The sequence below is a fragment of the Schistocerca americana genome, chromosome X (assembly GCF_021461395.2).
Source record: "Schistocerca americana isolate TAMUIC-IGC-003095 chromosome X, iqSchAmer2.1, whole genome shotgun sequence".
Taxonomy (NCBI): Eukaryota; Metazoa; Arthropoda; class Insecta; order Orthoptera; family Acrididae; genus Schistocerca; species Schistocerca americana.
The window spans coordinates 344668185-344956542 of NC_060130.1; positions in this window are offsets into that span (position 1 = coordinate 344668185).

Here is a 288358-nt window from a genome sequence, read left to right on the forward strand (position 1 = left end):
AAATGATGATGATGATGTTTGGTTTGTGCGGCGCTCAACTACACAGTTATCAGTGCCCGTACAAATTCCCAACCTTTGCTCAGCCCAATCTCGCCACTTTCAAGAATTATGATGAAATGATGAGGACAACACAAACACCCAGTCATCTCGAGACAGGTGAAAATCCCTGACCCTGCCAGAAATCGAACCCGGGACCTCGTGCTCGGGAAGCGAGAACGCGACCGTGAGACCACGAGCTGTGGATGATTGGGATGAAATGCTTCCATCCAACCTCACTGGTGAATGGAATGCTGTTTGTGTGCAACTGCCTTCCCTAAATAGTATTTTGATTAACAGGAAGATCATTCCTTGCCCCCAGTATGTTAAATTAGAAATTCATGGTTTCTGTGATGCTTTACAGTTGGCACATGGCGTGTGTGTATACGTCAAATGCGTTCTTCCCAATAACAGTGTGTTGGTTTCATTGGCTGCAGCCAAATCTTGGGTTGCCCCAGTAAAGCAACAGTCTCTTCCATGACTGGAATTGTGTGGTGCTCTGCTTCTTGCTCGACACATTCACAGGGTGGCCAATGACTTAGACATCATAGATAGTGGCGACATTCATTTGTGGATGGACTCCACAATAGTTCTCTGCTGGCTGCAGCGTAGTCCTGGCTATTGGAAAACTTTTGTTGCCAACAGCGTCGCTGAAATCCAGACACTGAGTTCTGTTACCAAATGGAGACGAGTCAAAGCAGAGGATGATCCTGCTGACTTCTTATCATGTGGTATTAATCTAGCTGTTTTAGTTCACTTGTTCAGAGGTGGTCTGGCCCCTCACAGCTATCCACTTGTGACCTCGACTGCAACACCTGCATTCCACTTAGTGTAGAAGATGCGCCCAACAGAAGGTGTACAAAAGTACCCTTGGTGTCGGTCATTAAACTTGTTGATGAACTGCTGCGTAAATATTCATCATTCAAGAAAATTTACACAGCTTTGGCCTGTGCACTGAAGTTTGCTAATAATACTAGGCTTCAGCAAGCAGACAGGATAACTGGGCCACTCACTCCACAGGAATGCCAAAATGCTATCAAAAGGGCCTTTGGCACAGCTCAGTGTAGTGAATATGGTAATGAGTTCACTTTGTTGAAGGCCAGTTCCTCTATTCCACACAATAGCAAATTAAGGGATTTGCACCTGTTTCTTGATGCCGAAGATATTTTACGAGTGGGATGGACATTAATGAATGCTGATGTACCATATGATGAGCGCCATCCTTTTATCGTTCTGCCTAAGCATAATTTCACAAAAATTCTCATAATAGATGGACATCAACATCTGTTGCATGCCGGGTCACAACTTTTGTTGGCTATGTTGCGTAGGAGGTTTTGGGTCCCCAACGGGCGTAACACAGTCAAAGGAGTTGTCAGGAAATGCTTAAAATGCTTTAAGCTTAAGTCCAAGACAACAGTTCAACTCATGGGTCAGCTACCTATAGCTAGAGTAAACCAGTCTCGTCCATTCCATCACTGTGGAGTAGATTATGCAGGTCCTGTTGTTGTAAAGCATGATGGAAGAAGGAGTAAGGTTACCACCAAGGCTTATATTACTTAATTCATTTGCATGGCAACCAAAACCACCCACTTAGAATTAGTTAGTGACTTGGAAACAAGTTCATTTTTGGCCACCCTTAGGAGATTCATTGCAAGAAGAGGGAAACCTTCACACATGTACAGTAACAACGGTACCACATTTGTAGGTGCAAACAATGAGCTTAAACGTTTTTCCTCTGATGATGTTACTGTTGAAGGTGTGGTGAATCTTTCGACCTCAGAGGTAACCAGCTGGAGGTTCACTCCACCTCGTGCCCCTAACTATGGTGGACTCTGGGAGGCAGGAATCAAATGCATGAAGTCGCTTCTCAAGAATGTCATCGAACATGCAGTACCGACATTTGAAGAACTGACCACTTTGTTAATTCAGATAGAAGCATGCTTGAATTCAAGGCCATTGTGTCTTCTCTCTGATGACCTAGATTCTCCTGCCACTCTCACTCCTGGTCATTTCCTAATTGGACAGCCTCTTTGTGCTGATCCTGAACCCTTTGTCCTTGACGTTCCTGTCAACAGGTTGCACAGATGGCAACATGTACAGCAGTTGCATCAGTCCATTTGGAAGAGGTGATCCACAGAATGCATACATGATCTGCAGCAACAGAGAAAATGGATATTGGAAGCAGCATAGCAATCCCAGATCAGCGATCATGTGCTGGTCACAGGATAACGAGCCTCCCTTGGTATGGAGGCTGGGTGTCATTGACCAGCTGTTTCTCGGTCTTGATAAGTGCGTGTGTGTGTGTGTGTGTGTGTGTGTGTGTGGTGACGGCGAGAACTGCTAATGAGCAGATTAAGAGTTCTATAACAAAATTGTGTCCCTTGCCTAAACAGTGAATCATTTAAGTGTTCCCTCAGATCTGTCTAGTGGTGTATGGTACTGGGCCACTGCCAAATTGTCGATTAGTGGAACAACCTCTTAATTCATAATATCAGCTTGAGAAGCTGTGGATGTTTCTTGTGGACTAACTGCTGTTAGTACTGGTTTCCATGTTTTTGTGCTATATGATATTAAAACTTTATTGGTTTGTGTCCTACATTAATTCATTTGCATGGCAACCAAAACCACCCACTTAGAATTAGTTAGTGACTTGGAAACAAGTTCATTTTTGGCCACCCTTAGGAGATTCATTGCAAGAAGAGGGAAACCTTCACACATGTACAGTAACAACGGTACCACATTTGTAGGTGCAAACAATGAGCTTAAACGTTTTTCCTCTGATGATGTTACTGTTGAAGGTGTGGTGAATCTTTCGACCTCAGAGGTAACCAGCTGGAGGTTCACTCCACCTCGTGCCCCTAACTATGGTGGACTCTGGGAGGCAGGAATCAAATGCATGAAGTCGCTTCTCAAGAATGTCATCGAACATGCAGTACCGACATTTGAAGAACTGACCACTTTGTTAATTCAGATAGAAGCATGCTTGAATTCAAGGCCATTGTGTCTTCTCTCTGATGACCTAGATTCTCCTGCCACTCTCACTCCTGGTCATTTCCTAATTGGACAGCCTCTTTGTGCTGATCCTGAACCCTTTGTCCTTGACGTTCCTGTCAACAGGTTGCACAGATGGCAACATGTACAGCAGTTGCATCAGTCCATTTGGAAGAGGTGATCCACAGAATGCATACATGATCTGCAGCAACAGAGAAAATGGATATTGGAAGCAGCATAGCAATCCCAGATCAGCGATCATGTGCTGGTCACAGGATAACGAGCCTCCCTTGGTATGGAGGCTGGGTGTCATTGACCAGCTGTTTCTCGGTCTTGATAAGTGCGTGTGTGTGTGTGTGTGTGTGTGTGTGTGTGGTGACGGCGAGAACTGCTAATGAGCAGATTAAGAGTTCTATAACAAAATTGTGTCCCTTGCCTAAACAGTGAATCATTTAAGTGTTCCCTCAGATCTGTCTAGTGGTGTATGGTACTGGGCCACTGCCAAATTGTCGATTAGTGGAACAACCTCTTAATTCATAATATCAGCTTGAGAAGCTGTGGATGTTTCTTGTGGACTAACTGCTGTTAGTACCGGTTTCCATGTTTTTGTGCTATATGATATTAAAACTTTATTGGTTTGTGTCCTACATGTTAGTACCCATCGTGTTTCACATGCTCTACGACAGTGGTGTTTTGGTGGTTTGGGCATCCCAGATGTTAGTGTGTTTTATGTGCATTGATATCGTGTCTAGATATATTTTTATTGTTTTCCTTGTTTTGGTTTTGTCGTCTGTTAAAATATAAGCACTCCATCTTCAGGCCACAAGTGGCCCATCGGGACCATCCGACCGCCGTATCAGCCTCAGCTGAGGATGCGGATAGGAGGGGCATGTGGTCAGCACACTGCTCTCCCGGTCGTTATGATGGTTTTCTTTGACCGAAGCCGCTACTATTCGGTCAAGTAGCTCCTCAATTGGCATCAAGAGGCTAAGTGCACCCCGAAAAATGGCAACAGTGCATGGCGGCCTGGATGGTCAACCATCCAAGTGGCGGCCACGCCCGACAGCGCTTAACTTCGGTGATCTGACGGGAACCGGTGTGCCCACTGAGGCAAGACCGTTGCCCCTCTGTTAAAATATGGTTATTTGTAAAATTATAAATATCATTTTAGAGTGGGAGTGTGTGTGGACTCTGAAACTCCCTCCAACTGCCATCTAGCGACAGCTTCCAATCTGGGCAGGTCAGACTGTCCGGTATGGTCTGCTCCATGTTGGGAGACCTTGAACCTACATGCAGAAGTTGATCTCCCAGGTCCTTTGTACGTGCAGGTAAGATTAGCCACCATTGTAATGCCCGAGGAGGTAGCTTCGAGACCCCATAGCAGACTTGCGTGTATGTCTCCCAGATAAGCCAGGAGCCACAGTTGGTGCACTGCCTGTTAACGTTGTAAAGTTTATTCTTATAAACACTTATACTAGACAGTTTGTTCTGTCCAGTTATTGTGAGTGGAAATAAGGGGAGAAAAGGAAGTTCTCTCGCACTATAAACTCACCCTCCAATGTACCACCATGGGAGGAAGAGCCCGTGTGCACACATATGTTTTTAAAAATCTTATTTTTATTCTTCATAGTTCTTTCTCCTCTGGGAGTACACGTATATAGATATGAAAATAGATCTCTAAAACTGTTATCACGCCCTCACTTTTATTCTTTGTTCAATGTTTTATTTTTGTTCGTTTCCCGCCTTATGTTCATCAATATGTCAAACCATGAAAATACACTCCTGGAAATTGAAATAAGAACACCGTGAATTCATTGTCCCAGGAAGGGGAAACTTTATTGACACATTCCTGGGGTCAGATACATCACATGATCACACTGACAGAACCACAGGCACATAGACACAGGCAACAGAGCATGCACACTGTCGGCACTAGTACAGTGTATATCCACCTTTCGCAGCAATGCAGGCTGCTATTCTCCCATGGAGACGATCGTAGAGATGCTGGATGTAATCCTGTGGAACGGCTTGCCATGCCATTTCCACCTGGCGTCTCAGTTGGACCAGCGTTCGTGCTGGACGTGCAGACCGCGTGAGACGACGCTTCATCCAGTCCCAAACATGCTCAATGGGGGACAGATCCGGAGATCTTGCTGGCCAGGGTAGTTGACTTACACCTTCTAGAGCACGTTGGGTGGCACGGGATACATACGGACGTGCATTGTCCTGTTGGAACAGCAAGTTCCCTTGCTGGTCTAGGAATGGTATAACGATGGGTTCGATGACGGTTTGGATGTACCGTGCACTATTCAGTGTCCCCTCGACGATCACCAGTGGTGTACGGCCAGTGTAGGAGATCGCTCCCCGCACCATGATGCCGGGTGTTGGCCTTGTGTGCCTCGGTCGTATGCAGTCCTGATTGTGGCGCTCACCTGCACGGCGCCAAACACGCATACGACCATCATTGGCACCAAGGCAGAAGCGACTCTCATCGCTGAAGACGACACGTCTCCATTCGTCCCTCCATTCACGCCTGTCGCGACACCACTGGAGGCGGGCTGCACGATGTTGGGGCGTGAGCGGAAGACGGCCTAACGGTGTGCGGGACCGTAGCCCAGCTTCATGGAGACGGTTGCGAATGGTCCTCGCCGATACCCCAGGAGCAACAGTGTCCCTAATTTGCTGGGAAGTGGCGGTGCGGTCCCCTACGGCACTGCGTAGGATCCTACGGTCTTGGCGTGCATCCGTGCGTCGCTGCGGTCCGGTCCAAGGTCGACGGGCACGTGCACCTTCCGCCGACCACTGGCGACAACATCGATGTACTGTGGAGACCTCACGCCCCACGTGTTGAGGAATTCGGCGGTACGTCCACCCGGCCTCCCGCATGCCCACTATACGCCCTCGCTCAAAGTCCGTCAACTGCACATACGGTTCACGTCCACGCTGTCGCGGCATGCTACCAGTGTTAAAGACTGCGATGGAGCTCCGTATGCCACGGCAAACTGGCTGACACTGACGGCGGCGGTGCACAAATGCTGCGCAGCTAGCGCCATTCGACGGCCAACACCGCGGTTCCTGGTGTGTCCGCTGTGCCGTGCGTGTGATCATTGCTTGTACAGCCCTCTCGCAGTGTCCGGAGCAAGTATGGTGGGTCTGACGCACCGGTGTCAATGTGTTCTTTTTTCCATTTCCAGGAGTGTAGTAAAAATTGTAAACCAAACTGGACGGATGGACAAAGTGGGAATACACTTGCATTTTTCTAAACATTATCTTTGTGTTAATTTAGATTCATTGTGATCCCATTCCGTGGCAGTAATTTATGTGCTTTTTACACATCTAAATACACGATAATGACTCAAAAAACTGAAACCATTTGTGGACTGTCGACGAAGTCTAAATAAATACAGCCTTAATATGAAAACGCTTCATTCATTTAATACATTTATGGCTGTGTGGCCACTACGAGGAAAAAATAATATTGTCCAATTTGAATAACAATTTTCAATTGACTGATAAACGCTTGTTGTCTCCTGACACTGCATATTCATATCCATTGGATGACCCTAATTTTAAGACAGAATAATTAACTGAGGAACAGAAATTACTCTATTATTAACGTATGATTAGTAGACAAATAAGTCGACTATTTCTTTTAAAAAATCTTATTTTTTTCAAGAAATTTCGTTCACATATGACTTCTATGGGAATCATCCAGTATAGGAGACAAAATTTTCCACAGTTCTTCGATACATCTATGTAATCTGCGACTGTGTCACGTGGCACCTATTTCCATGGAGCATGGCATGACAGCCAATGCCTTTGCTATAGTTTTCTGAACTTTTTCAGAATTTTCAGCAGACAACATTTTCATATTATATGACGCAAAGACGTAGTCGCTGTTTAAGGCCTCTTATATACACAAAGATGCTAGCACTTTCTGTGGCCGACGATACCAGTGTTCGACACCATCCCTGCTTCAAATTACCGTGAAACAACGTTTGAATGATACCACCAGCTCAGTTAAGAACTGCTGCCACCACGGCACATACACCTCAGCAATTAGGCAGTCCCTTAAACACCAAACCAAGTTGCCATCACGTTACAGTGAGGTTAGTTTCAGCACTGAATATGTCACACACGCTGTCAGGAGGTTGAAACAAGTTATTGCGTTTCATAAAAAATCATAAGTGGTAATGCTAAGACGACTCTCGCCTAGTAAGAATCAGCATGGACCCACAATCTGCGCATTCTGACACACTGGCCTCGAATGCAGTCATTGCCCTTCAAGGCATCACGTGTTCGTCACTTGATCATGAATACAAGCATGGTGTCATCAACAACTTTTAACTCGTGACATCATCTACCTTAGTTCGATCATCATGTGTATCAGTGGGAAGCCATACCCCATTTTTCCTGCCTCCGTGTCTTCAGCCAATCGTAACACAGAAATAAAAATGGTAACTCAAAGATGGCAGTAACACCCCAATTGTTTGAATGGGAATTTAAAATGCCCTCTCCCCTTCCTCTTCCCCATACCCCTAAGCAATCATAATACACTAATAAAAGCCCAAGTTGATGGATACAGAGTAATTTGTTTGATACTGTACCCCCTCCTCTTTCCAACCAGCCAGAGTCTATTATTTAAATGATGTGTAAAATGGTATGCAGGAATGCAGTAAGAAATTTTGTAACCTCCACCTGAAAGTCAAAAACATTCCTTGATTCCTTGAAAGTCAAAGGTATTCATTATTTCATCATAAAAATTTTGAAATGTTACATTATATGCACATGCACATAGCTCTGACGTTGTATCAAAGTGATGTCAATGTCAAACTTATACATTAATTACTTACACATACATACCTTTGGTGTGATATTAAAAATGATTACAGGATGAAACGTACATACGTACTATAGATGCAAACACATATTTCTCCGTATTTGATATGTCAAATACTGTGATCTCTAGTTATTATTTCTCTCTCTCTCTCTCTCTCTCTCTCTCTTTCTCTGCCTCTCTCTCTCTCTGTTTCTTTCTCTGTGCCTCTCACACACATATCCCCGGATTTGATACATAAATTTCTGTAGTCCTTACAGACTTGTGATCTCTTCGTGTTCCATACATTAAATATTATATTCCTTAATTATCTCTCTAGTTCAAAGTAATCTTTCTCTTTCTCTCTCTCTCTCTCTTTCTCTCTCTCTCTCTCTCTCTCTCTCTCTCTCTTTCTCTCACGCACACAGTGGTACGCAGTGAACGGTAAAAGCTAAACAATAAATGGCAAATACTAAATGGTAAACGATAAATGGTAAACACAATACCCTTAACAATAAACACTAAACAGTAATGGCCAAGTGGTAAACACTAAGTGGAAATGCTAAACAGTAACTGTAAATGGTAAACGGTGAACACTAGATGCTTGATGCTTGATGCTAAATGCTAAACGTTAAGCGGTAACGCTAAACGGTAAATGAGAAATGGTAAATAGTAAACATTGAACAGTAAATGCTAAATGGTAAACGCTAAATGGTAAATAGTAAATTCTAAATACTAGTTAGAAAATGGTAAACACTAAATTTTGGGTGCTAAACGGTAAACAGATCCTCTAGACCCTGTCGTAATGTTGTTGTTGTTGTGGTCTTCAGTCCTGAGACTGGTTTGATGCAGCTCTCCATGCATACAGTAAAGCTGCATGCCCTCGGGAAAAATTACGGCTGTAGTTTCCCCTTGCTTTCAGCCGTTCGCAGTACCAGCACGGCAAGGCCGTTTTGGTTAGTGCTACAAGGCGAGATCATTCAATCATCCAGACTGTTGCCCCTGCAACTACTGAAAAGCCTGCTGCCTCTCTTCAGGAACCACACGTTTGTCTGGACTCTCAACAGATACCCCTCCTTTGTCGTTGCACCTACGGTACGGCTATCTGTATCGCTGAAGCACGCGAGCCTCCACTCCAACGGCAAGGTCCATGGTTCTTGGGGGGCGTGGGGGGGGGGGGGGGGCGCTGTCGTAATAGGCAAGTATAATTACAGATTATACGAAAATTTATTATGCATAAAAACTGTGTCAAGTTAAATTTTTTCTGTGAAAGTAAAAGGTGATTTTGTACATAAACAAGCCTTTGGCATAGTATTACAATGATTCCACGCTCAAAGATATGCATTATTTACGTACACACATAGCTCTGTATTTTGTTTGTCAAGTATTTTAGTCCTTACAAAGACGTGATCTCTTCGTATTTATTACGTCAGAAATACTGAACATACCTATGATGTCTCCCTTGGAAAGCAGTATTTCTTTCTCTCTCCACATTTGACTTATCATTACACTCTATCACTGAGGAAATGAAAATGAAAATAGTTTTCACAGAGAATTTTCACTGTACCACGCCGTAGAAATATTTGAATTTAATACACATTGTACATTGTTTTACACATTTCTACGGCATCATCTATTGTATACAGTAGTTGCAAGACGAGTAGATATATGGCACAACTCCATAGACAACCAAGATTTCACTGCTGCATCTGCCTTAATAAAATCGAAACGGCACTGAATATCATTCAGTGGGCGAACAGTGTACTTTATGAATAATAAATCTCTATGGCGGCATTCGACCAGCTTCTCATACTGGGATAGAAACAGCTGTGTGTTATAAATACATTCATACCTATAGTACATTTTAGAAAAAAACACAGTATCCGAAATCTGTAAAGCACTCTCTCTGAAGTGATAGTAATATTCGCTCATTCACTTCGGTAAAAGCTATCAGATCATCAACGAGTTTATATATTAGAACTAAACACTTTTGAGAATAAAAGAAGCAGTCATGACATTCTTTCTTTAGAGATCTAATATCTCTTACTCCTCCACTGCATGATAGTTTGTGTACCAAGTTTTTCAAAATTGAGTTTGTCCTTATACTCTGTTCCGCAACATACTATGCGCATATTGCTATTGTTGAGGAAGTCGATTTTCCTGGAACTGATGGTCGAGAATCTTGAAGGTAGATACATCTGGCAAACCTTCGGATGAACTAGCATCTTTGCTCCAGATTTGGTGGTGACTCATTTCACGCTCAGTATCGGATGGCACCGACCTTTCTTCATAATCAGCAGTCTTCCAATGCATACTGTGCTCCCAAGGTCTTCAATTTCTGCTGGTCGTAGGGTGCGTCCCAAAAATGAACACCATAGAGACAGACGTGATGACACTTTTGCAGGACCTGACCATCATTTTGCAGGACAATGCTCAAGCACGTATAGTGCAAGCTGCTACTGATTTGTTTGACGGATGGGGCTGATAAGTGCTATACCACCTACTGCACTCCCATGACCTTTTTTTGTTACTTTTATATGTACTTTTTATGTTTTTGAAGCCAAATCCTCATTTTTCTTACTTTTTTGCGAGAGCTCGGACACTTTTTTTTGTCTTCTTCCTGTAAGCCTTGAAGTTAAAACGTGTTTTTAGAACTTAAAACTTCTCTGCTTATGGCATAAGATAATTAAAAAAATAAAATACATAAAATTTGATGTCTAATGTGAGGATGTAGTCCGGTGCGTCTTGCCACAGACTTGATTTCTTTTCTGTGGGTCTCGTGAAAGGATCGAAGACATTCTGGTACCAGTTATCTGTAATCGTGCAAGGCTGACATCTCTGAATTCCGTACCAATCTCCATCTATTATTGTTCTCTGTATAATTTTATTCCATGATTCTGTTTAGGAAGCATGCGTAATTTTTTTTTGTAGTCTTTTGTCCGCATGAAACTATGGTGCTGAGTCGTTAGAATCACCCAGCAATCTTCTTTGCCTTTATTTTCTGCCTTCAAGATATAGTGCAGCGTGTGCCTTTTTAGCCAGTTAACAGCATTTCTTTTCGTAGTGGGATATGGCGCTGCGTCTGGAGTCAGAAAGTCTGCGGCGGTGAAAACGGTTGGAGATGTTCTGTTAACGGTCGCTAATTTCTGCTTAACTATATGCCAAATGCCTCTTACTCTTTAACACACGAATCGGTGTTCTTCAGTGTCAAGGAGGTTTCATGACGCGAACAAGGGCGAATTTGTGAGATGTATAGCATGCAATTTGGAATTAGTTGATATTTTCCTGTTGACTGCATTATAACAAGTTACTTTCACCTTAGAGGGTAAGTTCCGATCGTGGATATTTTTCCAAATTGCAGACCAGTCGTTGTTCTGATATTTTCTTTCAATAATATTTCCTTCCGTAGCTTCCATCAAATATGTATAGATGTCCTTTACTTTCGTCTACTGCTGCTCTGAGACCCTCGATGAGATATAACTGTACTCAACGAGAAAAGATTTTAGGCGACAAAGAGCAGCTGGTATATGCTGCACATCTATTGGCGGCTGCATGCTTGCGGGAGCAATTTGATTCAGCAAGTGGGCCGTTAAGCTGTCCGGCAACTGTTTCCATTGCTTGTACATTCGACACACATATAACGCTCCTGACCTGTAACTGACACCAACGAGGTTTAAACTTCCTTTCCTTGTTGTGAGTGTTAGTGTATCGAACTACACTTTGAAAATGTTGCCTTGGCTTACAAAACTCCTTATCGCGGACAAAATTCTTCTGGCTGTTTGTAATGGCATCGGGAAAGCTTGTACAACATAGTTAAGTTTGGATGTTATATAGACATTTACTAGAGTGGTTTTCTGTATCTCGTCCAGTTGCCTCATACTGTTTCCTTGTACAGATGCTCGTATGCTTGCAAGTAGCTTTTTATAGTTGACGGCAATGGTGTGTTGGATATTGCTGCTAAATTCAGTACCCAAACATTTCAATGTGGATACTTCCGTCAACTGTCCCAGATTTTGCATGCGTATTCCTCTGCCTACGTTCAAGATCCCTGACTTCCTTTTATTTGGTTTGGATCCAGAAGCAATTTCATTTGTGTGTACAATCTGAAGAGCTTTCGCCACTTCATCTTCATTTAGAACCAGGGCCGGCCGGGGTGGCCGAGCGGTTCTAGGCGCTACAGTCTGGAACCGCGTGACCGCTACGATCGCAGGTTCGAATCCTGCCTCGGGCATGGTTGTGTGTGATGTTCTTAGGTTAGTTAGGTTTAAGTAGTTCTAAGTTCTAGGGGACTGATGACCTCAGAAGTTGGGTCCCATAGTGCTCAGAGCGATTTGAACCATTTTTTAGAACCAGGACGCCTACATCATCTGCGTAGCGTTGCACACTATTTTCTTGCCGTTTATACGCAATCCTTGCAGGTGATGCGTGAGTGTCGCGAGGAGAGGTTCTATTGATATTGAGAAAAGAGCCATTGACGTTGGGCAACCCTGTCGTACGGATCCAGTCAGCTCAATCTCTTTACTTAGTTGTCCGTTTTTTCAAAATTTGTTGAATAATCCTCATGAATCGTGGTGGGAATCCCATTATTTCCATGATTCCAAGGAGATACTTATGATCTACTCTGTCAAACCCCTTCTCGAAGTCTAATGACACTAACGCACATTTTATTCGGCATACATTTGAGGTTGATATTATATCCCTACATTCGCATATATTCTGATATATGTTTCTGTCTTTGCCTACACATGTTTGGTACGGGCCAGTTACAGAGTTAATAACCATTTTTATTCTTCTTGCTAATACACGGGCCATAATTTTGTAGTCACTGTTAAGTAATGTTACTGGGCGAAGGTTTTCAATTGGTTTGCTAAGTGAGTTTTTAGGAATTAGAACTATGATCCCTTCAGGAAATTCTTTGGGAACGTCAGAATTTCCATTCATGAGTTCGTTGTACATGCATAGCAAACTTGCTTTTCATTTGTGGCCAGAACACTTGGTAGAATTCACGGGAATACCATCAGGTCCTCGAGACTTATTTTTAGGACTCTGTGCTTTTGCGTCTTTCAATTCATCCTCTTCTATTTCAGCCGTGAGATTTTCTACTTGCTCTGTACTAATTCGTCATGATACGTTTCTAACAAGATCTCGTCGACGGTAGGTTTGTTGGACATCATTTCTGAGATATATTTATGAACAGCGTTTTGAATTTGATTCTGTTTTGTGTGACTGGTCCCATCAGGTAACTTAACTTCTGTATGTATTTTTCTGTTTCCTCTCTTATTCTCACGCATTACATGGTACATAGCTGTTTCTTCCGCTTCTACAATGTTTTGTATTCTCGCTATGACTTTAAAACCTTCTGACTGTCACCGCTTCAGTGCTAAGAGCTTTGCTTTAATTTTCTGAATCCGGGTAAAGTTCTCCATTAATCGTGTGTCCAGGGTGTACAGATCTATAAAGCAGCTAAAATAAAACTCAGTGGACTTTTTAAACCAGAAGCTTTTTTGTCGTGAGTAATCGATCAGCATTCTTCTTATTTTAGGCGTAGCACATTGTGACCACCAAGCTATGGCAGAATTGTACAGCGGGAATCGTTTCTCGCCTTCTTTCCAGACATTAGTAAATGCCACGTGACATTCCTCATCTTGTAGATGTGTAATGTTGAGTTTCCATATGACCCTCGCACGGTAAGTCTCTTGTTTTTCCAAATTTATTGTGGTGAAGTACGCTGCGTGGTCAGAAAACACAGTGGGCCAGACCTCAGGCTGGATTAAATGGTTCCTAAGGTTGGACGAGAGGTAAATCCTGTCTAGCCTGCTTGCTGAGTGACTGGTAAAATATGTGAAACCGGGCTGTGCGCCATGGATATGTTCCCAGGTATCGGTTAACTGCAATTGGTGGACTATTCTTTCCAGTTCTAAGGACTTGTTGAAATTCGGTGTCTGATCTTTCGGGCTAAGTACAGAATTAAAATCACCACGTTGAACTAGGATTGTATAATCTTGCGTGTACTGAAGAGATGAACGATTTCACTTTTAAAAAATCCCCTCTAGCACGCCTGTTATTGTTGCCTGACGGTGCGTAAACGTTGATGATGCGGGCATTATTAACAGTCACTGCAGGTCCTCAACTGATTTCAAGTTTTACTATACGTGTGACACCGATGCCTTCCTTCGTGAGAATGGCGGTCCCCAGTTCCGCACCGATACCGGCGTTTATTATAGCGTTGTACCCACGTATCTTTTCTAATTTAATATCTGTTACTTCCTGTAACAGTAGTACATCAACGTCAGCTGCGTATGTAAGGTGTCAGGCAAATCCAACACCTTCCATGAAAACCCTGACATGATAAGCAAATCCAGTGGTATGTCACATAGCTCCGAATAAATCGTGACACTAAATTAACCAAAGTAATACGAGTAACGAGTGAGCAAATGGAATACCACAGACTAACACAAGAATGCCTAAATGCATGTCATACCTTCCCACCGTGAGACAGACGCAGTTCCGAGGGGAGAAACGAGAACAGAAGCTGAGAGCAGAACCGTGTTAAGATGGAAGGCCCTACGATAAGGGACGGACGGACACCCACGTCGCCAGATAACCGCCAGGACCACCCCCCCCAGCCCATGTTAAAAGCTAGAGTCCTCCAGAAGAACAGTATAGATCTTACGATAACACAAAAGGGCCACCCCAATCGCAAGTTTTAGTGTGAGTCTTTTTCGCGTCTCTGTTACGTCAGGACCACCCCCCAGCCCATGTTAAAAGATAGAGCCCTCCAGAAGAACAGTATAGATCTTACGATAACACTAAAAGGACCACACCAGCTGCAAGTTCTAGCGTGAGACTTTTTCGCGTCTCTGTTACGTTGCAAACTTTAAAAACATTGCCCCACCACGAAAAGTATAACGTTTCTCATTGGATAGACATAATTTTTGTAGGCGGAGATTAAGGTTAACATTGAGACCCTGATTGGTCAGATGAAAACACAGCCAGATAGTTTTCTTAAACCAACTTCGGTAAATTGTAGTAAGGAGAAGTTAGGAGAGAGTTGCTTCCGAGACGGCGAGATGTGAGGAGCTGCGCCGCCCTGACGCTGCCTAAACACCGACAAGGTAATGAACGCACGTGATGCCCCATTTTTGAGCGCATTAGGCTTCACTCAGAACTGCAGAAGTCTCATCTGTTACACCACCTTTTTGCGTAATACTAGTGTCGATCGTCAATTAAAGCTCATGGTGTTCACATTTGCCACTTGAAGTAAAAATCTGAAACGCGATGATTTTTCTGTTATATAGTTATTGAGAAGCCACATCAGCCACTGTAATTTACGACAAGTTAGATAAGTAATTAAAGATAATTGAGGATCACTGTAGACCATTTTGATAGTTTTCTCTTTTGTGAAACTTAATTTAAACCTAGATTATAGATGTGATATGGCATAGGTCATCCTTCGATCCATTGTAGAACTTGGAAACCCATTCAGGGAATATTCGTTCACATTTTTGTTGAACGCAGTTGGTTTTTACCATCCTGTATTAAAACATTTCCTTTTATCAATAGTGCAATTTATAAACAATGTTTTGTGAGTAGAATAAAATTTCCAATGGTAAACTTAACTGCTTTTCCGACGTTATTTTACCAGCTAACTAAAAATAGGAAAGCCTTGAACCCTTTCCACTAAATTTAGTTAGTATTAAGATTCTTTTACAGGGAGTGCAGTGGAGCTGACGCTGAAATCATTAAGTATTTGGTTATATCATCGCTAGTCTCACTGAACTCTTCTGAACTCTACATGTCATGTGTGGTCTGACGTCTCCTTACCAGCAACAGGTCCCAGGTTCAAACTAGTCAATTCCCTAAAAAACACGCTCAGAGCGTCGTTGCGCGAAAGTGGTAGGGAGACACGATATAGAACAAACAGACACCACGCAGAATGTTAGACGTATAGAAAGTCTTGCAGATGTTGTAAATGCAGCGAGGAGCGTATCTTATTAATGTTCAACATGACGATTTTGTAGTCTTGTGCTGCGTTCATATTGTCCTATTCATTACCGAAGTCAATATTTGTCTTACAATGTGCTGTCAGACGAAAATTCTTTTTCACATGTATGTTCCGGCAATGATGTATCCATCGTCTTCAGTTGATGTCGTGGGGCAACAGTCTGTCCCGCTCCTCCAGTTTCATTCAATTCTTCACCTTAGTTCATCTCGTCCGATTCATCAGCCCAGTTTTTTTGTTGATTAGCTCTCGATGTCTCTTTTTCTGCATTTATAGTCTCAGGGAAAACCTTGGCTCTGAGCACTATAGCACTATGGGACTTAACATCTGTGGTCATCAGTCCCCTAGAAGTTAGAACTACTTAAACCTAACTGACCTAAGGATATCACACACAGCCATGCCCGAGGCAGGATTCGAACCTTGCGACCGTAGCAGTTGCGCGGTTCCGGACTGCGCGCCTAGAACCCCTAGACCACCGCGGCCAGCGGGAAAACCTTGTCCGTATGGAAATTTGCTAGTAGCTTCAATTTCTCGTGTGACGAATGGTCCGTTGACATGGGGCATCGTGTATTTGATTTGCCCTGCAAGGGGTCAGATGCCTGCATACTCAGAACCGGATTTCTATGTTGTTCTTCATGCAGTTTGCTGCTAATGTTTTTCTTTTTCTCGCAAAGGCGGTGCCAGTTGTTTCAACGTTTTCCATTGCCTCTTGGGTTTTTTCCCCTCGGTCCTGTTCGTTGGCAAGTGATGGGTCGGTTTCCTTGTTATTTTCTGGAGACTGCTCATTCTGAAGGACTATTATCGGTTCAGGGGTTTCTTCTATTAGAACAGAGATATTTGGTTCTTTTTCTTGACTCTTTGATTGTGTTGTCACCGTCGAGTCGCTAACTTTCATTATCACTTCATTGTCGCGAGCAGCAGCATCCTGAGTAGCGTCAGGAGCATGACGTGTATGGAGTTGTGCAGCGGCTGCCGCTACGTAGTTAAAGGGCCGGCCGCGGTGGCCGTGCGGTTCTGGCACTGCAGTCCGGAACCGTGGGACTGCTACGGTCGCAGGTTCGAATCCTGCCTCGGGCATGGGTGGGTGTGATGTCCTTAGGTTAGTTAGGTTTAAGTAGTTCTAAGATCTAGGGAACTTACGACCTAAGATGTTGAGTCCTATAGTGCTCAAAGCCATTTGAACCATTTGAACGTAGTTAAAGGCAACGTTGACATGGCTGGGGGTCTCACTGCTTCGCCCGCAGGTAGCTGGGCCACTCATCGTTGTATACACTGCGAGCGGACATGGCCTGTACCGCCGCAAGACGCGCAGGTTCTTGGCTAACCACAAACATTTATATACGAGGGTATGTGCTTGTGTAAATCAACTCGCAATTGCCTGAAACCATTCAGGATGGGGAACTTGTGAGCAGGAGACTACGTTTCTGCAAAAGTGCTAATTATTCTCCCATAAGGAGCTATCACCGAATTGATCTGCTCAGCGGTGATTTCAAATGGTAGCTCAAAGATACGTGCTTGTGTAAATCAACTCGCAATTGCCTGATACCATTCAAGACGGGGAACTTGTGAGCAGGAGACCACTTTTCTCCAAAATTGTTAATTATTCTCCCATAAGGAGCTCTCACCGAATTGATCTGCTCAGCGGTGATTTCAAATGGTAGCTCAAAGATACGGCAGCCAGCATGCGTTACACAAACTTCACTAATATTGCCATCGTGATATTTGACCTTAAATGTTCCGCCACTAGATTCAACAATTTTGTCACACAATTCCGTGTTTTTAAGCTTAACATAGGCGATAATACTCACAATTGAATGGTGAATACCTATAATATCCTCAAACGAAATTTTCTCAACTTCCTCTAGTCATGTCTCAATCTCGAACGAATTCGGTCTCTGCCCTTTCTGGTCAAAAACAATTTTTAACTTGTCTCTGCTATTAGGCTGATTCATCTCTCCTTCTAATATGCATCCATCAAGAGTCTGAAATAACGCAGCTAACTACTGCAACAGGCGCTTGACTTACCGTGCGGAGCGCAGCAGACCGCAGCGCACAGCACACGCCTGAGGTCCGCAGACCACGGCCGCCAAAAGCCGATTGACTTAAGCACCCTTTAGTTCAACTCGATTTCTAAACTGAAGGAAACGCTTCACGGCACTCGCTTCAGAACTGCTACATATTGGTCGGGCAATAGACCGCGCCGCTCGAATTGCCAATACAACTGGCACTGCTGAGAGTATCCTACCACTTCCACATCGCTGGCAACGGGTTATATACAATGCTGGTGACTACTTTGAAATCCGTATCAATTTTGTACGAGCTGTAAATAAATAGTTGCCACCATTAAAGTTCTAACCCTCGTATGTCGAAATGTGCTGCCTATTTCTTGGAGACCATCTCTCCATCGTGTATGTCATCATCCTCTTCATTTTCTCCATTGTAATCATTATCTTCCTTACCGTAATCATCCTCTTCTTCTAGGCCTTCAACTTTCATAGCTAAATCGTTTTTAATGTCTTTCTCTTGGTCTGTCTTCTTTCAGAATAGCTGACCCAGCATCTGAAATACAGGTGTGATGGGAATTTGAAGTGTGTAGTTGTTGCATTGCATCTTCTTCTTCTCTGATAAAACCTGTTGAGATTTCTTGTATCCAGCAACAGTCACAGTTGGATTAGCGTCTTAATCTGCGTTCTCTCCCATTCTGATATGTATGCCATAAACTCTCAATAACGATCAGCCACTTTTATCTAATTCAGCCTTAACGATATACATATATTTATAGCCTCTGCGGGAATTTACATGTCTGTAGGGTAGATATCTGCTTACGAGCATTGGTAGCCTTGAGAATTTTACCATAATTCTGAAGATCTTGTGAAGTGCAACTCATTTCAGGAGATTTAATTTTAAACATAAACTTGTAGTTGTATAGTTCCTGAGTATCTTCCATTGTGAATTAATAAATTATCTCTATTGAGATGTACACGGAAGTCACCAATCTTCCACATTTTTGCTGTTGATTTAAAACTAATGTCTTTAATCATCGTTAAGATGGCGCAAAGTAATGGTAGTGAAAAAGATCGTTCTCCGGATTCGTTGCTATGTGATCGTTTCGTATGTAATATGTGCTCCAAGAAGATAGTAGGAGGTATTCTTTGATGGGCTGCAAGTGTTGGTATCACGATAAGTGCGTGAAAATAAATCTCAAATCTATAAACGATGGGGCTTAGTAGCAATTCTGTTCAGGTGTGGGGCGTTTAGTAAAAAACAATTTACAGGACTCCCTAACACTGCAGCGAAAAAGAAAATAATACAGTAAAAAAAGATCTAACTACAGTATTTTCTGACCATGAAGAACTCTTAAACGACCACAAAACCGTGACGGAAAAACTAAATTAACGCAGTAAAATAAGATTTAAGTGTAATGCGTTATAAACATGAAGAACTCTAGAAAAAAAAAAAAACAGTGACGGGGAAAACTATCTGCTGAGTGTTTAGTTGTAAGAAAACTCGAGGTTCCTTTGGCGTCACAGGAAGAGGCAATCGGCTTATTAAAATAAAATTTTGCAGCGACACGTTAGGAATATGAAGACCACATTAATAAATAAGGGAAAGTAAATAAAAACTGACTAAAGCAGTAAGTGGTCAGCAAATAGACTGTGTATTGTGATCGTGTGACTAACGTGTGGCTAGGAATACCAAAAACAAAAAGCAGTTGTTATAAATAATCCTTGTGATTCTAGTGCTTCAAACAAGAACTCGAAAAATAATGTGCGTAGCACCAGCACCTCAAAAAGTAAACTACAAACATGTCTATCGTGAGTTACAACGAATCGTCACCGAAAACGGTGCTAGCACAGTTTACAATCTCGAAGTTATCTATCAGTAACTCCCAAAACAAACTAGAAGTAAGTACAGAATTTCGTGGGAAACAACCTTGGCAGAAGCGAAATCACTAATTTCATATTAGAAACTGTGAAGAAAGGAAAAGTACTTAGTGACCTCATAATACCACTTAGTTATAAGGAACAAAACACTGCTTTGGAGAAACTTTTACTCAAAAACAAGAGAAATGTAAAACACACAGGTAATACAAGTTCAGTGTAGCACATTTACATAAACTTTATGGACGAGCCTCCTCTCCAAGAAGAGGCTATAGTACAGACATATTGGTGTCCACATGTGTACTGACACATCTCAGAAGAATGAGACACTATGGAGCGCCACAGGCAACCAGTACCCAAGTTTCCATAGTATACGAGGTCACCTTCATCAAATAAACAAGAAAACAATTTTTCAGTATACTACCAAAATGTGCAGTCAGTCACAAACAAGCTTGCAGGCATCGAACTCTTATTCACAACAGAGCTGATATGTATAAATGTCATATGCATTACAGGACATTGACTGAAATCAGGTCGAATCTGCTCATTTAGCATAGCCTGTTAAACATTAGCATCCCACTATTGCAAAAAATATGAGAAAAGTGATGGGCTGCAAGCTCTAACTACAATATTAACTATAATAATTTTTATAAAAAAATCCGTAAAGTATAGAAGTTTTGAACAGTTCAGTTATTTAAATAAAGCTAAGGATTTTGAGCTAGCACCAACCGAAATTTTAGAAGCAAATCTAATTATTGCTAGCTCTTACCATTCCCCAACTGGCAATGTATGTCTTCCGCAAAGGTCTTGAAGTACTCCTAAACAAACATCACCAAAATAAAAAGGTACTACTTTTCTGCGGTGACTTTAGTGTTTATTTTGTCTCCAGGATACGTGTGACAATCTCTACTGAATCCCACTAGTTCATCTAGCCTGAGTGCTACTGTAACATTCTCTACAAGATGTAAAAATCATACCAGGACCACTCTCGACGTAAACTATTTCTACCTGTCCGTAAGACCCTTGGATACAAGCTATAAGTGATCACTATGCCCAAGTCCCCTACCTTACAAATGTCCTCCCTTCAGGCTGTAACAAAAAATGCACACCTAAAGTAAGAAGTTATAGTGGTGAAAATGAGAAAATTTTCAATGATTCCTAAGCAGCAGAAAAATGGAATGCAATATATGAAGCAGACAATACAGACAAAATAACGAAATTCTTCTTAAATACATTCCTATACCACCCCAGTATTGCTTTTCATCTCTAACGGAAACACACTAAATGAAAAGAATCGTAAAGGAAACCATAGATGACAATCAACATAAAGATTTCCAGGAGAAGAAGAGAGATTTGTTGAAGCACGTTCACTGCCATGGGAACATGAAAACAATATTCTCATCCACAACATCTATAGAGTCATTAATCCATAAAAAAATTGCAAATACATTCAAAAATTACTATGAAAGTATTGTAAAGAAACTATTACAGTGCATCAACAAACCCATACCCAATAGACAAAACAAAACAAAAACTTCTTTGGACTCTGCATTCTTCTGGGAGACTACTGCTGAATCTGGAATTGACGACATTATTTTATGATTAACAAGTGCGTAATTAAAGCAGCTGTCCCTCTTGCTAATGTGTGCAATTCATTGTCGACGACAGGTACGTTTCCTAATGGTATACATGTGGCAGAAATTAGCCCAGTCTTTAAGAAAGGTGAAGACAATTATTTGGGAAATAACAGATCCATATGACTGTTAATTGTGTTTAATAATTTCCAGAGAGATTAATTTATCTACGTCTAATTAATTTTCTGAAAAGGAAACAAATCCTCTCTGATCCTCAGCGTGCCTTCAAGAAAAATAAGTCCAAGACAACTGCTGTATCTGAGTGTACACACTCAACCATAGATGGTCTAGACAAAGAACAAAAAGCTATTGTGATTTTCCTAGATTGGTCAAAGGCATTTGGTGTCATAGACAACAAAATTCTACAAGACAAACAGCAGTCATATGGCATCAGATTCAACGCTCTAAATCGGTTCAGCTCATATTTCACAAACAGGAAACATAAAGTAACAGTAAAACACAATGATTAATAACATATCTAAATGTACTACTCCGACTATGGCAATACTGCACAAGGCATGCGTCAAGGTTCAGCATTTAGACAAATTCTGTTCTTTCTTCACATAAACAACTTACCGCTGAACATCACTGCGACGACCAGTGCACTCTTTGCAAATGATACTAGAATCCTCATTTCCAGTAGAAATGGCCATGAACTCAATGAGGCCACAACTGAAGGTACATGTGAACTGGGTGATTGGTTTAGCAGAAACAAGCTTATAATCAATAAAAAGAAAGCCACCTTCCTGAACTTCCACCTGAGAACCAAGAACTCTATGCCCAGTATGAAATTACATGGCTCTGAAATATCCTGCACATCAGAAACAATATTTTTTGGCCTATGGATTCAGGACAATTTAAAATAGCAAAGGAATATCAGCAAAACTAAGAGTAAGTCGAAGAAAATGTGCTATGACTTAGGCATCCTTGCATACTGTACAAGCCAAAAGACTGTTCGCTCTGCTTACTATGCACAGTTTCAGAGTATAATGCAGTATTGTGCCATATTGTGGGGGGACGCCGCACATGGCTCAGACAGTCTTTTCACCCAAAAGAGAGCTGTGAGAACAATGAAAAGGGCAAAAGCAACTGACAGCTGCAGACCTCTCTTCCTTAAGTCACTCATTCTACCTTCCAGCAGTCCCTACACAATAGTAATGTGTAAGTTTGTAAAAAGCGATTTTGCAAAATTTAGCAAAATGATAATGCTGATGATCATGGTGCAAGACAGAAAATGGAACTCCATACTCCAAAAATGCACACCTCTGCTTTAAAATTTCACCATTTAACCGATGCAGTCAATTGTATAACAGACTGCCATCAGAAATAAAAGAAACAGTAAATCTCTGACTTTGTTTAATAATAATCTAAAAACCTTGCTCACTGCCGGCCGTTGTGGCCGAGCGGTTCTAGGCGCTTCAGTCTGAAACCGCGCTGCTGCTACGGTTGCAGGTTAGAATCCTGCCTCGGGCATGGATGTGTGTGATGTCCTTAGGTTAGTTAGGTTTACGTAGTTCCAAGTCCAGGGGACTGATGACCTAGGATGTTACGTCCCATAGTGCTCAGAGCCATTTGAACCTTGATCATTGCTTTTACACTGTGTCTGAAGTTTTGCTCCATATGTGTGGAAAGAAATATGAATTCTATTGCAGGAATGATGTGTGCAAAATAAATAAACGCTTATGTAAAGTATGTGCAAAGGAATCTTGTGTTTACACCATCTGCAGCTATGCAAATCGTGTACTCTACTGTAAGTGTAAGTGTGTGTGTGTGTGTGTGTGTGTGTGTGTGTGTGTGTGTCTGTGTGTGTGTGTGTGTGTATAATATCCTTGCAATAAGTTGTAATTTATAAGTATGCCAAGAAGGTACTTATGTATACATGTGGAATAGATAGGCAGCTAAATCAAAAATGTAATTAAAATAAGTATGTAAAATAAAATTCTCTAAATTTTCAAAAAATAATTGTGTAAAATCATATTTTATAGATTTTCATTGCATTACTTTACATTGTCAAACGATCACACCATGTTATGAATTCTCCAGTATCAAGCGTCCGGTTTGTGCAGCCACATATGCATATCTTGTACAATATTGATTCAGAGGACACACAAATAAATAAATATACTCAATCATGTATTTTGTCTGCTGGTTCGGAAAAAAAAGAAAAAGATGCTGCCGTTTGACCCTCTGTCTCTTCTTCACCTACATCACCATTCATTGTATTCATCTTCTTCTTTCTTCTTCCTCTCCTCCTCCACCTCCTCCACCTCCTCCTCCTCCCTCCCTCCCTCGGTCCCTCCCTCTTCCTCCTCCAATATATCCGTCTTCTGATATCATAAATACGTTGTTTACCTTGGATTCACATTGCTCTATCATCTATTGACATAAACATTAGAATCTCCATAACAGTTGAGAAATGGGTTTAAATATATTTTATAGTGCAGAGTCATGACATTCAGCTTGTCCTTTTGGCAGAGATTCCCGTTTCCTACGAATATTTCTCTTCGATTATTGATCCGATGAAATCACATTTTCCTTCAAATGTGAATCTCAACTTTATCTTTGATAAGGATAGAAGCTGAGGGTGTTGGACATGGGTAGTTCATGCAGTTCTAGTAACCACAATTCTATGGAGGCGTAGTGGTTTGCACATCTGCCTAGTAAGTAGGAGATTTGGGTTCAAATCCCGGCTGTGGCACAAACTTTAAATCATTGCTTTGGCTTCTATCCTTATCGAAGATAAATTTGTGACTGATATGTCACCAGGAAAAAGTAATTCCATAAAATCAACAGATCACCTACACGTGAGACAGGGCTAGGATTTACCCCCGCTACCTACAAAGCTGACATGCTATTCCAATGTCGGAGAGCCTGGCAATACTGACGATTTAAGAAGGGGACAATGGAATGAATGTGTGAACTGAAGTTTGTATTAGAGAGGGCACTGGATTAGGGGAGTCTGTGCTGTGCTGGTGTAGTGGTTAGCACAGCTGCCTAGCGAGCAATGGACGCAGGTTTAAAACCTGGATGTGACACAAATTTTAATTCACTGCTTGAGCTTCTATTCTTACTGAAGATTTCTTCAAGATTTCAAGACTCTTAAGACTACTCTTGCTCCTGATGGAAGTGAGAGACATGATGACAGCGCTGGCCGTTGTGGCCGAGCGGTTCTAGGCGCTACAGTATGGAACCGCGCGACCGCTACGGTCGCAGGTTCGAATCCTGCCTCGGGCATGAATGTGTGTGATGTCCTTAGGTTAGTTAGGTTTAAATAGTTCTAAGTTCCAGGGGACTGATGACCTTAGAAGTTAAGTCCCGTAGTGTTCAGAGCCATGATGACAGCTTCAACAGCCGGCAGTGTGGCCGAGCGGTTCTAGGCGCTTCAGTCTGGAACCACGGGTCCGCTACGGTCGCAGGTTCGAATCCTGCCTCGGGCATGGATGTGTGATGTCCTTAGGTTAATTAGGTTTAAGTAGTTCTAAGTTCTATGGGACTGATGACCTCAGATGTTAAGTCCCATAGTGCTCAGAGCCATTTGAACAGCTTCAATACCCACCCATAACTGAACCGATTACAAGCAAACGTCTCAATTTATACCACTACGCGTTATACATTAGGCGTTATGTATTAGGCGCTAGGCGCTACTACATGCTAAATACCATCTGAACACCAGATCTTGAGTCAGGAGAAACTGAAGTGCGATAAGATGTAGCTAATCTGGGGAAGCAAATCTCAACCCGCTTTTTTCATGTCGTGACTTAACTTGCTTTCTGTCATAAGACATGCTTGGTGTGGGAAACAGTGTTTCTGGGAATATGATAATGTAGTCTCTGATTTAGCACACCAGATAAGAGACACCTGCTTACTCAACAGGGAGGCAAGGGTACAATTGAGATCTTCCAAGAGGCTGAAGTTATTTATGTTTTTACGGCCAAACTGTCAACACTGATCAACTAGGAGCATAGAGAGCAGAGTCGAGAATTCGCCAAAAAAGACAAGTATTCTTTTTTTGTTGTACAGTGTGTAATTCAATCCGTTTGTGTCACATCTATGATTACGTGCTTTTTTCCAAAGAAAGATACAGAATCGGCAGTTCTTCTGATTGAGTTCGCTTGATAAGAACGATGATACAGCAACAGCAGAGAATCTGCGGAATTAGACCGCTTCAGGGATAGGTAAATAAACACCAGGAACATGCTTCTGTCGCTCCCTGATGACATCAGTGAATGATACTAAACCAATATGACAGCAACGTTTGAAAAAACTGGAAACTTTACAAGTCCACGATTCTGTATGGGCATAGAACGAAATATTTCTACTGCACGTTAACGACAATAAAAACAAGGGTGTTCATACAGGTGTACACACGAAAGTGCATGATGCAACAGGAATTAAAACTGCACTAATACATGTTCAGGCTTATGACAGTGTCTGTTTTAAGTGTTCTATTGTACTAGAATTAAATCCTGCAAATAAGAATGCACACTGTGTATCTAAATATTTCCCATATGCGAACAAAGTAAACATCGCCTACATGCTGTTCACTTCAGAGCTGAAACATATTCATGTTTTCGAAAAACAGATTGAAGATTCACCTTAAATTTCTACAGCATCCAGTATTCAGATTTTGAATTGATGACTGTGGGAGATTAAGAGGTAAGAGAGAAGATACGGAATTCCGAGTTGTACTGCTGTTTCTCACAAATTGCTTTCAAGAGAAACATGTTAGTCAGTAGATGTTGCAGGGTGACAATGCTACAGTATTGTGTAGTTTCTATTACGTAAAAACCTGCCGAAGCATATACAAAGTATCATTACTCAATCTCATCAGTATATTGCAACATGTGAGCGCTGCCTGTGTTGCTTTTTCCCAACGAAAAGGTAGATGCATATTTAGCTGTTAAAAGAACTGTGTGAAAAATGTAAATCTTAGAGTCCAACTTCATGTCACTACCTTCATAATGAAAAACCATTGAACGCAAATACACTGTATGTAAAATTGGTTGTTTTTCCACTACATCGAACAGTCTTCTCACAAACACATTTACTACATGGTGTTTTCTGTACAGTCTGTGCATAAGCTAATTGTTTTAACTGTTTTGCATCTGTATGTCCATACTTTAACTCCTGGCCTACTGCCCAGGGGAAAATGAACATTAATGGCTTGCTCTTGACACATGTACTCAGATGTACTATCCAGTCTAAAAACATATCACGCCTAATAACTATATATATTAGTCTGCAAATTAAGTAAATACTGATGTAATGTTGCTCAGCACACTGTACTCAGTGTTTCTATATTATGAAATCTACGTGACAAAATATTAAAGACTGTGGGATTCATAATGGAGTGAAAATGTATTTTCATGTTACGTACTGAATGTGTAATTTTTAATTTAGATACACTATTTTTGCACACTAATAAAAATAAAAGGTTGAAACAAGTTTTATGCTTTTAATTACTAACACATTAAAAGAATAAAGGAAGAATATTTATCAATTTCTTGCTTTGTGTATTAAAAAATAATTCTGAAGTCAGTTTTTCTTATAATTAAAAAATATATGAAACGCTCCAGCTCAAAAGATTTAATACATTTTGAATAATCTGATTGACATGGATGTGAACAAGCATCGGCTATATAACGGTATGAAGAAAATGAAAATCTGTGCTGGACCGGGACTTGTACCCTGATTTTCTACTTCTCACGAGCGGTCGTCTTAGAATTTTTTTGCTGATCTCATTTTCTTCGTAATCGTTCGTTGCATATGTTCAGGGCGGAAGTCCCATGACACCTGTTAAATTTCATCGTTGATCCGTTCGCTCAGTTTTTTATTGCAGAGGGCAGCTAACCCTCTGACCGAGCACGCTGCCATTACACTATCCGAGTACGAGTCACATCTAGATCCAAACTTCCAAATGTAGTCAAACCACGTGTCTATAACCAGCACTCGTACATCCATTATATATATTTCTATACAGGGGAAACATTTTATGTGAAAGACGATTGTCTGGTTTCGGTGGATAAATACGATATTGCTATATTTGTGTTGTTCAGAAGCACGATGGCAAATTCCTTCAGACATGGATGCAGGTGCGAAGGACTTTCGCGTCGTACTTCTGAAGAACACAAAGCACTGGAATATCATATAATCTGATACACTGTGTAGGTATGCGCTGCATTACTATTCATGCAGAATTAAGTTTTTGTAGCTTTGATATTGGATGAGATAATGATACCTAAGTATGCAAAGACGTTGATTAGAGGAAATTGAAACTAAATATTTGCATGTCACTTTCTTCTCAATGATAACATGTCAAAACATTCCAGCCCATAAGATTATTAATCCTGACTGTCCCTTTCATGTTATTTAGGTTTTTTTCTTTCTTTTGTTGATCTAGCATTCTTCGTCGTGTCTCCAGAAGCGCTTCAACTTCAGCGACTCACTGCCGGTACACTCGCAGAGTTTCATTTTTTATGTTATCCCCAGTTTTGATGTCTAGTCTACTCATGGTTTGCAGTCTATTTTTTACTCCATCATTAAAACATTATAGCAACTATCACACCAATCTGAAAAGCTGACATGTCAACAAAATCAGTTATTGTCAATCTCTACCAAATGCAATGATTGTTTTTTTTTGGGGGGGGGGGGGCATTATTCGTTTTGCCACGTAAACATTTTTCTAGGAGTTTAGAATCTGAAAGGTCTCTTTATACTGACTTATGTGTTACGATAACAGTTTCTGCCATGGGTTGGGCATGAGTATAGTTTAGTCCGTTTGCTTCAGAGCTACTGCATTTTCAGGATCAAGTACACAAAGTTTTCAACACCAAAAACTAAATAATGTAGAATAATTAAAAAGGGAGAATACATTGCCTAGGTAACAAGCGTAAGACAAGTCATTGCAAATGTGAAATTCTGGTACATAAATAACCGGTGTAACCAACAGAATGTTGAATGAATGCAGGCAAACGTGCATGATTGAGTTTTACAGGTGCCCTATGTCAGTTTTTGGGATGGAGTTCCATTATAGTTGCACTTCGTCGATCAATATACAGGGTCTATTAATGCTGTTTGTGAATGATGCTGGAATCGTCGTCTGATGATGTTCGATATGTGCTAGATGGGACGAGCAGACCAAGGCAACACGTCGAACTCTATAGAGCACGTTGGGTTATAACATTGTTATGTGGGCGAGCGTTATCCTGTTGGAAAAGAAAAATACTCCTTGAAATGCTGTTCATGAATGGCAGCATAACAGGTCGAATCACCAGATAGACATACAGATTTGCAGTCAGGGTGCGTGGGATAACCGCTAGAATGCTCCTGCTGTCATAGGAAATCGCACCCCAGACGATTACTACAAGTGTAGGTCAAGTCAAGATTGCCTATCACGCAGGCAGGTTGGTTGTAGGCCATCAACGTGCCTCCTAACGAACACACGCCATCACTAGCACCGAAGAAGAACCAGCTTTCATCAGAAAACTAAACATCCTTCCACCCTGCCCTCCAATGACCTCTCGCTTGACACCGCTGAAGTCGCAAATGGCGGTAGTTTGGGGTCTGTGATATGCACGGTCCGCAGCTCGTGTTCGTGCGGTAGCGTTCTCGCTTCCCACGCCCGGGTTCCCGGGTTCGATTCCCAGCGGGGTCAGGGATTCTCTCTGCCTCGTGATGACTGGGTGTTGTGTGCTGTCCTTAGGTTAGTTAGGTTTAAGTAGTTATAAGTTCTAGGGGACTAATGACCATAGATGTTAAGCCCCATAGTGCTCAGAGCCATTTGAACCATTTGATATGCACGCTACACAGCGTCTGGCTCTGAGATGTCCTTGAAGTAACCGCTTTGTAACAGTTCATTGTCTCACTGTGGTGCGAGCTAAAACTGAAATTGCTGCTGCAGATGCAGTAAGATGGTTTCTGATGAACTCGATGTTGAGCACCGTATACATACCACCACCACCAGATGCAGTACAATGCGACAGAGCCATACGCCGAACACGATGGCCTTCCCTCTCGGTAGTGCCATGTGGCCGTCCAGATCCCGGTCTTCTTGCGACCATGCATTCTCGTGACCACCGCTGCCAGCAATCATATATAATGGCTAAATTCCTGTCAAGCCTTTCTGTAATATCGCAGAAGGAACATCCACCTTCTCCCAGCTCTGTTACACGACCTCGTTCAAAATCATTGACGTGTTGATAACGGTGCCTTTGTCGCCTTAAAGGCATTCTTGACTAGCATCAACTCACCTCTTCGAAACTCGAAGGTAAATAACTCTCACGATCGTTGCATCGTGTATTTAAAGGAAAGCTAATTTGCATTTATCTTAGTGGCGCTACTAGCCACATTCTAATGCTACTGCCTCGGAATTTTAATAGACATAATCTTTTAGATGGACAAACACGTCTAAAATTTTTTGTTTATGTCGCAAAATTTCTTCATTGTGTGGCAATTTTTTTGCATCAGTGTCTTTCCTTATGGGCAGAGGCCATGGTGTGAATGTCCAGTAGTGGATATTCTGTGAAACAGAGGTGCCCAAACAGTTTTCTTATCTCAACCGCGCCGGGTAGCCGCGCGGTCTAGGGCGTATTGTGACGATCCGCGCGGCTTCCCCCGTCGGAGGTTCGAGTCCTCCCTCGGGCATGGTTGTGTCTGTCGTCATTAGCGTAAGTTCGTTTAAGTTAGATTATGTACTGTGTAATCTTAGAAACCCATGACCTCAGCAGTTTGGTCCCATAAGACTATACCACACAAAAATTTCTTATCTCACTGACATTTTCACTGTTTCTCCTGATTGCTAGATCACAGTATTCTGTGAGGATTTCTATTTATGATTTGTCCACCACTGCCTTGTCCACCAATTGCTTTTCCATCAGAAAGTTTTCCTTTTCATGTAATGTCGTGCAGAGTTCCCTAAGAATTGCCTCCATTCTCTTCTGAACACATTCTACCCATTCCAATTTTTGAAATCTCAGTCGCACCTTATGGTTTAGTTACAACACTTGTGATCTTTGGAGTCACCATCAGCAGGGTACTGAGTGTATCGCACACCACATGTAGCAATTGACCGATTAAAATAGAGAAGAGCGCAGCCGATTTCCTTCCCCATCCTTCCCATTCCTACAGTGCTTCGCCTATAATGACCTCGTCGTAGGTGGAATGTTTAACACTAATTATAATCGCTTGTCCTTTGCCATTGATTGCTGTCTAAATACAAGTCTCTGACGAAGATTCAGTGGCCACAATTCATCATATTTGCCACCAGTCAGGTGGACCATCGTGCGAAACATAAAACGTCATTCATCAAAACCAATTTCTCTTCCAGTATGTGAAAATAATTCACGTCCAAACGATCTTACTCGAAATGAGGAGAACGTCTGCGTTTACACTGCGGCACATGTGCCGCCGACCACTTATACGTATAGCACTACAGCAGCTGAAACGGAAAGCGAGTAGTTCAGATAAAAATTTCCGCATCTTAAGGTTTTGCTAGTCCGCGCTGATGGCCGTTATGTCATTTTTATCATTGGATACAAAATCAAATCAACATATACATTTGTTAGCGAAGACAGCTGGTGGATATCAAAGAAGACGAACAAATGAACGTTTTTACCCCGTTGTAACCCACCACCACAGAGACAAATTTCACTCCAGTATGGAGTACTTTTCGTTACGACAAAATCATGTGCAGCCCTGTATGTAGATGGGCGGTCTTTTGGAATAATTCTGGCTTCGTATGCTTATGGGCTGTGTGCGTTCCGCAAGTCAGGCAACCATTTTTCACTAACAAGAACAGATTCCTTTCACTTCTGGTGACGCTAATTCATCAATGTAGGTCTGCACCGTGGTCCCCAATCCAGATCAAACATGATGCCCCTTCGTGACCGACTGGTAGAGACTCGGTTTAGGTTTGACCATGGCAGAGACAGAAGTCGTGGAATGTAGCTCACTTACAACAGAAATTTAATTTTATAATGAAACAGTCGTTATGTAAAGTCACAGGGCACTGATTTCTTATCGTATTTGCATTTGAATTGTTGGAAATGTTGGTGATGGACTGGGATGTGACCTCAGATCTCTCCTCTCGCGGAACTGGGCCGCTTCTGCACGATACAGTTCAATCGTTTAGTTGTTCCGCCACATTCATAACTCTTCAAGATCTCCAAGAAAGGCACGTGTCTGGGCTCTAGTCCTGATCCAGCACAAATATTTCCATCATACCTTCACGAGCTGTAGCTTGTACACACCAAACTACAAGTTAAAAATAATTATGATTTTTGACAGCAGCTGGTGCCAGTTGCGACTCCCAGTCAGACAGAGAACTTTTTATATCAGTTCAGGTTCAAACCTGCCACTCCTAGATACTGACGAAAAAGATTTTGATAGTTAATATCTCTTGTCATATCATCAACAACAATGATATATGCGCGTTTGACTCTCCGTTAGCACAGAACTATTCGTTACGTTATTTTCAGTTCAGACATGTGCGCATCGCTACTGATGAAAGACATCGATATTTAAAGTTCGTTTGTGGTTAGAAAACGGCGGCAGTAGGTGCCAAAATCGAATCCCGAGAAGGCAGGACTGTTTCATCTCGTCATCCAATCTTCCCGCAACTGGTGAAAAATTGCGATATCGAACATCTGATTTTGCTTCGGTAACATTCGATAAGGCGATGGGTTCTAATTCCATTCCAACACAAAACGTTTCGCCACGTCATTTCAAATTAAACGTGTGCCACACTTTGTTATCTGGTATTGAAACCTTAGTTAAGATCTCATGTGGTTATTTAACAGGGAGCCCAGTCGCCGGATACGAGTCCTGGGTCCTGATGCTGTACAAAGTTTTCGTCATATAATTTCAAGGTGAAACTAGTTTTTTGAATGATATTTACTGTAATACAACTGAGTTTACGTGTGCAAAAGACTGTCTCAGCTCAAATAACGTACTATCTGATGTTTTCGTTATCGTGTTATTAATTTGCATGTAGACTGTTTATCTAGTGGTCTCTTGTAGATACCATTCTGTGTAGGCAAATGACTGTAGCGAAGAGAGATTAGAGGACTTGCAAGATAGTTACGTTATATAGGTTGCATAAAGATCAGGCAGAACGCTATTCTGGTTGTTCGGATTCTTTCCTGCAAGATAGTATATCTCTGTCGTCCTGGTACATATTGAAATCCTGCGCCAGAGTACCGTAGTACGCCGCTGGAGGAGCCGTGGCAAAATAATGCAGGATTGTTGGTTGCATCACTAATACCTCGAAATAAAGGAACAAAACAAGCGTGTGGAATCACCATCGCCGATAAACGGGAGAGACTTAGCGTTTTTTTCTGGCTGCCATAGAATCTCCTAACAGGCTAAACTCGTAAGGGGCGGACCGTCAAAGAAGCCCTCAAGACGAAGCGTTGCTGAAAGCTGTCCGAATTGTCCGACAGGAAGTTTCTGCTCCAGGACAACGCCCCTGCTCATACTGCACAGTAATGCACAATCTGAAATCCGCCTCCATGGGCTGTCACATTTTGCGTACTCCCCGTTTCCTATCGACCTGGTACCCGGTGACTTGTTTATGTTCTGTCAGATGAATAAATTAGAGCGTGAAAACTGTTTTTGGCATGACGACGACAAAATTTCCGAGGTGGAACGCTTCCTGAGCAGTCAAACTGCGCCGCCCGTTGTGGCCGTGCGGTTCTAGGCGCTTCAGTCCGGAACCGCGCTGCTGCGACGGTCGCAGTTTCGAATCCTGCCTCGGGCATGGATGTGTGTGACGTACTTAGGTTAGTTAGGTTTAAGTAGTTCTCAGTCTAGGGGACTGATGACCTCAGATGTTAAGTCCCATAGTGCTTAGAGCCATTTGAAACAAGTCAAACTGCAGACTTTATAAAACCATCGTCCAGACAGGTCATCCAACATCGGGAACAATGTGTCACATAGAAGGCTGAATATGTAGAGAAAGACTAATAACTTCACGTTTCACGATCGCAACTTGTGCTTTTCGACTGATAATTAAATATTTACAACTGTCTCTCGTATGTTTGAACGGCCAGTGAGTCACCATAACAGTACTCGACAGAACAGCAACGAGACTGATTGATATCTGACTGTTTGTAGCGCCTACAAACTAGTGGGCGGTGGGCGCGCGGTCACGCTGTGCTGACGGCGATTGGGAGGCAGACGCCTCGCCGTATTAGCGATCGGCTGCCCAGCGGGACGTGCGGCCGACGCGTTAATTTCACCGGAAATGACGCCGCGCCGCTCGCACACCGATTGCGCGACCGGAGGTCTGACAGCTGTCCATCCCGCGGCGTGGCGGTGACGCCATGCCTGTGCGAAAACTGCCAGCTTACAGCGTCCGGGTACTCTCTGTGGCTTCCCTTTGCATATGATGTCTGCAAAAAAATTATCGAACAGATTTTTTTAACAAACTGTAGGGTCCTCCATGTCACACACTGCATTGACACGATACGGGACATCAGCGATCTCCATTCCTGCTATCAATCCACCTGCCGTACCATCAACAGGCCGTAGCCCTCGTTTGTATCGCACAGTGTTTCTGCTGCCCGTCGTATAAGTGCTTAGTATTTTGAAAGAGCAACGGATTATTGCGAAATTTTTAGTGAAACATTGAAGGTCCGGCAGAGAGGCTCATTCGTTTTAAATCAAGTGTATGGTGATGAATGTCTTTCTCGCACTCCAGATGTTGTGTGGCTTAAGAGCGTCAATGTCAACGACGGACGAAAACACTGAAAAAATTTTATACATGTAATCCGAGAAGACCTTCGGTTGAGCATTCGTCTTGTTGCTGTTAATTGTATAAATCGACAAAGAAACAGTATGGCGGAGTTCATATAAACATTTTCACACAAGAAAGTTTGTTGTGATTTGGTACCCTAGAACTTGACGCCTGAACAAAATGACCCTCGAAGAACATTTGTGCTTACACTCTGAAAAGCATCAAAAAGGACTAAAAATTTGCAGAGAAAGTAGCAACACGTGATGAATGGTGGTTTTTCCCCTATGATGGAGAAACTAAGCGCCCATCAGTGCACTGAAAGAGCGCCAATTCGTCGAAACTGGAGAACGTTTGAAAGTAAAAATAAAAAGTCAAAGCAATAATGATAGTGCTTTCCGATGTCCTCCGAATTAGGTAGGTTAATAGGGTGCCTGAAAGTCGAACAGTAAATATGGAATATTCGACTAACAAAAAAGTGATCTGAGTTGCGAAGAAACAAGTCACGGATTCTGTATCAGGACAACCCTCCAGTCGATGTTGCATGATTGTGTAGTCAGTTTTGTAAGCATAGGACACTGTGTTGCAATAACCCCCCGACTCCCCGATATTGCTCCTCGCGACTTTTTTCTACTCCCAAAAGGGAAATCTGCATTAGAAGGAAAGATATCTGAGACAGGTAAAAGCATGAAAGCTGCCTTCAGATGACAATTTCAACTGTTTTCAACAGTGGAAAATCCGCATGAAATTCTATAACCATCATGGAGGGGAGTATTTTGAAGGGAATAACGTAAAAGTTGTGAAGTAGTAAGCATTACGAGTTTTATATCCATAATGAAATGATTTTTTAGTCAAACCTCGTCGCGCACGAAATTTTTGGCTTTCATTACGTGGCGAAACAAGTGCTGTATCATGTGAGAGATACAGAGGCGAGCGAGTGTGCCTGGACATAACCCAGTTCACTGCTACTAGCGCAACGTCAACATAACGCGTCTGTTAGTAGCATACAAGCATTGCACCATAATCTAAGGATGAAACTAAAAATTAAAGTAACTTTTTCAAATTTTGTCAACATATGCTTCAGTATATTAAAGTTCAAATCGTTAAATCTCAGAGTGATCAGATTAATATGTTTCCCCAAATACATGGTTTTAAATAAAAAACAAGGGGTGCTAAATAATAAAGCTATAAAGCCAAAAATCGGTCATAATGTGCAAATGTATTTCAAAATTAACTGTTACAAGTTTCAACTTGATCAGAACAAGTTTCTGGACGAAATGGGTGGTTTTACGAAAAATTGAAGGCATTAAATATTAGACTTAGAAAGATGAAAATTGATATGAAGCTTCACTTCGATATAAAAACGTTAACTATGTGATCCCATTAAGCAACCTGTAATGGTTTTTGAGTAATTTATTGAAAACTAAACTAGGAACAAAAACGTCCCTATTTGTATTAGATTAAGTATCAGTTATGGTAATGGTAAGAAGTTCCGATTACAGCACGCGATTAAAGCTGTAACAAGTTTTAAGACTTTGATGTAACTAACCATCAATACAAGGTCTCTTAGAACTGTAGTTCAGAGGTCATGTTTAACTGTCAGTACCGTTCTAAAAATTCTAGCCGCCAAAGTTAAAATTTAGTCGAGCTGAAACTTTTTCTGTGGTTGAAGCCAACTTAACTCTACTCACACAAGAATTACGAAGATTCTAAATCATGTGTGTTCGAGAAAGCGTCCATTTACATGCTGCTACCTGGCTGTAGAGCGGATGACGGCAGATTTTCCCTCCGGACGTCCGCTGTGCCCATATATAAATACGGCCTGAGAGGCAGTGACACTTCACTCGGAACCGAGCTATCACTCTATCCGCGGCAGTCAAACGCCTGCTTACGCGCTGCCTCGGATGACGTCACAGCTGTGCTGCTGCTAAACGCATATTTTTGGCACAAACAGAAGGTGAACTCACGAGGACTGTACACCGCCCTCGATCGCTTAGATTTCGCGGAAGTAACTGTTTTGTGTGCCACCCGTAACGTTAGCAAAACTGCGTGGCAACTGGTGAGATTATTTTCCACTTTTGTGGCGGGCAATTAACTTTAAGCCGGCCGGAGTGGACGAGCGGCTCTAGTCGCTTCAGTCTGGAGCCGCGCGACCGCTACGGTCGCAGGTTCGAATCCTGCCACGGGCATGGATGTGTGTGATGTCCTTAGGTTAGTTAGGTTTAAGTAGTTCTAAGTTGTAGGGGACTGATGACCTCAGCTGTTAAGTCCCATAGTGCTCAGAGCCATTTGAACCAATTAACTTGGATTTTTAGAAGTCAGGGAGAAAGACCGTTTGATTGGAACTTGCCGCAAAGGCCGCCTCTGAACTGCCCATAGTGCTGTTTATGTTAGGGACATTATTATTATTATCAGGAATATTACAATGTTCGTGGGTGTGAATTTTTACTAAATACATTAATCAGTTAGAACTCAAAACTTTCACTTGTAATCATAGTTCCTGATCCCGCTGAGTAAACAGAGAGTAGAAACATTTCTTTCAGCGAGCAAAAGAAGAATGTGGACCTGCAGTCTTTGGGTTAGATGCCTTCAAACAGTTTGGGTTTTCCAATTCGATAAACGCCTGTTTAGTTTTCACTGTGATTCCTAATCGTAGTTTTGTCCACTTAGCTGTCTCATACTCGGATCTGTTTACCGCTGCGTTAGGAGGAGCTGCGGATGTAGCTGTAAACATTCCTGCGGGACGCGCGGTTAAGGCGGAATTGAGCAGACTGGAGGCCCTCTATGTGATTTCCTCAGTGTCATCTAGCCAATGTGCTTCACCTCATGTAATTGTCAAAAAAAATCGTACGGCTCTCTCAATCTGTGTGGTGATTTTAAGGCCGTTAATACCCATGTCATCGTCGATATTCTTCCCATTCCCAGCCCAGAAGACCTGTTTTCTAAGTTACAAAACGATGTCTGTTATATTAAGTTCGATTTATTGGAGTGGTAACTACAATTGCCTCTGCAGCCGAAATCTCGGGATCTGTCGGTACTCAACAGGTGTAACAGACTACCGTTTGGTATTTCTAGCTTGCTAGCGATCTTCAGGCGTTACTTGGAGCAACTGATACAGGAAATTCCTTCGAGCAGCAGTTATCTAGATGACATCATAGTGACAGGAGCCTCAACTGTTGGACACGTTCAGAACTTGCAACCTTTGTTTTCTCGAGTAACTGAACCTGGCTTCAAATGTAGCCTCAAATGGTTCAAATGGCTCTGAGCACTGTGGGACTTAACATCTATGGTCATTAGTCCCCTAGAACTTAGAACTACTTAAACCTAACTAACCTAAGGACAGCACACAACACCCAGTCATCACGAGGCAGAGAAAATCCCTGACCCCGCCGGGACAAATGTAGCCTCAACAAATTTTCATTTTTTCAGCAGTCTGTTGAGTACCCCAGGTTTATCATTAGCAAACAGACCATCTGCCCTACCAAGCAGCATGTCCGTGCCATAGAAAACGCGCCCAGGCCCTACATACTCAAGAAACTGCAATCATTAATGAGGAAAATTAGCTGTAACGGCCATTTCATTCCCCATGTCGGAAAACTGTCTTAACCACTCAACGCATTGGGGAAAAAGGGGTTTCATTTCGGTGATCTTCGGAGTGAGCTTTTTGCGCTCTTAGACGAGCCGACCAATTACCACTGTGCCCAGTCCCGTTTTCACTGGGGAAACCTTTTCTTTTCACCAGAAATACCTCGCATCCAGGGGACCGAGGCAGACCTGTTCCAAAAGGAGGCAGATGGCTCTGAACATCCTATTCCGTTCGTGTCCTGGTCACTCAGTGCTGCGCAATACAATTACACCCAGATTGAAAAAGAAGAATTGGCTATCTTTTATACAATTAAGAAATTTTACACCCATTTACGAGTATATGGCGAGAAATTCCGGCTGCTGATTGATCACAAGCCATAATTCGTATTGTTTGTTCAGCATTCTAGCCACCCAGTCAGGACAGTGCAAAGGCTGCAACGTTGGAATTGTTCTTACTTCTTGTAACTATGACATCCTCTAATTGCCGAACAATCGCGACGCGAACGCCGATGCTTTGTCATGGCTTTCAGTGAGCTCCAACAATGAATTTGACACCCAGTAAGTCGTTACTTGCAGCTAGATTCGGTTTCTACGTTGGCCCTGCACCACTTTACCCTTTATGCTAAACTGATCGTTGTCCAGAAAAGTGCGAACACTGCTCTTAGGACCGTGACCTAGTGGGTTAAGTGCGTGTGGCCGCAACATCTCTCAGGAAAGGAACTAGATCGACTCAACACGTTGATTTCCTTGCAAACTCAACTCACCTTCGTGATGGTGTTCCCCTGCTGCAAACAGAACACGAATGTCTTCGGGTCATTATTTGCACAACCCTGTGCACCAGGCTTCTTGCACTCCTACATGCAGGTCACTGGGGCATATCCCTCATGAAACAGCTGGCACACCACAACGCCTACTAGCCAGTAATCGACAAGGACATCGAAACCATTGTCTGGTCTTGCATTGTGTGTGCTCATCAGCAGTCTGGCCCTCGTTGGGCCCTAGGAAGTGCCTCCACATAGAGATTGCTGGTCCTTTCTTGTGTCAGATGTGGTTGGTTTGGTAGACTCATTCTCCAAATTTCCACATATCCGCATGGGCACCATGATGACGGAGACGTCATCAAGTCCCTTGACAAATCTTAGCCACGAGGGCCTTCTGCAGGCTATAATATCAGACAATGGCGCCAGTTCGCCTCCTGTGTGAAATGCATGTGATGCAATATGTCCTTGCACCACCGTTCCAATCTCAGTCCAGTGGGGAAGCGGAAAGAATGGTGCAGACTTTCAAAGAGAAGGCTCTGGCAAATTCCACACCATCAGATGGTGCCCTCACCTTGCTCTCGTCCACATATAGAGTCACCCCATTTGGCAGGGAAGAGCCTGGACAAATCACTCCATAGATGGCAGCCTCTCTCTCCTCTCTCTCTGCCATTATCGTCAGCCTTCAACTGTCCCCAATCCGTTCCCAATATCAGACGTCACCCAGGTGGGGGCCTGATCATTTGGATGTTGTCCGACCTTGGTACTGGCCGTCACCCAGGCTACACACAGCCGCCGGATGTAAGAGGTTTCCATGGAATCTCGGCCTTTGCAGATCCCATCGGAACCAGTTGTGCTCCAGGACGCCACCAGTACACCTCACTGGTCTGTACAACCTGCGTCCCCCACTTGATCTGCCGAAGACGCCTACTCTCTTCTGCCACAGACACTTGGCCTCTGATGACCTGTTCCCCATGGATTGGGCTTTGGAGCACCTGCTTTCCTCTGTTGAAGCAACTGCAGCCATGGACCTGATTTCCACAAGTGGTGTGGATTCTGCAGCGATGACCCTGCAGAGCTGGAAGGAATCGAGCTGGAGATACAAGACCTTCCGAATTCAGCTATTGTGGTGGCGCCCCCGGACCCAGCTCCAACAGTGATGACCGCAGATACTGCTCCTGCGCCCGCGGTGGAGCCGGCATAAGTTGGGCCACTTCCTCCCCTAAGTGCCATCTCCGGGGGAGGGGAAGGGGAGGGGTGTAGTAACAGAGATCGATCCCTACCTCCAGCCTGCAGCACCAGTGGCGCTGCAATCTACGACCTGCCTCTCTGAGAAGTGTTCCAGGAAGATTCATTCGATTAAAAAATATGATTCTATATTTTGGTTGATGTCAGAGTCAAGAATGTTACCGACACAACAAAATTATAAGCCACTCTTCCAGCTATATATGTACATAAACTAATGCGACAAACTACAGTACAGAACATGTTGCGTGGTATGAAGGTAACATTATACGAGGTGCAGTCAAGTTCTAAGGCCTCCGATTTTTTTTCTCCGGACTGGAAAGAGATAGAAACATTTGCATTGTTTTAAAATGATGCCACGTTCATTGTCAATACATCCCAGAGATGGCAGGACCGTACGGCAGATGGAATGTTACCGCCAGCGGCGAGAATGAGAACTGTTTTAAATACTTAAAATGGCGACGTTTTCCTTACTTGAACAGCATACAATCATTCGTTTTCTGAATTTGGTGTGAAACCAATTGAAATTCATCGACAGTTGAAGGACACATGTGGTGATGGAGTTATGGATGTGTCGAAAGTGCGTTCGAGGGTGCGACAGTTTAATGAAGGCAGAACATCATGTGACAACAAACCGAAACAACCTCGGGCTCGCACAAGCCGGTCTGACGACATGATCGAGAAAGTGGAGAGAATTGTTTTGGGGGATCGCCGAATGACTGTTGAACAGATCGCCTACAGAGTTGGCATTTCTGTGGGTTCTGTGCACACAATCCTGCATGACGACCTGAAAATGCGAAAAGTGTCATCCAGATGGGTGTCACGAATGCTGACGGACGACCACATGGCTGCCCGTGTGGCATGTTGCCAAGCAATGTTGACGCGCAACGACAGCATGAATGGGACTTTCTTTTCGTCGGTTGTGACAAAGGATGAGACGTGGATGCCATTTTTCAATCCAGAAACAAGGCGCCAGTCAGCTCAATGGAAGCACACAGATTCACCGCCACCAAAAAAATTTCGGGTAACCGCCAGTGCTGAAAAAATGATGGTGTCCATGTTCTGGGACAGCGATGGCGTAATCCTTACCCATTGCGTTCCAAAGGGCACTACGGTAACAGGTGAATTCTACGAAAATGTTTTGAAGAACAAATTCCTTCCTGCACTGCAACAAAAACGTCCGGGAAGGGCTGCGCGTGTGCTGTTTCACCAAGACAACGCACCCGCACATCGAGCTAACGTTACGCAACAGTTTCTTCGTGATAACAACTTTGAAGAGATTCCTCATGCTCCCTACTCACCTGACCTGGCTCCTAGTGACTTTTGGCTTTTTCCAACAATGAAAGACACTCTCCGTGGCCGCACATTCACCAGCCGTGCTGATATTGCCTCAGCGATTTTCCAGTGGTCAAAACAGACTCCTAAAGAAGCGTTCGCCGCTGCCATGGAATCATGGCGTCAGCGTTGTGAAAAATGAGTACATCGGAGGCCTTAGAACTTGAATGCACCTCGTAGAACTATATAGATTTGTCTTCTTTTATCTATACTTTCTTTTTCTTTTTTGCCTCATTTCTGTTATACATTGAAACAATTATTTCTGGATACGTTTTCTAGAGTTATCTCTTTGTACAAATATTTTCTGTTTACGTCATGCAGAGGTCGTGAATTTTATTGTTATTTTCATTTGTTTTGATGCTGCATCTCTTCACACGTATTAAAAAGTTGTTTAAATTCCTATTCATGAGCAGAATAATATGAAATTTAAATTTTGTATGAAACTGTAAATCGATGTACTCAGAAACTTCGAAAATGTTATGTGAAGCGAGTCGTATGAGAGGTGTGCAACCATATCGATAGGTTGACAGATAAAAGCACCAACAAAGAGTCTGGAGCGAGAAGAACGGAGTAGAGATGTTTGTCGTGCCATGCGTGTCCGTGGTCGGTGAAAAATATCAGTGTCTGAACACTGATAGACAAGGGTAATCCCAAAAGTAAGGTCTCCTATTTTTTGTAAGTACGTAGACCTGTTTATTTCTACAGTGGTTTACACCAGTTTACAGATTGAACATTTAGCTATTTTTCGACATAATCACCATTTCTGTCGATGTATTTTTGTAGTTGTTGTGGCAGTTTTTGTATGCCTATGTCATACCAGCTCGACGCCATGCTGTTCAGAAAGTTATGAACCTCTTCTTTCACCTCGTCGTCGGAGCTGAATCGCTTTCCTGCCAAATGTTCTTTTAACTAGGGAATGGGTAATAGTCACTGGGCGCCAAGACAGGACTATAGGGTGGGTGGGTCATTACGTTCCACTGAAACTGTTGCAGGAGAGCAACGGTTAGCCGAGTTATGTGTGGGCGAGCGTTGTCATGGAGAATGTGTACGCCCTTGCTCAGCATTCCTCTTCTCCGGTTCTGAATTGCCCGTTAGAGTTTTTTCAGAGTCTTACAGTACCTGTCAGAGTTAGTTGTGGTCCCAGCGATTCAGCTCCGACTACGAGGTGAAAGAAGAGGTTCATAACTTTCTAAACAGCATGGCGGCGAGCTGGTATGACATGGGCATACAAAAACTGCCATAGCGTCTACAAAAATGCATCGACAGAAATGGTGATTATGTCAAAAAATAGCTAAATGTTCAAGCTGTAAACTGATATAAACCATTGTAGAAATAAACAGATCTATGTACTTATAAAAAATAGGAGACCTTACTTTTGGGATACCCTCGTATTTGTGATTTCGGTGGTACTGTGGATAAAAAATCACTAACTTCAAATGTCGCGTTGCTCATGAACCGGAACTGCAGTTTGACTCATTAAGCTTAAAACTTTAATGTGCAGACCGGTAAGCTGCGTGAACGCTGTAAATACATCGTTTCCGATTGTAGACAGCACAGACTGTTAAGTGCGTATCGCCTACTGTGAAATAAAACAGAAGATATGGTTAACACATTTTCTTATCATACATTGATACAAAGAAATTTAAATGGACGGTGTGCTGATAGCCGCGTGCTTGAAGTGATTGTGGAGACAGTTGTGCAAGGCACGGATTTTTTGGTGCATACCGCGGACTGTTGATTCATGATAAAACCAACTGAATATACACTGAGGAGACAAACGTCATGGGATACCTCCTAATATCGTGTCGAACCTCCTTTTTTCCAACGCAGAACAGCAACTCGACGTGACATGGACTCAAAAAGTCGTTAGAAGTCCCCTGTGGAAATAGTGAGCCACGCTGCCTCTGTAGCCGTCCGTAATTGCGAAACTGTTGCTCGGTAACCCTAGTAGCCTACAACTGTAATTTATTTTCCTTTCGGTACATGGAGCAATTTGCTTTTACCGACATTATTACCTTTGTAATATCCTACTGCACTTGTAACAGAAGGTTTTGCCTCTTGTCGTATGCTGAGATTGCGGTGCTAAGATTCTGTTTAATTATTCTCAACTTTAAATTTCTTTTGATGATCACTGGAATTAACAGATTAAGAAATGTAATGGATAACACTAACCGAAATATAGGTAGGTAACCGTTCGCTTGTAACATGCCGCTAACGAAGCTGACACTAAACTGAACTATCAGAATTTTATTAATTATCTAATTTCATTTAACTCCATTGTTACTCTTTCTCTTATGGAGGTTATATTTGATTTGTATCATCCAATTAATGAAGTGGAGGTTAGGAACTATCATGAACGATAAGTAATTACCACGAATGAACTTATTTTATTGTATCAAACAACATTCGTCCTGAATTTGAACTAATGGACTTTCATCACTATTATTTCTGAACTGAATTACGCAAACTTCAGTTATATGGAATTACCATTAAAAGAGCTTATTTGAATTGGTGTCTTACCAAAGAATTACTCCTTGGTCACACTATCAGGGAGGTAGAAGGGGGAAACGCTCTCAGAACAAGAGAACATTTTCACGCTATGAGACTGACATATATGCACATCGAAAGCAGCGCCGCGATATTGGTAAAACTAATCGTATTAGCGTACGTCATGCGAAAGCTCTGTATCAAAGGTGCCTCGGAGTGCATTAATTACGTAAGCTCATGAAGCTAAGGGTTGAATTAATGAGCAAAGACATGTTCAAACAGTAGGCTCTGATTACGATTAATAATACAAAAAACGTTTTACCACTTGATCTAATATAGTGAACTACGCACATATCCACTTTGATGGGAACAATCAGAATTTCTATCACACAGGTAAACTCCGCATGAATGTTACCCTGTAAGTGGCTGAAGGCCGTTATAATTCTCATACTGAAATCGAAAGAGGGGAACAGTAAATGGAAAGTTAGGGTCTCAGGCACCACTTGGAAGTTTGTTAAGCACATTGTTATCTATCCCTCACAGAGAAACAAATTCAAAAATACACAAAATTCACACAAAATCAATATCAAAATATTCCAAACAGTTTAAATACGCGCTAGGATACTGTGTTATTAGCTGGCTACCTTAAGACACTGCCTACCACTTGCATACACGGGTGCAGCACAGTGCTGCTACCACGAACCAAAAAGACAGTCCACCGAACACTCAAATTAATCGACTAAAATATCTATCCCGCAATTCATGCTACCTCTAGTAATTCCTGGTAACAGTTGAACACTCGCCAACCATGGTATTCTTACCGCACTTACTGTGCCGTACCAGGAATAGTGCGAACCGGTGATCAAGACCCCACTACAAAGAAAATTACTTCAAAACTTACCTTCATTGCACAAAATTATGTTGGCAAAGAAATATCTTCACCTCTTTCGTATATACCATCATTCAAAATTCCAAAGCTCGTCCTATAGTGTTCAAGACAGATGGTCAGCGACAGTATAAAGACGGTTGCAACTGCCACTCACTCGTCGTCTTATTCCGCCTAAATAATAATATAATAATAATTACATCGACATTTGACACTTCACTAATCAAATCAACCTTAAATAATGCATCACGTGTCCTATCTACAATGATGTAACCTATTTTTTAACTTCTTACCACTTACCATCAGGAGCTCAGCTACAGCACGTCTCTTCAGCTCGACCACGCTAGCAGTAATGCAGGAACGTGGCTACATTCCGGAGACAAAATGGCTCTGAGCACTATGCGACTTAACTTCTGAGGTCATCAGTCGCCTAGAACTTAGAATTTATTACACCTAACTAACCTAAGGACGTCACACACATCCACGCCCCAGGCAGGATTCGAATCTGTGACCGTAGCGGTCGCTCGGCTGCAGACTGTAGCGCCTAGAATCACACGGCCACTCCGGCCGGCTTTCCGGAGACATCAGTCTCTTATTCACACAGCTGGTCTACCATCCCATTGGCTGAAGGCCACTCTGCACACTCTACTCTCGTCCGAATCGATCTTTCTACAGCCCGCAGTTTCAAACTCTGTGCTTGGCTTACTCATGCTATGCTTTGACAACCCTACTGCTTTCTAAATATCTTTCGGTTAGTACTTCACGTACCTATATCCCATTATATTACGAGGGCTATTCAGAAAGTAAGGTACGATCGGTTGCAAAATGGAATCCACCGCGAAAATCAAAATTTGTTTTCAGCGATTGGGCACACCTTCCAGACACTTTCCTACATAGTCACTCCTCCGAGTGAGAGACATATGTCGTAGCGTTGTACCAACGATCGAACACCCTAACCATACAAGGCAGCAGCCTGTGCTTACTGCCAATTTTCGACGCATATATGTAGCTTGTTGTCTGTGCCAAAATGTTGTCTTCATAGTTTGCGGTCCATGTGAGCAGAGATGAAAATCACAGGGAGCCCAATTCCGGGCTTTAAGGCGGGTGATGAAACACTTTGCATCGAAAACGCTGCAGGAGAGTCCTCGTTACCCCTGCAGTGTTCGGTCGAGAACTGTCACGAAGAAGAAAATACATCACACGTTCGTTATGTGGGATTACATGAAATCAGGCGAAATCTCTCTCAGGCACTCATACTCGGCGAGACACACTATTTTCTGGGCATCTTTCTGTGCTCACAGTGCGCTCAGAACTGAAAAGAGCTACGTGACGCGATGAATGGCCATGTTAGAGACACTGTCCATACATCTATCCAAAGTTTCAACGGATTTTCACTGTGGTTTCCATTCCGCAATCGATCGGACCTTACTTTCCGAGTGGCCCTCATATCATCATACATACTAGGAGAGATGAAGATAGGATGAGGAAGTGTGACACATTGGAGTACCCATCGAAATAAAACACAGTGGTGCAAATTTCCATGTCCATTGGCCGAGGTTTATGAATAGAAGAGAAGAAACACTCTTGTCATGCTACAGATTATTGTAAACATTACCTAATTTGCATTTTGGTATCATTTGCATATGGGCAGTAGTAGTGAAGCGTAGTAGTAGTACCGCTTCAGTGTTGCCAGTGCAGGATTTTGTGCACAAACTGACTTCTCAGTTATGTTCTGTGAATGTTCAGATAGATTCATGTCTACTGATCCGTGTGCCCAAATCATTCGATCGAATTGTCCAGAACGTTCTTCTAACCAATCACGAACAAGTGTGGCCCGGTGACATGATGCATTGTCAGCCGTAAAAATTCCATCGTTGTTTGAGAACATGAAGTCCATGAATGGCTGAAAACGGTCTCCAGGTAGCCTTACACAACCATTTCCAGTCAGAAGATCCAGTCCGTCCCACGTAAGTACAGCCCACACCTTTATGGAGCCACCACCAGCTTGCATGGTGAGTTATAGGCAACTAGAGTCCATGGTTTCGTGGGATCTGCGCCACAATCTAACCCTACCTTCAGTTCCTACCAACTGAGATCGGGAGTCATGTGACGCGGGCATGGTTCTCCAGTTATCTAAGGTCCAATAGAAACATCCACAAGCACAAAAGAGACACTGCAGACGATGTCGTGCTGTTAGCAAAGGCACTCGCGTCGGTCGTCTGCTGCCGCAGCCCATTACCTCCAAATTTCGCCGCACTGTCCTTACGGATACGTTCGTCATACATTCCACATTGGTTTCTGCGGTTATTTGATGCAGTGTTGCTTGTCTGTTAGTACTGACAACTCTACACAAACGCCACTGCTCTCGGTCTTTAAGTGAAGCCCATCGGCCACTGCTTCGTCCGTGGTGAGAGGTAATGCCTGAAAATTGGTATTTTCGGCACAGTTTTGACACTTTGGAGCTCGGAATATTGAATTCCCTAACGATGTGTCTGTTAATACCTGTCGTGCCACCATAATCAAGTCGGAAACCTTTTCACACGAATCACCTGAGCACAAATGACAGACCTGTCAATGCACTGCCCTTTTATAACTTGTGTAAGCGATACACCTGCCCTCTTTATATGTGCATATCGCTATCCGACTACTTTTGTCGCCTCATTGTACTTCTGTAGGGTGGGCCGATATGCAACGAAATGTGTCGAGCCGCGATCGTATTGTAAAGCGTAACTCTGAAAACTGTGGCTTTAAAGACCAACAAACATTATGAAGTAGGGTTACGTCAGGCATTAATGTAAAGAAGCGTGTCTTATTATCGTCGTTGCACGCAGATATGCATATTGGAATTAATTTACAAGCTTAGAGCATTCCAGTTACATCCGCAACAGGCAGCAACGATCAAGGAGATCAGCAAAATGACACCAATTATTTGATTGCAGGGTCTAGAATCATGAACAATCGACGCTGACTTTGATGACTCAGTGGTAGAACCAGCTAAGTAGAGAGTGTCTTTGAAGGAACATTGGCTAAGAAATACCATGAAATATATTTTTTGAAGTGATGATGTAAAAATTGATTTTGCAGAAAAAACTGTAACTTTTAGTTGTCATTGATTTTACGTAATTGTAAATTACCATACTGGACTGCTGTTCTAACTTTTTTTCACTAAAATTGAGTAATAGTTAAAACTTGGTTTCATTCATTGAATTATTTCTTTCCACAAGTAAAAGTTAAACAGTTTTATTTGGTTTCATTTGCTTGTTAACTGCTTATGCCTCGTCATTTATGTGGTTTCTGTTTATCTCCATTTGAATGTTTGATTGTTTTGCGTTCAATCTCGTGTGAATTACTGTGCTGTGTCAATGAACTACGTGTACTGTGCATTATCCGCCATTAAATCAGCAAGCAGTAGCACACCACGAGTAGTTCAGTTTGCTTAAGGGTATATCTTATCAATGGTATTCCACTGGATTTGGATCAATGGGTGATCAGTCATGCTGTTATAGTTTTTGGCAAATTACTTGTGTGCATGAGTGTAGTATTCAGTTAAACTAGGGAAAAAGTTGAGTATTCCTGGTTTCAGTTACCTTAAAATTTCCATATGCGAGAAATTAGAGTTTTATCAACCGAACATGGTCGGTTCTAGTTCAATCATTATTCTAGGTAATGCTGTTTGGAATGATGTAGCTAAATTTTGTGACATTATTCAATCATTATCTTCACAGTGTGCCACTGGAATATCTTTCACCTTAAAAATATCGCTGTCTTATTAGTCTCATTTTTCACTACTCCGGAGGGCTTCTGAAAATAGAACCTGCAGAAAAGTGTACTTCTTCCTATACAATTGTTGACTGTGCTCTTAATACTACTCTCTATTTTCTCACTGTGTGGATCGTAAAAGTCTGTTAACTTTAGTGCGCCATGACGAACATACCTGTTCGGGCCATGCTGGATACTGATGTCACTGATTAGTGCGTCTGTATATCTTACTTGGAAATTCTGACAAACTGTGTAACATCTGCAGCTAAGATCACGAAGATCAGATCCCTGTTTTCACTATCGGCGTCATCAGCTATTTGATCAAGAGCTACCTCTAAATTGTTCCGTGTTTTACAACCTTTAGCTGCATGCGTCCGTATTGTTATGGCATGTTTGATAAATTCACGCACCCACCTTACATTAGGTCGTCATACCGATCTTCTCTTATCTATTAAAATCCAGCGGAGAACTTCTTTCATTCATCTACAAATCACTTTGCCTGGCTAAGTACCCCTCTAGCCTTCATTTAATTTTTATTCAAGTCATAAGTAGGTCCTCCGCTCCAGTAATTGCTTCTTGATCCATTTGTTCGTTTTCCTGTTTCTTACACTAATTCTCATTATGTATATTGTGATTACTCCTACAGAAAGCTTCAGATTTTGAAGGAATTTCAGATTTAAAGTCAGAATCTCGCTGCCATAAGCCAAAGCTGGTAATCCACAAAGACTGTGAACTTTTCTTTTCAAACACATCTCAAGCTTAGTTAGCCAAAAGCAATCGAGACCTATTTTAGTCTTCCGTTTATTTGTTTTGCTGAACATCCAGTAGTTGTCTACATCCAACCTAAGTATATGGGGCGGTCAAATAAAAACGAGGTAGATGGAAAATAAAAAGAATAAGCTCTCTATGTTTTCAAAAGTAATCGTCATAGCAGTTAAGACATTTATCCCACTTAAAGACAAGACGACCGGTGTCTTCACAGAAAAATGTTTTCGAGCCCACACACTGCCAAGGTTGTTTCGAGCTTGCTGCTGAAGTCTCGTTAAGAAGCCCTTACATGTCCTCCATTCAGCCCAGATCTTTCCCCATGAGAGTCCCTTATTTCTGGAGCCCTGTAGAAGGACATTCGTGAGCGTCGATTTGCTTCGGACAAAGAGGTGCACCCCTGCGTACAGTCATGACTCCATAAGAAACCGCGAACATCTTTCCATCAAGGCACTAACAGTCTTGTCAGGCAGTGCGATAAAAGTATTGATAGTTATGGCGATTATTTTTGAAATAATAAACAGTTTACTTACATTTTTCCAGTCTGTCTCGTTTTCGTTTGTGTGGCACTAATACGAGGTATGTTAAAAAATTAAAAGAAATTTTGTAATTTGATGTACTAGCCCGATACAGGCTGTCTTTCCGTTGTCGTGTTGGTAAACGTATTTCAAAGGTATCTGAACAGTTTTAGTAATATCGCATAGGTCATCTGTTATCAGCTGGTGATAAGGTTACATGTCTTTTGGTAGTATACACGTTTATTTATTTTGCATAAAAAATGATTATATGTACAGTCTACGCGTGGTGTCTGTTCTTTTGGCCACATAATTCATTTGTATCTTAAAAATGAACCAGGCAATTTATATTAGGTTTTGCTATGATAATGGGATAAATATTTCATTTGTCTGATATTTATACGAGGTATGATCCAAAAGTAACAGAAATTTTGTAGTTTGACATGCTGTACTAGCCAGATCTTTGGTAAACATGTTTCAAACGTATCTGTACAGTTTCAGTCATAGCGCATATTTCTTTTGCTTTCTGCTGTTAATAAGATTACTTGTATTCTGGTAATACCGACGTTTATTTATTTTGTGTAAAAATGGTTAGACAATTTGTATTAAATTTGGTGATATAACGGAATAAAGTGCAGTGAAGTTTTAGGTACGTTAAATATTGCATCTGGACAGTCTGCAGTGAGTAAAACAAGGATGTATGAGTCGCATAAGCGCTTCTAAGAAGGCCACGAGGATGTTGACTATCACGAGGGCCCTGGATGCCGCAACACATAAGCAACCGATGAAATTGTAAAAAAGTGAAATAAATGATTATGTACGGTCACCAAATCATAATCAGAGAAGACGTCCATGATTTTGGCATAATTTTTCGGATCTTTCTGGTATGAAACGCGAGACAGCAAAATTTGTCCCAAATTGTTACATCTGGAATAAATACACCGGTAATACATGTTGCTCCGGAGACTGTGGATGACGTTAACAACAATGCAGAACTACTTAAGAGAGTCATCAAAGTTGATGAGTGACGGGTTTACAGGCACAACGTCACCAATAAGCCTCAATCGTCCTAGTGGAAGCACTCTGTCTTGCCAATGTCTCAAAAGCTCGACAAATACGGTCAGATGTGAATGTCATACTCTTCGATTTTAACGTCACAGTGCACCATGAGTTCTTAACACAAAGACGAACAATCAACAAGGAATACTACTCGCAGGTTCTAAGCCATTTGCGTTAAACAACCCGAAAAAAGGCCGGGATTTGTGGTGGAGGAATTTATGGTTTTTGCGTCAGTATAAGGCACCTGCTCACGCTTCTTTGCTTGTTTGTGAAGTTTTGGCCAAAACAGTTCTGTAATGATGCCGCAGCCTTCATATTCGCTGAACACGGTCCCACGCTATGCGCCGTTTCTCTGTTTCCAAAAATAAATAAAACCTTCAAAGGGCCGTCGTTTTAGAAACATAGATGAGAAAGTTAAAAGCTACCCCAACGACCGAGTTCAAGAAGTGTTTCGGGGATTGGAAAAAGCGCTAGAATAAATGTACAATATCCAAAGAGGACTATTTCGAAGAGGATAACACTGATGCAGGAGAATAAATGAAGATCTTTCCATAAAGTAACAATTCCCGTTAGTTTTTGAAAACAGCTCATACGAAACGTATTTACTGGTTCCATGACGTCATAGTTAATTTGTATCTTTTTGTGTGTCGGTTACGTATTATTTTAATGTTATTGCAACTGAATGTCAAGCCTCTTTCTCTTCATTTGTTGTTAAAGTTAATCCGCGCTAGAGGCAAACAGTACAGTATCTTCAGCTAAACAAAGATGGCTCCCCTAACTCTCATTAGTACGTATTCCTCCTCCGTTTTTACCATTTCAAGGAGCTGAAAACTTCCTTGAGACAGACTGAGAATAATTCTGATGGTATGCGATCTCTTTGTCCAACTGCTCTTTGAACTCCAAATTCTTCACTATCGTGTGGCAGTGACTCATATATTTTGTTCTTGTGGTCTTCACTCTGACCACTGTTCTCTTGCTGCTCCCCAGGCTGCTATATACTGTGCAAGCCTCTTCATCTCTTGAGTAACTACTGCAATCTACATCCTTCTGAATCTGTTTCCTGTATTCATCTCTTGGTCTCCCTCTACGATTTTTACACCTCTTCCCCCCCCCCCCCCCCCCCCATTCCCACACACGTATTTCCCTCCAATACTAAATTGGTGATCTCTTGATGTCTCAGAATGAGTCCTACCAACCGACAACCGATCCGTTCTTTTAGTCAAGTTGTGCCACTAATTTCTTTTCTTCGCATTTATATTCATCATCTCCTAATTAGCAACGCGATCTACCCATCTAATCTTCAGCGTTTTTTGTAGCGGCACATTTCGAAAGCTTCTACACTTTTCTTCTATAAACTGTTTGTCGTCCATGTTTCACTTTCCTACATGGCTACACTCCATCAAATACCTTGAGAAAAGTCTTCCTTACACTTAACTCTATATTAGATATCAACGAATTTCTCTTCTTCAGAAACGATTGTCTTGCCATTGACAATCTACATTTTACATCCTCTCTATTTCAGACATCATCAGCTATTTTGCTGCCCACATAGCAAAACTCATTTACTGCTTTAAGTGTCTCAGTTCCTAATGCAATTCACTCAGCATCAATTTATTTAATTCGACTACACTGCAATATTATTATTTTACCTTTGTTGATGTTCATCATATATCGTCCTTTCAAGGAGCTATTAATTTCGCTCAGCTCCTCCGAGGTCCTTTCCTGTCTCTGACAGAATCACAGTGTCATCGACAAACCTCAAAGCTTTTACAAATAAATTGAATTCGCAATTGCGAACAACGACTGTCATCAGCTGTAGAGCAGAATGACGACAGTGAAAATTTGTGTTGAATCGGGACTCAAACCCGGATTTCCCGCTTATCGCAAGCGGTAGCTTTACCTTTTTTCTTATTATCACAGTGGCTTGGCACTATCATGAAACTTCAGTAGACTATAGTCAAATCGTCATGTAATATAAGATGCAAATTAATTACGGTAACAAAACAATAATAAAAGGGTAAAGGAAAAATATCGAGAACAGCCGAAAAGCCACGACCAAGCTCTCATGATACATATAAACAATTCTTTATATATTTATTAAGGTTTTATATATACCGGGTGATCAAAAAGTCAGTACAAATTTGAAATCTTAATAAACCACGGAATAATGTAGATAGAGAGGTAAAAATTGACACACTTTCTTGGAATGACATGGGGTTTTATTAGAACCACCCCATATTGCTAGACGCGTGAAAGATCTCTTGCGCGCGTCGTTTGGTGATGATCGTGTGCTCAGCCGCCACTTTCGTCATGCTTGGCCTCCCAGGTCCCCAGACCTCAGTCCGTGCGATTATTGGCTTTTGGGTTACCTGAAGTCGCAAGTGTATCGTGATAGACCGACATCTCTAGGGATGTTGAAAGACAACATCCGACGCCAATGCCTCACCATAACTCCGGACGTGCTTTACGGTGCCGTTCACAACATTATTCCTCGACTACTGCTATTGTTGAGGAATGATGGTGGACATATTGAGCATTTCCTGTAAAGAACATCATGTTTTCTTATCTTACTTTGCTACGCTAATTATTGATATTCTGATCAGATGAAGCGCCATCTGACGGACATTTTTTGAAATTTTGTATTTTTTTTTTTTTTGGTTCTAATAAAACCCCATGTCATTCCAAGCACGTGTATCAATTTGTACCTCTCAGTCTACATTATTTCCTGATTTATTCAGTTTTCAAATTTATTCTGACTATCTGATTACCCGGTATATACAGGGTGTTACAAAAAGGTACGGCCAAACTTTCAGGAAACATTCCTCACTCACAAAGAAAGAAAACATGTTATGTGGACATGTGTCCGGAAACGCTTACTTTCCATGTTAGAGCTCATTTTATTACTTCTCTTCAAATCACATTAATCATGGAATGGAAACACACAGCAACAGAACGTACTAGCGTGACTTCAAACACTTTTTTACAGGAAATGTTCAAAATGTCCTCCGTTAGCGAGGATACATGCATCCACCCTCCGTCGCATGGAATCCCTGATGCGCAGATGCAGCCCTGGAGAATGGCGTATTGTATCACAGCCGTCCACAATACGAGCACGAAGAGTCTCTACATTTGGTACCGGGGTTGCGTACACAACAGCTTTCAAATGCCCCCATAAATGAAAGTAAAGAGGGTTGAGGTCAGGAGAGCGTGGAGACCATGGAATTGGTCCTCCTCTACCAATCCATCGGTCACCGAACCTGTTGTTGAGAAGCGTACGAACACTTCGACTGAAATGTGCAGGAGCTCCATCGTGCATGAACCACATGTTGTGTCGTACTTGTAAAGGCACATGATCTGGCAGCACAGGTGGAGTATCCCGTATGAAATCATGATAACGTGCTCCATTGAGCGTAGGTGGACGATGAAACTAGAATGAGCTCTAAAATGGAAATTAAGCGTTTCCGGACACATGTCCACGTAACATCTCTTCTTTATTTGTGTGTGAGGAATGTTTCCTGAACGTTTGGCGGTACCTTTTTGTAACGCCCTGTATATCTAAAAGCAGAAAGACAAAGAGATCAGATTATATTCGAAATAGGAAACTAAGAAAAATCACAAGCTGATTACAAGTATTGTATACGCTCATGTGTACATACACACATTTTACAATAGAACTGGAGCGATACTGAGTCAAAACACAAAGCAAAACGAGCAGGTAAACTAAGAGAGAACAAGTCAAAGTAAATCAGATGTGAAACATACAAAACAAAGAAAACACCTATCAACAGAAAAATGAAATTGTCGGCGGAAAACAAGATTCAACATGTTGACGAAGAGGTCTCGATATCGAGGCATTCGCAAGCATGTCCAATAACCTGTGATCAGGTACTGCATGAAGTTTATGTACTTCTGCAACATAATTAACGAAATGTGATAATTAATTGAAACCCTCAGCTCCCAACAGGTGCTGTTGATATACCTTTTTTTTTATTTTTTTAATAAAAGTCGTCGTGCGACTTGTAGTTAAAGTCCAGTTCTGACAGGAGCTCCTGAAGTGTATCCGCCTACAGCATGCCAGCTCGTCCAAACGTGTCTTCTCATGGCGTAGGCGTGGGTTCTGGGTAGCAGATCTATTCAGTTCGGTTCGGTTTATACAGGTTTCAGCTTCTCAGGGCTTGGACGTTCCAGCTACTAGGTGGGTCATCGAAAGTGCTCCGTAGGAAATTGGAAAAATATTGTTTATAGCGTGGGTTGCGTATCAGGACGCAGTGTCGTTCGTTGAGATAAGTCCAATATCCTAGCGTAGACTTGTCGCCAGAAGTAAAAAGATAGCGGATCGTGTGGCCACAGATCCAATTCACAGAGTGAGTTTTGGCGGAGGGGTAGAAAGTCTTATCGGGGTACAAAAGCATGTGGACGTCGATCTGAGCCGGTGACTGGCGAGTAAGAAACGCCAAAATTCGCCGCGCAAGTGTCCATACGTCGAAAGCTGTGCCACAGTGGAACCAGTGGACATCCGTGTCATCCACTCCACAGTGGGTGCAAAGGGATGAATCGGCGAGATGGATGCGGTGCAGACGATCTCGGTTAACTTGTTTGCCATTCACGGTGATGTACCACGCTGATTGAACGTCTGATTCAAGAAAACACGCATGGATCGCCTTCCATATGTGTCGCCACACGTACTGTGGATACGTACGTTCGATGGGGTTGGACGGGCGGCACTGTTGTAACAATTCGGAGACTGTTTTCGTGAGGTACAAACGTGTAAGTGGTAAGGACTGGTAGATATAACTGAACTCCAGGAAAAATCGGTGGATGTAACAAAAGGGGGTTGGAATGGGCGATATCAGTACTGGGGCGGACAAGGAGGCCGGTGCAAAGTTGTGAAGCAGGAGGCTGGTAAGGCTCTGCGGGCAACGATGCCAAAGTTTTAGTTGGGAGCTGACGTATAGTGCCTTGACACGAGTCGGCACGTGGATGAGTCCCACCCCGCCGCGATCTCGTGGCAGTGCAAGGGATTCATACTGCACCTTGAATAACATCCCCGAGCTGACGAAGGAGCCGGATGCCATCAACAGTCGTCGCGCCAGGAGATTTGGGACTGGTAGTACTTGAGCCACATGTGGTATACGGGAAGCATGATACATGTTCACGTATTGCGCGCGTTGGATAATGTCGAGAGCTCGTAGCCGGTGATCTGCGAGATTTGCTCTGATTGTCTGTAGCAAGCGTCTACCATTGATAGTCGCTGAGCGGCGCAGGTCTGCTGTGAAATCAAGTCCAAGACACCGTATGGTGGCGGCGACACTAAGGGGAGCAGCGCATCCTTCCGGCAAGCCCTCACCAATGAGCAGGACCTTGGATTTTGACACGTTGAGGCAGCCCCCCGAAGCTTCGCCGTAAGTCGCCACCCATGTCAGTGCTGCTCGTACTTCGTCTTCACTGCGCAGCTATAGTACTATGTCGTCTGCGTAGGCTGTACAACAAAAACGGTGGCCTTGCACAGCCATGCCTTCCAAACGTTGGCGCATGCCCTGGAGCAGGGGTTCCAAGGCGAAAGCATACAAAATCGTGGAAAGAGGGCAGCCTTGTCGTACAGATCGTGCGATGACCAGGGACGGTGTAAGGCGACCATTGTACATGATTTTAGAGGTTGCACTACACAACAGGCGCATAATCACTGTGACAATACCGCCAGGAAAACCCATATGCTGAAGAACTGTCCGTAAACAGAAGTGGTCAACACGGTCGAAAGCCTGGCTTAAGTACAGTGAAGCCAAGGCGCCAGGGAGACGCTGATAATGCGCTAATGCTATCATGTCTCTGTAACGGCAAAGGGCCGTACGGATGTTGTTGTCGCCTCCTAAGGAAGTCTGGTCGCAGGATGTGACGTAACGTTGCGACCTTCTTGAGTCGCGATGCCAGTAGCCGTGTGAATATTTTCATGTCGCTGTTGAGCAAAGTAATTGGTCGATAGTCCTGGATCCTCGATAACCCGCGCGGTTTATGTACGGGGATAATAATGCCTTCTAGAAAGGCGCTCGGGACCACTGTCATCGGTGACATCAGCTCTTGTGCCATTGCCGTCCACGTGGAAGCCAACAAATAGTGAAAACTTTTATAAAATTCGATGGGTATACCGTCAGGTCCAGGAGATCTGTTATCGGAACCCGCCTTGATAGCATCTACCACTTCATCTGTGGTTACGTCGTCTTGAAGGTCATGCACTGCATCCTCCGGAAGAGTGTTCGTAGTAAGGTGAGCGACTTCTGTGATCAGTGCTGCAGAATGCGGTACGGCTGCGTATAGCCCGGCAAAATGAGCATGGAGAGTACGACCGATGCTTTGTTGGGTGTCGTGCCGGCGCCCCTCCACATCAGTGAGGACTTGGATCAGAGCTCGTCGTCGTCGTTGTCTTTCCTGAAGGAGGTGGAACATCTACGGACGTTCTTGAGGGATGCGATTAGAAGCTCGAGAACGGACTACAGTGCCTTCCAAGTTACGCCGCATGATCAAGGAGATCTGCGCCTTCGTGCGATGGACCATCGACTGCCGGGCTGGCGAGAAAGGCATCGTCGTACAGTCACGTAGAATGGTGTAGTAGAAGTGCAGGGTATGAGTTTGCCACGCCTTTAATTCCTTCCCATAACTCATCAGAGTCTTCCTGAGGGTCGGCTTTGCACAGGAGAGCCACCATGATAAGGTGGAGTCATAGGCTTCGCGACGATGGTGGCAGCGTGCCCACGCTTCTTCGACCATACGGCGACAGTCTGAGGAGGTCAGGTGAGCGACATTGAGTTTCCACAGACCACGACAATGCCACACTTGCTGTCGGGTGAGAGTGACGTCACAGAGGTACGCATCATGGTCTGAAAAGGACAAGGGCCAGACTTCCGCATGATGTGTGCCATCAACAAGGGAGCGGGTAACGTAGATGCGATCTATGCGGCTTGACGAGTGAGAGGTGTAGAATGTATAGCCCGGTTGAATTCCGTGGAGCTTCTTCCATGTGTCAACAAGTCATAGACGGTCGATGACCACTGAGAGAGATGCACAAGGGGAATATCGCGGGAGTTGGTCGGCGGGTTCTTGTGTCGAGTTAAAATCCCCACCGAGTACCAAATCGTCCTGCGGAGCGGTGAAGAGGAGTGTGACGCTTTCGGCAAAAAAAGTTTGTCGGTCATGACGGCGGCCAGTGCCGGACGGAGCGTAGATATTAATAATACGCACGCCGAACAGTGTGAGGGCCATACCTCGCGCAGTGGGGAGGTAGATGACGTCCTCTGCAGGGAGTCCGTCGCGTAGCAGGACGGCGACGCCGCTACCGGTATCGGATGCGGGGGAAACATGTGCGTTGTATCCGGTGGGAACTAGGAAGTCAGCCACAAACACCTCTTGTAAGAGTGCTATATCCACATCCGCAGAATAAATAATGTCTCTGAACATGGCCAGTTTATGGGGGGGGGGGGGGCACGAATGGTGGCAAGATTCATCGTGGCGATACGATATTGTTGTGTACGGCCACCCTCAGTAGTTGCAGAACGTGCGGTAGAAGTAGCCGGCAGGTGGAGACCCGCCGGTGGTCCCGCAGTGGTGATTATTACTGGCGGGGGGCCAGCCCCAGTGTCGCCGAGGTGGACTCCTGTGCAGACACGTTGGCAGCCTGTTCCACTTCTTCTTCAACGTCATCGGCCCAGGAAACTGACGACGTGGACATGTGACGGTCATGTACTTCCGGAACGGGTGTTGTGGATTCCGCAACATGAGTGGCAGGGGGACCGCCGTCATCATTCGTTGACAACGGCGAGGACACGTCCCTGGCTGGGATAGTAGGCGTCACAGGAGGGGCGCCTGTTGCTGTCACATCGCGTGACTGGACGCAATGTGGGAGATCACCGTCAGACATCAGGTCGACATCTCGCGGGGCCGTCTGAGAAAGGGCGTCATCGGAAGGCGTTCGTCGTCGTTTCCTGTGTTTGCGAGGCGACCGTTGTTTTCTGATGTGACCTTCTGAATCAGAATGGGGTCGCCCGTCGTCGGACGCCAAACCCGTCTGGACAAAGGTAGACGTCGGCACGAAACCGAGGTCGACGTCCTTGGTTCCAACAGGAACATCGGTTTCGGTCTGCAACCCGGACGGTCCTGAAGCGAGCGCTGGAGGTGACGCCGTGCGTGTGTCCTCGGCGCGTTGTGCTGCGGCGCGTGGCGTTGACGATGCTGCTGGCGCAATCGAGATTGGTACGACGGGGTCCTGTGCAACCCTGGCGTAGGTGATGGGTAAGGACGTGACCGTCGAAGCCTGGGTCTCTTCACGTAACGGCGTCTGTATTAAACGGCGGTGTAAGCATTCGGAACGTACATTTCCTTCCTGGCCACGTCCTGCGCACGTTCGTGGCTGACCATCGTACATGACGATGGCCCTCACACAGCCAAACAGCAGGTACCATGGGACATGTTTCGTCAGCTCAATTTCTATTTTCCGGACGCCATTTAATACGGGGTAGGTCGTAAATGTTTGCCACTTCTCCGCGACGTGACCCAAGACGGTGCCATATGGTTGGAAAGCGGCAATGACCACATCCTGAGGCACCTCGAACAGGAGCTCAAACACCCGCAATGTCCAGAGACCGAATCCAGCATGGGCGACTGTAACAGCACCCATATGTCCATCAGAGTGTTTAAATTTCAGTCCGGTGGCATGACGGTGAATGATGTCATTGCAAATTTCCTCCGTCGACATCTTGATGTAGACAACACTTCCAGTGATGGAAAAATGTATGCCGATTACGTCCTGGGGGTTCAAAGGTAGATCCTCACGTACGAACTGTTCGACTTCGAAAGCTCTGGATCGTGGATGTTCGGCCTGAAACGTTACTTTGATCGTTGCACGGCGGTACGAGTGCGCCATGGTGTACGTTAGTACTGGACTCGATAGACACAATCACCGCGACGCGGAAGTAAACACCGCCGAGAGCGGAGCGTCACACGGCGCGCGGAGCAGCTCCGCACGCTAGCACGGCTGCGAGCCGACTGGCTATACCTCGATGGGGACAGCTGAAAATGTGTGCCACGACCGGGACTCGAACCCAGGATCTCCTGCTTACATGGCAGACGCTCTATCCATCTCAGCCACCGAGGACACTGCAGGGACTTATCCCTTGCACGCTCCACGCTCTTACGGGAATCGTCGCCTTAGTGTGCACGAGTAATGAGTGGATGGGCAAATATCTATTAGGAACATTACGTATGTAGGCTGTGGACAGTTGGGAGTGTGGGTATCACGGCGGGAGTGGAACAAGATCAGCAACCGTCAATTTGTGACGCTTCTCTAATGACGGCTTTAATACAAAAACCCTTCGCGGGCAATTATAACGAACATGTCCACTCTCATTACATAGGAAGCAGGTTCCCTCTTGACCAGTATACATGACGAATGCGGTAACCACACACTTGTAAATGTGATGGAATATTGCGTTGACATGCATTTCCACGGAACGAATTGCACTATAACATTGTAATCTATGTTGAGTAGAGCAGCGTTCACGACGAACGTTTTTCACGCTACCGTAAGCACTCAATATGTCCTTTAGAAAGTTATCATCAATTTCCGGAGGTAGGCTGAACACTCGAACATTGATATAGTCAATTGTAGTATCTGCGAGTGACACCATATTAACGGAATTAACGCGATGATTGAACGAGACTTGAGAACCATGTCCGACAGTAATATTTCAACGTAAAACACGTACTCATCTGTATCAAAATAAGCGGTTTGGACCTGATCAGAGTTCACATGAAATGTATCGACAAGCCAATCGTAGATTTCTAGAGACTCGGGCTGCACGTGTCGCGTTGTTTTATCGAAAATAAAGCTCACAGTACCTTTTCGCGGACTGCACGTGGAAACCATGGTAACCATAGCGGAGCGGCCGACGCCGCTGCAAATAAACGAACACAAACACACAATACGGCGGAGCGGAGGCGCTACGACTCACTTGGGAGACAGAACAACACTAACGAGGAAACTTTACACAAGCGATGCTGCTGGAAGCGTAACAGGCGACGCAGTGTTATCGCAACTAACCATTTGGCTATCCATGCACGACATCCGGCCCGACTCTAACTTCCATATGTCGTCAGCCATGCGTCTACGACCTGAACTCGTATATCCATTATGTATATTCCGATACAGGTCAGACGTTGTACTTGAAAGTCGCTTGCCCGGTATCGGCAAATAAATACAATATTTTACTGCCTATGTTATTCTGATTACAATGCAAAGTTCCTTTGAACATGCATACATGTCCAAAGGAACTTTGCATCGTAATCAGAGTAACACAGGCACTGCAATATTGTATCAAAGCTTTTATGTCTTCTCCCTGAACTTTAATTTCTACTCCAATTTTTTCTTTGGTTTCCTCTACTGTTTGCTCACTAGACATCTTGAATAACATCGGGAATACTCCACAACGTGTATCACTCCCTTCTCAACTACTGCTTGCCTTTCATGTCCCTCGACTCTTATAAGTGCCGTTTGATTTCTGTACAAGTTGTAAATAGCCTTTCGCTCCCTGTGTTGTATCCCTGCTACCTTCCGAATTTCAAAGAGAAATCTTTAATATTCACACCCGTCAGCACATTCTTTCTTTGGAATTGCAATTATTCCATTCTTCTTGAAGTCTAAAGCTATTAAACCTGCTTCATACACCTTGCACATCAGATGGGAAATTTTTCCCCCGACTGGCTCTCGCAAGGCTATCAGTAGTTCTGCCGGAATGTCGTCTACTAAAGGTACTTTACTTCGACTTAAGTGTTTCAGTGCTCTGTCAAATTCTTTTTGTAGTATAATATCTCCCATCTCACCTTCCTCTACGTTCTCAACCATTTCTGTAACATTGACTTCAACTTCATCTCCGTTTTATAGGCCCTCTATATGGGGTAAATCACTTAAAATTGGTATCGCAGATATTGCGGAAATGAAAAGTGATACTGATGTGCAATTTTCACGGAATGGGTTGGCAGTCAGAGTCTCGTATTGTTAACCAATCAACAGATTGTTATAATACTTAAAAAGTGTATTTTTGTGGAACTATACACTTTTTTAATTGGAACAACCTACAAGTAGCGTAAATTAGAATGTCAGTGCTGTTTGTTTTGTGCAAGTCGTTTACGAGATATGATATTTTGAAAAGTTTCGACACTGACACTTGTCGCCGGCCGAAGTGGCCGTGCGGTTAAAGGCGCTGCAGTCTGGAACCGCAAGACCGCTACGGTCGCAGGTTCGAATCCTGCCTCGGGCATGGATGTTTGTGATGTCCTTAGGTTAGTTAGGTTTAACTAGTTCTAAGTTCTAGGGGACTAATGACCTCAGCAGTTGAGTCCCATAGTGCTCAGAGCCAAAATTGTACTGACACTTGTCTGTGCCATTCAACCTACGTAGCTGCTAGTTACGATGTTGTTACGTTTGCTTACAGTGTGCTTGTGTGTTCCTTGAGTGCATTTCGACTTGCTAGTCAGTTAGTTGTGACAGTCCAAGTAGTAGGTCGTGAGTGGACGATGGGATTTACCAATCAGAAAAAGCCAACATGTTCATAGCGCATGGAGAGTGTAGAAAGAATGTAGTTCGTTCTTGCACGGTATATGTGGCAAGATATCCTAATAGACGTCAACGAACTCAGCAATTATTAATCAGTTTCTTCAACCAGTTACGTGAAAGTGGTAGTGTAACATCTAGACAACGAAACAGAAGGAAATAATGGACAACAGAAGAGGGGGAAATTAATGTTCTTGGTGTTGTTACTGTTGATTGGCACGTTACCTGCCGCGCCATCGTACGAGGAAGTGGCTCATATGTCTCCGTCAAGAGCTGCGTGGATACGATTACGAAAAAAAAAAAAAATGGCTCTGAGCACTATGGGATTTAACATCTGTGGTCATCAGTCCCCTAGAACTTAGAACTACTTAAACCTAACTAACCTAAGGACATCGCACACATCCATGCCCGAGGCAGGATTCGAACCTGCGACCGTAGCAGTCGCGCGGCTCCGGACTGAGCGCCTAGAACCGCGAGACCACCGCGGCCGGCTGATTACGAAAAACGTGTTGTCTTACGTACATGGGTATTAAGACAGGATACTCCGGATGCGTCTTGTACCTCGTTTAGTGATGAAGCCATGTTTACTAATCATGGCCAGGTAAACAACCGAAACAAGGGCTGCTGGTTTGTTCGTCGTCGTGTCGTGTGACTAGGGCCTCCCGTCGGGTGGACCGTTCGCCGGATGCAAGTCTTTCGAGTTGACACCACTTCGGCGACTTGCGCGTCGATGGGGATAAAATGATGGGTGATTAGGACAACACAACACCCAGTCCCTGAGCGGAGAAAAATCTTCGACCCAGCCGGGAATCGAACCCGGGCCCTTACGATTAGCATTCTGTCGCGCTGACCACTTTTTTTTAAAATCTCATTTTGTTCGTTTTCGTTCCTTGTATCTGCTCGGGGCGGACGTCGTAAGTCATCCGTTTAAGTTCTTTGTTGATCGTTTAACTCAGTTCTTTTTATTACAGAGGGCAGCTAACCATCTGACCGAACACGCTGAGCTACCGGCGGTAAGACTGTGTGCCGGACCGAGACTCGAACTCGGGACCTTTGCCTTTCGCGGGCTAGTGCTCTACCAACTTTTTTTTTTAAATTCTACTCATTACGCTTTTTTAAATCTTATTTTGTTCGCTTTTGTTCGTTGCATATGCTCGGGGCGGACGTCGTAAGACAACCGTTTAAGTTCGTTATTGATCGATTAACTCAGTTTTTTTTATTGCAGAGGGCACATAACCCTCTGACCGAATACACTGAGCTACGGTGCCGGCATCCATTCAGCTACCGGGGACGGACGTTGGTTTGTTAACAATTCCCGTTGGCTTCGTTAGATGGAACGTCAGCGCCCATGGAGTGTAAACGTGTGGTGTGAGATAGTGAACAATTAACCATAGGCGGAACACTGGGAGAGGTTACTACCGTTATCTTTTCTGGTCGCAACTCTCCCACCTGTAGCATCTAACAGTTAGGCCTACTAGATATGTGGCCTGTCAAGCGAGGGCTTTTAATATTTGAGCATAGGAAATGTTGATATGACTTATTGTAGCCACTGCTACTGTACATTGATAGCAAAGCCCTATCACCCAACTATTTTGCTGTATTTTTTTTTTTTCGTTTTATTTATGTCACCACATCGGCATTAAACGCATGTGACTAATAAATTTTAAATATGGCACTGTCTATATATATTTCCGATGGACTCACTCCACCTTGACAACATCACATTCCATTATATTGCGTTCATTTTAATCAGAGCTTGGCTAGTCTAGTAATAGGGAGCTTATGGCAAAAATGTCTGAACAAAATGGCTACCCTCTACTGAATGATCACGACCACTATTTTGTTTCATATCTCCTCTTTTATTTTCTGAGATTCTATCACCGCAATGATACAAAATTTCCTGCAGTACATTTAAACATAACAGAAAACAAGGGATTCTCTGCCCAATGGACATGATGTTACGTACACATTTCAATATCGTATGGCCTCTTAATGTTTTTCCTTATTACTATAGCGCACATTCTGTATTGGTACGGATATCCATTACTTCTCTGTCTCTCTCACTCTGATAAGCTCATTCATTAATAGCCTAGAGAATGTACTAGCGGTCAGGCTATTCAAAGAAAATTCTTGCTTTGTGGTACAGTACTTGTAACTAAGCCGCAACATTCAAATTACACAGATTAAACATGTAAAATAAAACAGAACAACCGACCTTAGCCAGTGTGTATCAAATCTTCCCACAACAAAATTCCAACCCTGATTAACAAGTCACAGATCTTCGGATTAAATTTCACACGTAAGCTTTCCTACGGATCTATCACATACTCTGGAGGACTTATGCTCATCTCCAACTGCAATGCTGCAATGTAGCTCTCACGGTGTTGCTGGGGAGATGCCTAACTCACCTTTTTCTCTCTCAGAGTATCAAAATTTCTAACTTGCGTAAAACATATGTAATTAATAACGGTAATTTTGGTATCATGATTACTTAATTATCTCACACACGGATCCTCAACTGAAAGTTTGCACAAAGCGCTTCTGTTTTCCATTCTCTCTTGGTCAGATTGAGACAAAGTCAGTACTCACCAAGTGGAAGTGCTTGTTCCTAATTAAAATTCTGCCCACGCAATTCTGAAATATTCTCAGCTTAAATTTAGACATGCAAGTATCTCAGCTTAAAATTACCACACGCAAGTATCTCAGCTTAAAATTACCACACGTGGGTCATTGTGACCGTTGGTCAAAGCCAAAGAATCCTAAGTTCCCCAGTGGCCGCTGTGGACGTGCGGTTCTAGGCGCTACAGTCTGGAACCGCGCGACCGCTACGGTCGCAGGTTCGAATCCTGCCTCGGGCATGGATGTGTGTGATGTCCTAAGGTTAGCTAGCTTTAAGTAGTTCTAAGTCTAGGGGACTAATGACCTCAGATGTTAAGTCCCATAGTGTTTCGAGCGATTTGAACCATTTTGAACCTAAGTTCCCCACGAGTTTTACCTGCCTACCTTTATATGAATCTCTCACCAAAATGGTTTGTTCTCGTCGATATTCTGGAAAGGGAAATTATTATTTCTAGCTACTTTTAAATATTCCACATACATACCATTCCCATATTCTTTAGTTTTACGGGGCACACTGAAAATAGGAGTTCCAACTTCACGAACCAGCGACAGTGTGTCGGAACATGGCCGTTCACCAGGTCATCCTACGCTTCCTCAGAAGTGGGGGAGGATCCTGTTACCGTATTGGGCAGCCACACGTCTGGCCCTCTAGTGTGCTGGAATACTTCCTTTCTTTGGTTCTGCTAAAGGTGACCAGACAACTGTATCAAAGATAATTACAGATTCTACATCCACTATCTGTGGTCAGCAGACAACAAACCATTCACTCATTTCTCAAACAACACAAAACTGGATATAGGGATCTATTTTGGAAGCTCGTACACATATGAATAATTAAATATACAAATTGTCTTTCTTTTCTACATCAGTATCCGGTTTCAGTGTATTGAATAAAATTGTGTTACCATGAAACCGCTGTTCTGACAAGAACAACGAAGTATGTTGTTGTACAACGGGTATTGCTGTACCCAATGAGGCAAATCTTTCCTATGTCAGGTAGTACTGTACCCTTTCAACTGAACGCGCACAGTTATAGCAGCCTCGTAACAGACCATCCTTCATGATTTCCGGAATACATTCCTCTGTAGACTAGGCGGAATCTGTGGTACCAACTTAATGGCTTCAGCCAATAATGTACTAAGTACTACTGCACGTCTTCACGAATTGTTTCCAATATGATATCTCGTAAACGAATTGCACTAGAATCTTGCAGCAAACACCGTTGACATTCTAATTTGGCCTATTGTTAGTCTGTTAATGTCAATAGGCATTGTTGCATTTAAAAAAGTGTAAATTTGCACAAAACTGTAATTTCTAAGTATTATTACCTCCTGCAGATTAGCTAACTATACGAACCTTTGATTAAGCATCGCCGGCCGGTGTGGCCAAGCGGTTAAAGGCGCTACAGTCTGGAACCGCGTGACCGCTACGGTCGCAGGTTCGAATCCTGCCTCGGGCATGGATGTGTGTGATGTCCTTAGGTTAGTTAGGTTTAAGTAGTTCTAAGTTCTAGGGGACTGATGACCTTAGAAGTTAAGTCCCATAGTGCTCAGAGCCATTTGAACCATTTGATTAAGCATCACTTCTGTGTAAACCGCAGATCAATAGCACTTTCATTTCCGTTATATTTGCTGTGAAAGCTTTACGTGATTCACCCAGTGTACTACTTCCAATTTTCAGCTATCTCTTCTTTGCTTAGGACTAGCTTATCGTCTGAGCTGTTGTTATTCATACAGCTGCTTCTCTTTTCTCCAAGAGCCTCTTTAATTTTCCTGTACGCGGTATCTGCCTTACACCTAGTGTAATATGCTTTAGAACCTTACATTTGTCTTCTATCCATTCTTGATTAGCCATTTCAATCTAATTTTTCAGGCGTTTGTATTCCCTTTCGCCTGCTTCATTTGCTGCATTTTTTCGTCTTCACTTTCTATCAATTAAATTCAGTATCCCCCGTGATATCCAAGGATTTCTACTAGGCCTTATCGTTTTACTCATTTGATCTTCTGCTGCTTTCACTATTTTGTCTCTCGAAGCTACCCATTCGTCTCCTACTCTATTCCTTTTCCATGTTATAGTCAGTCGTAGACTAATGCTTCGCCTGAAACTCTCTACAATTTCTGGATCTTTCAACTTATCCATGTCCCACATCCTTAATTTCTTGCATTTTCGCAATTTCTTCTATTTTAACCCACAGTTCGTAACCAAAAAGTTATGTTCAGAGTCCACACCTGCTCCTGGGAAGTTTCTTGCAATTTGAAACCTGGTTCCGAAATTTCTGTCTTATAATTAAATAATCCATCTGAAACTCTCCGGTGTCTCCAAGTCTCTTCCAAGTATGCAACCTTCTTTCATGAGTCTTAAACCAAGTATCAGCGATGATTAAATTATGCTCTGTGTAAAATTCTGCTAGGAGGCTTCGTTTTTCACTCCTATCCCCTGACCCATTTTCAACAACTATTTTTCATTCTCATCCTTTTCCTGCTATCGATTTCCAGTCCCACATCAGAAACAAATTTTCTTCTTCCTTAACTATCTGAATAATTTGTTCCAACTCATTATACATTCCTTGCCGCGTGGAGTAGCCGCGCGGTGTAAGGCGCCATGCGCCCTGTTAGGGTTCAAATGGCTCTAAGCACTATGGGACTTAACATCTGAGGTCATCAGTCCCACAGAACTTAGAACTACTTAAACCTAACTAACTTAAGGTATTCACACACATCCATGGCCGAGGCAGGATTCGAACCTGCGACCGTAGCGGTCGCGCGGTTCCAGACTGAAGCGCCTAGAACCACTCGGCCACACCGGCCGGCCCCTGTCAGGGTTCACGCGCTTAATCTACCTTCCCGATGAAATTATCAAATATTCCACGTTCCGACCCGTAGAACGCCAGCTTTGCTTCCCCTCATGACGATTCTACTATTCACATAGGGTGAATAATCGTCTTTTTTCTCTAGTAAATATAATACAAACTTCTTTGACATTGAGTCTAAAGATTTCACAAAATAATTAATTACATACAATTCGGTAATCCATACCCATTCTTCTGTTCTGTAATTTCGTTCCCGACTTGCGTATTGGCTATGTAGGTATATCCATTTTAAAAACGTGGTCGTTCCTTTGCATGATTAAAGTGTAACTTTTTTCCTATGCGGCTGGAAATAATTTTTGTGAATATCTTGTACACTTGGACTTGTATACAGTGCGCATTATCAGTTTTTTAATCTGCAGGTACACTGGACCTAACAAAAGGTCCGAATTTTATAAATTTTTCGTATGTTGTATGTAGTGTTCAATCTAACTTTTCGACCTCAGGATCCCTGTGCTAATTTGGGGGAGCCGAAAGACAAAGAAATTTTGACAGTTTTTTCAGGTTTTCTCTGTAAACTGCTTTTTTTTCGTCCTTTAGGCCGTGAAGTTCTTAGACCATTTTTGCAAGGCGTAAAGGTTCCTACAATTTGATTGGTCAAATGTACTTTCGAAGCAAATGGTTACGACGACTCAGAGCTTCGAAGGAATGGCAGCGTTAACGAATTATCAAAAAATTACAAGAATTACATATTCTAGCATTATAATTTTAACCATACAATTTATTTAAAGAGATGATGGTAGATGCCTTCAGTGGTCAACACTTAACATTAAGTATCACACCCTATACTCAATGGGAAGCTCATTTGTGCTAAGATTGTGTATCAATGGCAAAAACGCAAAGCTGTCAAAGTTTAACAATCACAAGAACACCTCCTCTTTGTAATGAAATGTCATTTGTTTACAGATAAATGTATATTTAAAAAATAAAAATTACTAGGAATGAAAAAACATGTAACACAACACAGAACCACACAAACAAATTTAACGCCTTGATCTCTTTTTTTTAGTATGGCAAGTCAAATTGAGCACCAGCTTCTTCATGCTCAGCGATGATGTCGTCGCTTAGGGTTCCCAACTTGTGTCAGAAAACGGTGGATAGCATACTGAACATGTCTCACGAAATTAGAAACCGATGTAAATTTTTTGTGGTTTTTGTCCCCCTTTCTTAACTTTTCTTAACTAAGGATGGGGCCCCTCCACGCCCGCAACAACGTGGTGACCAACACAAAAGTTCTACTGTCACCTCCGTAAGCATATTAGTTTTGAATCAGGCGTCACAGGATGCAGGCTGTGATGTTATCCATGCGTCTGGGTAAGACTACTCATTAACATGGTCCATCAGGAGATAGAAGTGGTCGAAAACGATCGAAGGGTAGCGGTTGTAAGAGCAGAGGAAAAAAAGTGCCAAGGCCAGCGCCAAGGGAAAAAAAAACCTCTGCGACAGTAGGACGGGTAGTAAGGGAAGTAGCGGCTTGCTAGCTGCGACAGAGCATGCAAGGTGAGGGGGGTTAGCGTGAGGTATCGTGCAACGTTACCTATGTACTGCGTGGTCGTTAGCTGGGTCAGTCCGGTGCTGCGGCTGGGCTCGCTCGTAGTCTCCTGGGCCGGCCGCAGTGGCTTGCTCCCTGTAACATAAAAGTTCGGCGCGGCAGCGCGGCGGCGCTTGCGCGATGAAGACTGCCCTGTTGGCTTCTCGGTCCCTTGCGGGGCCCGGTCCCGCAGCAGTCGGCGTTGCCACCGGTTCCGCTGGGGCGGCGGTTTTCTTCTTTGCACCTTTCACCTGCGGTGCTGCTGGGGCAACCGCTGGGATAGGCGCGCGAACGTCCTTCTGCGAGGTCGCAGGAGTGTTCGCAGGTACGAGTGCACTGAGGCCTTGGGCGAAGACTGCTCGCAGTTGCCTCAAGGTCTCTTCCTTCTCTGCAGCCACGGCGGCTGCGAAGGCAGCCCTCTCCGCCGCCATGACGGCTTTGAGGGCTGCTGTGGCCTCCTTCACGGCGTTGCCGAGTTCGAGGTCACATCTCTTCGCGGGAGGGCGAGCTGCGTCCTGGCTGCCCGTTTCCGAGCGGCCGTCCCCGCCCCTGGCAGGTGGATCTGCTGCTGCGCCGTCCCTCAGCTGCACCGGGCTGTTCTTCGCCCTACGCCGTTTCCGACGTCGTCTTCTCTTCTGCTGCGTCGGTGCGGCCGCGGCCGCTTCGCCGCCCCTGGCACGGTTGCGGCTTGAGAAAGCCGCACAACCGCGCCAACTGGCGACGTGCGGGCCGCCACACCGGACACTAGTCGGCAGAGCGTTGCTGCCGCGGCCGCAGGCGCGGCTGTCGTGCTCACCTGAGCACTTGACGCACCGCGTCGCGATGCGGCAATACTTCGCAACACGGCCCTCGCGCTGGAACCTGAAGCACTGGGGCTGAGGGTCCATGGCGGTCGGGAGAGCCTCCGTCGTAACCGGGAAGCCCAGCAACTTCCGCAAGTCGAAGATGTCGCTCCCGCCGTCGACCGTTTGCACGGTCACGGCATAGAGCGGCGCCCTCTTCCTGTTGGTCCGGTTGTGCAACCTTGCGGCTGCATTACCAAACCCGGCTCGCAGCAGCCCTTCCCGGACCGCTGCCTCATCACAGCACCAAGGCAACCCCCTGAGGAGTGCTTTAGTCGTCTTCATCCTTCCTACGGAAGGTGCCTTCTCACGCGCCGGCGGCGCGTCGACGATGTGGTCGGCCACTGCGACCTTGATCGCCCTGTGGTCGGCCACGTTTGCGGCTCGAACGCAGATCGGCGAGTCTGTATCGACAGACTCGTAGACCACCTCGTTCCGAGCACAATTCGTCATGGTGTCGAACAGCGCTGTCCACCCGCCTTTGCACTTGACGTACAAATGGGGGACAGGCCGCGACTCGTCTTCTCTGGAGTTCCTTGCACGGTCGGCAGACTCAGTTAGTTGCACAACCGAAGGACCCTTCGTAGCGGCAGGTTTCCTCTGCGCACCCTTCTTTCCCACGCTGCGAGGCGCGGAACACGACAATTTGCACGCGTTGTCAAAACAACGCACGACAATTTGCTCTCCGCGGCGCCCACAGCACAGAAAACCTCTTCACGAGCTCTCAACGGCCGAGTAAGCGAAGCGCGCAACAGCAGCGATGCGCTCGCCTCGCCAGCTCAGGCCGCTGCCGCGGTTTTTGTCCCCGATGTCTTTTTGCTTCTTATGGCGTTTTTGGGCCCAGGACAATTAAAAACCGTTTTTTCCCTTCGGATGCACTACGACCTTGCGTGCTGGATGGACTTACCTGACTAACGGTGCCACAACTGTTGACAGCCGAACTTGTACAGTTATGCACAGTACGGATTGTGAAGCGCGCAACTTAAACCAGAGCCGTTGTACTGCGATTCGTGTGTCATTAGTAGACGACCCCATTTATATTAAGGCGCTTGCAGCGTCATCTGTTGGTAAGATCTTTGTTAATTGGTTTTTTGATCCATTACGTTTCCCCTGTGTCAATAATATGCTGTTCAAATTTGATGTAATTCGGAACAGTGGTTACCTTTCTACAGCCTTTTGAAACTGGAACATTAATTATGGACACCCTGTAAATTGCAGACTAGCAATAGCGCAACAAGCGCTTCTGCAAAAGAGAAAATTATTAACATGCAATATAAATTTAGCTGTTAGGAAAGCTTCCCTGAGTTCATTTATCGACAATTTAGACTTGTAAGGAAGTGAAATGGGATCGATAATTGAAACTTTCGAAATGTGGTGCTACAGGAGAGTACTGATGGTTGCATGGGCAGATAAAATAAGTAATGAAGACGTATTGACTGGAACTGGGGAAAAAGAAAAGTTATACGACAACTTGGATGAGGGAGGCGTCAGTTGATAGGACAGATCCTGAGACATCACGAAATAGCTGATTTGGTAATGAAGAGAAATGTTTCGGATTCTGAGGTGAAGAAACTTACACAGTATAGAACAGCGTGGAGAGCTGCATCAAAACACTCTTTGGACGAAAGACTTCAACACCAGCGACATCTTATATATTGCTATAGTCGAGAGAGACCGCTTTCAGTGGTGCAACCCGAATCCTTCCTTACTGTAATTCACATAGAGCCAGGTCCATAGAAGAAAAAATATATGGAAATTTGTGGTGAGCTCTTATGGAACCAAACTGCTGAGGTCATCGGTCCCTAAACTTACGCACTATTTAATTTAACTTAAACTAAGGACAACACACAAATACCCATGCCCGAGGGAGGACTCGCACTTCCGACGAGTGGACATAGAGAAGATATTCGGCAGTAAATATACTCTCCTGCCAGCGGCCCGCGGCGATCGTCAAGTACGATGGCCAGCCAGGGACTTCTTCAGGTTGTGGCGAGGAGCGCCATGTCCGTTCCGAGTATCTCCGTCGTAGATTGGTTCAGACGCTGATTGGAGACGTCGCTCTCCCTTCGGCGCCCACTGTTTTACCTCTATCTTACGCGTCGGTGGCGGGGATACCTACTGCTCCCACTCTGAATCGGTTGGCTCCGCCATCGGCTTCTCTCGACGGTGCGGTGGACGTTTTGTCTGTCTATCTTACACTGCCGTCGGAGGCAGTAACAATGGACGATGACCGTCACCAGAGTCAAGCCAGCTGTCCCGACCCCATGGTTGTTGGTCATGGAGCTGTTCGGCGAAGCTTCTGGTAGTTGCCTTAAGGTCCTCAAATCGAGAGCTATGGCTATACGTGCGGGGCTTCCTGAGGTCTGCCCTGCCCCATTGCGTGTAGCTACTACAATCTGATTCTTAGGACTCGATATGCGAGTGATCTGCGGTGCACGACTGCCCTCAACTGCCCACGCCTACTGTCCTAATTAGGACCTGGGATCCTTGATCATCGTTCATGAACCCTCGATTTTCTTCTACGGTTACAACATTTAAATTTCCATTTGGTGCCTCGTATTCGCCACGTGGCACAGACACATCCCATTCCGCCATCCGTGGCCCGACGCGTGCTGTCGGCATTGGATTCTTACGTTTGCCTCTGTTTGCTGTTTAAGATTCGGTACAAGACCCTCACCCTCCCACGGTGCAGGGGCAGCTTAGGCATGTATTATGTCCCTGACTGAGTGATAACCCTTTCCGTCAGCTCTCAGGTGACACTGTGGCGCCGATGTCCCATGAGCCTCACAGGTGTATTGCTGGAGGCCCTTGCTTCACGCTCTCTATCAGCCCCTAAACAGCTTTCGGACGTTCAGTCGCCATTCCTTTACTACCGCCATTTTTTCCTTGAACTGAGCTGTCCGTACTGCAATAACGCCGACACGCTTGATGTCCACGAAGGCAATGTATGGTTTTCTTCAGCGGAACTGGTCATCAAATATTGCTGAAGGGAAGCATCCCCACGTTGACTGACGTGCCATCTGGCAATCGGTGTGTGCTTCTTATTCTGCCACTGTTTCCCAGTCAATGGGAAGCAAGTATGCCGTTCACGTCTTCATGGGTTTCACCAAGCAGGCACGCCACTGTGTGTCGTCTGTGGCATTCTGAATACAGACGAGCATCGCCTGGTGTGCGGATCGGCGATAGGTGTCAGGTTCTTGGTGGGACAAATGCTGGCATTAATTACCCGTACTACTACTCATCAGATACCTTTTCGCCTGCTCCTCTTTCCTGACTCGCTGTAATTCCCACAAACGAAGACAAATTCCGTGAATTTTATTTGTGGACACGCAGTTCACTATGCTGACGGCGAGAGAAATGTCCTTGATTTTTGGCACTTTCTTAATTAACTACATTGTGCAGTGGTCCGCAATTCCAAATACAGAAAATGTTCCTCTAATTTTCTTTGTAATGTCTTTCTTAACCCACCCCGGAATTCGGGGCGTTACTGTAATGAGGATTTGATCTACGCATTTTCCACTCTTCGTACAGGTTACTCTGTGGTCATTGAAATGTTTTTCTCCTTGACGTCGGTTTCCTGCTAAACTCGGTGTTAATAAAATAAAATAAAAATAAAAAACGAAACTTAGAGAAAAGTAAATAAACTTTGCAGTTATTGATGTACTTTGTAGCTCTACTCCAAGTTCCCAAAGGTTTCCTTGGCTTCTGAGATAGGGAACGGAACATTGTGGCCAGGCATGTGGTTGCGACCCCTGCGCACTTTGCCCCCGCTTTCCCTTTGAGCCCCAGGAAGGTTAAAAAATTGTGGCATAAAATAAATTGTTGCTTACTATGATACTGATAATCTGTTTGTCAATATTAAATAAATAATATAAATTTTCCCCTTTTCTTTTGCCGGCCGGTGTGGCCAAGCGGTTAAAGGCGCTACAGTCTGGAACCGCGTGGCCGCTACGGTCGCAGGTTCGAATCCTGCCTCGGGCATGGATGTGTGTGATGTCCTTAGGTTAGTTAGGTTTAAGTAGTTCTAAGTTCTAGGGGACTGATGACCTTAGAAGTTAAGTCCCATAGTGCTCAGAGCCATTTGAACCATTTTTTGAACCCCTTTTCTTTTGTCCTTCCTGAAGTAGTGAAGCCTTGGGAAGTTCTCGTAGCTATGTTTTCTCCATCCATCTTTATTCCCTTTATTGTGCATCTGGAAAGCTAGTTATCCTGCAAATTTCTCAAGCTTACTGTTAATGAGATTTTGGCTTCCAAATTTGCCGCTTCTGACAAATTTAATGGTATTGTATATAATCACACGTGTCTGATTACGAAAATATTTCGCTACACCTAGGATTCACGAAGACTGTGATGCCATGCTATGTAGTAAAGAGATAGCAACGACAACCCTCGAAGTGCGGAGATCGGCAGGTGACAGTCAACTGATAAGGAATGGTCCAATCTGACATGTCGAAACCTAACCTGAAATTTTTCCCACAGGAAGAATACACCGAAAGAAATATACTATCAAAATGTTACCTACTAAGATGCAGTGCAAGTATTTTTAAGAAAGTGTTGACGCTACTAATTTTTGCCACTCGAAGAGCCGCTTATTACAGATGTTTTTACAGCCCTTCCTGCAGTGGCACGCATACAATAGTTGATAGGGGGAGGGGGGGGGGAGGCAAGAACTGGGGTATGGAGTATTTTCAATATTTTTGAAGATACATGGCGACTTTTAAGTAGTCATATAGAGTTCCAGTTCCGACCCTGTTAAAAACCTGCTTAATACCGATTTTTAAATTACTTCCTTGAAAGAAAAATACCTGGCTACACTATATTTCTTTCCTTTGGCTAAAAGCTAGAGGGGGCGGTGTGGAGGCCGCGGCCAACGTTTGCCCCACAAGGATGGGTGCCCTTGTCTTCCTGCTTGCCTAGCGCACGAGTCACCGAATAAGCAGACGAAGCTGTGGACAAGCGAACGTAGCGCCGCGCAGTGCGAAGTCCAACGAGATCACATCATTAATTTTTTGAACAACTTGCAGTTCACATCGACAGGTATACTGTTGCAAATGTAGTTTATCTACTAGCGAGTAGAAAATCAAGGAAGTGTATGATGCTGCATTACAGAAGGCTTCCACAAACAGAGACTATAATTTGTGGACTTGAAATATTTTATAAAAACCCGTATAGCACAGCTCTTACGAAAGGTGGCTACACTGAGCCACAGCGCCAGTGATTGCGCCAAAGAGTTTTATTCCGCCGCCTCCACTGGCAGTGCTTGTCGAGATGTGGCAGTAGTCAGCGCTTGTTGAGAAGTAGTAGCAGTCAAGTCGTTGTTGAGATGTCGTCGTAGTGAGTGCTTGTGCAAATCTTGCTGAGAGGATATTGATAGCTGTACTATTTGAGGCCATGTTTTATGCAGTTGTTTGATGGGCTAGACAGCAGATGTTGTTCGAATGGAGATATTGTAATGATCAGAGTGCTTTTCGTCTATATATATATGAAGGTAAAAAAATTCCCTTTTTTTCATTATTTCAATGTCTTAAATAATGCGTCATTACAGGTTCAGTAAACAAAGCATCTGGCTTGTGTTCTTGTATTAGAGTGTAATTCCGGTTTCCTTACGCAATTATAGTATTTCTATTTTTTAATTACTTCAGTATAAATGGTATTTAAAATTTCTTGTCTTACTGAAGAAGAACCGTGCCAGATGTGTACGTTGAATCACACCTCCACACACAGAACAGTTACACTTGTGCTTTGGTTTCGTACGTTTTATAGTTGCTGGGGACTTAATTAATTAATTGTGTTAACGGAAGTTTTCTTTCATTCTTTGTTGTTATTCTATGCAGTCAGATTGCGTACTAAAACTAGTCAGGGCCAACCGTTTACGAGACTTCGTAATCGGACAGACAACTACTAAAAAACATAAAAGTATTTGCATTAAATATAATTAAGCCCCCATGCACGTGGCGACCGCTGCTTCGGATCGTCCCTTGGAAGTCTTCTGATTGTAAAAATAGCAGACAGTAGTATTGTTGTAGTAATTTGTAGTTTAGTAATTGTAGTCTATATTGCATGTGTAGATTTGGTAATTGTCATTCTTCTAATGGTTTTTTTGCAGAATTTAATTTTTGTTGTCTTGTATACGGGTTTGACAATTGTGTGCAATTATGAAGATTTCAATTGTTCGTTAATCGTGTTTGAGGAAAGCATTTCGTGTAAATGATATTGTTGATGATAAAGTGTCATTGTGTGTAATTTTCATATAGTGACGAGTTTTGTATATTTTGTAAATGATTACGCGATCGATGAAAAAGGCAAAAATGATGGATAGTCAGAATGGCGAAATTGTTGACATGGCGAACTCGCCAACACAGGACAACAGTATGATGAATAATGAAGTTGAAAACAATTTAATAAGTCTGGAAAATAGGCCAGAACCACTTCAAAGTTTTTCACAATCAAAACATTTTCAGAATACGAGATTAACGACAGAAGAAATGGAGCAGTTGATGGGTGCAATATTAAATTTGGGATCACAAATAGGAACAATTAAAACAGATATACGAACAATTAAAACAGATATAGGAACAATTAAAACCGAGATGGAAGCAATGGCAACACGGTTAAGCTCACGAATAGGGACATGTTTCAAAAATATGAAAGATGAATTAAAGAAAGAAATCAGAGAAGAAGTACAACCGATTTTGAATGCTCACAATAATAGATTAATTGCAGTAGAGATTAGACAAAAGGAACAGGATAGAGAACAGGAAGAAAGAGATCGCGTGATAGTACAAAAATTTTCAGAGTTAAATTTACAACGTGCACACGATAAGGAAGAAATATTTGAAAGAATCGAGGAATCCGTACCAAATGATAGAATAAATAACCTAACACAACAGTATGAACACTTAACTAATGAATGTGTCAATACTGAAACCTGAGTAGCGACACTTACAGAAGACGTAAATAAACAGAAAGAACAAATAGGTGATTTATCGGAAAGAGTGGAGGAGATTTCAGATACATTAACAAATCTCAGTTTACATGGGGACAGAGATTCAGATGATAAAGCTCCATTACCATTTGCAGAAACCGAAGAGTACCAGAACATAAATAAGCATGTTGAAAATCAGGGAAAATTTAATGAACGCGTTAAAAGGGAATTTGAGGCATTACAAAAGCAAGTCAAACAAATTGAAGGCGAAATCGTAGGAAAAGACAGCAAAGGAAATTTAGAATCACAGATAGCAGAAGGGTTTGAAGAAAGTAATTTGTTTCATTTAAGGGATGCAACAAGAGAGCGCCAGGCGCGCGAACGTGACAATAATCGTCATTGGGACTGGGGCAGACGCGGTAGGTCTTTGTCGCCACGAGGCGAAAACTTTGATTATAAACACTTTTTGACTGTTCGGAAATTTAAGATCTTTCGCAATTCTAAGAATGACATACATCCATGTTCATGGTTAGATCAATTTATGTACGCACTTCCACTAAATTGGCCACTAAGTCACAAACTGGAAATTATGTGCGGCTATTAAAGTCCCCAGGGGATTCACTACACTAAGTGAATATGTGCCGTAGCGTGCATAGGGCCCCGAGCTGTAGTGGTGCTATTTCCCTTTTAGTTTTCTGCACCTCTGCCTACTCTTTAACTATTCTTTGCATCTGTCAAAACAACTCTTCAACTATCAATCTATCTAGACAGTCGATTTTACCCAAAAGAGATTTCGGAAATTACCGTTTGGACTTACTGTACCTTCAGCAGCATTCATTCGTAGTTTAAACGAAATTTTACCTGTTTATCTTCGTGACAATATTACTTCTTATGTTGACGATATTCTTATTGCTAAACGTTCTTGGAGTGAGCACAACAAAATTTTGGATTCATTATTACGTATTTTTGCAGGAGTTGGCAGTACAGTGAACTTAGAAAAATCTGAATTTGGTCGTTCTCAGGTGAAGTTTCTTGGTCATATTATTTCTACAGAAGGTATTCTTCCTGATCCAGAAAAACTAGACGCTATTCGTAATTATGCTATTCCTACTGCAAAACGTGATGTTCGTAGTTTCCTCGGTGTCTGTACTTTTCTTAGACGCTTTGTTAGATTAGACGATTTGGCCACACCTCGTTTATGTGAACTATCTGGAAAGAAATCTAATTTATTTCAAGAGAGAGAAGATAACGGCATTGTAGTGCAGAAAACTATTGCCGATCTGTTCTTGCCAAATGCAAATTATGTCAAAAGGCTAAGCTGCCAACTATTTCTCACAGAGCACCGTTGTTTCCTATCATTCCAGCGAAATTAAAGGACATGGCTGCAGTCGATTTGTTCGGTCCAGTGGTTCGTTCTACTAATGGTTTTGCGTACATTTTCGTAGCAGTGGAATTGACATCAAAATATGTGTGTTTACATCTTTACACAAAGCAACAGCTCGTTGAGTTCTAATGCTTTCATCAAACATTTTCTTAAAGAAGTGGGTCATGTTGATAAGGTTATATCAGATAATGGATCACAGTTTCGCTCTAAAATTTGGCTTCGTACTCTACGGCGTCGTAAGATTAAACCAATTTTCATTTCACTTTTTCACCCTCAATCTAACGCTGCAGAGAGATGGATGAAGGAAATCAATAAATTGTATCGTCTTTACTGTCATCAGAATCACAGAACGTGGGATCAGTATCTTCATATTTTTCAAAACATTCTGAATGAACTTCCTAATGACTCAACTTCTTTACCGCCTATACTGATATTAAAAAACAAAGCACCGACAAATCGCATTTCTGAAATCGTTCCTTTTCCGCCTACACGGAAACTGCGGCATTCTGAAGTTGTCAACCTGGCCCTACAAAATATTACATCTGCGGCTGCTAGAAGAGAGAAATCAGCAAAACGTCCTGGTCATTTAAAAACCTTGTCAGTTGGGCAAAAGGTGTTAATTAAGTCTCATCGTTTGTCGCAAAAAGGAAAGGGCTTGTGTCGCAAATTTTTTCTGCTTTATAACGGTCCATATAGAATTCGCAAAATTATTCATGATAACACTGTCAAAGTAGAAACTCTTAAATCTCGGCGCTCTAAGGGAATACATCATATATCGAACGTTAAAATTTTTGTGGAATGACATACTTTTGAGAGACTAACAGTTACATGTAAACATGCAGAGAATATAAGGATACCGAGCAGCGTTCCGGCGGCGGCACATACTCAAAGCAACAGTCAAGTCTGCGCGCCGCACAAGGCAGTCGTTGACCGCAAACAATTACTTCCTACGTCACGCGTACCTACAGCTGATCGAGCGCTCAGTGCGAATGCACTGACAGCCGTAAACAAATACATAGTCTAATTTCTCCGAATAAATTCAGTATAAAGCCATAGTGACTTGGTAAATTATGTTATTAACGTTCAGTATTTTTCAGGATACGGTTCTATAAAATATTTAAGAACTTCAGGTAAATTCTGTGCGTGTCCGACGTTAAGACGACTTGCTATCGAAAATATTTCAGGAAGAATGTAATTTCGAAGAAGAAACTAATAAACTAAAAAGGTAACTATTAATTGAGTTTATTTTTCAGGTAATATATTTCCACTTAGGTACGTACTTTAGACGTAATTTGCTGCTCGCGATTACGTGATTCATACTATGTGCTAAATTTCATGTTCTATGAATTTACTTGTGAAGCGACGTGCTTGCGTACGTTAACTGATTTTGACAATGATTGATTAATGAACAGGGTTGTTATTTGTATATATTATGCATCGCTTGGCTGCACTGCTTTTTCACTGATGTCATATTTTTCTATTATGTGCCAGCTGTGCTTATTTATTTAAATTATGATTGTCACATGATTAATTGTGCTGATGTGGTTATGTATGCAGGTTATACTTTGTGATGTATCTACTTGCGCCTTCATGCTTACTTATTAAGATTACATATGAACATTTATTTGCTTATGCTGATATGATGCTAATGACCTGTTTATTATGTGAGATATATATTTGCTGCTTTGCGTATGGATTGCATATTTACACATTTCTGTTTTGTTGACATATCTACTCTTCAATTTAGAATATAGCAATGCTGATGTACAGTGTACGAACATTGAGTTTAGGTTACACTATGGTATTAATTATTGTTCGCTTGGCAGAGCCTCGTTGTAGGGATTGTGCTGCATCCACTTGCTGACATTCTGTTCTCTACTGGTATATTTACTCGCTATTGCATGTTTTGCTTACGCTCAGTGCTTTATATTTTAAGATAAGAAACTGAACTGCTATAATTATGCGAACGACGTTGGTACAAGAAACTACATAGAAGTCACATGAGCTGGAGGTTTTATGGAAGCTGTATAAATTTATGCTAATAGGAAGGAAGCTAACGACATGACATACCAACACTAGGTTTAGACCATTGACAGTTATTACACTGCATTCTTCGTGAGCAATTGAAATAGGAAGTGACACTTGACACAAGAAATACTCCACGTGTATGTTTCTGATTTGCCATGATTCTTGAAGTGGTGTACACACTGTGAAATATTACGATTTATTCACTCAAAGTCTTATGTGATCTTTCATACTACGTACTCGTACTTACTTACTGAGAGTTATTCAAACTAAAGGCTGTTAGAAGTCATGTATGCATTTCTTTTATTTAATGATGGACAAGGTAACCAAAATGTATTTTATAATTCATAATGAGTAGAAGATATGGATCAGATGGATTACACAGAGGTTGCGTGTGGACATTGTCTTCGGATTGTATGGGATGATGAATTGAAGTTTGCACTAGGATTTTATCTGTACTTGTTCGAGGAGACTGACTAGAGGAAAGAGTCGTTATGGAAGGGAAATGATATTGGTAATAAGGTTTATTTGTATCGACGTATTGAAGAGGTATTATTGAGGTATTGAGATTGTGTGAAGTTGATGATTATTGGAGTTTTGGTGGACAAGAGGTAAGGTAAATGATATTAATGATAAGTTCTATATGTATCGACGTAAGAGGTATTATTGAAGTATTAAGATTATGTGATGCTGATGATTATTGGAGTTTTGATGGATAAGAGGCAAAGTAAGTGAGGAGCATATTTTTTGTTGTTGGTTTATATGGAACAAGGAGGATGAAGATGGCAGACTAGAACACTGAAGTGGAAGGAATATTGTCTATACACACTTTGTTTAATCAATAAGCAGTACATACTTTTTTTTTGGAGAGAGGAAGTAATTGCATATCTTGGCACACTGACAGCTGTTCAGCAACTGTACATTTGATTTGGCTTGGCAAACATTGGTCTTGACATGATGACTATGACGTTGTCTAACTGTTATTGACAGTTATACATTGCTGCCACTACTACTTGATACACATGTCGAACATCAAATCTTTGACAGAATAGCATTTACACAGTTAACACTATTCAATTACACAGTAACACTAATGTGGACGAAAGATGAGTGAGTATGTTTTGTGTGTTTTCCTTTCCTAATCCTAAATAGTTGGTACCGACATATCTCCTAAATATTATTTTACTTGTTTGTTGTGGCTTGCACTGACACCCATAAATATTATTGGTTTACTGTTATTTGTGTATATGTAATAGTTAATATGACAATTATCTGATATCATTTCTGTGTTTATTATAATTTGTATGTTTAGCGTAAAAGCATTGATAATAATTTTGTAAAAGCAATTTTTTGTACATTGAAACTTTTGTTCGTGCTTGCACGTGTTCAACATTGCTGGGTGCCACTTGGAAATGTTTAATTTCTGCTGATAAACTCTGATGAACAGTGTGATTAGTGATAGTGAATATTATGGACTGCTGTCTGCACCTGTTCAACATTACTGTGTGTCACTAGTGGAACTGCTTATACTGAAATGATGTCACTTGTTGCTGTCTGCACCTGCTCAACATGCTGGGTACCACTGATGGACTGCTTCTACTGAGATAATGTCACTTGTTGGTGTCTGCACCTGTTCAACATTGCTGGGTGCAACTGATGGAACTGCTTCTATTGAAATGATGTCACTTGTTGGTGTCTGCACCTGTTCAACATTGCTGGGTGCCACTGATGGACTGCATCTATTGAAATAATGTCACTTGTTGGTGTCTGCACCTGCTCAACAATGCTGGGTGCCACTGATGGACTGCTTCTACTGAAATGATGTCACTTGTTGCTGTCTGCACCTGCTCAACATTACTGGGTGCCACTGTTGGAACTGCTCAACCAGTGATGAGATGTCACTTGTTGCTGTCTGCACCTGTCGACATTACTGGCTGTCACTAATGGAACTGCTTCTACTGAAATGATGTCACTTGTTGGTGTCTGCAACTGTTCAACATTGCTGGGTGCCACTGATGGACTGCTTCTACTGAGATAATGTCACTTGTTGGTATCTGCACCTGTTCAACATTGCTGGGTGCCACTGATGGACTGCATCTATTGAAAAAATGTCAGAAGTGACATCTCATCACTGGTTGAGCATTTCCAACAGTGGCACCCAGCAATGATGAACAGGTGCAGACACCAACAAGTGACATTATTTCAGTAGAAGCAGTCCATCAGTGGCACCCAGCATTGTTGAACAGGTGCAGACACCAACAAGTGACATTATCTCAGTAGAAGCAGTCCATCAGTGGTACCCAGCAATGTTGAGCAGGTGCATACAGCAACAAGTGACATTATTTCAATAGATGCAGTCCATCAGTGGCACCCAGTAATGTTGAAAAGGTGCAGACACCAACAAGTGACATCTTTCAGTAGAAGCAGTCCATCAGTGGCACCCAGTAATGTTGAGCAGGTGCAGACACCAACAAGTGACATCATTTCAGTAGAAGCAGTCCATCAGTGGCACCCAGCATTGCAGACACCAACAAGTGACATCATTTAGCAGAAGCAGTTCCATTAGTGGCACCCAGCAATGTTGAACAGGTGCAGACAGCAACAAGTGACATCATTTCTACTGAAATAATGTCACTTGTTGGTGTCTGCACCCGTTCATCATTGCTGGGTGCCACTGTTGGAAATGCTCAACCAGTGATGAGCTGTCACTTGTTGCTGTCTGCACCTGTCAACATTACTGAGTGTCACTAATGGAACTGCTTCTACTGAGTTGAGATGTCACTTGTTGGTGTCTGCACCTGTTCAACATTGCTGGGTGCCACTTCGAAATGTTTAATTTCTGCTGATAAACTCTAATGAACAGTGTGATTAGTGATAGTGAATATTATAGACTGCTGTCTGCACCTGTTCAACATTGCTGGGTGCCACTGATGGACTGCTTCTACTGAGATAATGTCACTTGTTGGTGTCTGCACCTGCTCAACATTGCTGGGTGCCATTGATGAAACTGTTTCTACTGAGATAATGTCACTTGTTGGTGTCTGCACCTGCTCAACGTTGCTGGGTGCCACTGATGGACTGCTTCTACTGAAATGATGTCACTTGTTGCTGTCTGCACCTGTTCAACATTACTGGGTGCCACTGATGGAACTGCTTCTACTGAAATGATGTCACTTGTTGGTGTCTGCACCTGTTCAACGTTGCTGGGTGCCACTGATGGAACTGTTTCTACTGACATAATGTCACTTGTTGGTGTCTGCACCTGTTCAACATTACTGGGTGCCACTGATGGAACTGCTTCTACTAAAATGATGTCACTTGTTGGTATTTGCACCTGTTGACCATTGCTGGGTGCTACTGCTGGAACTATCAACTACTTGTTTTTTTGAATCATTGAAAGCATTTTATGTGAACATTTGTATAAACTGATTTTTTGTGTATTGTGTAAACTATTATGTAAAGTCACATGTATGAAAGAATTTGTATTGCTTACTGTATTTTATATATTAGGTTATTGAAACGTCAGTGCAAAGCCAAAATTTTATCTAATTATGTGATATTTACGTGTAAATATTATCTTTTATTTTTGTCTGTATTTTTGTGGACGAATTTGGTGGTATTTTCACCACCAATGCTGGCAAAAATACCATCAAATTCTGGCCCGTGGAGGAAGGGCATATGAAAGGTGGCTACACTGAGCCACAGCGCCAGAGATTGCGCCACAGAGTTTTATTCCGCCGCCTCCACTGGCAGTGCCTGTCGAGATGTAGCAGTAATTAGTGCTTGTTGAGAAGTAGTAGGAGTCAAGTCGTTGTTGAGATGTCGTCGTAGTGAGTGCTTGTGCAGATCTTGCTGAGAGGATATTGATAGCTGTACTATTTGAGGCCATGTTTTATGCAGTTGTTTGATGGGCTAGACAGCAGATGTTGTTCGAATGGAGATATTGTAATGATCAGAGTGATTTTCGTCTATATATATGAAGGTAAAAAAATTCCCTTTCTTTCATTATTTCAATGTCTTAAATAATGCGTCATTACAGGTTCAGTCAACAAAGCATCTGGCTTGTGTTCTTGTATTAGAGTGTAATTCCGGTTTCCTTACGCAATTATACTATTTCTATTTTTTTAATTACTTCAGTATAAATGGTATTTAAAATTTCTTGTCATGGCCTCAAATAGTACAGCTATCAATATCCTCTCAGCAAGATCTGCACAAGCACTCACTACGACGACATCTCAACAACGACTTGACTCCTACTACTTCTCAACAAGCACTGACTACTGCCACATCTCGACAAGCACTGCCAGTGGAGGCGGCGGAATTAAACTCTTTGGCGCAATCTCTGGCGCTGTGGCTCAGTGTAGCCACCTTTCACTTATGATAATTTTTTAATTATAGATTTTTTACTAAAATGGAATTTCTTACCTGCGGTCCTCACAAAAATGCGAAGTGCTATTGGATAACGAAAACAAACATTTTTCTCACATCAGGCACACCTGATAAAAGAAGAACGCAAGCATCCAGGCCTTTGCTGTAATATTATCTTTATTTAGAAAAAAATTGGGATGGCGTAAGAAATGGTCGTGTCCGTTCTACATTTGGTGTTGCATACCAGGCATACTTGATCAAATTCATAAAATTGGGTGATAAAAACTGGTAACGCTCAAGTAACTGAAGTGTAACAATACTATTGAAAATTATACTGTCAGAAAATTTTCTCTAACATGCACTGTTGCACTGTGGAGACATTTCTTAATTGAGAGGCTGAGTCACACTACAGGTTCCGAGTGAAAATCAAATGTGTTAACAGTCTTTTCGTCACGCTCCTAGAGACAGAGGTGTAGCTACGTCCAGCCCAAGAGTCCAACAAAAGCAATTAATTAATTATTTAAACTGGTAATAAGACGTTTCAGCTGTAATATTACAATTATTCTCTCCCATTTATCCAGATTTTGCTACTTAGATTACTAAATTTTTGCAACTAAAGAATCTTTTCTTTTAAATTTTTGGTCCTAACTGACCTTGAGGTTCATGAGGACAGATATAAAGATTCGAAGACATTAATCCATTGATACTCACCACTGGTATTGTTGTATACGGATGTGTCATAGCATTCGTCGACTGTTCAAGCGACTCTGTCTTTTTTTATGTTCGAAATGATAAAGTGCGGTTTGCATGTAGATCTTGAACGAAACCTGACTGATTGCCTTCATACACAGTATTCTAGGGGATTACCAGATCTTTGTCTTCGCGTTAGCTACGAATTCTTCCATAGTATTACCCGTTAATGATATCTTTGCACGTTTACTTTAATTAATTTTGCGACGTCCTTTTCTAAAAATGGTTCAAATGGCTCTGAGCACTATGGGACTTAACATCTGTGGTCATCAGTCCCCTACAACTTAGAACTACTTAAACCTAACTAACCTAAGGACATCCCACACATCCATGCCCGAGGCAGGATTCGAACCTGCGATCGTAGTAGTCGCGCGGTTCCGGACTGAGCGCCTAGAACCGCTAGACCACCGCGGCCGGCTACGTCCTTTTCTGTGTAATTTTCTGAATCTGTGTAACCAGAGGGCACAGCCTCATAGATCTCCCTCGATAACGGTACATTGACTATCACGAGCACCTCTAGACTTTTCGATTTTTTAAAACTTTTGCAATTTTAATTTTGGAGCTTATTTCGTACTTCGTTTAAACCTTTCTTCCATTTATACACTTTACGTTCAGATTTTACGAATCGAAACCGACTTTGCACACTGCTTAACTTTAAGCGGTTTCTCTCGCGTTTGTTTAATCCAAAAAAATTACCGGCTTTTCTTCGTCACTCAAAGCTATTGCTATACATGTTTCCTTTGGGCTTGGAAGGTACTCTATTTTTATTCTGGACTTTAAGTATCACAACAATCATCGTTCGAGTTACAATTCACAGAATCGTCACCATTATTCTCTGATTCTTTTACTGTTTACACAAATTTTATCGAAATGTCTAAGTAATTTAAAAGAATTTCCTAGAAATTAATAAGTAAATAACGACTATGTAGGTATTCAGGAAAAGTAGGTGATTTAAATTGCATACCATTTTCTTCGTATTTCATCTTTGTAAGGTCCACATTTCTGTGAAATACTGGAACTTGCACAGAGACAGAAGCTATTAGCAGGCATGTACCAAGTAAACGCAAAGAAAATTAATTCCGCTTCGTCTCCATTGTCAAAACTTAGTGATACCGCAAAGGGAACTGGTAATTATTACAGATATTAAATGACTTGTGAATTCTAGTGAATGGCTGCCGTAAACATTGTGACACGGATACTATCAACGAAAACTGAAGTTCGCCTTACAATTTACGACCGCGTCCCGTGCTATCTGTTTACCGATGTGCCGACAACCAAGGGTATGCGCCTGCCGTGACACACATGAGCTGTCTGTTACAACTACGGCAGGGGTGTACAATTCTCCAGCCGCCTGGTGAGTTACGAATTTGGTTTTTCAGCGTTTTTAAAAAATACTTGCAGCTTGTCTTAAAAGCTAAAATTTTGATATCGTGTTTCTTTTTTTGATTCTTCCTGTATAAAAAATTTCAGGGTAGGCTTCTACATGCTTGATTTCAACATTCCCTTGTAATGCTGCTGTCCCTTCGGAACTGAGGGACGGACTCGCCCAACGCTCGGAACTAGAATGTGTTTCTGAGCAGGGCGAACGTTATTTTGTACGAGCTATACACAGTAAAGAACAGTTCTGAAGAGAATAAAGACGACTCAGATGGCATTTACAGAACCAAGAGGCTGGAGTCTATGTGACATATCGTGTTTCATAGTATGACTGTAGCACGCACGGCACTGCGCTGCCCTCTGACAACAGAGTGCTTGGAGCTGCTACCACCTTGGTAGATATTAAGTTCACTCAAGAGATTGGGAAGTTACCTAGAATTCAAACCCGCCCGGCTAGCCTTGCAGTCTAACGCACTGCTTCCCGAGCGGGAAGGCGTGTCGGTCACCAGTACAAATCCGCCCGGCGGATTAGTGTCGAGGTCCGGTGTGCCGGCCGGCCTGTGGATGGTTTTAAGGTGGTTTTCCATCTGCCTCGTCGAATGCAGGCTGGTTTTCCTTATGCCACCTCAGTTACACAATGTCGGTGGTTGCTGCGCAAACACTGTCTGCACGTACGCGTACACCATAATTACTCTGCCTCGCAAACATTGGGGTTACACTCGTCTGGAATGAGACGTTCCCGGGAGGCTCCAATGGGGGCCGAACCGCACAATAACCCTGGGTCCGGTGTGGGGCAGCGGTGGGGTGAGTGAACTGCTGTAGCCTGTTGTGGTGTTCTGTACCACTGAGGGCTACGACGGGGACGAAACCTCTCCGTCGTTTCTAGGTTCCCAGTTCAATACATACATACATACATACCTAGAATCGACCGCTGATTAAACGTCGCGCGATTTTCTGCGACGTCCTGAAGGGTAGCGTGTAGAAGATGCCACTAGTTCCTGTGTTTCGCAGGATAGTGGTCAACTGTTGCTACAAAATGTCGAATGGAGACCATAGAGATGGCCGAGAGCGACTCAGCAACTGATTTCCCGACAACGAGACGCTGATGGCTTTGCAGTTGCGCCGTTATATTTTCGCCGACTCTCTCGCCATCTGTCCCGGGACACCAACTCAAGTGGGGATGATCTGAACTAACTATCCCGAACTGCTACCTTGCACAAGCCAAGGGCTAGCCCCTTCCAGAGTTGGTAAGACGCGGCCACTTAGTGCCGAAATCAGCCGATACGCTCCGCCTTATTGGCGCTGGAGTGTCAGGAAACCTGATCTCCCTCCACTCATTGATCAAAATTGGCGCCCTTTTTATTGAGTCATGGCTTTCGAAGCAACATTAAGCAAATGTGCCCTTTGAGCACTGCTGATTTCTGTCTCAAACTACAATTTTACTAGCTTTGTTCGTTTGAAATCATCTTTGCTATTGCTAGGCACACACATCTAGTAGTACAGTGAGGAACTACTGCGAATGTAGTGCATTTTAGCAATGACAAAGGAACAGTCTGATACGTCTCTCGATTTCGCGTCCGACGCCACCAACCTGCAACGTATGTATACCTAGTGGGCTATTTTCAGTTCGACCCCTGCGTACAGGCTGGTTTGTGGCTCAGCCTCCAGAGGGCCTCCCGGTAAGCAGCCAGGCGGCGCGGAAGATAGCAACAGAGGTCGCTCCATATATGCACCTCTTGCTGCATTCGCAACTTCGATAGTCAACAGGAAAATTGTAAACTTCCGCCTCGCAAATATTTGTGCCCGCACTCAGTCGGCTAGAGCTGGTCCCGTCTTCGCCAGCCAGAAACTGATGTACAGTCGTGGACAAAACGAGCGGGACCCCTCGCCTTTTCATTGTGCTGATCCGCACAGCTTTAAAGTCTGCCACACAGCGTAACACGCAAGGCGACGAAGTGCTACCAGCATAGCCCGCATCTCGTGGTCGTGCGGTAGCGTTCTCGCTTCCCACGCACGGGTTCCCGGGTTCGATTCCCGGCGGGGTCAGGGATTTTCTCTGCCTCGTGATGGCTGGGTGTTGTGTGATGTCCTTAGGTTAGTTAGGTTTAAGTAGTTCTAAGTTCTAGGGGACTGATGACCACAGATGTTAAGTCCCATAATGCTCAGAGCCATTTGAACCATTTTTTGCTACCAACATACTATGCACAGGCGTGAATTGAAAAACGATCCTAAATATGTCAGACTGTTTTCAATCATGTCTAAGACTATATTAATGCTGATTAGAGTGTTAAACACAACACGTAATTATAAGATATAAATGAAAGAAGAAACGCTAATTAGTATGAACTGTACTAATAAAAATGAATTTCAGCTCATCGAGATAACATAACTGTTTTAGTAAGACTATGTACCCCAGATCGATACGAATTAGGAAAATATTATGCACATTCGGCCGCGAAACGATCTGTGTCAATGTTCAGACCAGTCATACTGGATTACCGTTACAGACCTACCATGAAAGTATGCAAATTTAGCAGTGCGTGAAGATTCATAACGAAATTCAGTTAAAAATCCATTCAATTATTGACAGAAGCGGAAAAAGTAGGCAGTAACAAGTATTAAATTCTACAAGAGTTTCATATTGACATCCACAGGGCGCCGGTACAGAATAAAGGTATCAAAAAAACGTTTTGGGGGCGCGAGAAATTCTTAAAATTGCTTTACTGCTAGTCTATCTGCCTCCATCGAGATTAGAACCGAAAACAAATCAGACCTCCCTTGCAGTAACAAACACTTTTCACTACGCTAGCAGACAGCCCGGGCAAACAGCCCACTACAGGGTGAAAAGTATTTAAACCGACAAACTCTGGGAGGTTGTAGGAGACATCAAAACAGATATTTTTCTCTAAAGTCATTTTTTCCTATGAGGAGTATTTAAACCGGCAGGGGAAGATTTCTCTAGCGGCAAATTAATTAAACCAACAAACACTTTTCCATTTTTTTATGACCAAGAGACAACAACTAGGTAGCAGATACGGCCCAATTAAACAGTCCCCAACAACACCAACCCACACATTAACGAAGAACCGCACTTGATGAGCGCTAGTAACTGCGGAATGTGGGTTATTCTCACTCCTAACATGCGAATTGTGCATGTTGAAGACTCCATCATCCCCAAACGTTGCTTCATCGGTAAACAACACAGAGGATGGAAATGTAGGATGCATTTCACACTGTTCCAGATACCACTGCGAAAACTGTGCTCTGGGTGGATAATCAACTGGTTCCAGGTTGTGGACACGCTGTAAGTGAAATGAACGTAACAATTGCTCTCGAAGGACACTTCTTACACTCGTCTGATTCCTCCCCATGTGCTGATTGAAGGATCCCGCTCCACATGCTGCAAGATAGCTTCCTCACTTGCAGCTACTTACCGTGCGACGGCGTCCCCGTCCAGATAATCTGCTAAATGACCCGGTCTCATGCAGACGTTGGTACACAGCATCAAAGGTCGTATGATGCGGGATACGGCGATTAGGATATTGTTGATAAACCCGCTGTGCAGCTCGTCCATTGTGGTGCGCTACGTAGTACGCACCAACCATATCAGTGTACTCACTCCAGGTGTATCGCTACATTAGTAAACAGAGACAGTGCACTACTACACTGGTGGACAGCAGTTGCCTAAAACTAAAGAGCGTAATACGGCCTCTAACAACTGAAGAGCGTAATACGGACTCCACCGGTTTAAATAATCCTTATAGGAAAAAATGACATCAGGGAAAAATATTTGTTTTGATGTCCCCTACAACCTCCCAGAAATTGTCGGTTTAAATACTTTTCATCCTGTATTATTAACCCAGACATGAATAAGCCGGCAATTTCGCAATGAAAATGGCAAAATGATCCGGAGTTTCTGTTGGATAGAGCTTTCTGGACTCAAAAACATGAATTTTCTACCTTTATGTCACTGCTTATGTGACAATCATTCGGGATGTTTATCGAAATACCAAATACTGTTATTAGCGAGTAAATTTGTAAGTAGGCTGTTTATGTTTTCTTATTGGCAACGTTACGTAGCGCCCTGTATGAAAATCACTGGCTGTGCTGTGTGCTAGCGCTCTGTATGAAAATCACTGGCTGTGCTGTGTGCAGTCTGTGGCTAGTTTGCATTGTTGTCTGCCATTGTAGTGTTGGGCAGCTGGCTGTTAACAGCGCGTAGCGTTGCGCAGTTGGAGGTGAGCCGCCAGCAGTGGTGGATGTGGGGAGAGAGATGGCGGAATTTTGAGAGCGGACGATCTGGACGTGTCTCATTAAGAAAGAGTAAATTTGTAGTATTGGATATCATGAACTGATATATATATATATATATATATATATATATATATATATATATATATATATATATATATATTATGACTTTTGAACACTGTTAAGGTAAATACATTGTTTGTTCTGTATCAAAATCTTTCATTTGCTAACTATGGCTATCAGTAGTTAGTGACTTCAGTAGTTAGAATCTTTTACTTAGCTGGCAGTATTGGCGCATGCTGTATTGCAGTAGTTCGAGTAACGAAGATTTTTGTGAGGTAAGTGATTTGTGAAACGTATAGGTTAACTTAATGAGGGCCATTCTCTTGTAGGGATTATTGAAAGTCAGATTGCGTTGCACTAAAAAATATTGTGTGTCAGTTTAAGCACAGTCATGTATAATTTTTCGAAGGGGACGTTTCATATGGCGACCCTGCCAGGATACCTCACTGGAATCTTCAGATTTTTTCTTGTAGTTTGTGTAATTAGTGTAGCTTTTGTTTATTGCTAGTGCGTAATTGTAGAGAGAATCTCCTTTGTAGTTGCAGTCTTTCATTGTTGTACACTAAAACAGTTGTGGCATGCATGTAGATTTGCACCAAGTATTTTGCAGCTGCTCTTGGAATTAACGAGATATTGTTTTCAGTGATATGTTAATGTGTTTTCTTATTTTGCTCTTCAAATTGTGCTTTTCTGTGTTGTCGTGTGAAATATTGTGACAATAATGCCGTGTGAAAAACGTAATACTAGGCTCCAAAGTAAACTGAGAAATGACAATGAAGACTAAAGCAGTGTGTTCGCCGAGTAATGAATTAACTAATGTTCAAAGTAGTAATTTGGTAATTGTGCATAGGGAAATGGAGGGGGCTGCAAATAATGGTGTAGGCAGTGAAACAATTAGTGAACAGGGAAGCATTATCGATCGATCGGTCGGCAACAGCTTGCCTCAGGAATCCGAATTGACAGGACACAATCTTGCAAATACTGCAGATTCAGGTTTTGGGTCCTCACCGTTTCCTCAAATAAGTCAAGACACATTTTCTGCTTGTCAAAATGTGAATGTTGCCGGTGCAAATGTACTGCCGAAAAGCATAGAGGAACAGATTCCAGACACTAATAAATTATTATTGCAGTTAATGCAACAAATGAAACAAAATCAGAGACAAACACAGCAACAGTTAGACACAATGGAACAAAATCAGAGACAAACCCAGCAAAAGCATCAAAAGTTAGACACAATGGAACAAAATCTTCGGAAGTTAGACACCACGCTTGAACAAACACGTGAAGATTTAACTACTGAGTTACATAACATTGAATCGAAATGTCAAAAGGTCTGTAATGACGTAAAAACACAAATTTGTGAGCATTTTCAACCTATTTTTTCGCAGCATGAAAATGCATTACAGAATCACGAAGCAGCGATAAAAGAACAGCAAACTATTGTTCATGAAAATCATGAGACCTTGCAAGCTAAAATTGACTCAGTTGCATCTACCGATTCCGTTACGCAACTTGCAAAAACTCAGGAAAACTTAAAGGACACAGTAGATACTCTGAAAATTGGTTCAGAAAGACACATGGAGGAAATTACTTCATTATCAGAGAAAGTAGTTGAACTTTCGGATCAGCTAAATAATTTATCTACGAAGGTAGATGATAATCTAAATGACACAAAACCGGTAGTCTTTAATGACACAGAAGAGTGCGAACAAATTAGGAAATTCAAACAAAATCAGAATCAACACCAAAGAGAAATCCAGGAAGTACAAGATCAGCTGACACAGGTAATACAAGAATTACGTATTTCAGAGGACACTCGCGCTCCAATATGGGAAGAGGGACATAGAAATATGGAACAGCCACAAAATAATAACACCGGGCACTTCGGAGATTATGAAAGAAATTGGCAAGGTGCTACGAATTTTGAAATGGAACCGCCGAAACGACATAACAATGACCGATATGCGACTCGCCGACATGATGATTTTGACTATAAGCTGTTCATTACTACACGTAAATTCAAATCATTTAATAATTCTGGCAACGACATTCATCCACAAGCGTGGCTCCATCAATTCTCTCATTGTTTTCCTCCCAACTGGTCATTATAGCACAGATTAGAATTTATGTGTGGCTATTTAGAGAATGAACCAGCTGTAAGAATGCGATCGGTCATTCATGATTGTCACAGTGAAGGAGAATTTTATCATGCCTTCCTCTCAGCATATTGGTCTCAAGCTACTCAAGACCGAGTAAAACAGAGCACCATAATGATGAAACATTTCGAACAATCTGAATTTTCCAGTCTTGTGAAATATTTTGAAGACATGTTGCACAGGAATCAGTACCTGTCAAACCCATACAGCTCCTCAGAACTCATCCGCATTTGCTTAATCAAATTACCTGAACATTTGTGACATATTATTTTGGCAGGAAGTTGCAAAGATGACATTGAAGCTTTTCAGGGACTCTTACAAGATTTAGAAATTGACACTGACAATCGCGGAACCCGAAAACAGGAACATAACAATTACAGGTCACATCCGTCGCAATTCCGCGATGAAAGAAATAATAACTGGACACGACAAGGCTATTCTTACAACGCAAATCGTGAACAAAACAGACACCACCCATATGACAACCACTGGCTGAGTAATAGTTACAGAGAAAGATCGCATTTCCGTAGTAATGAATATGACAGAGATAACCATAGAAACAGACAATATGGGAACGAAAATAATTATTATCAAGCGGGACAGAATAACTTCAGACGCAACGGTCCACCACGCAGTTACGATTCCAAGAGAAATTCTCCACCACATGACAGACAAACAAGAAAATATGTAAACTACCGACAAAACGTCAGACCTGAATTCCATCAGAACTGGCGAGCTTCAAACAGGGCAGGGCCTCCTCGACAAGGTGAATTTGCAGAAGTTAGGTCTCCTAATCCTAATAACGACGAGCGCCAACAAGGAGACAGACAATGACTCGCACCGCAGGCAGCCGCGTGCGCCGGCTGGCTCAGAGAAAAATAACATAGACGCTAACCTTGAGAAAAATTCCAGTATTCTTTACCGACGTATACCACATGATAATTGCGTTCAGGTTGAAACTCTGCATACTAGGAAGAGTAAAGGATTGCACCACATTTCATATGTAAAAACGTTTATTGAAAGATAGTCTGCTTTTTAACTTAGTCTTTGCCATAAAACTTTTCACTTCACGCTACTAGTACGCTTCGTCAGTCTTAGAAACTGTTAACATGCCACTATGTTTTAAAGTTAACTATCCAATCTAGAACATAGGGATCATATTTAGGCAGTATTTACGAGTGCATTGTTATAGTGAACAGACGACACAGTGTTATTGTGTGTGTACATTCTTGCTTGTTAGTTGCACGATTACGTAACGACTATAAGGCTGACATACTTAGAACATGTACCTGTACTGCTAATGAGATTTTAATGCAACATTTTGGTTTACTTGAAAATACATTCTGGATTTAAAGTACTTTCTGAGAGATACCAGATGACAGTGGTTAGTTTATGTGACAGCTACACGATTTTATCACGACGCTACTAATGAGTGACAATTTACAATGTTGCTTTTGCGGTGTTTCTGTTTTATATCTGCACAGTTTTTCTGTATTATTCTGGAAAGTAAAACACGTTTTAGTAGTAACTTTTGTGGTATAGCTACAATGAGACAGCCTTTTCTGTAGCACAACAATACGTCACATCACAGTACTTTGTTCATCACAGCAATAAGCGTAATAAGTAAGATATCTATACGCAAAGCATTTCACTTTTGTTTATCATGAGGTAAGTACATTGACTTCCACAGAACTTTGCTTACGGACGACGATAATTACGACACTTGGCACATTTTCTACCCTTAAGTAATGACAGAGATTATGTTACAACAAGACGCACAATTTAGCGCTACAGGACACGCATTTGAGTGATTAATTTTGTACTTAAAACATTTATTTTTAAAGATTTTTGAATTACAATGATACAAAGGTTTTCCGTGATACATTTCATTCCATTGCTGTAATCTGTAACACCTTAGGGTATAATTACATTAATCCTCAGGGGAGTACACGCGTACTTTGTGTACCATGTGTTTGGCAAGCACAAGGAGCCCTAGCTAATATGGTATTTGCTTATACAACTTTACACTTCGGTACCATATTTCTCTAACACAGAATTACACAGCCATCTGATCATTTAACTGACAGATAAACATTTTTTGTTACTACATCAGTGACAGATGTTTACACAATTACAGAGTTGGATTACTTCACACTTACGAAATTGTATTTTGTCTGTACTTTGTGAACTGTTCATATTTTTTCGAAACCATTGTGATACTATGAGGGCGTTGAATGATGTATTTGGTAAGGGAGCATGATTTTTGAAGTACGTTTGAGGTAGATGACACTATTGAAATGAGCAGAGAATTTTTTTTATGTTTTGACATTACTGCAGAAAGGTACGCCTTTTTTGAGATTTGGCTGAGGTTTTATGATGTTATGATGACGATGTGTATTACGTTGTTGCGGTATGTTTATGATCAATAAGCTGATGCTATATGAGGAATTTGATTATGCTACATATTTATTATGATGAAATATTGAAGAAGTGTCGACGAATATGTATATATGTAATAAGGTAAGGAATAATGAGTAGTGGTTAGGGACTCTGACTTGTGAAAAAGTATGTTGGAAACCAAGAATCGTACTTTAAGAGTTATGAAATGTGTCTAAATGCGTGAATGTATCACAATGTTGACGAATATTTTTTGGACACTGTAATATTTATAGGATTTTGTTTCTACAGATTTGCAACGCAAATTCTCGAACTGTGAAATTTTTGTATGAGACTGTCACAGTAGTGCATACTGGTGTCATAAATATTTCAGTAAGAAAGCCAAGTGACCTTGACGTAATGCATCTTGAGCGGCCAGCTGTGTCAGACGCCTGGAGAAAAAGCCATTAGTGTGTGCCTTTTCAGAGGCACAGGTAAAAAAAAAGGGGAGGCCATTATCCTCGCTATTGACATTTCTTTGTAGAAAGCATCACAAATACGACACACTCAAACTTGAAAACATATGATTACACTGTGGAGCTCTTAATTTATGATATTTACTGAAATGCCTAATGAAATGATGAGAAACATTTTACGTTTATTGTCTTTCTAGTTGAGAGATTCTTTTGCCTTTGGAGATGCCATTTGCCTAGTGAATGACATTTCATGCATTGCTCTATATAGGCTATATATATTTGCTCATGTCGTTTAATATCTAGTTTCTAGCTGCACTGCAGCATTGGTTATTATAAAATTTAATAGATGTACTAATATCACTATTTTCTGTCTACAGACCAGGAAAGAATACATTTATGATGTACTTTCTTAGAAAAGAGAGCACAAATAGACATTTCCCTTCACAGGAACTGCATAAATAATTTTTTAAACGATTTGGTAACTTTTCTGCTACAGTAACTTATCGTGATGCATCACTGTAGTATTAAGATCTGACATAGGCATTAGACTAGGCCATCTTTAGTGCAATATTTTTTTCTGATTGAGCTTTGTCATGTTTAGATATAAGTTATTGCATTTGCTGCTGCTGTTTGCCAGGCATAGTGCTACTAAATTTCACTTTGTATTACTCTGTTAAGCTAGTTGTACTACTGATTTATTTTTCTTGTTGCTGCACATTGGCTCATATTAGTTGTAATGTTGCATTTTATCTGTTAATTTAGATTTACTGCTGCTTGCTTTGCAAATTGGCATTTTTTTGTCATTGCTGTTTGTATTAATTGTTTTGTGCTGCTGCATTGCCTCATCCCTTATTTTAGCATCTGAGCACAGTAGATTTAAGTTAGCTAAAGATGGGGTAGGCTATATAAGAGAACGAGTTGTGATGAATTGGAAGAAATGCATTGAGAAGCTATAATAAAATGGTTTGGCCAAAAAAGTATTTTGAAAGAGGATATGAACAAAAAAATAGGGTTTAGGGACAACAGGTTTAGGTAGGATTTTCTTGGAAATAAATGATGAGGTAAGATAATGGAAAATAAATAATGAGGTAAGAAATATGTGAACATATAAATACAGAAAGCATGCTTGGATAGGATTTTTTTGGTGGAGACAAATGTTGAAATAAGAGGAAAGATCTACGGAATGAAGTTTTCGGTTGGACTGCAGTACCAAATGTCACACTGAAAACAAACCCTGTCCTGTATTTTTGTGTTATTACACTATGTATATTCGTGTTTTTCCTGTATTTATGCGATTAGCTGATGTTGTTATGTTGTAGAATTTTTCTAATACTATGTTATTTACTTTGTAAAGATGTTTAGACATTATTTGTTCTGTTTTGTTTTAATGCTTTTGTGTGAAGTTGATGTTTCGAAAGTTATTCTGATCTTTTATGTATGTACTTATGTCATAATTCCTGTAACACTGATGTATATGTTATTTCGATTCTTTTGTAAAGCCCATATTACTACAAATGTTATCTGTATTGTTATGTTCTTTAATGTACCTTTCTTATTGTATTCTTATGTTATAAAATTGAAATTGACACCAGATCATCAAATTAAGTAACTTGTAAGTTACATTTCACTGCACACGTTTCTGTTGGTCATACACTCCTGGAAATTGAAATAAGAACACCGTGAATTCATTGTCCCAGGAAGGGGAAACTTTATTGACACATTCCTGGGGTCAGATACATCACATGATCACACTGACAGAACCACAGGCACATAGACACAGGCAACAGAGTATGCACAATGTCGGCACTAGTACAGTGTATATCCACCTTTCGCAGCAATGCAGGCTGCTATTCTCCCATGGAGACGATCGTAGAGATGCTGGATGTAGTCCTGTGGAACGGCTTGCCATGCCATTTCCACCTGGCGCCTCAGTTGGACCAGCGTTCGTGCTGGACGTGCAGACCGCGTGAGACGACGCTTCATCCAGTCCCAAACATGCTCAATGGTGGACAGATCCGGAGATCTTGCTGGCCAGGGTAGTTGACTTACACCTTCTAGAGCACGTTGGGTGGCACGGGATACATGCGGACGTGCATTGTCCTGTTGGAACAGCAAGTTCCCTTGCCGGTCTAGGAATGGTAGAACGATGGGTTCGATGACGGTTTGGATGTACCGTGCACTATTCAGTGTCCCCTCGACGATCACCAGTGGTGTACGGCCAGTGTAGGAGATCGCTCTCCACACCATGATGCCGGGTGTTGGCCCTGTGTGCCTCAGTCGTATGCAGTCCTGATTGTGGCGCTCACCTGCACGGCGCCAAACACGCATACGACCATCATTGGCACCAAGGCAGAAGCGACTCTCATCGCTGAAGACGACACGTCTCCATTCGTCCCTCCATTCACGCCTGTCGCGACACCACTGGAGGCGGGCTGCACGATGTTGGGGCGTGAGCGGAAGACGGCCTAACGGTGTGCGGGACCGTAGCCCAGCTTCATGGAGACGGTTGCGAATGGTCCTCGCCGATACCCCAGGAGCAACAGTGTCCCTAATTTGCTGGGAAGTGGCGGTGCGGTCCCCTACGGCACTGCGTAGGATCCTACGGTCTTGGCGTGCATCCGTGCGTCGCTGCGGTCCGGTCCCAGGTCGACGGGCACGTGCACCTTCCGCCGACCACTGGCGACAACATCGATGTACTGTGGAGACCTCACGCCCCACGTGTTGAGCAATTCGGCGGTACGTCCACCCGGCCTCCCGCATGCCCACTATACGCCCTCGCTCAAAGTCCGTCAACTGCACATACGGTTCACGTCCACGCTGTCGCGGCATGCTACCAGTGTTAAAGACTGCGATGGAGCTCCGTATGCCACGGCAAACTGGCTGACACCGACGGCGGCGGTGCACAAATGCTGCGCAGCTAGCGCCATTCGACGGCCAACACCGCGGTTCCTGGTGTGTCCGCTGTGCCGTGCGTGTGATCATTGCTTGTACAGCCCTCTCGCAGTGTCTGGAGCAAGTATGGTGGGTCTGACACACCGGTGTCAAGGTGTTCTTTTTTCCATTTCCAGGAGTGTAGTATATGGACAATATGTGAGAAGTTGGGACTATTAGTGTTTGCACGTGTATTAATAATTCAGCAAGGGACTGGATAACAGCATTGCTGGTTCTAAGGACAATTCCAAAAACTTTGTGAGTGCACAAGTGGTGGTTATGGACTTGCTATATTGTCCGCAAGACTCGTCAATGGTGATTGTGCACCTGCACAGTCACAACAGATGGCTGCTGGCCACCTCTACTAGGACTACAGTGGGTCTGCATCTTTGATGACCCACCAATACCATTATTTCTACAAGGACTACAGTGGGTCTACACCTTCGATGGCCCACCAATGTCATTATTTCTACAAGGACTGCAGTGGGTCTGCACCTCTGGTGGCCCACCAATATCACAATCTCTACCAGGACTACAGTGTGTCTGCACCTTTGATGACCCACCAATATTGTTATTTCTACAAGGACTGCAGTGGGTCTGCACCTTTGATGACCCACCAATACCATTATTTCTACAAGGACTGCAGTGGGTCTGCACCTCTGGTGGCCCACCAATAACGTAATCTCTACAAGGACTATAGTGGGTCTGCTCTGTGATGACCTACCTACCAATATTCTTCAAAACTTCGAATGACTCTGCTGTGGGTTTGCTCTGTTGTGGCCCATTACCTGTTGGCATGTCAAGAGTCAACACTGTCTTTCCGTTGGACAACACTACTTCTTCAAAACTGCATGGAAATCCGCTACTTCCGTGTGAATTTTCTTTTACTGCTCAGACTTTGAGAAAAAAAACTGCAATTTTACTGTGATGAATGATCATGACTGTCTTTATGGACTGTGAGAAAATTTTAGCTTTGACCAACATTGTATCAGTAAGTGTGTGCATTTGATTTCTTTGTTATTGTAATTATGAAAAAATTTTTCAAATCATTACTGGCCACTGCCCAAAACAATTTGTAAAATTTTTTGTGGGGAGCATGGGGGCTATGTAAGTAGGCTGTTTATGTTTTCTTATTGACAACGTCACGTAGCGCTCTGTATGAAAATCACTGGCTGTGCTGTGTGCTAGCGCTTGTAACCTCCCCCCTCACTTATCGACCTTAATGACAGTGAAAAATTAAACCGCGTGTACCTAATGGAAATTTGGGAAAAGCAATCGTCACCGAAGTTAACCTGTCGGTAAAGAGGGAGGAAAGGGTTACATCTAAATGAAAGGAAAAATGCAAATGAAACTGGTGGAAATTAATTTTGAAAAGGGGTAAAGTTAATAAAGAAAGTAAATGTGCGGCCGTTACGTTAACAATTAACTAGCGGTAATTAGATATTTGAGATTTGGGGGAAATCACGGTCGCCAGTCCTAAGGACAATTACTATAGTAACTGAAAAAGAAAGGTTATTACACATATAATTAACACTAGAAGCGTGGCAACTGAAGGTTGACACGTGTAGTGTGAAAACTGAAGTTTGTCAGGAGTAATAAATTTCGCTACACTCTGACTTAATTTAGCAAAAGAATTAATAAAACCGGAAAATCGAAAGTTAATTTAGTGACTGAAGTTAATAGTGAGCTTTCTTTCTGAAGCACATCGACATTCAGTAAAATAAGGTTAGTCTTGGACTACCTCAACAATCATTTCAAAAGCTACTTGAATCCACGCAATTTAGAAATAAGAGAATTAACTTTGAACTTGAATTAAATGATTCTGAACAATTAACAATAGTAAAATTTAGTACATACCAAGCTGAGCTGCAGTCACACGTAACTAAAATACGGTAACAAAACTCGCACTCTTAATTTGTGCTTGTGCAATCTAAATATTGTAGCCAGCTGAACTTTGAAATTAAAGTAGTGAAATCGAATGATGCTGGCGTTTGAATTTCAACGACGCTCGGGCTCATTTCGGAAAAGGAAGGGACCCTGCTTGGCAGTGCAATTGGGACAATGAGCAACAAAGGTTCATGCTAAGTTGCTGTAATTTTGCGAGGCAAATGGAACAATTTGAAAAGCTGAGGTCTGCCATACAGTTCTGAAACTTTACGTGCTTTTAGTCTTCGTTGTTGGTTGATTGAAGGTTTGAAGCCGTCGATCGAGGAGGTGGCGACAGTCACTCATTGTCGGCCGTCGCTGTTGCAGAAGCTGGATGTTGGCGCGCCTTCTTCTCGACACGGTCACCAGGCGAAATGGGCTCTTGATGTGCGCCAGCTAATGCTTCCCGTCCGCGACACCATGTCGGAAACTATCATCGCGAGTCGAGCGCAATTACATGCTGCCAAACCCCGAAAGCGCGGCAACTCGCGGGAGCGTCACACAACACCTGCTCCACTCGCTACTCCCGCCAGACCCTCACTGCCCGCGCCCCACGCGGCAGAGTTAACACTACCAAAGATCCTGCACACTTTGATTCTTCACACGACCTATCGATGTAATCGTTCGATAGCAGTTTTCCCTAGGCAACACCCAGCGTAAAAATACAAATAATCTTTACACAACAAACCAATTATACATCGACATAAATGCATAAATATATATATATATATATATATATCCAAACAGTAAAGCAATTACAATATATAAAGAGACAGAAATGTCATATCTTGAGGTAACAAAACAAGGAAAAAAATAATAGTACAATAGATGGAAATAGGAGGATATGCATTTCCGGCGTTACACGCTCTGTATGAAAATCACTGGCTGTGCTGTGTGCAGTCTGTGGCTAGTTTGCATTGTTGTCTGCCATTGTAGTGTTGGGCAGCTGGCTGTTAACAGCGCGTAGCGTTGCACAGTTGGAGGTGAGCCGCCAGCAGTGGTGGATGTGGGGAGAGAGATGGCGGAATTTTGAGAGCGGACGATCTGGACGTGTCTCATTAAGAAAGAGTAAATTTGTAGTATTGGATATCATGAACTGATATATATATATTATGACTTTTGAACACTGTTAAGGTAAATACATTGTTTGTTCTGTATCAAAATCTTTCATTTGCTGACTATGGCTATCAGTAGTTAGTGACTTCAGTAGTTAGAATCTTTTATTTAGCTGGCAGTATTGGCGCATGCTGTATTGCAGTAGTTCGAGTAACGAAGATTTTTGTGAGGTAAGTGATTTGTGAAACGTATAGGTTAACTTAGTGAGGGCCATTCTCTTGTAGGGATTATTGAAAGTCAGATTGCGCTGCGCTAAAAAATATTGTGTGTCAGTTTAAGCACAGTCATGTATAATTTTTCGAAGGGGACGTTTCAAATTTAGGAGGATAATTCTGCACCACCCCAGGAAATAAACGGTGAAATAGCTACCAAACGTTTTCTACAATGTTTCGAATTCTCCATTAGACTCACCACAGCCAGGAAACATTCATTAGCTGAAGTGTTTCTTAAGCTATAGGAATGCTCGCACTTCTAAAACTCGGTAGCATTAATACTAGGATCTGCATTACCACGTGTATAGGCAAATGGATTTTATTTGCTTTCCTGTAAACGTGATATGGATCGAAAGCGTAGCTACGATTAATGTGCTGATGTATCGACTGCAACTAGAACATTTCGAATAAAGAGTAAGGGGAATTATTTATGCGGCCCTCATCTTCAGTAACTGTCGTAGCTGTTTTCGTTGTTAGGATTTAGCCACGTAAATCAGTAAAAGTGGAACCCTACTAGTCTTACTTTCTCGGCCGTCTATCTGTCTACCCAACCCTTAAAACCCGTTTACCTCGAGTACGGGTAGACATAATAAGCGGAAATGTATCGCACTTCCTGCGGTATACGGTCCCTTGGTGGTGTAAAAAAGTGAGCTTCTATGTGAACGCAATCTAAAGATACGTCTGTTTACGTAAAGAAAATTTACGCAACGGTAATCCAGTATGACTGGTCTGAACGTTGACACAGGCCGTTTCGCGGCTGAATGCGTGAAATATTTTGCTAATTCGTAACGATCTGGGGTACTTTGTCTTACTAAAACAGTTATGTTATCTCGATAAGCTGAAATTAATTTTTATTAGTACAGTTCATACTAATTGACGTTTCTTCTTTCGTTTGTATCTCACATTTACGTGTTGTGTTTAACACACTAATCATCATTAATATAGTCGTAGACATGATTGAAAACAGTCTGACAAAGTGCGGATGGTTTTTCAATTTCACGCCTGTGCATAGTATGTTGGTAGCACTTCGTCGCCTTGCCTGTTATGCTGTGTAGCAGACTTTAAAGCTGTATGGATCTGCATAACGAAAAGGCGAGGGATCTCGCTCGTTTTGTCCACGACTGTACCACCACCGTTTGGACTCGGCTCGGATCGGATGTCGCTTTCGCCACCAGGGACGGCTCCGCTCCCGGGACCGATGCTCCGCACCTTGGTGTTCTGCACCGTGGGTAAGCCGTGCTGCTCTTGAGATAGAACTTTGAATATGTACTGTGTTTTGAAGACAAACTTTTCATAGGTCAAAAGAAGGTAATCTACGGTCTCAAGAATCTCTTTTTGTTTCATTGAAGAACAATTGTTTGTGACGAAATTTTCCTTTACATAACTAAGAAGAATTTCTGAAGGACGTTTATTTTCTTTGTTGTACTGCATCAGAAATACCAGACTGTTCGTGTTCGATGTTTATTTGTTCAAATAAACGAAGTTTAATTACATCAACTTGTGATCTTGTGAAGTATTCCTTGCTCGAAATACTTCACAGTTGGCGTGGAAAATTGTCCTACGTGATTGTAGGAGACTGAAATGTGCTTTTTTTGATAGTGATCGTATTGAGATGATTGACAGTGAACATAAGTATATGTAAAGTCACATCTGCTTTTATGAATGGTTTAGAAATGAAACCACTGGTGCAGAATTTACTTCTGGTTTGCTTTCAGGTATTTCACATGTAATGATGGGTGGTTGCAAACTGTATATCCCAGTGCTTCCAAAGTGAAATCACCCCCTGAGAACAATTAGCTGTTTGATTTATGTCAATTTCTTCTTGTATTCGTCGCGTTCTATGATAATTTCGTGAAAACTTTCAAAGTTATATTTTTTCGTATTGTTGAGTGTCAAAAGGTCAATTTGTGACAATTTGGTGAGGTGATTAGGTGTTCTGGCAACTTACCATTATTATGTATACCTGGCTAATTAAAGTTTGTCACTCGACAAAGAAGCTATTTTTAAAATGTCACCCACTCATTCCTCCAAGTAGCAGAGTCCAATTAATTGCGCCATTAAACTACATATTTGTAAAGGGAGGAGTGCAGCTGCAGCTTTCCTCACCCGTTTTGGAAATGAAGTGATACATGTTTATAATATGTACAGATATTGGTATCACTGAAAGCACCCTACTTCAGCTAAGCTTCTTAGCACAATGCACGAATCCACCTCCTTCTCAAGAGTCTCAGTATAAAGTACTAAATTCTTTCAAGCCATAAAAGTCTGATGAAGTGAACAGACAATGCCTTATTAATTCCGAGAGTATAGTTCGGATTGACAACTGCAGGTAAATGCTACTCATGATGTTACAAAAGTTTGGACTGATGGTAAGGGGCACTCCCCGCTGGCAAAGACAGTAAAATTAATTTCTTGTGTGATGGTACATGAAATGCTTCAATCACCGACTCTCATTTTTAAATTGGTTTGAAAATTATTGCCTTATGGTGAAGGCTAATAGAATACTTGTGTGTCATTTGTTGTACAAACACTTCATTTCCTTAAATTTGCAACTGGGTATCAGTATTTCATCATTTATTGCCGTTCTTGTAAATGTATGGATTAAAATTTGCGAATTTTCAAGTGTATCCAAAATGGCGATATGATTCCGAAGTCCCTGTGCAAATAAATACGAGTATGATTGAAGTTAAAGCCATAAGAGTGCAATAAAATTCCTAAAACTTGTACTGTCAATTTCGTTGCTGGCAGGATTTATCCTTGTACTGGGGCAGATGAACAACAGTTGGCAGCTACAGGATATAGAATCTGAAAGTCTCGAACACCCACCTTACTCACCAGATCTGTGTTATTTAATCTACCAATCTAACCTTAAGTATTCTTCTGTAGCACCAGATTTTAAATGCTTCTAGTCTCTTACTGTCTGAAATGTTTATTGCACGCGTTTCACTTCCGCACAAGACTTCATTCCAGACACATATCTTCAGATGAAACTTCCTAACGCTCAAATTGATACTCGATGTTGACAAATATACATTCTTCCTAAATTTTTTCCTTGCTTTTGCCAGTCTACATTTAATACCCTCTCTGCTTTAGGCATCATCAGTTACTTTGAAGCGCAAATAGCAAGAATAATCTACTAATTTTAGTGTCTCATTTTATGATTTAATTCCTTCAGCATGGACACAATTAATTCGACCACATTCCATTGCTGTTGTTTTACTGTTATTGATGTTCATCTTGTACGCTATATTCAAAACGATATCCATTTCCTAAAAGAGCTATTAAAAATCATTTGCTGTGTCTAATAGAATTACAATGTCACCAGAAAAACCTGAAACTTCTTATTTGCTCTCCTTGAGTTTTATTTCCCTTTCTAAATCTCCCCTTCGTTTTCTTCACAGTTTTCTCTATGTGCGGATTGAGTAACATCAGCGATAGGCTACAAACCTACCTCACTCCCTTCTCAATTACTGCTTGCGTTTCTGTGATTCTTAAAACCAGTCGTGGATAATATTTTGCTCCCTGTATTTTATCCCTGTTATCTTCAGAATTTCGAACAGTGTTTTCCAGTGAACGCTGACAAAAGCTTTCTTTAAATCTACAAATGCTGTAAATAAAGTTTGGCCTTTCTTCAACCTACCTTCTAAGACAAGTCATAGGGTCAGAACTGCATAATATGTTCTTACATTTCTCCGTAAGTCAAACTGATTTTTCCTGATTTCAGCCTCTGTCAGTTTTGCATTTGTCTGCAAATAACTTGCGTCAATATTGTGCAATCATGACTTTTAAATAGATTGTTCGGAGTTGGAACAATTGCTTTCTTCCCTGAAGTTTTAGGGTAAGTCAGCTGTCTCAGATATCTTGAATGCCAGGTGCCATACTTTTATCTTGGTTGGTTCTCCCACGGATCTCTATAATTCTGACTATATGTCGTCTACTACAACGGTACTGTTTCGACTAAGCTCTTTCAGTGCTCTGTCAAATTATTTTCACAGTATCCTTTCCCCCATCCCATCTTCATTTACTTCGTCTTCCGTTTCTACACTATTGCCTTCAAGTTCATTTACTTTGTGTAGCTCTTTTCATACATGCCTTCCACTTTTCAGTTTCATCATCTTCTCTTAACAGCGGCTTGCGATCTAAGCTCTTGATATCCACATAATTGCTTCTTTTTTTTTCTTCAGAGACTTCTTAAATGTTCCTATTCACAGCACCTATCTTTTACTTAGTGATGCATGCTTCTTCAGCCTCGCATTTTCCTCTATTCATTCCGGCTTAGCTCTTTGGCACTTTTTACAAGTTTATTCTTTAAACGTCTTTATTCCCTTTGCCTGCTTCATTAGCTGCATTCTTATATTAATTTCTCTTTTCGCTATTTAAATATTTCACATGTTATTCAAGGATTTATATTGGGTTCTGTCGTCTGGCCTTTTTCCTTTTCTACTGAATTTGGTTATTCATGTCTAAAAGCTACCGATTCGTCTTGTACTGCATTTCCTTTATCTGTTACCGACAAGCATTGTCTAATACCCTAGCTGTCAGGAAATTCTGGTTTTTTCACCTTATCGAGTTCCCATCTTCTCAATTTTCTCATTTCTGCAAACTTCAGTTTTAATCTACAATTCATGATCAACATATTCTGGCCAGGCCTTACATCTGCCGAAGGATGCAATCTGTGAGCTATGAAAACCATAACAGCGACGTCAATAAGCTGTTTCTGACGAAGACAATGGAGATGATCGTTGAAAACTCGTGTTTCACGGCGAACTGACGCGTCAATGAAACTGAGAATGTTTTAATCGTACCTTATAGTTGTACTTTTTCATCTGACTTTTTCAGCCGGTACATTGTATTCTTCGCTGTATACTAAATTGCATCTGCCGAGACCCCAAGCAAATTGCATTTTCATGTAACAACTTCCACTAATGAAAATCCTAGTACGTGTGTCGTCTTATGTGAAGTATGTAACGACCGGCATTTGATAATTGCAACTTACTTAGATTTTTATTTCAAAATTAGGGGTGACGCAGTAATAAAACATTGGACTAAAATTCTGGAGGACGACAGTTCAAATCCACATTCAGCCAACGAGATAAAGATCTTTCGCGGTTTCTCTACATCGCTTTGAAAAGTACATGGCTGCTTTTTCCTCCAAGAGCACTGCCAAGAGTAATGCACAGGAAAAGAAGCGCAGTGGCAAGGGAACTCTGTTCGGGGCAGTATGTGGGGCTCGAGTTTTGGGGATCAATATTTCGAGAGCGTGCTTCCGTTGGAGCTTTCGAAGAGTCTACATCACTCGCTAGCTGCTGTTTTGAAATGGTGGCTTTTTCAATGTCGGACACTGTCGCCCTGTCGACACTTGGCTTCCTGCGACATCGTAGGTCTTCCCATTCAGACGGCCTGAGAATTGCGTCGCTGGCCGCGAAGTTGCGGTTACCTGCCCAGCTCGGCGTGCAGCCGTGAGGTTCGGGAAACTTTGCTTTTCTTCACGTTCGTCCAGACATAAACAAGAAACAGTAACCCTATATAATGTTTGTCAGTAGTGTTGCTCTGAGAAAACACCCTGGGAGAATTTTATTCTGTGTGCTACAGTGTGTGCTTCTATAAATCATTAGCCAAGTACCCGACGTTGTCCTGGTGCGTATAAATTCCAATCTTCTCTAAGTCCATTTTCTCCTTCCTCCTCTTTCTGTCCATCTCATCCTTCTCCCTCTCACCTCTATGGCCACCTCCGCCTCTCTCTGTTCATCTCTTCCTCTCCTCTTTACCTGTTCAAATCCTTCTCTTTTCTCTCTCTGTCCATCTCCTACCCTCCCCTCTCTCTATCCACCTCCACCTATACCTTTTCTCTGTCCTTTACCTCCTCGCCCGCTCTCTGTTCATCCCCTCCTCCCCCCACGTTCCCACACTCACTCCAATAGGATGCTGGTGGCTCTGATCCCTATAGTACAGGGTGATTATAATTAAACTTTCAAAACACTGTAGAAATAACAATACTGCTCATAATAACGTCAAATTGCAACGGAATATTATCGGAGAAGGGGGAAAACGTATGGCAGAAGAAAAAATAAATAGTGTGAAAATTGATCAATAGAAGATGCTGTATGTGTCACAATACGTAAATAAGAACACCTGTCATGCGCACGACGCATTGAAGTTAGTATAAACAGGCCGGGTACCCAGCTTTTCCTCCTTTCGCGTCTGCCACGTTCGCCATGACTGTGTCAATGGAAGACCGCGCTCTACTAGTAAATCTGCATTACAAGAACTATGACGGTGCACACGTCGCTCTGCAGAAATTCCGGACACTGAAGAGTTTGAAAAAAGGCGTTGGCCCGATGACTGCCATGGCTCTGGAGAAAATGATTCGGAAAATCGAAAAGACGGGTTTTTTTGGTGTGCAACTTGGTAGAGAGAGGAAACGAATTGATTTGACATCAGTGGAAGCAGTGGCCACAGCAATGCAGGAGGAGACGAGTGGTGATGTGCAAACGTGTAGTGCACGGAGAATTGCCCGAACATTGGACATACCCATGAGCACGGTGCGTAAAATCATACGAAACATCCTTCTTTGTTATCCATTCAGAATTACCCATGTGCACGAGTTGCTTCCTGTTGACCTGCCAGCAAGAGAGACCTTTGATTGAGAATTTCTTGCTCTCGTGGAAGTGGACAACGATTGGCCATAGAATATTTTGTGTACAGACGAAGCCCACTTCCATCTGACAGGATATGTCAAAAGACAGAATTGTCGACTATGGGGAACGGAAAATCCACACATCACAAGATGTCCACGATGGTGGCGCGAATTGCCGTCCATGACGACGAATGCCTCACCAATATGCTGCCGATATGGTTGCACTATCGGTCGGCTGATGGCATTCACGTGTTGTACAGCCGTTACGGCGCCATCCATGACCACCAGCGGTGTACGTCGGCCCCTCATAATACCACCACAAAACAGCAGGGAACCTCCACCTTGCTGCACTCTCTGAACAGTTTGTCTAAGGCGTTCAGCCTGACCGGGCTGCCTCCAAACAGTTCCTTCAGTATAACGACATCGCTCGAGTAGAGTGGCCAGCATGTTCTCCAGACATGAACCCTATTGAACATGCCTGGGATAGATTGAAAAGGCCTGTCTATGGGCGATGTCACCCACCAACCACCCTGAGGGATCTACGCTGAATCGCCGTTGAGAAGTGGGACAATCTGGACCAACAGTGCATTGATAAACTTATGGATAGAATGCCACGACGAATACAATGCAAGAGGGCATGCTACTGGGTATTAGAGGTACCAGTGTGTACAACAGTCTGGACCACCACCTCTGAAGGTCTCGCTGTATGGTGGTACATCATGCAATGTAAGGTTTTAATGAGCAACAAAAAGGGCGGAAGTGATGTTTATGGTGATCACTATTCCAATTCTCTGTGCAGGTTCCGGAACTCTCGGAACCGAGGTGATCCAAAACTTTTTTTGATGTGTGTATCTTGGAGTGTGTGTACGAAGTGAAGTGATTTAAAATGGAACGATAACATAAAAGTAATCGCAAGTAAGGCAGATGCCAGACTGAGATTCACTGGAAAAGTCCTGAGAAAGTACAGCTCATCCACGAAGAGGTAGCTTACAAAACCTTTGTTCGATCGATACTTTAATACCGCTCATCAGTCTAGGACTCGTGTCAGATGTGTTTGTTAGAGGAAATAGTGAAGACTCAAATAAGAGCGGTACGTTTCGTCACAGATTTATTTAATACGGGCGAAAGCGTCACGGATACGCTCATCAAGCTGCAGTGGTAGGCGTTACAAGAGAGGTGTTATATATCACTACGAGTTTTACTGTTAAAATTTCGAGAGCGGACGTTCCTAGAATAGTCATCCGATATATGTGCTTCCTATTACGTGTCTCTTCCGGAAAAGACCTAGAAAATAAAATTAGAGAGATCTGAGCTCACACAAAGGTATACCAACGGTTCTGCTTCCCGCGGATCATTCGCGAGCGGAACAGTATGATGGGCAAGTGACAGTGATACACAAGATACTCTGCACCACAAACATTTAAAAATTGGTTCAAATGGCTCTGAGCACTATGGGACTGAACTGCTGTTGTCATAAGTCCCCTAGAACTTAGAACTACTTAAACCTAACCAACCTAAAGACATCACACACATCCATGCCCGAGGCAGGATTCGAACCTGCGACCGTAGCGGTCGCGCGATTCCAGACTGTAGCGCCCAGAACCGGCCGGCCGCTCCGTAACGCACCTAATAAGGTGTAGGATAGCCGTTGGCGTTCAAAACAGTTTCCAGTCCTCATGGAATCGATATATACAGGAAATACAGGTCACGTATGGTTTTCAAGGGAGCCTTATACCATTCTTCCTGCAAAATAGTAGCAAGTTCAGATAACGATGATGGATATGGACAGAGATTACGCACCTTTTTCTCCAAAGTATTCTAAAAGGCTGAATAATACTGAGATCTGATGACTGTGGTGGCCTGTGGAGATGCGTCACTGCATCCTCGTGCTCACAAAACTAGTCCCAGTCGATGCAAGCTGTGTAATAAGGGACCCCGTCGTCTTGGAACACAGCGTGATCATTGCAGAACGAATATTGTACCATACGACAGAGATGATCAGCAAAAATGGTCACAAAATCCTTGGTCGTGATGTGACCTTGACGAGTAACTAAGGTGTCCATAGAATACCACTACATGGCTGCCCAGTTCACCACCGAACGCGTGTCATGTTTGGCTGTTAGGACGAAACCCGGCCAGAAGCTGTAAACAGTGTGCAACAAGGCTCATCCGACCATATGACGTTCTTCCATTGGTCCCCAGTCCAGGTTTTGTGGCTTCAACATCACGTTTTCCTTTTACAGACATATTCATCACTGATGTGTGGTTTTGGAATACCAGTTCGCCCTGTAATTCCCTGCTTTCGGAGCTCCGTTCGTGTAACTTTGGTGCTGAGAGTGTTCGCGAGCGCGCTGTTCAGTTCAGCAGTGACAGATGCAGCTGTCGTCCTCTTATTTTACGTCACAGTCCTCTTCAATGATCGTCCGTCGCGTTCACTCAACACACAATTTCGTTCGCTCTCTGGCTTAGCGGATATTTTCTTTTCGCTTTCCGTGTATGCAGTGTAAATCTTGGATACGGTTTCTCTTGAAACACCAAACATTTCGACTTCGTGACCACAAGCTGCAAAGTCTTTTTCGCCTACGCTGCAGAAGTTTCGCTGAGAAGCCCTTACATGTCGAACAGCAAAACTCCTCCCAACGTCCACTGATTAGAAAATGTGTGGAAGAGAAAAAGAAGTTTCCGTGAAAATGGAGGAGGGAACCTACACTTGTCTGAAGAAGTCAGGAGACATCATGGAAATTGGGCAAATGATGCTCAATACAATCCAGTCTCTCCCATCCGATATCCGTATTTTTGGAGCCCTGTAGAAATCCATTCGTAGCCGTTGATTTGTTTCGGAAGAAGATATGTACGCCTGGGTACAATTATGGTACCATAGGAAAGCGTAAACATTTTTCTGTGAAGTCATTGACCGTCTTGTCCCACTGTGGGATAAATGTGTTGACAGTTATGGCATAATAAACACTGTAAGTACGTTTTTGCCATCTGTCTCGTTTTCATTTTATTTCCCCATATATCTTTGTTGGGCAACTCCACCTAATCCATTGGTGAACATCGTCGAGCATTGATACAGGGGTTCTTAATGCTTTACATTATTTTATAATCAACGTTAGCAACACAGTAGTGTTTCGTAATGATATGTCGCTTGATAGCAATGAAACGAAACGCAGTGTACATCTGTGACTTCTCTCCTCTTCCCAGAGACCCCTCTCACAGGATCCTTGTAAGACAACTAATGTAATGCAATGTAACTATCTAATAAACTGAGAAACATGCTACCAACTAACCATACCTCCCGTATGCCACTACAAAATGTAGGCTAAGAAACAAGCGATTCTCGTCTTTCTCTGAAGAAGGCTAGCGTATACGTCTCCGCATGTGGCCACGCATTGTTAGGTTGAAATTCGGCTTGTGGAGTTTGAGGAATAAGGGGTAGTGTCACTGTGAGGAGTTCTAAAATTTCTGTCACTTTACGATTGACGTTCAGCTTGACATTGATGAGTAAGAATCACGATCCGCTGTTGTATTCAGTGGTGCAAACAATGTTGCTGTGTCGTTCAAAAATGACTGCCAAGGTTCAGTCATCACGTAGCGTCTAACAAGTTAGTTGCTATTATAGTAGGAGAAATTCAAGTACGACAGCATTCGCGTGACTATTGAAATCCTCGGTCTTTTTAGTTTCTATTGTAGTGGTGTCTAGGTAGCATAATTCGTTGAAAACAAGACAAATTACACCGCAAGTGCTGGTAAAAGTATACAGATAGTGATAATCGTAGCATCACTAAATCGACTATAGAGTACACGAACAAATTTACTCAGTATCAACATCTAATTCGTTAACAGTTCCGTAGCAGTAGCCGCAGCAGGTACTGTTTCCTGGTATCATAAACTTAAGTAAGTGTCTCGAATTTACGTTTCTTTTTCCTTTATTGTTCTTTTATTCTGTCACACCTCTCCTGGCAGTGATGCAGCATACCACTCTTCGGTAACAAGATATACTGTGTTAGCCGGCCGGAGTGGCCTAGCGGTTCTAGGCGCTACAGTCTGGAACTGCCCGACCGCTACGGTCGCAGGTTCGAATTCTGCCTAGGGCATGGATGTGTGTGATGTCCTTAGGTTAGTTAGGTTTAAGTAGTTCTAAGTTCTAGGGGACTGATGACCTCAGAAGTTAAGTCCGATAGTGTTCAGAGCCATTTGAACCATATACTGTGTTAATCATGATGTTTAAAGTACTTTTAAAATATTAAAAAGAGTAAAATACTTACTCATTTTTTTAAATTCCTAAAATGTTGATATAACATTGATGTCTTTTACAAGAAATACTGATAAAACTATGAAGCACTTCGCTGCAATAATACGGGAAGGGAAGGGGACAATTTGGGAGAAGAGTGGTTAAGTGGTTCTGAAGATGTAAGATGACGGATGTCAGTGGAGCAGCTGGGTTGTATATTTGGAGACGGATATAGCTGGGAGTGCGAGTTGTATGGAAACATGGAATTTGGGATAAATGTAACTAGGATGGAGGCCATACCATAATAATGAGGAGGAAAGAGTAGGAGGGACTAGCAAGGGAAGTTCAAAATGTGTGTGAAATATTATGGGACTTAACTGCTAAGGTCATCAGTCCCTAAGCTTACACACTACTTAACCTAAATTATCCTAAGGAGAAACACAGACACCCATGCCCGAGGGAGGACTCGAACCTCCGCCGCGACCAGCCGCACAGTCCATGACTGCAGCGCCTTAGACCGCTCGGCTAGCAAGGGAAGGGAGAGTGGAGGAGGATAGGAAGTGGATTGGATCGAGTAAGAATGGTAAATGTCTGGGCGTATTTAATTGTTTCTGCAGGTAGAAGACATGAAGAATTTCTTGGTGTAGGGATGGTGAGAGGTATTTGTAAGGCTTGCAGCATATAAGGACTGGAAATTAGAGGGAAACAATGGACTTGATGGAGCCTAATTTCGTGCAACAGGGTAAAAGAAGATTCCACAAGATTTCGGGTTTGCAGCCGGATCTCGTCGACTTATTTCCACGATATTTCGGCTGACAACCTTACAGCCATCTTCAGGCGAGTGTTTGACACTGGAGATTGCTATTTTTTTTTTTTTTTTTTTTTCTTTATTGAATTTCAATTCCCCCCAAAGGGGGCGGGCTGGCAGCAGCTTAGGACGCCGCTCTGCAGCCTACAGATTTTCTGACAAAGAGCAGGAGAATAAATAATAATAAAAAAACAGGCGATAAAATCGGGGACTTAGTGAGTAACAAGGTGAAAAGAAAATGGGGAAATTAAAACAAGCAACAGAGGGATGATGAAGCGAATAAAAATACATACGGAGCAGACAGGGAAAACAATAGACAGTTAAAAAAACACGGCGACAGTCTGGATTCTGTTCGCAAAGTATATAAAATTCACACCCAGCGACAGCATGGTTTCTGTTTGCAACACAACACTGAATAGGCGCTAGAACACAGCACGAAAAAGTCGGCAAAGGTGACACCACAGTCGAGAGCAGGTGGGGGGAAACTGGACAGGAGATGGGAAAACAAAAGGGGGGAAAGGAGAGTAAAAGCGAAGGGGGGGGGGGGGGAACCGGGAAAGGAGCTGATGGAGGATGAGGACCCATAAGAGGGGTAGGGGGCAGACGCGACAGGGAGGGGGGTAGGTAGAGGAGGGGAATACAAAAGGCCGGGGGGGGGAGAAGGGAGGTAGGGAGAGCCGTAGTGGGGAGGAAACAGGACGGAAGGGGGGGGTGATTGCTAGTGCAAGTCGATCTATTTATACGTAAAAGTGCCGCAAAACGCGCATGCGCAAGTTACCGTTGCATGCGCGCCACCTGTCGATTCCAAGGCCCTCTACAATATTACTGCATCTATGGAGCACAAACGAATGCGTGATACAAGTAAAACATGCGCGCAGACGTGTCCAAAACAATAAAATGCACAATTACAATATTAAAATTAAAATTACTTGTCGCTCGACATGTCAGAAGCCATAAAAAGTTTTCTTTTGGTTGATATTAAAGAAATCAACGGGTCCCAGGCCTTATTCAATTGAAAGCCGCCATCACGATTAATGAGATTCTCCGCCAAACGTATTTCCACGGATTCCTTAACAACTGAATCCCAGAAGGATCTCGATGGGGCCAAGATTTTCGTGGCAGAATAATCCATAGTATGTCCTGTGGAAATACAATGTTCGGCTATGGCCGACTTACTGGGCTGTAAAAGGCGAGTGTGGCGCTCATGTTCAACGCAGCGGTCGTTTATTGTGCGTGTGGTCTGACCAATGTAGGCTTTCCCACACTCGCAAGGTATTTTATAAATTCCAGCCTTCCGTAATCCTAGATGATCCTTGGCTGAGCCCAGAAGAGCACGAGTCTTTGTAGGTGGCCGGAAGATTGCTTTCACACGATGTTTCTTTAAAATTCTGCCTACTTTCGATGAAATGTTACCGACATATGGGAGAAATGCTCTGGACTTAAACACTTCCTTATCCTCTTGATCTTGTAGGTGATCACGTTTTTTCATCCTTAAAGCAGTACTGACCTGATGTGCAGAATATCCATTATGTTGAAATACAGATTTCAAGTGCTCTAATTCGTCTGCAAGATTGTCTTTATCAGACACGACATGTGCCCTATGCACCAACGTTCGAAGGACGCCCATAGTTTGTGACGGGTGATGACAGCATGACGCCTGCAGGTACAGGTCCGTATGCGTGGGTTTTCGATAGACAGAATGCCCCAATGACCCATCCACCTTGCGATTAACCATGACGTCCAGAAATGGTAGGCAACCATCCTTTTCAACTTCCATCGTAAACTGAATGTTTGTGTGGATGGAATTCAGATGTTGTAAAAACCGTGACAGCTCTTCTTCACCGTGAGGCCACACTACAAAAGTATCGTCCACGTATCGCCAGAAGACTGTTGGTTTAAACATCGCCGAATCGAGAGCCCTCTCCTCAAAGTCTTCCACATAAAAGTTTGCTACCAGAGGGGACAGAGGACTACCCATGGCAACCCCGTCAAGTTGCTCAAAATATTCATTATTAAATAGAAAGTAAGTATAGGAAAGTGCATGGTGAAACAGCGCCGTTATATCGGCCGTTAACTTATTGCCGATAAGTGACAATGATTATTAGCAAAGAAAAATAACTCATAATACTTGTAAAATAACAAATGTGACACAGTACTGAACATAGTACAGGCAACTTTTTATTGGTTCATATAATTCATCCTTCCCTTTTTTCCCCTTCATTCTAAGTCTCCACCTTGCTGAGCTCTGTTCTGAAATTTCGTCTCAAATTTTTAAGTAAAATTTTTATTACACTCCTGGTCCACACCTGGAATATCATCTAGGAAAGTTTCAACCATCTCTTCGTACACACTATTTTCTAATTATTGTTTGTGTAATGTTTTTGGATCATTTTTCATCAACAAGACCTTCTGCGGTACAATTTTATAAGCTTTTGATGTGATCAGTGGTCCACTCCTTCACCATACCAGAAGATACCGAGAACTTGCTGTCACATGAAAACCACAGGAAAACTCACGGACTTCCTGAAAGAGAACTGGCGCGTTACTACAGAAATCCTCAGGTGCCTGCCCAGCTGATGAGACTGGATCGCCTGTACAGAGAACAGCAGCCGACGACCGCCAGGTTGTGTCTCCATGAATGCACAGGCGGGGAGTGAAGGTGTTCTAGAGTCAGCTGGAAATATCTGTGACCCGTCCCTAGCACCCGCTCGTGTATGACCACCTAATGTAGCCTATGCAGAATGTTCAGCGCAAGACACTAAAGTGATCAGAAAGTAAGCAATTCGCGATTGCTTTGCTTTTCTTGATAGCCCTTTTGCGTTATCGTACGCTATTATTATTATTATTAATATGTCAGAAAAACATGTCGAACAGCAAAAGTCCTCCCAAAGTCCAAGGATTAGAAAATGTGTGGAAGAGAAAAAGAAGTTTCACTGAAAATGGAGGAGGAAACCTACAGTTGTCTGAAGAAATCAGGAGATAGCATGGTACGACAAAACTTTACACAAGTTGTAGATAACCAAAGTCAATGGATGTGCTGCGGTGCTTTCACCGGTTCCCGACAAATCACCAAAGTTATGCCCTGTCTGACATGGTTGACACTTGGATGGTTGACGATCCAGGCCGCCATGCGGAGTTGACCTACTGCGGTGCACTCAGCCTCGTGATGCCAATTTAGGAGCTACATGAACAAGTAGTAGCGACTCCATTTCACGAATAATGGCAGCGGTCGGGAGAGCGGTGTGCTGACACCACGACCCTCCATAGCCGCATCCGATGACGCTATGCGGCTGAAGACGACGCTGCCGTCGGTCGGTACCGTTGGGCTTTCGGAAGCCTGTTTCGGGTGGACTTGTAGACCTGTACCAGCAAAATCAGTTCTTCTGGAAAAGTTCGGAAGAAAGTGTGCATGAGATCTGCTGCCATTGAGCACAGTTACAGAAGAACGCTTTCAAGAACTTGCACAAACACTGCTAGAAATGGAAGCACAATACTCTACTGCTAGTGCAAGAGACGAAGAGACGTACTTCCTCAACCATCAACAATATCACGTAGCGTAAAAAAAATACCGTATGGCTGTGGCCCCCAAGTGTTGCAGGTATGGAGGATTGCATGTGGACAGACGAGTACACTAAAAAGAATTGTTTGGCTCTCACTACACATTCAGTCTCGCGAGAGTTTCAGTGGAAAAATTGAGTCCTCTTTGTTATAGGGCTCCTGTCAGATATATAGAAAAGTGCTACAAATATATGGGAGGAAGACTACGCTCGTCACTGATGAGGAGGCAAATGTGAAAAAGGCACGTGAGAACTATTGTCGCCTCCAGTGAGACATCCACAACCCTTAGAACTACTCTACGCCACACCCTTTAGGATAAATGTTGCGAGAATATCTTCCTAATATTTACGCATCGTTGGAAGCTACGAAAACTGTCGTAACTTATTTATAAAGGAGTGGCCATGTGAAACACTCGCGGTTGCAGTTTACCGTAGAACACCATATTGATATTTTCTGGAATACTTCGTGTGTCATGCTACAATCCGTGTTTATGTAGCATGAGAAAACTGTGAGTTCGGCAGAATGCAGTTGCTTGAAAACTGGCATTACCGGGCAGATGACAAATTAATTCAGTTTCCCGAAGTACAACAAGAGCCTACCAAGGTTTTGGAAGCTGACAGTGGCCCTACACTGTAATTTCTTGTGCCAAGAGAGTACCAGCTACAGGAACATAGAGCTGAGAATGTAGCGGCCAGTGAGGTAAGCACTACAATCTCATAAAAGCAATGCATTTATAAACAAATAAAATAAAATTTTTGTTTATATATTTTAAACACCCATAACTGGATAAGAGATCGTATTTGAAGACAACGGTGTGCCTTAAAACTGTTATTCATTTGTAGGAAATAGTACTACTGCAAGCACGCGCTCGGAAACGGAAATACAGCCCATGCGTTTGCATGCATTTGTTCTAGTTCCACAGGAACGTCATCTGAAGTAACTCACGATAATTGAAAGGATGTTTGTGCCGCTGCGCCCTCCAAATGTGCTGTACTTCAAAGTAAAGGGGTTGTTTTGTAGGTTTCTTAAGTAAATATTTTATTTGTACTGACGTCCTCCCAGATTGATCGGATATTACTGAAAATACATAAATTCATGTGAACAATGTACCGGATACAAGCAACTACACGATACAATATATTTATCTTCCATGCAGGCAAGTTCTTATTTACTTTAAGCAAGAAAGTTTTCAATAAATTTTTTATGTCCTTCTTGTGTGCAGTTTGTGTCTCTTCATTACCTTCGCTTTTAATTTTAACAAATATTTTGCCCCCAACAGACAATTTAGTGGCTGCATGTAGATATTTTTGCAAATACCTAAGAGCCGTGGTTCCTAAAATATTTCGATCTGTGACCCTCTTTTGCAAAAATATATGTGCGGACCCCTGCGTTCCAAAAAACCTATTTGCTGTGAAATGCAAGTAACTGAATTCCAAGGAAATGGTGTGATAGTCCTAATACTTTTATATGGTTTACATTTCAGTTGTGTCACATCAAAATGACTGATGAATGCTTTTGCACAGTGGGTCGATCTACTATGTAGTATTATTTTCTGTTAACCTACAAGTTTTCATTGTGGAATTAACTGGCTCAGCCCTGTTTTTTGGAATTCCGTGACAAGGACATACCTGCGTCGCATGGAAACATAAGGCCACCCACCCTATATTATTTTCAGCGAGAAGTTTGTTTCTCTGTTAATTTTTCGTACTTCATGAGAATTTCGAAATTATTGTCTCTTCCAAGAGACTGAAAATCCAATTGTTATTACTAGGCAGAGCAGGGCAACAGCCTTTGAAATTTTTTCAAGTCCCTTGTAATGTATTTTAATTATGTTCTTGACATTTTCATCCAAAAAAGATGAATTGTTGCTAGTCAATCACGAAGGGTATCAAAGCACTCAATTTAATTTCAATTTAAACAGATAGCCTGAACTGTAACGTTTTTAATGAACGATTTGATACGACCTTGCGCAGTAAAAGGGTTTGTATTTAATCGCTGAAGTAATATATTTAAAATGCTAGTTTTTAAGAAAGTGTGTGCTAATTAAGCGATAGTCTGAAGCCAGACTTTGCCTTGGGAGAGGTATAACAGGTGAGGAAAAGGTATACTTTATACAACATGAAAACAGCTCTGTCGTAAGATAATCACCCAACTTCTGTGTGTGTGTCGATTGAAAACTTTTAAATACTTCAAATTTCCTCATACAGTACTGCAAAAACTCGATAATTAGTTGGTCGACTTTTAACAAAATTAATTATATCACGACATCGTAAAGTAGAGCGTTTTTTCACATGCACGCAACAATACGTTGATTTAAGAATTACAAGAAGCGGAGAAAATTTAAGGACTCATCCTCTTCCTGATGCTACAGATCAGTTATTTTAATATAAGACTAGAGGTGAAATACAGCTTCGGTAAATATTGTGCGAAGTAAATTACTGCTTGCAAATGGGCCACGGAGATTTCGTTTTGCACCCGCAACAGTGTAGCGATGGCAGGTGCGCGACTTGACGAGCAGCCGAGCGCCCGTGCATTCAGGTAGACGCGGGCTGTGGCAGACCAGCGCACGGCACGGCTGACCCGGTGCGACGTTGCAGCCCCACCAGCTGACCAAGCAGGGCGTGTCGAGGCTCACCCGGCAATCATGGCTCTGCTACCTGGCGGGCCGCGCAAGCTCGATGCACGACCCTGTCATATACACTGAACCGCCAAAGAAACTGGTATAGGCATCCGTATTCAAATACAGAGATAATTAAACATGCAGAATACGGCGCTGCGGTCGGCCACGCCTGTACAAGTTGGAGAAAAATTGTGTCACGAAATTTTAATCCTGGATATCTGCTGCCAATAGGAACCAAAATTACTAATGTTGTGTAGGTCGATAACGCACCATGTTTAAACTACGGAAACCTGGTGCCACGCGCTACGCTTGGCCGTGGGATTGTCCTGTTCCCGTTCGTCGGTTGACGGGCAGCGTTATGATTGTCTGGCAGCAATGCATTCGCAGTCATGCGTTGTCCAGAGCACCTGGCAACAGGACAGTCCCGCGGCCAATCGCAGAGCGTCGCGCCAAGTCTCCGTAGTTTAAAAATTGTGCGTTGTCGACCTACACAACATTAGTAATTTTGGTTTCAAAAAATGGTTCAAATGGCTCTGAGCACTATGGGACTTAACATCTGTGGTCATCAGTCCCCTAGAACTTAGAACTACTTAAACCTAACTAACCTAAGGACATCACACACATCCATGCCCGAGGCAGGATTCGAACCTGCGACCGTAGCAGTCGCGCGGTTCCGGACTGAGCGCCTTAACCGCGAGACCACCGCGGAGGGCAATTTTGGTTTCTACTGGCATCAACTATCCAGGTTTAAAATTTCGTGACACAATTTTTCTTCACTCTGTATAAGACAACAAGTGTCTGGCGTAGTTGTTAGGTCAATTACTGCTGCTACAACTGTAGGATACGAAGATTTAAGTGGGTTTGAACGTGGTGTTACAGTCGCGCAAGAGCGATGGGACACAGCACCTCCGAGGTAGCGATGAAGTGGAGATTTTATCGCACGACCATTTTACGAATGCACCGTGAATGTGGATCCGGTAAAACATTAGATCTCCGACATCGCTGCGGCCGGAAAAAGATCCTGCAATAACGCGACCAACGACGACTGAAGAGAACCGTTCAGTGTAACAGAAGTGCAACCCTTCCGCATATTGCTGCAAATTTCAATCTGCCATCAACAAGTGTCAGCGTGCGAACTATTAAACGAAACATCATAGATATGGGCTTTCAGAGCCGAAGGTCCACTCGTGTACCCTTGCTGACTGCACAACACAAAGCTTTACACCTCAACTGGGCCCGTCACCACCGACACTGGACTGTTAATTACTGGAAACATGTTGCCTGGTCGGACGAAGCTCGTTTCAAATTGTATCGAGCGGATGGAAGTGTACGGGTATGGAGACACCCTCATGAATCCAGCCGAGTACACTTTCTGGGATAAGTGTTCTCCTCCATTTCAGTGGTTATACTAGTTCAGAAACTGTTCTAGAACCAGCTATGTGGAACATTCCTCGTTTCATTTCCACCCACGGCTACGCTGTGCCTCATGCTACGATGTTGCATCAAGTTATCTCAGAACACATTCTTATTGTTGTCGTTGTTGTGACTTCAGTCCGAAGACTACACTGCTAGTGCTCTCTACACTAGTTCATTACATGCAGTCCTCTTCATCTCCGAATGTCTGCTGCAAATCCATTTCAACCCGCTTACGGCCTTCTAGTCTTGGTATTCCTCTAAATTTTCACTCCTACCACCCACACACTTTCTTTGATAAATTAATTATTATTTGATGCCTCAGGATGTGTCTTTCAAATCTCTTCCTCCGTATTCTCAGTATTTGCTGTAAAGCTTTTTTCTCGTCGACTAGAATCATTATCTTTTTATGCACGAATAAAGTAATGTGTCTACTTAGGTACGTCTAACAAATTAAAATCTTTGTCAGACTAATAATCGAACCCAGGTCTCCAGCTTATTACGTACAGGCACCATAACCGTAGTTTATCTGAGCATGATATAACGGCTGACTCAAACTTTTCTTGTGACTCTTGTTTTCTCGTATTACAGCTGGACGCTACAACCAGGAGCTCCACTATGGTGCTCGTAAGAATAGCTCCTCTGGGGGAACGTGCTTGGCTTAACTTGCAAAATGGGTACATACTAATTTAAATACACTGATATAAAAAGTGAGCACCCTATAAAGTAGGATGAAACGAAAATAAACGTCACTGGTTGAGGTGGTATGTGATGTTATTTCAGTGGTTATAAAATCATATGAAATTTGCAGAGAACTTGGCAGTATGGACCCACTTATCAGTATGATGCTTCAATCTCTCTGGTCTGGATGCAGTCACTGATTGGATTGAAAAGGGCATCACAAAGTCGTTGTATCCTTTCCTGGGACAATGTGGTCCACAAACGTTGTAACCGGTCTTTGATACCCTGGATACTGACACTGGGACGGAGTTTACGTCCGAACTGGTCCGACACATCTATCAGTAACATCTCGAAATAATGCATATAGACACGTGTCTGGTCGTGCGGTAGCGTTCTCGCTTCCCACGCCCGGGTTCCCGGGTTCGATTCCCGGCGGGGTCAGGGATTTTCTCTGCCTCGTGATGGCTGGGTGTTGTGTGCTGTCCTTAGGTTAGTTAGGTTTAAGTAGTTCTAAGTTCTAGGGGACTTATGACCACAGCAGTTGAGTCTCATAGTGCTCAGAGCCGTTTGAACCATTTTTTTTTGACACGTGTCATGTGTGGACAAGCATCGCCCTGCTAAAAAGTGGTACCACGGTACTGCCGTATGGGAAGTAACACATGATACCATGAGAATGCCCCTGACGTACCGTTGTGTCGTTAGAGTTCCCACAATTTCTACCAGTCACGACCTGAACACCTCATGGCTCCCCACTACTTGGTGTCTGGAGTAACGCCTCTGTGCATCTCCAAAAGACTGGAGGAATGGGATCTGTCCTAAGTCGTCGCCGTGCTCACCGAAGATGGTCATCCAGCGTATGCAGAACCGCAATTCATCGCTGAACACAATGCGACACAGTTTTTCAGCAGTCCATGATTCCTGGCCATGGCACTACTCCAATGTAGTCGTTTGTTTTGTGATGTTTGCGTCAGCCTACGCATAGGACGGTATTTACCTAGGCCGGCTGCTGCTAGTTTCCGACCAATAGTGCGGCATAACACAGAATGTAGCAGGGACTCAATTACTTGTTATCAGATGACAGGCGCAAATGTGAAGGGGTTACGATTGCTTGATGCACAATACGGCGCTCCTCCCTTGTGGTGGTTGGATGTAGTCGATCGGAGCCTTGACTGCGAATATGCCTACCTTCACGTTCTCGTGAAGCCTAACGTCGGGCCAGTGTCACATCCGAATGCCTCACAAATCTGTACATTGCGTGGTTCTAACAGCCGACCAAATCGAGACCCACAATGAGACACCTGGAAAATCTGTCAGTAGCTCATAACAGTGTCCCACACGGTTATGCGGCGTTTCCGAGTTCTACACAGTGATCACTCAAAGTCTGACGCTCTTCACGCCCGTTATATACCCTACCAGGCCTGCAAGTACACTAAACACCAACAACACTAACGCAGTCTGGTGGTTGTTCCACCCATCACAGAGAATTGCAGCTCTAACCATTTACATATCCGCAGATTGTGTGTACATGTACGGATTTCCATTGAAATATGACCGTGTCCTCTGGGTGATTATTTATTTTCGTGTAGTGCAAATGACCTGAAATGAAATGAACGGAGCAATGCAGAAGAATTTAGCGAAGTTTTCATGACAAACGAAAATTTTTCTAGAACGGGATTCGAACAACTCAGTTATATACCTCTTTATCGGATGCCACCACTTTTTCCTCTAGCGTGCAAATTTTATTTGAAGATCGTTAAACTCCTATAGTTTTCGGAAAAGATAACACAGAAAATATGAAATGTATTTAAAAAATATGGTCATTGCTGTGTGGTTACATATTGAGTCTTCAGTTAATGTCCAGAATTTTGATGGAGAGGAGATAGAAGAAAAGAAAGCATGAAGGACTGTCGATATCGAAAGAGCTAGAGTAGTATGTCAGTATGAAGCAATCCTCCAGAAGGTCTTCTTTTAGGGACTCATCACTGCATTCGACTGGTGCGATTTTGGGAACCCATATAGTTTCCTTACACTCGCTACTACCTAAGATAAAGAGAAGTCACTAAAACGACTCCAGGCAATCATCTACGACTTGTATGTGTTCCGCAAAATACGATGCTTTTTGTACAAGCAAATGTAATGAGACTCCATCAAGACGGAAACAGGGCATGAAAATTGTATCTGCAAACTGTCGGCGAGATCTGATTGGAGCCTGCAATTAAAAAGCGAGAGCTGAAAATTTCTAGAGTCCAGCGCTACTGAAATGATGAGGGAGAATGAATGTAATGGGATTGCTTGGTTCAGCAGAAATCCAGTTCTTCTTTAGGAGCTATTCTTTTACCAATGCACTCTATACGTCTGAGCCATTATAATGACATTTGAGACTGGAAAATGTATCTGCGTAATAACAGTAATAAAGCTGACTACAAATCAGCCCTATAACCTTCTCTTCGACGACAAGGGTAAAATTACACGGCCTGACAGTGAAGGACTAATTAAAACTAGCTGTGTTTTGCACGAAACTTATCTCAAATCTTATAATAGATACAGCAATACTACATTCTTAAAGGTATTTAAAATCTGTCTGTAGAAACATGTTTACAATTTGGCATCATTTCTAGATCTATAATCAGTTGGTTAAAAAAGACATTGGAGTGCGGTTTTACTTAAGGTGCGACTCAGACAAACACTTTGAGCAATTTTTCTGGCTGCTTTCGTTGCCTTCGAACTGTTTTACATTTTTGTATTTGTGACTTAGGTAAAAGATCATTACATGTAAAGTGGTTACAACATCTTATGGTTTCAATAGTTTTATAAAGATTAAGATGAATCTTCTCGAACTTCTTGTACTGTCAAACGCAAACATTATATGTTGCGATAAACCAGTGCAGACAACTTCTGCCTTTTCTGCAAGCCTTATAATTAATTCTTTGAAGAATTTCATATGGCCGTGTTAATAGCAGAGTCTCATTAAAACAACTGGTTAACAGCTTGTATTAGACAGTCCTCCCAGACCCTGAAGTACCATAGTTCCATGAAAAAGTGTCACAGTGAGCCAGAGTTTTTAAATTCCTAACACGTTTCAAAAAAAAAAAAAAAAAAAAAAAAAGAGGGTGCTGATTGGTTAAAAGAGTCACTTAATGGCTGAATAGTGTACAGTGCAGAGAATAAAAGTAAAGGGGTCTGGGATGAGACAGAAACTGAAAGTGGAAAATAAAGGTGTAATAACATACAGATAAGGAACAGGAATAAGGTGACAATAAACTATCCATGAAAGCATATCCCAGAAAAATTTCTACAAAAACTACCAAAAACATCACTAGATAATTATGTACTGAGGACAGTGGTGTTATTCCCAACAACAGAGTATGAAGACGGTAAAACTGATCAAAATCTAATGAAAATTAGTCAGCAGCCCTAAATAATATACCTGCTTGTGCACTGAAACAATGAGTACTGAAAATACAATTCCTTTAACAAACTTTCGTGCGGATTGAAACAGGCAAAAGTGATGCCTCCGCTAAGGAAAGTAATGCAGACGACACTGATAACTACAGGCATTAACACTCCCACGCAACTGGTATGCTCAAAGGCCCATTTCCTTGCTGTCGTCATTCTAGAAGAAAATGGCTTAAATTATAAAACAGAGGTCAATGAATTACTTGAATAAATTCCACCGTTTAATTGCATCGCAGTTGGGTAGCGTAGTGGCAGAAATACAGTATCATCCATACTAGAATTTACAAAAATGGTGTTAAAAGTTCTTGATAAAAATGAGTGTTTCAAGGGTATATTCCGTCCGAACAGACGTCAGATGGTCCAACGGATCCGACCGACCGCCGTGTCATCCTCAGTCGATAGGAGTCACTGGATGCAGATTGGAGGGGTATGTGGTCAGCACGCCGCTCTCCCGGTCGTTGTCAGTTTTCGTGGCCAGAACCGCTACTTCTAACTCGAGTAGCTCCTCAGTTGGCTTCACGAGGCTTGAGTGCGCTCCATTTGCCAACAGCGCTCCACAGATCCAGACGGTCACCCAATCCAATCGCTATCCAAGCCCGACAACACTTCCATGATCTGACGGGAACCGGAGTTACCACTGTGGCAAGACCGTTGGGTTCACAGGCATATGCTAAGATATTTTTTAGACTTTTCATACTGCTGGAATAAGATTCTGCTGGATAATCTGGAGTCAATATGACTAAGAGATGTAGTTAAGGACTGCTTCCGGTAATACATAGCAGATAGGGTGCAAAGAGTAGAGATGACACAAACTTCAAATTAGGGTAAAATTTTAGTGAAACACTTATCAAAACTTGTATACACTAATACAAGACTTCATCAAGGTATCACATTACAACTAATACCGTTACTGATGTATGTCGATGACTTCCTCGCTTCTCTCAATAATTCAGAAAAATTCTCTTTGCTGATAACACTAATGCTACAGTCTCTGAAGAAAAACAACATGACACCTTCTTGTAGAGAAAGAAAGCATGTGCACATATCAAGTATGTCTACAGTTCGTCAATAAGCAATAAACATACGCTTAACATTAATAAGAAATATAGGATTAAAATAAGTTTGTAAGGAAATGAAATGACACTGTTAAAATAGATAAAAACGCTATAGACTGAATAATAAACAGAAAACTACAAATAATGAGCATTTATTCTCAATTGCCACGCCTAGTTGCCTATTTATACGATTCGAGCGTGGGAACCGAAGGTTGCGGGATCGAGTCACAGTAAGACCACTGAATATTTCAGTTTGTCATTAACCTAGCCTTCACCTCTCAGAGATGTGAAGATTCGTGAAGAAATACACAGATTTCATGTTAAACTATAGGTCCCCTTTCCCAGTGACGTTACTGAGGTGGGTTAAACTGTAGATCCCCTTTCCCAGTGAGGTTACTGAGGTGGGTTAGAGACACACAATCAAAAGGCTTGTACCTTGCCGTTGAGCAAGATACTCACTTGAAGCAATGTGACAGAAAAAGAAATTTACAAAGAGAATGTTATCAGCATTTATGTTCTTGCCTTCAGTATGTAACAGCCACTGCCTTTTAGTTACATATCGCTAGGATGTACACTTGCTACTTAGATGTAGAATTAATCTCTATGTAAGTAAAGCAATATATTTGCAATTAGGGGCGAGATATCATCTTTATAAAAACTGTATACCAGTTTCGTTAAGACTTGGGGCAAACAGTTTTTTTATTGGATAAAACCGTCTGCTACAAACTATATACGCCGAAGCGCCAAAGAAACTGGATACGTAAACAGCAGAATATTGCACTGAAGTCGGCAACACCTATATAAGACAACAAGTGCCCTGCGCAGTTGTTAGATCGGTTACGTCTGCTATAATCGTAGGTTATCAAGATTTAAGTGGGTTTGAACGTGGTGTTATAGTCAGCGCACGAGCGATGGGACACAGCATCTCCGAGGTAGCGATGAAGTCGGATTTCCCCGTACAACCATTTCACATGTGTGCTGTGAATATCAGGAATCCGGTAAAACTTCAGATCAACGACACCGATGCGGCGGGAAAAAGATCCTGCAAGAACGTGACCAACGACGACTGAAGAGAATCGTTCAACGTGACACAAGTGCAACCCTTCCGCAAATTGCTGAAGATTTCAGTGCTGGGCCATCTGCAAGTGTCAGCGTGCGAATCATTCAACGAAAAATCATCTATATGGGCTTTCGAGGCCGAAGGTCCACTCGTGTATCCTTGATGACTGCACGACACAAAGCTTAATGCCTCTCCTGGGCTCCTCAACACCGACATTGGACTGTTGATGACTGGAAACATGTTGCCCGGTCGGACGAGTCTCGTATCAAATTGTATCTAGCGGATGGACGTGTACGGGTATGGAGACAACCTCATGAATCCGTGGAACCTGCATGTCAGCAAGGGACTCTTCAAGCTGGTGGGGGCTCTATTATGGTGTGGGGCGTGTGCAGTTGGAGGGATAAGGGACCCGTGATACGTCCAGATACGACTCTGACAGGTAACACGTACGTAGGCACCTGTCTGATCACTTCCATCCATTCATGTCCATTGTGCATTCCGACGGACTTGGGCAATTCCAGCAGGACAAATCGACACCCCACACGTCCAAAATTGCTACAGAGTGGTTCCAGGAACACTCTTCTGAGATTAAACACTTCCGCTGGCCACCAAACTCCCCAAACATGGACATTATTGAGCACATATGGCATGCCTTGCTACGTGCTATTCAGAAGAGATCTCCATTCGCTCGTACTCTTATGGATTTATGGACCGCCCTGCAGAATTCATGGTGTCAGTTCCCTCCAGCACTACTTCATACAGTAGTCGAGTCCATGCCACATCGTGTTACGGCACTTCTGAGTGCTCGCGGGAGCCCTACCCTGTATTACTCAGGTGTACCAGTTTCTTTGCTCTTGAGTGTATATTGGGCGGCCATTAGCCAATGAAATCAGAGGAGTGTTACATCTGCAAAAATAAATTCAGTGCGAAGCTCAAGGCCATCGACTGTAACCCAGAAGCTATGTAGACCCGTGTGTGTACAAGAGCCCCTATCTAAAAAGAAGCTGTAAGTAATTATGTAGTGAGAGTTCTGGAGGAAATAACAGTCTTATCTCAATGTCACTAATCATATAAAGCTGCACAATTTACATTTCCGATGCCATATTACACTTGAGATTGAGAAGGGGTACCATGTTAAAGTTACACAATTGTGTGATGTATACTGAAGGTCACGTCCTCCACCCCTCTATCTGTCCATGCACTTGTATATGGTACATTCAAGGTCACCCACAGGAACTGCCGTCCTACTCATGGACATGAGGCAATTGAATGTGGTACATTAAAGGTCGTACTGGTTACGTGGTCGCTGGGAGCTTTTGTGTATTACATTCAAGGTCAGTATGTAGCCTGATGATGCCTCTTTCAGCTACTATGTGACATGAAATTGATGGGAGAATGAAGGTCATCCCCTTTCCCTCTGGACCAATAGGAATTTTTTAAAAAATGTGGAAAACGTTTGCATCAATAGGAATCGAGCTCTCCCCTCACTTCATCATCCTTATAACTAGAGAAATTGCGAGGGTGACTTCATTCTTCCAATGTGCGCCGTAGTAAGAGAATTAACAATCTTTTTCTCTATGTAGTTCAGTTGTACTCTGTAACGTCGGGGTCAGGAAATAACAGTGATAATATAATAAATTGGAAATTAGTTGTAAGATCTTATGAGACCTAACTACTGAGGTCATCGGTCCCTAAGCCTACTCACTACTTAATATAATTTAAACTAACTTACGCTATGGACAACACACACTCCCATGCCCAATGGAGGATATGCATTCTCTCAGCAAGCTTCTGAAGGGATGCTCGCACGAATTGTTTGAAATAAAAAAAGGATTTTTCAGTAGTGTTAGGTATCAAGCTGACCTTATCACCTTTTAAGCCAAAATCACGACAGTGCTCAACAAGAAAGTGAGCATCATACCCGCTGAAATTATGGAAGATAACGGGTATGCGTCCTGGCAGTTGGTACTTCAAGTGGCATGTGTCGTGGGCTGCACGTGGGACTTCTCTGTTAGATAACAGTGATCTCTACATGGAGTTCCCGCTTCTCTGTCCGACGGCAGCCCACAAATACGTATCGCAGTCAGCTGGCTGCTCGTGTAAGGCGCCATTCTTCAACGTGCAGATCATAGAAATGTGGTAGTGATACATACAAACAACTTCCCACGCAAGTTTCTCGAGCGCAGAGAACAACTATCTTGAAGGATTATCCCTGACGTTTGACTCGAATTTGTGGCGATTGGAGTAATATTAACACAGAAGTTGATAAGATGCTGCATATGGTACATATCGTTCTGTGAAAGTTGTATTGGAGGCAGCGGGATTGCCTCCACAACGCATCACAGTGGTTAGGAGACTCTTGGAAGTCAGCTATTTGCCGAAGGGACATCGGTCCTGGTGGTGGGTGTTCTTAAATTTCAAAAACATGTTATCCTCTATAGGCATTTCCAAGCACACTGGTTCCTGGCTCAAGCAGTCAACTAGCTGTCTTTCAAGATACCCACTTTGGGTAAGAGAGTTTATGCGTTTACAGCAAAAATACTTTGCACTGACACGTTTTGAAAACAGGGAGGAGAGTGGGAAGGACATGTTTTTGATCCAAAGATAGTGTTGCTTCTCAGCCAAGGAGAAAAGCTAGCTAATTTTTGAAAGTACTGAGGTTCGACTACTTTACGCTTCAATTCTTTCTGCACAGGATACCCCTCACCATCTTTTGACTTCCTTTCCTCTACATACAGGCCATAATCGTGAGTTGAATAGTCCAGATTCTTCCTCTCGAAATTTGATAGGTCCTATGGTCTTATGGCAAGTGAGATGCCTTTAAATTTACAGTACCCGTAGACATTAGATGTATTTTATGTCATCATATCTGCTTCATCTTTTGGGTAATTTCTGTTGCAAACTAGAAGCAACCATGCAAATTAAAATTCATCCCCAACATCTATATATTTGTGGATATTAATACATGCTTTTAACCGGCAAAATCTCTCTGATGAGGGACGAAACTGGAGCCCCTAGTTAGTGGATCAAAAACATGTGAATATACGTCAAGGTAGGTTACACGGCTGAGTGCCTTCCTGCATTCCAAAAAAATTGCCTAGTTTGACACTGTAGGGAACAGTTCCAAACCACTCTGCGATTAACTTGCCCTGCGATATCACATCATTTCTCACCCAAATGTAGGCAATGCTTTCTTCAATAGCATCACTACCTTGTTTCATGGGGTGCGTGAGTACACAGCAGAGAATTGCACAGCGCTTAAATGCAGGATCCCCCGGGTCACTGACGTTTCTGGGGAACTCCATTTCCTAATGGCCCGGTGAGCATTAGGAAAAGTGGCAAGATCTCATTAGCCCACATTAGTGTTGTCAATACGAGCTTGCGATATCCTGTTCTTAATTAAATTTTTGGAAATTTGAGGTAAGTTCCTATGGGATCAAACTGATGAGATCATCGCTCCCTAGACTTACACACTACTTAAACTAACTTACGCTAAGGACAACACACACATTGATGCCAGAGGGAGGACTCGAACCTCCGACGGGGAGAGCCGCCCGAACTGTGACAAGACGTCTCAGACCACCTTAATTAAACATTAACCTCCTCTTCCTCATATCCTGTGCTTCAAAGCACCAGCAATCAAAGAGTAGTCAAATGTGGCTGCAGGATATACCTGGTGATCTGTAACAGAGCGAGCAGAGGAGTTCTGCTTCTAGGCCAAGAGCGATGTCAAGGTGATGCCTGGTGCCTATAAGGTCCATGACACCTACGAGGGCCGCCGGAGTGGCCGAGCGGTTCTAGGCGCTACAGTCTGGAACCTCGCGACCGCTACGGTCGCAGGTTCGAATCCTGCCTCGGGCATGGATGTGTGTGATGTCCTTAGGTTAGTTAGGTGTAAGTAGTTCAAAGTTCTAGGGGACTGATGACCTCAGCAGTTAAGTCCCATAGTGCTCAGAGCCATTTTGAACACCTGCGAGAGCGTCTGGTTTGTGGGAAGTATGGGCCAGATCATGGGAAAGAAGCCAGAGTTGTAAGTCCATGCCATGATAAAGACGGACCGGAATGCAGTGTTTGTGCGTGTGGCAATGCGTTGTTGATGGAATGGGTCACATCATCGTCATATGCTATAATGTTCTGTAATTTTTTATCAAGTTCATCTTGGGATCAGCATTCATCTTTCTTCTTATGATACTATGCATGCAAGTGTGAGTGTAATAAAATTATTACTATATAGGAGAAAGAAATAAAATGTATTCCTACTTCCATTTATGGCCCACGATGATTGGTGTCATCCAGCAGTATGTAATACTGGAGAATGGAATCATTAACTGGATTAAGTCGTTCAACTGGGTATCCACAGCATCTGCATCAATCCATTCATCTCTCTTTTTGTCATCACCAAGTACACATTGAAACAAACAAAAAAAAAAAAAAAAGAAGACGTCGGCTCAGATTTGGGGCTACGAGATGGCTCTGTTATTTGAATCTCCTCAGATATGGGCTAATCAGTTTCAATAACAGACCGAGGTGTGAATTTAACAGTTACTCGACTTCGCTGTATCTCGTCTGTGCCCAACACCGCAATGTTTGTATTGCCTAAGTCTGTCTGGGTGTTGTGAGTAGAACTGGATATTCGAAGAGTTACTATGAACAGAAACGTAATGGCAGCTGAACCCCAGAATTTATTATGTGTAAAACTTTCGAATGCTACCTCGTCTGATACAAATATGTGGGGTACTTTCCTCATCAAGCTATGAAAATTTCATTTTCTGCTGCTTGTACTTCTTGAATGTATGTATTATTATCTGTAGTACTTCAAACGAGAATAAGTTCCTATTTGATGTTCATAATTATGTGCTTATTATCTTCAAAGGACTCCATAAACATTATCGATACCTCTATGAACTGCCTGTGTTTTGTAGAGCCATCAGGTCTGACCCTGGTTTTACACTGCGAAACTGCGAAATATGGATGAACAGTTTGCCTTTATTTTTTAAGTGGCAGAATATTGCTGCTTTCATCGAAAATGTGTTACGTTACCCTAGTCGATACCATGCCAAATCTCCTGCAATAGCTGGTATTTGGGTTGAAAGAAAGTTTCTGAAAATATGTACATGCGCTCAGATCGGATCCCCTCAGGATGTGTTAACCCATTCGCTGCTGTGGGCGTGTATACAAGTCCTTTTACGCCGTTTCCCAGGTATTGTGTACGTATATACTTGCGCCGTTTCGGTGTAAATACAGTGCTATGGAAGTCTGACTGCGTCCTGAGCTTCCAGCTCTCACTGCTGTGAAGAGTTATTTATACAAATCGGCGAATAAAAAAGTTTCCAGTATTTGTCATTCAACAAATGTACCTCATTGCATGCTATCGTATGCAGAAGCCTCGTTTCAATATGTTGAATAGTTTATGAGACGTGATGATTTGTACGACCACATGATTTGTGATGTGCAAGAACGCGAATGGCCACGTCATTAGGATAAAAAACCCATTAACTCGATAACGAAATCAGATATCTTTCTGGTTTCAATTTTAAATAAAATTTCGATATCTTATCTGCATTCACTTACTGCAACGTGTGACCTAGAATCAAACATACGCAAAGTTTACGGAATGCGTTTTCACCTCTGGAAAATCTATAAGATTTCATGCAAAGTTTTGCTTAGTTTGATGCAACGCAGAAACTATGGCATATAACGAAAGGAAATTCTGTCATTTATCGAGCGAGGATATTAGACTGTAGAATGTTGAATAATCAAATTTTTTCACTCAATGGTTTTGTTACAATTGGATTATTTCATTACAGTCGGCAAGTCTGTAGAGAGAGAACTAGTCGCATTGCTTGCGACAGTCCGTCGGATATAAAACGCACTAACTCGAGAAAGAAACGAGGCACCGTTATGTTCACAATTTTAAGAGAAATTTCTATATCTTATCTATATTTCATGCAAGGCAATGTATGAACTATAATCAACTATACTCACAGTTTACAGAATGCATTTTTACCTCTGCAAATTCTTTCAAATTTCACGCAGTGTTTTACTTAATTTGATGCACCACATTAAGTATGACGGATAGCGAAAAAAATTTCAGATCTTTATCGAGTGGAGAAAACAGACTGTAAGACGTATCTAAATCAAATTTTTGCACTTAATTGTTTTCGAAAACTCGGATGATATTTCATATCGCCTGGAACGCCACCTCCCAGCACAGGCACCAGCATCTGGCGGGCAGTACAGCCATAGCCATAATAAAAGTCCCCCCTCCCCCTTCACCAGCACGGAAAGCAGAGAGCACGTCTGTAGCAATGATAAAACAAGATTAGTATTCTCCCGGTATGAGGGACAAATAATTAAAGTATGTATCTTATTGGGAAGTAGAGGCATTCTTTCGTTTGTTCCAGCTTCCAGTATCATAGAAGGGTTAGCTGGATACTACAAGACTCCTATGATGATGACCTTTTGTTCAACTGCTCGTGGCAATAAATACAATCTCATTTTAGCATTCAGAATATTTTATACGAAAAACAAATCCTTGTAGCTCTTAAACGTTTTTATGTGTATAAACTTCCATGTAGCACAGTATATGAACATTCTTAAATAGGATCTCAAATCCGTGCCTTCATCTGGCGCACTTGGCTCATACATTTCTACATCTATAGAAGCGCAGTACAAATCATAGAGTTGAGCGATAGTATCTTCTCGTAAACGAAGAATCTGATGAGATAACTCTAAATAATTACCCCACAATGTCTCGTAGAATTGATGGATGTGCGACAGCCACCTTACTCAGCACTCTACAGCATGCTATACTGCATAACTTGTATACATTAGATTCTTAAACGTCTCCTCCTGTAGATGTAAGTGTCATCTATTGTTAAATATTTTTATTCAAAAATGGTTCAAATAGCTCTGAGCACGATGGGACTTAACTGCTGTGGTCATCAGTCCCCTAGAACTTAGAACTACTTAAACCTAACTAACCTAAGGACATCACACACATCCATGCCCGAGGCAGGATTCGAACCTGCGACCGTAGCGGTAGCGCGGTTCCAGACTGTAGCGCCTAGAACTGCTCAGCCACACCGGCTGGCAAATATTTCAGTTGTTCCATGGAGGTCTCCTGCTGTGATCATATGATCTGCTAGTATCAATGACGGTGAGTGAACATTTCCATGGAACAAAGCAGAAATCTGCATAGAGGTGTCATGTAGTCGAACATATTCATCTACAGAATATATCACTTTAGCATCACTAAATAATTGCTTCTCGAATATAACCACCAGATAGAGCTCTAGATCTGATAGCACACCCCCACAGATGCATTTACAGCTGCTGCCATATTCCGAGCGCTGACTGATCAAACGGCTTGTTACCAGAAACACCGTATGGTGTTCCTTTCTAGTGTTGACTTTGTTGAGGTTAGCCAGTAATGGCAGTGTCACATCAAATAAACATTGTTTTTCTGTTAAGTCAGAAAATCTGGCAGTCTTCCACAATTTCAAAAGCCCAGGACCATCACAAAGATGTTTATCTTTCGTTTTCTGTGCTTTTCTTGGTAAACACCAAACTTTTGCCATCTCGCGTACAAAGATGCGTTCTAAAGAAGGCGAGTTTTCATTCCATTTGCTGCTCATAAAAAGGTTTTCGCCAGGGGTTTCTCCATATGAGAAGCTATCTGCGTTTCTGTGCAGTGGACTGACTTCCTGCGGCGCCTCTCCATGGCAACAGCCCCTGTCTGGTGGCCAGTGACCCTCGGACCTTCACTGATGGCCTTTATAAGAACTTACCCCTGAGGTGCAATTATCTTACGGCTTCGGATGGTGCACATTCACGTTCCTTGCCTCGCAATGTATCAAGATTTCCCACTGCGTCATCGCATGCAAATATGAAGGTTCAAATGGCTCTGAGCACTATGGGACTTAACATCTATGGTCATCAGTCCCCTATAACTTTGAACTGCCTAAACCTAACTAACCTAAGGACATCACACAACACCCAGTCTGCAAATATGAATGAAAAGTAAGAGAAGAGCAAGACTGCATCAGTTATGTACTGACAATCACTAGTGCTGTGACTTATCAATTTTATCGATGGAAATCAAACGTAGTTGAACCTTATTTATACATATATCAAGGGGAAACGAAAAGATTACATGTAACTGAGAATTACTCAGAAGTCAGATATAGATATAGTAAAACACATCATATTTTTCACTGAAAAAATACATACATGTGAAAACTTTACAAATTACGAAGATAGAGTACAGTATTAAAATAAAATAAAAATATTCGGTCCTGCTTTAGAAAAATTAGATATTGTATTTTAATTTGGCTCTTTTCACGGTAAAAACAACGAAGATTCAATATTAATGAGAAAATATATTATTTTTAACTCGATCCTGCTTTAAATAAATCAGATAATTTGTCTTGTTTCACTTTTCATACATTACGTGCATACACATCATTTTTTGAATTTATTAATGAATTCAGAGCCGTTTCACTACAACCTTTTGTTCTGATATACCAGCAGCACACATCAGTTGCACGTGCCGCTTCACTCATTTTAGGTGCTTGAAGCTGTTCCATCTTCTTGATCATTACCACCTTGTTGACACACATCAGCAGTAATTTACTCATGTAGTTTCGCACACACGGCAAGATTATCATCGAAATGTAGAAAACGGTCGAAATCTGCACCCTCCAGGAGAGCAAGTTCATTACTAGACTCGACATCACCATCACCCTCGTCATAGTCATCAGCGGCAATCTGTTCCAGTAAGGCATCAGCTTCACGGAAACATTTGTTGGTCGTGGAGGGTGACCACAACTGCCAGGCAGCCGAAATAAATTCCATGACTTGTATTACGTTAATAGAGAGAGTTTCATAACCTGTATCAGTTAGTGCTATCAAATGTTAATTCAGTTTTTTTTTATATTATGCACTTATAAATTTGCAACAATGCCCAAATAAAGCGGCTGCAGAACGCTGGTACAGTTTGGAGCCAAAAATTCCACTCGAAAATTTTCCAAATCTACTTGGGCCGGATGTGCTGCACATCTAGCCATAAGAAGAACGATTTCCCATCTTTCTTTTTCGTTCTGATCAAAAGCTTAGTTATCCAGGAACTTTTATTGGATTCGTTTTCCTTCCTTACATCGTTTATACAGGTGGGATTCTTAGATTTTCCCATCACAAGTGGAGGAAGTATTTAAGATCAAACTGCATTCGTGTCGAGACGAACTGTCTCGTGAATTTTTTATTTTCTTTGCTCAATGGCATGAGTCCCCCTTTCAGCTAATGTTATAATAAGAAACAGACTGTGGAACAGACCGGTCTCGCCATAGTTGTAGATGTTTTGAGGTTGACTATCGCTTAAGATAGCCGGCAGAGTCTCCTCGATCCAGTGCTGCACCGTGACGTCGTCCACAGGTTTCGATTCGCCGAAAAATGTTTACCCTGTGATTCCATGGAGATATTTAAATCCTTGTAACCAATCTGACGAAGCCTTGAAATCAGCAGTGGTGTTCATACTTCTGTCTAAATCTATCGTCTTTGCTTTCAGCATGTCGCCACTCATCGGTAGAGCTTCAGCCGGTTTTTGTTAGACCCATGAAAAACGTGTATTTTCCAAACCTTCATATCTCCCTTCTTACTGACGGTTGCTTTTTGTTAATTTTCCACTCACTTTTAGAAATACGTTCAAAATACTGTTTCTATTTGCCGATGACTGTACATAGTGTGGTATAGATAATTCCTAAGTCTGAAGCAATTTCAGATCTTTTTTTTTTTTATGGATTAGCATCCACCTCACGTATAAATTTAACTTTCTGATCGAGTGTGCAACTTTTCTTTTTTCTATTCTCCCTAGCTGATCGAAAGCGACTGAATGATAGAACCACCGTTCACCAATAAACGTCAGCTGGCAACTTTTAACTTCTCAATTGTTACCATGAAAGAAACTCTCATATTGAAAACAACAGTGCCAGGAAAGTATTTCTTTCCATGTCACCCGGCCTCGTTAACCCTGTCTTTGTCCGTAGTCTCCACGGAGGCACCCGCTCGCTGTACTTGCATGCGTGAATAAAGTTAAGGAAAATATCGCAGTACTTCTTTTGAAACAATAATGCTCATTAGGATTACGCAAAACTCATTATATTCCATCGGGGTTTGTTACGTATAACAGCGGATTACTTAAAAATGCATTACGTTTTTACAAGGTTTAATTAACACGTTCTTAAATCATATTTTGACGGGACTGTCAAGAAACTTGCGTATAAGTAAGAATCACGCAGAACTGAGTTACTTATAAACCAGGTTCAACTGTATTCCGATTAAATTTGAGTTTCATTACTGATTTGCATGTGATGAGTAGAGATCGGATTATTTGCATCATAAAAACCTTAAAATATGCATGCAAATATGTATTGAAAATGCTGAAAAATGCATGAAAAGTGTGGAAATATGCAAGATGAAATAATAAAAATGGTAGTTGCTGAATGCATTGTATCTCAAAGACGAACCTGTGCAAATCAATTACGAGGATGAGCACCGGCCATGCGAAAAATCGATAAATTTAGAACGCTGATCATTTTCTGGACACTTTCTGGTAGAGGTTAGGAAGGGGGCCTTTCTGGGATTATTTTCTAAAAATTTGCAAAATTGAGACGCATACCGTATTTCAAGAATTGTTCCTTCTTTGCTATGCTATGCGATGCGAGTGAGTCGCAGCGAAACAATCTATATGCACAGGATCTACTTCGAGATATATCGCACTCAGAGGGCACGCTTAAAAAACTTCGTAATATCTTGTTTAAAAAACAACATACAATCACGAATTATTTTGAACAGCATTAACTTTTAATTAATACTATTGGACCAAATAATCATTTACAACCTATTTTACATTTTTATACTATTGTAAATATAAACGACCAAGTACTGTTCCAAATTCTCGGTAATAAGATTGTGTCTTCGATCACTAAAAACATTTTTATAACCATAAAAGGACCGTTCTACATCAACTGAGGTAACAGGGAAGTATTTGACTTTGGGTGCTATGTTGCCACTGATGGTTTCTGATAAAAGTTCACACGTCCCATTAATGAAACTATCAATTTGGCACATGAGTTCAAGGCATGGGATATTGTTTAAAATGTTTTCAAAATTTTATTTTAGTTTTCTTGGGAATACGTCAGGCAATGAGGAGTTCACTAGAATAATTTTATTCATTAACTAAATACATTCATTCAACGCCAAACCTTGAGTTTCAAGCTTTTTAATACTGGCATGAGAAAAATGAGTGCTAATCACAGCAATGTATTTTTTAATAACGAAATCATTAAAAGCTTCCTTGCACTGGTAAAGTGCCAAAACCTCTGCACTATCATTTACTACCCCTTTAATGGCCTCGAAATGTTCATTCTAAAACAAAACAGCTTCGATCCACGTACCCCAACGAGTTACCACTGGTTCGGGAGGTAAAGGCACATTTGGTAGTTTTTCTTTGTGGGTCTTGATGCGAGCAGGAGCCTTTAGAAACACTTTCTCTGTGGATGAAATCAGTTTATTTACATTCACAAACGTGGAACGTACTTCGTCAGCAAGGCGATGTACACCATGAGCAAAGGACACCACATGAATCAAATTGGAATAAATTACTGGGAGGGCTTTTCCTGCTTTGATCATATAGGGAGCAGCATCTGAAATAAACATAAGCACCCTTTCATCTGCAGAAGATTCTGGAAATATTTCTTTAATACCTTCATTCACAGATCTGGCGATCGTAGAATGATTCACTTTTACAAGTTATTTGCAGGCCGCTAAATAGGGAGAAGAAGGCTCTTCTCTTAAAGCAACACCAATTAAATTTGCAATGTAATGGCCACAAATGTCTGTAGTTTCGTCAACTGTAATCTACACTCCTGGAAATGGAAAAAAGAACACATTGACACCGGTGTGTCAGACCCACCATACTTGCTCCGGACACTGCGAGAGGGCTGTACAAGCAATGATCACACGCACGGCACAGCGGACACACCAGGAACCGCGGTGTTGGCCGTCGAATGGCGCTAGCTGCGCAGCATTTGTGCACCGCCGCCGTCAGTGTCAGCCAGTTTGCCGTGGCATACGGAGCTCCATCGCAGTCTTTAACACTGGAAGCATGCCGCGACAGCGTGGACGTGAACCGTATGTGCAGTTGACGGACTTTGAGCGAGGGCGTATAGTGGGCATGCGGGAGGCCGGGTGGACGTACCGCCGAATTGCTCAACACGTGGGGCGTGAGGTCTCCACAGTACATGGATGTTGTCGCCAGTGGTCGGCGGAAGGTGCACGTGCCCGTCGACCTGGGACCGGACCGCAGCGACGCACGGATGCACGCCAAGACCGTAGGATCCTACGCAGTGCCGTAGGGGACCGCACTGCCACTTCCCAGCAAATTAGGGACACTGTTGCTCCTGGGGTATCGGCGAGGACCATTCGCAACCGTCTCCATGAAGCTGGGCTACGGTCCCGCACACCGTTAGGCCGTCTTCCGCTCACGCCCCAACATCGTGCAGCCCGCCTCCAGTGGTGTCGCGACAGGCGTGAATGGAGGGACGAATGGAGACGTGTCGTCTCCAGCGATGAGAGTCGCTTCTGCCTTGGTGCCAATGATGGTCGTATGCGTGATTGGCGCCGTGCAGGTGAGCGCCACAATCAGGAGTGCATACTACCGAGGCACACAGGGCCAACACCTGGCATCATGGTGTGGGGAGCGATCTCCTACACTGGCCGTACACCACTGGTGATCGTCGAGGGGACACTGAATAGTGCACGGTACATCCAAACCGTCATCGAACCCATCGTTCTACCATTCCTAGACCGGCAAGGGAACTTGCTGTTCCAGCAGGACAATGCACGTCCGCATGTATCCCGTGCCACCCAACGTGCTCTAGAAGGTGTAAGTCAACTACCCTGGCCAGCAAGATCTCCGGATCTGTCCCCCATTGAGCATGTTTGGGACTGGATGAAGCGTCGTCTCACGCGGTCTGCACGTCCAGCACGAACGCTGGTCCAACTGAGGCGCCAGGTGGAAATGGCATGGCAAGCCGTTCCACAGGACTACATCCAGCATCTCTACGATCGTCTCCATGGGAGAATAGCAGCCTGCATTGCTGCGAAAGGTGGATATACACTGTACTAGTGCCGACATTGTGCATGCTCTGTTGCCTGTGTCTATGTGCCTGTGGTTCTGTCAGTGTGATCATGTGATGTATCTGACCCCAGGAATGTGTCAATAAAGTTTCCCCTTCCTGGGACAATGAATTCACGGTGTTCTTATTTCAATTTCCAGGAGTGTAGATAACACTGTCCTTGAGTTCACTGCGTATTTCTTCCAGAACATTTACGTAAATTGTCGGTATGTAATTTTTACACAATGTTGATTGATTTGGTATATTTTGATTTAAGCAATATTTGCGCAGGAAGCCTTTGAGGATAGGGTTTGTAAGTTTGTGAAGAGAAATATTACTTGCAATGAATGCTTCACATAAATCCATGCTAAACCGACTTTTTTGATTACCTTTGGACAAATCCCTGCTACTGCAACTTGCTGTTGTCAGAAGTTGCTGTCGTGGTACTTTCTTCTGCATTCCTGCTATATAAAGACTTCTCTTGAAATGGTGGTCTATTTGATACACTTTTTTGCACGAACCGTTTTTCTCGAAAACTCGACAACATAAAACATTCCCGCCATAAGTAAATGTTCCAGGATGGATCCAAGAAGAGACGTTACTTTTTTTCTGGCGGCATGGCGCACAGCACGTTACTCACTACACGTCGTAAACACGTTCAACTGTGTAAAAGTAAATATAAAGCTAAACTGAGATAATGGACGTGCGACTAAAGGCTTGCTGAGTTTAATTTAATTGTTGCTGACGCTTACGATATGAAACTTAATGTCTCTTCACTCACACATCGACCGTTTGAGACATGTTCACTCATACTATCTTGATAAAACATAATTAACTTCCGTGCAAACTCCAAACAGCTAGCATTGGTGGCGTGAGCGCAGGAGCATTGAGTCTGTCTGCCTGTACCTGTTCCTCTTTGGTAATGATTTCGCTAGGCTGTGGCCGCTCAGTTAGCGATTGCAAGCAGGTCTAGGTCCTGGTCAATTTGTGAGACATCAAAACTAGATCGAGCTAGAGATCGCCCGTCTAAATTTTTAAAATATTGTAAACATAGAGTGAAAATATGCTTCGTCACTAGTTTATAGTTAAAATATGAAATAACAGGTGAAAGAAGTCAAATATAAAAATGCGTATGCAACATGCAAATGCCTATAATCCAGTCTCCAATGATGAAACTGTTTTCGAAGAAACTCTCCCATCACATCACCCTTTCCTTTTGGTTTTAAATTTACGGATACGCTGATGTGCTCAAAATTTGTTACAAAAGAAGTGCATCTAAAAATTTTTGGTCTTATCTGGCATTTGGATTTTGTGCACAGTTGAGTCGTCGTTGTTAATGTGGATAATACCAAGTTAACGTATGTCATTTTTTATTGCATCTTCGTTACTTAATCTAGCAAACGATAGCTCATTCATGCATCAAGTTGCGGGTACACTGAATTCTTATTTTACGTTGTTGGTATAGCCTACTCATTCACGCATTCTGAGAATGCACTTTACAGTTAGTTCTTAATTACTTATCAGTCATTCGTAAATCACTGAAACTTAATGTCTGTTCACTCACACATCGACCGTTTGAGACATGTTCACTCATACTATCTTGATAAAACATAATTAACTTCCGTGCAAACTCCAAACTGACTCCATTCAAGCATTCGCAAAAACAACCTATAGTACCCAATGCCAAGACAAACCTTTAGACCTTACAGAAAACATAAGATCTAGTAAATTACGTAAGACAAAATTTGCATTACAAAGTATATGGATGTTTAGCACATAAATCATCGTAATACAGGTCAGAAGATAATCAAATATGTCAGATAAAATTCATAAGAGATGTATACACACCATAATATAAAATAGGTATTATAGAAAATGCCTGTAAAAGCGGAAGAATCAGCAGTTATCAACAGCTTGAGGATGCAGAAGACAATGGAAACCAGCGCACTGAAGATACATAATGTGTATCCACAGGACATGTGTACTGTAACTGAAAAAGTGTCATGATGGTCCCTCCATTGCAAAAGATTCTGGAATAGTCTCCCATTCGGATGTTCAGGAGGCGACTTCCAAGGGGGAGGTGACCATAAGAAAAAAATTTTATAACCAACTAAAGGATGACGTTCCATGAGTCGGAGCGCGAAATGTCAGACCTGAATGTTGTAGGGAAGCCAGAAAATCTGAAAAGGGAAATGCAAAGGCTCAGTCTAGTTATAGTTTTGATCAATGAAGTGAAATGGAAAGAAGATAAGGATTTGTGGTCAGATGACTACAGCGAATCAGTTATATGAATGCGTAGTGTCTTTCCTTTCGCACGTGGCTGAAAGAGTCAGCGAGGTGGTGAAGACACTGGACTCCCATTCGGAAGGACGACGGCTTAAAACCGAGTCCTGCCATCCTGATTTAGGTTTTCTGTGATTTTCCTAAATCGCTTCAGGCAGATGGCGCGATGGTTCTTTTGAAAGTCACGGCCGACTTCCTTCCATATCCTTCCCTAATCCGAGGGGGATCATGACCTCGCTGTTTCGTCCCCTCCCCTAAATCAACCGAACAACCAGCCAGATAATCAAGACGTCCTAAAGAACAAATAATTCATTTACCTCGATGAGGAATGAGTCCACCACCTTGAGTGAGGATGCACAGTTACGTCCGACCTCCTGAGGGGATCTCTCAGTAGCGAGAACAGAGGACATGGACAGTTACTGCGGATAGGTGGCGCTATGTGGGAATGTGTGTCGGCCGAAAGGCATGGCGAGATAGTCTATGCAGGTGCCGTAAACAGTGTGTCCTCGTGGCGCAGTGTTTAATGCAACGACCTAATAAACAGGAGACGCAGGGTTCGAATTTTGGTCTGGCACACACTTTCACTCGTCACCTTCGCCGCTGATGCCCCACAAAATCCTGATGCAGCTGATATCAATAATTCTTTCCTTTTTCCCACTCCTACTTCGATTCACATAGTAGGGTCGTTCTCATCATAACCGATAGGAAAGCAACACTGGCAACGATAGTTGAGGTATACACGCGACGTCGCAAGCTGAAGACGAAGGGATAGAGAAAGTATATGAGGGTATTGAACGGGTAATGCAGTACGTAAAGGGAGATGAAAATCTAATAGTCATATGGGACAGGAATGCGGCTGTAGGGGAAGGAGTACGAGAAAGAGTTACGGGAGAATATGAGTGTGGAGCTACGAAAGAGAGAGGAGATAGACTGATTGAGTTCTGTAATAAATTTCGGCTAGTAATGACGACTACTATGTTCAAGAGTCACAAGAGGTATACTTGGAAAAGGCCGGGAGGTACGGGAAGATTTCAGCTAGATTACATCATGATCAGACAGAGGTTTCGGAATCAGATACTGGATTGTAAGGCATAGCCAGGAGAATATATAGACTCAGATCACAATGTAATATGATGAAGAGTAGGCTGCAGATAAAGAGATTAGTTAGGAAGAATCAATACGCAAAGGACGGGAATCCGGAAGTACTAAGGAATGATTAAATACGCTTGAAGTTCTCTAATACTATAGATAATGCAGTAAGGAATAGCTCAGTAGGCAGTAGAGTTGAAGAGGAACGAACACCTCTAAAAAGGCAATCACGGAAGTTAGAAAGAAGAACAGAGGTACAATGAAGCTAACTGTGCAGAAACCATGGGTGACAGAAGCAATGCTTCAGTTGATCGCTGAAAGAAGGCACTACAAATATGTCAGAGAAATTCTGGAAGACAGGAATGAAATAAATAGAAAGTGCAGGGAAGCTAAGACGAAAATGACGCACGAAAATGTGAAGATATAGAAAAAGAAATGATTGTTGGAAGGACTGACTCAGCATATAAGAAAGTCAGAACAGCCTTCGGTGAAACTAAAGTCAAGGACGGTAACATTAAGAGTGCAACGGGAATTCCACTGTTAAGTGCAGAGGAGAGAGTGGATAGGTGGGAAGAGTACATTGAAGGCTTCTAAGAGGTGGAGGATTTGTCTGATGTGATAGAAGAACAAACAGAAGTCGACTTAGAAGAAATAGAGGATTCAGTACTAGAAACAGAATTTAAAAGAGCTGTGGAAAACTTAAGATAAAATAAGGCAGAAGGGATAAATAACAATCCATTAGAATTTCTAAAATCATATGAGGAAGTGGCAACTAAACGACTATTCACGTTGGTGTGTAGAACGTATGAGTCTGGCGATATTCCATCTGACTTTCGGTAAAATATCATCCATAAAATTCCGAAGAATGCAAGAACTGACAAGTGCGAAAATTGTAGCACAATCAGCGTAACAGCTCATGCATCCAAATAGCTGATAAGTATAATTACAGAAGAATGGAAACGAAAATTGTGGATGTGTTAGATGACAATTAGTTTGGCTTTAGGAAAGGTAAAGGTATCAGAGGGGCGATTCTGACATTGCGATTACTAATGGAAGCAAGACTAAAGAAAAATCAAGGCACGTTCATAGGATTTGTCGCCTTGAAAAAGCGTTCGACAGCATCAAACACAGTCCTTACATGCTCATTCATTTTAGGAATTGCTTTGCAACCTTAAGCCTAGATATTTAATGGACATGACTGTGTCAAGCAGCACCCTGCTAATACTCTATTCGAACATTATGAGTTTGTTTTTCCTACTCATCTGCATTAACTTACATTTTTCTCATTTAGACCTAGCTGCCATCCATCAGATCAACTAGAAATATTGTCCCAGCCATCTTGCATCCTCCATCAGGCTTTCAACGACGACACCTTCTCATAAACCACAGCATCATCAGCAAACAGCTGCAGACTGCTGCTTAGCGTATCTGCCAAATCATTTATGTACCGGTACATATAAAATAACAGCGGTACTATCAATGTTCGCTGGGGCACCCCTGACAGTACCCTTGTATCTGATGAACACACGCCGTCGGGGAGAACATACTGGGTTCTATTATTGAAGAAGTCAGGCAACTTATTCCGTATGCTTCTACTTTCGTTAATAGTCTGCAGTGTGGCACCATGTCTAATGCTTTCCGGAAATCTAGAAATATGGAATCCGCCAGTTGTCCTTCATCCTTGGTTCGCAGGATCCCTTGTGAGAAAAGTGAAAGCTGAATTTCCCACCAGCGAAGCTTTCTAAAACCGTTATGATTTGAGGACAGAAGCTTTTCCCTCTCAAGGAAATGTATGATATTCGAACCGAGAAGATGTTCAAGTTTCCTGCAGCAAACCGATGTTAAAGATATTTTTATGCAATTTTACAGGTCCGTTCTCTTACCCTTCTTGTATTGAGGAGTCACCCACGCTTTTTTCCAGTCGTTTGAAGCTGTGCACTGGGGAAGAGATCCACTATAAATGCAAGTTAATTAAAAGGTCGATGCTGTATAATATTCCTTGTAAAATCAGACTGGGACTCTATCAGAGCATGGCTACTTATTTGCTTTCAACTTTTTCAGTTGCTTCTCTACACTAGAGATGGTTATTACCAAGTCCTCCATACAGGAGTCTGTGCGATGGTCAGACGACAGTGTTTGTGCGATTCTCCTGCGTGAACGATTCCTCAAATGCGAAGTTTATAACTTCGGGTTTATGTTTGCAATCTTCTACTGCCACACCAGACTGGTCAGCGAGTGACTGGATACAAGCCTTAGACCCACTCAGCGATTTTACTTAGGACCAGAATTATCTCGATTTCTCGGCAAGATATACAGCTAGGGGGTGACGCTGGTAGCTGTAAGCTACGCGCATCGATGTTTTTACAGAAGCACAAATTTCTGTTAACTTTTGCCCGTCGTCATTAGCGCATCCTTTTTTGAAGCGAGAGTACAACCGCCTTCGCTTCTTCAGCATTTTTCGCATTTCGCTGTTAAATCACGGTATGTCTTTTCTGTTCGTAATCCACTTACACGGTACATACTTCTCCAGAACATGATTTACAATCAGTGGGATGCTAACACTGTCCATCTCTTCTTTTTCGCAGAAATACCCTCCTAGCCCTCTTGATTGATTTATTAACTTCAGTGTCCAAAGTCGCTATGATGACATCATGGTCACTAATCCCTGTCTCTACATTGACGCCGTCGAGTAGGTCAGGCCTGTTCGTAGTTACGAGGCCTAAAACACCTCCACTGTGTGTTGGCTGTCGAACGAGCTGCTCAAGGCAGTTGCATGTTAAGCTATATTTGATCAAAGATTTCAAAATGATGTGCTTCTTTCTAAATATGCGCACCGCTATGAACATAATAATGCGAATGCATGATGCCAGATTGATGGAATCCCCCTATTAAACTTTACTCTGCTGGTTGTAAAAAGGATTATGAAACCAATAAATGATTTTCATCTCAATGTATCTTCATTCTTAAAAATAATAATAATGTGTGTAAGCTTCGCAGCTTAGTAAGTAGATTGGATTATTATAATGGCAGTCTGTTTAGGAATAAAATACGCTACCAACTAAGCCACGGTGATTACATACACTACTGGCCATCAAAATTGCTACACCACGAAGATGACGTGCTACAGACACGAAATATAACCGACAGGAAGAAGATGCTATGATATAGAAATGATTAGCTTTTCAGAGCATTCACACAAGGTTGGCGCCGGTGGCGACTCCTACAACGTGCTGACATGAGGAAAGTTTCCAACCGATTTCACATACACAAACAGCAGTTGACAGGCGTTGCCTGGTGAAACGTTGTTGTGATGCCTCGTGTTAGGACGAGAAATGCGTACCATCACGTTTCCGACTGTGATAAAGGTCGGATTGTAGCCTAATGCGATTGCGGTTTATCGTATCGCGACATTGCTGCTCGCGTTGGTCGAGATCCAATGACTGTTAGCAGAATATGGAACCGGTGGGTTCAGGCGCCACTAGCAGTCGTGATGACAGGCATCTTATCCGCACGACTGTAACGGATCGTGCAGCCACGTCTCGATCGCTGAGTCGACAGATGGGGACGTTTGCAAGACAACAACCATCTGCACGAACAGTTCAACGACGTTTGCAGCAGCATGGACTATCAGCTCGGAGACCATGGATGCGGTTACCCTTGACGCTGAATCACAGACAGGAGCGCCTGCGATGGTGTACTCAACGACGAACCTGGGTGCACGAATGGCAAAACGTCATTTTTGCGGATGAATCCAGGTTCTGTTTACAGCATCATGATGATCACATCCGAGTTCGGCGACATCGCGGTGAACGCACATTGTAAGCGCATATTCGTCATCGCCATACTGGCGTATCACCCGGCGTGATGGTATGGGGTGCCATTGGTCACACGTCTCGGCCACCTCTTGTTCGCAATGACGTCACTTTGAACAGTGGACGTTACATTTCAGATGTGTTACGACCCGTGGCTCTACCCTTCATTCTCCCACGCCCGGGTTCCCGGGTTCGATTCCCGGCGGGGTCAGGGATTTGCTCTGCCTCGTGATGACTGGGTGTTGTGTGATGTCCTTAGGTTAGTTAGGTTTAAGTAGTTCTAAGTTCTAGGGGACTGATGACCATAGATGTTAAGTCCCATAGTGCTCAGAGCCATTTGAACCATTTTTTTACCCTTCATTCGATCCTTGCGAAACCCTACATTTCAGCAGGATATTGCACGACCGCATGTTTCAGGTCCTGTAAGGGCCTTTCTGGGTACAGAAAATGTTAGACTGCTGCCCTTGCCAGCACATTATCTAGCTCTCTCACCAATTGAAAACGTCTGGTCAATGGCGGCTGAGAAACTGGCTGGTCACAATACGCCAGTCACTACTCTTGATCAACTGTGGTATCGTGTTGGAGCTGCGTGGGCAGCTGTACCTGTACACACCATCCAAGCTCTGTTTGACTCAACGCCCAGGCGTTTCAAGGCCGTTATTACGGCCAGAGGTGGTTGTTCTGGGTACTGATTTCTGAGGATCTATGCACCCAAATTGCGTGAAAATGTAATCACATGTCAGTTCTAGTATAATATATTTGTCCAATGAATACCCGTTTATCATCTGCATTTCTTCTTGGTGTAGCAATTTTAATGGCCAGTAGTGTATTTTCATGAACTCTTGATACGTATTTGAATACTGATGCCGTTGAAGGAGGCGGAAGCGCTGCAGCTATTTGAGTGTCGACCGTGACGAAGATGTGCGTATGTGGGAATCTTACCGCGCCGGCGGCTCTCGATGTAGGCGGAACTCTATCTCTTCCCTTCTGGTGGTCGGACTCTAGTGTAGACATCAACGAGTGGAAAAGCAGCTTCGGAGGCGGCGGTGACGGAGGCAGCGCTGGGCACGCGCATGCACCAACTTGTGGTAAGCAGCAATATTTTATTTTTAATAATATACGTAGGTTTTTTGTACAAGGATAGGACGGGAGGTGGAGGGAAATAATTTTTTTGTCCTAAATATTTTGTTTTATTTACATATATACATTTTTACACTCAGTGCATAGCACAATACTTTGCAAACAGTTGTCTTCTGGATGCCTCAAATTCTACCTCATTAGCACTCAGGCTAACAGTCTTCACAACGTACATAGGAATACCATCCTTGAACTCAGCCTCTACGTGCTGTATAGGATCTACATTTTAAGACTTTGGCACTGGAGGAATACATGCATTTAAACGATGTTCTAATTGGTTCATATTTACACTATTCTTGCGTAATCAGTCAACAAAATCATAGTATGCCCCTCTCGCATCTGGAAACTAAACTAATGACACAGCGATACGTAGATTGATGACCACTAAAAAAAAGACAGTAAGACTTGGGAAACTCGTACCTCGTATTTTAGGTACCAAAACTGGTATCTAACACAAAAACTTAAATCATATTCGTCTTATGATCGGCTGCAGTATTACGTTGACTCGAAGGTAAATTGACCTCTGCCCTCAAAATATAGTGAACTGAAATGTCACATAATATGATCCGTACTATAAGGTCCTGCCGCTGGGGACCGGCGATTTAAATCCCCATCCAGACATCCGGTTTAGTTTTTCCATGGTTGCGCTGAACTGCTTAAGGTAAATTCCGATATCGTAGTTTTGAAACAAGATTTCCTTCTCCATTCTTCCCCAATCTGAGCTCGTGCTAGTATGACCTTGTCCTCAACGAGACGTAAATCCCAAATTTTTCATCTAATGACTTCCGCAAACGTGGAATGTTAAAGTCATTGGTTCCGTCCATCCTCTTCCCTCTGATATAGTGAGTATGAGGGTCAGCAGCAAGTCGATGATATAAGTAAGAAGTAAATATTCCGCTCCAAATTAAAGAAAGGAAACTGGAACACTTTGCTTGCTTTTGTCCCATGATGTCTTAAGTGGGTATATTTTGGAGCAACTTATCAAACGTAGCTAAAATGAGTCTTTCAGAAGACTCTTGAAAGAAATTCTTTGTATCAAGTACTGCTTCTCACTATTTATATTCCCTAATCAAACTTTTTGCAGGAATTATAGTTCTCTTCCAAACTAACAGCTCAGTTCCCAGAATAAATAACGGGAAGTAGAACAATCTTCTTAAAGACTTAAAGTCACTTATTTTCGTCCAGAAAGACGCTCATTATTCAAGAACACACATTTCCAATAGCTCGTCAGCAACCGTAAAAACTTACCTAGTAGTCACGTACAGCTTAAGGGGTGCCTAGGGGATTTATTGGTGAATTTCTTACGAGCACTAACTGACGTACTTACTATTAACTTCATCTCATAACATGAATACCCCAGTATTTGACTTTGGCCCACTTTCGGTGCGGTATTACGATCTGTTCAAGCTTTGCTAAGTGTGTACGTTTTCGACGATGTTTGGCTAAAATATGCACTTTATTGTCAACGATGAAGCTGACCTCCATCGACAAAATTTCGTAGGTTGTTCATGTACGTTTTCCGAGTACTGCGGTATAACGGGCCCGTCGTCTCCGATTACATTGCATTTGGTTCAATTGCTTCCCGATATTCAACTTTGTACATGTACTGCACTGGAAACTACTGCACAGCAGTGCAAATGTAGACATTAACCACTGAAAGTCATGTTTAAAAAAAAAAATGTTCCCTTTCAACTCACTGAATTCGCAGTTGACTTCACACTAAGCCCTCAGTCTCGCATTCGGTACTGCTCAGTTCTGTCTCGGGTTTGTTTCTCTTGCAGTGTTATTTACAAATTAACAGTGATGTACAGCAGGTTTACTAATGAAGAGTTGGCCAATATGCACTTGGTTATGGTGGCCTTTTCATGCAGTGATGGAAATCACTGTAATTCTGTATCTGTCTGAGGGTTGCATTCCCCTGTGTTTTGTGTTGTACATTTTGGTGATTGTATGTTACATGATTTTTCACCATTTTGAAGATATTATCAGAGAAGGCAAAATAACTGTGCTAACGAAACAAATAAATCTTAATTATTACTTACATTACTCTGCAACAAGGCAATGGAGAGCACGGGGTCCGTTACACCAAAACACTCAGTAAACAACCCGAAATAACGTCCGAAATTTGTTCGGTGGAGTTCGGGTTATCACCGTGCAGGCACGCCGGCCGCGGTGGTCTAGCGGTTCTGGCGCTGCAGTCCGGAACCGCGTGACTGCTGCGGTCGCAGGTTCGAATCCTGCCTCGGGCATGGGTGTGTGTGATGTCCTCAGGTTAGTTAGGTTTAAGTAGTTCTAAGTTCTAGGGGACTTATGACCTAAGATGTTGAGTCCCATAGTGCTCAGAGCCATTTGAACCATTTGAACCGTACAGGCACTTAAATGTTTGTCCTAAGTTTTTTAATTAATGTATAAATATTTTTTTTTACTTTCGTCACATTCTTGAATGCCATCTTAAGAGTCCTTTTGTAAATACAGCAAGCAACCGATTAGCCAGGTTATTGCGGATCCAAGACTGCACTGCTAATCTAAGAACACGGATAGTCGCAAATACACATGCTTTTTACCGGAAGCTTCTACTTGCTGTTTTTCCCAAATATGCTACATATCACATAAAGTACTTCACCAGAAACTGACATTTTGTTTACGAACATACACTTAAAACTCACTGTGTTTTTTATTGCTTGCTTTTAATTCACTTTCGAGAAAGAATCTTCCAGTTATTTTTTGTCTGCTTTTCATTATTTTTTTCCTTTTACGAAGGTTTTCATTACCTGGCAAGTCAAAACATCGATGTACTCAGACGAACTGTGTCACTAATAACACATCAGCGCTCTTCAGTCGTGTGATGTACGTCTCAACGCGTTCCTCGATCACTTCGTCTTCTTCCCGTGCTTTACCGAAGACACTTTGTTCACTTTATCCACGTCACTTAGCTGCTCAGACACTGGTTCATAGGTATCGATATTTACTCACTTGTGGATGTTCTCTTCAGTTACTCCTTCACTAAGACAAATCTGCATTCTAAGTGGAAATATACGTTTTATTATAACAGAATACCTCATGCTTGGTTTCCTTTATTTTTTCAAAAATTCTCACACTATGCGCAGATAATTTGAAAGCTGTATAATTCGCACGCGAATAATATGTAGTTTGCTGTAAGTGTTATGTGCTTTTGTTGTTCTGGCATATTGCACGTCTTTGAAGGTCTCCTCACCATGGTTCTATGGGACGAACAGTATATTTGATCTGATCTAACCCAACGGTGCGACGTGCAGAATGCTGTCACGTGGAGTTAACAAGACGGATGATCGAAAATGTGACGCGCGAGGAAGGATTCAGGTCTCTTACGAGTGATTGACTTTTTGGTTGCCATGGGACGCACGGAGACGATGTGGCTGTGAGAACATGTGGTCGACAATGGTGGTAGGGAAATTCAGTTTGGCGTTCCAGACCCCCACACGCTCCCCCCAACTATCGATTTAACAGTCGTGGCGTGGGCGATTGACGCGGACATCGTCATGGCAACGAGATTTATCGACGCGTGGGCAGCATCACTTAGGCGATGCGACGCATGCCGGATGACGGCGGCCAGGCGGCCACAGCCACTCCCAGCCGCGCTGCCCGCTGCCAGCCGCTGGTCGCCATGGCGACACGACGTATTGACGCACCGCCGCATCCAAGGCGCTCCACCGGCCTTCCTATGCTCTCGCTTTACGTCATCCATACCATAGCCTCAAGAATACTCTAAAATTGTTTACATATTCAACGATATGCAATATCTATTCAGTTGCTGCTCTTTCATTAGCACTTGCTAATGTGCTTTAGGCTATTAATTAATTTGTTCCAGTACGTGCCTCTTCCTCTTAACATAAATACTGTAACCTACATCTATTTGAAGCTACTTACTGTGTTCAATCCTTAGTCTACCTTCATAAGTTTTGCACCACGCCGCACACACCCCTTCATTACCAAATTAACTATTTCTTGATGTCTAATGATATGTTCTATCAAGCGATCCCTTCTTATAGTCAAGTTGCGCCACAAATTTATTTTTCCACCTGTTCGGTACAATACATTCTAATCACTTATTCGTTGTACCCATCTATATTTCTGCATTCATTTGCAGCACCATATTTCAAATGCTTCGATTCACTTGTTGACTGAAGTGCTTACCGTCCACGTTTCACTTCCGTAAATGTTAACAAATACCTTCAGCAAATGCTCTGTAACACTTAAATTTATATTTGGTGATAGAAAATTTCTCGTTTTCGGAAACGCTTTCCTTGACGCATTTTACAGACTTTAAATTCTGATAACTGATAATATTGATAACAGTGGTGAACAATCATTTTGTATTTCGCGTGTGACATAACAATTCCTGTGTATTTTTTTGCTACGGAATCGAACTGTACTCTTAGAAATGTGATGTCACGTAAGGTTTTTCAAGATATTTAAAATAATGTATTGCTTTCTAGCATTTTCTTCTCTTAGTTATTTACATATTCGCAATGAATCTTTGGCTCATTCAGTGGATGTGAAGGAAACGTACGAAATGTGACCCATCTACTGTAGGACATCAAATATAAAGATCATGAACTAATGATCTGCTGTGGTTGAAAAGTTGTTGCAGTACATACTCATTTAGAGTTTGGTTCCATGATATACTCTTGTTTTATGTGTTTGTAGGATAGCCGAAACATGAAAACCACAAATATGTCGAGGAATGACCGTTGAGATAAATATATACTGTAGCAATGGAGACTAATAAAAACAAACTATTAGTTTAAACATTTTTTATGTTGTTGTTGTTGTGGTCTTCAGTCCTGAGACTGGTTTGATGCAGCTCTCCATGCTACTCTATCCTGTGCAAGCTTTTTCATCTCCCAGTACCTACTGCAACCTACATCCTTCTGAATCTGCTTAGTGTATTCATCTCTTGGTCTCCCTCTACGATTTTTACCCTCAACGCTGCCCTCCAATACTAAATTGGTGATCCCTTGATGCCTCAGAACATGTCCTACCAACCGATCCCTTCTTCTGGTCAAGTTGTGCCACAAACTTCTCTTCTCCCCAATCCTATTCAATACTTCCTCATTAGTTATGTGATCTACCCATCTAATCTTCAGCATTCTTCTGTAGCACCACATTTCGAAAGCTTCTATTCTCTTCTTGTCCAAACTATTTATCGTCCATGTTTCACTTCCATACATGGCTACACTCCATACGAATACTTTCAGAAATGACTTCCTGACACTTAAATCAATACTGGATGTTAACAAATTTCTCTTCTTCAGAAACGCTTTCCTTGCCATTGCCAGCCTACATTTTATATCCTCTCTACTTCGACCATCATCAGTTATTTTGCTCCCCAAATAGCAAAACTTCTTTACTACTTTAAGTGCCTCATTTCCTAATCTAATTCCCTCAGCATCACCCGATTTAATTTGACTACATTCCATTATCCTTGTTTTGCTTTTGTTGATGTTCATCTTATATCCTCCTTTCAAGACACTGTCCATTCCATTCAACTGCTCTTCCAAGTCCTTTGCTGTCACTGACAGAATTACAATGTCATCGGCGAACCTCAAAGTTTTTGTTTCTTCTCCATGAATTTTAATACCTACTCCGAATTTTTCTTTTGTTTCCTTTACTGCTTGCTCAATATACAGATTGAACAACATCGGGGAGAGGCTACAACCCTGTCTTACTCCCTTCCCAACCACTGCTTCCCTTTCATGTCCCTCGACTCTTATAACTGCCATCTGGTTTCTGTACAAATTGTAAATAGCCTTTCGCTCCCTGTATTTTAACCCTGCCACCTTTAGAATTTGAAAGAGAGTATTCCAGTCAACATTGTCAAAAGCTTTCTCTAAGTCTACAAATGCTAGAAACGTAGGTTTGCCTTTCCTTAATCTTTCTTCTAAGATAAGTCGTAAGGTCAGTATTGCCTCACGTGTTCCAGTGTTTCTACGGAATCCAAACTGATCTTCCCCGAGGTTGGCTTCTACTAGTTTTTCCATTCGTCTGTAAAGAATTCGTGTTAGTATTTTGCAGCTGTGACTTATTAAGCTGATAGTTCGGTAATTTTCCCATCTGTCAACACCTGCTTTCTTTGGGATTGGGATTATCATATTCTTCTTGAAGTCTGAGGGTATTTCGCCTGTTTCATACATCTTGCTCACCAGATGGTAGAGTTTTGTCAGGACTGGCTCTCCCACGGCCGTCAGTAGTTCCAATGGAATATTGTCTACTCCGGGGGCCTTGTTTCGACTCAGGTCTTTCAGTGCTCTGTCAAACTCTTCACGCATTATCATATCTCCCATTTCATCTTCATCTACATCCTCTTCCATTTCCATAATATTGTCCTCAAGTACATTGCCCTTGTATAGACCCTCTATATACTCCTTCCACCTTTCTGCTTTCCCTTCTTTGCTTAGAACTGGGTTTCCATCTGAGCTCTTGATATTCATACAAGTCGTTCTCTTATCTCCAAAGGTCTCTTTAATTTTCCTGTAGGCGGTATCTATCTTACCCCTAGTGAGATAGGCCTCTACATCCTTACATTTGTCCTCTAGCCATCCCTGCTTAGCCATTTTGCACTTCCTGTCGATCTCATTTTTGAGACGTTTGTATTCCTTTTTGCCTGTTTCACTTACTGCATTTTTATATTTTCTCCTTTCATCAATTAAATTCAATATTTCTTCTGTTACCCAAGGATTTCTACTAGCCCTAGTCTTTTTACCTACTTGATCCTCTGCTGCCTTCACTACTTCATCCCTCAAAGCTACCCATTCTTCTTCTACTGTATTTATTTCCCCCATTCCTGTCAATTGCTCCCTTATGCTCTCCCTGAATCTCTGTACAACCTCTGGTTCTTTTAGTTTATCCAGGTCCCATCTCCTTAAATTCCCACCTTTTTGCAGTTTCTTCAGTTTTAATCTACAGGTCATAACCAATAGATTGTGGTCAGAGTCCACATCTGCCCCTGGAAATGTCTTACAATTTAAAACCTGGTTCCTAAATCTCTGTCTTACCATTATATAATCTATCTGATACCTTTTAGTATCTCCAGGGTTCTTCCATGTATACAACCTTCTTTCATGATTCTTAAACCAAGTGTTAGTTATGATTATGTTGTGCTCTGTGCAAAATTCTACCAGGCGGCTTCCTCTTTCATTTCTGTCCCCCAATCCATATTCACCTACTATGTTTCCTTCTCTCCCTTTTCCTACACTCGAATTCCAGTCACCCATGACTATTAAATTTTCGTCTCCCTTCACAATCTGAATAATTTCTTTTATTTCATCATACATTTCTTCAATTTCTTCGTCATCTGCAGAGCTAGTTGGCATATAAACTTGTACTACTGTAGTAGGTGTGGGCTTCGTTTCTATCTTGGCCACAATAATGCGTTCACTATGCTGTTTGTAGTAGCTTACCCGCATTCCTATTTTCCTATTCATTATTAAACCTACTCCTACATTACCCCTATTTGATTTTGTGTTTATAACCCTGTAGTCACCTGACCAGAAGTCTTGTTCCTCCTGCCACCGAACTTCACTAATTCCCACTATATCTAACTTCAACCTATCCATTTCCCTTTTTAAATTTTCTAACCTACCTGCCCGATTAAGGGATCTGACATTCCACGCTCCGATCCGTAGAACGCCAGTTTTCTTTCTCCTGATAACGACATCCTCTTGAGTAGTCCCCGCCCGGAGGTCCGAATGGGGGACTATTTTACCTCCGGAATATTTTACCCAAGAGGACGCCATCATCATGTAATCATACAGTAAAGCTGCATGCCCTCGGGAAAAATTACGGCTGTAGTTTCCCCTTGCTTTCAGCCGTTCGCAGTACCAGCACAGCAAGGCCGTTTTGGTTATTGTTACAAGGCCAGATCAGTCAATCATCCAGACTGTTGCCCTTGCAACTACTGAAAAGGCTGCTGCCCCTCTTCAGGAACCACACGTTTGTCTGGCCTCTCAACAGATACCCCTCCGTTGTGGTTGCACCTACGGTACGGCTATCTGTATCGCTGAGGCACGCAAGCCTCCCCACCAACGGCAAGGTCCATGGTTCATGGGGGGGGACATTTTTTATATATCCTCTATATTTCAGTCTGAGAGGCACATTTTTGAGAGTATTACTACTTTCGATGTCCCACTGTAGCCTCTTACAGTAGTTGCAATATTCTGACGTGTCGTTCCGACACACACACGGCGGGCTACTTATTCAAGTCAGTACATCTGAAGATAACGCAGGGAGATCAAAACTAGTCATAATTACAAAAAGGAGGAATGAGACTGAAAGTAAACCATACATTTTTTTTAATATCAGCGCAGTTGGTTATTTCTCTCGTGACGAATATATCTGGTCCCGGCGGAGGTTAGAGTCCTCCTTCGGGTATGGGTGTGTGTGTTTGTCCATAGGATAATTTAAGTTAAGTAGTGTGTAAGCTTAGGGACTGATGACCTTAGCAGTTAAGTCCCATAAGATTTGACACACATTTGAACATTTTTGACGAATATATCGGTTATAGGGCCAATAATTAGTTGTGCCAAAAAAGCCATACTACTTCCGCTTCAGGTTAAGTTAGGCCTGATGTAGAAATTTACAAAGGTTTTTGATAAATAGGATAAGGCCAACAATTAATTGTGTCAAAAAAGCCATACTACTACTCACGAAATTCGAATTACGTGCTTGGACTTCGTTCAAAGCATTTGCTCCTGGCTTTTTCGGAAACAGAAGGCCATAGAATTATGTTTCTATAGTAACTACAAAAAATGGGGTACACAAAAAATACACTTTATAAATACGCTCCTTCATTCCTTTCCCGCAAAAATTAGGTGATATTAGCGACGAAAGAGAGAACGCTTCCAACAGGACATTCGTTCCATTTAAAATCACTATCAAGGACGCTGGCATCCTTAAATGATGAGCGATTGCTATTATATTTTGTTTTAGAGAGACTGATGAGACACCTTACCACAGTAAAACATCTACATCCCATTTTTTGAAGTAAATTAATACATTAAAATTTCTAATTATGACTATTCTTTTTGATTGTGCGTGTGAGTTTTTCTATAATATGATGAGTTCTTTGGTGTTTTAAGTAAGAGTTTGAACAGTTTTCAAGTTATGTGTACCATACTATGTTTTTATAAACGTTCACCACATACTGTAAATAAAATCGATACGATTTTTATTTTGACGTGATGGAGAGACACTGGTGACACCTTTAAATTCCACATCAAAAAATTAGATACACTGACCCACTAGGAAACCAGATGCAGAAAAACGTTTCAATTTCTTATCCAGTGACGTAAGTTGATCGAAGAAAATTACTGAAAAAATATAAGAAGTACAAAAAAGAAATGCTTATAAACTTCATTGACTTCATTAAAGCTTTTGATCATATTAAAAGAAGGAAGCCGTTTCTTATACTGGGCCACAGGATTTATGCAAACACTTAATATAAGCCACAAAAAGCATGCATGAGGAGTCATATGTATTTGTTGCAGGGATCGGTAATTAAAATAGCGAGTGCAGCTTTTCAGCCGTGATTTCTGTTGTGTGTGTAAACGAAATACTTTTGCCATCGGATTAGGGAAAGATGGCGAAGGAAATCGGACACGCCCTTTCAGAGGAACCATTCCGGCATTTGCCTAAAGAGATTTAGGGAAATCATGGAAAACCAAAATCAGGATGGCCGGACACGGGTTTGAACCATCGACCTCTCGAATGCGAGTCCAGTATGCTAAACACTGCGCCACCTCGCTCGGTGGGTAGTTATAGTTAACAGTGAGAATAATCTGTGAAGATCAGGATGTCAACTACAGAGAATCTGGACTCCACGCAATTTGCAGATATCTGATAACAAAACGAAGGTGATGAAATATTATTGGAAAAACAGCATTAAGTCCACAATTGCAATAAATGCAAAGATACTACAGCAATCAAACATTTTTAAGTACTTAGATGTAACTAAAGTTGGTTTGCAGCTGTACGCCATTCCCATCTGCTACCTACCTTCCACGTATGTAATGCATACCACATCATTCATAACCTACCGCATGTGTGGCATCCTTGGTCGTCCCTGGCGATTCTTTCCCTCAATAGCTCCCTCTGCTATTGTTCCGATGATGTTGTGCCCTATGAGTTTATCTCTTCTCGTTTTGACGCGCCGCCAAGAGGCACATCTAAAGAAAAGAGAGAAGGAAAGAATCGCCTGGGAGGACCAAGGATGCCACACATGCAGCAGATTATGTATGATGTAGTATGTACTACATTCGTGGGAATGAAGCGAAAGTCAGACAGAAGAGAGGAATGACATATTACTAAAAACTGACCTCAGAGTTGAACACTAAAGAGAGAGATATAACAAGAAGACGAAATTTATTTTCAATTTAAAGTAGCGTAATTTAATTTAATGAATTGCTCAATCAGACGAACTTTACAAATGAAAATAAGAAAAGAAATTTTACGAAACACGGCCACTCCCAGTAGCAGTGTGCGGAAGCAAAATCTGGTTAACAGCAAAAAGTAATACACTATGAATCCTGAATGCGGAAATGACATTTGTCACACATGTAGCCTGATATGCATGATAAGATAGAAACTGAAATCTCTTTAGTATTAATGATAAAACTGTGAAACCATTATGTTTGTCTGTCTGTTGTTTGAACACGCTAATCTCCAAAACTACTTGGTGAATTTTTATGGGATTTTCACAGGTAACATGAGTGTAGCTTGAGGCAAGTTATAGGCTTTATCACATAAAAATCGGTACACGAAAAAAAGACGTCATAATGTAAAGTTTTATCTAAAATCCTCTGCTCAGTTTAATAGTTCGGATGTTTACTTATTACGGCGTAGTACACCAAACAACCAATAGATGGCCGTGTTAATTTCGAAATAGACCAAAGAACCAATAGATGGCGCTGTTAGTTTTTTAACTCAGTGACAGATGTACTCGTATTTTCGGAAATTTATATCAGTGAAAGAATTAATCACCACAGTTTTATATTTACGAATACAAATTAACAGCGATTTACTTGCTAGGACATACGGATTTACTGATATCGTTTGGTGTATTAGAAATTTCACGACAATGCTCTGCTTCTTGTGATGGCTTTAATTTATATGGGACTTCTTTCATAGGACAGTTTTTGTACCTCTGTGACGGAAGTACGTATCTGCGAAAGCTTCCGTCAGCGACAGAATTAAGTGCCACAGTCTTATCTTTATGGATACTAACTAATATTGAATTTAGTTTACCAGGATATACGGGTTTACTGCTATCCCTTTGTGTATTAAAAACTTAACAAAATCTCTTTGCTTCAGTCGATAGGTTTTATTTATACATGACTTCTTGCTTAGGAGAAACGAATTATTCAGTTTACTTTGTGATTTGGGTGCCTATTTACTATGCTTTGATTTAGTTTTGTATACAAATAAACATCTCAAGATAGCGGTCGAGTCCGTCCCAGTACATCAGAACGGCTAAAATACTGATTACTATGCGATCTCAAGAATCCATTGAAGATCATGAGGCGATACTTGACGCGGCTCGAGAATATCTGGATTTCTTTCGCTCTTTGGAAATCCTTTCCGAAAGCGACACGTGATCTAAGTCTGATAGAGAGCAGCTTTAACTACCTCGCTTCTCGGAACTCTTCACTTACTGTGGCTTCAAACGGCTCTGAGCACTATGGGACTTAACATCTGAGGTCATCAGTCCCCTAAAACTTAGAACTACTTAAACCTAACTAACCTACGGACATCACACACAGCCATGCCCGAGGCAGGATTCGAACCTGCGACCGTAGCGGTCACGCGGTTCCAGACCGAAGCGCCTAGAGCCGCACGGCCACACCGGCCGGCTCTTACAGTGGCTCAACGTCACTTCTCTCCAAGAGGAAGTTTTGATAGGAAGTGGCGCAGAGGAGCGAGTTTCTATACTCTATATCTCACTTATTCCTAACAAATCACCATTTCGCGTTACAAATTTGCAATTTACGGTTAGTTTATGTTATTCCATAACAGTGAACACAGCACAAGGCCAGACGCTGTGTTTTGCTGGTGTGGGCCTGAGTGTCAGTTGCTTTTCGCACGGCCAGCCTACGCGGCTATCTCCCGTGTTAGTGAAGCAAGCAAATGCTATGTACATGTCCCCAATAACATTGCTTCAAATGTTGTACAGAAATTAGGTGAATAAGTCAAAAATAAATTCCACGTGTATGAAGTCTCTGACACAACTAAAAATAAACATCCTGGCAGTGCCAGGTTTCTCAGTTAGTACAGAAATAAAAGCAGGATCAGGAATCATATTTATAAATAAATAAAGAAAAAAAGCGAGAGAATATAGAAAGAAATGGAAAGAGGACAATGGCAGTCTGGAGGATAACAGACCAACCACCAAATAAACTACAGAAATACAAACTAACAGAACGAAGAAACTTAGAGTCGACGCAAAACCAGGTAGAAGGACTTAGACTTCTCTATATAAGTAGGCGTAAGAGACAAATTCTAAGAAGTGCAGAAGAAGGAGATAACGATGAAACTTTTTAGTGAATAACAGTTCTCGAAAATGTGCACAAAATTAAGAGCAAAACTGTTTCTATAACTACACCCACTTATTTACTACGTACGTAACTATACAGTGTTTGGCACCACTGCACGCAAACAGAGTGTAGCAAAAAATCTACTGCTATACCTCCGTAAGAGCCTTAATTGTCACTATTTTGTACTGACGGCCCTTAAACAAGACGCAGACAGGCAACACATAGAATTCTGACAAATTCCTCAATAGTGTTTCTTCTTACCTCCCAGGATTGCCGTCTAAGATCATGGTGTATATCCGGAATACATTCATGCTGAACGAACAAGCTGTTAAAACAATTATCAGTACGTCTTTAAACTGCTTCGATGTCTTCTTTTATCCCAACCTGTTGGGCAAAGCCAAACACTTGAGCAATGCTCATTAATGTGTCACAGAAGCTCTTTAAGACATCTCCTTTATAGACGTGCTAACTTTCCCAGAACTCTCTCAATAAACGATGGTCGCTCATTTAGCCTCCCTGCTACTGGCTAATTACTTGAATGTTTCGTTTAACGGCATTTCGTAACGTTATGCCAAGATATTTAAATACCAATACTGAGCCAAGCAGAGGACTATTAATACTATATTGGAGCAATACAGGGATATTTCTCCTACACTCTCGCATTAAACTACGTTTATCCACATTGAAAGCTAGCTCTAATTCATTACACCGAATATATTGTAAATACTGTTCAAGTCGTCCTGAATCCCTACAGTCATTCAGCGACGATGCTGGGATATACAACAGTATCATCAACAAACGTAGTCAGATTGATGCCCTCCCTATCCTACAGTTCGTTTATGTACATTTACGACAGAAGCGGTCCTATCGTACTTTCCTGGTGCGTCTCTGGCCTTACCGCTGTTTCTGATGAACACTCGTCGTCCAGGACGTCGCACTGGGTTTCAACAGTGGAAAAGTCTCACATATTTGAGAACCCACTCCGTATACTCTGAACTTTCTTAACATTTCACGATGTGGTACAGTGTCTAAAGCATTTTGGAAATCTAAGAATATGGAATCTATCCGTCGTCTTGCGTCCATGGTTCACAGGATATCGCGTGCGAAAATGGCTAATATTGCTCCACACTAGCGATTCCCTAAAAGTATATGTTGATTTACTGGCAGAGACGTTTCTCTCTCGAGGAAACTCATGACACTGAAGAAACTATTTGCGCGATAATAAATAAAAATGTATAGCTAATGTCAATTGCACATAATTCGTAAGAAGCTATGCAACGATAATCACATTCTTCTTGATAATTTGTTACAAAAATCAGTCCTCAGGACTACTTAAAAATATGATAAAGTTACGTTCGGAGAATATAGCTATTTTTGTGTGTCGACTTTCCACTGAACGATTTTACAGATTTCTGTAAAACTAAACAATTTAGATTTCCTTTTTCTACTTAAGGTTGAGGTTGAAATCTATCAACATACACAAACTGCCTAAGTAACAGGCACAGATGAACTGATAATCGTACGTACGGCTTAAAATAAACTTAAAAACTTGCGACTAGAAAAAATACGATACTGCCGACCTCATGCACGCGAAGAAAAGACGACGAGTTGTTTGCGATATCGATTTGCCAACTGGCACAGACAGTCACACAAGACGGTAACTACTGTTATGCAAAGTCATTGTAATTTTTCTGTTCTCTTGTCTCTAAAAAGAGCTCCTCACCTCTGATTTTCATAATTAATTCTAAAATGGACGTTTAACACGCAACAGTTTAAACTAAACATGTTACAGACATTTGGTATATGTTTGTAATGGAAATACGCCATAGTCCTCAATTTTCGGAATAGTTTCTTACTTAATCATAAGAAAATCTTCGAAAACAATTATCCCTTGATATTATTTGCAGGCAATAAAATAAATTTGTAACTCCCTTAAGACAGCCAATAAATGAAAGGAACAAAATGTATAGTGACGTCCACAAGACAAAAACTATCTGGGAGCTATTGGCGTCTTGTTTGGTAAAGAACCCTGATATTCAAAAATACAATACTGGTCCAAGTATGTGGACGATTTACTGTGTTTATAGAAAGGAACCATAAGAGAAATAATTAATTTTTCAATACTTTGAATTCACACTATAGTAAAATTAAGTTTACAATAGAGTTGGGAGGAGACTCAGTCAGCTTCTTAGGCCTTGTCACTGTCATTAGGAAGCAAAAACATTTTTGAAGGTGTTCCGAAAGTAACTTCTACATCTACATCTACGCCTACAGACCCAGTAACACGGACCAATACCAAAATTCTGTAAGACAATCATATATCTCTCCACTCCACGATGCACCGCCTGCCATTCATACCACAAACCACATTTATTTTTATGGACAGGAACCACAAGAGAAATAATTAATTTTTCAATACTTTAAATTAATACTATAATAAAATTAAGTTTACAATAGAATTGAGAGGAGACTCTGTCAGCTTCTTAGACCTTGACATTGTCATTAGGAAGTAAAAACATTTTTTGAAGGTGTACCGAAAGTAACTTCTACATCTACATCTACATCTATTTCTGCAGACCCAGTAACACGGACCGATACCAAAATTCTGTAAGACACAATTATATATCTCTCCACTCCATGTTGCACCGCCTGCTACTCATACCACAAACCACATCAGATCTTGAAAATGAATTAAAAATAATTTTCAAAAATTGCATACGGTAATGGTTATAGCCCTACCCCGGTTAGTAGAAAGAAGAGAGAGGGGATAACAGCACTTCTGTATCTTCCTCAGAATGTACTAAATGACACTGACAGAAATAGACTCCATCCTATGTGCAGGTAGGACTTCGCAGTGGTCAGTGGTCATAAAGTTTCGGCTCATCTGTGTATAATGCCACTTACCTTGACACGAGCCAATTATATACTCTTGTTTGCTTTAGTTATTGACGATCAGTGAGTTTTGGTGGTTTTTTTTTTTCACTCACAAGTGTCAATAGCCAATTTTAATTTTCACTTTTCAGGGGCCACCGCATTCCACTGTCAGATTATATCCAGCCACTCGCCGCTGGACTTGAAACATAGTGCTGTGCACTGGTATTACGTCAGAATAAATGAAGTGATAACACGGAAGCATAATTCAGTCCGCATTCGTGAAGCAATCTTTGCATAAGAGCTCATATTACGTGCCGTGTTAAAATGAAATATTAAAATAAAGTAGCAAAACGCTGGGGACTGTAATAGCATTACATGGGCTCCACTCTCAAAACAAAGTTTTAGGTAGACATAAAACAATAGCAATTTTATTTTAACAGGCATAAAAGTCTGACTTAATGTAAAATCACTTGATGTTACTAATATTCTGAGCAATGTACACAAATATCTTCTGAAATTATATGAACTGTCTCTGGAGTTTATGAAAAACTGATAAACCTAGTAGTTACACATTTAGTGCACACAACTATCACTGTTGAGTGCAGATGGATAACAAGCGGACGGCTGTCTATTAATCACAAGCATTAAGTCAAATAACCTGGCGGATACCGATCATTGCACCTGAGTCCACAGAGGTCATGTTGCAGTGACGGAGGCTCATAGCTGACTGATGCCTGCAAATTGTCGTGGAGAAGGCATGTAGTCCTGGTTGAGGTGGGAGCTGGAATTGGCTTGCCGAGGCTGTGAGGCCGTATCAAGTACTGCACAGGTGGATGGCTGTGACATGTCCTAGTTGGTGGCATGTGACAGCGGAAACAAGTAGTGCTGTATTAGCCGCACCTGCTATTGGTGACATGGGCACCATCTGTAGAAGAAGCGAGTGCCGACTATCTGGTCAACTGCCGTCGGAACTGCCCATGAAACAACCTCGTGTTGTTGTTGTTCTCTGGGCATGTAAGTGAGTGACTCCAGAATGCACGTCTCCTGCAGGTCGTGCTTTAGCAACCTGCACAACTTGCGTGTTATGTTGGTGGACTACATATTTCGATACAACTGGGACGTCATACCTCACATGCACGTTCGCCTGGTATGTCAGGAACTGACCATGTCTGAGATTTGGCTGGTACGAGATTTGTCCTTCGCAGTCCTCTAGAGCTATCGTACTGCACATCAGTCAGCGTGATCTACGTTCCCCAGAAACTTAGGAAAGCATTTGTGTGGAGTTTTCTCGGCATTTTGTGTTGTTAATGCATTGAATAGAGCTCGTAACAAATCTCTCAGCTCTTCTTCGAACTTTTCTGCATTTTCCGTTGAGATAATATCTAACTGCACCCAGATCCAAAGAACAACTCCAACCAGTAAAGTGATACCTGTTGTGGCCACATTCACAACATTTTGTGCCTCTTCGAACGCTACAGCATCACGAGTATAAAGTTTTAAAAAAGCGTTTGAAAGAATGGACGCTACGCACTGGCTTCCGACTTTTGATCGAATAGACAGAGTGTGCTGAATTTTTTCATGGATTGTCACATCTGGTTAAACTTACACTGAAAATGAAGTACATAGTTCCGAGCGTGAGAGGTTCTCAGAGGCATATAGGCCTCGTTTTCGACAACAAGATGTGCCTCCCAGCACAGCGGAGGAATATGGAAGTAAGGTTCTTCAAAACACTTAAGATTAATAAGTACCTCATTCTTTGGACTCTAGCAAAACTTGTGTGTTTCAGTTTTATAAAGTTGTTGTGCTGTTTCAGACATGACTATGGATGCCGAACGCATGGATCAGCGTTACCTTAAAGTTTAATGGGCATTTTTGTTACTTACTCTGAGTGGCTTCTTCTTTGACTTGGGTGCTGAGAGGATCTGTACTTATGTTCACCGCTCAAGAAGAGCCATTAAAGAAGTCGCAACCCTTCATGCTGTCAATTATTCAAAAACAGTCTTAATCGCATTTATTATTATTATACCGCCAACAGGTTTCAATCCGACGTAAAGGTCATCTTCTGGGCGTTTACACTGTGAAATTATTGATATCCGTCAGAAAGACTCCATTATACAAGAGCTAAAATTACGTAAATTTAAAATATGTTACCCATCGGTCGACTGCTGGTGGTGCCACTCCTGTCTGATTTACGCTTTATAAACCATGGCAACGGCGTCCTCACCACAAGGGGAGGGCTCTGTAGTCCTTCCATATTAACCGTTCTAGTAAATTGACTCAAATGTTTTCTACGTAAATGTACGAATAGATATATTATAATACAAGACGACACCAGTTTTTGTGTATCACAAATTGTTTTACTTTATATTATGGCACATCATGTAATATACTTTTACGTATTTTACGAGTTGACTACGGAACGTTTGTTATTAGTTTATAGTTAACACTATAAGTGTAACCCTTTTTAAATGGAATGGTTCTGTTTTCTGTTATTTACCGTCACTTAAATTTAAGTTAAGGCAAGGTGACTAGTAATTACATACAATACACTGTATTAAATGCCGTTGATCACCGCTGGGGGTGTTGCCGTCTATTCACGTGATCTCAGCACGCTATTTAAGCCCATACGAAGGGTTAGTCTCGCATAGTTTCCTGCCGTTAGGTAGACAGGAGTGACACCACCATCAGTCGACCACTGGGTAACATATTTTAAATTTACGTAATTTTAGCTGTTGTATAACGGAGTCTGCCTGACGGATATCAATAATTTCACAGTGTAAACACCCACAAGATGACCCCCTACGAGCCGAGCAGTTTAAGGCGCTGCAGTCATGGACTGTGCGGCTGGTCCCGGCGGAGGTTCGAGCCCTCCCTCGGGCATGGGTGTGTGTGTTTGTCCTTAGTATAATTTAGGTTAAGTAGTGTGTAAGCTTAGGGACTGATGACCTTAGCAGTTAAGTCCCATAAGATTTCACGGACATTTGAACTTTTTACTCCTACGTCGGGTTGAAACCGGTTGGCGGTATAATAATAATAAATGCGATTAAGACTGTTTTTGAATAATTGATTAATCATACTAATCGCTGCTTCATCTTCACAACCATGTTGTCCAAAAACCTTCATGCTGTTTCAGGTATGTAGGTGCCTGTCCGATCTCTCGTCACCGGTATACCACCTGGTTGGGTGACCAACCGTGGAAAGTTAAAACTTCTCACACAACCTTTGGGATCTCCAGGAAAACAAACATAGTGACACTTTCTTGAATCAAATTTCAGTTCTCACCCTGGGTTGGACTCAGCACCCCTGTATTTGCAGACAAGTCCCAAAAGTGAAGTGGAAGAGAAGTTGTACTCAGATAAATATTTATTTAAATGTTGTACAATATTTTAAAACAGAACTGCAACTATTTTCCAGGAGGTAGGTGTGGTGGGAGGGGGGGGGGGGGGGAGCGGGATATCCTTGGCTACTTTGTGATTAGCTATTATCATGTCCACAAGCCCCACTTGCCAAATGAACTCGCCACCTAAGATGAAGAGACAAGTCATCTTGAGGGTAGAAGAGCTGATGAGATTCATTCAAGCTATGAAATTCCACAATCTGTTGTTTCTTCTCCCTCCTCCCCTGCTCCTCACAGGTGAATTCCTGCTATTCAGCGCCTGTAAAGAGCGGAGAGATGAGACAAGTTCATCCAGGACATCATAATTCACCTTCAGCATCAACGGAGGTACGTGACATTCTGCTGTATACGAGCATATGATGGATTTCGCTGCAAAAAACTGGTAGCTGCAGCAGCCAAGAAGACCTAGTCGATACCTACAACGCCCGAAAGCAAGCTTCACCAAATGCAATGATATCGTAGGTGGGACACAACGCCTTGCATCAATGAAAGGAAGAAATACCTGAAGTCATGAACAACAAGCTTTGATTGGTTAAACCAGACACCTGGCCAATGCGTAGGTCCTTCTACCAACAGAGTCGGAACGGAGTCTTTTTAGCTCGCCATCCGACTGGGCACAACCTGTGAAACTTGAATCCATCGTGTGGCTTGAGGACTCCCCCGTGTGCGGTGCCTGTAGTATACGGATGTTTGTATGGCATAATTGAACAGAATATGTTTCACGTCATGACAAGACGGCAGCAATCAGTTTACCGGTTTACCTGCCCTTTATTTTACCAGACAAAGAAAGGAATGTGGTATGAGTTTCAAAATGTTTCATTACGGTTAATCTGTACCTGGAAAAGTATAACAAAGTGGTTTACAGCTTGTTCTTTATGGGGTATGTACCATAGTAACCAGTCAGAGATTGAGTTTATTCACGCTTTTTGTTCTGTTCATCGTTGTCATATCCGCTTGCTGCTTTAAAAGCTCTTTTTACAGTCTGCCGTACACGGAAACTGAATCTGATACCGTAATCGTGGTGGTTCAGGTTTGTTGTGTGCTTTATTTCTCTGTACGATATGTTTGTTGTACGTAAAATAATACCTGAACTAACACAGAATGTGTGCAGAAAATGGATAAAGCTATGACTGTCGCAGAGCAGACTCAGTATTGAATATTACAGTGAGAGTGTGAATGTTTCCAATACCGATCCGCACAACTGTTGTTGCATTAGCAATGTTGTTCGTGCACGCAATCCAGATCCGTCAATACCACAAATCTACGCTCAATTGCGCTCGTCTGTTCATCATTTTGTTATTCTCATCCACAAAAAGACCCCAACCTACAAGGATCGATCAAAATGTATCCTTTCGAGCGTGTTGCTGCGGCGTAAAGCAACGTAATGCAACTCCGAAGCCGGTATATAAGCTACGACATACTGGCAAGGGATTAGTGTGACATTCATGTCTTTCAGAAGTGAGTGCGGTAAATGTGGAAATGTGAACTATGGCGACGTTATTAAAAATACGTCCAAACTGAACCAAAACACTGTTTGTCCTTTTCTTTTATGCTGCTGAAGCACAAACACCAGTAGACATCCATCGGAGAACGAAGAATGTGTGCAGAGCAGCACGTCTGTCAAAAACCATCGTTTTGCACAGGGAGTGTTGCCGATTCATGTTAATACACGTTCCCATATCGCAAATGTCGTAACACAGAAGTTCCACCAACTCAAGCGGGGGACATTCGAGCACCCCTCCTGTAATCCTAATTTTTGCCCATGCGATTATCACTCCTCCGGTCCCTTAAAACAGGGCTTCAAGGGTGGACATATACCTGTCGGGCGAGAATGTGCAGCAGGCAGTCACGGAATTCTGCACACAGGAGGTTCAAATGGTTCAAATGGCTCTGAGCACAATGGGACTTAACAGCTGTGGTCATCAGTCCCCTAGAACTTAGAACTACTTAAACCTAACTAACCTAAGGACATCACACACATCCATGCCCGAGGCAAGATTCGAACCTGCGACCGTAGCAGTCGCGCGGTTCCGGACTGCGCGCCTAGAACCGCGAGACCACCGCGGCCGGCACACAGGAGGACACAGCGTTCTAACAAACGGGTATCTTTAAGCAGGTACGTCGATGGGATGATTGCCGCAATTCTCACGGCGTTTTTGAGTGATTAGCATACTGATTATACACTATACAACCTTCGAACGCTAACTTTTTCATCGCCCGTTATATCAAAAGGAGATTTATATACACTACTGGCCATTAAAATTGCTACGCCAAGAAGAAATGCAGATGATAAACGGGTATTCATTGGACAAATATATTATACTAGAACTGACATGTGATTACATTTTCACGCTATTTGGGTGCATAGATCCTCAGAAATCAGTACCCAGAACAAACACCTTGAAACGCCTGGGCATTGAGTCAAACAGAGCTTGGATGGTGTGTACAGGTACAGCTGCCCATGCAGCTCCAACACGATACCACAGTCGATCAAAAGCAGTGACTGGCGCATTGTGACGAGCCAGTTGCTCGGCCATCATTGACCAGACGTTTTCAATTGGTGAGAGATCTGGAGAATGTGCTGGCCAGGGCAGCAGTCGACCATTTTCTGTATCCAGAAAGGCCAGTACAAGACCTACAACATTCGGTAGTGCATTATCCTCATGAAATGTAGGGTTTCGCAGGGATCGAATGAAGGGTAGAGCCACGGGTCCTAACACTTCTGAAATGTAACGTCCACTGTTCAAAGTGTTGTCAATGCGAACAAGAGGTGACCGAGACATGTAACCAATTGCACCCCATACCATCACGCCGGGTAATACGCCAGTATGGCGATGATGAATACACGCTTCCAATGTGCGCTTATCGCGATGTCGCCAAACACGGATGCGACCATCATAATGCTGTAAACAGAACCTGGACTCATCCGAAAAAATTACGTTTTGCCATTCGTGCACCCAGGTTCGTCGTTGAGTACACCATCGCAGGTGCTCTTGTCTGTGATGCAGCGTCAAGGGTAACCGCAGCTATGGTCTCCGAGCTGATGGTCCATGCTGCTGGAAACGTCGTCGAACTGTTCGTGCAGACGGTTGTTGTCTTGCAAACGTCCCCCTTTGTTGACTCAGGGATCGAGACGTGGCTGCACATTCCGTTACAGCCATCCGGATAAGATGCCTGTCATCTCGACTGCTAGTGATACGAGACCGTTGGAATCCAGCACGGCGTTCCGTATTACCCTCCTGAACCCACCGATTCTGTATTCTGCTAACAGTCATTGGATCTCGACCAACGCGAGCACCTATGTCGCGATACGATAAACCGCAATCGCGATAGGCTACAAGCCGACCTTTATCAAAGTCGGAAACGTGATGGTACGTATTTCTCCTCCTTACACGAGGACTCATAACAACGTTTCACCAGGCAACGCTGGTCAACTGCTGTTTGTGTATGAGAAATCGGTTGGAAACTTTCCTCATGTCAGCACGTTGTAGGTGTCGCCACCAGCGCCAACCTTGTGTGAATGCTCAGAAAAGCTGATCATTTGCATATCACAGCATCTTCTTCCTGTCGGTTAAATTTCACGTTTGTAGCACGTCATCTTCGTGGTGTAGCAATTTTAATGGCCGGTAGGGTATGTTATCAACGTGACAGGCTCATCTCCTTTCTATTTCTCTTTGTCTTGTTTTGCAAGCAATCAGCAAGCAACGCTTTCCTGAGTGGGAGTTGTAGTATTCATCTGTCTAATTCTTTGCATTTTTTCGGACGGAGAATATGTTTCTTGCTTCAGAATTACGGGTAACAGAAGCCTTCCTGGCTAGCCACGTGCTTCCCGAGCGGGAAGGCGTGCAGGTCACCGGCACGAATCCGCTTGGTGGATTAGTGTCGAGGTCCGGTGTGCCGGTCAGCCTGTGGATGGTTTTTAAGGCGGTTTTCCATCTGCCTCGGCGAATGCGAGCTGGTTCCCCTCATTCTGCCTCAGTAACACTATGCGTGCAATTGCTGCGCAAACACTGTCTCCACGTAAGCGTACACCATAATTACTCTACCACGCAAACATTTGGGGTTACACTCGTGTGGTATGAGGCGTTCCTGGGTACGGGGGAGGGGGGGGGGGGAGAGGGGCACTGGGGCCGAACTGCACAATAACGTTGGGGTTGGGTTCAGTGTGGGGCGGCGGTGGGGTGAGTGGGCTGCTGTTGTGGGGTTGTCGACACCTGAGACGTACGTCGGGGACGAAGCCCCTCCGTCGTTTCCCCGGTTCTTACACAATACATACAATGGGTAACTGAGGATGGTTGTGTGGGTGACTGAGAACGACCATAACGAGTGTCTGTTGCATTGTCAATGAATATGTATATGACAAACTTCAGAAGTTTTTAAAAATTTAACGCTACTCGCCTCTGACAGTTTCAGCTAGCGCGTTGATAACCTGGCCGTCAAACATCAAAATGTTATGATAGACAGCCTGATAAACAAAATACATGACTACATAATATCTGAGTAGTTTTGTTATTAGACTAAGAACCTCTTAGTAAGCCGAAATCAGTACGGCGCTTATAATGGTGGTACGTAAACCGAATTAAAAGTCGTGTAGCTCATGCAAGAGCACGAGGTTTAATCATAAAACTGCAATTATAATCACGAAAAAATCATACTCCGACTACGAGTTTTGCTGATAGCGTTAGTCCTTGTCTACATATCTAACATTCAATGCGACACATTGTTCCCAACGACGAATTACTGGCGAAGATCTGAATTGTAGAAGTCTGCTGTTCAGGAAACGTTCCACCTCGAAAATTAGCTAGTCGTCAGTCTGGAAATAAGTACCACGGAATGGTTTCTACCCTAGGAAAAAGGAAAAAGTCATTGGGTGTCATATAAGGAGAATACGGGAATGAGATGAAATTTGGTAACCCAAAGAAGCAGCATGTGTGTGTATTATGTGGAGAATAAGCTGACTCGTTGACGTGAACCAAGTTTACGACCTTGAATAGGTAGCCTTGATAGACTTCGGAATCCTCGTCTGGAGATTTAAAAATTATATTCCTTTGAAGATTTGCCTTTTACGGGCATAATATGTTAGGGCCACACAATGACTGTCCCAAAAGCATTCAGCTTTACTTTGACTGATGATTTTCGGTCTTCGCCATTTTCGGTGGTGATGAATCCACAAGTTTCCACTACTTTGCGTGTGTGAAGTCTTATGGGACTTAACTGCTAAGGTCATCAGTCCCTAAGCTTACACACTACTTAATCTAAATTATCCTAAGGACAAACACACACACCTATGCCCGAGGGAGGACTCGAACCTCCGCCGGGACCAGCCGCACAATCCTGACCGCTCGGCTAAACCCGCGCGGCTTTCCACTGCTTTCTTTGCTCATTTGTCTCGGGGCCATAGTAATTAGGCGGCTAAAGATTTCATCTCGATTGGCGTGACGACACTGCAGCTTTTCCTCTACTGTCTGAATTTGGCGGGATATTTGAATAGATATGGGCAGTCACGTGTCCCAGAGCATCGAAACGCTTATAATAATCTAAATGTTGAAAAATGTTAGAAAGTGGCCTTTCTCTGAAGTTCACTTTTTGCACAGTCTTCTCATTTATGTCTGAAACACCAGGACCTTCAGTTCTCTTAGAATTTCGGGTTCTTCTTCATTCATTCAGGCCACAACGGAAGCGACTGCACACACTTAACCAATGAGTCACATGATGGTACTATGCTGTCCTACAACGTCGACTGCACACTGACCTGTGCAGCGCCGCGAAACGGCATCATGAAGGCGCTGACACGAGCGTCAGTGGGAAGAACGGACAGCGCCACACCTTAAGGAAGACAAGAGTTCAGCGCCGCCTGCCAGCGCTGACAGAGCCAGCCGCCCATCGCTGGTAGGCCCCAGTTCGGTCGCAGATTTCGAGAGCATCAGTACTGAGTAATAGGAAGACGATCCCTAGCCTGCGTTCTGCGAATAGTGATACTGTATAAAAGTGCTTGCATGTAGGAAGCACAGGAAGCCACCTATAAATTAAGTTATGTTCCATTCCTTGTTAGAAATAAAGTGTTCCATTAATCTGCAAGTGGTTTGTACAGATCATTTTGGATTCCTGACACTCACATTTTGGGTTAAGCCTAAATCGGAGTGTATCGTATTTGTAAGATTTAATTAGCAGAACACAGTACGACTGCGTGCCGTGTTCTAGTTTTGGGGCTTGCTGCGCCTTATAAGATTACGACGTGTGAGCCTTTGTTTGCAAAAGGATCGTTGCATCACTGCAGGACGTAATGCAAGAGTATATAATATTTTTCATCTCGATGCTATTTTCGTCTATAGTGCTTGAAGTTGTGAAATGACTGATCAACCAAAAATTATCATGACATCTCGTGACGTGTTTTTGCTGCCTTTGCTTCAATTTACTGGTTTTAGTCTATTCTTCGTAATATTTGGAAGAAGTGTGGTTTCAATTATTAATGCAGTTTTTCAGGTTTGTGATGACATTTGAAAATGGCGACTCATTGCGTCGCAACTAGTTATGTAACGTTTTTAAAACTTCATTGTTTTAGTGGCTATGGATTGACGACTTTTTGTGTCAAAGAAACATTTTAAATTCCATTCAGTCCTTGATGACAGTTGTGTCGAAATACATTATCTGTATGAATGCATGGTTTCGCGGCGATATGAATTAATAAAATTTTCTCGGGCTTCCAGCCGCGTCAGGTGGTTAAGATCCCACGAGCTTTCGACCGCGTTCTCCCCGGTCATTGCCAAGTGATAAGACTGACTGCTGTGTAGCCTTGGCCGCGTCGTTATATAGCCGCACTGCTGGCTGTGACGTCACAGTTGCTCTCTTACTCGCCATATATGGTAATGTTTTCATTCCGCGTCCGTCGCGCCCTTTTTAACATCGCCATAGCCGGGTCCCAGGCTGTGCTGAGCTGCAAACCGCCGTCCTTGTTGATGGTGTTTTCAGAGATTTTTATTTCAAAAGCTTCTTTTATGACGCTATCCCAAAATCCCTTCGTCTTCATAACGACAGATGTTTCGTTGAATAGAATTCGGTGTCCATTTCCTAGGGCGTGTTCTGCCACGGCTGATTTTTCTGGATAGCGTAGGCGCAAGCACCTCTCGTGTTCCGTCCGGCGTTGCTCTACAGTGCGTACTGTTTGGCCGATGTAGTAACAGCCACACTAGCATGGTATCTTGTACACTCCAGACGTTCTAAGCCCTAGATTGTCCTTCACAGGCCTCATGAGCTGCCGAATTTTTGCTGGGTGCCTGAACACCGATGAAATGTTATATCTCTTCAGGGGCCTGCTAATCTTTCTGTACCACAGAAAGGCAAAAACACAAGTTTCTTGCTTTCTTCTTCGGTGGTGTTCTCTTCTCTGTTGGTGTGTTTCTTGCATGTCACACCAGATCTACCATTACAGCTATGTATGCAGTATTATTGAATGAAGGGAGCCGACAGTCACTGTATTCTTTTCAGAGATATGGTTTAAGTTTGTCTTGCTTGATGTGGATATAATGTAGGAAGAGGTACTGCGATCGCCTAACGTTAACGTATGAATGCTGCGATCATGATTATTTCTCAAATAAAACGATGGGGAACTACTGAGTCAATTTTAATGTGACTATGCGTGAACTATACATCAGGAGGGAGAGATATTTTTGGATAAAAAAGTCACTGTGAACCTTCGACATCTGATTAGAATTAAGTCTCAAGTTTTGACGTTTAAACCCTCGTAACTGTCATTTTACAGTCGTTTCCAGTATATGCATTCGGTAGAAATCATACACAAAGTGACTGTGGGTCTAACTCACGGGTTGCATACTTTATAAATCAAAGTTCCAGTGTTACATCAGTGCTAGTTCCAACCTTCTTCCTTCCCACTGCAGTCCAGCGAGAATGATGAATCTGAGAATGGTGGCGCAGTGGTCGCTACCTACTTGTCGGCTCGATCTCTCTTATTGAAGCACACAGGAGTCCCAGTTCTCCGTAGGGGCTGTCGCATGGCAAATCTTGCGGTAGTGGCAGAGTTACCGTGGAAGTGCCCTCGGATGTGCGTCATATTACGCTCAATACTGTGGGTTGTACATGTCGAACCGCTTCCGTGTGACGTGCCACTGGTCCGTGTTACCAATCACGGAAAAAGCTGGGCGTGACATAAGGTTAGACGATCCAGTCACATGAAATGTCGCTGAAGTGCTGACATGGACATGCTGGCCACTATGAAATACTTGTCACTCGTTTTAAGGAAACTGTTCGGTGAAAAAAAATGAGTCTTCCGAATCTCACAACCTGATAAGAGTTTGCATAGGTAAAACGAACTGCTTACACTTTCCGTTTGGCTCAGTTTAGGTCGTACGTTACAGCAGATGATATGATATAGAAATTTTACTTTAAGTTGAGAGCAAAATAATATTTCTTCTCCTTTTCGGGATATTGATTTTTATACCCAACGGACATGCCAAGTGCGATGCACCCAATTGTGTCCCTGCTCATCGGGAAGAATGTGGTTGTAACAATCGTCATATTCCATAAATGGTTCAAGCTATCGAAACGAAGGTTTGTAAACAATAGGACGCAAAGAGACATGTACTTCGTCCTGTGATTAATGCTTGGAACTCCTTTATACACCTAAATGTGTACGTAATTGGAGCTGTTTTTGATCGAGCGATGTAGTTTTGTTAACGTATTTCAGTATCTCTTCAAAGAAGAATACAGTGGTATGATATACGAGTACATTAATATTTACGATGTTCTGTGTGAACTACTGAGATTTAATAGAAACCTGATGTTATATCACAAGATGAAATCGCTATGTAGCTATATTTTTATTACTTATGTTTACATAGAGACCTTTTGCTTATGTCAAACAGTTGAAATATCTTATAGCTACATGTAATGACATCACTATTTGGTATGGTCTTCAGATCGAAGGTTTGTTTGACGCATCTCTCTACGCTGGTCCAGCTCTTCAACTGTGTAAGACTACAGCAACCTACAGCCATTTGAACCTGTCTATTGTAGTCAAGTCTTGATCATCCTCTACGATTTTTAACTCTCACATATCCTCCCATTGACAAAGTGACGTTTTTTTGATACCTCATGCTATATCCTATCAATCAAACCCTTCTTTTACTCAAGTTACGCCATAAATTGGTTTCCCTCTCAGTTAGATTCAATACTATTTGATTAGTTATACGATATGGCCATGTAAACTTCAGCATTCTTCCGTATCACCGTATTTCCAAAGATTATATTCGCTTCTTCACTGAACTGTTTGGTCGTCCACATTCCACTTCTGTACAAGGCTACACTTCAGATAAATACCTTTACACAATTCAGACAACTATCTTCAGAAAATACTTTCTAACACTTGCATTTATGTTACATGTTAACAAATTCCTCTTTTACAGAAATACTTCTCTTCGTATTACCAGTCTTCTTTTTGTATCCTTTCTACTTCTGCCTTCTCAATTACTCCTTCTCTTTCAAGTCTTTCATTTGTTACAACTGCAGCCTGGTTTCTGTACAAGTTGTGGATAATATTGCGTCTCTGTGTTTTATTCCTACGCCCTTCACAGTATCGAAGAGTTTTTCCAGTCAAGATTATGAAAAACTTCCTCTAAATCCACAAATACTCTAAATGCAGGTTTGCATTCTGCCTTTCTTCACCGTTACTTCTAAGATAGGTAATGGGATCAGCATTGCCTCACATGTTGAGACTTTTCACGGGAATGTAATATTTTGTTCAATTTCATTTGTGTAACCCCTGCCCCCCGTCCCCCTTATCCGCTCAATATTCCTTCCATCTTTCTGTCTACCCTTCTACATTTAGATGTGGCTAGCCATCTGAGCTCGTGATAGTCATACAGCTCCTTCTCTTTCCTCCATAGAATTTTTTAATGTTAATTTCCTGTTTGTAGCACCCATCTTTCCCATGCATTTTTCCACTAGCCACTCTCACTTTGCATTTCGACCTTCTGTCAATTTCACTTTCATTTGCTGCATTTTTATACTTATAATTACCGACAACCTCTGGATATTAACTTATCCAGGTTCTATCTCCTCATTTTTTTACCTTTTTGCTATCACTTTAGTTGTAATCTGCAATGCATCTTCAGTCTTCATCTGCACCTGGAAATGTCTTATAATTTAAAATATGGTTTCGAAAACACTCTCTTGCCATTATATAACCAATCTGAAACCTTCCAGTGTTTCCAGATAGATTTCACGTTAGCAACTTTCTTTCGTTATTCTTAAACGAAGTGTTAGCAATGATTAAATTGTACTGTGTGCAAAATTTTACTAAGCAGTTTCCTCTTTCATTTCTTCCATTGAGCCTATCTTCTCCTATTATTTTCCCTTCTCTTCCTTTTCCTAGTACCGAATTCGAACCCCCTGCCGCAACTGAATTTTTCTCTCCCTTAACTATCTCAATAATTTCTTTTATCTCGTACATTCTTTCAGTCTAATCATCACCCCTGGTGTTAATAGGCATGGAAACTTGTATCACTGTGGTAGCTGCTGATTTTACGTCTATCTTGGCTATAAAAAAAAAGTCGTGTGATTAGGGCCTCCCATCGGGTAGACCGTTCGCCGGGTCCTAGTCTTTCGATTTGACGCCACTTCGGCGACTTGCGCGTCGATGGGGATGAAATGGTGATGATTAGGACACCACAACACCCAGTCGCTGGGCGGAGAAAATCTCCGACCCAGCCGGGAATCAAACCCGGGGCTTTAGGTTTGAGAATCTTTCGCGCTAACCACTCAGCTACCGGGGGCGGACCATCTTGGCTATGATAATACTGGTAGTGTTTGAAAGATGGATTTGACTGTTGTGATATACTTTGTTGTTTCAATAATTAACAATTGCAGAGTGGTTAAAATATGTTATCTTAATATACCAAATACGAGGGTGTACTGCTTCAGCTATAAATAAATGTCCACCAGATACAAGATAATGTACTATCATTACAGTAAACTGCATTTACGTACTGAAATTGCCATACTAAAAGTTGTCATGAGAGTCCGAGTAAGTTTTCGATCTGGGGCACTCGGTTCTCTAAATGTTATCTATTACAAAATTATATAGGGAACAATCGTGGACGAGAATTCACGAGAACTGTTTAGGGTGAAACAAGAAAACATGAATAATGAAGTACGTGAAATAATATATCATCTTTCTTTCGTGTAGATTCACAGTATAGTTAACTAAATGCACCGCGCTTTTCAGTGGTTCCCCACCCATAGCTCAGTAGCGGTCCGTCATTGTCCGCCTCTAGAGTCTTCCGCTTCCAGTCCGCTTCCAGGTTGGAATGCCGATTCCGTGAGCTGCCTCGTCGCCTCGAAAATTAATCAAATGCGCTGTGCGTTTCAGTGAGCTCAGTGGCGGTCCGTCAATGGCTACCGCTAGTGTCTGCCGCTTCCAGGTGAGAACACCAATTCCGCGAGCGGCCGGGTCACCGCGGAAAACGTTTGCCACTGCCACTGCCACGTGCCGCCGCGCTGAAAGTCGTCGGCACACGGACCGTGCATTCGAGTGTGAACGTTCAGCGTGCCGAGTTTCTGATGTCATAGCGTGGACAAAGCACACCGGGGAGTCTTTCTGAACGTGGAGAGCAATATCTAGCACGTCAAATATTCTGAACGCGCGTTTGAGCTAGACCAGTGAGATGGAAGAACGCTACCTGCGCCACATAGCGCTCTCTCTCGTCACTACAGGGTCAGGTGGCGGCATATTGGTGTTCCATTGAAGCCCTATTTGGTGGGTTATATCGGAACAAACGCCGTGTTAAAGCACCAGCAAATCGAGGATCTCTCTAAAACTCTTCTTTAATTGTACGATTTTTTGTAATAAAATGAAAGGAAACGTCACATTGGTGCTTACAGAATTTTAGAATTGTAACTTGCGTGTTACGGAAGTATGACGTTTCAAGCAATGGCACACTGACGATTCATCAAAAATGCGTTGTTGTTGGTACAATTTGTTACAATTAAACATCCGTTAATAACACAACTGCGATTAAAGCTCTCAGTAGATGGTAAGATACAAAATTTTGTCGTTACTTATTCACGGTAGCTAAAGGGTAATGAGCAGAACCGCAGATTTTTGTAAGCTACTGCGTGCTGTATTGCTGGTTCGCGTCCAACTAATTCCAAACCTTTTTTTATTTACCTTCGCATTTTCTAAAACGTTCTGATATTTTCTTCTCGATTTAACAGAAGGGTGCGCTCTCGCTGAGGTGCGAGTTTGTTCAGTTGGTTTAATCTGCAAGACAGCTTGAACTACTTGCAGTAAGACACTTCGCATTTTTCTGTTTCAGGCATCGTATTGCAGATGTTGTAATGATTCTACTACTGAATAATAACAGCGATCAAGTAAGAATGATCTTAGGGGTTTAATAAAAAGTGAGAATGATGAAATAATTTTTATCTTATGTGGAGAGCTATTGTAAATTTGTATAGCACTTTTTGTAATTGAGCTTTTATAAGCCGATGTCCTTATTGATTATACATGATACTTTTATTTTTACCTAATAACATGTTCATAGATAACGAAGGTTTTATTTATGTATACTCTTAGCAGTTAAATCCCATAAGATTTCACACACAATTGAACATCTGAATTTACGTATACTACAGACAGAACGCCATGACTAACACATATGGACAAGGAAGGAAACGTGCAATTTAATAGAGCTAGCGTAGGTATTTTACGTCCATCCATTTCGTAAACAGTGAGATTTCTGAGCCATATCCAGCTGATAACTGCCGCTGGAGCGCGCTGCGATAGCGTATACCACATTGAGGCTCAAGTACCGTACGAACAAGGCGCTTCGTCTCTGAATGTTCGGCAGCTCGGCGAACTCTGCACAATCATTGTTGACGTTAGAACGCACATTCCGTGTGACGACGGATTAAAGGAAACCGACCTTAAGGGGGAACCACAGGATGATGGTGGATAAAATGGGAAATTTTTTTATTACTTAATTCGAATGTGTATACATTAGAGAATTATTCCCAAAAATATTATACGCGAACTCCAAAAAGCAACGATTTTGTGAGCGTTTGATGCCGAGCGTGCACAACACTCCTCGGCGTTAGAGAACCAGATCCGTGCTCACGCTCCCTATTTACGAGGTCTGCTAAAAAAATTCCAGAAAATTCGTTATTTCGCGCAAATGGTATGTTGGAGCGAAGTGCTGTTGGCATCCCTGCACACGCCTGTGTTTAATGTGTAACAGCCGGAAGTTTCATTGTTGTATGTCTGTTAGTTACTGTTCAGTGCTGTATTGAGTAGAACGTTGTATCGCGCAGTTTGCGAATTAGGAAACCTTTACAGAGACACACCAAATGATTCAGGAAGATTATGGTGATGAGTGCTTAAGTCGTACTCGGTGTTATGAATGGTTCACACGGTTTAAAATGGCTGGACGGAAGCTAAAGGTCACCCTCGTTCAGGACGGTCTTCGACGTCTACCGAAGACGCACATGTTAGGAAAGTCAACGAAACTGTTCGCTCCAATCGAAGACTGATTATCCGAGAGATTGCAGAAGAATATAACATTTCAGTTGGATCATGTCACGAAATCCTGACCCAGCACCTTGGAATGCATCGTGTTGCCGTCAAGTTCGTCCTATGACTCATGAGTCAAGACCAGAAAGACCATCTCGCAATCTGAAGAGCTTTTGGATCGCGCAAATGAGATCGAAATGTTCCTTAAGAGAAACATAACTGGTGATCAGACTTGGGTCTACGGTTATGTTGAGACCGAGGTTCAATCTTCACAATGGGTCGGGTTAGGTTCAGGAAAAAAAAAAAAAATCGTAAGGTCAGGTCAATTTGCGAATGCTATGCTGATAGTTTCCTTTGACTTTGAAGGATTGGTTCATCATGAATTCGTGCCACAGCGACCGACTGTTAATCGACGGTACTATTGGAACGTGTTGCGACGCCTGCGAGAAAATGTGAGAAGGAAACGGCCTGAAAAGTGGCAAGACAATTCATGTCTCATGCATCCCGATAATGAACCCGCACATTCATCCCTGTTGGTGCGTGACTACTGCACAAAAAATGAAATCACTGTGCTGCCTCATGGCCGGCCGCGGTGGTCTAGCGGTTCTAGGCGCTCAGTCCGGAACCGCGCGGCTGCTACGGTCGCAGGTTCCAATCCTGCCTCGGGCATGGATGTTTGTGATGTCCTTAGGTTAGTTAGGTTTAAGTAGTTCTAAGTTCTAGGAGACTGATGACCGCAGATGTTAAGTCCCATAGTGCTCAGAGCCATTTGAACCATTTTTTGTGCTGCCTCATCCTCCGCACTCTCCAGACCTGGCTCGTGCGGACTTTTTTTTTACTTACAAAGTTGGAACCGCAATTGAAAGGACGGAGATTTACAATGACAGACGAGATAAAAGAAAATTCGCAGGCAGCGCTTCGCGCGATCCAGCAAGAGGCGTATCAAGACTGCTTTCGGTAGTGGAAACGGTGTTTGGAGCGGTGTATCAATTGTGGTAGGGAGTATTTCGAAGGAGACCATGCACAATAAGTAAAAGGCAAGCGTAGAAAAATTTTGTGGACAAATTTCTGGAATTTTGTGAACAGACCTCGTATACCGATTTGAGTAAACCAGATTTGCTGGACCATTGTTAGGGTGGTTTTACTCAAAACGTGAACGAAAGTTTCAATAGTCTCATTTGGACATACTCTCCAAATATAACATCCAGCCGAAGCGAAATTGTCAACATTGCTTTAAATTTGGCCACATGTATATTCAATATAGGCCATGCTGCATTAATGTACGTGGCAAATGCCCTTCAAACCAAAATCGGCGATGAACTGGGCCGATTCTGTGAAAATAGAGACACCAGTGGCGATGCGCTCAGCGACGAAAAGGGCTTAGAGGACGAAACTGAGGGCTTACCAGGCAAAGTAGCTGAAAGGGGCCATCCAGTAGCCGGGACGATAGTTATTACGAACCAGGCATTGATGATGTCACTTAAGTTTCAAGCTTTGTCCCTTTTTTATATGATAAATACTTGTCAAATTGTAAACGAGTTTTCCTCGAAACCGTGTTTTTCAGCATGGTTGCCATCGCCCACGCTACGGTTTTAATCCGATTTTAATGATTTTTTTATCTCCCTTGAAGGAAACTCCTTCTCTTCATTTCATCGTAGTCGATTTCCTTTATGTTGATATTTAGTAGCCGGCCGCGGTGGCCGAGCGGTTCTAGGTGCTCAGTCCGGAACCGCGCGACTGCTACGGTCGCAGGTTCGAATCCTGCCTCGGGCATGGATGTAGTGATGTCCTTAGGTTGGTTAGGTTTAAGTAGTTCTAAGTTCTACGGGACTGATGACCACAGATGTTAAGTCCCACAGTGCTCAGAGCCATTTGAACCATTTGATATTTAGTATTTCTCAGCCAAAAATGAAGGGACCCAAAAACGTCCTTTATTTTTTATTTCATTTTATTTATTTTTTCAAATCCCTACGAAGAACTAAAAGGGCAATATGTTACTTTCATGTTTCAGATAACGACAACCGGATTTACAGGGACCACCGTCGATCTACCTCCTTTCAGAGCTGTTTCAGGAAAATCCCAATTACAAAGTGAAGATGTTAATACTCTTCAATAGAAAATACTAATAAAATCTTCAATGTATGCTTTATTCGTTGCAGCGAACATCATTTGTCTACTACATCCCAGTACGGAGATAAAAAGTCCTGAATTCGAGCAGTATTTTCGTCCGTCACCCTGTCGGACCCCCTTAAGGCGATGGGAAACAGACGATTGCTTTGACCAGCTGCCCTTTAACGAAGCTGTGTGTTGAGGGACGGTGGAAGGTGTACGACAGAAATTAAGTCATGCGGTGTATTCGATTGCAAATTTGCTTCAATAGAGGAATAATGACACTTGGAATAAGTTTCTGGGGTAACGGGCGAGTCGTCGCGCCCTGAAAATATGAGTTCGGAGGAAGCAGTGGCCGCACGGGCCGCTCGGCCAGCCGGGGCCCTGCAGCAATCACGGGGTGCAGAACGTTAGCCGGACGAGAGGGGTAGCCCCAGGGCGTGGTCCATCGAACACGTGGCTGAGAATTCCTTGGTGACGCCATGCACCGGGAAGGCCAAAGATGGCAGACTCTGTGAAACCATAATGTCAGACATTTCACAATTTGTTTGGAAATTAATAGTAGCCAGATGAATCATGATACCTCAAAAAGAAACATATACTTTACTATTATTTGCACGACGATTCTGATGGTGTAATCAGATTTTCAATAACTTTATTGGTTTAAAGTTTAGTATCTGACGGTAAATTATACAAGTAGCACCCAGCAACGAATTTCCAAAATATAAACGCTTCATCCGATTTTGTCGATCGCCGTGTCCTTAGAAAGTTATTAGTGTAAACCTAAACTAGTGTAAATTACAGGCATGTAACTTGAATAGTACAGGAGTTATTGGAGGTCAAAGTGGCCGATTACTATCGATCGCGTCAGGCCATAAGTACACCACAGTTACACGAAAAAACGGCAGCAGCATGCTTATAAATATATTTATTCATCTACGTCTTTGTTTATATCCGATATATATTATTCCTGAAGAAATTGCTTGTATATTTACAGTGTTTTAGAAAGCACAGAGACATTAGGCTACTGGCCTACCTTTTGTTGCTATTTCTTTGATACATGTTTATTCAATTTGTTTATGTATTTAATAATGAGAGTTAGAGCGTGTTTATGGTCCAGCCGTAGGAATATTTATTTAATTTCAAGTTATTTAAAAGTAAATCCAGTATTTCGTATGTTTGTGAGTGTGGGTTGGCTTTAGACAGGGCGGGAGCGCTCTATCCAGTCACAGCGATCGTTGCAAAAAGGACACATGGAGAAACTGTATGGAAGTGGGGAGGAGCATCGTTTCCGGAGAGGACACGAGGTAGTTCTGGGAGTGCGGCAGTGCTGGAGAGTCGCACAGGACACGAGAAGTGCTGGACGCGACGGCGCGACGGACGCACAGTCGCTGGAAGAACTTGGAGAGTGGAGCGGTTTGCGCGTGGTCGCAGCAGATAGAAATACTTCAGAGTGCCGACTTGTGCATTTGTGAGATTTTCGTGGCTTCTACAGTGAAGACGTAGTGTGCGTTTGTAAGTGAATATCTCGCGAGCTATGCTGTTGTTCATAGATAATTACGTGCAGTAGGAATCTATTTTTCCCCTGTTATTCAACTTATACTTTATTTAATTGCTGGATCATAGACGCCAACAGGTGTTTTGCAGAAATATATCGCATTCTCAAAAGTACTTCTACTATCGTACTCATCATTTAAAGTGGTTAAGATAGTACTTCCAGATTTTATTTAATTGCAATCTTTCATTTATAAATTTATATGTTATATTCATAATTCGCAATTGGCGAGTGATAGAAACCTTCGACCATTCGATTCATGCGTGGATTCTTATCGTATACTGTAGACTCAGCAGTATTTGACCAGTAATGCGGCAACTACGTATCCCAGCCCCTAGACAACGAAACCAGCCAAAACAAAGTGGTTATATTCTTGTTTATACCACCACCACCATGAGAAAACGTATGAGCTCTGCGAAACGAAACCTTGGCACAGGGCAACGTCACTGTTATGTTCCTGCGACCAAAAAGGCGCGCTACTTCTGTATTCTTTGGGTCAGGGCAACTTTCGTTTATTTCTGTAACCTTTTCTAAGAATGCTGTAAATTACTTTAATTGCACTTGCATTACTGGTCTTGTACGCAGCTGTAATAGCCTCTGGACTGGCTAAAATGTATGGTTTTTTGTAAGTTTATTGGACCTTCTACTTTAAATATACATTTCCTTTCAGTAAGACTGCAGCTGGCATAAGGTCGAAGAACGACATATTTTGTGTTAACTGTATGTTTCTTCTTGCACTATTTATTTATTTACTCGGCTTGATTGACAGCTGTACTGGAGTCAAAGCTGACAAAAAAGTCGTCAAAAACAACTTTAAGAGATCACGCAAATAACAAATAAACATAAACGTAACGTTATCATATCGTAACAAAAAGACAACCGACATTTTCGCTCCAAGATGCCGTAGGGACCACGTAGTACCAGCTAACAAGTACACATGATAATGACAAAACGCTGAAAAGCGCTCGCCGTGTAACTTCTATCACTACGAGTAAATAAATAAATAGTGCAGCATAAAACTTGTACTTAAAGGTTGGTTGGATTGTACACTAAAGGGAATAAACTACAAGGTTATCAGTCCAAACCGATACTTAAAATAAAATTAAATATTCCTGTTTTGGCATTATTCCTTTACATATGATACACCCTGGTAAGCAAACAAGTGATCTTTCAGTTTCAATTTCTTTTGCAGCCAGTTTAAATCTAAAGAAACACACACACACACACACACACACACACACACACACACACACACAAACACACAGGACAAAAACAATGCAAAATTTAGCGTTCATAGTGTACAGTGTGATGCTACTTGGATCACGGCGGGGTACATAGTCCAACATTACACTCACTGGAATCATATGCTCGGACTGATTTCCTGATTTACCTGCAGGAAAATCATTCATAACAACACAATCAGTGAAATTAATACATTAAATGTTTAATTTGGATCGTCATCAAATATTTCGTTCTCATCATCGGCAGACTCGTCAAGAACTTGTAAATCATTTGCTCCAGACGCTTTTCATTTTCACTGCACATTTTGAACACAAAATCAATACAAAAGTTCACAAAATGCAAGAAACAGAGTGAACTTGAACGTCTGCTAACGCCTACGAAACAAGAAAAGATAACAAAGGTTTCAAAAACGACGAATTTCTCCAGTAACATCGCTATTACCATCTTGCAGAAACTACGAAGCCTGCAGATCTGACAGTCGTTTGCGGGAGTAGTAAATTTACGACTGACGCCGCGGAAAATCATCCTAACTGGCGTGACGCAGTATTATGTCCACCGCAAATTCCCATTTCCCGGAAGCGCCTTAACATTACAACAGCGGTATGCTAAGTGATAATTAATCACCTTCTAGAGAATACATTTCATCCTCGCGTCCTGTGTTCTTGTATTGTCGTCACAGAATCGGTTCCACATGAAAAGTGTGTACCTATATGCCAACGTATTTGTTATGTATTATCTGATTAGAGGTTGAACACTAAAATAAATTTACAGCAGCCTTAGAAATTCTTATACATATGCAGACATGCATATATACATACACACACATATATACACACATTATCTACCCTATCTCTTCTGACATAAAGTGACACCTTTCTGGGCTTAATGTCAGATGCACAGCCTTCAGTCCCTTAAATATTTCCTTCAGGCATTGCCTATGACGTTCTACATTTTTTTGAGAATACGATGTCATCTAAGCACGCTTGGCACTGACACAATTTCAGCTCTTTTAACACACTGTCCAATAACCAGTGAAACGTTGCAGGTGACTTTTTCCATCCAAACGGCATTCTCTTCAACTGATGGTGCCCCTATGGCACCGAAAATGCAGACATTGTGAACAACCTCCAACTGATAGAAACCAGTCCCCAAATCCATGTTTAAAAGTACAGTGTTCCATATTACTGATTGTCTCAGGGACGGGACTCGGTCTTGCAGTTCAGGTCACGGTAATCACAGCAGAATCTGTGTTTTCTGGAACAGGATCTCTCAAACTGTGCTCCACAGAACACCGGTATTCTGCAGAAAGTGAAAAATGCTAAACAAAAACAAAAAAAACCTCGCATGGTGGCTTTTTTTCGACAGTTTGATTATACTAATTGCTTTTTAAAAATGTTGTTATTATTTCTATGTTATTATTTTTCGTTTAAAAATGAAATAATCACTGAATAAAATAAATTTTCCTGATTTTTTAAAACTTTATCAACCTTAAAAAGAAACAAGTTGTTTCATCGACTACCAGGATTCTCAAAGTATTATTATGGCAGAGGAAAATTTTGGGAACCCCTTGTCTCGAATAATCTGTAGACTCTTTTGGTATGACCATGATTCCAGCACCTCGACTCTTCTATTACCACATCAGATAACTGCTGGTTAATAAAGTCCTCTATAATCAACTGCAGAAACCTAAGAATGCGATATGGTTTCTTATTCACCACTGCTTTGCTCCCTGTTCGTAATCGGTCTTGAGTCACGGGTGTTCCTGCAGTGGATGCCACGGAAAAAATAAAAAGCCAAACTTGAACAGTACCCTCACTCTAATCGCTTTAGATGCTCGACTTTCGTATGTGATACAGCTCGTGGTTGCTTGTCTTTTACACTGCTAGTGCACCACTCATCTTCATCTGGACTGTCTAAACTTGCTATTAATATCCCCTTCCTTAACTTTACTTCCTCAGAGCAAAAGTTATGTACTTTTACGGGTACCACTCTCGTGTCATTCTTCTCTTGAAGCTGTGCAGCACTTACGTTAATAAAACAACTTGCTGGACTTCCGCAAGTAGATCTGGTTCCACATTCACTCTAACAGACTTTGCAGTGCCACTTAGCACTCGGTGCTATTCTACACGGTTCAACTGTTTAGTCCAGTACCCTAGATGCCTCCGTGTGATAGTTCTACGCAGCAACAACTTCCCTCAATTGGAATGTCTTTCGATTAAGATCTGCGGTATATAACCAGAAGTCAATTTTACCTCAATGTTGAAGCAAAAAGTCTAACCCCAGGATCATAATGCAGCCCTCGCTTTCATATGCACCTCTATCATATTCACCTCTGCACACTGATTAAATCAAACAGCCCTTATACGAGAATCTATGTCTGCTGACCCCACCGGTCTCACATCATTTTGTCCGACCAATTTCATTGCCTTCGATTCACTAAGCCTCCCCTGGCAACTGACACATGCACCACTGTGTCCAACAAAAACTTGTCATCTTTACCACTTAATGTTCGCAGAAAATACCCCACACCTATCCTGTATCCCTACTGATATGACATTTTTTTTCGCATTCCATCGCTGACCTAATAGGAGAACACAGATCCTTTGGGGCACCTGTTGCAATCTTCTTGACATGTGTGACGGCAGGACCCTTAGAAAAACATCGAGCGCCCTTTACTCAGTTCCTTGCAACAAAACTGCATTTGCTGCATCACCATGCCCCATCTCTTACATGTATATGTTAAATTTCCTTATCCTGTCAGCGAAATCTTCCACAGTTTTTCCGTGCCTCTTCAAAATACTGCTCAGCTGGTCCCGAAAATACCTCCAACTGCTCTCATTTTTGTATCTTTGCAAAAGCCGCTTTTCCAAATGCTCAAAGCTCGCTGCATTCTCTAATGCTTCTTTAGACCTCACGTACGGTTTCGCTTTTCCACTGTTGCAATGTTGCTACACGTAACAACTGTCTGTCGGTGCAACCACCCATCACCGTCGACGTTTCACAGCCCGTTAAGAACTACTGCGCATCTTCAGATGATTTTCCAGAAAAAAGAAGAATCAGTTTTGCGGCAGCTGGATCCACATCATGCTGCAGTACCTGAAATGATGCTAACTATTCGTCCATAGCTATCAACTGTCCATGTAACTGCATATTATCCACTGACAGCTTAGTTACCTTTCCTAACAATATTCATACTGCTTCCGGTTCCATGACATCTTGATCCCTGTCTCTGCCATTACAACGCCATTTTCTGTTCATTACACACAATAAAACAAAAAGAATTCACAGCTCCAAAAAATCATCACAAGTCAATCTTTACGTCGTATCATTGCCCTGCAAAATGACCATTCCAACAACACGTACAGCAAATTAAAGGCACTGACTCCGTACATGGTTCAGTGTGCCCTAGTAAGTTACCTTGCGTACAGACACCAAATACTGCTTTCTACAATCACTCCCAAACTCAGCTAAGCCAATCGACTCCTCCAGCCCTTCCAAGGTAGCCTTCAAGTCACGATGACAGTCACGCCCCCACATCCATGTCTATCACACCCTCCAAAATTTAATCAGATTGTTCATCACTTACAGCACCGTGTTTTCACCGAAAGTCTTGGTCCAGACGCCATGATGGATGAAAACGCCCCCGCAAATGCGACAACAAACTATAGAGTCCCCAGTGCGTAGAAGAGTGACTAGGGGCCGGGTCGATGCGAGCTAGTGATGGAGGTGAGGTGGGAGCCCAGGAGGCTCCAGAGGAAGTCTATAGCAAAAATAGCAAGTTCCTTACTGACGCATCTAGAAACATATTTTAAAACATATTTAAAAAAAACTACTGCTATTCATCCCTATAGTATTAGTGTGCATGTGTGTGTCATCACAGTGTATGGATTATAACAAGCTCGTTATCCTATTGGTTGAAATATTGACGTCACGGCATATTATGCTAAACGGCTGTATATTAACGTAATTTATGGAGTAAGACATTATGATAAAGCATTATGTAGTTAAAATAATGACATCACAACAAATTGTGCAAAATGCTTTTAAATATTAACGTAGGTTATGGTGCAAGACACAACAGCAGTTCAGTGTGTAGCTAAATTAATAACGTCCCTGTGTACAACGCAATGTGGTGGAAAATTTTGTCTAGTAAGGTGGACAATTAAAAAACATTCATTACAAAGCATGACGTTATTTCTACACTCCAGGAAATTGAAATAAGAACACCGTGAATTCATTGTCCCCGGAAGGGGAAACTTTATTGACACATTCCTGGGGTCAGATACATCACATTATCACACTGACAGAACCACAGGCACATAGACACAGGTAACAGAGCATGCACAATGTCGGCACTAGTACAGTGTATACCCACCTTTCGCAGCAATGCAGGCTGCTATTCTCCCATGGAGACGATCGTAGAGATGCTGGATGTAGTCCTGTGGAACGGCTTGCCATGCCATTTCCACCTGGCGCCTCAGTTGGACCAGCGTTCGTGCTGGACGTGCAGACCGCGTGAGACGACGCTTCATCCAGTCCCAAACATGCTCAATGGGGGACAGATCCGGAGATCTTGCTGGCCAGGGTAGTTGACTTACACCTTCTAGAGCACGTTGGGTGGCACGGGATACATGCGGACGTGCATTGTCCTGTTGGAACAGCAAGTTCCCTTGCCGGTCTAGGAATGGTAGAACGATGGGTTCGATGACGGTTTGGATGTACCGTGCACTATTCAGTGTCCCCTCGACGATCACCAGTGGTGTACGGCCAGTGTAGGAGATCGCTCCCCACACCATGATGCTGGGTGTTGGCCCTGTGTGCCTCGGTCGTATGCAGTCCTGATTGTGGCGCTCACCTGCACGGCGCCAAACACGCATACGACCATCATTGGCACCAAGGCAGAAGCGACTCTCATCGCTGAAGACGACACGTCTCCATTCGTCCCTCCATTCACGCCTGTCGCGACACCACTGGAGGCGGGCTGCACGATGTTGGGGCGTGAGCGGAAGACGGCCTAACGGTGTGCGGGACCGTAGCCCAGCTTCATGGAGACGGTTGCGAATGGTCCTCGCCGATACCCCAGGAGCAACAGTGTCCCTAATTTGCTGGGAAGTGGCGGTGCGGTCCCCTACGGCACTGCGTAGGATCCTACGGTCTTGGCGTGCATCCGTGCGTCACTGCAGTCCGGTCCCAGGTCGACGGGCACGTGCACCTTCCGCCGACCACTGGCGACAACATCGATGTACTGTGGAGACCTCACGCCCCACGTGTTGAGCAATTCGGCGGTACGTCCACCCGGCCTCCCGCATGCCCACTATACGCCCTCGCTCAAAGTCCGTCAACTGCACATACGGTTCACGTCCACGCTGTCGCGGCATGCTACCAGTGTTAAAGACTGCGATGGAGCTCCGTATGCCACGGCAAACTGGCTGACACTGACGGCGGCGGTGCACAAATGCTGCGCAGCTAGCGCCATTCGACGGCCAACACCGCGGTTCCTGGTGTGTCCGCTGTGCCGTGCGTGTGATCATTGCTTGTACAGCCCTCTCGCAGTGTCCGGAGCAAGTATGGTGGGTCTGACACACCGGTGTCAATGTGTTCTTTTTTCCATTTCCAGGAGTGTATATCTGATCCTAGCGCGTTATTAGATGTTTTGGAAAATGTTAGTCTGCCCACTCATCTAGGTAAATTTTGCGCGTCCACTACGTCGTTAAGGTTAGCCTGGAGGATCTGTGAGGTAAGAGGCACGGCCTGTGTTTCTAGGAGGCCACGGTTGATAAATGGAGACGACTCAAGCAACAATATTCAGACGCCACATATGGCATGCCTGACACAGAAATCGGAGTAATTATGCTTATAATACATAGCTACAAACAAATATCTGAGCTCATTATTTTAACAAAAAACACCAGTAATCACGTCTTAAACGATTTCTGCAATGTGGTATTTGGCAAGAAATACATTCGTGCTTGTACCTTCTGTATGAATATACTGACGAAGATTTCTTGCTTACATTGCCAGTAACAATTGCGACAATCCTCCAAAGACGCACACGGGACCGAACATCTACCTACGTGCCGAGAGTAATGGATCTAGCCAGCACATCACCAACAGTGGCGCTGACGTCGCTGGTAAAACATCCCAGCTGCCGCGACGGACCGTTGTCTGAGACGATACTACTCATCTGAGAAATGCAGCCGACGTGAACCTCACTTATATGTTAACCGTCTAGCAGGGAGATGTATCACAATGGTCTCAACTTGTGGACAGCACGTGCTAATTCGTTCCCAGTAAATGCAGTGAAAACGTCCAGAACACACTTGATAATGAGGAATTTGACTAGGAGGCTCCCTCTTTCATTCCTTCCAGCGAGCCTATGTTCTCAAACCTGGTGACTTCTTCCTCTTTCCTCGGATAAAAGAACCATTGTAGAGCAGGCATTCCCAAAATGATAATAAGGTGAGCTTCCAAGTGGAACGCTTTCTGAGCAGAAAAAATGCAGATTGCTAAAACCAAGGTCTCCTCCAAGTCATGCGTCGTTAAGAAAAATGTGTAGCAATGAAGGGTGAGTATATAATAAAAGACCATCAAGCATCATGGTCGCAGCTTGATCTTTTTAAAGTAATGTACCATTATGACTTTTTCTCGTGCTGAGATCACAGGCGTTTCAAGTATGTCAATGTACAGAATTCTGAAAAAAATCTGAAACAAGAGAAAAATGTTTGCTTAATGGGTGAATCCGTCTTCGATTGCTGAACAGATGCAGAAACAAAAAAAAAAAAAACAAAAAAAATATTGCAGCTCTATTGCGACATTCATTCGTCGCTGAAGGTGAGATATTTCACTATCGAACAGTCACTTTGATGTTATGTCTGTTAGAAAGTTTGAGACAGAGGTGATATCACATTCCGATGCTTAGAAAAGTACAGCTATCTCACAATTGATGAGCTCACTCAAAGCTCCAGTAAATTTTGAGCTTCGAGTTTGATCTTCAAGGGATAGTAACGATAGAGATCCGTGTAGAAAAAGTGTCACAAATGTTTATTGCTAAAACTTCATGGAAACACTGCACAAAAATTAAAAAAAATCACAAAACTTAAACCCATTCATTAGTACTACCCTAGTCATTCTTCATGTAAACATCACTTCGTCATCTGAAATGCAATCGAAATACTTATACGGACAGGAAATATTACCTTTTAGTCTGAAGACTGCTAGAGTCCAACACTATTCGAATTATTTCCAAAGAAAGAAACCTTTGGCACTGAAGTCCATTTTCATCTCTGGATGAGTTCCTACCACTGTCATCCAAGTCCTTCCAGAGAAGTACAGAGAGGATTGACAGGCGGAAAACTATACGAAAGGGTTGTAAATACATTAATTACATAGCTCTCTCTTAACAATTCACCTTATATCGAAAACAAAATTCGTTTCTTTTGAGGCAGCAAGTATAAACATTCCTTTTGTAATGGATCCGGGGGATTAATGGGTACAAGTAGGTTTTCTAAACTTTCAAGATACGATATGTTCACACAGCAATCACTAACAATGAATAATAACATGGCGAAACGGGCCGCTGTCCCTTAGGATTCCAGTCAAGGGCTCCCATGCCCGGGGGAAGGGGAAGCCTCTTCCAGCCGTCCCCCCCCCCCCCCCCCGCCCCCCGCCACCGACCTTCTCTCAAGCAAAGGAAAAAAATATAGTGTAGTCAGGTATTTTTATTTCAAAAAAATGATTGAAAGTCGGTACTAGGTACGTTTTTAACTGAGTCGTAAATGGAACTTCTTTATGGCTATTTACAAATCGTCATTTGTCATCCAAAATATTAAAAATACTCCACACATCCAGTTCTACCCACATCCCCTTTCCCCTCCCTGAAAACTATTGTATGGGCGTCCTTGAGTCCAGTGGACGAACATTTGCACCTGGACAGTTACGGAGAAAACGGTCAGTGTTAGTCAATGCTGAAGCACCGGCAGCGCTGTCTTGTTTCAACAGTCTGCGTGCAGTGATCGATGGCGGGGCGCGTGCTATGTGACAGCACGTGGACGCCGTCACTTAATTTCACGCCGTCCCTATGGAATTGTGTGTCGGGAGAATCCCCTATTTCGATTTCACGTGCTTTTCAGGCAAGATGAACGTATCATTCTGTACTTATACTAGAAGTTTTTCAACGGTTTTATTGTTAAAATTTAGAAATACTTTTATAATAACTGTTACAAAACAGTTTACCAGAGCGTGCTGAAAAGTAATGCCTCCAAATTTTTTATATTAAAACTAAGAGATTTTTAAATCAAACAAACTTTATTAACTAAAATTCTACATCATTATTATTGATGTCCATACACTTATTTATCAATATAGTGGCGCTGAAGACGAACATATTTCTCCCAAGGAGAGACCAGTTTCTTAATACTGTCACAGTAGAATGTTTCAGTTGGTTGACGAAGCCCCAACCTTGCATTGATTCTCAACTATCAAAGAGAAATCCTCGAAGGCGTCGTTTTTGAGTTTTGGAAACAAATTAAAATCAGATGCGGCAAAGTCACGACTGTATGGCGTCTGATAGGTGATAGTGGACCCAAGGCGTTGGATTATTGCGGGTGTCGCAGCGCTCGTGTGTGGTCTGGCATTGTCATGCTAAAAGAAGAGAGTACTCCACGTGTGGACGAACTCTTCGAATTCGAAACGCGATTACAGCACACTGTTTCTCATGCGCCACTATACTATGATAAGCCAAAATATTATGACCACTGACCACCTCGATGTTGGATGCCAACTGGTGGCGTAGCTGGTATGTTACACGGTAACAAAAGTTTGTAAGCAGAGCAGACACGGATGGGGAATCGTCCTAGCGAAGATATGGGCTACAAACGGAGAAAGCCATTGAAATAAGCGACTCTGACAAAGGGAAGATTATTATTATGCACAGCCTGTGAACGAGTGTCTCGAAAATGGCGAAGCTGGTGGAATAATTACGTGCTACTGTCGTGAGCATCTACAGAAAGAGATAGAAGGATAGTGAAACTAAATCTAGGCGCTAATTGGTTGAACGTCCACGACGATTCATAGAACGTGGATTTTGATGGCTTATCTGCTCTCTGAAGTAGGATAGTTGATGATCTGTCGCATCTCTGCCGATAGAGCACAATAACTGTGCACGTACAAGTGTTTCGGAGCACACAGTTCATCATACATTGTTGAACAAGGAGATCCGCAGCAGACCAACCCTACATGTTCATTTGTTGACCCAACGACATCATCAATTACGATGCAGTGGGCACGGGACCATCGGAATACGAGCGTCGATTAATGCAAACGTGTCGGCTCTTTAGTGAATCACAGGTTTGCTACTCTAGGTCGCTGGTCTTCTCTACAAACGCCGCCATCGATGTGAACGGTGGCTCGAAACATACGGCGCACCGCGGACGCGGGGTGTTGGGAGCAGTAATGCTATGGAAGACATTTTCCTGCTCTTGCATGGGACCTGTGCTAGTAATCGAAGACATGCTGACGGCTGCAAACCATCTGCATCCCTTCGTGCTTGATGTCTTCCCCGATGGTGATCTCATCTTTCATCAGTATAACTGTCAGTGTATCGGAGCCACAACTGTGCTGCAATGGTTTGAGGAAAATTATAGTGAACTCATGTTGATGTCTCGGCGAACAAATTGACGTAAATCCTATGGAACCTGTATTGGTCACTATCGGACGCCATCATCGCGTACGCAAATCAGAGGCACGTTATTTACGCGAATTACATGATCTGTGCATAGGCATCTAACGTCATTTACCTCCACAAACATATCAAAAATACTGTCGGATCCCAGATACTCAGAATCAGTGACGTGTTTCGTTCCAAAGACCGACAAACAAGCTAGTAAGCGGTCATAATGTTTTGGCTCATCAGTGCACTCACGTTACACAATGCCATGATACACAATACGTTTCTGAGTCCTGTAGATGTAGAATGTTAACAGATTTTAATTTTTTTTAAAGCTTTAATTGTTTTCACATAAAAAAGTCGGATGCATTACTTTTCAGCACGTCTTTGTACACTGGCGCAAATGTAGAGTGTTATACCATGCACAATATCAAAAGTATCAAAAGAGAGTTCAGCATTCACATTCTTGTGGGATTTTTTGATTAAAGTTTTATGTTTATGTGAGCTTACTTTCAGTATTTTCAGTCCAGAAAGAATCCATTCCTGCGGATGAAGAATGGTGTGAGTACATATGGATGTTGGGTGTATCGCAACATGGTATGCCTACAGGAAGAGCACGTGAAACATTTCGCCACTTTTTCGGAGCGCTATTTGCATGAAGGAGGTGGGAGCGTCATACCGAGGAATAGTATAGACTATTAACTTCACTGCAATGACTGCAGAGCGATTGGTGACGAGATGGACTCGGGACAACTGTGTGGCAAAAAGACTAGGCATGGGTCCTTCCAGAAGGACAGCGCTACGTGAAAATCGTATGTTTGACTGTCTATGACGAATAGACAGATGACAACAGCTGAAATCCTTGCAGAGGTTAGAGGCAGAATGCAGGCACGAACCGTCGGGAACAGATTACTGGAACCTGGTTTGAGATCTCCTGTTATCGTGTGTCGTCTAGCGCCGATGCCCTACCTACACAACAGAGCTTGCACAATGTAGAGCAAGGGTCAAATAGGGCATTGAATGGAGTTGTGTGGCGTTCAGCAGTTAATCTCGCTTCCATTTGTGGCGGTCAGACCGATGCCAGCGGGTCCATTGACAACGTGGTGAAAAGTTACAGGAGACAGCGATTCTAGACACCCATATTTCAAATGGTTCAAATGGCTCTGAGCACTATGGGACTTAACATCTGAAGTCCTCAGTCCCCTAGAACTTAGAACTACTTAAACCTAACTAACCTAAGGACTTCACACACATCCATGCCCGAGGCAGGATTCGAACCTGCGACCGGAGCAGTCACGCGGTTCCAGACTGAAGCGCCTAGACCGCACGGCCACACCAGCCGGTAATGGGCCGGTGTATTTGTACAAACGAAGTATTTTAAAAACAGCCTAGTGTAATAATGTCCTTCTTCACAGCTACAGCAAATGTTTAAGGCATAGCTAGAAACTTTTCAAGATGTTATTGGGCGTGTGTCATCAAAAATACAAGAGTGGATTCTTACCCATGGGGGTCAGACATCACACAGATGTTGATGATGGACGTCAGTTCCTAATGGAATGAAAGTTAAATTATTTAATCCACGTCATCTGATGACCTTCACAAAGGCTTAGAAATATGGGACTAGTGTTTCATGGTGTAATTCATTACTTTCCGTCAGTTATTAACAACAAATAGGGAGCGGCCACTCGGATGGCTCAGTAGATGCGAACTGCATTATTTCTATAGATTAGTAAACGGAATTACGAAGTCTCCAGACGAAAACGCGCCAACTGAAAAACCGATTACAGGTAAAATCAATCCGATACAAATATGGAGAATATTCAAAAGATAGTTCATAGTTCCTGAAGAGTTCGCCGAAGATGGTTCAAATGGCTCTGAGCACTATGGGACTAAACATCGGTGGTTATCAGTCCCCTAGAACTCAGAACTAATTAAACCTAACTAACCTAAGGACATCACACACATCCATGCCCGAGGCAGGATTCGAACCTGCGACCGTAGCAGTCACGCTCGCCGAAGAGCTCATACTTTTCCAAAACAGGAGTTGCTCACACACATGATGCTAAGAATTATGAGATAATTGAAACCCGAAGAAAACTATATGAAAATTTTCAATATATCGTAGAACCTATATTGGAATCATATATTAGACCCCAAAAGACGCCGACTACTTATAGCAAGAATCAGATCTAGTGAGGTCCAACATGAATTTGTGTTTTCGAACTCATACGAACAATACTAATTATCGGTAGTTGGCTTCGATTTGTAATCGAACTATAAGGAAAGCTGAGGAAAGCAGTCATTCACAATCCCATTCGTTTTTTATTATTCTTACATATACGGATTTCAGCTATAAACAGCTATTTACAGTACATTCAAGCGAGTTATAATCCAACAAACTCGCAGCAGTGCATGTCACCTTATGACTTTACTGGTGTATAGGCTAACGGAAACTGACAATTTGTTGCGACTGATTGCTGTGTTAATACCCACTCATATGTCATCAAAAATGCAAAACGCTTTCATTGAAATTTTAGGGATTAAAGTATGTCAAAAACTTATGGTTCATGTTCAAAAGGACAAGTTTTAATTCCATGATATTCGACAGCGACTCAGATATTTCTCACAAAGATCAAACAACAAAATTTTTAAATAGGTTGTGATCGAATGTGAGCAAATTCTAGTTGTGGAATCTTTTATAGAATTCATTGAAATGAAAATCAAAATAGATAACACTAAGTAAGGTCGATGCTGATGGACTCAAGATTACGAATTTTGAGGGCAAGCTTTCGGCAATGCGGCTACAATGACCGCAAGACAAACACGTGTCCAGCAGCGAATAAAATGATGATCTGACGGGAAAAAAAGCGACATCAGGAAAAAGTGGTGCGACATAAACGAAAGCTGGTAGGTATGTTTCTACATTTCAAAGATGATGTCTATTCAGATTTCACGTCAGCCGCATAAGAGTGGCGCTAGCAGCGCCGCTATCAGGATGAATACCAGGTCTACTTTAAATACATGCTGTAAGGATTGTGAGCCTTTCAGACTGGACGTGGTGAGCTGATATTAGTCAAGAATGCCTGTAAGGAGACTAAGATACCATCATCAACACATCATTGAGTCTTAACGAAGTGATAGGATAGTGCTACGAGGAGCTGGATGTTCCTTCTACGATACTGGAGAAAGATTTGGCAGGAATGTAGCCACAGTAAATCATTTATGGCAGTGGTGGTACCGAGAATGTAGTCCAAACAAGGCCGAGCTACGGACGGCAGTGTGCCACATCCGAGAGGGAAGAACATTGTGTTCGGCTTATGGCTCTGGCGCATGGTACTGCATCTGAAGCAGGAATATGAGCAGCACCACAAAGACACAACGAACTGTTATAAATTGGTTACTCCAAGAACAAATCCGAGTCAGACGCCCTGTAGCGTGCATTCCACTGACGCCAAACAATCGCCATTTACTACTTCAGTAGTGTCAAGCGAGAGCTCATTGCAAATCAGGGGGAGATCTGTTGTGTTCTGGTGAAAGTTGGTTCTGCTTCGGTGGCAGTGATAGCTGATAGCTGTGTCTCCGTTAGAAGGAGGCCAGTTAAGGTCCTACAACCAGCCAGTCTGCATGCTAGACAAACTGGAGTTATGGTCCGGAGTGCGCCTTCTTATGACAACAGGAGCACTCCCGTGGTTATCTAATTCAACCTGATCGCAAATTTGTACGTATCTCTGGTGATTCGACCTGTTGTGCTACTATTCATTAACAGAATTCCAGGGGGTGTTTTCCAACAAGATAACGCTCGCTCACATACCGCTGTGTAAACCAACATCCTTTACAGAGTTTCGATATGTCGCCTTGGCCTGCTCGATCACGAGATCGGCCTCCAATTGAGCACATATGGGACATCATCGACGAAAACTCCAGCATCATTCACGAACAGCATTAACCGTCCCTTCGAACGACCACGTGCAGCAGGCAAGGACCTCCATCCCACAAACTGCCTTCCGGTACCTGTGCAACACAATGTACGCACGTTTGCATGCTTTCATTCAACATTCTGGACGTTACATCGGTTATTAATGTACCAGTATTTCACATCTGCAATGGCTCATCTCGCGCTCACATTGGCCCGTAATCTTCAAGTGTTCTTCACTTAAATACACTCCTGGAAATGGAAAAAAGAACACATTGACACCGGTGTGTCAGACCCACCATACTTGCTCCGGACACTGCGAGAGGGCTGTACAAGCAATGATCACACGCACGGCACAGCGGACACACCAGGAACCGCGGTGTTGGCCGTCGAATGGCGCTAGCTGCGCAGCATTTGTGCACCGCCGCCGTCAGTGTCAGCCAGTTTGCCGTGGCATACGGAGCTCCATCGCAGTCTTTAACACTGGTAGCATGCCGCGACAGCGTGGACGTGAACCGTATGTGCAGTTGACGGACTTTGAGCGAGGGCGTATAGTGGGCATGCGGGAGGCCGGGTGGACGTACCGCCGAATTGCTCAACACGTGGGGCGTGAGGTCTCCACAGTACATCGATGTTGTCGCCAGTGGTCAGCGGAAGGTGCACGTGCCCGTCGACCTGGGACCGGACCGCAGCGACGCACGGATGCACGCCAAGACCGTAGGATCCTACGCAGTGCCGTAGGGGACCGCACCGCCACTTCCCAGCAAATTAGGGACACTGTTGCTCCTGGGGTATCGGCGAGGACCATTCGCAACCGTCTCCATGAAGCTGGGCTACGGTCCCGCACACCGTTAGGCCGTCTTCCGCTCACGCCCCAACATCGTGCAGCCCGCCTCCAGTGGTGTCGCGACAGGCGTGAATGGAGGGACGAATGGAGACGTGTCGTCTTCAGCGATGAGAGTCGCTTCTGCCTTGGTGCCAATGATGGTCGTATGCGTGTTTGGCGCCGTGCAGGTGAGCGACACAATCAGGACTGCATACGACCGAGGCACACAGGGCCAACACCCGGCATCATGGTGTGGGGAGCGATCTCCTACACTGGCCGTACACCACTGGTGATCGTCGAGGGGACACTGAATAGTGCACGGTACTTCCAAACCGTCATCGAACCCATCGTTCTACCATTCCTAGACCGGCAAGGGAACTTGCTGTTCCAACAGGACAATGCACGTCCGCATGTATCCCGTGCCACCCAACGTGCTCTAGAAGGTGTAAGTCAACTACCCTGGCCAGAAAGATCTCCGGATCTGTCCCCCATTGAGCATGTTTGGGACTGGATGAAGCGTCGTCTCACGCGGTCTGCACGTCCAGCACGAACGCTGGTCCAACTGAGGCGCCAGGTGGAAATGGCATGGCAAGCCGTTCCACAGGACTACATCCAGCATCTCTACGATCGTCTCCATGGGAGAATAGCAGCCTGCATTGCTGCGAAAGGTGGATATACACTGTACTAGTGCCGACATTGTGCATGCTCTGTTGCCTGTGTCTATGTGCCTGTGGTTCTGTCAGTGTGATCATGTGATGTATCTGACCCCAGGAATGTGTCAATAAAGTTTCCCCTTCCTGGGACAATGAATTCACGGTGTTCTTATTTCAATTTCCAGGACTGTATGTTACCTAGACAAAATGTATTCCCGAAATTTCGTTATACCATGTTAATTACTATTTGGTGTTTGCGGTTTTCTCCATCAGTGTATAACATCCTAATGCCAAATTTTCTGCATGCTCCATCGGCTCATTGCCACGCGGGATGGCCGTGCGGTCTCGGGCGTCTTGTTACGGTTCGCGCGTCTGCCCCTGCCGATGGTTCGAGTCCTCCCTCGGGCATGTATTGTCCTTAGCGTAAGTTAGTTTAAGTTAGATTAAGTAGTGAGTAAGCCTAGGGACCGATGAACTCAGCAGTTTGGTCCCATTGTCCTTACCACAAATTTCCATCTTTCCATCGACTCATTGAGCCTATTTTGCTTCCAAACTGCTTTGGTGGAAGGAAATGTAATGTCTTTCACGGCATTCTCGATCGTTGTCATGTTTCCTTTTCTGTGTTCACAAACCAGTGGAAGGTTCTGATTGCTACTACAGGCAAGAATTTAAAGACACTTCAGCACACACGTTGGAGCGAAGGAGGTAATGCAGTAAACCTGACACGAAATCTTTAAAAAGATTTTTGACAAGATTTTGAAATGCTAACAGAAATAGACGGAAGTATAAACACATGAACTTTGTTAGTCACGATACATCCATTTTCGTTTCTGTGTATAACATTTCTCTGTTTGTAGATAATGCTGTTCACGGAGGAAAGGATTGTATCTAAGTGAACAATCCTGGGAGGTACTACTGCGGGGGAAAGTGTGTTTCTGCATGGTACGCTATGTGAAATGTTATATTAAACGCCAGGGCGACGGGAGGACTGTATATTTAAGCAACTGTTGTGGTAAGTTGATATATACCTGTACCACTATATTCTGAAGTGAGAGAAGTGAATTGTCTCGATGATCAAATAACGAAACGAATGCAAGTGGTGGCACTTGTTAAAAATCTGTTAATTGGTGAGAGCCGGCCACTGTGGCCGGGCGGTTCTAGGTGCTTCAGTCTGGAACCGCGTGACCACTACGGTTGGAGGTTCGAATCCTGCCCCGGGCATGGATGTGTGTGATGTCCTTAGGTTAGTTAGGTTTAAGTGGTTCTAAGTTCTAGGGGACTGATGACCTCAGATGTTAAGTCCCATAGTGCTCAGAGCCATTTGAACCATTTTGTTAATTGGTGAGAAAGAGGAACAAAGCTACTACAGAAAGGAAACGATTCATTCAATTAAGGAACGCTTAACTATGAATTCTTTATCAGAGGCAATTCCCTTAATGCCTTCTTTCCCTCACCCCGCCCCCTCCCAAGACGCCCTGCTTCTCTATTGACAGAGCGACAAAGTGGGCGGGAGCCCGTTCCCCATCACAGATGCGTCCTTCCTTCACAAGAGACTCGGAAAAGCAGCAGCCTAACTCAGATTTGTACTCAAGAACCAGGATTCATGTAACTTGTTTAAGAATTCAAGAACTGCCCGTACTCTACCTAGATCAAGAAATACCTCTACATTAAGATCAGAGGAAAGGAAGGGGAAGTGCATTGAGCTTCCGAAACTGCTTCTGATAATTATCTTCGTCTTGTCCACTTCATTCCTAGTTAGAGAGGGCGGAGATTAAACGAATAGCATAAACACAGTTTGCTCTCAATGTAACAACCCAGCTGGTAATTAGTAGGATCCTTTCATATGTTTTGTGAGCCTGTGGCAAGCAGTGCTGCGTGAAGTGAATGATGTCCAAAATTGTATGCAAACAGAGGGACTTAATGTACATCACTATACACAGAACATGAGCTCTTTCAGGCAGTACTTGAAGAGAAATCAGAGGAATTCGCAAACGGCGCTTGAAGTTACTGTAAAATCTGTGTGAAGAACTTGCTTTCTATTGGATCTCCAAGATGAAGTAAGAGGAGGCACATTTCCGGCGGAAGACGGAGAGATGCCGCTTTATCACACGAAGACGGATTAAAACGAAAAATGTGTCCTCCATTTTACAGTAACTGCTGACATTAGAGAAATGTTCCAGCAGCTCCCGAATTTGGTCGAAAAATATGTCTCCCTAAGGCATGAAATAATATTGTGCGTCAATGATGAGGAATGCAACCTCGACCAAGCTCCTCGATATATGGACAAAGAACACTTTACTCTTGTAGCTGGAAACTTGAAGGAGGATCACATAATGTAGTCATCACTGAGAATATTCCTTACAGCTGTCATAAGTAATGCCAGTTTGTGGCGAAACAAATGCTATATCATTAGAGACAGACAGAGGCGAGCGAGTGCGCCGAGCCATACCACAGTTCACCGCTACTAGCGCCACGTCATCATAACACGCCAGTGTGTAGCATAAAATGTATTACGCTGTAACGTAAGCGACCGATTAAAGGCAATAATGCAGGCGAAGGCGAGCGCACGCGCGTGATGTGTGTGTGCGTGTGTGTGTGTGTGTATGTGCGTGTGTGATTGCGTGTAGCGGGCGGTAACAAACTGTTGCTAAAAAGTTGGATGTTACAAATAATAAAACAATGTCATTTGGTACTTACTTATACAATGTTTCTAATTTTGAACTTTATTTAATTTCGTTGTTCTATGTTTGACAAGATACCTTAGCACATAAGAGGCGTACAAACCCAAAACATCTTCAAGTTGAGACGTTCCTGTTTTCGTGATGTCCGGGAAAAGGTCCGCTGCCGTTGCCCCTGTGCCTCAGATGCATTAAGACGTACTCTGTTTCGTTAGGCAAAAGAACCTTAAGTACGTTATGATCGTTAAAGGACATGTTATTTACACCATTTTTGACGGTTTTAAGTATACCTAATGGTTGATTTTAATTGGGTAAAGAAGGATATTTCGTCACACTGATTTTAGCACTAGCTATAGACATGACCATTCTCTCAATCCAAAGCCTTCTTCAACTAACCATCAGCTCCACAACTTAGCTCATGGCTACCACCGAAAGATAACTCACTTTCGAAAATAAGAGCTTCCAAAAAAGTAAATAAATAAATAAATAAAAATAAAAAATCCACCACCTCTTCCCCGTACCCTGCAGGATGCCTACCATGGCTCTTGACTCTGCAAGAGTTGTTATACCTCTAGTGTGGAGGACTTCATTTCAAAATAAACGTATCGGTTAATAAGTGCTGTGGTAACAGATTTCCTGGTTTCCGCAAAATATAAACATTCCCATTGGTTCCTTGCCCTCTTCTGCTACTAGTACATTTCTCCTTGGTGTCGCTTCCTACCATGACCCCTCATTACCGTTATTTTCACCCAAACGTTACGAAACGTTTATAGGTCAACGTACGTGCTTGTTAGTAGTGGAATTTTCCTGGACTCAACAAAGCCTGGTTTAACTGAATTCACCCTCTCAGCTAGCGGTAGGCCAACAAAATGGAGCGTGCCTATCCATACGCAGACTAGATGCGGCACGTATAATGGGTAGTGGAAATGCCTGCTAAGGTCCCACTGACAAGAATTGTTATAGACTTATTACACGTCAAATTACTCTGCAAACTCAAATCAGAATAGCATAATTTATTGCTATGAAAGCCAATTCCCTGCTGGCTCCGAAATTATACATTACAAATAATTAAATGCTCGTTCATGAATGTGTATATTCCCTTTGTTGATGCTGTCTTAAATATTCTACAATTCTCTTTGCTATTACCGATAACTCACAAAAGTAAATAATATAAATAATCTTCGAAAAAAATTTGTTTAGCAAACGTAAGAGCCCAATGAAATAGTGCAGGGAAAATAAATTGTCATCTTTTGATAAGCATTAACCAAATATAGGTACTCACTATCAAAGGTCACTATAATTCTTTGCTTAGTTCCAAAAATTGGGTATGGTAACTATAGGGTTCTTGCCGGGTGGCAGAAATCCAAGCACAACCATTGCTAACTCTATTACAGACCGTGTCTCACTCTATTGTAGACAATGTAACTCTGTGAAGTGCTATTTCACATCGTCTGCTTCACAGTTACTTCCTTGCCAATAAAGTTGGTATATGCTTATTTCAGTATACGACAGATCTATCAGCATGAGAGCATGCTATTAGTATGGGGAAAAATCTCAAAAAGACACAAACAGATAACAACAACAATAAACAACCTTGTAGCTGATGAATATTTATTTACAACGAAATTGGCAATGGCTTACTTCAACGAGTCTTTCTAATTAACGTTAGAAAATAAAACCTACTTCTTCTTCTACTTTTTCACCGACATTTTCCTTTGTGCAGTAAAAAGCTTGCCCTATTAATTCAAGTTCACAAGACGCACAAGCTCAGAGAGAAGCAAAGACAATGCAACTTATTTTCTTGAGTTACTTTATCCATTGGATTGCTTCTAAGCCTACATGTTTTAAAACTAATTCGTAGCGAAAATTTGAAAAGAAACAATAAAATCTTCCTGTAGTACGGTTTGCTGGTTTCGTATACGCAATACTTTTTCGTTAATATTCCAGTTCAGGCACTGGATGCACTCTTTTTAAACATGTCGCTTAAGTTCTATGTCTCTTATTATTTTCGAGCTAAGGATCGTAACTCCGTGTGATATTTCCATATGAATATGTACATCCCTTATGACAATTATTAACAACAGATTTACAATAAATAATTTGATTGTGAACGCTGTTAGACACTTCCTTTAAACAATATTAAATTAATCCATCAATAATATTAACCAAACGGCATAAACTACGCACAGAACATATATCAACGGTAAAAGAAACCTTGTATTACTGTTAGTAGATGGTTTTACCTCACAAACTTTCGCAAATGAATATATTCAAGAACAGCGTCGTTGTCTGTGTGTGTACATCAAGAAGTACAATACTTCAGACCAACGAAAGGATACTAACATTCTAAAATGAATCTACATTTACAGGTTACTCAGCACCACTTACTAGTTCAAAAGCTATGCATGCGATAGAGAAAAACCTAAGATAATTTCTCATGCCCTTGTATCGCTGTTTACGTTTTTCTGTGCTTCCTATCTTTAGATTACACAGAATATCATTCAAATCTCTGTTGTGGAAATAAACGCCATTACTGAATGGCTAAAATACGTGACAACCAAAGTTTTCGGTAACCCACAGATTCTAAATGATGACATCATAGCTCTCGGGCAATCAGACAAACAGGACTGTACCGTACGTGGACGTTTTCAAATTCCTGTGGCTTGCCTTTTGCACTCATGAAGCGTGTCGGACTTGTCGTTGACAGCAGGGACGGTCCGTCTGTGGATGTATGCCTTTTCCCGCCTGCAATGTTGCCGATCAGGCCGCAAGCCCATCCACGTGGGCAAACCCTCACGTAAGCAACTGAAAGGTATCATGTGTCACACATAGCTGCTAATTGCTACAGTTTCTTTGCCTTTCGAGATCGCTAGTTTTCACTCTACTTTTTATCCCAAAGTTACCTGCGAAATTAGGAAAAATGCTTATGTAAAAAAATATAAGCGGTTTTATTAAAATACTTATGGAGAGGGAGGGTTCTTGATGCTCATTAACACCCCATATCCGTCCATCCGTTCCGCCCTTGTATCTACGCCTGTGGCATACATGGCACGCTAAGCGAGACCACATTTACTTGGTGCTCAACACAAAAAGTTCTGCACTCAAATCTGCGAAAGGACAAGCTTTCAATCTTGGATTCACAAAATGCAGGTTTCTGATGTTGCCTATATGTTCACAACTGGGACACAGCAGGTAGGAGCATTTGCTGTGTAGCAGTACAGAACAGAGGTAAAAAGTGTCAAGCCAAACCTTGGGGAAAAAACCCTGTACAACACTGAAGACGGTTGGCAGGGCTGCTGGTGGAATATGCAACCAGCAGAGACAGCTCACGTAAGCGTGCAAGTATTGAGAATTTTTGTAAGAATTTGACAAAAATAATCAAGTGATCAAAGTAGGTGCAGCAGTAGACAGCCTGGGTAAGGACAGAAATTACGGGATCTGGGGGTAGTCTGGAGGGTTTAGGAGTAGCAACTTTACATAAAAGTGTGAGTTTTGTGCAATTCCCACAGCGTCGTGAGTAGCCCTGGCTTAACTCTGCTCTGACTCGTGTGAACACACAGATGTGTAGGCTGTTGCTGACTGAAATTAAATCTCATATGATGGGCTATACTAGGCACGGCCTACATTTTAGTATGATAGGGAAAAATACATAGATTGACTGAGTTTCTTGCAAAAATTGTATGGCTGGTCATCGTCACACGAAGTAAGATCCTTGTGGTTACTAATGTCAGAGAGGTACGTTTTCTTACGTTAGAGTCAGAATTCAGGCACCCTTTTGTTAAATAAGTTAAAATAACACAAGAGCCCCACAAAGTGCTTAAGAAAGCACAGAAAAATAAGAGTAAATGATTTTATCAGAAAATTAAAAGATTGAGTAACAAGGTAGAAGAGCCTCTTTTCTTGTTGGAAGATTTAGAGGGTCTTGAATAGATAGACTTGCTATACCCATCTCAACACCACAAAAACCACAGGGTTACAAAAGTTAAATATAAAATATTACACTCTAGCATCTGACTGTACTGTTACATATATTAAGAGAGAACACAAGTTCAGAAACACTGAAACAAGCGAATTTTGTGGGAATCAGAGCATAGATGAGTATACTTGTGAATAAATACTGAGAAATAGTTTTAATTTAAATATAACAGAACAGAGATTCCCGCTGGAAAATTTCGAACTGTTTATAAGGCGTATGGATTCCTTACTACGCTGTATGTCAGACAGTAACAATCTGTTAATAGTCTCTGGTGATTTCACTGCAGAATTTCTACAGGATTATGATAGTAAAGATGATGTGGTAAACTTATTTGGATCCTACAATTTAATCTCAATAAGTAACTTTCCAGTAAAGGTGTGTAAAGAGAGTAGGACTCTAATTGATAACGTGTAAGGTAACCGTATCTACGGAAACCCTCGATTTCATCTCGCATTACACTGAATGACAAACAATGAAAGGTTGCACATGTAAGGTAATGTTTAATGACACCTGAACTCGGACAACAGAGTGCAAAGCAGTTTGATTAGAAGAAAGAATTATTCAGAAAATGAAATTGTTGAAAGAGTTTGAGTTCATCACTAAACCATGTCAAGACATAGACTGTTTCAAACTGAGATTATTGTAAATGACGTCATCCGTGGAGAGTGACGCCACGCGAGGCAGTTGAGGCCAGAGAGCAGTTTGTGGACGAACGGAGTTGGAGACAGGAGGACGGACTCCATTTAGGTCCGGACAACACTGAATATTGGTGAGTGCTGTCTAATTATGTGAAGAACTTTTGAGATAATTAACAGTTTTGAGATACAATGCTAATGATACAAAGTAGACCTGCATAATGAATATTTGAACAAGATTATTTCTGGCAAAGTGCAACATACTGAAAACGTGTGGTGCCACAGGTAATAACAGTATATGGCAGCAGTCTGTGTCGTAATACAACAGTGGAAAGTATAAATGACAGTGCAAAAGAAGCAAGTGTAGGTCTCTCTTATTTCAGTAAATCATTTGCACACTAATTTGCCCCAGTAGAGGATCGAGGAACACCATAGCAGCTCAGCCACATCTTGAGGTAACAAAGAACTGATTTGATTACAGGAGTTGCAGCATAGTTCACCAGACGAAGAAGAAAGCTTTCCTAGACTTAGAAATATACAGCTTGCATGCCCCAAATTATCTAAATAACTTTCTTTTCAGTCGGTTTCCATTCATAAACGCGGTCAGATACAGTAAGATGGACAGATATATAAATTCTGTTTGGCATAAACAATAACATGTAACAGACAGATGACAGCAAGCAAATCATACTTGTCGTCCCGTGCTAGGATCAGGTTGCACACTTACAATACCATATCAGAATAGACATTGATAACTAAAAGCAAGTTATAAATGTACTCTCTGACAAAGCTCTAAGCAAGAAGGAACTGTATACTCAGTAAAAAATTCTCTTTCTGCTCATGATGCACAGTCAGTTGCGATAAATAAGACAGTACCTTATATTATAAATTCTCCTCAGTGGAAATTCGTTAGAATAAGTCATGACTCCAGGACAAACGTTTCTAAAAATAATTTATAAGGCATGAATTGGAATGAAATTTGTAATGAACCACACATTGTTATAAAATTTAATCTATTCCATGATAAACTCACATCATTACCTGAAAATAGCTTTCCTCATATACTGATAAGAAAGAACATTAAAGAGCCATGTAAGAAGGCATGGTTCACTACAGGAATCAAATTATCTAATGAACAAAAAGGGAAATGTTTACTGTGAAAAATTACTGACCATCAAGGAGCATGCACATTACATCACAAATCAATAATTCCGACAACAGACTAAATTCTGTGTGGAATGTAATGAAACGAGAGGCAGTGGAACAAGCCACACAGCAGGGTAATGTCGCAACTGATTTTAATAAAAGGGCCATAAATGATCAGTCAAAGACAGTAGTTATCTTTCACAGCCTTTTCTTGACTGTTGTTGAAAGTACAGAGACAAGTAGTTAACGAGAAAACTCACGGAAACATGTAGAAAAGCGACAAACATAAATTTCAATCATGTGAAAGTAGTCCAGTCTACGAAGGAAAATCAGGGGGGAAAATCGTGTAGTCGCCAATTTTTGCACAGTGTTAGGAGGGAGTGTCCTGAACAACAAGCTAAAAATGCTGATCGGCAGGATATGAGCGTTGAGTTGGGGTGGGTTTAAAGTTCACTTTTTTATGCTTTTCTCTAGTAAATAGAAAACTGCAGCTCCAAGTGAAACTATTTCCCGCTACAAAATTACACTACATTAAATTTCCTGCACAAAGGGTCCCACTTATTTTTTCCTCTAGGCCAATAGTTGCCACGTCTAGGGAGGGAAAAACCCGGATTATTAAAAATATCACCCTAATGGTATAAATTTAATATTTATCGCTAAATGAAATGGCTCAACAACGAATATTAAATGTGTGTACCACATGTAAGTGCTGTAAAGCCATTTTAAGGGATAAACTGTGTTCAGGGGGTGTAACAGGGCGGAGGGGAGAGATGTGTGCGGTAGAAGTGCAAGGGGAGGCCCGCATCTCGTGGTCGTGCGGTAGCGTTCTCTCTTCCCACGCCCGGGTTCCCGGGTTCGATTCCCGGCGGGGTCAGGGATTTTCTCTGCCTAGTGATGGCTGGGTGTTGTGTGCTCTCCTTAGGTTAGTTAGGTTTATGTAGTTCTAAGTTCTATGGGACTTATGACCACAGCAGTTGAGTCCCATAGTGCTCAGAGCCATTTTTTTGCAAGGGGAGGTTATAACGATATGTTTACGTAATGTGTATACATAAACATACAGTATAAATGTCCCCGTTCGTAGCCGCTAATTATAACAATATGTTTACTTTTGTGCTGTAACATATAGCTATAATCAGCGGTGGAAACATATTTGCGATCGCCGACCGTGTGCGGCTGTTTCTTGTTGGATCGTCTGATCAGTCGGAAGTTGCATTGCGGAAGAGAGTAAATGCCTATTCAAAATATAATTATTTTTGGATAGCTCAACATGAATTTCCTAAGGGACCGTAGTTTATCATGCATTTACCAATAGAATATGGCGTGGAGAAAATATTTCGCCGCATACAACTTCCGTCCGATTTCGACGAAAGAATTCGTGACTGTGAACTCTCTATTTGGCAGAAACATAAAGAAAATTAAATAGCTTCATGAAGGAGTGAGACATAGATTCTATATTAAATAAATAGTCCATACACCAGTTCCATTTAAATCTGAATTTATGGCAATTAATAGACGAACTTACACTGCAATGAAGGATTTAACATGGATGCCGTTTTGACTGGCACTTCTCGTAATGAAAACAATTCCTTTGACGTTTTCACATACACGTCGCACAATAAATCTACTGCTAGGCACTTTTAGTATTACACATTTACTTTACACTAGAACAATATTATTTTTAACAATCATAATACGGCGGCAAGACATGCGCGTCCGACACACGTTACAGGAGACAAGAGAAGAATGAGTAACTGTTCATCGAGAATATCTCGTACATCAAAAAAATGTGTAAAAAAGTGTTCTTCTTCTGTCCGTTTTTCGTGCCGCGGTTTTCAAAGTCAATAACTCACAGCATCTCTGACGGCGCTTCGACAATAAACAAGTTACGTCACAGGTCGTTCACCTTTTACATTCTCGCAACATTATTTGCTAACTGTAGCTGTTGCCGAGTGACTGCTCGATTACTGAATGATTTAAAATGATAAGGCATAATGTTACATTGCCTTCCACGGGAATCTTGGAAATCAAGGAGATTACCAAGATTCACATGTCGCCGTTAACATTATGGGATTGAGTACTTTACAGATTTACATTGATCAAACACAGTATTCCTGTCATTTGATTATTAGGATTACACAAATATGGTGATCTCTCATTCATAGACAAAGTCAGTCCTTAAGGTAAAGATACACAAAAAAATTTAAAAACTAAGACAGTAAATCTACGAAGTTTACAATGGACATTATACATTATACTCATTACAGTCCTTTTTTTACAGAGTTCACACCGACCATCTTTGTGCCCTCAAGTTATTGTCCAGAGCTCATAGGCTCTTTGCTCCTGAAAGAAAACACATAGGATTCATCTTTTTATACACACATAATTCTCACACAATTCTCACACATGGAATTTCTCACACGTGTCCATTTTTATACACATATACTTCTCACACAAGGAATTTCTCACACGTGTCCATTTTCCATTGCTCACTAGTTGTCATAATTTTTACGTTTTCATTGTTTGTGTATTGACAGGAAAGTTAAAATTTGATTCTTCTCCAGGTGAAGCTTATGCCTTGAGAAGTTGGATCGCTACTTTGCGGTCTCCGAGTAGAAAACTTTTCATCAGCTCTGGCGGGCGAGTCTCACTCGCACGTTACGTACACACGTTACATGTAACAAAAAATATAAATACCCATCAGTCTAAGAACTAAGCTTAAATCTAATTTTAGGACTTGGGATTCATAGGAATTTGACTTTGTCACTATTCGCGTGTGGTTTGGCTGTTCGCATTTCATCCACGGGATATAACATTAGCATAGTATGTGATATGTTGTGAACTCATAAAAGAGTCTTTTATTTTGGGAGCGGCTTTCATGGAAAGTCCGTTTCGTCGAACTGCAGCGGGAGTGCTGTGCAAGTACATCACTTTAAATTTAACGCGTTTGTTGCGTCGATGGACGTTAACACAGGCTGATTGTTAGAGCTGAATGGCAACTCGAGGCGCTCACCAGCCTCCACGCGGTACTTCAGCTTTTCTGCGCACGGTTCAGTGAACACGTTGCGTCGATGGTATTGTGGTTTGCTGAGCTGGTGCGGAGGGACGAGGATTACCAGGGACAGAGACTCCATTGAAACCATCCCTGTCTCCACATTTTCCAGCCTATTTTGAAGATTTTAAGGTAGGCTAGCGCTCACACTTTGCAAAGCAGCTAACACACTTGGTTTCCGATGCACTGCACGTAATCACATCACCGCCTTCGGTTACACAACCGGACTATCATTGTCCGTCGGCCTATCTGCACGTTTAACACTTTTTATCTTCATCGTGTCTGTGGCAGACTTCCACACCATTTTAAGCCTTCACTTATACACTACTATGTACACAGTTTTTTTTACAGTTTATAATCAAATAGTTTGTCTCACTTTGAAGCTTGCTAATTGAGAGCTTCGATTATCATGTCCATTTCAATTTCTGTTACTTTGTTGGTAACTATCTTTAACATTTCGCTTTACATTGTTCATCATCTTTCTCTAAGACTAATTATGCTTTTAGTTCACAGTCACAATACATTAGTTTCTCCGATCTGTTAGCAATTATTATTATTTTAATTCATTTCAACCGTTCTTTCTATTTATTAGATTCATTAAAGTTATCACTGTCATTTCAACAAAAATTCTCTTTTTACTAGATGTGAGGATCAATCAGTCGCATTTGATCGCCCTCTCACATGAGAACAGAACACCATTCAAGAAAATATTCAAATTCCTTATCGCGATCTCGGTTTCCGTCTCGGATTGACTTCAAAAGGAAAAATAAAGACATTTCAAAACTAGCTTTTCCCGATTTCATTCACGCGTTTCCTTTTGAAAATCGTATGCCAAACCAGCCTTCCACGTCAACCGCATTTCTCAATCTGTGACGTCAAGTCTACGGGAGAGGTTTAGGCGGGTTAGGGTATTTAAACAAATTCAGAAGAAAGACATAGGTATAATAATACATAGAAGAAGAAATCTAGCAAACAACTCCTTGTTCCTTATGACTTAGAAATTAATTTCCCTTTGCGCCGTACGTCTGCGTACGCGCTCCAATTAAGAACTAGTTGCGTTGTTTTGCCGGCTGTTTCATTGTCATTTTATTCTTGCCTTGACGCCTGCTTGCGCTACACTGCATTGACCTCTATATATGACCTTAAGTCATCATTGCTTTGTCCTTGCCACTTACGCTCTTATACTTGGTATTTATTTCACTTATGGCTTTGAATGTATCTGTCCTGCGTATTGCAATTACAATTAATGCTACTTTGTTTATCTAGCTGAAGGATAGCGCTTTCGTGGTCATGTTGGTACTTACAAGTAACTCACATGCTTCGTAAACATTACGTTATTTTAATGCAGAGATGAACCTGTTCCAGATTTCTATGTACATTGGAACTTAATCTAGACATAGCTGACTTAGAAACTAGTTACTTGTTTTCCTTTTTAGTGGGATCAGGAACCAATAATTGTCAAGCGACCCTTGTACTTGACGAAAATAAATTTCGTTTCAGGATCATTGCTCCTTGAACTTAAAAAAAAAAATTCTTACATGCTATGTTTTATTTTCACTTCTTTAGCATTTCATATCGCAGAAGCCAGCTTGTTAGGCACATCCTTCGCTTTATATTTCATTTTTCTCTCTTAAATATTATCTCCTCGTAAATCTTAAAACTAGAGTTCTTCGAGTTGATCACTTTCTTTGTTAAACAAGAATTTTTTTTATTTATCAGCTTGTCTGTACTTAAATTATGGCTCAAGATAACATATTTCAAATTGTCTGCTGTATAGCAAGATAGACTCACTGTCGTGTAATATATTCTAAGCATTTTTTTAACGAAGTCAAATCAGTTATCACTTAGTCACTAGCGGCTAACCTTCTCTTGTCATTATAAAGCTTTCCTTTTGACTTATTCTGTAGCATGATATTTTTTAAGATCAGAGTGATGGTATAACCCTTTTATTTTTCCATTTGCGGGATCAGAAATCAGATAACAACCTGTATGCGGTATACGAAGGATCTCGTAAGGTCCCTCAAAAAGACTTTGCCATTTTCGATTTTTGTGTAAGAGCAACGATGGTTTAAAGCGTGTTTTTAGCAAGACCTTTTCGCCTACTTTATAAGTTAACACCTTATTAATATGTTTGTCATACGCCTTCTTGCGTGAATTGGCTTGGGTGGTCAACGTTGTTAGAGCTTGTCTTATTCTGGCGTCTAAACTAGCACTTGTGTTGTTACACTTAGGAATTGAATTGACCCATTCATTTTTTCTTGGTCAGAAGACATCAACTCACTCGGAGTGAAACCAGTAGACAGGTGTGGTAGATTATTCACAATTTCCTCGAAAATTGACACAAAGTCAACCCGGCGAGTCTGCTGATTTGGTATATAAGTTAGAATAAAACGATTAAACTCCTTGAACACCCGATCAGTCGGGTTCGACTGCGGTCTAAACTTGGAGATAAGGATTTGCCTAATTTGATGACTAGCAAGGAAAAGTCTCCATCTTTTGCAGACGAAGTTAGACCCATTGTCTGAGAGAATTGATTCAGGTTTTCCGAATCTAGGAAAGTAGTCACGTTCTAAACGATTGATGATTAGTTGAGTATTTGCAGATCTCATAGCGTACAATCTCAAATATTTGGTAAATAGATCAATGACAGCTACAAGGTACCTTAGTCCTCCACGACCTCGTGGGAGGGGTCCTGCCAAATCTATGCCTAGGGTTTGTCTAGGTTTTTCTGTGATAATAGGATTCAAAGGCAGTATATTCGAAAGATTAAAAGGTTTTGCCTTTTGACAAATGATGCAGTGTTTCAAGAGCTTGTGAATTCTGCTATGAAGGTTAGGGATGTAGCAGTACTTTGCTATTTTACGCTTACACTTTTCTGGACCAAAGTGTCCCCACGAAATATGTGTATACCAGAGTAAGTGTTCTACATATTCCTGCGGAATGCATACTAGCCAATTTTCTGATGACAGTGATGTTCGATGGAAAATAACTTGATTATGCAATTTGTAATATTCGCACATGCGATGGGTAGGATTAGTTTCGAGGATCTGTTTCACACCTCTCCATTTTGGATCAGTTTCCTGCAATTGGACAATCTGGTCACAAAGATCAAGAAAATATTTCCGATGTATTGTATCCTTCATCAACAGAATTCTGTAATTTGACATTTGTTCCAAAAGTTCAGTACTGTCCGAAGAGCCTTCAGGCATGCGAGATAGAGCATCCGCAATAATGTTATCTTTGCCTTTTATGTAGATTATTTCGAAGTCATATTCCTGTAAGAAAAGACACCACCTCGTTAAGCGAGGATGTAGGAGTTTACACGTCAGAAGAAAACTAAGAGCCTGATGATCAGAATAGACTTTGATTTTCTTGCCATTGATGTAGTAGTTGAATCTCTTGAAGGCCCAAACTACTGCAAGAGCTTCCAACTCAGTAACAGAATAGGATCGTTCAGTTTCTGTAAGAACCCTACTAGCAAAACTAATTACTCTGATGTCTGGTTTTCCATTGGTTTCATGGATCTGGAAGAGACATGCGCCTAATCCCTGGAAACTTGCGTCAGATGACACAAAATTCCTTATTCGTATCTGGATGATAAAGAATCTTGCTATTTAACAAAGCTTCTTTGATATCGAGGAATGCCTTTTGACAGTCGTCAGTCCAATTCCACTGAGTATTTTTCTCAATAAATCAGGGTTGTTCATTACTTGCTTTGGTAAAAATCTTCTGAAGAATGAAGCGAGTCCAAGATAACTTTTAAGTTGTCGTTTTGAAGATGGGACAGGAAAATTTTTAATTGCACTTAGCTTAGCCGGATCAGGACGGATTCCGTCAGATGAAATGACGTGTCCTAAGAATTTGATTTCGGCTCGGCCAAAGTGTGACTTTTGCAAGTTGTCAGTGACTCCGTATTCCAGGAATCGCTGAAACACTTTCTGTATTAGTTCAACGTGGCCTTCCCAGGTTTTTGTGGCAATTAAAAGACCATCAACGTAGAGAGTGACTTCATCAATAAGATCTGGACCAAGAACATGATCTAAGGCAGAGATGAATACTCCAGAACTAACATTCAATCCAAAAGGCATGACCTGAAATTGATAGGATCTGCCGGCGAAGATAAATGCCGTATATTTTCGTGAGTTAGGATTTAGTCTCACTTGCCAAAATGACATTTTCAAATCTATGCTACTCAAATATTTAATTCCATAAAATCTCTGGAGGTGTTCTTCAATCGCTTCAGGTCTCGTTCGTACTGGCACAACAATTTTATTTATGTTTCGTGCGTCAAGTACGAGTCGTACGGTGTTATCCTGTTTCAAAATCGTCAACAACGGGCTACTATATGGTGAATTAGAATACTCTATGACTTTCCAGTTCAACATTTTCTTAATTTCATTACGAACTGCTTCCCTTCTTGCATACGGTATGGGATATGTCGTGCGACAGAAAGTTTGGTGCGGCATCACTTCCATAGTATATTCATAGTCTTTTATAATACCGGGTCGTTTTGAAAACACGTTGATATAGTGTGATAACAAATTGAATAATACCTGTCGCTGAGGTTCGGATAACTCTGTTGATTCTGTAGTCTTATTCGTTATTTCCTGCTGAGAGGGTAAGTCACTGACTGTTATTGTATCATTAAATGTATCACAGTTACCATAAAACAAATTGAAATGATTACGACAAGGAGGTTTTCTGCCTATCCTTTGTAATCTAATGCTATTACAAGTGCCAAAGTTTTTTACTCTTTCTTTCACTAACTCCAGTGCAACTTCTGTTTGCTGTACTAACAGTGTGCAAATGCCTATATAAAGATCTATTCGGGCTCTATATCGTCGTAGAAAATCCATTCCCAAGAGACATGGCACTGCCAAATTCTTGACAACGAGGAAAATACATTTTATGGGTATTGATTGAATCTCCAGTGGTACCCAAGCTTGTATACTGACCTTTTGTGTCTGGGAGCCGATGGCTCCTGTTATTGAACATCCTTGGACGGGTAATGTTGGAATTTTAATTAATGTACTAATTTGCTTATAGAAACATAAGGACATAGCATTAATATTTGCACCTGTATCTAGGATTACAGTCGTCAAAATTCCGGCTATAGTAAGTTTTGTCATAGTTTGCACTTGGTCATCTATCGGTTCATCACCGTCAGTCGTCTCTTTCTGTTGTAATAAGTCTTGTCTCATGTCAATCCCGTCATTGTATCTCAGTACAAGTACGTCATGGTTAGTCTCTCCGTCGAAGTGGTAGCCCCCATTCTGTCTCACAGCATCACTTAGGGAGCTTTCAGATGCTGAACTTAGTTTTCCTGCTTGTGTGGTTTTGATTGGCCTTCATCATTAGAAAGTTCGACCAATCTGACATTGTGAGAACACTGAGGAACAAAATTACTGTTATGCACAAACCTCGTGTCAAAATGTTGCTGCGTTTGTTCTGGTGTCCAATACGTGTTACTGTCTTCCGCGTTTGCGAAAAATACAGGGGGATTGTAATGCCTTCGCGGGGTCTGATGATTTTTATTACTATTATGATTTCCGGAATTGTTACTGTGAAATCCACCTTCACACTGTGGTTTGCCGTTAAACTGTGTGTATCTGTACATTCCCTGCGCTTGATTTTTACTAGGCGCGGAGTTGTATTGGTATGTGTGGGCGTTATCAGCTGTTTGTTGGTGCCCGTAATCTGAGTGCTGGCTGCGCGAGTACGGTGCATTCCATTGCGATCCGCTCTGCTGTTGCCAACCTTTTTGACTGAAACCGTTTCCAAACTTCTGCTTGTACGATTGATTGCCGTACTGGTTACCAGTCGTGTTATACACGGGATTGAATCGGTTGTGTTGATTATGTCTATTCCTTTTGTGCGGATACCCACTGCCTTTATTTCCGTTTTGCCAATCGTTACTATAATTTGAATCGTTCCCTGGCTTTTCATAGCCGTTACTGTCGTAATGTTGTGGCCAAGAATTGTGCGGAGTATTCCGCGGTTTGTTAGCTCTCATGTCCTCATAGATCAGGTCTAGGGAATCTAATATCGACAGAAAGGTATCTGGATCATCATCTGGTATGGCTATCAGCTTTTCACGAATGGAAATGGGTAATTTAGACTTGAGAATCATAATTACATCTTTACTATTGATAGGGTTATCCCAATACCTAATTTTGCCAAGATATTTTTCGAAGTACTTTCTCAGGCTACTATTCCTGGGGTCAAATTGTTCTGCATTATAGACTTCTTTAAGAAGGCGCTTCTGAACACCTTCGCTCCAAAATTTGCTGAGGAAACAGTGCTCAAACTCCTCATATGTTCGACACTTATCAACCATTTCTGTTCCCCATATTGCCGATTCGCCACCTATATATCCGGTAACAAATTGGATGCGCTGTCTATCAGTCCACGAATTTGGAAAAATGCCGGAGAATCCACGAAGAAAAACAATTGGGTGGATATTTCGTTTTTCCGGGTTAAAGGTTTGAAAAACTCGATGCTTTATCGTGCTTTCTTCCTTCATCATTTTTACTACTGAGTCAGATTCTTGGTTTCGGTGACTAACTGGAATATGTGGTGGTGAAGTGTGTTCATTAGATACAACAGGTATTCGGAATTGACGAAATAATTCATCTTCTTCCTCTGAGGCTAAAGAGTTAGGAAAATTCGGTCTCTGTATTCGGGAACTACTACTCACTTGTGCCTTCAGGTTATTTAGCTGTTCCGTTACCTCTTGCTTCCAATTTGGTAATTCTTGCTGAAGGGTACGCCTAATGCTACCGAGTTCAGACATTACGGTATCTCCGGAGCTTCCAGGAGCTGACAAGATACCAAGAGTGGTTGCTTTCACAGTCTCTACTAGGACTTTGTTAATTTTATCTTCGACAAATTTGTCCTTTCCAGCAATCCAGTTCTCATACTTTTCTCTAAATTCTCTCTCATGACTATCTAGCCTCTCGTTTACTTTCGTTTCCGTTTCCAGAGTCAAGTTTGACATTCCCTCGGTTAATTTTTCTACCTGCGTAGTTACTCTGTCTAATCTGTGATTAACCGTGGTTACGGTGGAATCAAGATTCTTGGTAGCGTTTCGGATGTCAGCTGTCTCGCTTTGCATGGTAGCTAAAGTGTCATTCAGTTCGATAATTATTCCACTTCGCATTTGAGAAACAGCATCCTTAACTTGCTTTGCTACTTCTTTGGCTACGTTTTCTCTAACAGTTTTTATTTCTTCGCTTACTGTGGACAGTTTATCTTCAAGCGAGGCTAACATTTGGCGATTTCCGTCCTGCATCATTTGACTTATTTGACTCAGTAGCTGTTTGAATACATCGTCTGTCACTACAACTGAATTGCTTTCACCTGCCTCCCTTGTAACCGGTATATGGCTACGACTACTAGGGGCAGAAACTATGCTGGCATTGTCTAGTTCAGTACCAGTAACATTATGGTGTGAGGCATCAAAGTCCGTAAGATTTCCCACTTCACTTTCTACAATTGTTTCGATTGGTGTCTCAGCCCTACTAATTATTGTGCGGGACCGTAAGCGACACGACACTTCACTCGTTTCATTCTGTTCATTTGAATCTAGTGATGACATTTTATCGTCTGCCATAGCTCACTTATATATTAACAGTAAGTCAATGAAGTTCGTTTGAGCTACGGCCGTCAGCTGTCGACAGAGATGTAATTTATCGGTTGCGAGTCGGTTGTCACTGCTACGTCCAAGTTCGGAATGTCGGGAGTTGCACGTCACGAGAACAAGAGACTATTCTGGACCGTAAAGAAAGTATGGCTGCACACTGGTCAAAATAAATGAAAACTAAGGCTGGTCAGCTCCGTGACCAGGCAGCGGACATTTAAAAACAATTGATATGCAACACACAACAATGTAATTTAAATAATACTTGAAGAAATTTCTACTCTACTAAATGCAACCTACTGAATTCAAAGCAAATTTTTACTGCAACTACTAAAGATCGTCACAAATTGATTAATGTCGGATGAAATTAAGGAAGCTTGGCTATGGCTAACGAAATTTTAACTTACGTTGTTGATGACTGCCTTGGGCGTTGCAACTAGATTTTTGCACAAATTCTGTTCCAAAAAAAAATCTCTCTTCCGTAATTTTCTCTGAATATCTCGTTTCTTTCGCTCAATGGAAATTTTATTGGATGGCGCTTGATGTCATGTAACAAATAAAAAGCACAAGATTAGCTACAATTATTTATAAATATTTCCACAATGCCTATCTTACATAAATTTTTATTCCTTTAAGTTTTTTTTTAATTCGGGCCCCTGTTCGGGCGCCAATTATAACGATATGTTTACGTAATGTGTATACATAAACATACAGTTATGAATGTCCCCGTTCGTAGCCGCTAATTATAACAATATGTTTACTTTTGTGCTGTAACATATAGCTATAATCAGCGGTGGAAACATATTTGCGAACGCCGACCGTGTGCGGCTGTTTCTTGTTGGATCGTCTGATCAGTCGGAAGTTGCATTGCGGAAGAGAGTAAATGCCTATTCAAAATATAACTATTTTTGGATAGCTCAACATGAATTTCCTAAGGGACCGTAGTTTATCATGCATTTACCAATAGAATATGGCGTGGAGAAAATATTTCGCCGCATACAACTTCCGTCCGATTTCGGCGAAAGAATTTGTGACTGTGAACTCTCTATTTGGCAGAAACATAAAGAAAATTAAATAACTTCATGAAGGAGTGAGACATAGATTCTATATTAAATAAATAGTCCATACACCAGTTCCATTTAAATCTGAATTTATGGCAATTAATAGACGAACTTACACTGCAATGAAGGATTTAACATGGATGCCGTTTTGACTGGCACTTCTCGTAATGAAAACAATTCATTTGACGTTTTCACATACACGTCGCACAATAAATCTACTGCTAGGCACTTTTAGTATTACACATTTACTTTACACTAGAACAATATTATTTTTAACAATCATAATACGGCGGCAAGACATGCGCGTCCGACACACGTTACAGGAGACTAGAGAAGAATGAGTAACTGTTCATCGAGAATATCTCGTACATCAAAAAAATGTGTAAAAAAGTGTTCTTCTTCTGTCCGTTTTTCGCGCCGCGGTTTTCAAAGTCAATAACTCACAGCATCTCTGACGTCGCGTCGACAATAAACAAGTTACGTCACAGGTCGTTCACCTTTTACATTCTCGCAACATTATTTGCTAACTGTAGCTGTTGCCGAGTGAGTGCTCGATTAGAGAATGATTGAAAATGATAAGGCAATCACATAATGTTACATGCTCCAAGTGAAACTATTTCCCGCTACAAAATTACACTACATTAAATTTCCTGCACAAAGGGTCCCACTTATTTTTTCCTCTAGGCCAATAGTTGCCACGTCTAAGGAGGGAAAAACCCGAATTATTAAAAATATCACCCTAATGGTATAAATTTAATATTTATCGCTAAATGAAATGACTCAACAACGAATATTAAATGTGTGTACCACATGTAAGTGCTGTAAAGCCATTTTAAGGGATAAACTGTGTTCAGGGGGTGTAACATGGCGGAGGGGAGAGATGTGTGCGGTAGAAGTGCAAGGGGAGGTACGTTGTTGGATTGTGTTCATGCACTGTCCTCCTTCATAGGTGTGCAGACTGTAGGTCTAGTGGGCTAGTCCTCACTCTGCCGACCAAACTACGTCACAAGAGTCAACTGCAGAGTGTTTTAAAAAGTTATATGAAGCCTCACAGGGCGCCTTATGAATCACTAGTGATACAGTGAGCAGACATGAACCGCCACCCGGGCGGGGACAGGGGGAGTTATAACGCAAATAATTCACATAGACAGAAGCTACGTAAATCTCTGCACACTGTTCTACATTGGTAGAGGAGAAATTGATTCTTAGTCGTTCTGAACGGCAGCTGTAGCATTCTTCAAAGAAAGGCCTCTTCCGCCTGCATGAGCGCTTCTCGATTTCGTTCAAAATGTTTAAATGTGTGTGAATTCCTAAGGGACCAAACTGCTTAGGTCATCGGTCCCTATACTTACACATTACTTAAACTAACTTATGCTAAGAACTACACACACACCCATGCCCGAGAGAGGACTCGATCCAGCGACGGGAGGGGCCGCGCAGTCCGTGACATGAGTCCTCAAACCGCGTGGCCACTTCGCGCCGCCTTCTCGATTTTCAGTTTACAGATAGACTGCACCTCCCAGAATCTCATGTCCAGTTTTCTTATGTGGGTAGACAAAATAACTTCACTAATCTCGTGTTTATATAGTGGAGTTATTTTCTGTCTATTCAGTGAGTGCTTATTTGCTGTTGTTAATTGAGTTGTTATGCAAACAAGACCAACAGCTAGAGCTACCAACTGTCTATCACACTCAAGATCATTTTCCAAATGTAACATTCAGGCAATATGTATTCGACAACATCGATTGCATTGTATCCACTATCACTATTTAAATCACTTTTCCACAATGTGAAAGACAATGAAACAATTTAAAATCAGAGATGATAAAATTGTCTGTATTAAAACTGAGTGAAAGACTACATTCGCAACAGCTGTTTATGGTGTTGATGACAGGTTTCATACCATGGAGATATATCATCAGGTCGTATCCACGTATAGAATAAAATTATATAAGTAAAAGCACTAGCAGTCAACATAACCTACCGAACAAAGTAGACAGTAAAGCGATGTTCTCATAAAACTAACACTTCATGTGCCACGAATTCCTACAAGTGCACGTAAAAACATGTCACTCCTCCGTAGAACTTTGGATGAAACCGGAAATTGGTATCAGATCAGGACCCTACATGATATCTAATACATTTTCAGAGCACAGTGAAAAGACGAGCACGGACCAATCATGACATCCCACGTATGACAGGATAAAACCTATGAGCAAAAACATTGCAGATTGAACGCAATGCAAATAAAACACAGCTCGCGGTGTCGGTAGAGCATAAAAAAAAAAGAATAAACCTACTGCCGTCAAAATTCGCTGGAGAAACAAAGAATTAAAAGACATCGCATACGTGAAATAGAACTACGCGTTAGAGCGCTAGTCACACAGTGAATACCGTGAAGCCAATAACGCTCCATCCCGTCACGAGTTGAAGAACTTGATAGCTAGTGGTAGCAACCAAATTAAAAGGACACGCAGACAAGACCTTGGGAATCGCAGTAACAAAATTTACCTCAGTGTTAAATATCAATCCAGAACAAGAGACAGAAAGTATTACCATTACACTTATGAGAAGTAAGATACAAATAAAAACAGAGGTTGCCCAGATATGGATTTCCAGTGATGTCTTCTACTGGTGTGGAGCTGTGTCTCGTTATTTATTAAGATTCACACCACAGCGATTTTGGCGTCCCAAAACAGTTAAATGTTTAATGTCACACAAAAGCTCCACCCGTGTTACAAGGATGAAAAACGAAGCTTTGGGGCTTCAAAATCGCTGACACCGCTCCACACTACCAATTTATGGCCAACTATTGCCCTCCCCTCCACCTCCAAATACCCCAACAGTCCCTCCGTCAATGAACAGTAAACAGAAAGTTCTGTGTTAGTCTAAATCAAGGCAATGTATTTTTAAAACAACAATTTTCAGTATGCATAAACACCTGAAGATTGGCAAAACATGCTCTAAACACGTTGCGTTATGTTAAATTTTACATAAATGAAATAAAAGTGACTGGTGGCAGAAAATGCAAATAAATAATCGTTCCATACAGTCATGGTTTGCAAACGTAGCCGTTTAACTTGTTAACAATTCTACAAAATCGACTCGGCGTTCTTGTCGCGAGCTGGACGTCCCACATGTGATTGTTGTATGTTAAGAAGACATCTGCATCTGAGTTGCTGCAAATTAAAAATGGCACAAGAACAAGAAGATACTGACAGGGTTCCTTGTAAAAATTTGCAAGGGGAAATTTTGCATAGATTGCTTAAAAACAAAGATTTCATTCGAAACATTGTCTTCAGTCACGAATTGACTTTTCATTTAAGTGTTAAAGTAATTATACACTACTCCATGGTGTGTGGCAGTAAAATGCAGGACAGACTTTGGAACATGTTCGTGATAGCCCAAAAATTAACGTCTCTTGTGTGTTCCGTGAGAGGAAATTAAACGGTCCCTTCTTTTTCCAACAGAGAACAATCACCGTAATAGTTAACATGGTTCAAATGGCTCTGAGCACTATGGGGCTTATCATCCATGGTCATCGGTCCCCCAGAACTTAGAACTACTTAAACCCAACTAACCTAAGGACATCACACAACACCCAGTCATCACGAGGCAGAGAAAATCCCTGACCCCGCCGGGAATCGAACCCGGGAACCCGGGCGCGGGAAAAGAGAACGCTACCGCACGACCACGAGCTAATAGTTAACATGGATACGCTGCAAAACGTTTTTAGGTGATGATTGAAGAGGCTGACCGACAGTGCGGCGTACGTTTCATGCAGGATTGTGTACTGCAGCAGTATCTTACTGATCTCCGGGATTTACCCAATAACCGATATTTAGAGAAACTGATTGACAGAGGTGACCCGATTACATGGCCCCCCAAGTTTATCCGACCTCACACCTATCCATTTTTTCTTCTCCTGATTCGTCATCGATATCGTGTTTGTACCACCCTTACTAGCTTCTCCAGCCGAGTTCAGAGCAACAGTCTAAGCCACAACCGAACAAGTTACGCCTGAAATTCTACAACGAGTTTGATAAGAAGCTGAGTTCAGATTGGACGTGTGTCACATTAACAATATTAATCACATTCAACTTATTTAACTATAATGACAAAAAAAATTGACGAAACCAAAACCAGGTGCGTAAGTCCTACGAATTATTGTTGTTGTGGTCTTCAGTCCAGAGACTGGATTGATGCAGCTCTCTATGGTAGTCTATCCTATGCAAGCTTCTTCATCTCCGAGTAACTGCTGCAATCTACATCCTCCTGAATCTGTTTAGTCTATTCATGCCTTGGTCTCCTTCGATGATTTTTACTCTGTGTGCTGGCCGGTGTGGCCGAGCGGTTCTAGGCGCTTCAGTCCGGAACCGCGCGACCGCTACGGTCGCAGGTTCGAATCCTGCTCGGGCATGGATGTGTGTGATGTCCTTAAGTTAGTTAGGTTTAAGTAGACGTATCCTACCAACCGATCCATTCTTCTAGTCAAGTTGTGCCACAAATTCCTCTTCTCTCTAATTCTATTCAGTACGTCCTCATTACTTACGTTATCTACCCATCTAATCTTCAGCATTCTTCTGTAGCACCACATTTGGAAATCTTCTATTCTCTTCTTGTCTGAACTATTTATCGTCCATGTTTCGCTTCCATACATGGCCACAATCCATACAAATTCTTTCAGAAGACTTCCTGACACTTAAATCTATACTCGATGTTAACAAATTTTTCTTCTTTAGAAACGCTTTCCTTGCCATTGACAGTCCACATTTTATATCCTCTCTACTTCGACCATTATGAGTTATTTTGCTCCCCAAATAGCAAAACTCATCTACTACTTTAAGTGTCTCATTTCCTAATGGAAGTTCTTAAGTCCTTTTAACTGTGTTTTTGAAAGAGGCCGGTGTGGTGCCAACAGTTTTCTTGTTTGGGGTGACATTATCTAACGAATTTGTACATTCTGCATGTTCTCTTGTTGTCCTGAGGTGGTTGAAATGTATTGAGATCACATCTTAGAAGACTGTACGATCCTTTTTTGCTGTGCTTGTGGATCTGAGTTCAATATGATGGGTGACAATGGCCGTAATTCTCGTAAATTATAGCGAAACGCTGGAAGACCAGCCGAAGATAGCTGTCGCCTCTGTACCACACTTTCAACTATTAATTAATATTTAATCAGTTACTTCACGGTGAGTGGCTCGATGAGTTTTTGGTTAACGGAACCTCTAAAATTCCCTTTACACGTAAAGTACTAAAAAAATACTGCCAGCAGCACTATCCGATTGTTCATTTATAATTCTGTTGTCTGCAGGAAAGTGTCGTCGTTGGGCGATAGAAAGGAAATGCAGAAAGTATGTCAAAAAAAATTCCATTTATAGGTGGATAACTGCAAGACAATATCTGTATCACAGAGAAAGTGTGTAATATCTGAAGAACGTCACATCGTTTAAATATTTACGGGTAACATCAAGGAATGACATGAATTGGACGAAACACGTAAATTCAGAATTAGATGAGGTCAGTGTAGGATTCAATTTGTTGGAATGGTTCTGGATTTCTGCAGTGGATCTGTAGGGAAAATCGCAAACAAGACAATAATGCCATCTCTACTAGAGATATCTGAAGTGTTTGGAGGTACACGAATGAAATACTGGCAACAAATCTCTGGAACCAGTATCTGTCGCAAAACACATATGAGTAACCACTAGAAAAACATAAAATGGAATGTCTACATAAAACATACAGTAGTAAAAGCAGATGCCAAGCTAAGATTCACTAGAGGTATCTCAAGGAATGTAATTCATCCATGAAAAGAATGAGGTGCATAAGACTCGCCGTATTCATGAGTACTGCTCATCAGCCTGGGACCCTTGCAAAGTGGTATTAACAGAATAGGCAGAGAATATCTAATGAAGAGCCGTGCATTTTGTCCGGGAGAGTTTAATCATCGCGAGGGCGTTACGAAGGTGCTCAGTAAACTACAGTGTCAGCAGCTACGAGATAGACATTGTGCTCCACTGACAGATTTACTGTTGGAAGTTACGAGTGTGCACGTTCCGAGAGCATTCGGACAATGTATTACATCCTCTCACATACGTCTTGGGAAATTATCTCGACCAGAAAATTAGAGACGTTAGAGCTCATACGTAGATTTATCGAAAGTTGTTCTTACTAGGCATTGTCGTGGAACAGAGGAAGGGAGGTGGGGTGGACGGCAGGCGGAGGGAGGGGACGGGGTTCGTGGAACATAGATACGCTACTGGCAATTAAAAATGCTACACCAAGAAGAGACCCAAGTGATAAACGGGTATTCATTGGACAAATATATTATACTGGAACTAACATGTGATTACATTTTCACGCAATTTGGGTGCATAGATCCTGAGAAATCAGTACCCAGAACAACCACCTCTGGCCGTAATAACGGCCTTGATACGCCTGGGCATTGAGTCAAACAGAGCTTGGATGGCGTGTACAGGTACAGCTGCCCATGCAGCTTCAACACGATACCACAGTTCATCAAGAGTAGTGACTAGAGTATTGTGACGAGCCACTTGCTCGGCCACCATTGACCAGACGTTTTCAGTTGGTGAGAGATCTGTAGAATGTACTGGCCAGGGCAGCAGTCGAACATTTCCTGTATCCAGAAAGGCCCGTACAGGACCTGCAACATGCGATCGTCCATTATCCTGCTGAAATGTAGGGTTTCGCAGGGATCGAATGAAGGGTAGAACCACGGGTCGTAACACATCTGAAATGTAACGTCCACTGTTCAGAGTGCCGTCAATGCGAACAAGAGGTGACCGAGACGTGTAACCAATTGCACCCCATACCATCACGCCGGGTAATACGCCAGTATGGCGATGATGAATACACGCTTCCAATGTGCATTCACCGCGATGTCGCCAAACACGGATGCGAGCATCATGATGCTGTAAACAGAACCTGGATTCATTCGAAAAAATGACATTTTGCCATTGGTGCACCCAGGTTCGTCGTTGAGTACACCATCGCAGGCGCTCCTGTCTGCGATGCAGCGTCAAGGGTAACTGCACCCATGGTCTCCGAGCTGATAGTCCATGCTGCTGGAAACGTCGTCGAACTGTTCGTGCAGATGGTTGTTGTCTTGCAAACGTCCCCATCTGTTGACTCAGGGATCGAGACGTGGCTGCACGATTCGTTACAGCCATGCGGATAAGATGCCTGTCATCTCGACTGCTAGTGATACGAGGCCGTTGGAATCCAGCACAGCGTTCCGTATTACCCTTCTGAACCCACCGATTCCATATTCTACTAACAGTCATTGGATCTTGACCAACGCAAGCAGCAACGTCGCGATACTATAAACCGCAATCGCGATGGGCTACAATCCGACCTTTATCAAAGTCGGAAACGTGATGGTACGCATTTATCCTCCTTACACGAGGCATCACAACAACGTTTCACCAGGCAACGTCGGTCACCTGCTGTTTGTGTATGAGAAATCGGTTGGAAACTTTCCTCATGTCAGCACGTTGTAGGTGTCGCCACCGGCGCCAACCTTGTGTGAATGCTCTGAAAAGCTAATCATTTGCATATCACAGCATCTTCTTCCTGTCGGTTAAATTTCGCGTCTATAGAACGTCATCTTCGTGGTGAAGAAATTTTAATGACCAGTAGTGTAGATAGGCGAGTAGGTTGCAGAAATACTCTGCGAATATTTCCTAAACACTAACTCATCTGAGATCTGAGCCAATACGCTGAGGAAACTTTTAAACGAGGTCATATTATACGGTACACTCTTGTACCTTGGTAGACTTTCGCGTCTAGCCATTGAAGTTGCGCTGGCGTGGTGACATGCTGTCGCGTCTAAAGTTCCACTCACCTTGTGGTGAATCTCTTCTCACACGCACGCCTCCTTGAAGTTACTGAAATGTAGTTCTCAGCCGGAAAAAGCTACACAAAAAAAAAAAGCTCTACACCTGGTAACCACAGAAAATAGTTTTGTCAGCGGAAGGTTAATAATAGTTAAAAATGGTTCAAATGGCTCTGAGCACTATGGGACTCAACTGCTGTGGTTATCAGTCCCCTAGAACTTAGAACTACTTAAACCTAACTAACCTAAGGACATCACACACATCCATGCCCGAGGCAGGTTTCGAACCTGCGACCGTAGCAGTCGCACGGTTCCGGACTGCGAGCCTAGAACCGCGAGACCACCACGGCCGGCAATAATAGTTAAATGAACGTATTTACGTGCTTAAGATTTCACTCTGTTACGGTAAGCTTGCATACACCAGTTACTATCAAGCCTTATTCTTAACTGTACAACGTCTGAAAATTCCATACTCACACGTCACTGATAACCATAACCAGTTTATGGTAATTATTGCTTATCCTTCACAGAAAATTTACAAACGAATTATTTCTTTTAGAATAGCTGGCTCAATTGTTGCTATAATCAGTCTCACGTAACAAAATCTTGACGTTCGCGAGTAAGTAACTCGCCAAGCGGAATTTAGCTATTTAAAACATCAGCAAAATTTTTCAGTATCACACAGTGCGTTAAATCGAACTCTCTTTCACACTTTATGGCACTTCTCTAACATTTTGGTACCCAGACCAGCACAATACTAATAATTTTCATCGGAGCACCTGTCAATAGATCTCATCACTGTGAGATCCAGGTCCCGACTCTACTCGTCTCTCTACACAAAAGCACCGTCTAGTTCCCAAAATAAGCGGCGAATGTACTAATTTCTGATTGGCAGAGAAATATCACAGCCAATCGAAAAGCAGCATCAAACCCGCTCAATCCCGCGCATATACACAGAAATAGTTAAAATATGTCACTGAATCAGAATAGTAAATCAATATAAATAAATTTCGAACACCAGCAAGTATTTAATAAGTTGCCTTTTAACAAAACTACTTTACCGAAATCATAATCTGATTACCACAGTACCATAAATTGATGAAATAGGTTACAACAAATTCCCCAGTACGAATGACTAACACACACCTCACAGTCGAACATTCCTCACAAGACCAGCTACTTCAATGTATAGTATGAAAACTTTACATTAAATGTTGTTCCTCACTAACACCTTCACTCACCCTCATAACTATACACAATTTTAATAGTAATTAAAATCAATTAGAAAATTAAACAAACAGAACTCCAAATAAAAATGACAGTATTTTAACTGCAGCTCAGTGTGCGTCAGCTAGTGATTTCTACCTGATCGCGTAGAAACTACATATAATCCGGCACCTGACGCCAACTGTCCAGCGCGTGACTTATACTGCACATCTGTTCACTGTTGATGCGATGTCAGTACGCACAATGTAAGGCGCTACGTTTCAGAGTGTATTATACTTTCTTATTCCATTTTTAAATGAAAGCATTCAATTTTTATGTTCTGCAGTCTTTTTGTGAAACTACAAAAACGACTCCGGAAATTAAGGATTTTCTAAATGTGAAAGTATGTTCCAATGTTCAAAAATCCTACGAAGTCACTTCCAATGTTAAACTTGGTCATGTATCTAGGAACAAATATTCGATTGAAATTTAAAAGCGTTGAAGTCGAGAAAATCTTGTCACTACTGTATTTAACAGTCAATCTGTTACGTTGTTTCTCTACCACACGCCAATAATCAGTAAGTGAAATCAAATTAAGCAGAAGTATTACAAAAAAGTCAGTTACAAGGTAAATACCTTTTGAAATAGATGCTACTAAAAACTAACATATATTTCGACTTTCAAGACAAGTAAAATTGTTAAAACATTAAAGAAACTCAGTTCCTTTGCAAGTATCACATGCTCTACGGGAGAAGACCTTCTTCTGTTTCGAGGCACACGATGGTGCACGACCGACGAAGTATGTCTTTATTGTCTCCCTGATGTATCAGTAGTTCTGGAATACGTAGCATTTTACCATAAAATTATGTACCTGAAGAATTAGAAATATATTCCTAATAGCTGTAATATACTATACAGCACTTAAATGTGTAAAACGCGAAATATTGACAAATACTGTGAAAAACATAAAGTCATGGCTAACAACAACAGAAACCGCGTAAAAGTTGTGAAACTCCTTATGGCCGTCTCTAGGGCATATTTGTCCACGTGAATCTAAAATCAGTCACTAGACCGAGGTACCAACAAAGAAACTTCGTGTGTTCCTAGGTATACTACGCTGTAGGTACAACAGTCTCCCGTATCCCCCAACAATGCATTGATATGAAGAATTATACGATCCTTTTACCATGCTTCTACGTGAAAATTTCACGTCATAACTAAAGCTGACTGAAATATATATACCGACAGACGCGCGTGGTAAGAGAGCAGAAGAACGCGACCGGATGTGGCAGCCGTGAGATTGCCGTTGCAGTGGAGTGGGGAAAAGGACGGGGAAGTGAAGGGATGGCACGAAGAGAGGGGGATGTGATGATGAAGGGAGGAGAAATCCACAGCGCTATATGTGTTCCGGCGCCGGTGTCACGGAAGCAAACTTCGCTGCCGCCCTAGTCAATCAGCATCGCTCGGATAATTACATTTCTGTAATGAACCAGATAAAATTTTTACTCGGATTTTACACTGGGTCCTTGCAGACTTTCATTTTAACCAATTCTGAGCATGTTGCGTGACATCTGCGTACTCTCTACAGCAACGTACGCACTACCGTTTCAGTCATAACACGTGTCGCCCTCTTTGACGTTATTATCCTCTAGTGTTACGTCTATCACAAAATTAATGAATTTAAAAAGCATGCAGCATAATCCATAATCTTATAATCTTGCTAACCAAGATTTCTCCGCAGGTTTTTTTTCTTCAGCAAAGTAGAGCAATTATTTTCTTCGTCTAAATATTTTCCTCAAACATTAAAGTTTTGCTACGGTCGCATGTTCGAATCCCGCCTCGGGCATGGATGTGTGTAATGTCCTTAGGTTAGTTAGGTTTAAGTAGTTCTAAGTTCTAGGGGACTGATGACCTCAGATGTTGAGTCCCATAGTGCTCAGAGCCATTTGAACCATTAAAGTTTGCAGTAGTAGCACTTGAAGTAATGATAGCAGTAGTAGCAGATGACAGCACGGGGCAGACGAAGTCCTATTTCTATCTAAACTAGGCGCTGTGGCCGTGTCGCTCATAGTACCCTTTTCCTGCATTCCCCAGCCTACACGTGCTCGAAGAGTAGTGCAGGACTCATAGATTTCAAGCAAATTGTTCATTAAATTCGGTTAAATATTTGATGCCAGAGACTGCTTAGCTGACAAATACTTCTGTACCTGAGTTCTTGTCATGCTAGCCTTTATTTGACAATGCGTTTCGTACGGATTAGCAGCTTGTCCGTACTTTGTTGTACTTCTTGAAAGAAGATAATCAGTCCGGAACCCTATTATTGTCATTCTATCACATTGCATCTTTACACATAATTGAAACATTTCTTTCACTTTCTTCGTAGCTTCCTTAACGAAGGACGCAAGATTCCACACAGTTTGTCATTGTGTATCTCTATGGTATTTTTAGTCCTTTAAGATTTTCTAGTTCAATTTCTACCACTTGTGCGAAGGTCACATTTACAATTCTATAGTTTTTTTAGTCCTTTAAGATTTTCTAGTTCAATTTCTACCACTTGTGCGAAGGTCACATTTACAATTCTATCGCATTTTTCTCCAACTGAGCATATTTCTATTGCTTGTCATAGCAGATTGCTAACTATGATGAATTCGTGTTTGTGATTTATAATATTTTGGCCGTTGTTGTTGGTAAGCCCCACCCGCGTTGGAGACCGAATTTGCACAGAGTATATCGACGAATGGGTGAACTGTTTTCTTGTAGAACACCAGAAACACTGAGTTCAATCTTCCTAATTTTTACAGTATTATCCAACACTGCATACTATTGATACCGACAACAGCTGATTTACGGAATCATTTGGCGATATCTGCATGCATAGCCTGTACAGTTTTCTATCAGAGGCGTAAGTGAAAGGTTACTCACTGAAGGAAGAAAGACTAAAAACATATCGTCGAAAACGATTTCGTTGCAGACGGAGAAATTGCTCGAACCGGGGAAAAAGGACATGACAAAAAATAGGTCGTATTGTTTTCAAAGGAACCATCCCGCCATTTGGCTCAAATTGTTTAGGGAAACAATTGTATTTATCTTCATTTCGCAGTCTCGTTTAATTTTTTTAACGGTAACGTTTTCGCTACGGACTGCACTTTTTATTACAACTTCCACAATGGCTGCTTCGATTATTAAGTAATTTTCAAGTGGTTAAGGTGCTGAAAATACAGCAGTCGTAGGCAACAGTCTTATATGAATCTATGACAAATGCTGACTAGAGCCATGTAAGCTCGCATCCTTTTTACTTATTTTATGGACGTTTACAACTACTGCGTGCTGCATTTTCAGCACCTTGATCCCTTGAAATGGATTTAAACGTCTAAGTTACAGATGTTAAAATTATAATAAATAGTGCAGTCCATGGTGAAAATGCTGTCATTCAAACGATTTACCGAAGTATAGTTAACCTAAGTCCGAAGGCCAGAAGGGGATTTGAATCACGATCTAGCGTTTCAATCACAGAAGTACCTCATCCGTTGTTATGGACTGAAAACCTACTAGGATTACACAGACGAGCAATTAAGTGTGAGATACTTTTCTACTCGCATCTGAAGTCCGTTTTCGTACCGATAACAACTGCGACATGGTCGAGCATTGTTTCCAGAAGTCTATGGAAGAGATGAGGAACCATTGTGATCTATCAATGCTCAGCATCAACTAGTAGCTTACACATATTTGCTGGCACAAGCCCTAGGCGTGAACATTCCACTCAACAGCAACCTATACCTATTAATTAATGTGTTGGGTGTATATGGAAATAAAGGGAATGAAGACGAGTCAACTCAGTGTCGACACTTAGCCTTCTTTTCCCCATTCAACTAACTGGTTATCATATGAAGTATCACACGACCTTACTGGAGGGATATGGAATCTAACCCACGATACTGGTTACCAGTAACTGTATGCTAGCACTTCCTGAACACGTACTGGTGATGAAAATTCCCATCACTAGTGCGTGAAATAAATTCAATATTTTAAAATATTCAACCCATTCTCGCACCTCCGACGGTTTCATTAATTCGTGGTGTATTCATTCACGTTACTCTTATGCCGATACTGTAACTTCTCGTAAATTATAAGTAGTTCACTTCAGAGGCTGTTTAACTGAATACCGAGGCAGTAATCGAATAAAAATCACAAATGATTGTTGATAGTGAACCATGACTGCAAATCCCTATTTTCATGTATCGAATGTACTGAGTTTTAGGTCGCACAATAGTTACGCAACTCCTGCTGTAAAAACCTTGGTTCCTGTGAACTGCAGAAGATTACAAAAGTCGCACGTGGGTGAGTGTAATACTAAGGTTACGACGAAAGTCTACAAATTTAGCATAACATCTTAACTATCCTCTTCCGTAATATTTAAATTTTGTCTTTAACTGTAATTAATAACATTTGCGTTCAACCGGACTATCAGACCAGATAATTAACTTTAAAAAAGTCACGTGACATCTGCGAGTGCTAGCTCCCAATTATGCATTTTTTGAACGAATAAATGTATTTCGTTTTCTTTACGCAAACAGTATAAGAATTTACTTTAGCGGAAGAGGAATGTTTACGGAGTATTACTGCTCCTCGATTCACGAATTTCGATTTAAATCCACAGCAGCAACGATTCCTCACCATTGCTACTACCAATAAACTAGTATGTAAAAATAGTACAAATAAATGTAGTAATAAAATGTCGGTTTAAGTGCAAAATGTAAACAAAGAAGTCACCTGTCAATTTCGGTTTGATGTTGGCGACATGCTCACTCTGAAGATATTCCTGCTGGTGGTTACAGCACTCGAAAAGTGCCTTGGAGTTCTCGTATGGGCATGTAACGTGAGAGCAAAGAGACGTCTCACAGACGCCACGTGCACTTTATTTACTCACTATTGTTCAACAGATACAGTGGCGGACTTGTGTTGTGATATACCTTCCATTTAACTAAATGCAGACATATTTTTCTCATCAACACAGTGTTGGAGGGAAGAGGCTATTTCCGAAGCTACAAAGCTGTAGTATACCAGACGCCACGCGGCGTTTACCCTTACTAAAGTTGAATTTTGTTTTTATTTAATGCAGTAGTTTTTAATATTTATTATTAATAGGTGTTGCTAGCACGTATTTATTTGTCTTTGGATCAAATATGACCTCACTCTGGAAAACTCAAGTGACAAGAAATTGTACTTCATCTGTTGAAGGAAGACGACGAATCACGCGATAACTTTGGTATTTACAGTGATGTGGAAGAAGACGGTATGGGAACTAGAGAAGAAACTACCGACACTGAGCAAGAAGCGGAATCGAATGGTAGTGACAGTGATATTAATGTTGACTAATGTCTCCTAAGGAGGAACACTTCTACGAAATCGTCAGAAGTGTGTCCAGCAAAAAATGTTCGCACTCGACTACAGTGCTGTAGCTAAGCAGTTTGGCACACGATACGGTGTTTCAAATTTTCACCTCCTGCCCCGTCTCCCCATTCCAACCAACCCACAAAATCGTCAAGTAATTGTTTTTCTTTCTGGAGAGGCATATTTTGATGCATATTAAGGAAGCAAAGTTAAATACTAACTATTTTGTAAACAGGTTTTGTGAATGGAAAGAAATTAGGAAAGTGCATTTTTATAAGTAACATAATTTAATTGATCGTTAATGAAGCAGTATAAATAACCAAACATTTTTTATTGATAGGTAATTTTAAAATTTAGTTTAGAATTTATTCCCTCTGACTTCGTCTACTGCAAATTTTGAAACTGCGTCATCAAAAACGACATCTTTACCTATGCTATTTTCAGTTGATAAAATACGAAGTGTGGCTAGAAAATAACCGGACTAGTACTGGTGAAACAATAAAACGAATGCAATAAGGCTGAAAGTCGCGTGGCCTGTCACGTGACTCTCGCTCCGCCTACTGCTCGAGTTTCATCTGCCTCCTGCACTCAGTCTGCCCGTGGCGTCTGTTTTAAGTAGTTGACGTTTTGTCTGTGCGTCGGAAAATGTTGAGTGTACAGAAAGAACAGCGTGTTAACATCAAATTTTGTTTCAAACTAGGAAAATCTGCAAGTGAAACGTTTGCAATGTTACAACAAGTGTACGGCGATGATTGTTTATCGCGAACACAAGTGTTTGAGTGGTTTAAACGATTTAAAGATGGCCGCGAAGACACCAGTGATGACACTCGCACTGGCAGACCATTGTCAGCAAAAACTGATGCAAACATTGAAAAAATCGGTAAACTTGTTCGACAATATCGCCGTTTAACAATCAGAGCAGCGTCTGAGTTAACAGGAGTTGACAAGGAAAGTCTTAGGCAGATTCTTCATGAAAGTTTCAACATGAACAAAGTGTGTTCAAAAATGGTTCCAAAGTGTCTCACAATTGAACAGAAGGAACGCCGAAGAATGATTTGTTCTGACATCCTGGAAAACATTGAAAGTGATCCCACCTTCTTACAAAATGTTATTACCTGCGATGAATCGTGGTTTTTTACTTACGATCCCGAAACTAAACGCCAATCGATGCATTGTAAAACTCCTGGTTCTCCACGACAAAAAAAAGCACGAATGTCAAAATCGAAATTCAAGGCAATGATGATTGTTTTTTTTTGACATCAAAGGGATTGTGCACATTAATTGGGTACCAGAGGGACAAACAGTGAATCAGCATTACTACATTAGCGTCCTGGCTACCCTACGTGAGCGAGTACGGAGAAAACGGAACGATTTGTGGAGAAAAAAGTCATGGATCCTTCACCAAGACAATGCCCCAGCTCACAGTGCGTTGTCAGTGAAGACGTTTTTGGCAAAACACAACATTCCCATCTTAGATCATCCACCCTACTCACCTGATTTGGCCCCCTGTGACTTTTTTCTTTTCCCTAAAGTCAAGTCAGCTCTTAAAGGAACTAGATTTGAGACTGTTGAAGCAGTAAAAGAAAAAGCGACGGAAGTAATGTATGGACTTACCGAAAATGATCTGCAGCATTGCTATGAACAGTGGAAAATGCGTATGGAGCAGTGTAGAGACCGAGGAGGAGAGTACATTGAAGGAGATAACATGAAATTGTAAATAATTGTAAATAAATGTTTTTTCCAGGATCAGTCCGGTTTTTTTCTAGCCGCACCTCGTAGCCAAACTAGATAGTTGCGCTTGACTCATAGTGGGTTTAAGATAATTCTAAAATATTTATTTAGTTTCTAGTCACATTTACTCACATATTCCTTAATGGATACTGATTTCTAGCGAGTCCATTCATTTCCGAACCACTGCCTGCGTCTTTACCATTTGAATGTAAATGATTCCAATGCAATATATAAAAGTTTTGTTCTATTCTTACAGTATAAATTCTAACTGTCTGTTCTTGACACAATGAAATTCTTTTATAGTCACAGGACAAGGATACAGGAATTGAAACTTCCTGGCTGATTAAAACTAAGTACCTGACCGGGACTCAAACCTGGAAACTTCGACTATCGCAAAAACAGTTTTAATCTGCCAGGAAGTTTCAGATGAGCACACACTCCTCTGCAGGCTGAAAATTCATTCTGGACATAAGCGGTAGTTCGACAATGAACGCAATCGTTAGAATCTAGTCAGGTCTAAGGAATATGTATGCAACGGTGAAAGGAAACTAAGTAGATAATAAAATATAGTTGTTAGTCCTTTATGAAGATGCAGTGTTGGAGTTAGACCAACTCTTAATTAGTTTCAGCTTTGAGAGTCTGGCGCTTGGGGTAGCCGCGTGGTCTAGGGCGCCTTACCACGATTCGCGCGGCTTCCCCCGTCGGACGTTCGGGTCCTCCCTCGGACATAGGTGTGTGTATTGTCCTTAGTGTAAGTTAGTTTAAGTTCGATTAAATAGTGTGTAAGCCTAGGGACCGATGACCTCAGCAGTTTGGTCCCATAGGAACTTACGACAAATTTTGAAAGTCTCCTCTCTTATGACACTATCGAAACACACAAAGTTAACAAAACCTTAATGTTAAAATGAAGTTGGTAACAGGTTCGGATAATTCATATTTAACCACTAACTATAAGAGTCTTAAGGATGTCCGACTATTCTTTTGTAACTTTGGTGAATTGCAGAAATCTTCTTAATCGTGGAATTTCTGCAAGTATTCCATCTTCACCAATCTCATCATAATTGTTAACTAAATTTTTAGGATAGTGAGAAATTCAGTTACTGAGGTTTCAGTCAGATTCATGGGCTTTAAAACCACAAAACGATGTGATATACGTTCCAAGGTCTTACAGCATGTACCGATCTTATGTAAAAACCTGTCGATGCACTTGACCTTTTCAGTTCCTGGTGCAAAGTCAATTTCTTTAAGATCATTCGCATCACTGTTTCAAGTAGTGTGTAAGATTAATTTTTAATTTAATTTAATCTATTTCACGGGTAAAACGAGTGTATGTATGCAGAAAGGTCGGGCCAAGTCCATAAACTCTACAGTTGCCCACCGACTTCCATAACTGTCGGTTATGAAACGACGAAAAAAATGTTTTGGCACCTCGTGATAAAGAAGGTGCCTAGTTATGCCATCCCCGCGGAATTAGCATCCGATGCGCAAGGACCATCGTATTCCCCTAGCTTCGCCACTGCTCGACGACGACACATACTCAGGTATTTACCGGAGATGAAATGCCAGAACATCAATGGAACGCTTTTTTGACAGTGAGATCCTCTATAGCATTTTTGATTACACTAATAAAAAGATATCTGAAGTGCAGGGATATTATTTCATAGAAAGGGATGCTAATCGGACAGATCAGAGAAGATCACGACTGGATCAAAAACTTACGGTGTGTCCAATGTTTCAAAGGATGTTCGACGTTCCACTGACCGCTGGAATTTCGGAATCTTCCTTAATGAACCATTTTTAATGGTTATGTGAGCTTCACAAATTTCTTACGAATTTTCAGTAATACTTGCACAAACCCAGGTAGTACTATTTTTGTTTCGTGATCTGTGGGGCTGCAAAGTGCTAGATTCCCTCTGCTAAGTGAGGATCAGTTTGAACACCTTTCCAACTAATTACATGTCGAAGATAATTCAGCTGTGTCTGTAGAAAATGACCATTATCTGTGCTAGCGCTACATGTGCTAGTGATAGCTTGGTGAATGTATCTACTAAGGGTTTTGCATTTAGAAAATACGATGATATCCAAATACACCATTCATGTTTCCGGCTTTAAGTCACGTAGAATCCCATCGAATAACCTCTGGAACGTAACTGGCGGATTTTTCAGCACATATGGCATCCTCCTCTAAAGTTACTGTCCCCACGGGTTTGTGAAAGCGGTCTTTTTGCTATCTTCCAAGACTACCTCTATCATCCATTTCATAATGGTTGACTGCTGACTTTGAGTTCATATTCTGGTTACATCGCCTGACCAACATCGATGTGTAGTACCTCGCCAGAATAGTGGAAATGTCTACTTTTATTTAGTATATCAATATTACATTTTAATTGAAATAGGGCCAACACATGTGATAATCTTAAAAAGAAAGCACGCTTTTTAAAGCTTTCTGGGCGAGTGTCAGATTTGAGAAGTCACAGAAATCAAATCGTCATTAAGAGAAAATTTGCCTTTGCATAATTTAAAGATAGAATCTTGTTCTGTTTACAGGCGAACTTTAGTTATTCTCTGATTCGTCATTTCATGGCAATACTGTCAAATGCAAAATGCCATAATTGACGTTTGGCAGAGAAAGAACGGATATAAAACTTGAACTTTCGTTAGTTATATCATTTGTCATTAATAATGAACACTCCCTGTGTTTGTCAGTTAAGAATTTATAAAGTAAGGCAGTTAGTAACTGCAATATATTTGATAGCCTGTGATGGAGCTTAATTGTTATATCAGAGCGCCACCATTCGTATAATGAGCGGTAAGTTCAATCCACTAGCAGAGAATGGGAACTTTGTGTTTGCATTCCAATACAACGTTGCTGCATTCAGTGATTTGGTGGGAGTAGAGGGCAATAAGGTGTTGAACTGCAAGTGAAAGCTCGATATTCAGGTAGCAGTCAATAAATGAACAATGAAACAAATTGTACATTTGAACAGTAGCTGAAAAATGGGTTAGCCCGAAAGCAGTGGGGTGAAGTGGTCATGCCGGCCGGAGTGGCCAAGCTGTTGTAGGCGCTACAGTCCGGAACCGCGCGACCGCTACGGTCGCAGGTTCGAATCATGCCTTGGGCATGGTTGTGTGTGATGTCAAAAATGGTTCAAATGGCTCTGAGCACTATGGGACTTAACATCTATGGTCGTCAGTCCCCTAGAACTTAGAACTACTTAAACCTAACTAACCTAAGGACAGCACACAACACCCAGCCATCACGAGGCAGAGAAAATCCCTGACCCCGCCGGGAATCGAACCCGGGAACCCGGGCGTGGGAAGCGAGAACGCTACCGCACGTGTGTGATGTCCTTAGGTTAGTCAGGTTTAAGTAGTTCTAAGTTCTAGGGGACTGATGACCTCAGAAGGTAAGTCTCATAGTGCTCAGAGCCATAAAGCGGTCATCTCCCCACTCTGCAGTGTTGCCAAATTTATTCAAGATAATGGATCCTAGATAGCCATAGATGGTGGAATGTCGGACTGACATTATAGCGGAAAATTCAAATTTTGGCGGGAAAATAGGTCAGTTGGGCTACCATCACTAACCTAGCTCCACCCATTGGCACCCTTAGAAGTGGCAGAGAATTAAAATTTATTGGTGAGACTATCGAATTTTGTATGCTAACCTTGAGGCCCTGAGACCAACTCATCTAGTTCACAACACCACCACCAGAGGGCGCTGTTGGCCCTCCCCCTCCCCTCCCTCACCACTCCCCTGATGTAATCCAAGATGGCCACCCTGGGAAAAATATGGCTGCAAATTAGTTCAGTCTGTGTCGAACTGCTGTACTGGGAGGACCTCATGACGGTAAGCTAATATAGCAAGCATAAGGCATTGAATAAACAATTTGCTTAAGAATATTGTTTATTTATTTCTGAAATCGCAACACACCTCGAAATAATCGCTGGTTTTAAACAATTTAGACGGTGTTCAACAATTGCAGGTACTTTTTTTGTTCCGATAGTGGAACGAATCATGTAATTATATTGTCATAGATCGGGCTATATATATCTGGCTATCGCGTCTCGTCATGCGAAAGGCCAGGCCGCACCGTGCTAACCGCTTCCTATCGGGCGGGATACACACCGGCCTTCCTCCTCCTCCCTGGCACACTTTTTTTGTGGCACACGAATACCCCTTACAACTCAACACAGCCTGCTTCAGGAGTTACCAAATCTGGTGTTTAAGCAATGTGTGGAATAGTGTCATATACATATCTTGAATATGTCACAAAACTCTGCAAATGTTGCTTCAGACGGTGTGCCACAGCAAATATTAATTAAACGATTCGCTTCACAAACTGAATATACACTAGCAAGAGCCAAAGAAACTGGTACACCTGCCTAATATCATGTAGGTCCCCCGCGAGCACGCAGAACTGCCGCAACACGACGTGACATGGACTCGACTAATGTCTGAAGTAGTGCTGGAGGGAATTGATACCATGAGTCTTGCAGGGCAGTCCATAAATCCGTAAGAGCACGAGGGGTTGGAGATCTCTTTTGAACAGTACCTTGCAAAGCATTGCAGATATGCTCAATAATGTTCAAGTGTGAGAAGGTTAGTGTCCATCAGTATTTAAATTGAGAAGAGTGTGCCTGGAGCCACTCTATAGCAATTCTGGGCGTGTGGGGTGTCGCATTGTCCTGCTGGAATTGTCCAAGTCTGTTGGAATGCACAGTGGACATGAATGGATGCAAGTGATTAGACAGGATGCTTGCGTACGTGTGACGGCTCAGAGTCGTATCTAGACGTATCGGGGGTCCCATATCACGCAAACTACACACGCTCCACACCATTACAGAGCCTCCTCCACCAGCTTGAACAGTCACCTGCTGACATACAGCGTTCGTGGACTCATGAGGTTGTCTCCATACCCGTACACGTCCATCCACTCGATATGATTTGAAGCGAGACACCTCCGACCAGGCAACATGTTTCCAGTCATCAGTAGTCCAGTGACTGTCGTGCAGTCATCAAGAGTACACGAGTGGGCCTTCGGCTCCGAAAGCCCATATCGATGATGTTTAGTTTAATGGTTCGCACGCTGACACTTGTTGATGGCCAAGCACTGAAATCGACAGCAATTTGGGGAAGGTTTGCACTTCTGTCACGTTGAACGATTCTCTTCAGTCGTCGGTCCCGTGCTTGCAGGATGTTTTCCGGCCACAACAATGTCGGAGATTTGATATTTACGGTACACTCGTGAAATGGTCTTACGGGAAAATCCCCGCTTCATCGGTACTTCGGAGATGCTGTGTACTATCGCTCGTGCGCCGACTATAATAGCATGTTCCAACTCACTTAAATCTTGATAGCCTGCCATTATGGCAGCAGTAACCGATCTAACAACTGCGCCAGACTCTTGTTGTCCTATATAGGCGCTGCAGACTGTAGTGCCGTATTCTGCCAGTTTACATATCTCTGTAATTGAATACGCATGCCTATAGCAGTTTCTTTCGCACTTCTGTGTATATCACAAATCTACTCGAAATACATTTGCACACAAAACACTGCGAGAGCCATATTTGGAATATTTAAACAATTTGGGGTGATATTGTACACTGTTTAAGCAATTTTGCCATTGTGTGAAATATTTAGCATAGTTTATAAATCGAAGATATCACAGGAGCTAAATGTAACAATGCAAAAAGAGAGGAAGAGCTTTGCAGATGATGCAAGGATATTTAAACAATCTGCTATGTAATTAAACTTTTTATTCTGAGGCATATCGCCACACTTGAATACAGACTCTAAAACGATCTCTGGGTGGGGGTGGGGGGGGGGGGGAGGGGGGGGGGGTGGGTTCTGGAACACTTGTGAAACCCTTCAGTCTTCATCCAGCCTTCCTCCCTGAGACACGTCGCGCGCTTTTGTGGGAAATATAACAGCATTCCCTTGTCTTTGAGCATTAGCTGCTTCAAGAGTTTTTAAATCTAATTGAATAAGTCTCTAAATACACTTTCAAGAAGATCGCTGTGCATTACTTTGCTTCAAGACGTGTCATCAATAGATCGTTAAACAATCTGCCGAGATGGATTTCACAAATCGAATATACACTTGCACAGAAGGAAATATTAATCAAAACTACAGATCGACACTGCTTTGGAATATTTCCGCGCATAAACAAATTAGGTACGGTAAAGTGTTTGACACCTCAATACGTATGCAAATGTTACTTTAAACAATTAATTCCAAATACACTCGCAATTAATTAAAAGATCTAAAAGATAAGAATTTTCAAATTAAACCAGAATTATAAATTAAAAAAAAAAAATCTCACGAGATAGGCAAGGATAGTTCGCAACTCTTAACTGAAAATTAAAATAAAAACCAACACGTACACCATCCCAAACAGACACATAGACAATACCAGAATAACACAGAGAGCATCCCAGAGTGCCACAGAGAGCATCCCAGAGTGCCCAGTGAGCGTCCCAGAGTGCCCCAGTGAGCTAAAACACCAAGAAGAATCGCTTCTCGGCTTTTGGCAAGATCAATGTGCAGTAGTGTATATTAAACAATTAAATAAATAAAGAAATAACCCACCCACCTCCCCAGGAGTCGGAACTCTTGCAGAAATACAGAAAGATATGATTATAATCATTAATAATCAATAAGAACGATGCATGGCTGTGTAAAACATGCAGTTGCCTCGTCATCAATTAAATGCAGCAGCTTCGTAATATAAAGCAACAACAAATCATGGCAACATGCCGTAGCTGCCTGTGCAGACAGTTATCAAACTACATGGGCGTGGCAGGAAGTCAGCGCGCTCCGCGGCGCAATGGCGGCGCCTGTTGCGCAACCGGAAGTGAGTTTTCCAGCAACACGGGCCTAGTAATACTAGGGCCCGTATTGCACTATCTTCCCAGGTGCACACGAAACGGAAATACCTTGCCTAAAGGTAAATGAATGCAATACACTCGAAAATACATCTCGCGGGAATGTTGTTTGTGAACTGAAACTAAAATAAATAAGAGAAAATACACCGCGTCGAAGCTCTAAGGACGATCGTACAGCATTTGAAAATATCGCAATAGTCTGCTACACAAGGCACGGTCGTAACCCGAGTTGCAGCTTATCACAGAGTGAACCGGGGACTGGAATCGGGCTCTCCGGCCAGATCGACGAACACGTCCAGCACAAAGAACGGTAAGTGGAACAGGTAGGTATTTCCAGAGTGCGCCAGAACCGGCATGCAGAAGTGCGCAAAATCCGCGGCCGGCAGACCAGCACCAACTGGTCTGTGCGCTCAGACCAGCATCCATCAGCAGGTGTGGTGGGGGGGGGGGGGGGGAGGATGCTGCATTCCTATTCGCTCCCTGGAAGAAATGGTGGATAATTGTGTGTACTTGTGCTAGTTTTTTTTTTTTTTTTTTTTTTTTCAGGAAAGGATAGGAAGGGCACAATTTCCAGCAACAGCATCAGCGGCGGTAGCAGCTCACGCCTTCCCCCCATGTAAGCTAATTGTTTTAATCATTCAACGTACATGTATCCATCGTAACTTTAGAATCCCTCACAGAAACCGTTTATATTGTATTCTGTATAGGCACACCTCTACACTACCGAGCTTTTGAACGGTTTGCTGCTGTAATTTCAGTGTCGACGAATTTTTATCCCGTTGCTAGTGTTACAGTCCTTTTTCTTCTTGCCGTTGAAGCCTTCATCCCTGAGATGTTGGCCAATGTAGATCGGCAGCTGGACGCTGAGAGACTATTGCAGCATACGCCTCCAGCAATAATAATCGAGTTGACGCTACAAGACCGTTAGTGAATTTATTTATTTATTTTTTGTAATATGTAGCTCTTAGGAAAAATATTTTTTTGCTCACTTAACGTACTGCAGTTCTAATAATGAGGGCTTGAGGGCTGGAGAATGTATATACATTTATTTTTCGTGGCATGGTCCATTCAGTTGTCTGAGACATATTCTTTGCTTTTCTAGACATTTCTGTGACTAAGGAAGGAGACATTGGGTATGTGTTGAGGCCGAGAGCCAGAAGCCTACGATTCAGTCTTGTAAGTAGCAGAATACGATTTTCAAGTTCAGTGTGTTTCATGTATACGTAATTTCAGTCAACTAGAGAATACGTTTTTCTATTTATATTTCAGTGAGCTAAAGAATACGATTTTCTATACGTTTTTCTGTGCGTATGTGTCTAACATTTTCAAGAAATAATTAGGTTCAGTATGTCATTGTTATACGTAGCGCCAGTGAACAAAATAGATGGCCCCATGGTGAGGACGAAATACTGCAGTGGGTGCATGAGATGGCGGCTGCTGAGGAACCTGAATGGCAGCGTCATCTCGGCCTTTTGGAGGAGGCTGAGGAAATAATGGATTGGGAGGGGAAATTCAAAATGTTCAAATGTGTGTGAAATCTTATGGGACTTAACTGCTAAGGTCACCAGTCCCTAATCTTACACACTACTTAACCTAAATTATCCTAAGGACAAACATACGCACCCATGCCTGAGGGAGGACTCGAACCTCCGACGGGGCCAGCCGCACAGTCCATGACTGGAGGGGGAACTACCAGAAAACCCGACTGAACTGCTACATCCTTGGACTAACAGTGGAAAAGGTGATTATAATGCAACCGTTTTCATTACAGCATATAATTATTATTATTCTGGAATGTTGTTCTTTGTTTACAGCATATATTTAAAATCTTTCGTTATTCGTATGTTACAGAGGCACCACAGTCGCCACAACAGCTAGCTGTGGCACGAGTGCCTAGGACAGTCGTTGTGGGGTCAGAACTAAACACGCGCCCAAGCGACATGAACCGCCGTGCATACACCACACTTGGCTGCGCAAGAGGCAGCAAAATCAGCTGCGTGCCCTGCAGTGCCCCCCCCCCCTCCGCCACCAACCCCCGCGCATACCCTCTGACGCCCATGGGTGGTTCAGTCGGAGGAAGAACAGCAACGATGGCTCACCCTCCAGACTGGCGAAAGTGAAGGCTCCAGCATACAGCAGCAGCAACCTGGATACTCCCGCTGAGTCTCGTCGTCGCCGCCACCATCTCCTACTCCGACCCTGACTGTTCGCCTTCGCCGGCAACGAAAGGTATGGGTGTTTCGGAGCATACCCCTGTGCCCCACGCCCTCCATTATCAACAGGAAGGACCTGATCAGCCCCTAGTAGTAGTATTACTTGTAATAGAGATGACCCTGTGGCTAGCGGCAGTTCTCTCATGTCATTTTAGTGGAGGAGACCAGGTCAGTGACACTACACCGCAGTTAGAATACCGCAGATCTCGTTCAAAAGGATCGAGAATCCGGCAGGAAGGTACCGCGACGCTGTCAGGCTTTTAAGAACATCCCTTCCTGTCGTGGAAACGGACCTCCCCAAAGCCATGAATGATCGGTTGTATCCCGGCATTAAATGCTGTGCGGCGCTGCGCATCGAACAGTCGCACCACACAAAGTTGCCTCTGGTACTGAAGAGACAAGTCTTCATTATCTTTGGGAGGATAATGGCGGGATGACGTGGAGCCGATCAATCGCTGAGAGGTTTCGTGAATCCACCTTGACAGCTATACTGACCCGTCTTTCCGAGAGGGACGTTAGAGAGTCAGCTAAAGCACACAACCGAATACTATACCTGGATATCCATACACATGTCTATGATCTGGTAAACAGAGGGTCCAGCTATATCAAGATCCCTAATAAAAGGGCATGCCTTTACATCCGAAAAAAACCGATCAGGCTTGTTCTGTATGGTCTGTCCTGACTTGCGAAAGAAATTACAACTGCAGAGATTATCCTGAACGTCCTGGTACATACCATGTAGGTAATAATATTGATGGGTTTTATAGCTTTGATAGCATCGAGTTCCCCATCAAGATCACAGACATACAGAAATTTGAGGCGCAGAATACCAAAATATCTGTTCATGTTTATGGCCTAGAGAGGAAAGGCAAGTCAAATGAGCAGGACAAGCATATAGTCGTCGGCCCCCTCCGTTTTCCAAAATTTTTCGGTGAGCGTGATATGCGTATAAACGTGCTGCTCTTCTCTGAAGGTGATAATTAGCATTATGTATGCATCAAAGACATGTATCGCCTTCTCGCATCCCAGAGCATATTTGCTTCAGGTGCCTCAATGCCTTTTCCTCAGACATGTTATTAGCAAATCATCTAGTAGACTGCGCTTCCAAAGACCTGATACGTGTTATTTGCCTACTGAGGAAAACAATTTCATAGAGTCTAAAAGTGTTCACCATCAGAAAGATGCCCGGTTGTGGTGTACGCCGAATTCGAATGCTTCCTCGCTCCTGTAACCCACTGTGAAGGTGATTCTATGACCTCACATACCATCGTTACAGAGAAACACGTATTACATGTGGTACGTACCAAATTGTATTGTCCTATGATTCGAGTCTTAAGAGCCACAAGTATTTTGTTGGGGATAACTCTCTTGTGAGGTAGATAAGCCTTACAGTGACAACGTTCCATTGACCAAATCGAAGCAGAGTGAAGATTTGTACAATAACGTGGTTGACCGTCATGTCAGTGGGCTGGCACTAGATAAAAAAACCGGAGGGACCACTGTCACCTTATGGGGAAGTACCGTCTCGCAGGCCACAATATGTGCAGTTTGAAGTACTGGTTACCAGTGAACATAGCCATTTTCTGTCATTTTTTAAGCAGGTGTGACGCTCACTTTCTTGTTGAGCACTTGCTGATTTTGGCATGGCGGAAGATCAGCTCAGTGTCTTACCTGAGAGCGATGAGCCACATATTTCATTCTCCAAACGAATGACCCCGAGAATTACTCTCCACTTATTTGACACGTTACGTTTTATGCAAGCGTCACTCCAGAAACTTGTTGAAACTCTACCTCGGGAGGACATGCTTATCACTCGAGCTACATTTCCCGACTAGGAAAAGTTTCAGCTTGTGACTAGAAGGGAGGTATTCACATACAAGTACCTGGACAGTATGGTGAAACTCAAAGAAACCAAGCTACCCGACATAACGGCATTCTCCAGCAACCTTACAGGCGATGACACGACGGATGCAGAGTATGTGCATGCTCTGAATGTCTGGTGGAAATTCAACATCTCCACTTTAGGACAGTACGCACAGCTTTACATTGACTCAGACGTGCGCTTGCTTGCAGACATTTTCGTGGAATTCCGGAGTCTATGCATGACCACATATACCCTGGATCCTGCCTTTTATTACACGTCACCTGGGTTGTCTTGGGACGCAGTGCTCAAGAAAACGAAGTGCAGCATTGAATTGTTGAATGATGCTGACATGCTTTTTTTCTTTGAGCCAGGGATCTGTGGGGGACTTTGCCAATGTGTCCATAGGCACGCCAAGGCAAATAACCCACTGATGGGTGACGGGTTCAAATCATCGCTTGATTCGAGTTACACCATCTACTTGGATGTAAATAATTTATATGGGCACACCATGGTGGCCTATAGGAAGAACTCACATACCCTATTAGTTTGCAAGATGCGCAAGCCGATTTGCCGCTGTGACCAGAGCAACTAGTTCCGCAAGGAAGCTCCACCCCAAAGCAGATGACAGTGTTGGGGAATAGGCGGAGATACATTATTATCTTCAGCAGTGTCTCAGCTTGGGGATGGAGGTGGTTGGAGTCACCCGGGCTATCTCCTTCAAGAAGTCCCCCTGGTAGAAGAAGCATATTGATTTGAATACGAGACAGAGCTTGCGTGATGTGTGACTTTGAGGAAGGTTTTTATAAATTAATGAATAATTCAATTTTCGGTAAAACAATGGAGAATTTGAGGTAACGGTGTGAAATTTTGATTAGAATCGAACGGAATGGGCGTTGGGGCATTAGAAAATGTATCGCCACACCGAATTTTAGGCCATATTCAATAAAAACTTTGTTCCTGTGTAGATGGTGAAGACGGAAGTAAAATTTACGAAGCCTGTTTATGTGGGGGTATGCATTCTACACCTATCCACATGCACCGCTTTCATTATGCGTTTGTGAAAACTCATTTCGTAGATCCTAAATTACTTTATATGAATACAGATACCTTCATCTATTGGGTGAAAAACTGCGATATGTATGAAGTAATGAGTAACTATGGAAATGAATTCGACAGGTACTTATACACGACCGATAATTCTTACGGTATTGTTCCACAGAACAAGAAGGTTATCGGTCTTATGAAAGACGAGGCAAATGGATTGTCGATTGTGGATTTTGCAGGTCTACGACCTAAACTGTATGCGTATCACACAAGGGAAGGTGCCACCCAGAGGTGGGCTAAGGGTATGCATCGTAAGGTATCACTCTATCGAAGACTATTTGCGGTGCCAGTACAGCAGTGCTGCGGTGCTGCACTGTAGTCGCCTCATATGGTACGGCAAACTAGTATTCCATCGAGAGGACCGTGGGTGTACACTGCGCGGCAGTCTAAGATCCGCCTGCCGCCTCACAACGATAAAAGGGTCATTTGGCATGACGGGATTGAAACTCTCCTATACTCACACAACCCTCTTGTAGCAAAAAAGCGGTGGGGGACTCAGATGGAGTGAGAGGTAGCGAATGAGTGTGTGAGAGAGAGAGAGAGAGAGAGAGAGAGAGAGAGAGAGTGTGTGTGTGTGTGTGTGTGTGTGTGTGTCTGCGTCTGCACAGTAGTAATATGACCCTTTTATCATAGTGTAAGTAATTTTTGTGTGTGTTGTGTGTGTGTGTGGTGTAAATGTTTATTTATTTATTTATTTATTCATTAACGAGTATTATGTACACGTCTATACGCATTTTCCTCTCACTAGCCTCAACCTTTTCAGTTAAGTCGGTTATTTTCTTACCGATTTGATTAACTAACTCATTTAATGGGTTGATCATTCTCAGAAGAGTCTGGTAATACGTCTCTAGCTCCCTGCGACCGACATGTCATTTCCTACATGTGTCTGAAAAATGTGTTTTAAATTCAGATTGTCTTGTTTGGAGGCTATAATGAGGTTTGCATTGTCCCTAAAAAATGTTTTGCGATTCTGGAATATGTCTGTCCTAGGGAAAATACATTGGCATTTATATGACACCGCGCGGAGTGGCCGTGCGGTTTAAGGCGCTATGTCACGGATTGCGCGACCTCTCCCGCCGGAGGTCTGAGTCCTCCCTCGGTTGTGTGTTTTGTCCTTAGCATAAGTTAGTTTAAGTAGTGTGTAAGTCTAGGGACTGATGACCTCAGCAGTTTGGTCCCTTAGGAATTCTCACACATATTTGAACACTCATGTCACGACCGAAACAGAAATATTTTCGAATTTGGTCTTGGTTTTCAATAGCACAAATATGAAGACAGTGTTTGGCTTTACTTTTTAAAGTGGGAGGATATCACTGCTTTCACTGAATGTCATGTATGTAACGCCTTTTACACAGCCCAAAATCTCCTGTAATAGTCGATAGTATCGGACTACATCTACATGTGATAGCAGTCATGAGAACATTAGTCTTGCAACAATTGTATGGATCTACAATAATTGCTCGTATATTATCAGGAAGGAATATTCTATTCTTCTTATTCTTCAGTTCATCTTTTACATCTTCACTGGACCAGTCACATTAAAAAAAAAATGGTTCAAATGACTCTGAGCACTATGGGACTTAACATATATGGTCATCAGTCCCCTAGAACTTAGAACTACTTAAACCCAACTAACCTAAGGACATCACACAACACCCAGTCATCACGAGGCAGAGAAAATCCCTGACCCCGCCGGGAATCGAGAACGCTACCGCACGACCACGAGCTGCGGACCCAGTCACATTCAGCAAAGTCCTTGTGACGAGGATGTTTCATCCACCCTGGCATGATACCGGCTACGTCAGGTACTGAAAGTAGGGGGCATATATAGAAAAATACATTTGTAAGGATGGTAATATTAGGTGTAGCCACTGTAGCTCCATCACGTAACCAACTGAGCTATATTGCCTACACAGAGATTTCAGTTATATATTTTACTCATGAAGAGTAACTTCATCATTCGTGTTGACGACTGGTGAGGTGTTAGAGGCAAGTGTCTGCTGCTGCATGATTACAGACGTAGCATTGAAAACAATGTTACTAATAAGTGTAACACTTGGACTATAATGAGAGAGGTATGAAATAAAACGCAAACACGATTTATTTAAAGCACACTTTCTTTTAAATATGATAGCGTCTTTGCCGGCCGGAGTGGCCGAGCGGTTCTAGGCGCTACAGTCCGGAACCGCGCGACCGCTACGTCGCAGGTTCGAATCCTGCCTCGGGCATGGATGTGTGTGATGTCCTTAGGTTGGTTAGGTTTAAGTAGTTCTAAGTTCTATGGGACTGATGACCTCATAAGGTAAGTCCCATAGTGCTCAGACCCATTTAAACCATTTTTTTGAAAGCGTCTTTCGCCCGCTTTTTAAGTAAAATGAAATATTTATACGCCATCTCCTGCAAACCGATGGGCACCTCACAATACTCTGGTTTTCCACAAGTACATTTAACCTGTTTCACTTTTGGCTCTGCATTGATACATAAAGAAAAGATACTGTTCCAGATCATCAAAATGTAGAAAGTTTACAACATCGTTGTATGCAGAGTCTGTTCTTGGCAAACACCGACTCATTCTCTCCAATGCAATGTGAAGCACAGTATCCACATTGTATAAGTTCACAGCTGAGGCGTGCCGTGGATAAACACCTGTTAGCCGATTTCACACATAGTGCAGAGTCATCACATACTGTTGTGTCACACCTGTAAGGCGAATGTCCGGTGGAGTACGAGTTGGATAAAACTCCGTGGTCATATACTGATTAATGTTGCGCACTGCTCGACATATTGCATCGCAGTCGAACTTAGAAATAGGCTAAATACCTTTCAAAAGTCAAGATTTTTTATTCAAGGCATCTGGTTTCGACAGTATTAGCTGTCTTCTTTAGGTCTTAAGCATTTTTTGTAGTAAAACATATTCTCTTTACTCTGAGCTCATGTACAAGATGTCAAGTGGATGGAACTCAGCACATTATTAACGTTTGTCATCACTAAAATATTTACAAACAAACAGCATCTTGTCCAAAAGGCCATGTCCATATACATATTGCTCACAGATGCTTGTTACTTGATACAGAAACGTACAGAATAGCACATCTGTTTACGTATGCTGGACACATACTGAACAGTACACATCCACCTTAGATGGCGTACAAGATACATCTACGGAGTTGACCGACTGTCTTGGTAAAAAAAAAAAAAAAAAAACATAGTTTGTGCGATCTTGACTTCTGAATGGTTTTCAAGAATTAGAGCCGATAGCCCTTAATATTCTCAAAATCACGGTGGAGAGTTTTACAGTAGGTAGATCAATACCGTGATACAGGAACTCAGCGTTCACCCACTGGAAGGTGAGTATCGTGGAACGTCTGAACAGAATAATAAAAGGCCAAATGTTGATGCGTTTTAATATTCGCGGCTTATGCAAATGGACATATATCCTCCCAGAAATAATTGCTCTCTATAATCGAAACAAACATACCACAATAAAGATGAGACCAATCGATGTTCGTGATAACCCAAGTTTACAGGGATCACAGAGCAACATGCGCTCCTGTGTCTACGAGAAATTTACGTTTCTTGGCTTGCACAAAGCCTGTCAAGCAGCATTCCGTCTAGACATCTATTTTTTCCGTGTTATGTTCTGTTGGGAACGTACTCCGATGGTTGAAGCACTCCTGTTTGCTTTTACCGGCTGCTTCAGTTGTCGTTGTTTTCCCTGCCGGCCGGCCGGTGTGGCCGTGCGGTTCTAGGCGCTTCAGTCTGGAACCGCGTGACCGCTACGGTCGCAGGTTCGAATCCTGCCTCGGGCATGGATGTGTGTGATGTCCGTAGGTTAGTTAGGTTTAAGTAGTCCTACGTTCTAGGGGACTGATGACCCCAGATGTTAAGTCCCATAGTGCTCAGAGCCATTTTTCCCTGCTCTTGTTTGTACACTCTTGTGCTTGGTGTGAAAATTTGTCCACATATGTGGCATTCAGGATGTCTACCTTGCTTCTGTAGGTGACCTTTATGCCCTGTATACCGAAAAAAATTGGAAATTTTAGAGGTTGCCAAAGCGAGAAGTAAACTCCCGTTTTCGAAGCCGTCATCCAAGAGGGCAACAGAGAATCGCATTCATAGGAGACAAGGCTAGGCTACGCAGAAGATAGCTTCATATTCTCCTCTGGCGATTGTGGCTATCAGTCGCAATCACTGAATAACAAATAAAATTGCGAGACGTCAGTGTACAAGGTCGCGTTAGCTGCTGAAGGGGTGGCGTAGTGGCAACCGCTGGCGTCTATAACTTCACCGTTCTGTAGCGTCGTTGGATGATGTATCCGGACATAGATTCCTATCCTCGATTTCGTCCTTAAGACACCCTCTATGACCCATCAAGGTTTGTCGCAACATTTCTGGGATACGCTGTACATATTTTCCTTTCCAATTTGCTGCCAACTTGGTCGACCGACAACGCTTCAAATTCCCGCATCGACTCTGAATCAGCTAACAAGATTCGCTAAGTGAGTAAAGACTGCGTTAGAGAATGTCTAACAGCATGACGCGAATACAAAGCAGGCAGCTACCACGCAGGCGACTCTCGTGACAAATCACGGTCGCACCACTTGAGCAGGGGCGCCCTGCACGTATTAGCGTACCTCCTGTAGGAGGAAATTGTGATTTTAGTTTCAAAGGGGAACAACACAACAACGAAAAATTAACGATATAACAGAATCAGAGAAAGTCAGTAAACGGTAATGATAATTATAAAAACAATGACACTGTCTGGCACTGACAAACATACAAAATACAACAGACCCATTTCAAAAATGGTTCAATGTCTCTGACCACTATGGGACTTAACATCTGAGGTCATCTGTCCCCTCGAAGTTAGAACTACGTACTTGAACCTAACTAAACTAAGGACATCACACACATCCGTGCCCGAGGCAGGATTGAAACCTGCGACATAGCGGTCACGCGGATCCAGACTGAAGCGTCTAGAACCGCTCGGCCAAACCGTCCGGCCCAGACCCATTTCATCTGGACCAAGTTTGAAGCAGCTCATCCAATGGGGCTTTTGCATTCTTCATGCACAACCTGAAACATTTTGATGCCATTACCCTTCAACAAGATATATGGCGACCAACACAGTTTTGCACCTAATGTTGGGAAAAAATATAATACAAAGGTTATTAAAAACGACGAAAGGCTAGTAATATGTAACAAACGTTCGAATAAGAGAGACTCGAATGCTTTGTGTGTATTTTATGAAACCAGGAATTCGTGACTGAATGGCGTAATTGGTACTTCTAATTTCTGACACTCATGCTTATGTTTAGTTTGGTTTCGGTCACTGCACATCGTAACTCAGTGCTCCGTGTTCACATGGTTCCTCGTCATTGCTACCACAGTCGAAAATTCACTTTCACATCTGTAAGTTTAGTTTACAATTTATTGACATTTTAAGCTTATTATTTAGTTTGACTGCATAATGAGTATCGATAATCATGCTGCAAAATCTGGCCAAAACGTATGCAGCAGTAAAAGCAATATTTGCATGCTGGAAATGTTTTATGAATTATTGCAATTGTTCGCGGTCTGCGGGCGCTCGACGTAATACTTGTATCAGATCCAGTGGCTCTGCAGCGCTCGTGAGATGCAGACACATTGAGGAGTCTGTTTCGGTATAACCGTGACATAATTTCTACCCATCTCAAGATAATCTTGAACTGAGTCTTTCGCGCTGTTTTTACATTATACCTAAAGTTTCAATGTGAAGAAACTTGCCGGCCGGGATGGCCGAGCGGTTCTAGGCACTACAGTCTGGAACCGCGCGACCGCTACGGCCGCAGATTCGAATCCTGCCTCTGGCATGGATGTGTGTGATGTCCTTAGGTTAGTTAGGTTTCAGTACTTCTAAGTTCTAGGGGACTGATGACCTCAGATGTTAAGTCCCATAGTGTTCAGAGCCATTTGAACTATTTTGAAGAAAATCATTATGTGGGTTGTAGCATACGATATTTTCATGAATACTGGAAGTTTTGGAGAAAGACGAACTGTAACAATGAACAATACTGCTTGTGATTCGTCATTAATTGTAGTCAGTTAAATCCTTTATTGTCCATATTGTAATCTGCTACTGAAGGGACATGTAAATCAATATTTGACTAAATCAATCTAATAGTTATGGTTGGCCGATTGGAGACGCGCGTTTGGAAAGGAGGAGTAATATAACACTGTCGCTAACATTGCATCAGGAAATTAACAAACTTTTCGTCAAAATGTTGCTCCTTTTGTGTTACCAAAAAGTGACATAAATATGTTGCATTTGCGGCATCCAAGAAATTATTCTTTGGCTCGACTTTCACAATCTGAAAATATTGCGTCAGCAATTGAAAATTACCTTAGATCTGACGCATTTACTTGTTTGCTTGTCTAATCAGGAACATAGTTGCTAATAGAATTTGTTACTCATAACAAATGCTGACTGAGTTTATCTTTGACTCAGTATTAAGCACTGATTGCACTGAACAACGTCGTCAGTTCGCGAGTATCGGAACGTCCTCGGTTAATAATAATTTGATGTGTATCAGTGGCTTAGTGCAGGTCTCTCAACTGAGTGCCTTCCGTGTCCCCAAAGTACCCCAGTTATCCAACCGAGGAAAGCGGACCAACAGTTTAAATCGAAATCAGACCGACGTACCGTTCCTAGCGACTCCTCACATCGTTGAGAGGTGAAGGTTAGATTAAACGTAAACAGAAAATTTTCGCCGTACGATCGGGATCTGCTCGCGCGACATCTCGATTCCCACGCTCACGCTCTACAAATGCAACACCATGACCGACACATCCTCGCGTTCAGCCTTGAGATAGTTAAGTACAAATCCAAAAAGATAACTGAAGAAATTTGTCTTGTACTTCTAAAATATTTATCATCTTCCTTTCCAAAGCCGAGGTTGAATGTGTTGGAACTATTCTTCTATTCCCTCTATTTGAAGCGAAAACCACTAGTTACTAGTTTGCACAGGTTCAGAGTCCGGCATACAACACAAACTTATGGGTGGTTGCAACTATGCAAAGAATGAACACTGTATAATACTGCAAGTCCTTGAATAAAGCCCAGGACGCTCGTATTGCTATGAAAAATCCAGACAGAGTCAAACACCAAACCTAGTTCATGCTCACAGTGTAAGTCATTAACAGGAAGGAAGCTGGCGCATATGTTTTAGTCATGTGGTTCGAATGCGACATTGGCCTGCTGTCGCGATTTGGGGAGTTTCATCTCACTCCAACGACCGCAGGGTCAGGCCACGTGACATGTCGTGGAGGAGGAGTGCGTGTCTTCGGCTCGTTGCGGTGTGCTCGCTGCCTGCTTCGACGTGGCGCTGCCGATTGGGGAAGGGAAGGAAGGAAGGAAGGAAGACTAACGTTTAACTTTCCGTCGACAGTGCGATCATCATAGACGGAGCACAGCCCCTGATTACAAAGGATGGGGAAGGAAATCGGCCTTGCCCTTGTCAAAGGAACCATCACGGCATTTGCGTGGAGCGATTTAGGGAAATTTTAGAAAACCTAGAATTGGATGGGCGGACGGAGACTACGCCGTTGTCCTCGAAGGCGAGTCCAGTACGTCCTCGGTTTTTGTGGGAGCGAGTAAACAGTCTCACTATCTGAGTCGCTAAATACAGCAAAACGTATTTACGCAGTCAAAGAAATAGAAAATGTATGTCACGTGGTAAATAAATACATTATCTCTCACATTAAAAAATGGTTGGTTCAAATGGCTCTGAGCACTATGTGACTTAACTTCTGAGGTCATCAGTCGCCTAGAACTGAGAACTAATTAAACCTAACTAACCTAAGGACATCACACACATCCATGCCCGAGGCAGGATTCGAACCTGCGACCGTAGCGGCCGCTCGGCTCCAGACTGTAGCGCCTAGAACCGCACGGCCACTCCGGTCGGCTTTAAAAAATTGTTCAAATTGCTCTGAGCATTATGGGACTTAATTTCTGAGGTCATCAGTCCCCTAGAACTTACAACTACTTAAACCTAACTAACCTAGGGACATCAAACACATCCATGCCCGAGGCAGGATTCGAACCTGCGACCGTAGAAGTCGCGCGGTTCCAGACTGTAGCGCCTAGAACCACTCGGTCATCCCGGCTCTCTCACTTTAGTGCAGTTGAAGAAAAGATAATGAACAACAAACGAGGGGGTAATGCTCGCCTAGCTCATGGTACTCGATAAGGTCGTAACAAATGGTGCGCCTCAGGAAGGTAGGAAGTAAAATAGTATGGCATGATTGGCTGGGAGATCCCCAAATATGAGATTCGTGTTTTAAGTTTATCTGATACACTTAATCTGATGTATGTAGTGTGGTGTCATATTGGCGTTGAATGATGATGAGAGAAGGTTGGTTGGTTGGTTGGTTTGGGGAAGGAGACCAGACAGCGAGGTCATCGGTCTCATCGGATTAGGGAAGGACGGGGAAGGAAGTCGGCCGCGCCCTTTGAAAGGAACCATCCCGGCATTTGCCTGGAGCGATTTAGGGAAATCACGGAAAACCTAAATCAGGATGGCCGGACGCGGGATCGACCCGTCGTCCTCCCGAATGCGAGTCCAGTGTCTAATCACTGCGCCACCTCGCTCGGTGAGAGAAGGGAACGAGCGAAAGTGGTGCCGGCACATAACGTAGTACTCTCGGATAACACCAAGGGCCTCTGAGCTTAGCGTCTGATCTGACGGACGGATCACCATCAACAGTGTCCCATGCCCTCACTCCAAGAGACATTGCGTAGGTGTTTCGACTTTAATTCAGGACACTGGCACAAAGCCTGGTGATCAAGAACTTTACTTTGCTACCCCTCCCGCCCTTTACCGGGCCAGCCGGAGTGGCCGAGCGGTTCTAGGAACTTCAGTTTGGAACCGCGCGACCGCTACGGTCGCAGGATCGAATCCTGCCTCGGGCATGGATGTGTGTGATGCCGTTAGGTTAGTTAGGCTAAGTAGTTCTAAGTTCTAGGGAATTGATGACCTCCCATAGTGCTCAGAGCCATTTGAACCATTTGAACCCTTTACCGGAAAGACGAAGTGCGCGACATAGCCCAGCGGTTATGTTATCCATCGAAGTGCCGGCCACACCCGGCGTTGCTTAACTTCGACGATCTGTCGGAAACCGCTGTAATCAACGATGCAAGACCGTTGCCAGCCTCATGGAGGTAAGTCTTCGTACGGGTTCACTGAACGCGGGTTTCCTGAATTGGGTCTGGTGAGTGCGACCAGTCGTCTGTACCCGTAAGTTGTTGGCACGCTTCAGTGACCGCCGCGCGGGGTGGCGTTGCAGCGTTGTATCGCACAGGGACAGGCATCTTGGATTAACGGCCGAGATTACACTTGGTACAAACCTACATAAAAAAATTTCATTCTGATAGTGTGTTGACCTCCCACAGAGGCGTGGCTGATGAGGCTGAATAGATGTTAGTGGGCCAACTCTGGGGAACCTACCGATAATTCACTTGTATAAGGCTTACGTAGGCAAGCGGAGATGAGTCTGTGTGGCCTCTTATTTCCGTAGCTGCTCATGGGAGCAGTATGGCGAATTAATCGCCTTAACAACACTCAAGATGATATAGGAGTGCAGTCTGGGAACAATAATGCAATAATACTCAATCAACAAGAAGCGCTTCAGCTCAGAAAAGGATATCATTAAGTAACTGCATTAAAATATGTTTTTGGCTATTAAGAGAGAATGTAACTTTCGTAAAAGTGTGTTCTTTCTACATAAATAAAGGGCTAAAATGTATAGCGGGTACACTAAAACCTATCGAGTACTTGAGGAACTACTCGCTACTAGTGGAAACTGCCTTATCACATAAAGCCGAACAACTACAAAAAGCGAAAGCTTTTGGGGAACATACAAATGCTACTAAATTACAGAATTCCCTTTATTCTACTAAGGGCATTGTAGCTCACAGGTACCCCATTGACATTAATGTCGAAGAACTGAAGTAAGTGTAGGAAGATGTTGACGTCACATTCGTTAAGATATAACAGAAGCAAGTTAACGATGGATTGGAAACGATCCCTACATTTATACTGTCGTTCAGTAGTGCAGTGTAGCCTGTAGTTGTTCGGCTTTATGTGATAAGGCAGTTTCCACTAGTAGCGAGTAGTTCCTCAAGTACTCGATAGGTTTTAGTGTACCCCCTATACATTTTAGACCTTTATTTATGTAGAAAGAACACACTTTTACGAAAGTTACATTCTCTCTTAATAGCCAAAAACATATTTTAATGCAGTTACTTAATGATATCCTTTTCTGAGCTGAAGCGCTTCTTGTTGATTGAGTATTATTGCATTATTGTTCCCAGACTGCACTCCTATATCATCTTGAGTGTTGTTAAGGCGATTAATTCGCCATACTGCTCCCATGAGCAGCTACGGAAATAAGAGGCTACCCAGACTCATCTCCGCTTGCCTATAGAAGCCTTATACAAGTGAATTATCGGTAGGTTCCCCCAGAGTTGGCCCACTAACATCTATTCAGCCTCATCAGCCACGCCTCTGATGGGAGGTCAACACACTATCGGAATGAGATTTTTTTATGTAGGTTTGTACCAAGTGTAATCTTGGCCGTTCTACATCTACATCTACATCTACATTTATACTCCGCAAGCCACCCAACGGTGTGTGGCGGAGGGCACTTTATAACAAACAGACCCGAACTTCTCGACTCTGTATGTACAGAACAGGGAATCAGTGATCATAAGGCCGTTGCAGCATCCCTGAATATGGAAGTTAATAGGAATATAAAAAAAGGGAGGAAGGTTTATCTGTTTAGCAAGAGTAATAGAAGGCAGATTTCAGACTACCTAACAGATCAAAACGAAAATTTCTGTTCCGACACTGACAATGTTGAGTGTTTATGGAAAAAGTTCAAGGCAATCGTAAAATGCGTTTTAGACAGGTACGTGCCGAGTAAAACTGTGAGGGACGGGAAAAACCCACCGTGGTACAACAACAAAGTTAGGAAACTACTGCGAAAGCAAAGAGAGCTCCACTCTAAGTTTAAACGCAGCCAAAACCTCTCAGACAAACAGAAGCTAAACGATGTCAAAGTTAGCGTAAGGAGGGCTATGCGTGAAGCGTTCAGTGAATTCGAAAGTAAAATTCTATGTACCGACTTGACAGAAAATCCTAGGAAGTTCTGGTCTTACGTTAAATCAGTAAGTGGCTCGAAACAGCATATCCAGACACTACGGGACGATGATGGCATTGAAACAGAGGATGACACGCGTAAAGCTGAAATACTAAACACCTTTTTCCAAAGCTTTTTCACAGAGGAATACCGCACTGCAGTTCCTTCTCTAAATCCTCGCACAAACGAAAAAATGGCTGACATCGAAATAAGTGTCCAAGGAATACAAAAGCAACTGGAATCACTCAATAGAGGAAAGTCCACTGGACCTGACGGGATACCAATTCGATTCCACACAGAATACGCGAAAGAACTTGCCCCCCTTCTAACAGCCGTGTACCGCAAGTCTCTAGAGGAACGGAGGGTTCCAAATGATTGGAAAAGAGCACAGATAGTCCCAGTCTTCAAGACGGGTCGTCGAGCAGATGCGCAAAACTATAGACCTATATCTCTGACGTCGATCTGTTGTAGAATTTTAGAACACGTTTTTTGCTCGAGTATCATGTCGTTTTTGGAAACCCAGAATCTACTATGTAGGAATCAACATGGATTCCGGAAACAGCGATCGTGTGAGACCCAACTCGCTTTATTTGTTCATGAGACCCAGAAAATATTAGATACAGGCTCCCAGGTAGATGCTATTTTTCTTGACTTCCGGAAGGCGTTCGATACAGTTCCGCACTGTCGCCTGATAAACAAAGTAAGAGCCTACGGAATATCAGACCAGCTGTGTGGCTGGATTGAAGAGTTTTTAGCAAACAGAACACAGCATGTTGTTATCAATGGAGAGACGTCTACAGACGTTAAAGTAACCTCTGGCGTGCCACAGGGGAGTGTTCTGGGACCATTGCTTTTCACAATATATATAAATGACCTAGTAGATAGTGTCGGAAGTTCCATGCGTCTTTTCGTGGATGATGCTGTAGTATACAGAGAAGTTGCAGCATTAGAAAATTGTAGCGAAATGCAGGAAGATCTGCACCGGATAGGCACTTGGTGCAGGGAGTGGCAACTGACCCTTAACATAGACAAATGTAATGCATTGCGAATACATAGAAAGAAGGATCCTTTATTGTATGATTATATGATAGCGAAACAAACACTGGTAGCAGTTACTTCTGTAAAATATCTGGGAGTATGCGTGCGGAACGATTTGAAGTGGAATGATCATATAAAATTAATTGTTGGTAAGGCGGGTACCAGGTTGAGATTCATTGGGAGAGTGCTTAGAAAATGTAGTCCATCAACAAAGGAGCTGGCTTACAAAACACTCGTTCGACCTATACTTGAGTATTGCTCATCAGTGTGGGATCCGTACCAGATCGGTTTGACGGAGGAGTTAAAGAAGATCCAAAGAAGAGCGGCGCGTTTCATCACAGGGTTATTTGGTAACCGTGATAGCGTTACGGAGATGTTTAATAAACTCCCAAGTGGCAGACTCTGCAAAAGAGGCGCTCTGCATCGCGGTGTAGCTTGCTCGCCAGGTTTCGAGAGGGTGCGTTTCTGGATGAGGTATCGAATATATTGCTTCCCCCTACTTATACCTCCCGAGGAGATCACGAATGTAAAATTAGAGAGATTAGAGCGCGCACGGAGGCTTTCAGACAGTCGTTCTTCCCGCGAACTATACGCGACTGGAACAGGAAAGGGAGGTAATGACAGTGGCACGTAAAGTGCCCTCCGCCACACACCGTTCGGTGGCTTGCGGAATATAAATCTAGATGTAGATGTAGACGTGCCACTGTCATTACCTCCCTTTCCTGTTCCAGTCGCGTATGGTTCGCGGGAAGAACGACTGTCTGAAAGCCTCCGTGCGCGCTCTAATCTCTCTAATTTTACATTCGTGATCTCCTCGGGAGGTATAAGTAGGTGGAAGCAATATATTCGATACCTCATCCAGAAACGCACCCTCTCGAAACCTGGCGAGCAAGCTACACCGCGATGCAGAGCGCCTCTTTTGCAGAGTCTGCCACTTGGGAGTTTATTAAACATCTCCGTAACGCTATCACGGTTACCAAATAACCCTGTGACCAAACGCGCCGCTCTTCTTTGGATCTTCTCTATCTCCTCCGTCAACCCGATCTGGTACGGATCCCACACTGATGAGCAATACTCAAGTATAGGTCGAACGAGTGTTAATCCAAGATGCCTGTCCCTGTGCGATACAACGCTGCAACGCCACGCCGCGCGGCGGTCACTGAAGCGTGCCATCAACTTACGGGTACAGACGACTGGTCGCACTCACCAGACCCAATTCAGGAAACCCGCGTTCAGTGAACCCGTACGAAGACTTACCTCCATGAGGCCGGCAACGGTCTTGCATCGTTGATTACAGCGGTTTCCGACAGATCGTCGAAGTTAAGCAACGCCGGGTGTGGCCGGCACTTCGATGGATAACATAACCGCTCGGCTATGTCACGCACTTCGTCTTTCCGGTAAAGGGTTCAAATGGTTCAAATGGCTCTGAGCACTATGGGAGGTAATCAATCCCCTAGAACTTAGAACTACTTAACCTAACTAACCTAACGGCATCACACACATCCATGCCCGAGGCAGGATTCATCGGCCTGAAAGTGAGACCATACGTCCCAAAACCACTACGCTGTTTCTGCTCAAGCGTCAGCACTATGGACATCCCACAATAGCATACAATCAACTTGAAACTTGCGGAAAATGTGGGTAAACTCCTCTGTTCTTTTTTGACTTCAGAGGGAATAATGTTGTTTCAAGCAACGGATACTGACTTTTTCAGGATGAGTAGTAAATCTAGGAGATCCCAGTCACTAGAAGAATCCTCTATTTGCATGGCAGAAGGATATATGGTGCTCAGTAATCTCCATGCTTTCTAACCTAATCTGCTTCAATGGCCGAAACAACATATAGGAGTGGTGAAGAGATCCAGGCCAAAAGTAAGTAGCCCAAAACCATCAGACCAGTGTGCACTCGTCTTCTGTGACTTAACTGATAAAGATAGCACTACAGACGAGGTTTACGTAGAAAAATGCCACAGGTACCAGTGATCTCCTCCAGCAAATCCCCTTCTACCACAACATACCCATGTCAACAGAGAGGTAAGGGTTAAGAAAGTACTAAACTTCACAGCTAATATGACTCCTATTCTACATTGGAACATGAATCTGTTCAGGACTCATGTGAAGATAGTCAGATTCCGAATCGAGAGTAAGCCTTTGTGTTTGTATTCAGAATGAACATTATTTGACAACCCTGCGCTCTACAGAAAGCCCGATATAAGTGTGGAGAGCGCTGAAGTATGAGTAACCACCGACATAGATGACACGTACTACTCTGCGTTTCTCAGATTGGACACCGTATAGCCAGCGGGCTGTATTTCAACCCAGCAGAAAGAATAAAGATTAGGGTTTAACATCCGGTCATTAGCGACAGAGCACAAACTCGGCTTGTTTCAAGGATAAGGACGGAAATCGACAGTACTGTTCCAAGGGAACCATCCCTGCATTTGCCATGAGCGATTTAGGGAAATCACGGAAAATCTAGATCAGGATAGTCAGACGCTGATTTGAACAGAGAGACAGAGTACACCAATGGGTGAATTACGTCATCAACTGAAGAGTGTCATTTCAGACTCAGGGACAGGAGCACAATCCTCCGTATGTTCAAGTGCAGAACATTGATAACAAATCTCGCAGCTTTTCGGATTGCGAAAGGAAAATACCATCTTGCTAAAAGGAGAGCAAGAAAAGACGTGGCAGGCATTTCTTAACTTCATAAACCCTTCCATGAAGTTGTAGATTGCATGCGACACCATCAGGAAGATTTCAGGTAAAGGTGGCCAGTTAATGTTGTAATGTAGAATGGTTTTCTCCAAACCAGCAGAGGAAGCATTTCCAAGACTAAAGCGTAACTTTTCGCTCACGTAACTGATACCGCTAGACAGGACAAAACTTTCTGTCAGGTTCGAACAATCGCTGAGACGGATGGTGTTGGCTTCAGTTCTACCAATGATGAAGTTTACAACCGAACTTACTCAGTGTGGGTGCTGGAGTCTGCAATGTCTGCGGCAAGAAACCTCCTCCTCGCGCTTTTTAATTTCATTTTTGAAACAGGGAGATTCCCCATCTCATGGAAGGAAGCTGTTTCAGTACCCCTCCTCAAACCTAGGATAGATCGTGTATCCTCGGTTAGTTGTCGTAGTGTTTCCTTCAAATATACGTGGGAACGAGCTGGGAGCTCATACTCAACCGCCTCCTGGTCTGGAGGTTACAATGCAGGAAGCACATTAGTCACTTTCATTGTGGGTTCAGGGGTATCACTCTACCATTTATAACCTGACTCTGCTGCAAGTGGTTATAAAACATGCTTCCCTGCGCAGGCGACACCTAGTAGGAATCTTTTTCGACCTTGAGAAGGTCTACGATTCTACTTGGAAGTGGAATATTCTCGAACAACTTCACGATTAGGGTTTCCCGAAACGTCTTCCAGCTTTATTTCGGTCTTTCCTGTTCCCACGCTACTTTAAATCTAGGGGTCGCTAATGTCCTATAGGATCGTTTCATACAAGAGAATGGTATCCTTCAAGAGATTGTTTTAAGTGTGACCCGCTTTCAGGTAACTAATGACGCTAATGCGATCATAGTGAGGAACCCTGTACCGTGCTCCATATTCGTGGGTGATTTTTAAATTCTCTGCCTTTCTTTCAGCCACCCAGCAGCCACACAAAAGTTGCAACTAACCACTCAGAAGTAGGAGAAATGCACAGACAATTCAGGCTTTAAATGTTCTCCTGAAAACACTGTGTGTGCTCATTTTAGTCGTTCCAGAAGCATGTTTATCTTACAGAATTTGCAATGAGGAATACAGTTTTTAATTTCTAAGGGTTCCGTGAGCGTCCTGGGCCTCATATTTTATGAAAAAATATGTTGGTTGCTACAATTGAGAGGTCTGAAATCGATTAGCATTTTAAAATGTATAAGCTTCATGACATGGGAATCGGACGCAACATGTCTGCTCCATTTTACTAGAACCTTTGTATGGTTTCACCTCCGTTGAAGTTGTACAGTTGTGCGTCCGCCATCATACTTGAATATTCTCGATGTGGTTCATCATGAGGGAATCAGGCTGGCTACAGGGGCGTTTGTGTAAGCCTTATTGTCAGCGGTTGGTGCTGAAGCTGTGGAGATACCACTTACTGTCAGGTGCCAACTCCTCATGGTGCGGCAAGTGTATGAAATCGATTCCCTACCGCAATCACCTACACATCATACCGTTTCTTGCCAACCCATTAAGCAACATTGTAATAATCATGTTGCCACAATGAGGCTCTTTGGGATTCATGCAAAGAACTACCTTTTAAAACTTGGTGTGACAAATATTAATGTTGTATGCCAATATTGAAGCAAATTACCAGCTTCTTAGGAGCCCCAGAGTTATTTTAATATGGCGAATTAAAGAAAATGTTGCAGAGCTAGTGTCTTCCTTAAATTCTGTTTAGCGATATATTAAACAAACAGCAAGATTTTTTTATAGTGTACACTGATAGGTCTAAGTAGGAAGATTCACTTCACTGCTCGGCTTTTTCCCTGGCCTTGTCCGCAGTATCCACCTACCAAACAAATGCGCCGTCTACAGTGCTGAGATGCTACCTGCAAGACACTGGTGCTGGTGCAGCATCTCCACAAGATGGCTTCCGAGCTGGTAGCACCGTGATGTGGTACCGCATTCGGACGCAGTTTTCTTACGTTAAAGCTGCGTATAAGAACAGTTGGTATTTACGTTTGCGTGTGCCGGGAGTGTTTTCTCACATAGTGCGTTTCTCACTTACTCGTTAGATATCGCAATTTACACACAAAGAAAGAATGAAGTTTGGTAGTGATTGGTCCGTCGATTCTCGTCTACCGTATGAGGGGAGAGATCGCCGCCCTACCAACTGCCCGGCGCGTGTCAGTCTCTCGCGTCAGCACGCCAGACCCGTCGGTTCTGTAGGAACAATTTTTTTTTCTTGTAACTGTCCATATTCAAGAGCGACTACGCAAATTGGGACACAGCTTGTCGCGCTCCGCGCCACGCGTGGGAGAGGGCTGGCGGGGAGCTGCGTAGCAGCCCACACATATGCTCCCTTCGGCACCACGGAAATGGGCCGTGGTAGTATTGGCTGTCCGAAAAAATACTTCCTTGTTACTGAACTTTATTTTCATCTAGTAGTGTTTCGTTTTTCAGCATTTCAGCTCTCGGTCTTTTTTCGTTAGTACATTATATTTGTCAGGTTTTTAATTCGGTGGACCTCCGCTGTTTGTTTGGTTATTGTTTTTATTTTATCAAGAACAATGCACAATTAAATAACTGGTGAGCCATTAGCCACTGGGATTATATCTTCTGCCTCCACAACGTCATCAAATCGCAAGAAGGACAGATGATTCATCGTGTAGGTAGTGAAATACTAACGAATATTATAAAATCATGTGATCAAGAAGTGAAGTAGGAAATTTTAAATATTATACAGTGAAACAAGGACGTCGACGTGCTGTCTATTATGCTGGCGTATCTTTACGATCCGTTACAAAAATTTGAAAAGTGAGGAGTTCCACAGGTGTATCCTCTTTGTGGTCCTGGTGAAAAGCACCCAAGATATGAAGCATATAAGTTTCACTGTGATTACTTAGACATGGGTCTAACAAGACGCTTTGTACGACATGCAATTGGACATCACATTTCCACTGCAAGCTAGAAACAGTCAAGAAACCCCCAGGAATGGCAATGTGTTATTTGTGCACAGCGACGAGTAAAAGCACGTAAGTGATTGCATACGCAGTACCAGCTTCAGTAAACTAATTATACAAAAGGTACACAAGTGAAGAACGTGGTCGGTATTATTTCGAAAATATCAGTATACTGAAAGATGGTGGTGATTTGATATATTTAATTTGTTGAAATGTATTGCTGACAAATGCAGGCCTACTTTCATGACAGTTTTACAAAAAAGTGAACTCTTCCCCTGCACTGGGCACACCTAGTTAGCTTCCGCATTCTTGTTTCAAATGGCTCTGAGCACTATGGGACTTAACATCTGTCGTCATCAGTCCCGTAGAACTTAGAACTACTTAAACCTAACCAACCTAAGGACATCACACACATCCATGCCCGAGGCAGGATTCGAACCAGCGACCGTAGCGGTCACGCGGTTCCAGATTGAAGCGCCTAGAACCGCACGGACACACCGGCCGGCTCCGCATTCTTGTTACGTGCATTATTCTCAAATGCTGACGTTACACTGACCGTCGTGTTGTGCAGCGGATCTGTTATTTACTTTTCTTAATAATAACTCTTTTATTTGCGTATCACACATTGTCAGTTTGGTGAACCGTAGGTGAGTAACCTGCGCCTGGCACGTGCGCGACAGTCCGCCTGAGGGGTACATTAATCATTATTTTCACATTTCTCAGATGAAGAACAGGAAGAAAATCGTTTCGTAAGTTTCCATTCCAGTCTTTCACTATTAAAAACACGATGGGTTACAGGTATTCCGTCAAAATTTCGACAGAACTGGAGTTTGAGTGTGTGTGTGTGAATTGTTAACATTATCTCATTTGAAGTAGTATTATCATTTATGAGTAACGAGTACATTTCTCTTCTTGACAAGTTTAGTTGTGCTTCTTTTGCCGAAGCAGTATATAATTTGGACATACTCACCTTGCAGTAGCTGTTGCGAAAGAATCCCGAGGCAGTGTCCCATTAAACAAGCAGTTGGTGGCCAGAAACGTTATTAGTTTGCAGGAAACCTCATGTCGGTTTACAATAACGTAAGAGTTGAAATTTCGTGCTTATTTTCATAGTAGAAAATTTTCTTCTCACTAGCTCTCGATGAAACTTAAAACATTTCAGTACTTGATTTAAAAAATAAAATAAACTATAGCTTTTGTTATATCGCCGTAGATGAGAAAGATCCATGTGTTAACTATTTTCACAAACACTGTCCTCCTTGCATGCTATAATTCGAAAAAATATCGTTTCGATATTTCGATTGGTTTAGGACTTGTGAGGGATGTTATCAATATTTCATTTTCGCGCGGGTGCGATCGGAATTGAACATGTTACATAAAATTCTGCTACTCGTGACTGGAGACAGACAGAGACCTCCACCCACGTGCAGTGAAAAATCCAACATCTGAGCAAAATCTGATACTCAGCAACATATGCTGTAATATCCACCAAACGCAAAATCGTAGTGACTCCTATTTTTCACTGAAAACTTTTCGAATTAGGCACAGTGTAGCACGTAAATGCGAATATCATGATATAGTATGACCACTGGCGAGATTAAGGGCATTTCACTATGAAGCTGATATATATAGAGCAACAAGTAACGTAAAAATCATTGTTTTTACCTAACACTTTCTGTAAAATCGTTTGAGCAAGATTACAGGGCGCACGCCCGATTCTGTCAGAGCAGACGGTCGTCACACAGAGAGGGCGAAGAATGTCTCAGTATGTGTAGGACCTGCACGGCACGTGCGGGCCGTGTGCATCGCGCTGTGTGTCACCTTGAGCGTTCTATACCCGTCCCAATTAGCGCTTAACGCATCAGCACGCCTAGCCGCATCTCGCCTCGTGGCGCTGTTGCACAATTCGATGTCTGCGGCGACTCGCGCGTCAGCAGCCAGCTCCCTGCTCGCTCTGCCTTGGCGGGCAGAGCCAAGCGACGGCTTTGCTAACGGCGCAGCTTCGTACGGCTGCTACTATTGCTAATTGTCTTCCAGGAGATGAGTGTAATAATAAACCAGCTTTTACTAATAAACTCATAGAAGGCTAATATTCAACAACAGAAAGGCGACGCTAATTCTAACACTTCGCACATGGAAGAATTTAAGACTTGTGTGGCGCGTTTCTGTGACTTCGCTGACTCCGCCTCCACGTTTAAGTGTAGACATTGGAGAAAACTACTTGGTCTGAGCTGGCAGCAGCCACGAGCTGTCTCAGTAGTTGTAGTACCACATATGGGATGGGAAAATAGCACACGTAATACAGGTGCAATGAGACGGCGTAATTCTGCCGAACGGCATACCTTTTAGACACCTAGATGCGTCAAATGCAGACAAAACCGCTGAACTTGATGACATCTGGCTGAAATTGTAAGAAAATTATGATAGAAAAGGGCATCCACTACAACCTCAGCCAAAGTACGAAATAAAATACGGGCGCTTGCTGTTACACAATCTAAACTACACTCAAGAGCCAAGTAACTGGTACATCTGCCTAATACCGTGTCGGTCCCTCGGGAACACGCAGAAGTACAGTCGTGTACAAAACGAGCGAGACCCCTCGCCTTTTCGTTATGCTGATCCGCACGGCTTTAAAGTCTGCTATACAGCATAACAGGCAAGGCGACGAAGTGCTACCAACATACTATTCACAGGCGTGAAATTGACAAACTATCTGAACGTTTTTAGGCTGTTTTCAATAATTTGTAAGAGTATATTAATGCTGATTAGTGTGTTAAATATAACACGTAAATATAAGACCGAACTGAAAGAAGAAACGCTAATTGGTATGAACTGTACCAATAAAAATGAATTTCAACTTATCGAGATAACATAACTGTTTTAGTAAGACAAAGAACCCCCCCCCCCCCCAGATCGTTACGAATTAGCAAAATATTATCCGCATTCGGCCGCGAAACGGTCTGTGTCAACGTTGAGACCAGTCATACTGGATTACCGTTGCAGACCTACCATGAGAGTGTGCAAATTTAGCAATGCGTGAAGATTCATAACGAAATTCAGTTAAAAATCATTCAGTGCTACACTTAAGTCAATTCCATTATTGATAGAAGCGGAAAAAGTAGGCAGTAACATGTATGATATTCTACAGGAGTGTTCAAATGGTTCAAATGGCTCTGAGCACTATGGGACTTAACATCTTAGGTCATCAGTCCCCTAGAACTTAGAACTACTTAAACCCAACTAACCTAAGGACATCACACACATCCATGCCCGAGGCAGGATTCGAACCTGCGACCGTAGCAGTCCCGCGGCTCCAGACTGCAGTGCCTAAAACCACACGGCCACCGCGGCCGGCTACAAGAGTGTCATATTGACATCCACAGGGCGCCAGTACAGAATAAAGGTAACGATAAAACGTATTGGGGGCGCGATAATGTCTTAAAATTGCTTTACTGATATTCATCTACATCTACATCTACATCGATACTCCGCAAGCCACCCAACGGTGTGTGGCGGAGGGCACTTTACGTGCCACTGTCATTACCTCCCTTTCCTGTTCCAGTCGCGTATGGTTCGCGGGAAGAACGACTGTCTGAAAGCCTCCGTGCGCGCTCTAATCTCTCTAATTTTACATTCGTGATCTCCTCGGGAAGTATAAGTAGGGGGAAGCAATATATTCGATACCTCATCCAGAAACGCACCCTCTCGAAACCTGGCGAGCAAGCTACACCGCGATGCAGAGCGCCTCTCTTGCAGAGTCTGCCACTTGAGTTTATTAAACATCTCCGTAACGCTATCACGGTTACCAAATAACCCAGTGACGAAACGCGCCGCTCTTCTTTGGATCTTCTCTATCTCCTCCGTCAACCCGACCTGGTACGGATCCCACACTGATGAGCAATACTCAAGTATAGGTCGAACGAGTGTTTTGTAAGCCACCTCCTTTGTTGATGGACTACATTTTCTAAGCACTCTCCCAATGAATCTCAACCTGGTATCCGCCTTACCAACAATTAGTTTTATATGATCATTCCACTTCAAATCGTTCCGTACGCATACTCCCAGATATTTTACAGAAGTAACTGCTACCAGTGTTTGTTCCGCAATCATATAATCATACAGTAAAGGATCCTTCTTTCTATGTATTCGCAATACATTACATTTGTCTATGTTAAGGGTCAGTTGCCACTCCCTGCACGAAGTGCCTAGCCGCTGCAGATCTTCCTGTATTTCGCTACAATTTTCTAATGCAGCAACTTCTCTGTATACTACAGCATCATCCGCGAAAAGCCGCATGGAACTTCCGACACTATCTACTAAGTCATTTATATATATTGTGAAAAGCAATGGTCCCATAACACTCCCCTGTGGCACGCCAGAGGTTACTTTAACGTCTGTAGACGTCTCTCCATTGATAACAACATGCTGTGTTCTGTTTGCTAAAAACTCTTCAATCCAGCCACACAGCTGGTCTGATATTCCGTAGGCTCTTACTTTGTTTATCAGGCGACAGTGCGGAACTGTATCGAACGCCTTCCGGAAGTCAAGAAAAATAGCATCTACCTGGGAGCCTGTATCTAATATTTTCTGGGTCTCATGAACAAATAAAGCGAGTTGGGTCTCACACGACCGCTGTTTCCGGAATCCATGTTGATTCCTACATAGTAGATTCTGGGTTTCCAGAAATGACATGATACGCGAGCAAAAAACATGTTCTAAAATTCTACAACAGATCGACGTCAGAGATATAGGTCTATAGTTTTGCGCATCTGCTCGACGACCCTTCTTGAAGACTGGGACTATCTGTGCTCTTTTCCAATCATTTGGAACCCTCCGTTCCTCTAGAGACTTGCGGTACACGGCTGTTAGAAGGGGGGCAAGTTCTTTCGCGTACTCTGTGTAGAATCGAATTGGTATCCCGTCAGGTCCAGTGGACTTTCCTCTATTGAGTGATTCCAGTTGCTTTTCTATTCCTTGGACACTTATTTCGATGTCAGCCATTTTTTCGTTTGTGCGAGGATTTAGAGAAGGAACTGCAGTGCGGTCTTCCTCTGTGAAACAGCTTTGGAAAAAGGTGTTTAGTATTTCAGCTTTACGCGAGTCATCCTCTGTTTCAATGCCATCATCATCCCGTAGTGTCTGGATATGCTGTTTCGAGCCACTTACTGATTTAACGTAAGACCAGAACTTCCTAGGATTTTCTGTCAAGTCGGTACATAGAATTTTACTTTCGAATTCAATGAACGCTTCACGCATAGCCCTCCTTACGCTATTCTACCTGCCTCCATCGAGATTAGAACCGAAAACAAACCAGACCTTCCTTTCACTACGCTAGCAGACAACCCAGGCATACAGCCCTCTATTATTACCCCAGACATGAATAAGCCGGCAATTTCGCAATGAAAATGGCAAAATGATCTGCAGTTACTGTTGCATAGAGCTTTCTGGACTCAAAAACATGAATTTTCTTCCTTTATGTCACCGCTTATGTGACAATCATTCGGCATGTTTATCGAAATAACAAAATACTGTTGTTGGAGAGTAAATTTAGTACGATACTTCTGCACCACCCCAGGAAATAAACGGCTACATAGCTGCCAAACGTATTCTACACTGTATCGAATTCTCCACTATACTCGCCAACTCGCCACAGCCAGAAAACGTTCATTGGCCGAAGTGTTTCTTAAGCTAGCAATGGGAATGTTCGCACTTCTAAAACGCGGTGGCATTAATTCTGGGATGTGAATTAACACGTGTATAGGCAAATGGATTCTATTTGCATTCCTGTAGACGTGATTTGGATCCAAAGCGTATCTACGATTAATATGCTGATGTATCGACTGCAACTAGCACAATTCGAACAAAGAGTAGCGGATGTTATTTATGCCGCCCTCATCTTCAGTAGCTGTCGTAGCTGTTTTCGTTGTTAGGATTTCGTCACCTAAACCGGTAATAACGGAACCCTACTAGTCTCACTTTCTTGACCGTCTATCGGTCTACCCAAACCTTAAAACCCGTTTACCTCCAGAACGGGTAGACATAATAAGAGGAAATGTATCGCACTTCTTGCGGTAACCGGTCCCTTGGTGGTGTAAAAAAGTGAGATTCTATGTCAACGCAATCTAAAGATACGGCCGTTTATGTAAAGAAAATTTACGTGAAAGGCCAAAAACTGGCTCCAAGAACTATGCGACCAAACTGCTTATGTCATCACCCCCTAGACCTAGAACTACTTAAGCCAACCTAACCTAACACACATCCATGCCCGGGGAAGGATTCGAACTGACGGCGCAAGCAGCCGTGCAATCCGCGATATGACGCCGTTGAAAGCACGGCTAACCCGCGCCGCCAAGCTGTTAATATCATCTGACGTTGCTAACAAGTTATTTACTTCTGGTGAATGATTTTCAGCGCAGTTCATATAAGATAGAATAACTAAAATATATTTGATGCAAAGGAAGACGAAGGACGCCTAATTCATTTCCCTCTCTTTATTTATGATCTTAGATTTGAGGCTTTATTTTGTGACGGCTAAACAGTGCTGCATCATGAGACCCACTATTTGTCCACATGTGGCTAAACATCAGAGGTGTAAAAATTTTTGAGAGGTGCTGAAGTTCTCTGGAAGAGTAACGTGATTTAGACAAGAAGATGATTTTTAGTACATTTCATTTTAACCATTCACACTATGATTTGACAGTCTAATCTTTGATTTCATTCTCTTATTGTGTATCTTTTCTTCAGTGAAAGTCAACGGTAGGAAGTTTCAAGATATGAAGAATAACTGGAAATTTTTAATTTGTGGAATAGCGTATTTAACAGTTAATGTTTTCAACAAATCTGTAGTTATAGGACATATTAAGAAGCAAGTCAAAAATGGCATTGTGGAAAGATCAGGTTGGTCTCTAAAGGGTAACGACGGTAAAATGGCATATATGAAACTATGGGTAACAACTATTGTTGATGGTGAGGAGCCATAGTCGACATGCCATTATTCTGTAATTGTATTTCTGAAGTTCATCGTCAATCCTAGGACTGAAACCGATACTCTGTTTTACGTAAAGAATATAACCTTCAAAATTTTTTTGGCAGTGCAGAATATTAAATCATAGTTTATAGATCAGGAACCTAATCCAACTGCCTTTAATTCTATTCTCACGGATGACATTGAGACAGTAAATAACAAGAGAAATAACAAGACTCTCAGAATCAATATAGAGAATTCAAGTGACCAGTGGATTCAAAAGTTTGCTATAATAGCGAATAATTGCTTCTACTGACTCCTTCATGCCTACGTTTTCTGTCAGATAATTTTTGAAACTAGGACCAGGAAGGTAAACAATTTTTCCACAAACTGTCAAGTTGGAAGTCGGAGAGCCAGTTAAATGGTTCAAATGGCTCTGAGCACTATGGGACTCAACTTCTCAGGTCATTAGTCCCGTAGAACTTAGAACTAGTTAAACCTAACTAACCTAAGGACATCACAAACATCCATGCCCGAGGCAGGATTCGAACCTGCGACCGTAGCGGTCTTGCGGTTCCAGACTGCAGCGCCTAGAACCGCACGGCCACTTCGGCCGACTGGAGAGTCAGTTACATAAATTACGATGTCAACAAACGTTTTTCAAGTAAACTGATCACAGGAGGCATCCAACGAATTTATTGAGTGTTACATGCACAGTATGTAAAATGGCAACGCCACCAACACACAATACCACTAACAAGGGGACATCCCCATCGCACCCATCTCAGATTTAGTTATAAGTTGGCACAGTGGATAGGTCTTGAAAAACTGAACACAGATCAATCGAGAAACCAGGAAGAAGTTGTGTGGAACTATGAAAAAATAAGCAAAATATACAAACTGAGTAGTCCATGTCGGTTGGTTACTAAAAGTATAAAAAAATGTTCAAATGTGTGTGAAATCTTATGGGACTTAACTGCTAAGTTCATCAGTACCTAAGCTTACACACTTCTTAACCTAAATTATCCTAAGGACAAACACAAACACCCATGACCGAGGGAGGACTCGAACCTCCGCCGAGATCAGCCACGCAGCCCATGACTGCAGCGGCCCTGACCGCTCGGCTAATCCCGCGCGGCTACAAAAGTATACTCGTCCACAAAACCCATATGAACAATTATCTGATAATCGGTCAAGCTTTGCTCTGTCGCGGCTCTTTAGCATGCAAGTCCATTTACTTTCAGTCTCCTCCTTACAATTCTTGCAATGCAAGGTAATTGAAAAAACTCATCCACTCGACGCCAACTGAGGAACTGACTGGTGCATGTGTAGTTCAACACACAGCAGTTGTCAGCCTCATTGGAATCAATGACTGTGTGTGTGTGTGTGTGTGTGTGTGTTTTCGTGTTCATGCACAATGTGAATCAATACTATTAACATTAGAGAGACAGCCAACAATAAATATTTCATCAAATAGGACTGTAAAGTATTTAAATGCGATGGGAAGTTACAAACAGAATTTTCACCCAACCCACATCCTGCATATTACGTTAAGTAAGATGTATTAACTCCATAGTATCGTTGGCAGAGACAGTGCGCTCTTGTTGTCGAGGCTTGCGACAAGCGCAGCGATCAGCAGTGCCCAATGCCGCCGCGATTTGTTTATGTTGGCTGAGCGTGGACGCTGCAGCAGACGCATCGCCATAAACAGAAAGAAATCACCTTGGCTCTGATTGCACGTGAGCGGATATCACTGCCTGCGTGTTCTTATAGTAACCAACGTGAGACTCTACTCAAGTGTGCCATGGAGCAACTGCAACGGGTATCATGTCATTAGTCATCAGAATATTAACCGGTGATGAAATGTCCACTATTTGAATCCCAAGAAAATAGGAACCTTCTCACAAAGGAATGTGAGGTGATATCAAAATTTATCCAACATACAAAAACTAACCGCAGCGCTTTCATGTAAGCAGTAGTAGCACACAAGGAAATATTATGTCTTGAAAGCGTATATTTCATTTCCACTTCTCATATTAACGCCCTTGTTTTAGAATGAAGTGGGAAAATAAACACGAAAAACATAAGTTCCTGAGAAGCATATAAGTCATTTCCTCTTCTCATATCATAACTTTTGTTTTAGTATGAGGTAAAAAAAATAAACAGTTTAGGGTTCTGAAACATAATATGACACCAGATTCTTATCGTAGGCGCTATTGGAAACGCAAAAAGCAGGGAGTTATCCACTCTCTTCTCCAAACGTCTGTTTCCTTTCATGCATTACTCACGCAAGGAGATTCTTATTTAAGGACTTGTGGGCATCAAGTTCTTCAGCAGAACAAGCCTTATGTTATTGTGCTAATTACGGTATGGAAAAATGCAACAAAGACGAGTTCCCCTGGAGCAGTGAGGATATTTGCACATGTCTGTATTCAGCAATGACTGGCAGCTGCCACAACACTTCACAGAATCCTTGCGGCAGGCAACACAACTGTGCGTGCACTTCAGACTTCATTCAGTAAGACGTCAGGAGATGTATGGAAACGTCAAATTAACGTTGCTTTCCGAGTCGTATTCAATCAAGAATGAGGTGTTATTAAGGTAGTTGAACGTTCTACCAATTACACTTCTATAATTCCCATATGAGTATTCCGATAGCCAAAAGAACACGTTAGTGTGAAACCATCTGGAACTGCATTATCATCAAACTGCAAGAACTTGAGACAATACGTGGACTCTTCTCTTCGCTAGGTGACCTATTACTGATATTTAGGATTCTCTCCGTCCTAGGCGTAATGGAAATGGAACTTCAGAGGCGCTTTCCGCTATTCTTGACAAACATGAGAAACTTGCAATCACTGCGAGTTACAACCGCGTGATGATAATGGTTCAGGTTGTCAGTAGTTGTGTTGGTGTTATGCTTTCAAACTGCTTACAGCAACGTTAATTGTGGCGCACATAATTTAGCGCTGACTACCTACTTAAGTAAAGATAGTGTTGTGGCGTCGTCGCTTGTCTTTATTTGGACTCAGCTTGAGTAATCCGATTTAACGAACATAGTACTACATTCGCGGGCTGCTCGGATTGTGATTAAGGGCGAATCCCAAGCTCATGGCCACGAACAATTGGGAGCGGAAACTTAATGTCATCGGAACCTTGTTGAAGGACCATGACTTGCGATCGTTAGACTGACTTCTGAAAGTTCAGTTTATAAATACATACATACTTAGCAAAATTTATCTTGTCACAGCAGTACCCTTTTCACTGTTATAAGTTATGTTCCGCAACGAACACACGCCATTGGAGGCGATAATCTGTAATTTATTTTACCTTAATTACTACTTCAATTTTGTTCTACAATGTAAAGGAGTATATGAGTGCAAGTATGGAATACATGTGAATAATGCAACTACTCAGTGACAGGTATGGGGGGAGACATTGTGGCCAGGCCTCGCATTTTCGCATGTATATGACATGGGTTAGCGCCGGCACAAAGTTATGACTAAGGATTGGATGCCGTTGGAGTCCCGTTATTTTGATGGCAAGACAAATGTTCGCAAATCACCTCTATTGTTTCAAAAAACAATTGCATCTTAAATATCGAAGGACCGACGTCCACACTGTCACAGCGCGTTGAAATACAGCAACGACGGCAGATGAAAATTTGTGACCGACTGAGCTTCAAACATAGACCTCCTGCTTACAAGACAGACGTGCTGACCACTGCACTATTATTTTTTTAGAAAGTTTGAGAAGACTTTCAGCACCAGTTAGGCGGAGGCAAAGAGGGCAGGGGTCGAAAATCCGAGGCCTGGCCACAATGCCTGCCCCATACCTGTCACTGACTAGCTGCATTATTCTCATGTATTCCATATTTGCACTTATATATTCCATTAAATTGTAGAACAAAATTGAAGTAGTAATTAAGGTAAAATAAATTACAGATTGTCGCCTCCAATGGCGTGTGTTCGTTGTGGAACATAACTTATAACAGTGATCAGGGTAGTTTAAAACACGTCTTTAATTCCAAGTCCTCTGTTTTGCCTCTGCGAAGTCGCCGTGTGGAAGGATACTTTGAAGATATTTTGTTTCCTCACATACCAAGAGACTACAGCTAATATTTTATGTGCAGTGACCTGCAGTATCGGTAAGACTGCTGTGACAAGATAAATTTTGCTAAGTATGTATGTATTTAAAAAACTGAACTTTCTGAAGTCAGTCTAACGATCGCAAGTCATGGTCCTTCAACAAGGTTCCGATGGCATTAAGTTTCCGCTCCCAATTGTTCGTGGCCATGAGCTTGGGATTCGCCCTTACTCACAATCCGAGCAGCCCGCGAATGTAGCACTATGTTCGTTAAATCCGATTACTCAAGCTGAGTCCAAATAAAGATAAGCGACGACGCCACAACACTATCTTTACTTAAGTAAGTAGTCAGCGCTAAATTATGTGCGCCACAATTAACGTTGCTGTGAGCAGTTTGAAAGCATAACACCAACACAACTACTGACAACCTGAACCATTATCATCACGCAGTTGTAACTCGCAGTGATTGCAAGTTTCTCATGTTTGTCAAGAATAGCGGAAAGCGCCTCTGAAGTTCCATTTCCATTACGCCTAGGACGGAGAGAATCCTAAATATCAGTAATAGGTCACCTAGCGAAGAGAAGAGTCCACGTATTGTCTCAAGTTCTTGCAGTTTGATGATAATGCAGTTCCAGATGGTTTCACACTAACGTGTTCTTTTGGCTATCGGAATACTCATATGGGAATTATAGAAGTGTAATTGGTAGAACGTTCAACTACCTTAATAACACCTCATTCTTGATTGAATACGACTCGGAAAGCAACGTTAATTTGACGTTTCCATACATCTCCTGACGTCTTACTGAATGAAGTCTGAAGTGCACGCACAGTTGTGTTGCCTGCCGCAAGGATTCTGTGAAGTGTTGTGGCAGCTGCCAGTCATTGCTGAATACAGACATGTGCAAATATCCTCACTGCTCCAGGGGAACTCGTCTTTGTTGCATTTTTCCATACCGTAATTAGCACAATAACATAAGGCTTGTTCTGCTGAAGAACTTGATGCCCACAAGTCCTTAAATAAGAATCTCCTAGCGTGAGTAATGCATGAAAGGAAACAGACGTTTGGAGAAGAGAGTGGATAACTCCCTGCTTTTTGCGTTTCCAATAGCGCCTACGATAAGAATCTGGTGTCATATTATGTTTCAGAACCCTAAACTGTTTATTTTTTTACCTCATACTAAAACAAAAGTTATGATATGAGAAGAGGAAATGACTTATATGCTTCTCAGGAACTTATGTTTTTCGTGTTTATTTTCCCACTTCATTCTAAAACAAGGGCGTTAATATGAGAAGTGGAAATGAAATATACGCTTTCAAGACATAATATTTCCTTGTGTGCTACTACTGCTTACATGAAAGCGCTGCGGTTAATTTTTGTATGTTGGATAAATTTTGATATCACCTCACATTCCTTTGTGAGAAGGTTCCTATTTTCTTGGGATTCAAATAGTGGACATTTCATCACTGGTTAATATTCTGATGACTAATGACATGATACCCGTTGCAGTTGCCTCATGGCACATTTGAGTAGAGTCTCACGTTGGTTACTATAAGAACACGCAGGCAGTGATATCCGCTCACGTGCAGTCAGAGCCAAGGTGATTTCTTTCTGTTTATGGCGATGCGTCTGCTGCAGCGTCCACGCTCAGCCAACATAAACAAATCGCGGCGGCATTGGGCACTGCTGATCGCTGCGCTTGTCGCAAGCCTCGACAACAAGAGCGCACTGTCTCTGCCAACGATACTATGGAGTTAATACATCTTACTTAACGTAATATGCAGGATGTGGGTTGGGTGAAAATTCTGTTTGTAACTTCCCATCGCATTTAAATACTTTACAGTCCTATTTGATGAAATATTTACTGTTGGCTGTCTCTCTAACGTTAATAATATTGTTTCACATTGTGCATGAACACGAAAACACACACACACACACACACACACACAAAAATGGTTCAAATGGCTCTGAGCACTATGGGACTCAACTGCTGTGGTCATCAGTCCCCTAGAACTTAGAACTACTTAAACCTAACTAACCTAAGGACATCACACACACCCATGCCCGAGGCAGGATTCGAACCTGCGACCGTAGCAGCAGCGCGGCTCCGGACTGGAGCGCCTAGAACCACACGACCACCGCGGCCGGCACCCACCCACCCACCCACCCACACACACACACACACACACACACACACACACAGAGAGAGAGAGAGTCATTGATTCCAGTGAGGGTGACAGTTACTGTGTGCCAGTCAGTTCCTCAGTTGGCGTCTAGTGGATGAGTTTTTTCAATTACCTTGCATTGCAAGAATTGTAAGGAGGAGACTGAAAGTAAATGGACTTGTATGCTAAAGAGCTGCGACAAAGCAAAGCTTGACCGATTATCAGATAATTGTCCATATGGGTTTTGTGGACGAGTATACTTTTGTAGCCGCGCGGGATTAGCCGAGCGGTCAGGGGCGCTGCAGTCATGGGCTGCGTGGCTGATCCCGGCGGAGGTTCGAGTCCTCCCTCGGTCATGGGTGTTTGTGTTTGTCCTTAGGATAAATTAGGTTAAGTAGTGTGTAAGCTTAGGTACTGATGACCTTAGCAGTTAAGTCCCATAAGATTTCACACACATTTGAACATTTTTTTATACTTTTAGTAACCAACCCACCCACGATCATTACCTAAGATTTCTCGAAGGCGTAGGGGAATTGATTTCATTAAGTCGTCGACAGTGTAGCGTGATGGTTTACTTCCCAAAATATGTTTTCTAAATTTGTCCAAAGGTCGCTTGCTTTTGTAGATCCACGTGGCAATGGCCTTGTTACCTCTGCCCACATATTCTCTATCTGGTTGATGTTTGGTGATCGTGAAACAAACGGCAACAGCTTTATCCTCTCTTGGCCCTGAAACCAATCTCGCAATGCTCTGCTATGATGGATGGCGCTCTGCTCCTGTAAATAAACTGTTATCTCGTTAGTTCATATATTTATATTTAAATAACGTATTTGTAATAAGCACATTGGATTATTATATTCCTCGGTGTTTAAGAATTCAGGCCCTGTCATAGATAAGTGATCGATATTCAACAGTCCGATTAAGAATGTGGTTTACCCAGTCTATCATATGATGAGAGTCGTAGTCGGATATCCACATTAAGACTGCCTGTCTGAATCAGATTAGGGCGATCTGGTATCGAAATGAAATTACAGAAATCGGATAATTTGAACGTCTGTATTGCATCAATGCTGCGCACATAAATTCCTATGATGGAGTAACACATAGCAACTGTCTAAGAAAAAGTGAGAAATATGTCTACTAGCAGCAAATTAACGTAATTATAACCCACATGTATGTGATGGAAATACTGAATCGAACAATACACATCTATTTCAGTGGTGGGAAGATACACCATATCGGATTTGCTGATGACATAATGACAATAATAATAATAATAATAATAATCACGTGTGGCGGATAGGGGAAACCCTCCCCCATATGGGTGGTACCGAGGAAATCAAATACTAGGGGTGAACCAAATACTAACACAATCCTGAACGGCTCCTCAATCCGTTGAACCCAAAATCCAGACACGTCTGAGTGAAAATCACCGCTACTCTGGTCACCGTCTGTTAGCTCAATGAGCTTGGCTGCAAATATTTGCTTTCAAAGGCTTCAACACCCTCTGGTCCTGTCCGGTCCTAGTATCACCAAAGCCAAACCAATGAAACACAAGCAAACATGAACTATGCAAGCAAAGTCAACTTTACCCCAGGTGGTACATAACCCGGCTGTCGACAGGCGGCAGCTGGATTTTCGGATTCTGGGGAGTCCAGGTTAGCACGGCAGAGAGTATCGAAGATCTCTGGGAAATTTCCCTACAAACAAAAAACATGAATTTAAAAGTAAACATCGATACGTTGATCCAAACACGAAAACTAAATAATCTCACAAAAGAAATCGACCAACAAAAAATTCCCAGCCTTGCTCTTCATGAACCACGACTAACTGACAATGAAACCTTGCATTAGGAAACCATTGCATCTTCAAGAGCAAAATACAACAAAAGGTAGCGAAAGGCGTACCAATATTCGGCATTGCATTTCTCGAACACAGATCTATCATCAACTCTGTCAAAGAAATCACACCCATCAACAATCAAAAGGTTCAAATGGCTCTGAGCACAATGGGACTTAACAGCGGAGGTCATCAGTCCCATAGAACTACTTAAACCTAACTAACCTAAGGATATCACACACATCCATGCCGAGGCTGGATTCGAACCTGCGACCGTAGCAGTCGCGCGGTTCCGGACTGAAGCGCCTAGAACCGCTCGGCAACCGCGGCCGGCCCATCAACAAGCGACTTATGACTACGCTCATTCAGAGCCCCAGTAAAAAATATACACTCATAAATGCAAGTGTCCCCACCAACATCGAAAATAAGAAAAACACCGAAAATGTCGAAAAATTCTGGAACACACTCGAAAATACTATGAGCAAAATTCACCAAGATGTCGTGAAAATACTAATGGGAGACTTCAACTCTCTATTTGGGACAGAAAAAACCTGTAGAAAAATCATTGGTACAAATTCAACACACCGATACGCTTAGACCAACGGCACACGTCTGACTGACATTTGCCAACAATTCAACCACATAAGGATGTCTTCCCACGTTAGGAAAAAACTAGTTCCCAGGTAACATGCTTAGCTACCAGGTGCAAGCTGCTTTCGTTCGCCTTTCGAGACTCTCTTTTAATTCTTTTGTTGCACAGCTACAAGCAGGCAGATAAAAACTCAATAAGGGAATCGTAAGACAACGCTCGAGGAAAATTCGTCTTGCTACTTTCAGTAACCCTTAGTGTCAGAGCGAAAACCTTACGGTACTGCCAAATTCATAATGCCACTTTTGTTTTCTGCCGACATATTTTTTGTTGTTTTGAATACATAATTTTATTTATAAAATGTCACATTTTCATAATACTTACGAATGGTACAGGAAATGAAATAAATACAGATCTTTTCGAAGTCAAAAGTCGGTAATATCCTACTAATTCGTGTTAAAATAGGCTCAATCGTCTCACAGACGCTTAATGCTTTATTAAGATAGACTGCCGTCGTGATGTTTCTGTAGTAAGCTGAATTTAATTTGTATTAGTAAGTGAATATTTTAATTGCATTTTCCATTAGTTTACTAAACGCAACAGTAATTGTCAAAGATAAATTAATCAGCAGCAGAATTTTCTTTCACGATATCTAAAACGACCTGACAATGCTAAAGTTGTTTACAAATTCTACGCCTGTAGAAACCTACTGGTTCTAACGATGTCATTAAACCAGAGTAGTTTTAAGAGTATTTTCGTCTAGAAATGAATTGCCTTGACGGTTGATCGATCAAGAGCGGGAAAGGTAAAATTTTACAAATATATGACGAGAGGGACAAGTGCTTGAGAGAGGACTTCCCTATCAATACAAGTGCCTGAGATACGACTTTCCTATTGATCTCCTGGATAGTTTTGTTTCTCAAATCAACATAGTGCGATATCATGCAGTAGCACAGGTGATGTAGTTTTGTCGCTCGATTTTCTTACACTGCGACCGTAAGGTGTCTCAGTTGTTGGCAACAAATTCCAGCTGTGTTGCACACACCCTGGGGGCAGAACTCGTAGCCCAAAACACACTTTTGGATTTATCAGATGTAAAATATTATGTTCACACTACTCTTTCCTCGAGTTTACGTCTTTTGGTGGGGCTCAGCCTTTCATTTCTTCTTAGGAACTTAACGATAAAGGCATCATAACACGTCACCAGTAACAGTACTGCATAGGAAGGCTCGATGAGTGACCTGATGACGTTCAATGATAGTCACTCCGTTGATTTTTGTTGTTTCGAATTAGAGCATGCAATACTCCCACACCAGACTTCTGAACTTTGCCTGTTGAATGCAAATGTCGCATGATGGTAAAATGCTAATCTATCACATATATCAGTAGTCGAGACTTCCTTAATGTGGAAAATCATTCATGCCAGAACGCTCTTTGTTGAAACACGACTATCTTTTTCTGGCATATTTTTCCTAAAAGCACTGGTTCCAAACACAGTTCAAATCTTTCTAGCTGCCTCCTCTGCATTCACCCCTCTGTTATACGAAAAGTAAACGTTGTGTTGCAGGTGTTTCACCTTTTTCCACTTGCGACTCAATTTTACAGTGATTAACTGTAGTTCAAGTACGCAAAATCTAGTGCTTAGCTGTAACATGATAACCAGAACTTCAAATTCGAAAATGACAGTTGATACATACACTGACAGCGTGGCGCCGCGTTCACATGGGCGGCGCCGGATTTCAGGCGGCGGGTGGCGTCTGGCCGGTGGCCGTTAGCCGCTGCAGCGCGAGGAAACGCTCGAGCGTAAGCTGTTCTGATCGCGACGCAGTCACGAGCTGCCGTGCGGAGCTGTTTCTGGAATACTTGTTATTGCTGGTGGGTAGAATGTTAAGCGAATTATCTTCGATGCTCAATCAGACTCATAACTTTAGGCCGAAATGTGGTAAAAAAAAAAGGTTGGACGCGAACAGGCGACCATAAGTTTAGAATGGACTAAGATTACCACTTTTTTTTTCTCGCTCTTCATTTTGTTCGGTATTATATGTTGCGTTTGGTCTCGGCGGACGTCACAAGACATCCGTTCAAGGTGACCCTTGATTCCTTTCCTCAGTTTTTTTATTACATAGGGCGAGCAGCCCTCTGACCGAACACGCTTTTTTTTTTTTTTTTTTTTTTTGTGCATTTTGTTCGTTTTTGATCGCTGTGTTTGGTCGTTGCGGACGTCGCAAGACATCCTGTTCAAGCTCGGTGGTTGATCCTTCCACTCAGTTTTTTTATTACAGAGGCCAACCGGCTCTCTGACCGAACACGCTGAGCTACCGTGCCGGCAAATGTAAATTTGTGAATAGCGACTGAGCTACCGTGCCGGCATACATTAGACCATGGGCTGACACAATCCGAGAAACATCTCGGAAGTAGACAACACTTCCTGCTAACACTTCTAACATTGTTGCCAGATTGTGCAGATGGCCGGACTTAGGGGCGGTCAGTTTTATTGGCCACATTAAGTGAACGACTCAGACTTGGTCTCTGTGGCGGCCGGCCGGCGGTCAGATTTTTATGTCTAAGAAGTAAGAGATATTTCGTTTCCCATGAAATGGTGGCAGACGATGCTGTGGCGTCTTCGAAGCGCGAGCTTCGTCAGTGCAAGATATCTCAGCACAGCTGAGCGAACGTTTTCTTCCTGCTGCTAGTGTAATGGACAGTGGCAATACTGTAGAATACTTTTGACAACTATGTGACTGTCGATTTATGTTCGTGAGTGGTTTATAATTATGTTAGTAAATTCACTCGATATTTTTATGTCCTTTAAATTACATTTGCTACATGATTCACATTGAAGACGTAGGATATGTATGTTATTTGGTTCAGGAAGCACGTTCCAACAGAAATTGACGCTTACATTGACATTTATGTTGCAAATTAGTCGTCTTATCCATCACATGGATAACGAGGATTCTCCGTTTTGCTACAGTTGTTTCATAGCTAACAAGGGAACCTCCCCATCGCATCCTCCGCAGATTTAGTTGTAAGTTGGCACGGTGGATAGGCCTTGAAAAACTGAACACAGATCAATCGAGAAAACAGGAAGACGTTGTGTGTAACTATGAAAGAAATAAGCAAAATATGCAAACTGAGTAGTCTATGCGTAAGATAAGCAACATCAAGGATAGTGTGAGCTCGGGGGCGCAGTGGTCGCTTGGTTATCGTGAGCAGCTGCGGAACGAGAGGCCCTTGATTCAAGCCTTCCTTCAAGTGTGTAGATTAATTTTTTATTTTCAGACAACCATCACCACACGTACTGTTTATCAACAAATGTAGGAAATAATCATACAAATGTTCGACAATCGTTCGATCCCGCCCGCATCTCGTGGTCGTGCGGTAGCATTCTCGCTTCCCACGCCCGGGTTCCCGGGTTCGATTCCCGGCGGGGTCAGGGATTTTCTCTGCCTCGTGACGGCTGGGTGTTGTGTGCTGTCCTTAGGTTAGTTAGGTTTAAGTAGTTCTAAGTTCTAGGGGACTGATGACCATAGCTGTTAAGTCCCATAGTGCTCAGAGCCATTTGAATTCGTTCGATCCCTTAAGGAACTTTCCGATGCCTTACAGGTAGGAAAATATTCATTGACATTGTTATTGAAATCGCGAGCTATATTTGCTGGAGTCATATTGCCCACGGAATGCATCTCACGTATTTAATGCACTCTCGTCCAAAGTAGCGAACAGTCAACTGACAGCCAGGGAGCCACGTTAGCAGGAATACCCTCTCTTCCGTGCGCTGTAGTCGACTGACGCCATGTGTTTCGGTGTTTGTTTAGGTGTAGCGTCATCATACTACAGCGCAGTTACCTCGCATCGGACGGGCGGACTGACAGATAATAATTGTCTGAAAATAAAAAATTGAACTTTTCACTCGAGGGAAGACTTGAACCACGGACCTCTCGTTCCGCAGTTGATCACGCTAACCACGGGATCACGACGCTCCTGAGCTCAGAATCTCCTTGATGTTCCTTATCTTGCGCATGGACTACTCACTTTGTATATTTTGCTTATTTTTTTCATAGTTCCACACAACTTCTTCCTCGTTTCTCGATTGATCTGTGTTCAGTTTTTCAAGGCCTATCCACTGTGCCAACTTATAACTAAATCTGAGGGGGGTGCGATGGGGATGGTTCAAATGGCTCTGAGCACTACGGGACTTAACTGCTACGGTCATCAGTCCCCTAGAACTTAGAACTACTTAAACCTAACTAACCTAAGGACAGCACACAACACCCAGCCATCACGAGGCAGAGAAAATCCCTGACCCCGCCGGGAATCGAACCTGGGAACCCGGGCGTGGGAAGCGAGAACGCTACCGCACGACCACGAGATGCAGCGATGGGGATGTTCCCTTGTTAGTGGTATTGTGTGTTGGTGGCGTTGCCATTTTACATACTGTGCATGTAACACACAATAAATGCGTTGGATGCCTCCTGTGATCAGTTTACTTGAAAAACGTTTGTTGTCATAGTAATTTATGTAACTGGCTCTCCGACTTCCAACTTGACAGTTTGTGGAAAAATTGTTTACCTTGCTAGTCCTAGTTTCAAACATTGTCTGACAGAAAACGTAGGCATGAAGGAGTCAGTAAAAGCAATTATTCGCTATTATAGCAAACTTTTGAATCCACTGGACACTTGAATTCTCTATATTGATTCTGAGAGTCTTGTTATTTCTCTTGTTATTTACTGTCTCAATGTCATCCGTGAGAATAGAATTAAAGGCAGTTGGATTAGGTTCCTGATCTACAAAC